At 46.0% G+C, this 288,358-nt stretch overlaps 4 protein-coding genes and 1 long non-coding RNA gene across 8 annotated transcripts in view; 4 read left to right on the forward strand and 1 right to left on the reverse strand.

Annotated features, from left to right (window-relative positions):
- Positions 1-839: 839 nt before the first annotated feature.
- Positions 840-129,608, reverse strand: CCDC9B (coiled-coil domain containing 9B). 2 transcript variants are annotated; one of them, XM_030559461.1, is made up of 13 exons: positions 129,402-129,608; positions 115,154-115,267; positions 111,983-112,087; positions 110,259-110,420; positions 95,227-95,379; positions 65,709-65,783; positions 48,674-48,858; positions 42,305-42,366; positions 41,641-41,694; positions 40,921-41,026; positions 18,504-18,561; positions 17,376-18,163; positions 840-4,152 (listed from the first exon to the last, which is right to left on the reverse strand). In XM_030559461.1, exons 1-12 carry the CDS (start codon positions 129,411-129,413, stop codon positions 17,378-17,380), a joined length of 1,872 nt encoding a protein of 623 aa, XP_030415321.1. In that variant the 5' UTR covers positions 129,414-129,608; the 3' UTR covers positions 840-4,152; positions 17,376-17,377. The 2 variants fall into 2 exon arrangements, with proteins under 2 accessions (XP_030415321.1, XP_030415322.1); XM_030559462.1 differs by lacking the exon at positions 129,402-129,608 and adding an exon at positions 115,447-115,574.
- A 44,142-nt stretch (positions 129,609-173,750) lies between these two features.
- DISP2 (dispatched RND transporter family member 2) lies at positions 173,751-207,949 on the forward strand. 2 transcript variants are annotated; one of them, XM_030559465.1, is made up of 9 exons: positions 173,751-173,819; positions 186,485-186,937; positions 187,922-188,020; positions 190,190-190,219; positions 194,798-194,921; positions 196,218-196,333; positions 197,201-197,319; positions 198,703-198,800; positions 201,880-207,949. In XM_030559465.1, the coding sequence occupies exons 2-9, from the start codon at positions 186,654-186,656 to the stop codon at positions 205,303-205,305; spliced, it is 4,296 nt and encodes a 1,431-aa protein (XP_030415325.1). In that variant the 5' UTR covers positions 173,751-173,819; positions 186,485-186,653; the 3' UTR covers positions 205,306-207,949. The 2 variants fall into 2 exon arrangements, with proteins under 2 accessions (XP_030415325.1, XP_030415324.1); XM_030559464.1 differs by lacking the exon at positions 173,751-173,819 and having other exon boundaries at positions 186,567-186,937; positions 197,225-197,319.
- Positions 207,950-210,467: 2,518 nt separating this feature from the next.
- Positions 210,468-218,329, forward strand: KNSTRN (kinetochore localized astrin (SPAG5) binding protein). The gene is made up of 8 exons (XM_030559466.1): positions 210,468-210,847; positions 212,831-212,963; positions 213,138-213,200; positions 213,523-213,622; positions 216,045-216,159; positions 216,559-216,617; positions 216,744-216,815; positions 217,994-218,329. The coding sequence occupies exons 1-8, from the start codon at positions 210,772-210,774 to the stop codon at positions 218,123-218,125; spliced, it is 750 nt and encodes a 249-aa protein (XP_030415326.1). The 5' UTR covers positions 210,468-210,771; the 3' UTR covers positions 218,126-218,329.
- A 13,564-nt stretch (positions 218,330-231,893) lies between these two features.
- IVD (isovaleryl-CoA dehydrogenase) lies at positions 231,894-261,593 on the forward strand. Of its 2 annotated transcripts, XM_030559467.1 has the most exons (12): positions 231,894-232,033; positions 235,220-235,309; positions 236,665-236,716; positions 245,021-245,190; positions 247,551-247,644; positions 248,349-248,485; positions 249,615-249,711; positions 253,946-254,039; positions 256,338-256,419; positions 257,262-257,366; positions 258,447-258,519; positions 258,767-261,593. In XM_030559467.1, the coding sequence occupies exons 1-12, from the start codon at positions 231,899-231,901 to the stop codon at positions 258,898-258,900; spliced, it is 1,263 nt and encodes a 420-aa protein (XP_030415327.1). In that variant the 5' UTR covers positions 231,894-231,898; the 3' UTR covers positions 258,901-261,593. The 2 variants fall into 2 exon arrangements, with proteins under 2 accessions (XP_030415327.1, XP_030415328.1); XM_030559468.1 differs by lacking the exon at positions 258,447-258,519.
- A 19,362-nt stretch (positions 261,594-280,955) lies between these two features.
- The window catches only part of LOC115650079, an 8,089-nt gene continuing 686 nt past the window's right edge, over positions 280,956-288,358 (forward strand). The window contains exons 1-2 of the long non-coding RNA XR_003999996.1: positions 280,956-281,105; positions 285,523-285,681. This is a non-coding gene — a long non-coding RNA (uncharacterized LOC115650079). The remainder of the gene's footprint in view (positions 281,106-285,522; positions 285,682-288,358) is intronic.

Genomic DNA, 288,358 nt, shown 5'->3' on the forward strand with positions numbered 1-288,358 from the left:
GCATTCTCATTTCTTTCCCCTGCACTAACAGATCTGACCATTCCACTTGAGTTGTGTGTGGGGGTGTCTTTCTCTGAGGGCTGATTCACCATTGCCACACCTAGTTTTCTTTGTCAGCAGATCTCAGAGGCAAGATTTCTGTCCACTGAACCCTGAGAGATCATTTTCAGTAGTGGTTTTAACTGCAGTGCTTAGCTCACCAGGCTGGTGCTAAATATTTCAAAGTGTGGCAGTAACTATCCACTGATAAGCTGGTTTCTTGGTAGCAAGACTGTACTCCATCTGAAAGAGTCCCCGCTGCTCAGGGCCAGTGCAACCATTTAGGCAGACTAGGCGATTGCCTAGAGTGCTGAGATTTGAAGGCACCAGAAAGCGCCCCCAAATGTTTTTTAAATGGTTGAGCAGCTGCTACTGCTGGGACAGAGGGAGTCTGAGCTGCCAGGGGGTTCCCTGGTTCAGGGCATCACTGCGGCAGCCCAGGAGCGGGGGTCCCCTGGCCCAGGGAAACCCTGGGCTGCTGGCTGCTGCGGCGGCGTCCGGCAGTCGAGGGTGTCCGGAGGGGGCAGCAGGCAGCTCCTGTGGAGCTGCTGCAGTCGTGCCTGCGGACGGTCGGCTGCTTGCGCGGCTCCGGTGGACCTCCCGCAGACACCACTGCGGCAGCTCCACCGGAGCCGTGGGACCAGCGTTCAGGGCGGCGAAATTGCCGTCGGCTTAGGGCGCTCAAAACCCTAGCGCCGGTCCTGCCACTGCTTTCCCTCGAACTGGATGTCCCAAGTCCAATGTGAAAGAATCACAGGGCTGTCAGCCAGTGTTGAGAGAGAACAAATACCTCTGTAAGCAGATGACTTATAGTGACTGCCCTTCATAGGCTTCTATTATATTTATGTCTGAATAAATTTTTTAGTCTAAGGTGCCCCAAGTACTCGTTCTTTTTGCTTATACAGACTAACATGGCTACCACTCTAAAACCTATTATATTTGTGTGACTATTCTTGCAAACAGAAATGAATGGTCTTTGTTATCAGCATGGAAAGGATCCAGCGTCAGTTTACTATGTAGGTATTAGGCTAGGTAATCCCTGCAAACTTCCCATAGGTCAGGTTCTCTAAGTCAGAGCACAGAGGAGTGTGGTGGCTTGTATATTTCCTTAAAATAATATGTAAGCTCGGTTTTTAAATAGAGCCTTGACTTGCAAGGCATAGGATAGAACTTGTGGACATGAGCCAAATTCTTCATAGACTCCTCAACCTCACTGTGAATCACTGTTAAATGGGATGGTTTTAACATTCCTACTAAGAGTAGGGTGGATTTGGGAAGACTAAGGTGGAGAACAAGAAATAAAATTCATCTCCAGCTCTGCTGCTCTTGATAGAGAAGCCAAAGGTTATGACTCTCTTTCAAAGACCTTTCTGGCCATCCTCGAGAGAAATGTTAACAAATTGGAACTTTTGTCTTTTCCTCCAACTTTTATTTAACAAATAATCCTTACACTTCAATTTTTCAATCACCTCAACCTTCCCCTATATGTAACCCTTGTACCGAAGAAATAAATACTAGTCATGATTCTCCAACAATTGGAACAAACTGTTTTCAAACAGAATAAACAGCCTGTCCTTAATTAAGGAAACTTAACATTAATAGCATGGACCATCTGTACAGTACCTTCCATGAAGTCCATAATCATGTTCCTCCTTATGCACTACTTTTTGCTTGAGCTTGTGGGAAAGAAAGGAAGAGGGGGAATTAAGCAGCAATTTTTCCTGATGCTGAATTTAGCCTAGCACAAGATGCTAAGTGTACCACAGTCGAAACTGAACTCATCTCTTTAGCTGTAGAAGTGGGGTCATGTGGCAGTGAAACCTTTTGTATAATACTCCATCCACGGTGCCTTACTTCTGACTTGGAGGAACACCCTCCAGGAAGAAGGGAATATTTTGGTTGTGAACCTTCTGGGAATTTGACGGAGATTGCCATCTCCTTTTTACATAGGCTACCAAACTATAAAGCTATGTAGTGCTAATTACTTTAAAATTCCAATCTGGTTCAGAGTGAGGTCAGCATGCTAGATATAAATGAGTTTGTAGCCAAATTGCTAGTCCTCTAATCCAGCTGCTCCTCCAACCCAGTATTTTACGGTATGAGGAAATTCACCCTTTAATGAGCTAGAAGAACTTCCAGGAATTGAAGCAGTTTTATAACCTACTTCATCTGTAACTTTAGCTCTAAATGGCAGGAAAATTGTTTCTAATAGCATACTATAATCATGTTTTATCTTCTGCTTCTTCTCTTGCTAACAGCCTCAGGGTGGGTCAGTGAACTATCACAAATTTGGCACACAGAAGAGATTGCCTAACTCTGTCCTCTTGAGTGAAAGCCAGCTAAATGCATTGGCTCTGAATTATGGGGAAAACCAGAACATTTCTCTGTGCAAAGATTAGTTTATTAAAACAGCATTCCAGTGCACTCATGCCAACCTCCTCAGTAAAGCAGTCTGCCATTTGGATTAGCAACACTTCTTGCGGGGAAACCAAATAAATCTCCATGCCCATGTGCACACATCCACACACACATTCACATCTCCCTTCAATGGAGAGGATGAAACTGCTTCACGTCTCAGGGCCAGGTTTGAAAATGAGGACAGTACCCCTTCTCTGTAAATCATCAGTCTGAAAATATGTAATGTTATCTCTCAAGCCCACTTCCCATCTTTTCTTTAATTGGATGACATTTTTGAGCCAAGTCCTTGATGTAAATTAGCATGTTTCCACTGAAATTAATGAAGCTATTCTGATTTACCCTAGTAAAGGATTAGTCAACTCCTTATGAAAGGTGCCTTGTCTTAAGGCTAAAACAAAACTTAATATGGCAGATTCCTGGGAAGTCACTACTGTGCCAGCTTATGCAAGCAGAAGGCTTTGGAAGGTTAAGAGAGCAGAGGGTGTGGTTAGGAAAGTGAAAGGATCTCAGAGGAAACCTGGATGTTCAACCTTAACTAGCCCAGAAGTCTTTCCACAAATGTCCTCACGTGTCCTAGCAAATTCTTGGTGGGTTAGGTAGAGAAGGAGGATTACCATGTTCGAATGCCCCTCCTAACCCGGCCTGATGCATGTGATTTTAGGTGCCATTAGCTCACTTGACCAAGTAAGTGCCAGCTGATACAGGGTTTTAAGAAGCAGACCTGGCACTTTTCCAGGATCGCTTCAAGTGGCACTCATATCCATTCAATCCAGTATCCTACTCAGGAAAGCCTAATCTCCACAGAGTTAATGTGCTGCCTGCCACTTGTGCCTGCTAAATCCAAAAGGAGGAAATGGTGACCTCCTGAATAACATAGTGGCACCAATGAGTCGTTCTGAGTCTTTCAAAATTATTCGTGAACCACAGTGTAACTCCTTAACACTCTACCTCCTCAATGTTGCCCTGTTGTCTAGAGGATGACAGTATGACAGTACATCCTGGCATCCCTGCCAACTCTTCAGCCATTTTGAGACACTAGTATAAACCGCCTTACCCAACACCCTTCAATTTCTCAACCACCTACAAAACTACACTTTAACACCTCCCCAAAACACCCATCTTGTCCGTCACCCTTTCTCATGAGGAGACAAGAACCCCCATCCTAATACCTTCTAATTTGACAGTTGCCCATTAACTTCAAAGCTACAAGATAAGTGCTCCCCATAAACCTTTAAACACTTCTATCACCGTTTCCTGGAGGGTGCAGTATTCTGTCGGCCCTTAAGCAGGAGGGAGGCACTGAAAACCAAACCTCAGTTTTAAATAGAACTGGTTATTAAATAAAATAAAGTGCATACAGTATATAAGTCATGGCTTGCCACACACTCACAATGTAAGAAAAACAAATACAAAATAAAAGTGACTGTTTCATCTTCTCTCCCCTCTAGCAACTTGATTTGTAGGTTTCTCTGTCATTTGGCACAGAGACAGGTACTGAGAGGTGATGCCAAAATGGAGAACAGTCAGTTTCAGGGAGGTGAATGGCTACTGACCAGTGGGATCTAGGTGAATGTTGATATTGGATGATGAAAGGTGAAGGCCTGGTGCCCAAAGTTGATTTCATACAAGCTCTGAGAGTGAGAAGAAGATTGTGCTCAGCTTCCTTTCTCATCAACCACCCCTTAGCACTTTGTCCTGGAAAATCAAAACAAAAAATGCCAGAATTATCAGCCTGTACAGAACTGCTGAGCAGCAAATTAAAGTGTCTACTGAGTGCTAATGTGATCTTCCTGCACAGATACGATGCCCACAGGATTCCAGCATAACTAGGCTGGGAAGGCTGAGTTTATTGGGAAATGTCAGTAAATGTCAATTTCACTATACGTACACAAACCAATGAAAAAATATTTCCATCAATCATAAAAATGTACAAATAGGCAAAGTATGCTGCTTGAGAACTTATTAGAGTCTGATTTAAGGGTGTTTACTTTGTATATTTTGACATTTGATGTTGACAATTTGTGTTTTAATGGTTATAAAGTTTTAACTTTTTGAATCTGTTTACTATAATTAAATAGTTATTGTCTGACCTCTGCATAATTTCCCCCCAACTCTGAAAATTGAAATAGATAAAAATAGAAAAGATGCTTATAAATATTTGTCAGTATTTGTGTTCAAATTATGTATATAAAAATATCTAACCCTGTCTAGATCTTATGGTAGCAGCAGACACCAGTGGGATAAGTTTGGTGTTAATGTCTACATAAAACATAGAGACTGAATCCTCCTTTCTTTCTGATAATACTCTACCTTTTTGTCTTGACCAGCAAGAGCTAAATATCTTCACTACAGGGACTATGTCTTTGTATGTACTTGTACAGCACCTCGGTCAATGGGGATTGGAGCCTCTGGGCACTACTGTAATATAAATAGTAAATAATAAATTTGATCCCATGAGGTTCATGTGGCTTGGTGTTGAAGCAACAAGTGTAGATGAGGAGGGGTATATCAGCTCTTTACTGGACATACCATGGTATTTCCCATGTGTTGGACCTTTTCCTGTAGCAGCTTCCAGACCTAGATACATTGATTTTAACAAGAAAAGACAGTTTTTCTTTTCCTTCACTGGCTGCTCCAGTGCCCAGCAGAGTTACTGAATTAGCATTTTCAGGCATCTGTGTTTAAATCCATGGACCTGCATTTTGCTGATGCAGATTTTAACACCCAGTGTGCACAAGAAAGAGTGAGGATGACAGAAGGGAGGGATATAAAAGGAGACAGGCATGTGAAGTACCATGAAAGAAGGAGAGAAATAGCCTTCGGACAAAAAAAGGAAACACACTGAGAAGCATTTAAGAACATAGTCATGCGCATTGGATAAGAGGCTGCACGTCAGTGATTTGTAATAATACCTTAGATACAAAAATAAACAGTTACTAAATCTAATCAGAATTTTCAAAACAGTTCTTGCAAACACTTGTCGCTGTTCGGGTATCTACATTCAATGAGTTGGGTTGGTCTCTCTCTCTCTCTCTCTCTTGCACAAGGAGGATGCCACTTTAAATGATGCAGCAATGTGCTTCCCAGAAGAGGCCAGGCATAAAGGTAGAGAACTTGGCTCCTATTGGAAAGGGTTGGAAATCAGAGATTTTCATAGTTGTGTTTGCGATACGTAAGTTCTAGCTCTCTCTTTCTTTTGACAATTTTTAGTAATTTAACAGATGATTATATCCAATTAGTCAGTTACAAACAAACAAAACCCAGCCATTTTGAAAGCCCCTTGATTTCCTGTGCTTTCAAGTAGGATCTGAATTCTCTCTTTTCTGTAGCATCAGCCTTTCAAAATAGCCACATTCCTACTCTTTGTTAACTATTCTTCTTTACTAAAACACTGACTTTTTAAAAGTTATTTATTCATCTTTGTAATTCAACATAGTAATTAGTAGAGCCCTGCAAACCTGCTGATTTCCATGGACCTTGTTTGTGGATCGGATGCAGATACAAATTTTGTATTTGCGCAGGGCTCAGTTATTAGGGTGAAATGATGCAGTGATTAGAATCGCTCAGTTTCCCCATCTGTAAAACAGGGATCATGTTACTGGCCTCCTTTGTAAAGTGCTTTGAGATCTAGGGATAAAAAGTGCTATATAAGAGTTGGGCATTATTATATTACAGTGCATCTTATCTCGCTTGCATAACCCAACACCTGGCTGGTAGATGCAGCAGGTCCTGTATTGGTACAAAATTCTCCTGACAGCTTGTTACAGTTAGGTCATTACCTCCTTTGGGTTGAGGTCAGGGCTTATCCTTTATTTGATCAGGTTGGAGGACTTAGTTTATTGATACATTCTTGGCGATAGTTGGACCCACAAGGTTCCTGAATCTCTGGGTGAACATTCTGTTTTGACAGTGAACCACTCAGCTGATTGGTCCTGTGAAACATCATATAGTAAAACTCAGAAGTAATGTCTAAGAAGTGTAAGTTAGATATTCAGACTTCCTCTCTTAGACGTACCCATTTTAACAATAGGTAAAAGTGTCTAAGGTAGTGTAACTTACGCACTAGGGAGTCAGAAGAAGGTGTAAGTTACTGTATAACAATGGCTTTTTGTACCTTCTGGCTCCTTGGCATCTAAATCACACTTAAGATACTGTTATACATCAGTAAGTATGTCTAAGAGGGTGTAAGGTGGGCCAATTAATATATCCATATTCATTGCCTCTGAATGTAACCCTTTGTCTATCATGAATAATTCAGTAGCTCCTAGATGTTTCTTCTCTATACTCTGCCTTCATAAGTCATCATGATGTATCAAAGAAGCAATAGGGCCAGATTTTCAAAAGTGCTGAATTTATGTAGGAGCAGAAGTTCCACTGAAAGACCTGTGCTCCTAAATCTTTTAAGCATCCGACGAAGTGGGTATTCACCCACAAAAGCTCATGCTCCAATACGTCTGTTAGTCTATAAGGTGCCACAGGACTCTTTGCTGCTTTTACAGATCCAGACTAACATGGCTATCCCTCTGATACTTAGGCACTTTTGAAAACCTTCTCTTAAATGGCTTGTCCAGCTCTGTATTTGATTGCTGCACTACCTAATTTTGCTGGAGTACTAAATTCTCCCACTCTTCTGTGCAGCACACTGTGTAGGATGTATTTCTGGGATCTGTAGTACTCCATAATATATTGCATGAGAGTGCAGGTGAATTCAAAACTTGGGTGGCATTTCAGGACTCAACCCTGAAGCCAGCATTACAGCAGACCAGGAGGAGAGCCTCACGCATGTTGTCTGGAACATGGGTAGACCCCCAAGGGCCACAAAGCCAAGGAGAGATCTGCAATGGGCACCACTCAAGCCAGTTACATAGGCTCCCCAATTTATCACACCTCTGAAGGCTGATGGCAGTTGGTCTTTATTTCCTATAGGTCCACAGAAAACTGAAGCCCTCTTTCTGCCAATGTTTCTCTGAATGTATTGAGAAGAAGTGCCAGTTTCTGCATACATTGCTTGAGGCTGTAACCCCTTTAGCACTGGTTTGCATCAGAAACGTGACTACCTATGTCCTTTTCAATCCTGCAGCATACAGGGCTTTGGCTCCTGTTTACGTCAGTGAAAGCAGCAAGGTCAGATCCCTGTTGCTGCTTTGGAAACTCCCCAGCTGCATTTACTCTAAAAGGCTAAGCTTAATTTTCTCAAGAGAATTGAAGGAAAATTTCTGTAATGGTTTTTTGCATCATTTATTTCTCTGGGACTTTTCAGGGGATTCCAGGCCTGCAGTTTGGGTAAATATTTATTTTTTGTTCCTTGAAGGAGAGGACGAAAGCCCCCACAGGCACTTTGAACAGCCTCTCCCATTGGGCCAAGGGTATGGTTTAAATGTTCTTTGCAGGGCAATTAAACAGACATTAACAGCGGACATTGTGAGATTCCAGTGGCCAGCCTTGTGCCTATGGTGAGTGCTGCATGGAGCTGGTGTTCTGTCAGGATGTACAGATTGCTTATGCTGTGGGAAACTGTATGTGGGTGTTAAAGTTAATGCCACTCCAACAAAGGACGTGTTAAGGGACAGATAGAAGCCCCTCCAGAGTATCTAGTGTTACTAATATTGCTAATGTCTAAAGGATGGTGGGTGGAATGGGGCATCCATTCAATGGCCCAGAGATTTTCAGAAAGAAATTTATCCTTCAGGGAATCCTCCTTGGAGTTTTAGATCCCTTATGATCTCATTTATGCCAACTCTGCATTCTTCATCTGGCCTAAGCTCCACATTACAGCCATCATCCTTCTGCTCAATGGGACTGGCTGGGGCTCCTTTCAGAGACAATCAGTGTCATTCCTTTAGCCATGGAAGGGCTCACTGAGAGCTAGCAGGACTAGTACTGGGCAGGAACCAGATTTTCTATTTTGAATTCCGTGAGTTCAATGTTTTTTCCGTTCTGAAATGGAACAGAAACAGAACATAAGAAATTCTGAAGAAGAGTTCACTTTGGGTCAATTGGAATGTTTCATTTCAATGCAGTCAACATACTATGTTCTGATTTTGACTTTTTAAAATGTTTATATTGGATTATTTTAAAAAACATTGAAATGAAAAGCGATTTCAAAGCAGAAAATCAAAATCTTCCATTCTGAAAGGGTTGAACCGTTCTATTTTGACCTGATTGGAATGCGCCATTCCACTTTTTTTCCTAAATGAAATTCTGTCAAAATAAATGTTTACTTTTGACGACTCAGCATTTTCTGACAGAAAAGTTATTCCATTGGAAAATTTCTGACCAAGTCTAAGCAGGACCTTGCCTCTTCAACTGCTTAGCACAATACCTTTGCAGTGTTCCCAGGGAGAGAGGGGTGAGAGACTGGTAACAAAAAGAATTTGAGTCTGCAGTATAGCAGTTTAGAGGAGTATCATTAGTCCATAGGATTATGTCCCATGCAGATTTCCCCCTTTAATTCAGATCATACCCCATACTGCCTTCCCTGTTACACTGGTTACCTTCCCACTTCACTACTGCACTCCCCCTCTTCTGCTACATTCTAGGATGCCCCACCTGCCCTCGCTCATACCCCTTTAGTATCCTGAGTATTGCGGATCTCAAAACTTCTGCCAGTTTTTTAATACACATTCCTTTTCCAGTGTTGCCTTATGCTTGAAATCTGGTCTTCCACAGCACAGTATTCAAACCCATGTGTGACTCTGGGTGCATTATCAAATCAACCTTCTGACTAAACTCCCTGGGGCCAGCACCTGTGATTCCTGGTGCTAAACACCGATGCAGAAGATAATAGAAGCTTCCTGCTGGGCTGGAGTCACCAAGACGGCATGACTGCCTTCCCAAGGAGACAGTTACTTGTATAATTGCAGCCCATTTAAGAAATAAAATCTTTTGTGTTAAAAAGTACAAACTCTGTTGCTGTTGATACACCAAATGGTGAAAAACACCCAGTCTCCCTGTGGTAAAAGGATAATCTTGTAATTGTGTTGGCCTGACATAGGATCATTGACGTCAGCAAGACAATATAAACATAAACTGTTCAAAGCTATTCACAAGGCCCCAGCCTTCAGCCCCTGGAATGCATTAGGGCCCATGCATTCAGGGCTGCCAATTCTTCAAATAGTTAGAGGAGGCAAATGATCAAGGCAGTTTTGGTATCAGGATTTATGGTCTACAAACTGGAGAAATAACTGGATGTCATGGGAAATATAGACCCCATCAGACCACAGCCACTGAGGGGTTGATAGCTCCCTTAGCTATCTCCTCAGCTGCTGCTAATTGCTGGCTCAGTAACAACTGGGGCATTAGAAGTCTGCAGATGAGAGGAGAGGGCTGGCTGCCACAGAGACTACCACGAGGAAAGTCTTTCAGTAGCAGACTAGTAGGAAGCCTCTCCGGACTTCCAGAGAAAGAGACTCAGCAAGGAAAAGGGCTACTAGAGAGGCAAGGGAGAAGGTGCAGGGAAGCAGCCAGGGAGTGGGACAAACCAGTTCCGGCGGTTTAATGCAGGATCCCTGGGCTGGAACCCAGAAGAGTGGGTGGGCCTGGGATTGTTGCCTTTTCGATACAGTCATAGGAATCCCGGTCTATTGGACTCTTTATTGCCCTGGAAAGAGAGAGGCTATTAACAACCTGGCTGGAGTCCTAAGAAGCAGCAGCCATCTCACACAGAGACAAAGGACTGTTGTGGTGAGGGAACTGAGGCAGAGTTGCCACAACTCCATGCATGGCCATAAGAAAGCAGTGGCTGGTAAAGGTGCCCCTGGACACTGGACCTTTATTTTTACATCATAATAAAAGAATGGGAAATGCCACTGTTTGTTTGATGTAACAGCTGAGGTGATTATCACTCTTTTGGTTGCTTGAACAATTCTCTGATCTTGGCTCCTGCAGAAACCCATGAAGTAATGCTGGCTCTTTTAGCAGACTCATAGTGAGAGAGGCAAATTCACCAGTAATCCACATCTGGCTAGTTTTGTTATAGGTTATATGGTGGTTTTTCTGTGGGAGGGGGTTGGGGGAGAAAAAGAGGCGGGAGTTGCCTTTCTCTGAACTAGCTACTGCTAGAGGCAGGATACCAGCCTTGCGAGGACAAGATCTGGCTGGCTCATTACATCTCTTTCCCTGCAAGCTCAATAGGGCAGATTCTTTGGCCTAAATTTTCAAAATCAGCTATTGCGTTTTGTTGCCCTACCAGAGACAACCTTAAAGAGGGCTGATTTTTTTCAGAGGGTGGCTCCTTAGCACGTTCAGAAAATCAGTCCCCTTTAAAGGCATCTCAGACTAAGGATCCAGAATCCCTAGTCAGTACTGAAAATCTTGCACCATGCTCCTGTGTAAAAGGAGCCACATTATCTTGGCATCTATGTTAATAGCATTTTAAACAGCATTGACCAAGGTACCAATGATATGAAGTTCCTAGAAGGGAAAGACGTCACAGAAACTAAAGGTTTTATAGCCGAGTACCCATGGTAATAACATTTTGTAATTGCCCAAGTATGTGACAGATAAAATGCAAAAATCCTTCGGGTTTTTGCATTTGGTTACAAATTGGAAATGGGCCCATGCCTGCAGGAAATTTGGATGAGGCATGTGATTGTTGGAGCAAAAGCAGGGCTATTTTCCGACAAATAATGGGTCTGTTTTCAAGCAAAACTGGGCCAGCTCCTGAGCAAAACCTGACCAGTTTGTTCACTGCACAAGGCTTTCCACTGAAAACATGCAAAATGTCCATTCTTTTTATTTTTAAAGGCAAAAATAATCCTGTTGTGCAACCTGCTAATCAGGGAAAGCCGGGGTATGCTGCTTGTGTGAAACAACAAAACTTTGCCCAAACTCCTGTGGAAATAAAATTGAATTTTGCAGAGCTTTGTGTAATGTGGTCTAGCAAATCATTTGTGTGCAGACCACCGAAAAACAGAGGTTGGGGGAGCAGGGAAGCTACTGCAACCAGCCCATGATTGTTCTAAGGATGCCAGGGCTGTCATTACTCCGCATGTCATTACCATGTTGATATAGGGACTTTGAAAGCAACAGCTGGAGTAGAACTGAAACCTTCTTGCTCCAAATGCATTGACTGCTGACCATTTGAGTTAAGACTTGTTTTTAAACTCTTAGCAGCATCTGTACCAGGATACGCAGAGAAGTAATTCTGATTCTGCTGAGTTAGATGTTAGAAATACATACTGGCTGGCTCATTTGTTACTGATGATTCAGAGCTGGGAAACAGAGTTAAAGGCAGAACTCTTTCTTTCTCGCTTCTGTGCTTTCCTCACCCTAAATAAACCATGGCAAAATTACACACCACCTGCAAATGGGAAATCTGTCCCTGACAGGGGAACTACATTCATGGATGCTGGGGCAAAGACATAGCAATATGTGCTGAGGCTCACTAGTGACATGTGACTAGTCTGAAGTGTCACTATCACAGGTCTATTAAGTCACTAAAGAAGTACAATCAAGCAATTGTCAATTCCAAGCAATCAAAAATAATTTAGTTAAACACTGTTTTAATTTAAAAGATAAAAACAAATAACCTGTGCTAAAGAACACTGGGATTGCCATATAGAATCAGACCTGCGCCCCCTCCAGTCAGGCATCCTGTCTCTGACAGCACCCACTGCCAGATGCTCCGGGCTAGGGGCAAGAAACTCCATACTGGACAACTATTGAATAATTTGCAAAGAGAGGAAGTTTCTTCAAGACTCTACAGTGAGTTAGTGATAGGCTCATGCCCTGAAACGTGAGGGTTTATGCTTCTGATTTTAAGACCTTGTATTTCCATCTTGTCTGAGATGACTGTGAGTGTTCCTGTTATGCATATAAATGTCTGATCCTTTTCTGAGCCTTACTTGGCTCTTGCCATCAAGAGTTCCAGAGCCAATTATGCACGGCATTAAAATGTCCCTTTACCCCTTCTAAATATGCGGGGAGAAATCCTGGCCCTTCTGAAGTCTGTGGTAGGTTTGTTATTGACTTCAGTGGAGGCAGGATTTTATCTGTTGTCTTTTGAAAGTCCCCTTGTTCTCTCTACTATCCAGGCCCTTCATTCCTAGTGCTGGGCATTCCCTCTACTCTGCAGTTGAGGAGGTGGGACTAAACCTGTCAGTCACCAAGCAATTCCCCATCAGGAAAACCAGCCCCAATCTTGCTGCCCACTGAAGTGGCACAGTTTCCACACCTGCTACTTCCTCCTCTACAGAGCACAGGAAAAGCCTATTTAAAACTCACGTGCTGGCTGTCCAAAGAGCTGTTGAGATCTATCTGGTGAGAATTCAAGCATGTAGAAAATCAAACACTTAGCTTGGCCTGCATCATTCAGCAAGAATTGGTTAAAAGATTGTGTTTTAAAGAAGCAAAAGAGACAAAAGATTAAACTCCTGCAGGACAAATAAACGCATCCAACTAAGGCTTGATTGATCTCAGACTGAGAAACTATATGGATCCTATAAGGAGGTGTACAATGTCACACTCACACGTTAGCCGGGCACTACAAGCTAGATGAACGGACCTTGGTGGAGTCAGCCTTTGGGAGGAAAGAACTGTGTGCTGTGAAACCCCAACAAGCCATTAAACAAAACGGCCTTCCTATAAACAGTTGTGTAAGGCCAACCCCTTGGGGTGTCACTGATGTTCACGTCCCGATAGTAGAAATGGCAAGCCTGGATGAGAGAAAGACACACTGCAACTTGATACCAGATCTCTCTTCTTTGTGTATCCAAGCTCAGCATTCCAATCTGGCAATTAATTAGATTTATGGAGTTCAATGACAAATTGTTTTATACGTGTCAGGTGACTCTGATTCAGAGGAAGCGAGTTTAGTATTCTCAGTTAAAATCACACCTCTGATTTGTATAATAGCAATACGTTATTTTCAGTGTTATTCTCTATCACACTGGTTATCATTCAAATGTTTTGCATGCTTTTCTGACTACACTGAGGAGAGATTTTTATAGAGCTACATGGGTCTTTTTCCTGAATGGTTACAGTTAATTTAGAACCTAGCAATGTGTAGTTGTACTTCAGATTGTTACTTCAAATGTGCATTGCCCTGAATTTGTCAATACTGAATGTCTCCTGCCATTGTGCTGCCAGGTCTCCTATCTTTGTTAGGCCCCTCTGAAATTATTTAGTCTTCTTAAATAATTGAATAACCTAAATAACTTTGTGTTGTGCAAATAGTGCCACATCACACGGGGCAGCTCCAGATCCCAGCATGCCAAGCGCGTGCTTAGGGCGGCATGCTGCAGGGGGCGCTCTGCCAGTCGCCGGGAGGGCGGCAGGCGGCTCCAGTGGACCTCCCGCAGGCACGCCTGCGGAGGGTCCGCTGGTCCCGCGGCTCCGGCGGTCAACCAAAGCCGTGGGACCAGCGGACCTTCCGCAGGCACGCCTGCGAGAGGTCCACCGGAGCCTCCTGTCGCCCTCCCAGCAACCGGCAGAGCGTTCCCTGCGGCATGCTGCCCTGCTTGGGGCGGCGAAATTTCTAGAGCCACCCCTGCACATCACTACATTTGCCTGTGTCCAAATCATAAACATATTATGTATATCAAACAATACTTTTCTTATGTCCCAGTTCAGCAAAGCATGTAAGTACGTGATTAAATATTTGCTTAAGTACCACTGATTTCCCATTGACTTCAGTTGGATTTAATGAGGTGCTTAACTTTAAACATGTGCTTAAGTACTTTGCCAAAGAGGGATAGCATCAAGGATGTGTTAAGTGAATCTAGCACTAACCAGTTGCCTTGAAAAAAATAGATATTTCCCACTATTTGTTTCCAATTTGCCAGTGTCTAATCCAAGAATGTACTTTTTCTCACCCCATGGCAACTTAGTTTCCTTAATAACCTCTTGCGTGGGACTTTGTGCAAGACTTCTGAAAGGCTGAATAAAGTATGTCAGCTACTTCCCCTTTATCTACTGAGCCATACTGGTTTATGTTTCTCATGTCATGTACACCTAGATGTTTTCTAAGTCTATTTTTAATGATTGTATCAACTAATCTGCATTTCATATGGATTCCAAGGCCAGAAGAGACCATTGTGATAATCTACTCTGACCTTATGTATAACACAGACTGCAGAACTAAATATTTCCTTTTGAACTAGAGCATATCTGTTTAAAAAAAATAATCTAATCTTGACATGAAATTTGCTAGCAATGGAGAATCCACCATAACCCTGGGTAAATTGTTCCAAAGGTTAATTTCCCTCACCGTTTAAAAAAAAAGTACAGATTATTTCCAAACTGAATTTGTCTAACTTCAGTATCCAGCCACTGGAGTTTGTTATACTTCTGTCTGCTAGTCCATTATCATATATTTGTTCCCCATGTAGGTACTCAGAGGCTGACCATTTCACGCCTTAACCTTCTCTTTGTCAAGCTAAATAGCTTGAGCTCCTTGTGTCTATGACAGGCTATGTTTTTGTCATGGATATTTTTAGTAACAGTCACGGACGGGTCACGGGCAATATGAAAAATTCATGGAAGCCTGTGACCTGTCCTTGACTTTTATAAAAACACCCATGACAAAATGGGGGTAGCCTGGGCAGCTGGGGGAGAGGGGGACTGGGAGCTCCAGGGTCCCCTCCCCCACTCCCAGTTGTAGCTGGGAGCTGCTGGGGGTCCCCCTGCCGCTGAGCTCCGTGGCGCCCTCTTGCTGTCCATGGCAGCAGGGATCCGAGTGTTGGGGGTCTCTCTTGCTACCCGCAGTAGTCAGGAGCTGTGTGGATTCCCCCTGCCACCCGTGGTGCATGGGAGCAGTGGGGATTCCCCCTGCCACAGGGTGCAGGAGGGGGCTCTGGGCTGGAGCAGGAGTTGGGGTGCAGGAAGGGGTGCAGGTTCCGGCTGGGGGGTGCAGACTCTGGGGTGGGGCGGGGGGTGAGAGGTTTGGGGTGCAGGAGGGTGCTCTGGGCTGGGATTGAGGGCTTCAGAAGGTGGGAGGGGGATCTGGGACAGGGAGTTGTGGTGTGGGGAGAGGCTCGGTGGTGCAGGCTCCGAGTGGCACTTACCTCAAGGGTCTCCAGAAGCAGCGGCATGTCCCTACTCCAGCTCCTACCATGGAGGCATGGCTAGGCACCTCTGCATGCTGCTCCGTCCCCAAGCACTGCCCCTGCAGCTCCCATTGGAGCACCGGAGGGGGCCACTGGAGTATGTAGGAGCCAGAGTGGGGCCATGCTGCGGCTTCCAGGAGCCTCGTGGAGCGGCCCCCAGCCCTGTGCCCTGGTTGGAGCGCCAAAGCAGGGCCATGCTGCCCCTGCCGGGAGCCACAAGGTGCAGCCCCTGACCCTGTACCCCAGCTGGAGTATCGGAGCGGGGCAAGCCCCAGATCCCGCACCCCAGGGTTGTAGTTTGCCCACCCCTGAGCTAAAAGTTATAAGGGAAGTCCTCTTCCTCCCACACCCAGCAGTTTTGTGTGGCACTAGACAGCCTCTAATCATGACTACCGATCAAGCCCTATATGTGACTTAGGTGGCCCCAGTTCATGAATCACAAGCAGAGATAGGCACCTACCTGAAGTCTGGAGAAAGCTGAGAGTAGGATGGGACTTGGCACGCACCCCCCTCATTTACATCTTCTGTTGGCTAGTTTAGGTGTCCCCCTGCCAGCATGCCGGCTTTGTGGGTCTCACTGTAAGGCATCTCTCTCTCCCTAGGCATTGTATAGGGAGCCTAGGTGCTTAACTCAGGCTCTGTGGATCACACTGTTATTCCAGTGACTTTCCAGACATATAAAAGTTGGGTGCTGTGGATGGGGCTTCAGGCTCAGGCCCTAATTTATCAGTTTGTTTTAGCACCGTCTCTGTGACACACCACTCTATGACAATGCCTCGTCCTTATTACCTGAAAAGAGCAGATCTCCCCTGACAGCCTTTGTGGTGAATACTGATGCAAATAAATCATTTTGCTTCTATGCAATGTCCTTATCTTCTCTATCTGCTCCCTTCACTCCCTGGTAGTCCTGGGGACCCACCGAATCTCTCACAGGCTTCCTGCTTCTGAGCTACTGAAGGAATTTCTTATTATTTTGTTTTATGTCTTTAGCTTTTCAACTTTCCTCTAAGCCATTCTCCTAATTTACATCTTGTTTTTGCCTGCCACAGTTTATGTTCTTTTCGACTGTCATCACTTGGGTGGGATTTCAATTTTTTTTGGAAGATGCATAGTTGGCTTAACTAATATCCTGAGCTTTTCAATTTAACCAGAGTGGATTTTTTCTGCCTTCTGTTTCAATTAAAAGGTCTCTGGAGAAGGAACGTTGTCATCCTTTATGTTTGTAAAGTGCCATATACATTAGTGTTGCCATATAAATAATTTTATTAGGCGTTTGTTTGCACTTCATGCGCTGGGGAGAGAATCACATAATCCTCCTGATCCTCTAGCCTGATGTTCAAACTATTGCAGACAAGAGGGGCCTATAATACGAAGAAAGATGTTGTTGGAATGGCACTCAATAGGCCACTAATTTTTCTACCTGTGATCACTGCATAGTCAGATGGAAAGGTCCACGCAAGGGGTTGCCACTTCTTCCTGGAATTTCAGAGACTATCTGAAACAAGTAGCCAATTTCAAAGTCTGAGCCCCCTGAATTGTTGAATACTACATGCCACCAGCAGGAAACAGCCATGGGGAAACCTTCTAAGGTTTCTCTCTTCACTGTATTCCAGGGGCAAGTAATTGTGGTGTGGAGATTTAGATTTTCACAGTTGATTCATGTAATTTGGAACCATGGGGATGGGACAAATTGGGTGCAGATACTGTCTACTCAGTGTTAAAATTCATGAGCATATTTGGGCAAATATTTAGTAAATTGCCCTGCTGTCCCAAAAAAAAGCTGAGCTGTGGACCTGTCTCAAGTCTGCACTCAACTAAGTGCACCTGGGATTATTAAAATACCTCAGAGTGAGCTATGGACTGTGCACTCACCTTCAATCTCTTGCAATCCAGTGTATTCTCCTTGAGTTCTGACCGTCCCCACTGTTTTTATAACTGCACTTCTCAGGCTGGTCACCTTTCCTGTTCTGTGAGACCCCAATCTTGTCTGAGACGTCTTTCCTTGGGGATGCAGGATCCCCTCTATGTTCAAGGCATGTGGCTACCTTGCCTCCTTTCACTGTGACTTTTTGCCCCTCAGAACCAGTGTATTGGGACACCTCAGCCAGTCTCCTCAGTGACAGTCCTTTGGCTCCATCACATCTACCACGTGCTGCCTCTTCCAGGTTTCCGCTAAGGCTTTCTGAAGAGTCCTCAATGGGCTCTTTTTCTGACAGAGCATTTTTCTCTAACCCATTTCCCAGGGGTGTTGATATGCTTCCCTTACTGCCAGGGCCAGCAGCTTGCATAGTGCTTGTAGTGATGATTTGGGAAGTGCTGCTGTTCATGCAGCTGCCCTGTTGGAAGAGATTGGTAGTGCTAGGCTTCTCAGTGTCAGCTTCCAGAATTCCTTCCTGACTCTGCTTGGATTCTGGTTCTGAGTCACCCACACTGGACACTGCCGCTTCCTTGCTGAGGCGCTTCCCTGCCTGCTGTTTCTCCCTCTGAATGTCCTGTGCAGACAGAACCTTCCCACCTCTCTCCCCTTGTGATGAGAAGAAACCAGGGTCTTGGGGCCTTTGCTGCTCCATGTTCACTTCCTGATCTGCTGTGCAATTCTGTTCCGTCACCTCCCTGCCAGCTGGAACTTTGCTTTTCAGTGTGTCAGCACTGGTGGATCCCTGGAATGAGAAAAGAGAGAATGAGAACTATTTAGTTCGGTTTATTTAAAATATCAATATGCAATTATATCGTACTTCTCCTCTGAAGACATATGTTTCCCAAAGCTAAATAAGTATTATCCTGATTTTTCAGAGGGGGAAACTGAACCATAGAGAAGAATAAGGACCTATCCTAGGTCAAAGGAGGGAGAGGCGGAGGTCTGTGACTGAGTTAGATGTACATCCCAAGTCTCCTATCTCTCAGTTCTGTACTCTAACCAATAGATCCCAATTTACCTGAGACTGCAAGTTTTTATTCAGGACTAACTGCAAGAATTGAGCAGATTTTCTTTAAACTCACCTGGTTATCAGAGTCATCCTTTAGAAAGGACATGTCTTCACCTTCCTTCGCATCCCATCTGTCAAAATAAAACACAGAATTTGGTTCCATCAGCTCTTCAGATGACAAAGCACCCCTCCCATCCTGGGGCATAGACAGGAATCCCTACGGAATCAATAAGTGGTCAAAAGGATGAACTGCTGGGCGATAGAAAGTGCTCCTGAGCCAGGGAACAAGACAGACAGACTGGAAGCTGAATGAACTTAGCTCTATGGCAGGGAAGAGCAAGAGCCACTCATCCAGTGGATTCATTTATTAAATAAAATGCTACAAAGTAGGACTTTACAGTGCTTCCTAGTTACCTTTGCTGAGTCAATACAGGAGGTGTTTCAGAACCTTTCTAGAGGATTGAGACGCTGACTTCCTTCTGTTGGCTCACCTCTAAATTCATAGTATAGGAGAAAACTGACTCATAAGACTTTGCTTCCAAGGAAATAGTAGGGGTGGGCCTCGACTAACTACAGAATGTGTCGATCTTTTGTCCTCATAATTCCTGATCATACATAGAGCATGTGATACATGACCACGCAGCTCTTCAACCTACTGCTTGCACACAGAAGTGGTTTTTTTTGTTATGGCAAGGGAAGGCGGACATTTCCCCTCCCTTCTATCCTGGAGGACCCCCCACACACTCACACTCTACATCCTTCTTCTCCCTCCCAAACGCTTCTTGCTGTACTAGTGCTTTGGCAGGCTTGGACACAGATCCAAGGCCTATTCGGTCTAGGAGTTTATTGTGCTGATTGGGGCACAAACTTTTTCCTGCCTTAACATTCCTACCTGCCCCACCCAACCAGTCCCTCCTTCTTGATAAGGCTATGTAGATACTCCATCAGTGTGATCCCAGTCCTCCCAGGAGGCATTGCACTATTCTAGTCTGTGATGGAAGAAAAGGGCTCCTTACCCGCAGTCAGGGCCGTAGCAACAAAGAACGTGGCCCCCTCCGAACATATGTCCGGGGCCCCTTACAATGCAGAAACTGGAATGCGGTATTTATTTTATACAATATACAGGGTTCATATTATGTATACATAGGCCTACAGTGTACATGTATTCCGTATTTACGCAAAGCGCTTCTTTCGAGCCTTGTTCTCCGCAAATTGGTTAATCAATGTGTCATATCCAGAGATCTGGCAATCTTGTTTTCGATTGAGATAACTGCAAGCGCAGAAAGCCTGTCATCTGTCATGGTTGAGTGCAGGATATTCTTGATCAGTTTCATTCTGCTGAAGCTCCTTTCAACACCAGCGACAGTAACTGGTGTGGTCAGAAGAATTCTGATGCAAATGCAAAGATTCGGATATATCTCCTGAAGGCTGTTCTTGTATATGTATGTTAAAAAATTGTTTGCCGTGACAAGTCCTCTCTCTTTCTCAATGACATAAATAAAACAATTCAATTCCATTATGAGTTCGTTGGCATCAATGTCTCCCATTTTTCTTTCAAAATTTTTGCTGTGATTCTCCAGTTCATTTTCTCTGTGACACTGCTTCAGGCTGTTAGCATTGTACAGAAATCCAAACAACTTATACCACTCCACTCCATTGGTCAAATCGCGACGAAACAGAAGATATGGCCTGATCAGTGAGAACAAGAAAGAACTGCGATTTGAATTTTTCTTCGGCAGAAAGACGACTCGAATCATCATCACATTCGTAATCAAACATTCTCTTCTTACGTCGCACCCTGGTTTCTGGAAACACCTGCTCAATACCCATATGTTCTGCTATTTCACGTGCATTTGTGACCACAGAATTATATCCTGTATTTCGATAGTCTTCCAAAAACTTCATTGTAGCACTGACTTCTGCCTGCAGTACGTCAATTGATACATCTGGTGACTGAATTAATTTGCTGGTTTTATTGACGTGAAATAGTATACCATACCACGTGTACACAATCAGAACAAAAGGCCACTTAGTAACATGGTCTAAAAGCGCACCGGCTTCTGTTGCTGTATTGCCATCTTTCTTTTTGAGCGCATATTCTCGCAAAGATGACAAAGCATTGCACAATTCTTCAAGGTGATAACGCAATGGCTTCACAGCATCAATTCTCGTCTCCCAACAAGCGTCCGATAACCCTTTAACAGATATTGGCATATGTTCTTGAAGTACATCCCAACGTGAAGGTGAAGAAGAAAAGATAACGTATATTCTGTTAATCAGACCGAAAAAGTCAACGGCATATTTCGATGACTTTGCAGCGTCTGAGATCACAAGATTCCAAGTGTGAGCTCCACATGGTACATACAAGGCACGGTCATTTATTTCTAGCATGCGGGCTTGAACTCTTTTATTCTTTCCTCTCATATTTGCACCGTTATCATAAGCTTGGCCTCTCATGTCAGCAATGTCTATTCCTAAGTTGTTTGCCTTTTCAAGAAACGCTTCCAATAAGCCCTCGCCAGTTGTATCATGAACATTAAGAAAACCAACAAACGCTTCACGAATATTGACACTATCTTCACCGTTGCATTCAACAAAGCATAACACCACAGACATCTGTTCTTCATGTGACACGTCGGGAGTACAGTCCAAAATAACTGAATAATATTTTGCTTTTTTAAGCTGCACTATGTTGGCCTCTTGAATGTTACTGGCAACAAGTTGAATAAGCTCGTTTTGGATCTGTGGACTGAGGTACTGAACATGTGTCTCTGCCTTCTTAATCCTCTGTAAAAGTTCGCTGAGGACAGTATCATACTTTGCAAGCAATTCAAACAGTCCCCAAAAGTTGCCATTCGAAGGATTGCCGAGCTTTTCATTACTTCCTCGAAATGCCAAGTTTCTTTTGGTCAAGAAAATAACGACATCAGCCATGCGTTTGACAACATTTCTCCAGAAATCTCTTTCTTTCAGAAAAGCCTGCAATTCGAGTTGGTCAATAGATGTACGGTTTACTATGCCTGACCAAAGGTCAAACCATTTCACCATACAGTCTTGATGACCTTTGCCTGTTTCATGCTGCTGAAGTCTTTTTGACAGTGCTTTCCAAGCAGATGTTCCACGACATAGTGGTATGTTGCCAGTGCCAAATAATTTACAACAAAAACAAAAAATGGCATCTTTCTGAACTGAGTACATTAACCATGAACGTCTTATTTTCTCGCCATTTGCCATGGTTCGATAGAAATGAGTACTTGTGAACCTCCGTCTTTCCTCGTTAAATGGAAATTTGTAACTTTCATTCTGCTGCGGTGGGCCACGTGCAACAATGTCACACACTTGTCTGTCCGATATTATAGACGGCCAATCTCCTGGATCATCAGTCAGTGGTTCAGATTCAGATACTTCTTTCCCGGCAGCAGCTGAAATATCTGTCACAGTTTGTTTGGCAGAACAACTGGCTTCACCTTCGACCTCACTTGAAGCACTTCTGGATACTTCTGGATACGATTCGTCGCTGCTAGCACTGTCCGTTTCATGTGCCTGTACCTGTACATTGGATTGCAGCACAAAATACGTTGACAACTTTAGAATTTTCTCAAGTTCCTTTTCAGCATCTTTTGCTGCCTTTCGTTTACTAGCTCCGCTCTTATACATTCTCTTAGACATCACAAAGCACGCTTCTGCATTGGAAACGATAAAAAACTAAACAACTAAATTAATAACATTTATCCGCCGACCGCCATTATGAACGCAAATACACATTCTTTGAATGGGTCCAACTAAAATTCGAAACTGACCGACAGACAACTGATGTAGCCAATAGCATTATGATGTATCACAATAACTTCACGGTTTTGTCAGTAAAACCGACATAGATTGTGAAATAGCATCAATAAATGTCACTTATCTAGTTATACCTTACATTTTTTTTGCCACTTTTAGGGGCCCCCTTCCTTGTGGGGCCCCCTCCGGTCGGAGGGTATGGAGGGCGCTCGCTACGCCTCTGCCCACAGTGTGCTTCTACTGCAATGGTTCAGATTGCTAATCTGGATTTGTGTGATGGGGCATATAGGCCCCACACTGGCAAGGAGAAGGTTAATGAAGGCCTTTGGAGGAAATTGACTCCCTTCTGCTACACACAGGACAGATGTCAGGAGCGGAGAGGGGAGCCTGAGGCTAGCCAGAAAGGAGAGTGGAGCTCTGCTTCTCCCTCAGTGGGGGAAGCCTGGTTTCAGCCAGGATTGGACAAGCCTCCCAGTGGCAGAATCACTGGGCCCCCGGAGACTGACAAAAAGCACTGGCTGCAAGAGGACAGGCCCTGAGTAGGCAGGTGGAGTCTTGTCTGAAGACACATTGGATTACCTTGTTTTGAGCTTGTAGCATTCCTTTAGTTTTGGACTTTAATACCCCTCAGGGCCTGGGACTCAAGTGGGTCTTAGCCAGAGGACTAAAGCACCATAGCACTGGACCTGTGAGAGGCGGCAACCAACTGAGATCCCATGACAGGGTGAGTAGGGCTCTGTTGGGCCACATGGAGGTGAACCTTGTCACAACTTGCAAATCTCATGTCTACAAAATACCTGAGTCCAGCTGGCCTGAGGAACAGAACACTGCATCTGGGACTCTGACTCTCATTCCATCCAAACACCGCACTCCCACCCCAGATACACTAGGTAACTCAGAGATCTGGTCCAGACCACTAGGCCATTCCTTGGAGAATAACTAATTAGTAGGAAAGAAAATGTGACTGGTCATCTGGCAAGGATGCAGACTGGCTATGGTACAAATCACTGTGGGAAAGCATCTTGATAAAGCAGATGATGATGAATGGTGCGACTGTGAAATACTGATGTGGGGGGTGGGGAACCAACCATCTTCTAAAGTCACTAGCTCTTCTAGCAATTTTTCTTCTAAATAGGCTCAGATTCACTTGACTTGCTCCCATACTTACTTGTATATTGATGACACCTGCAAAGCACTTCTCCTGACAAGGAGGAACTCTTCTGAGGCCACTAAATCTAAACATTCTAATCTAATGAAATCATACAATCCAGTTTCCAGAACAGACACCTGTCATTAGACTAGACTAATCACATATACCAGTTGTTTCTTCTGATGTCTGCCACTGTCTCAGCTTTACTGTACTAACACTGATGGGGCCCATATGTTTCAGAACTCTGCCACCTACTACATATATGGAGGGAGAAGCCCAGATTACTCAGGGCTAGACCAAAGAATAAGGAGATATGCTTATGAAATAAGTGACATTGGCCTCTAGCATTCAAAAATAGGTAACATTTGTATGTGGTGAAAAGTCTAATTCTGTATTTCTAGAGAGCAAGTATGTACCCCCTTAATGAATCATTTCAGACTAGACTGGGTGAAGCCCTACATATATATCAGAGGGAACTTTAGAGTAATTATCCTAAATCAGTTGGGGATGGACTAGAAAACCTACCATGTAGTCTTGGCTTTTATTTTTTAAGGTTTTCTGCTAGAGAGTAGCACAGCTTGGTATTTGGATAGTCTAGGCTTTCGATACCTGTAGAAATTAGTAGTTATTGCTGGAATTATTTGTTAATTTAGTATCAATTTTTAATAGAAATGCAGGGTCTGCTGCCCCCTCCCCTCATTTAGAAAAAAGAGGGGAAGTATGCGCACTGGCTTAATTCATCCCTGATGTAATTCTACTGGGGTAAATAATGCCTCTAGCTGCTTGGTCTCTCTTGATAAAATTGGGCCAAAATACGAAAACTTAAAAGGCATTTTTTTAGGACATGCAAAGTCCCAAATTTTCAAAAGTGCATGCGCACAATTATAGTGACTGTGTGTGCAGTAATGATAATTGTGTGAGCAAATTATACTCAGGGACCCTGACCCTCAGTTAAACTAAAGCCACTTTACAGTACTCTGGTAGCGTGAAGCATTGGCAAAGCCAGCATGGGGTATTTGGATGGCCCCTGACTTCTAGTGGGCAGGCAATTACCGGGGAGGAAAGAGGGGTGGCTGTGAGGGCAGGAGGGATGGGGGCCTGCCTCCTCCACCCCCTTCAGCTGGCCTTGCAGGGAGTGATAGATGGACCCTCTGGCCAAGGGATCCCCAAGGCCTCGGATGCAGACCCAGCTCTGGGAGGAGATGCTGCTCTCCTGCGCTTCTGGCTCCCTTCCAGGTCCCACCACCCCACACCGGGCCTGGCTCCCCCAGGCAGTGGGCCTATCTTTTTTGATGATCTCCTCTACTGCAGCCCATTTGCTCGCCCTCTTCCCAGTGGCAGATTAGGTGGGAGCACGAGGGCTTGCTCCACTTTGCCCACCCGCCTGGCGCTCCATCTTGGGAGTGGGATCTGGACACAGGGGCTTGTTCCGCTCTGCCTGCCCGCCTGGTTCTCCAGCCGGAGCATGGGGTCGGGGCAAGCCCCTGTGCCTTGACCCCTCTCCTTGGCTGGAGCACTGGGCAGGCAGAGCGGGACAAGCCCCTGCGCCCCAACCCCACTGCCTGGCAGGAGCGCTGGGCAGCAGTGGTGCTGGGACACTTTAAATAGTGGGGGGGTGCTGAAAGCCAGCCCTCTTACCCCTTCCCCCCCAGAGCTGGGGCTGGGAGAAGAGTCGTGTCTCCAGGAGGCGGGGGACCTAGAAGGGGTAAGGGAGCCAATGCTGGGACCACAGCTTGAGGAGGGTGTGGGGCCGGCAACAGGGATCCCGGGAGCAGAGCTCCACATAAAACCTGGGGGTGCTGCAGCACCCCCAGCACCCTTAGTTCCCGTGCCTATGCCAGGCAAGTTGGTGGAGTGGGGCAAGTGCTGGGGCCAGAGCAGAGCCAGGGCTGGGGGGTGGGCTTGGATGCTAAGTGGGTGGGCCATGACGTGAAGAGGCCTTAAAGTGGAAATCAATTATATTTATATCCATTTTAAAGCATTCTTGCATAACTAGAGTAGTAGAAAGTAGCCTTAATGTAAATGAGGACCAGAACTAAGTAGTCTCACAAGTTTGAGCCTAAAATGGTAGTTTAATTTCTCTCTTAGAGAGTCACAGCAGTAAAAACAATGACAAAGAAAATTTGTGTCAGTTATGTGAACCATGCACCTGGCTGGATGTAAGCTTTCACTGACTACTTTTCTCTCATGTGTTTGCTATGCATGTCACCTACTTGTCATAATATTAGTGAAATGGTCATAAAGTTACCATGGTGCAACCATAAAGGGTGGTTTCTCAGCAGCTATTGAGTTACTGTCCCAATGTGGATTTTGCTGAGATTAAGGCCTTGTCTACACTGCCACTTTACAGCGCTGCAACTCTCTCACTCAGGGGTGTGAAAAAAACCCAACCTCCGAGCGCTGCAAGTTTCAGCGTTGTAAAGTGGCAGCGTTAGACAGTGCACAAGCACTGGGAGCCGCACTCCCAGTGCTGGTAGCTGCACTCTTCATGGAGGTGGTTTTTTTACAGCACTAGGAAAGCTCTCTCCCAGCACGGGTGCCACGACTACACAGCCACATTAAAGCGCTGCCATGGCTGCCATGGCAGCGTTTTAACATTGCTCGTGAAGACATACCCTAAATGTCACAGCACTCAGGTAGTAATGTGGCAAAGCACTTAAAAGCACTGAATCTGATGCCTTAGATGGTTTTGAATCAGACTCTAATGGAATTAAGTGGGAAATGTAGATGCATCCAATTTTTCATCCGAGTTACATTCATCCTTTAAATACTTGATTGTAAATTGAATCATCCAATACAACACTGAGAGGCCATCTGATCTAGTACTTAGTGCACAGGCCAGGGAATGCTAAGTACTGGATTCTAATACTAGCTCTCCCACTGGCTTGCTGTGTGGCCTCAAATAAGGCCCTAAGGCACACATTTGAAAAAAACAACTTCTAATCTGGAAGCAGCTATATAGGTAGCTTTCATCGCTATTTTATATATAGGGAAACCAAGGCAGTGAGTTTAAAGACTAAATTTAAGTGTGACCTCTAGCTTTTGGTGGCCATCTTTGGACACCTGTGATCTGATTGTCAGAGGTGAATCCACAGTGTCCTCAGCATCTCTGAAAATCTGGTCTTAAGTTCTAAAGATGGCCACCAAAAACTGGAAAGCTCTTGGAAACTTTGGTCTGCAAGCTCTCTGCCTCAATTTCCTGATATATCAAACAGGGATAACAGCTCCTTACTTAGCTGCCTCTAAGGGGTATTTGTGCAGGTTCGGCCTTGTTTGTAAGCACTCTGCATTTAAAGCATGATATAGTCATTCTATTTTTTCATGCAAGCTGTAGTTCCCCAACACTTCACACAGTAAGATAAGTTACAAGGGCTAATGCTGCTCTTAGTTGCACGCATGCAACCCTTGTGGCTTTGTTGGGACATAATAGAGATTAGAGTTTGGCCCTGCTAGCTAGTGGTAAATACTGAAAAATAGCAGCCCAAACAAAAAACAAAAAACAAACAAAAAAAAATGGAGAAGATAAATCAAGGCATTTTTCAGCTGTGTTTTGAAATTAGATGAGATACTCAAGAACAGCTGACTGGTCCTGAAGAAAGACAATGCAGAGGAGAAGGCTCTTGCAGCACCAGAGCCATGAGTGTTTGGAGGGACAGAGAACAGGCCACCATGAGGTGAACAGAGAGCAGCAGGGGCAGTGAAGAGGGAACTGGAATTAGACAAGAGCCATGAGGTAGGATGAAGGGCTAAAAACAAGAAGCTCCTGAAATGAACAGAGACCGAGCGGAACTAGCTGGGGTTGTGGTGATGTTTCAACAGACAAATCCTTTGATTCCACATCATTAACATTCTCAGCTGGTAGGGCCAGATTAAGGTTATAAGGGGCCTAAGGCTAATGGGAGGGAAGGCGTAAGTATGAATTATATATTGCAAAAAAAAAAAAATGAAGTCATCAAACATTTCTTTACATATTATTTATTTATGTAAAATTAACAAGTTTATTCTACTCTCACTTCTTCAAACAGGTACTTCTGAGTAAGAGGTAGCACGAGGGATGCTCTGCTGTCCTTCTCTTAGGCCTCCTTCCTCCTAGGTAGTGGAGTGCTCATCTGTATGAGGATGAACACTGCAGCATTCCCCATCCTGCTTCTACCCTGGGCTCTCCACATGGCACAGTGCAAAGCCAAGCCCTGCAGGTGTTTCCCCCAAGCTCTGGACTCCACACTACATACCCTATCTCACTCTGACTGCAGTCTGGGAGGCAGCCAGCTTTTATTATGTACAAGAAAACCACTCAGGTGTAAAATCCACTGAAGCGGAGGCAGTAGTAGTGGGGAAATTGCATTGGGTGACATTGTATTTTAGGCTGTCTTGCTCTGACAGCTGCCTCCCAGTGTTGCCCTGGCTGAGGACAATGAATTACTGTTTTCACATTGAATCCAAAGATTATTTGCGGGATGATAGCCAGTTTGTGTAGTTAATCTCCGATGATTCACCACATCAGCCCATTCTGTCACCAACCCCAAGCAGAATCATAGAATAGAATCATAGGATTGGAAAGGACCTCAAGAGGTCATCTAGTCCGGTCGCCTGCAGTCATGGCAGGACTAAGTATTATCTGTTCTAGAATGTGTGATTAGCAGCTCTGACATGATGTTTTTAATCATGAGTTCTGTGTGTACCAGCCCCCTACGGTTTGCATTTGTTTGCTTTAAGCTTTCTGTAAGAACACGGTAACAGCTAGAAGTGACACAGATTTTTAGAGAGTTGCCCAGTCATAATATTTAGCACTTGTGTAGTATGTTAGCTGTGTGCAAACATTAAACAAACTTAATCTAAAGCCTTTCAGCTTTTGAATGACTAGGAGCCGACAAAACAGAGCTATTCCCTGTTGTGTTCTCTACCCCCCTGAACAAAAAGACTTCACTGAAAAGCAGCATCTTTAAAGAACCATTAAGGATCTTTCAAAGGAACAGTCCAACCAAGGCTGCTGTAGTGACACCCTTGTTACATCAGGTTTGGTGTTTAAGGCGGGTGTGGAATGAAGGGAAAGCTTCCTGTTTCATTTTCATGTGTAAATCAAGCAGACCTTGCTTATTTTTTTTCCTTAAAGTGCTCACAGTTTAGGGGAGGAAAGCGAATGAGATTCTGCTTATACCAGGTGTGAAAAAGCAGAAGGGACCAAAATCTATTCTTGTGCAAAAATCTGTTCTCCTTGAGATCAATACGGCTACACAGGTGTAACTGTCAGCAGGAACTAGCCTGTGTTCTCATTCCCTTCTCGAATCACACACATTCCTCCCTGATTGAACCTACCTCATTATCTCTAGCTTGCCTGCATATATATACCTGCCCCTGGAAATTTCCACTACATGCATCTGACAAAGCGGGTATTCACCCACAAAAGCTCATGCTCCTAAACGTCTGTTAGTCTATAAGGTGCCACAGGATTCTTTGCTGCTTTTACACATTCCAGGCTTACTCAACATTTTCCTCTTGGGAAAGAAGTTAGTTTGAGTTGGTGCAGACAAATGAGGACTAACGTCAGGTTTATTTAGCGTTAAGCTTTTGGAATGAAACTCAAAAGAAATCAAATGTGAGGTATTTTTATGATGGATTGAACTGCAAATGGACCAAACCTGCCTTTAGCCTATTCAGTCAGTCTTTCTATCATAGCCTGCTAAGAAGTGGATTGAAAATCCTTGAGGGTGAGGAGAGGGAGAAACCTACAACAGTTGCGTTGAAGAAATAGGAGATGCGGGGAGCTCCGGGGTTGGAGGAGGACGGGACACAATTCCTGCTCTGCTACACCCACAATTCCTGCTCTCGCTACACCCTCCTGTGGTAACTGGATTTGTAGTGTCCAGTCACCAGTGTTAACAGGATAACTGACAGTGTGTTCCTGCAATGCAGGGAGATGCAGACGGGAGGGAGCGGAAGCAGCAGGCTGCCAGCTGAGTTCCTTGCAAGCCACAGGGGCTGCTTTGTCTTTCCTGGCGGCAGGAGCACTCCCACAGGGCTGCATGAGCAAACTCACTCCCCCCTACTGCCCCATCCCAGCTGCACCTTCTGCCTGACCAGTGGGGCCTAAAAAATAGGAAGGTCTTAGGCTATAACCTTATTAGCCTAATGGTTAATCTGGCCCTGCCAGCCGGAGGGTAGGGAATTAGCATTTATGCCACATGCTCCTGCTAGATGTTACAGTGGTCCCATTTTTTAGCTTAAAACAAATCTCATTTTCTCGACCTTGTAGCTGATAAGCAAGACGAAAAGTCCAGATTTACTGGAGCCTTAAGTGAAAATGGAGAGATTGGGAGGAAGGGAAGAGAGCTGCAACGAGATAATAAGGATGAGAAAAAGGAAAAAAAAAACATAGTGATGTATTTGTGGGGATAATATCATGTAGGATCCAAATACCTTCAATCGCCCTGAATAAGATCCTGATATACCTACAGGAGCCCTAATTTCCTCTCTGAGATGCACTAGAATGCGATCAAGCCACTACATCTGAGTCAGAGAAATGTACTTCCTCTCAAACCTGTTGTGAGAGAAGGAACAAGCTGTTAGAGGCTCTCAGGCTTGTTGGGACAGGGACTGCCACTACGTTCTGTGTCTGGATGGTACCTACTGTAATAAGATGAGGCCTTGAAACATAAAGCCTTATCACAGGCCCGGTATGAGGCCTAAGGCCTGAACTAAAGTAATGGTCAAGACTTTGCTAACACAAAGCAAAGTTAAGCTGTGAGCCAGAGGCAGGCCCTGCTCACAGAAGCTGGCAAGGAAAGGGCTGCTGCTGCAAAAAGAGATGTACCTAAAAGGTACTGGACACCAGAGATCAGAACATTCGCATACTTGTACATTCCACACAGATAACAAGCAACAGGCTGAACCATCCCAATGACAGGGCCAAAAGGGTACTATGATGGATAGAGTCAGGGCCGGCTCCAGGTTTTTTGCGGCCCCAAGCAAAAAAAAAAAAAAAAGCCAGCCCTGGATAGAGTTGTTTTGTTCGAACCAACAAGTACAAGGTGAGAGGCAGCACCTTGCTAGGTAGAGGGGTTGCACCTCACTGCATCAGGAGTGGTATGTAACTTATTTGTACCTGTGTATAAGAATGCATCCCTGGGGCGATGTCTCTGTCCGGCCTAGAGGGCAGTGGAAAGTCCCGCAACTGACTGAGTCAGTCCGTTACCAGGAAGCACATATGTATTGGCTAGCAGCACCTTGGATATCTAATCTGGGGAGCTAGAGACTGTGTTTCTCTTCAGCAATAAACCTGGCCCAGGTACCTTTGTACTTTAACAGAGTCTGTGGTCATTAGGGGTTCTCTCGGGGTCTGCTGTGTCAGCTACCTGCACAAAGCCGGGGCAGCACACAGAGGGAACACACGCACGCAACCGACTGACATCAACACTGAATAGAGAAGAGCACCACACCGGTAGCGTCTGACAACACCTACCACAATGGTGTCCTTGCCCATGACTAGGGATCCTAGCTTCTACAATAATAGAAAAAAGGAATAATAATGACAGGCCAAATATACTCGTTGAAGCACATGCTTTGAACCCTTCATCAGAAGGTTCTAAAAACTGTGCTGCAGAAACTAGCTGAGGTTTGGAGGCTAAAAAGGAGGGTGGGGCAGAAGAACAGAGAAGGGTTTATGGGGAATGCTATCACCACAGGGAAGATCTTTTTGCTTGAAAACCTTCACAGAACAGGCTTGTTTTGATTCTGCCACTGATTGAGCTGAGTCCGTGTGAATGTGCAAACTGGTTGAAGCCCAATGCTCAGGAATGACAACCTGCTGCTTCAATGCTCAGAAGGCCTGGGCTGCCGCAAAAGGAATGCCAGCAGTGTGCAGGCATTACACACCCACCAGTGACCGCATCACGTATAACAGGAATAATTATTTCCTTAAGACCAAAGCAGTGGTAGTGGACTTCTAAAAAGCACAGCCAGACCATCATAGGAGATGTCCCAGACACAAAGGATCTTAGCTTGTTTGGATCGCTGTTCATAAGTGGGGCTCTGGTAGCGCAAGTTAACGCTATATTTTTACAAGCCTTTATAAGGTACCTGTCACCTGGTACAACTCTACATAGTTAAGAATGGTACCATGCATCATGTCCCCAAAGCAGGGAGCATGTCCTCTGCAAAAACTGACCCATCTTCCTTGGAAGCATCAGAAGAGGCAAAAAACCTGCTCTGGTGTGAGGAGATTCCCAGGCTTGCTGTTGGTGGGAAGCAAGAACCAAGATGTTCTGCAGCTCACTCTAAAACTGGCCAATTTCAGGCTCATCTGTATATGCACCGGGATAAGATTCCAGAGATAAGGACCTGACACTGGGAACACACCCTTGCTTCTGTGAACTTTAGCCTTGTGACAGATAGCCACAGCATTCCTGCTGAGCACAAGCCTGACTGTATGGAAACAAAAGACACTATCTCTAACTAAATGGTCCAGGAACCAGTTAAAGCTTTATGGTTACTAACCAGCACCTTGAATCAGGGCCAGCTTTATGAATGGCAGGGCCCGATTTGAATACCTGCCAGTCATCTGGGGCTTTGTTGCACTTTGGCAGCATGGAGTCTGCTTCGGACCCCCCCCGCGGCCTCCCCACTGCAGCCAGGTGAGTAAAAAAAAAAAAATAAAAATCACGTAATGTGTGGGGCCTGATTCCAGAGAATCGGGGGATTCGGCTTAAAGCCAGCCCTGCCCTGAATTTCAAACCTCATGCTTCAGGGCTAAAGCCAGTCTCCTCCAACTATCAGAGATCAAGAGGAGATCTACAGCGGGTTGGGGGGGGCAGATTATCCCACCTGTGCCTACTGCAGTATGGCCATTGCTATGTTCCAGCCAGCATGGAGCATTGTATAACATGCTGTTGTCAGTCAGCCCTATCTCAAATGGAAACAAATAACGCTCCTTGTTAATTCCAATAAGCAGCTCAAGAACTTGGACTGCTTTTTAGTGCACAGCATTTTAATGATAATTACATACAAAACTAATTATACAGAGCCTAATTTTATTGCTAAAATATCTATCAGACAAGAATACATCAACTACTTAGCTCACTGCCTAGGAACCAACTAAAATTAGGCTGTATTAAAGATTAAACATTTGGAGGGGATGAGGCCTAATGTTGTTAGGTTTTTCTAACATCGTCATTCTTCCTAAACCAGCTCCTTATATCTCACTGATTGGGAGCAGGGAGAGAGCACAGAGAAGGCATGGACCAGAATCAGAGCAGCCAACACTTGGCAGATAAACCACTTGCTGATGAATTTACTTCATGGTTCTCATCATCTTGGCTGCATTTGCCTTTCCCAGAATGGCCCAGAGGCATATCCTAGCCTTCTCTCCATGGGAAAAGTGGTGCATAGCCAAAGATGTGAAACTGAACTTTGACCAAAATAAACCACCCTTCCCTGTGTATGAAGCTGTTTAGGAAGCCGTTCTCCCCCTCTGTATCTCCAGACCCTTAGGAGCAGCAGCAATACAGCTGTCAGTCACCTCACAGCATTTTATTCATGAGGCATTAGACTGTTTCAAAAGGCAAAGTGCACCTGCAATTCATCCCTCCCAGCCAATCGTCCAGAATATGAGCTCCAGAGCAGTTGTCAGGGGTCTTTTATGTGACTCTTTGAGGCACTTATCCCAAGCAGATGTGATTCCTAAGCAAGTACCCCGAGCCCAGTCCCATTCCAGCACCTCTTAGCGGACATCATTCTAGAGAATAGGGTGGGAGGCCCAGGCTAAGGAGAATTCACAGCTACTGCATGCTCAGCAAACTTAAACTACCCATTCGCAATCCCATTCTCACAAAAAGTCCTGAAAACTAGCAGATTCTAAAGGGAAGGAGGAATAAAAAAAGACAGAAGAAAGGAAATCATCTTTATAATGGCTCAGCTCACATTCCCAGGGCAGCCCAGCCAGGGAAAACACAATTTGTTTGTTCTGTTCAGTTTCCTAGAGTAGCTGCTCTTGGGGGACTTATGTACATCTCCCTTAGCAAGACACAGCCTGTTCTTGGAACAAGAAGTTGTCCAGCAAACTCTCCAGAGGTGGGGGCTGTTAGTGTTTATTTAAAAGGAATGGATCATGGTCCATTATAAAACAAGTTTTGGACACTCGGCTTGGCGTGCTGTTCTGAGCAGTGATACTAACTTAACTGCTGAAGTGCTGGAGGAACCAGGGATGGTGTTTCTGGAGCTCGTAATCTTTCCTCTGATTCAGGGCTGAACCAACAACCCAGTTAGAGTGGCCACCTTGTCAAAAGGCAAAAGCAGGACACACACGGGAGCCCTGTCCCCTCCATGGCTCTGCCCCTGCGCCTCCTCTCCTCTTCCCCTGAGGCCCCCACCCCTTGTCCAGACTGGAAGAGCCAGGCCATGGTAAGAGCCATCCAGGGAGCCCAGGCTGCTGTGGGTAGCACCGCCCCTCCACTTGCCCTGAGCAGGGAGTCAGAGGGCCTGGGAGCCCCCCGGTGCACGCTGCCCAGGGCAGGTGGTGGGTCCAGGGCTCCCCACAGTAATCTGGACTTCCTGGGCAGCTCTTACCATGGCCCAGCTCCAGCTTCTGACCTGGCCCTCGGCATGGTTTTTGGGGGGGAGGGAGGGAAGAGCAGGGACAGGGCTTAGAGGTGAGGTGGCATTTCCCCACCACCACGGTCAAAAAGACATTAAAAATAGTCTCTGTATTAAGGTGACAATATAGAGGGTCAATTGCTTAAAGGAAAAAAATGAATAAACAGCCTTATCCAAAAAGACTACAATTTAAAACATTCCAGCAACTACACACGTAAATACAAAGAAAACAATATAAACCTATTGTCTTACTATCCTTGTACTTACAACTTGGAAACAGCAGATTAGAAAGCCAGGAGATAGAAAGATCACTCTCAGAGACGAGAAAAGGAACAGAACAAGAACAAAGGACCCAGAATATCCACAGCTACTCGCTGAAATGGGACCTCAATTATAGGGAGTGGCTGGAGAGGGGCCTTGACCTGGTCTTGGGGTTTTCCCACTCTTTGGCATACCTCACAAGACCGGACATACTTGGCAACGTCCTTGCCCATCCCCTCCCAGTGGAAGGACTTCCCCAATCTGTCTTTGGTTCTGTTCACCCCAGCATGGCCACTGGAATGATCATGGGCTAAGCTTAAGAGCTTCCCCCGGTACTTAGTTGGCACCACCAACTGTTTTTGTGGCTGCCATTCTTCCCGGTGTCCACCAGAAAGAATCTCCTTGTATAAAAGTCCTTGGTCTATAACAAACCGGGATCGGTGAGAAGAGCTGAGAGGCGGTGGGGTGCTCCATGCCGCCGCCCAAGCTTTCTGAAGGCTGTCATCTGCTTCCTGCTCAGTCTGGAACTGTTCCCTTGAGGCTGGGGTCACCAGTTCTTCCTCAGACTGTGGACTTGGGCTTGGTCCCTCTGGAAGCGATGTAGATGATGGGGTTGTTTCTGTTGCTGGTGAACTGCTCTCCGCTGGTGCACCTGAGGGTATTTCAGGCTCTGGCTGAGCCTTTTGGGTATGGCTGTCTGTTGCTTCTGCCAGTTCTGGCTCGCTGGCGCCCTCTGGCGTTGAGTTTGAAGATGTGGTTGCACTTGCTGGTGCTGGTTGCTGTTCCAGTTCCGGGCCTGGGACTGGAGGTGCTGTGGCTGTTTCAGTGGTTGGCATGGAATCCGGGTCCACTACCTCTGTCTGGGTCTCTGGTAACACAGACGGGGCGTCTGTGGACGGCTCAGGAACAGGAATGGGTCCGGAAGTTTGCCTGGTTTGGCTACGTGTAACCATTCCCACTCTCTTGGCCCGCTTCACCTGGTTGGCTAAGTCTTCCCCCAGTAGCATGGGGATGGAATAATTGTCATAGACTGCAAAAGTCCACATTCCTGACCAGCCTTTGTACTGGACAGGCAGTTTAGCTGTAGGCAAGTCTACAGCTTGTGACATGAAGGGGTAAATTGTCACTTGGTCCTTTGAGTTGATGAATTTGGGGTTGACGAAGGATTGGTGGATAGCTGACACTTGTGCCCCCGTGTCTCTCCAAGCAGTAACCTTCTTTCCACCCACTCTCAAATTTTCCCTTCGCTCCAAGGGTATTTGAGAGGCATCTGGGCCGGGGGATCTTTTGGGTGATGGTGGTGTAATGACTTGCACCTGGTTGGGGTTCTTTGGGCCGTTGGCCTTTATATGTCCCAGTTCATTACACTTAAAGCATCTTCCAGCTGACTGGTCACTGGGTCGAGGTGAATTACTGGAGACTGGTGAGGTGGAAGAATAGGGTGTCTGTGGCTTTCCTTGGGTTGTAGGGGGGGTCTTTGGCTGCCCTCGGTTGTAGGGTTTATTGTCGGTGTGCCCTCTGGGGTCTTCGTTCCCCTTGACAGTAGCTTTCTTGCTTTCTGCCACTTCCAGCCATCTGGCTCCAATCTCCCCTGCCTCGGTGAGATTTTTGGGTTCTCCATCTTGTATGTACCGTGCTATGTCCTCAGGAACACCATCCAAGAACTGCTCCATTTGTATAAGGAGGTGCAGTTCGTCTATGGATTTAACATTGTTTCCTGATATCCAGGCCTCATAATTCTTTCCAACGTAGTAGGCGTGTTTGGGAAATGACACATCTGGTTTCCACTTTTGGGTTCTGAAACGTCGACGGGCATGATCCGGGGTTATTCCCGTTCTGTATCTGGCCTTGGTTTGAAAAAGTTTATAGTCGTTCATTTTCTCCTTAGGCATTTCATCTGCCACCTCTGCTAAAGGTCCACTGAGCTGTGGCCTCAATTCTACCATGTACTGGTCTTCAGGGATGCTGTACCCAAGACAGGCGCTTTCAAAATTTTCTAAGAAGGCCTCGGTGTCATCACCTGCCTTGTAGGTGGGAAATTTCCTGTGCTGTGGAACAATCATTGGTGCAGGGTTGTTAGGATTGGCTGTGTTTTGTTGCTTAGCCTTTTCTAATTCCATGGCCTGTCGGTGGGTCTCCCTCTGGAGTTCTATCTGTCTTCTCTGGGCCGCCTCTTCTTCTTCTTGTTTCCTTCTGTGGGCCGCCTCTTCTTCTTCTTGTTTCCTTCTGTGGGCCGCCTCTTTGGCTGCTTGTTCTCTTTTGTAAGCTGCAAGTTTGATGTTTTCTTCCTTTTCTTTCAGCTCCACCTCTTTTTCTCTTTTTTCCAGTTGTCGCCTGTGGTCTGCTTCTTTGATTTGTTCCTCTGCCTCCCTTTTCTCCTTGGAAGTCATGGTTCCTGTTTTCTTGTGTTGGGGTGCCGTCTGGTGTTTATTGTCTGAACTTCAGGCTCTCTGTTGTCCCCTGGGGTTGGCCTAGCAACAGTGCCTTTTTTTTTTCCTTCCTCTAGCTAATCTTTTAAATGTAAAGTAAACCAGAAAAACCACTTTATTTGCATGTGCATTGTGCTGGGTACTTGACTCTCAATCAGAGTGCTATTGTCTAACAAAAGACCCTTTGTCACAGCTTGATAGTTCCTTGCTTAATATGCAAGCTACTGCCAGGAGAGAACAGAAAAAAAATTTCTCTCTGGTTCCTTTTAAAACCAAACCCTCTCTGCTTAAAAGCCCCTAGCAGAGAAAAGAAAAATATAATATTCCTACTGGCTTCTGGATTCTCTCTCTCCCACAATGCTGCACACCATGTCATAACAGTTCGTCCCAGATCTGGACCTTAGCGTCCAAAATATGGGTGTTAGCATGAAAACCTCCAAGCTTAGTTACCAGCTTGGACCTGGTATCGCTGCCACCAGCTAGGAACTATACAGAGCTAGGCACTGTGGTCTCCCCAAAACCTTCTCTGGGAGACCCCCAGACTCAGATGCCTTGAGTCTTACAACAAAGGGAAATAACCCCCTCCCCTTGTTTCCTTGTTACTTCCTCCCAGGCTCCCCTCCCTGGACGACCCTAGGAGATTCCCTGCTTCCAGTCCTGGAAACACAAGTACCGAGAGATCGAATCTCTCTTCCCCCTCACCCAGAGGGTATGCAAAGTCAGGCTTAGTAAATCTAACACAAAGAGATTTCCCCCCTGACTTCTTCCTCCCACCAACTCCCTGATGAGCTGCAGACTCAATTCCCAGGAGTCCCCACTAAAGAAAAACTCCAAGAGGTCTTAAAAAGAAAGCTTTATATAAAAAGAAAGAAAAAGACATTAAAAATAGTCTCTGTATTAAGGTGACAATATACAGGGTCAATTGCTTAAAGGAAAAAAATTAATAAACAGCCTTATCCAAAAAGAATACAATTTAAAACATTTCAGCAACTACACACATGTAAATACAAAGAAAACAATATAAACCTATTGTCTTACTATCCTTGTACTTACAACTTGGAAACAGCAGATTAGAAAGCCAGAGATAGAAAGATCACTCTCAGAGACGAGAAAAGGAACAGACCAAGAACAAAGGACCCACACCCAAAATTTCCCTCCACCCAGATCTAAAAAATCTTGTTTCCTGATTGGTCCTCTGGTCAGGTGTTTCAGGTTACTGTTGTTACCCCTTTACAGGTAAAAGAACATTAACCCTTAGCTATCTGTTTATGACAACCCCCAACACACACTGGGAAGAGGCTGGTGCTGCCCCTGAGCCTCAGGCAGGCATGGAGCAGCACCACAGGGAATCCAGGACAAATGCTGTCCTGGAGTCATTCAGCTCGAGACCGGCACCTGAACTCTGCATTTCTAGATTGTCCCACCCATCGGGATGGGTGGTCACCCTAACCCCAGTATGGTGTCGGGGACACTGTGTTGTGAAAGTGCTGTCTTTCATATGAGATGGAAAACTAAGGTCATGATCACCTGTGGTTATAAGTCCATAGTACCTTCATTCTCACAACAGCAGGGGTGCTAGCCCCAGTGCCCTTGTCAGTTGGGTAATTACATTTGACCTCTCTAAATTTCCCCAGTAGTTTCAGATGGATACAGTAGTCTCCTTTGCTTCCTATTATACACTGTTGGGTACTCCACCCTAGAGGTGGCTGAAGTTCATTGGGTGAAGTAATTCCTGTGCATATATTACAGATGGCCTTAAATCACACACTTCAAGTTTGGAGTTGTTCAGATCTGGGAATCTGGTTTGGGTCTGTGGGGGCTTGAGCATTAGGAACTGGGGTGACATTGGGTAGTTACTTTCCCTTTGGAGGTCAAGAACTGTCTGTGTGGCAGAGCTGCATGGCACCTTTTCTTTTGGAAACAGCTGCTACTGTGGCTGACTGGAGACGGAACCTCAGAATGAAGTGGGGCTTAATGTAGCTTATAAATAAAGACTGTGATAACTTGATAATTTTTTGCTGTTGATGTTATTCTTACCCAATTAATGTTTTGTAATTAACTTAAGATGTAATTAGCTGATTGGATTTGAGGAGACATAACAGGACCCATCTCTCTGTTATAAATGTATTCCAACACAAAATGCAATTAACATAGAGTTACGGTTGCTTGAATGTCTTTCCTCACAATGCAGAAACTAAAAAGCAGGGAAATTGTAAGTTAAAACAGTCATATACAAGACAATGCCAGTCCCACTAGCATCATGACATGTCACCATACTTCACATGATCAGCCTCTCTAACACATTCAGTGTCAATTCAAGAGTGCTATCACCTTCAGTGCACATATCAGGAAATGAATACTACACAGCAAGGTGCCAGCTTACCAACGTGTAACATATTGTAGGCGTACATAGGAAACATATCTGTTTATGCATCAGTGTAGCTGTGTGTTTGTTGCATGACTGACCTGATTATTTTAAAGACACACTGTAAACATATAGTAGAATTTTGTTTGTGTTAAGTGTTGGGTATATAATCAACTTAGACTTCTCTTGTTGGCTAGTACACAGTATGGTTGTAGTCTGAAGATTAGAATTGTTATTAAACCATTAGGTAGCGTAGCACTGGAAGCCTGGAGTTTGCCAAATTTGGAAGCTAAACTGAATCATTAAAGTATAAAACAGACGTGGCTAGCTGGATTCTCCTCTCCCTCACGCCAGTGTAATCAATAGATGTTTCACTGCAGTCAGTGGAAATAGATCAGAGCAAAACTGTTGAAATAGGCGAATAAGGCCCAGGGATTTTAGTCCTGCTTATCTCAGTGTGATCTTAACTCTGCAGTTACGAGCAATTTCTCCTTGATGGGTAACATTTTGTGTTGTACCTCTAAGAAGCTCAGGACAAAACTTGCAACCCAGGGGGAGTAGGGGCTAAGATAGCTGTAAGTAGCTTCATGCCCTTTTTGATTTTGAGGATTTCTGCAGCTTGGGGTAGTGCCCTGTGAGGTGTTTATGGGTAGCAGCATTATCTGAAATCTTTACGTAGTATGGCCCTGCGTCTCCCAACATGCCCTTCACACAGCTGGGCTCCCTATCCTTAGAACACCCTGGCTTGATTTACTAACTGAGGTTGTTTCAAAGAGCAGTATGCCAAAGCACACTATGGAACTTGTAGTGCACAGCAGCAGGACCCCAGGGCAACGTAGTCTGAGGCAGGCTAGTGCACTGTAGATTTACACCCTGGCTGGCTCTGCACTAAGTCTCCTTGTAGACAAGCCCAATGTGCCTGTGCTGGAGAATTCTGCCCTGGCTCAGTCAGGGCTTTTATGGTCCCTTTACACTACTCCAATCACATACAAGGGGTTGGGCTGAGCTGAGGGAAGAGTCCCTCTCAATATTTTTAAATACAACATGTATATATACATATTCTTAAAAGCTGCTGAGTGCTAGGGGACGGTCTCTAGAAGGAGTCAGTCATACTAATTACTAGCTACTCCCTTGAGAACAATCTCAGGAGGCCTGCTCCCTGGGCCAGCAAAGCCAGAAAACAGGAGAGGACATGTTCAGCAGGCTGGGGGCAGGGCCGGCTCCAGGCACCAGCATTCCAAGCTGGTGCTTGGGGTGGCATTTTGCAAGGGGCGGCAGTCCCTGTTGTTTTGCCCCCAAGCAGGGCACCGAAATGCCGCCGCGGACAGCGGGGGCAGTCCGTGTGCCCTTAAGGCAGCAGGGGCGTTTCCGCGGCGGCGGCAATTCGACAGCAGCTTCTATGTTTAGCTGTCCATGGTGGCTTCAGCTAAACATAGAAGCTGCTGCCGAATTGCCGCCGCCGCGGAAACAAACCTGCCGCCCTAAGGGCACATGGACTGCCCCCGCCGCCTGTGGCGGCAATTCAGCGCGCTGCTTGGGGCGGCGAAAACTATAGAGCCGGCCCTGGCTGGGGGTTGGGAGTGGGCAAGTATTGCCCAGTCTGTCAGGTCTCGTTTGTCTGATCTATCAGTTATTTGTGCCCCATCAATGAATATTGTGCAGCTGGCATGTGAGGGAGACACAACCCTTCTATAGGGAGCCCAAGTCTCTCACTGGATGTCCCACCAGATGTCCCACCAGACTCTGTCACAAAAATGGAGATGCAATTCTAATGATGTAATCCCTGGCCTGAAGCACTCCCCATGGATCGTAGCAGCTCAGTCATTCCAAATGAAGCAAGGAACTCCACAGCAAGACCTCTAGCAATGGTTACAAAATGGTTTCCATAATGTCCTGCTTACTGTCCTCCTACCTTCTGGCTCTGCCAGTCAGTCTATCCTTTCCTCTGGCTTTACTGCTCACAACTGGTACTGTTTTGGAAACAGGCTCACTTGTGTTCGTAGTGCTTTGTCCTCCACCTGAAAGACAGGATGTACAAAGAGCTTGGGGCTAATATATCCAGCAGTTGGTTTGCCCTGGAAACTGGCACTGTCCTAGCACCTCTCCTCCTACAACTCTGCTGCCTGGCATTGAGCTAAGGGATAGCAGAAAGTCATAGCAGTAAAGTCTGTCTGGTGGTTTTATGCTCTGTACTCACGTAGTGGGGGCCAGACTCATTTTATCACCAGAGTTTGTGCATGTATTTCCTAAAGAAGGGGGCTATGTGGGAGGGGAGGAAAATATAAAGCTGCAAAGCCAAAATTCCCCCTGACCACAATCCCCCATTATCTCTGTTTCAGTTTAGTGTCACTTAGCTACCACACTGCCCCGCAGGATCCTTCTGCAGGTATCAGTCCCATTACAGAGAAGGGTAAGCAACATGGCTAAAAGAGGCAGCCACTAGGAAAATGCAATCTGAAGCATGCATGGACCTTGTATTCCCAGGTCTCCTTATATCCAACATGTCCACTATTGAGACGGTACTCCAGCCCCAACTCCCACTTGCATAGAACTCCCTCACTGAGACCCTGGACCGCTAATGAGAGTGAGCACTCAGTAGTTCAACTTAAGGCCAATCACGGGCTCTACTCACCTCTCCCTTCAGAAGGAAAGGACCTGTGCTGGAATTTCCTGGCATTTCTTCCCCCTGAACGGACACAGCATGCACAAATAGGCAGTAGGGTTATATAATGAAAGCACAATGGAGAGCATGTTATTCATGTAATGTGTTCTAGCAGCAAAGCCTCACTCCCTCAGTATATCTCCTGAGAATGGGAACTGTGGTGGATTTATCCTAATTAAGAAGCTGGCATGTGCCCCTGGGAGCACAGAAGATGAGCGGCAGGAGAATTTGGCAATATGACTCCTTGTGAAACTAGCACTTGGGAAAGGAGCCAATTCTAAGCTTCTCTCTATGCTATAACATCATAAAGAGCAGAGAGTTCAAGGGCTAGATCCTCAAAGGCATTTCAGTGCTCAACACCCACTGAGAATCTGAGCCCAAGTTATTGAATTAGTCACAGCTGCACTCTGGGGAACGGAGAGTAGTGAGACTACACACACAATTCAGATCCACTGAGTACTCTGTAAAGCGGAGAGTGCTAAGACCTATGTACTGATTTTAGAGCCATTTCTGTGCAGGCCTGATGGATAGGAAAGCATCCCAGGACTGGATCTTTCACACCTGACATGGACCAGTGAGTCACATGTTCATGGCTAACAAATGTCAAAATAGGACCGGTGTCTCCCTTTCTCACCTTTCTTACTGCTGAGATTATCCAAGACTGGCTCCCCATCCTTAGTAAAGTCCTCCTCAAACCTGCAAGTAAAAACAGGCCATTGTCAGATACAAACCCACACAATTCAATAAGCAAGCAGCAGGCAGATCTACGCTCAAAAGTGAAGTCAACCCAGCTACATTGCTCAGAAGTATAAAAAATCCACACCTGAGTGGCATAATTAAGATGACCTATCCACCTAATTCTTCTGTTGACCTAGCTTCCCTCTCTTGGGAAGGTGCTAACAGACCTTAAAGTCTATGAGCACCCCGCCCGTCACTGTAGTGAGTGGCTACACTGAAGTACTGAAATACTTCAGCAGCTCAGCTGCAAGTGTTGACTAGCACCTAGAGAAGCCATATCCACCAATCACATACACTTCCACCGCAAAGGAGAACTTCAAAAGGCACATTTTACTGAGCACATTACTTACCCCAAAGGAGACCTTCTAAAGATCTTATACCCACAACAGACCATCTTGTATTCTGTATATGACACATGTATTACAGGGAAACTATTTTAGGAATCTATTGGAGATGTCAAGATTTTAATCAGGATTTATTTTTTGTATCATCCACCTGTAAAGCCAGGTGCCCTTGTTCCCATGAGCCCAATTATGCAAGGTGCAGGGGAGAGCCACACAAACTACTAAAAATGACCTAAAATTGTTCTCTAGGAACATAGGGTTTGTCATACTAGATCAGAGAAGTAACCCATCTAGTTCAATAGTCTCTGACAATAAACTTAAAAGGTTACAATATCGTGGGCTCCTCCTGGCGGTGCCTCCAGTTAGGAAGCTGGGAATTTCTCCTTTCCATTGGTATAAAGTACCCGATTCTATCCCCATACAGCTGGAAGATACTGGACATTAAAGCTGTGATATCTTTATGTATAGAAAGCCTATTATTGACCTGTGTGATGTTATGAGTGTAATATAATATCTCACTGAAAGGTGACAGGGCCAGAAAGAGTTAATTAACTCACAGACTGACCTGACCCATGGCTGAACTTCAGAGACTGGTTAGGAAGATATGTAAATGAATAGAGCTTTGAAATGCAAGCCTGCATTGTTAGAGATAGAAGGGTAGATGTTTGCTTACATCACAAGACCGGAGCAAACAAGTCTTGTCTATTACCATGGCTTTGATTCAACGATCAAAAAAGGAGTAGTGATATTTAGGAAGTGAAATAGTATTATTGTCTATATGTTTCTTTGACGGTTGTGGTAACCTGCATCTGAACTGTTTAATGGATAAACTATCCTGTGCTAATTGCCATGATGTTTGAGAGAAGGAGAGTTAAGCCTATTGTTTTCTCAGGCCAAAAGACTGCAGGAAAGATATAAAAACCCTGGGACATGATCCTTCTTCATCTCAGATCTGCTTTGGGTTTCAAGAAGGGGAAACCCTGAGCCATAAGGATTAAGATCACCAGTCACTGATGGACATTGGACTATAACCTATGGACTATTTCTAAAAGGACTTTTGGCAACTACAAGCTCATCTTTGCTATATATCTGAACCTCAAGAATTGAATACAAGTCTGTATGTATATTGATCTTTTAACCAACACACTTTCTCTTTTCTTTTTTAATAAATTTTAGTTTAGTTATTAAGGATTGGTTATAAGTATGTATTTGGGATAAGATCTAAGTTTTATATTGACCTAGGGCTGTGGCTGGTCCTTTGGGATCAGAAGAATCTTTTCTTTTATATGAAGAGATAAGATTTTCAGTAATCATAATATGTTTGACATGAGTGTCTGGATGGAGGCCTGAGGCTGGGCACTTTAAGGGAACTGCGTTGTTTGGAGTTCCAAGCAACCAGTGAGGTAACACAGAAGCTGTTTTGTGCTGGCTTGGCAAATCTAAGGGTATGTCTACATCTCCTATTTTGCAGCGCTGGTTATTACAGCTGTATTAGTACAGCTGTATAGGGCCAGCGCTGCAGAGTGGCCACACTTACAGCAACCAGCGCTGCAAGTGGTGTTAGATGTGGCCACGCTGCAGCGCTGTTGCACACCGCGGGGAAGGAGACCTGCTTGGAGGGGGGGTCGGGGAACGCCAGAGCACACCGCGGGGAAGGAGACCTACTTGGAGGAGGGGTCGGAGAACGCCAGAGCAAACCGCGGGGAAGGAGACCTGCTTGGAGGGGGGGTCGGAGAATGCCAGAGCAAACCGCGGGGAAGGAGACCTGCTTGGAGGCAGGGTCGGGGAACGCCAGAGCACACCGCGGGGAAGGAGACCTGCTTGGAGGGGGGGTCGGGGAACGCCAGAGCACACCGCGGGGAAGGAGACCTGCTTGGAGGGCAGTGGAGTTTGCTTAATTACCAGAGAGGCTTCCTCAGGTATGCTGGGATACCTGCTTATTCCACGGAGGTCAACAAAAACGCTGGTGAGAGTGTCTACACCTGATGACCAGCGCTGGTGATCCAGCGCTGGATCCTCTACACCTGAGGCACAACCGGGTGTACGGCCAGCGCTGCAAACAGGGAGTTGCAGCGCTGGTAATGCCCTGCAGGTGTGTACACATCCTAAGTTGCAGCGCTGTAACCCCCTCACCAGCGCTGCAACTTTGTAGTGTAGACAAGGTGTAAGTATTGGAATATCCACCAGCTTTTGGGGTTTGTCTGCCCTGTTCTGTTTGCAATTCACCCTAATTGAGTGACCTCAGCTGGCTCCCACTGGCAGCATCATTACAACCTGTCTGAATATTAATTAGGCCTCAAGCCAGGGTAATTTTGGGCGTGGACGTTCCACATTTGGGGGAGACAGAGGAAACAAATCTATGGCTGACTGAGGGTTTGTTTTTAATTGTTTCATTTTAAAGACCTCCATCTTACATGACAGTGTCACAAGACAGCTGAAATAATATAATCACTGAAATCTTAGAGGTAAAAAGAGCCCTCCAACTCCTCCAGGGGGTAAAATGTAACAAATTTGCTAGCCACCTCTTTTATCCTGGCAGGGAGACTTTATTTTAAAAAGGTGAGAGCCTGTTGGAAGCTGTTTGGTGACTTGGAACATTACAGCAAGTCCCAGGGAGATGGGTTAGTCAGCAGAGTACAGGTGAAATTGTCAAGGGTGCATGATAAATGAATTTATCATATGGCTTTCTACAGTGTATATAGGACACCTGCTGAAATAGTGAATGGTAAAAAACTTCTCTGTGGGATCTTTCTTGCCAAAAGCTTTCTGCCCTGTGCACAGTTCTACCCCCAGAAGCTCGCCACCTATTACATATAATAAATAAAGTAATAAGTATTAATTTTTCATAGAACTTTCTGTTTGAGGATCTCAAAGTACTTTACTAATGTTAATAAATGGAGCCTCACCAACTGGCTGTGAGTTAGGTGAGTATTATCCCTGTTTTACAAATGGGTCAACTGAGGTACAGAAAGGTTAAGAGTCATATTTTCAGAGGTGTTATAAACCCACAACTCCCAATGCATCTCTGCAAAATCTTTACTAATGTTAATAAATGGAGCCTCACCAACTGGCTGTGAGTTAGGTGAGTATTATCCCTGTTTTACAAATGGGTCAACTGAGGTACAGAAAGGTTAAGAGTCATATTTTCAGAGGTGTTATAAACCCACAACTCCCAATGCATCTCTGCAAAATCAAGCTTTAAGTGACTTTTTCAAGATCACATGGGAAGTTTGTGGTAGAGGTGGGAATAGAACTGAGATCTACTAGCTACCCATTCTAAGACTTAACCAAAGGACCATCCCCCATACCTGTCCTGTAAAAGCCCTCTGTATAGTGCATGATGTGAGTCTGGCACCAGGAAAACCACTCTGTCTAGAGCAGAGGTTGGTAACCTTTCAGAAGTGGTGTGTCGAGTCTTTATTTATTCACTCTAATTTAAGGTTTCACGTGTCGGTAATACATTTTAATGTTTTTTAGAAGGTCTCTCTCTACAAGTCTATATATTATATAACTTATCTAGTGTTGTACTGTAAAATAAACAAGTTTTTCAAAATGTTTAAGAAGCTTCATTTAAAATTAAATTAAAATGTTGATCTTACGCCGCCGGCCCGCTCAAGCCGCTGCTGGTCTGGGGTTCTGTTCATCTAGGCCGGCAATGGGCTGAGTGGGGCCTGCAGCAGGAACCCCAGCTGGGAAAGGTCTGGCAGCGGGCTGTGCGCGGCTAGCAGCCGGGACCCCAGACTGGTAGTGGGCTGAGTGGCTCAGCCCACTGCTGCTCAGGGGTTCCATCCGCCGGCTCCTGCCAGCCGGGATCCCAGCTGCTGGACCTGCTCAGCCCGCGGTCCTGACCCTGCCCACATACAATGGGTACCTTCTCCCTGGTTCTGGCCCATTCTCTTCCTCTCTCTGCAGTGAGCTGAGGGTGGGAGTGCACTGAACACAGGGCTGGGGGTGAAGGGTCTGGCCAGGGGCTAGAATGAGGGAGGGGGCTCAGGGTTGGGGTGTGAGGGCACTTACCTGGGCAGCTCCCATTTGGTGTGAGGGGTGCAGGTGGGAATGTGAGTGGGGGTGCAGGAGCTCCCATTTGGTGCTCAGGGTGGGGATGGGGATGTGGCGGGGGGGCTGGAGATGTGGGGGTGCAAGAGTCAGGGCAGAGGGCTAGGCACATGTGGGGGGGGGCTGGGTATGTGTGGGGGTGCCAGAGACAGGGCTGGGGTCATGCGGAGAGATGAAGGAGTCAGCAGAGGGCTAGGTAGTACAGGGCTCAGGGCAGGGGCCTGGGGGGGGGTGCAGGGCTCAGGGCAGAGGGCTGGGTGACTGCCCCCCCAGAACCCCCAACCCCCCTCATTCCTTGTCCCAACTACCTCCTCCTGGGACCCCACCCCCTATCTAAGCCTCCCTGCCCCTTGTCCCCTGACTGCCCCAACCCTTACCCATACCCCCGCATCCAGACAGACCCCCTGGACTCCCATGCCTATATAACCGCTCCCCACCTCCTGTCAGGACCCCCGGAACTCTAGACCCATACAACACCCCCCTACTCCCTGCTTGCCCAACCCCTCTCCACACCCCTACCTCCTGACAGCCCCCCTGAACTCCCAACCCCCCCAGCTCCTTGTCCCTTGACCATCCCCTCCAGAGACGCCCCCCCTCCCTAACTGCCTCCCCAGGACCTTCCTTGCTCCCTGTCCCCTGACTGCCCTGACCCCTATCCACTCTCCACCCCAAACAGACCCCAGGACTCCCATGCTCCATCCACCCCCCGGTCCCCTCCAGAGACCCCCGTCCCCCATCCAACCCACCCTCCTCCCTGTCCCCTGAGTGCCCTCACCCCTTATCCAACCCCGCCCCAGACCCAAACCCCTTACCATGAGGTTCCCCGCTGATCCGGAGCCCTGCCGCTTCGTGAGCCGCGCTCTGAGGGGTGGGGCTCCGGATGAAAGAGGAGCGTTTTTCCCTCCCCATGGAGCCAAATGCTGCCCTGCGGGACCACACAACCTCAGCCCCCAGAGCGCTGTACATGGCGGCATGGCTCATGGGGAAGGCGGGGGAGGGGCCGGCGGCTTGCTGCGCTGGGCCCAGCACTCCAGCCTTGGAGCGCGGACCCTGCAGCTTGCCGAGTCGGCAGGATTTTTAATGGCACACTGGGGTCCCGGCAGGCCCCAGCATGCCATTAAAAATTGGCTCACGTGCCATAGGTTGCCGACCCCTGGTCTAGAGCATATAATGGTACGAATTTCAATCCAGTGTCTGTAACGAGCTGTACTCCAAAGCCCTTGGGACCAGTGTGTTTCACTCCCAAAAGCCACCCGGCCAGTGCATTTCAGCTGGGTGTGGGTTGCTAAAGAGGCAGAATGTAAATGAAGAGAGGCTACCTCATTACTCAGCAATACCATGATGAGAGTTGTCCCACAGTACTATACACCGTGCCGGTCATTGATCTGACACAGGATGGCCCTGCCCATGACAGAGAGTACACTGGAATGTCTGCAGGAGGTTACTTTATAAGGTAATGATGATGTAGGTGGGCTGGCTTTTTATGGGAATGAAAAGGAGAAATCATGATGGCTGGATGACAAAGTTTGAAATATCAAAGCGGATTTGCCCAACTGTCCTTTTTGGAACAGCCCCAGCTTCTTCCTGCCTCCATCAGTCCCATATGCCTGAAATTGTGGAGGACTAGTGGAATTAACTGGGGGTTAACCCCTCTATAGAGGTAGAGAGAATGGGATGTGATTCAACCCCTTTTACAGCTCTCAGAGTCCCTGTAGAACCCATGCTGATCAGCCTCTGGGATTTAATGTTTCACAGTTTGCCAGTTCACAATGTCCCATCAGAATACAGACCTACTGCCAGAACCTATCATTTGCCATAATAGGGCTTGTAGCATGCTAGGCACCTCAGGGGTGTAGATGACCTACATATGTTCTGACTTTTCTATATCCCAAGCCCGTCGCCATTCGCCCTTTGCATTCTTGTGGCGCGCTAGCCTCTCAAGGTCAATCTGATCTCGTTCTTTCTTCCATCTCACGTATTCTGAGCATTCCCGTCCAGTCATGATGAAACCCATGTCTCCTGGACTCTTCTGGAGAGGTTTCCCTCCCTCCTAGTGGAAACAAATGGGCAACTCATTAATACAATATCATCAACCAGAAACTGTGTCCAACAAGATTTCCGCATTAGGCCAGTGCGAATTCTATTAGAAGCCTTTTAAACAACTTGCTTTTAGAAACTGGTAACAGCTGCTCTGAAAAGTGACTTTTCTGTCTAAATACTCTCTGACTAGATATATGACTTGAATTATAACCATTTTGAAAACATGTTACTGTGCTTGTGTGTGCAAATGGCCAATGTTACTTGATTCCCATGTTCAATTTACCTGATTTCTGTATTAAGTCCCAGTAATTAGATGCATAAATTAGGCAGCAGTCATTCATGCACTGTGTCTCCGCAACTTCATGATTAATAGGTTAAAAAAATCACACCCTTCTTGCTGTTCCCGGAAAAGGCACTCATCCAAAGCAGCCCAGTGTTGTCTAGTGTATCTAGCTAGTCCTAGAAGTGCTTGGAACAGAGTTCACCAATGTTTTTTCTGTAGAGAACAATTTCTGAGTAACTACATTGTGTGAATACAGAAGGCCAGGGAATAAAAATTCCAAAAGACCCTGGAATTCTTTATGGGTCCAAGGTAACAGGCACAATCTTTTGCCCCAATTCTTTCACCCTCCAACATTGGGAAGTAGGGAACCATTGGTGAGTGCTCTGTAGCTCAGGATGGACTGGCTGATGCTGACACCTAGTTCAGAGTGCACTGTATAATGAGCATCACATGCATAAGTCAGAACAATATCCTTTGAGCAAGGGATTGTTTCCTTTCACCGCTTGTGTCCCCCGCCATGTTGTAAGAGCTGAGTGCTATTGTTGTTCAAGTATTTAAACTCTCAACAAAGAGACAGTGCAAAACAAAGCTGAGTATATCAGAGGGAGACGTTTGTAACACAGTGACAGCTTAATAGACTCCACTGGAGGAGAAGGCTGAAGTTGGTTCCTTTTCCCAGTTCCTTATTTGTGGTACCAACTCCTTACTCAGAGTTCTCTGTTCCTTATTCAAAGGCCAAAATTATATATTTTTTAAATTGATGAGATTTCTAAAAATTGAATCTTACAATAAGTTAATGTGATAAAAATTAAATGGCTAATTCCTTAATTACTTATTAACTAAATAATCAAATAAGGAGCTGGGATTTGAGTGACTGTATGTGATGAAATAAGTCTCAGTCACCCCAAGTGACACATCCCTGCAAGCATCAGATAGCTCTGAAGGACTGGGTCATGCCACTTACTGACCAAAGCTGTTTATGAGCAATATGCTGTCACCTGTTATGCCACCACTCCCATTTCCATATTGTAAATGGTGACTGAACTGGGTTTTGCTGTAGCTGAGACATTGGAACTCCCTTATTTGGAACTTCTTTGCAAAAAATTGTGGCCCATGTCACCAGCCCTCCTCCTTCACCCTCAAACACATACACACCTGTTAGCTGGGCAACCGGAACAGTAAACAGGAGAGTCTGAGGATGAAGCTATGGATCCTAGACTTGCAGGTAGAGGGACTTGGTGCATGTTGTATTTGTTGCATCTGTTGGTTGGTTGTTCTTTGGGAGGGTGGGTGGTTTTGTTGGGCTGGGGGCCTCTGAATGGCCAGGTGAGATGGGTCTGTTTGTGTATAAGTGAGGGCCTTGTTGCTGTGATTTGTGGGGCTTTGAACAGAACCAGTTTTTGAAATTTGTGTGGTTATTCACTCCTTGTTTGTGAGGGTGGGAGCTGAGTAGTGAGGTTTGGTATAAGTCAGTTGGAAGGCGAATGGATATGGTATACTGGATGAGTTTTGGTGAGAGTTTAGAGAGGGAGTGTGATTCCTCTTTTAGGTTTGGCTCTACACCAGAGAGCAGATATGGCTTAGGAGAGAACAAGTGCTGTGATCCACTTTGGATGTGCTATGTTTTACTTTCTGCCAGAAGAGAGAATAGATTTCTAGTGTATGAAATGCAAGCTGGTGGCTGTACTGGAGGAGCAGACATGTTGTCTGGAAGCATAATTTGTAATATTGTACAGCATCTGAGACAGCAAAGACTTCTTGGACAACCAGATTTGGAAACCATTGTCAGATGCCACAAGGGGATGGATCAGCAATAAGGCAATTGGAGGGAGTAGAAACCAAAGTGGATAGGTGATTTTTAACAAGAGGGGGAAAGAAAGCCAAGAGTCATTCAACTTCACAACTTCACCAGAAGTATCAAAGCATTTTCAGAGGCTCAGCCAGTCAGCTACAGAAGAACCTGTCTCTAGGAGGAATGGAACATACCTGAGGACATACCTGATGGGTGTTCTTGTGGTAGGAAATGGGCAGCAACCAAGTGAGGTCCGTCAACCATCATAAGAATACAGACAATCATCACTGGTAACTCAATATTAAGAAGAAGGGACACAGGGACAATAAGACTGTGTTGTCTCCCGGGAGTGAAAATATGAGAGGTAACTGAATGACTAGACAAGATTATGAAGTTCTTTGTCCACTGATGATGATACACATTGGAGCCAACGACACAGCATCACATGGAACTGTTCAAATTAGAGAAGACCTCAGGCACCTTGGAAGGGATTGGAAGAAAAGGAAAGTCCAAGTGATCTCATCAGAGATCCTTCCAATCCAATGAGCAAGAGAAGGCAGAAAATACAGGAGGTGAACTGTTGGTTGCACACTGATATGAGGCTGAAGGTATAGGTTTTGTGGCCACATTCCAGTGGGAGTGGAGGCTGTACATATGGGATGGCTGGCATCTCACAGATCAGGGGCTAATCTTCTCTGTAGAAGACTAGTTGGAGCAGCTAGGAGGGCATTGAGCTACCTACACAAGAGGAGGTGCTATGGAGACAAATGCTGTACAAAACTAAAACTCAAGACACCACAAACAAATTGAACTGATGTGACAAAACATGTGAAGAGAAGACATTTTTCAGTCACTTCTATACCAATTCTAGGAGTCTGGTTAACAATTATGAGGATTAAGAAATTCTCATTGAGAAAAATATATCGAATTGGCAATACTGAAACCTGGTGGGACATTTCACATGATGGATTATCACCTCTTCAGGAGGAATAGAGTGGGTAAAAGGTGTGGGTGCATGTGTGTGTTGGGGGCGGGGGCACTCTACATTAGTCGCTGTTGCTTGACAATCAGGGATCCTAGAAATCCATTTTCCCTGGAAAAACACAAAATTTGCATTTTTAGAGAGAATCTTTAGTTTTTACTTTTTATGAAAAAATCAGAACATATACAATAGAACCCCATTTGTCCGAGCTTCCATTATCTGGTTCTCTGTATTAACCAAAACAGGGCTGACAGCCCATGCCCGGCCACTCGCAGGTGAAGCTCTCCAGATTATCTGAATTCTTGATTATCTAATCTGGCCCTGGTCCCAATTAGATCGGATAAACGAGGTTTCACTGTATTAGTAAAACACTGTGTTCAGTTGATACCTATATATCTTGTGACTAGGGAAGCCAAAGTTCAGTGTTTCATTTTAATTGCAGAAAAACACGGATTTTTGGGTTTTTTTAATTGTAGAATTTTGGGTTTTTATCATGGAAAACTTGGACCCTGTTGATAATTCAGAACCACAAGATCTTGAATACATATGGATCAATGTGGTGACTAACAAAGCCCAGGATATGGTCTGGTGGGGGGTCTGTTACAGGCCACTGAATCAAACCAGAAAACAAAATGAGTTATTCTTTACAGATACATGCTTAGTGTGTTGACAGAAATGGTGTTCTTATTGAGGAGTTCAGTTTGGGAGACATGCTGGAGGTCTCATGCAACAATTGATGTACAGATGTAAATAAAAACTTCTGAAGTGTAGAAAATGGATAAAGGAAGCTAAAGACATCAGGGGAAAACTCCATGGCTGGACAGTCTAAGGACAATAAGGAGCTTTTAAAGAATATTAAGAATCTAATAAATACCAGCAATGGTGTGGGTCAAATGGTGGAGTCTCTGTAACTCAAAGTCTTTAAATCATGATTTGAGGACTTCAATAATTCAGCCCGAGGTTATGGGTCTATTACAGGAGTGGGTGGATGTGGTTCTGTGGCCTGTGATGTGCAAGAGGTCAGACTAGATGACCATGATGGTCCCTTCTGTCCTTCAGGTCTATAAGTTTACAGATATAAGCACATTATTAGATGGAGATGGTAAAATTGTTAATAATGATGTAAAAAGCATTCAATAAATATTTCTGTTCTGTATTTGGAAAGAAGCAGGATAATGTATTCGTATGATACAAGGCTGATTAATTTCTTTCCATCCCATCAGCAGGCCCTAATAACTTGCACCCAAGAGTCCTAAAAGAGTTGGCTAAGGAGATCTTCATCCCAGAGAAATTCCAAAAGACCAGAAGAGTACTAATGTTGTGCCAATATTCAGAAACTCCAAGCGGTATGAACTAGATAACTATAGGACACTTAGCTTGACATTAATACCCGGGAAAAATATGGAAAATCTGATATCAGATTCAGTTGCTACAGTATTAACGACTAGGAATATAATTAATTCTAGACAACACGGTTTTATGGAAAACAAGTCTTGCCAAAGAAACCTGATTTCATTCTTTGACATTACAGACTTAATTGATAAAGGTAAAGCCTTTTCAGCTACAGTGCAGTCTCCTTTGGTTGAAGGAGACACACCCATAATTAGTCAGTTAGATCTTTAGCTTAGGAGTACTGTTGCTATAGTTTGTCCTACAAATTTACCCAATTTTAAATTCAATTGTAAGAAGTGAGTGAAAGTTCATTAAATGTTACAATAACTTATAACAATAAATATTGATGAGGAAAGATGGAAAACGGAGACATCCTGAGTTAGTCCAAACAAAAAAGCCTCCTGATACAACAAGAAAATCATGCCTGGTAAACTAAAAAAGTGAGGGACCAGAAATCAACGGACCAAACTTGGTTTGTTGGACATTAGACCTAATAGATGGACAAAATAATGAGAGGATAAATTATTCCATCCATCACTCCCTTTTGGGGTTTTCAAAGAGAATTTGGGGAGTGAAAATTAGCAATAGCAGAGCAAAGGTGTCAATTGTTGACTGAAAGAAGGGGAAGGATTGAGCTTTACCATCATGGCTGCCACCAGTACTGTCTCCAGGGACCCAGGGATCTACTGTAACTCTGCTGGGCATTCATCATCCTAATCCTGAGATGTCCTGATGACTGGGCTAAGAAAGGGACCCAGATGACATCCTCACCTCTGCTTATCAAACACGCACAGTCTACTAAGGACCATTGCCACCACAGTTGATGGTGTCACTCTAGGCATCATAGAATCATAGAATATTATGGTCGGAACAGACCTTAGGAGATCATCTAGTCAAATCCCCTGCTCAAAGCAGGACCAACACCATCTAAATCATCCAAGCCAAGGCTTTGTCAAGCCAGGCCTTAAAAAGCTCTAAGAATGAAGATTCCACCTCCTCCCTAGGTAACCCATTCCAGTGCTTCACCACCCTCCTAGTGAAATAGTCTTTCCTAATATCCAACCTAGACCTCCCCCACTGCAACTTGAGACCATTGCTTCTTGTTCTGTCATCTGTCACCACTCAGAACAGCTTAGCTCCATCCTTTTTGGAACCCCCCTTCAGGTTGTTGAAGGCTGCTATCAAATCCCCCCTAACTCTTCTCTTCATGTAGTGAAGTTCCCAGATCTGACTCGATCCTGCAAATACACAAATCTCTAGGACAGCCCTGAGGGCGGTGCCAGGTAAGATGAGGGCATGCACCCCTTTCACGCGTCTATGGACAGTTTGAAAGCATGGTGTGCTGGGGTGTGTGACATCCTGGCACCCCAGTATTCACCACTGTCATGTATTAGGATATGTTTTGTACAAAGTATGCCTTGTGAGGTATCATTCTAAAAGTCTTGATCTGCTAGACATTAATATATCATTGGATTGTATGTGCTACCGTCGTATGTGACGTTATGAAATTTGGCTATGTATGTTTTACTGAAACATGTTGTGAGGTTAAAAACACACACAAACAGCCTTTCAGGTACAACAGTAAAAAGGCCAAACAATGCTAATGGCTAATTGAGGACATGCACACAAGCACAAGGATTACTCCAGGAACTGTGTACAACAGAAACCTCTCAGAGATAGCACTACATAATGGGATCTGTTTGACCCAGGTCATAGCAAAAGAACTTTCCAGCAATTGAAAAGAAGATATAAAAGGGGAACAATGACATCATAAGAGTACCTCACTCTCCCTGGACAACACGCCTGGAAACACCTGAGGAATAAAGACTGAACTGTGGGAAATGATGGTCCCAGGCTAGAGGGTGTCTGATCTGTGAAAGGAATATCTGGAGTTTTAAGCTTCAAGCAAGTCTCTGTAATCTGCTCAAAACATCATTTGGGGTGAGAATTTGGTACTTGTAACCAATTTCTTTAGTATATTAATCTTAGATTGCATTTTGTTTTATTTGCTGGCTAATCTGCTCTGATCTGTTTACTATCCCTTATAATCACTTAAACTCTATCTTTTGTAGTTAATAAACTTGTTTTGTTTTATCTAAAAGCCAATGTATGGAATTTATAACTTGGGGCAGAAAGCTGTGTATATCTTTCTCCACACTGAGGGAGAGGGCAAATTTCATGAGCAGTGCAAGATGGTACAATTTTTGGTTTACACTTGGGGGTGGGGGGAGGGAAGGTGCACTTGAGTAACTGGCCAGTGTCTTAGTGGAGCCTTCCCATGCAGAGCTGATCTCAGCATCTGTGTGTATAGCTGCAACTGGATGTGTCCCTACCTGCATGTGTGCTGGTAAAATGCAGTCTGAAGCCTGAGGGAGGGCACGGCTGGCTTGCCTCAGCAATACAGTATGAAGGGAGCCCAGGCAGGTGTATCAGGTGGGCTCCATGGTACCCCAGTTCCAAGTGGGTCCCAGGGAGGTGTGGTGAACCAGTCACAGGGTGTTTTTGTTCATTCTGGAGACTTGGCCAAAGAGCATGCAATGCTGCTTTTGACTATATTGAGTGACAAGGAAAACAAGATCTTTGCAAGATTGTGACATTTTGCGCAAAATGAAACCACTGTATGCTCAGGATTTGGCACTGATGGGGCATATGGAATGCTTCTAGCCACTCCAAGTTTGCCAGTAAAAAGGTCCAATTTTCTGACCTGTATAGCAGAACAGGTAATATTTAGATAGATCCTGAATTTTGTCTCAGCACAAAGATGTTTTTGTGTCCATAAGTGAGACACAGACTTCATGTAGGAGGCAGAGAGACCAATTTGTTGAACATCCGGTTTGCTGAGACCTCCACTGGCTCTGGCTAACTCTCACTTTGTCACACACATCCCCCGCCCCCCCACCCCGGCCCATGTGTCCTTTTCCTTACCCACCTTTTCTTTTCTGTCCGTTTCCTTTTTCCTTCAGTCTAATAAGAGTCTGGCTTAGTTGGTCAAGGCTGATTATTTTTCAACACTGCTTTAAATTCATGACCAAGAATCAGATAAAAGCAATTCCCTAAACAATCTAGTTCTGGTACAAGTTTCCCAGGTTTTGGGGTGGCTAATAAGACTGTCTGTCAAGTCTGTATTTCTCTAGCAGTGAGGTTGCAAGTGAGAATTAACACCAGAGACAAACTGCATATTTTATCTTTGCTGTTCTTTTCTTTCCTCTTTTGTGTGTGTTTTGTCCAGGCTTTTAGAAAATGTGTTCAGGCTACAGAAACAACAACAGCTCTAGTCCATTTCAACTAACTTCTTCTCTGTTTCCCAAAAAGGACAATTGTTACCACCGTTAATCCCATCCAGGAGACTGTCAAATGCTTTAACTGTTTGTCCTGCTTTTTCTTTAATTAAAGGAAAAAAACATTTTAATGGTATGTTTCTCATGGCACTAAACTGGCTGAGGTCTCTGTGGACCAGCCCCCCAACCTTTTTATAACTGCTTAATGTTGGATAGAGAGAGGGTCATTTTAACACTTTGACTCTCTGGGCCCATATATTCCATCTAAATTAATACAACGGTACTCTTCGATTCCCTGTTGATGCTAAGCTCTCACATAGCAGAAGCCAAGAGTAATACTTTCTGCCATCTCCGGTTGGCTATGATACTCTCTCCTATCCTGGTGAACAATAACCTGGCCTAAGTTGTTCTCACCTTCGTTACCTCTTGGCTGGCTGAAAGCACTGTGCTGCACCTGAGCATGAAACCGTCAGCATTTAGGAAACTTCATTTACTACAGACTGCTTCAGTGCATCTCCTCAGCAACACAGGTTACCACAGACACGTCACACCTGTCCTCTGCTCTCTATCCTGGCTTACACAGAATTTCAGATCAAGTTCAAAGTATCATCCTTATCTTCAAGGCATGGAATGGCCTGAGCCAAGGTTCTTGCAAAGATTTCTTAAATTCCGGAACAAAGACCGTGATCGACAACTCCACTCCTCAGGCACAATGGAACTCTCTACAATAAAGGTAATGTCTGTCTGGGCAGTAGACAGAGCTTTCTGGGGAGCTGGTCCCATACTGTGCAATAAACTCCCCCAGGGACTGAGGACAGTCACGAACCTAACCACCTTCTGCTCCACATGCAAGGCTCATTTCTGTGACCATGCCTTCTCTAACACACACACAGCAATATGCATATTTAAATAAATAAATCCCAAACCCTGCCAAAACAAGACACTCCACTACACATGCTTCTATCCCTGGGTAGAGGATGAGAGAACAAGCACCACATGACAGATGTGTAGTCACACTACTGGAAGGTGCATTAATGCTCAGAAGGTGCCCCGAAACTGATAAGCTCGGCATAAGAACCTCTACAGAATAGATATAAAATACTTAGAGTTTTATAAGGCGTTTTACTTAATATCACATGACATTCTGATTTTAAAAGTTAGAACTATACAATGTCAACAAAGCACATGTTAAATGGATTAAGAAATGAGTAAGTGAGAGGTCTCAAAAAGCAGGTGCCAGTGGGGAGTTATCATTGAGCATGTGTGTTTCTAATGGGATCTGCCAGGATCAATACTAGGCCCGATGCTATTCAACATTTTCACCAACAGCCAGAAAATAAATATAAAATCACTGCTGATAAAATTTGTGGCTGAGACAAGGATTGGAGGGAGTGGTAAATAATGGTGAGGACAAAGCAGTCCTTCAGAGTAATCTGCATTCAAATAAAGTACGTTCTAACACATCTGTGAATAAAGAATGCAGGCCATACCAGCCCAAGGAGGGACTGTGTCCTGAGAAGCATGACTCTGAAAAGTATTTAGGGATCATAGATTCATAGCAATGTAGGCCTGGAAAGGACCTCCAAAGTCATCTTCTCCATCCCCCTGAGTTGAGCCAGCACCAAGTATACCTAGACAAATGTTTGTCTACCTGGTTTTAAAAACCTCCAATGATGGGGATTCCACACCCTCTCTTGTTAGTCTCTTCCACAGCTTAATTACCTTATATTCAGGACATTTTCCCCTAATATCTAACTAAACCTCCTTTGCTTCAGATTACGCCCGTTACTACTACTCCTACCTTCGGTGGACAAGGAGAACAACAGATCACCATCTTCGTTATAATCTTTGAGATGCTTGAAGTCTTTATCAAGTCCCCCCTCAGTCTTCTTTTCACAAGTCTAAACATGCCTGTTTTTTAAAACCTTTCCTGTTAGGGCAGGCTTTCTCAACCTTATATCATTTTTATTGCTTTCCTTTAAATTCTCTCCAGTTTGTCCACATCTTCTTAAAATGTGGCGCCCAGAACTGGACACAGTACTCCACTTGAGATCACACCAGTGCTAAGTAGAGCAGAACAATTATATTTTGCATACCACACTACCTCTCAGGGTATGGCTACATTTGGAATTTCAAAGCGCTGCCCCGGCAGCACTTTGAAGTGTGAGTGTAGTCAGAGCGGCAGCGCTGGGCGAGAGCTCTCCCAGCACTGCACGTAAACCACATCCCTTACGGGTGTAGCGTGCAGCGCTGGGAGCCCCGCTCCCAGCGCTGCCGCCCTGATTACACTGACGCTTTACAGCGCTGTATCTTGCAGCGCTCAGGGGGGTGTTTTTTCACACCCCTGAGCGCGAAAGTTGCAGCGCTGTAAAGTGTGAGTGTAGCCATGGCTTCAGAATGATACTAGTCTTTTTTGCAACTGCATCACATTAATTCATATTCAGTTTGTGATCCACTGTAACCCTGAGATCGTTTTCTGAAGTACTACTGCCTATCCAGTTATTCCCCATTTGTGTGTCTGATTTTGACTTCCTAAGTGTAGTATGTTGCACTTTTCTTTACTGAATTTCATCTTGCTGATTTCAGACCAGTTCTCCACTTTGTCAAGGTCATTTTGAATTCTAATCCTGGCTTCCAAAGTATTTGTAGACCCTTCCAGCTCAGTGTCATCTGCAAATTTTATAAGCATACTCTCCATTCCATTATCCAAATCATTAATGAAGGAGACAAGCAACTGAACATGAGCTCCCAGAGCAATGCTGTGGCAAAAAGGGCTAATGTGATCCTTGGATGTATAAATGGAAGTAAAGAGTAGGAGCAGGAGGTGATTTTTACCTCTGTTTATGGCCTTGGTGAGATCAATATTAGACTACTGCATCCAGTTCTGGCATCCATATCTTAAAAGGGTGTTGAAAAATTGTAAAGGGCAAAGAAAAGAGCCACAAAAATGATGTGAGGGCTGGAGAAAAGGCCAGACATGAGAGAGTGAAAGAGCTCAATCTGTTTAGCTAATCCAAAAAACAAAAAAAAGTTGAGACACGACTTGATTACAGCATTTAAGTACCTTTTAAGTGGACAAAATACTGGTTACTGAAGGGCTCATTAATCTAGCAGAGAAAGTCAGAAAAAGAACCAATGGCTGTGTCAAGACTGAATCCCAACTCTGTCACTCTGACTGCAGAAGTGGGGCCTGCAAGGATTTTAAAAGTTAATACTTGCCAGGCTTGTATTAAACTCCCAAGGTTACAGCTTTTCTCTGACCTTGACTTGGTAAACGCTGCCACCACCCAAATGCAACAAACCCCCCTTTGAACCTAGGAAGGAGCACTTGGGAATTTCTCCCTGTGTGGTACCCTCAAGCTCTTTTCTCACTCCCTCCCCCACTCTGGGGAAGAGCTAAGAAGGGAAACAAAAGAAATTAGCTGTGGCTACCAGCTAATCAAATAACATGCACAAACCTCTTAGGACACCAAAAACCCAGTCCTGTTCTTAAAAAATGGTAAATTTTATTAAAAACAAAAAGAAAGGAAATACATCTGGAACTTAGGCTTTTGCTAGATTTTAAAAGAGCAATTCCAAAAATCAAGCACCCAAAATAGCTTTCTTGGGGGTTCAGCTTAAAGGTTACAAGCAAACAAAAGCATCTGGGGTTAGCACAGATGGGTCCACAAACCAATATGAAATAAACGAAATAACCATAATCGCGTCTAGCTAAACATTCGGATCTACTTACACATGTGGAGTTCAGATAAGTATTTCTAGGCATGATCTGATGATTTATGATCATATCTGGTTCAAACGTTACACAGCATTCAGCCCAGAAAGCTACAGACAAAGGGAAAGTTTCTTTCCCAATTTTAAAAAGTTCTACCTTCCCATTGGCTCTTTTGGTCAGGTGCCCACTTTTTTTCTTTACCTGGGGGACTTTTTAACCTTTTACAGGTACAGCAAGTAAAGAACAGCTACCAAGAGGGATTTTACAGCTAACTGGCTGGCTAGGTGTCCATCAAATGAAGCTATCCCCCTCTTTATTTATCACAGCCTAGAAGCTGAAGCCAGACACATTGACATTAGAAATTAGGCACCAAATTTTAACAGTGAGGGTGATCAATCATTGGAACAAATGGTCAAGGGAAGTGATGGATTCTCCAGCTTTTGATGTTTCCAAACCAAGCATGGATGCCATTCCAGAAAACATCATTTTAGTCCAACACAAATTGTTACTTGGCTCAGTACCAGGGCAGCTGGAAGAAATTCTATGGTGATACACAGGAGGTCAGACTAGATGACCTAATGGTCCCCTCTGACCTGAAAAACTCTGAATCTATGAAACGCTGCTACTGGTCCTTTGGCACATGCACCTTTATCAAAGTTTCCCCCTCCAGGTGGATGTTTGATACACTAGTTGGTTGTGTCAGGATTATAGACCATAAAAACCTCCTTAAGGAGAGGCATAATTTGGAGATGGCTGCAGCAATTTTATGGAGAAATTAATGAAGAAATTTCCCATCTGTGCAAAACAGGGGTCTTAGCATACAAATCCTTAGGAATGCTTAAATACAGGGGTCACCAGTGATCAGCACTAGCAGCAGCACCAATTGCTCAAGTAAAGTATTTTTATAATAAGACATTGAAACTTCTTTACTCATTTTACAGTTTTAGAGTCAAAGTGAGCAAATACTATGTCAATTGAGTACACACCATTTCTTTAATGGTGAACCATGCATCTTATTCTTTTCATTTGCAATTAAGTCTAATCGTGGAAATAATCAAAAACTTGACACTCAGCTATTTCCATCAGAAATTTCTGGGTCTGATAGTAAATAAACAGGAAAAAACCAAGATGCATTTTTGTGGCTGCATCTCAAAATAGTGACTCATGTCTTCTCTAATATCATTTGCAGCAAAAAAGGAAATGTCCCTACCACAGAAAAATCCTTCACCTGCTTCTCTATAGTACTTTTCCATGTAACTTAATTATAACAATATTTAAAATAATGTTCAAATATTGATCAGTTCAACAGAAGTCAGCAACATTATTTGCATAAACAGTAGAGCAAGGATCAGCAACCTTTGGCACGTGGCTCTCCAGGGTAAGCACCCTGGCGGGCTGGGCCGGTTTGTTTAATTGCTGCGTCCGCGGGTTCGGCCAGTCATGGCTCCCACTGGCAGCGGTTCGCCGCTCCAGGCCAATGGGGGCTGTGAAAAGCCACAGCCAGCACATTCCACCTCCCGTAGCCCCCATTGGCCTGGAGTGGCAAACTGCAGCCAGTGGGAGCTGCGATCCACTGAACCTGCGGACGCAGCAGGTAAACAAACCGGCCTGGCCCGCCAGGGTGCTTACTCTGGCGAGCCGCACGCCAAAGGTTGCCGATCCCTGCAGTAGAGTTTATTTAAACAAAGGTGTTACCGTTATAGGTATGAAGTTGCTGTTATACAACATTTTATATGTTTCCACAAACTTGGACAAACAGAGGTCTGGCATTTCTAGTTTGGAGTTTTGCAATTAAAAAGGAAAGGAGATGCAGATATTCTAGCTGCAGATAGAGTTCTCCAAAATCTTCTAAAGTATACCAAGCCACATTGCTGTTGTACAAGTCCCATAGCAGCACTGAAGACTGGATCAGCTAATTGTAGTATATAGGAATAGGGCAGTATTCCTTTAATCGTTTGTGAGTGCTCTAATGGTGTTCACTGTTTTCTATATTTTAAAAGCTATCAGAAACCACTCAGAACCGCAGTATGCATTCAGCATACTTGCATGTTTACATGTAGTTAATAAACAAGATTATTTGGGAGCTCACTGATCTCAAGCCTTGTGTTCATTTTATATTTGTTGTGTAATGAGCAAAACAACAACAAATGCTTTTATATCTGTAACACAGTTAAAGAAATGTTGATAAATTTAGCCATTTTTTCTCCTCTTAATTCATCTAACAACAAACCAAGGTTCCTGTAGACGTCTTCATTTTTAACTATCGTATAATTTCTGTGAAAACATTATAGCTGGATTTGCAACAAACTGACTGCATATGGCTTTTTGTTGATTTGTACATGCATTTTCTCTGTTAACTAACAAAATAAAAACTGGGGTAATATATTTATCAGACCAGAAAGGAAGTAGCATAACATCTCTTCATAACGAAATAATGATCACAGGGGGATGGGATGGCACATGGGGTGACCTGAGATGCATTATGTCATGTATAGTCTGTCAAAACCCTCTTCCGTATTTAAGCTCTATGTACAATATGGAAGTGGGACAGGACCTAACAGATGGCAGCGTGCGCAGGAACAAAGCTTCAGATTGCAAGTAGTATGTCCCAGATCCTTCAGAACAGTCTGTTGGTTGCAGGGATTTGTCATTTGGGGTGACCCAAGACTTATTTTGTCATGTACAGACACTCAAATCTGAGCTCCTTATTTGATTATTTAATTAATAAATAAGTAATTAGTATTTTAATTCTTTATCACATTCAAACACATGAATTTGATGAGATTTCTAAAAATTGAGACTTACATTGATATATTTTGAATAGATTTGGCCTTTGAATAAGAAACTGGGGACCCATGAAAAAAGAACTGATACCACACCTAAGGAACTGGGAAAAAGGAACGAATTTCAGCGTTGCACTGGAGGTGAGAACCAACTGACCATGGCCTGCTATCAAGTAGAGTTGTATAATGAATAGCTTCACACAAAGTGAGTCCTGGGATGGTAATTTTTGGTGGATAATTCACTACTCCACATTTCCCACCTTCAGAGCCCACCCTCCCCCTCCCCCCTTCTCCAAAACAGGAATTAATCTCCCTGGCATTTCACTGCAGATCAAAATAGACTGGAGGAAAAAGAGTGACTGAAAAACCTGTTGCCAAGGAGACCCACCTGTGTGTGCAGGGAGACTGGGGGAGGGAGCAACAGCTCATTAGTTTTTTACCAAAGAGAGTCAGGGACCCGGCAAGCCCAGCCAGGAGCAAAAGGGTAGGAAAGATGCTCAGCCCTCCATCCGTGGGCGAAGAAATGCCAGGCTGTGGTCCTAGAAGGCCTGTTCTTAGACTGAGAAGAAAGTGGTTCTGAAACACTCCCTGCAGCTTCCAGCCCCTCCCCTAACTGCTTAATACATATCCCAAGGGGCATGCCATGGCTGGTGAGCGAGTTCAGTGCTCCCGAGAGCAGGGAGCAGCAGCAGCAGTGTGAGCCATACATGCTACAGGAGGGCTCTGCGCAAGCTTCCCCAACTGCCAATGCACCTCTCAGACCTGACTTATGACCCCAACACCTCTCCTGAGCAGAGACTGACCACCCTGATGCCTGGCACACACAAATGAAGATTAGGCAAGATCTGGAAAATTAATTTCTATGGGAGACCTAAAATAAGACTTGATCTCGGCTGTGCAGAGATGAAAGGCCAGAGCCCTCGTCCACCTTGTCACTGGATCCTCTAGCAAAATTGCTGGTGGCTCCAAACCAGTGAATGACAGAGCTGTTGCAGCTGTCAGATGGTATGTTTCTCACCGAGTATCTGTGCTGTTTATCTGGTAAATAAAGAGAAGATGTACATCTGCTGCCTGCAAAGTGCAAGGGTGAGGAGCTGTTTACCAACCTAGGGCTCTGCTCAGCTTGGACGCAGCTGTGTCTGCTGGACCAAGTGGGAGTCCAATCAGGCAGCCCTCTGCCACTCTGCTGGGCGCAACTGGGATTGATTCTTAGGAGCCCATCTGTGTTCTCCTAATGAATCGCATGGGGAAGCGGGCTATTCAATTTGTGCTCCATTAATTAAGAGTGTCTGTTATCAGGGGAGCCAGTGCCTCCTCCAGGGTTTGCATTAAACAGCCAGCAGGAAGGCACAAACTTTAATTTACCACAACCCTGTCCAGCTCCTGCTAAAGCAAGGGACTGTGGCTAATGCAGCCTGAATCTTTCAACCCACAAGCAAATGATAGCCATAGAGAAAACAGCTAATGCAATGGCACTCGTCCTGGGGCTGAGCAAGCATTCTGGCAGCAGCACTAGCATGCTAGGCTTAGACAGCCACCTCTGCCTTTTGTGCCCTGCCTCTGTGAAAAGATGATGGTCACCTGTTTATGGTCATGCTGTTCTTAGAGTACCCTCTGCTGGCCCTTCTACTGAACAGCACTGAGATAGGATTCAACTCTCACTGGATTTCCATTTCACACAGCCTGAGGTGAGCATGATCACAAAGAAAAGACCATGGGGCGAAGGGGGGAAGGGCCAAAGGCATCAAGACGTGGCAAAAGGATTTTCCAACTGAGCAGAAGGAAAATTAGGAAATGTTGCTTTATTTCCAGGTACAACTCTTCGGAGGAATCTCAGGTCACGGAGCTGAAGTCAAACTGGCTGGTGCAGTAAAAATGTGTAGTCTTGCTTATCACTAAGGAAAAGGACTTCAGCACGATTTGGAGATTCTTTATATGTCACTCTGCAGCCAATCTCTACTGTGGTGGCCATCTCAAAGCTGCGTGCTTCAGGACCTTTCTGTCAGTCTATGCATTTATACTTTGCCCATCGTCACAGAGAACTGGGCACAGCAGAGGGACAAAGGCAAGGAGAACCTTTGGTGACTGGAGAGAAGGTACTTTGGGCCCTGCATAGCAGGCTAACAACTGCTCCAGCACTAATGCTCCCAAACAACCCACACAGTTAAAAGGCATGTCAGTTCTTCAGTAGTTCGCATTTTTCCTCATGATCATATAATTTATAGCCAGCCGGGATAAAGCTCTGGATAATACCCTGGGACACAATCCTCCATCAATGGGGGGATGGGCCAGGTGACTCGGTTCATCTTTTCCATCTCTAAGGTCTACAGTTTTATGAACTAGCTTGTCCATTCCTTTGGGATGGGGATGGTGAGTGGTGAAAGAGGCAGTCAGGGAGAGGATTCGCTATACCACTCATACTCAAGGCAACCTGAGCAGTCACTATTTCAATGAAGACAGGCACTACCAAGAATGCCGTGAGAGCTGATTGCCAGCGAGGCTGAGCACCTAAAGCTCCCATTAACTTCAATGGCAGCTGTGGATGGTCAGTCCCTCTTGACAATCAGGGCCTACAGTTCACTACATCACCACCCCCTTTGCATAAACACCAATCAGCACCAATGACTCCTCTCACCTTTATGTTGTGCTCACTCTCTGAATACTTATCAGTGTCTGATCGCCTCCTCTCCACTGTTCTCCTTTCATCCACCTGTAGGGATACAGAAGAGACACGATTCACAATTGTGCATGGACTCTAGAGTGAGGAACTAGTGCCAGGCCTTTGAGCAACTGTGCAAAACCAAATGGAATTTCTCAGGAGACAAAAGGCGAACAGAAGATACACTGAGTCAAACCGGCACTAGCAAGGGAAAACAGGGGCACCAAGATGCAAGAAGGACAGCAGCAAAAGGGGACACATTCCTGTTGATCTCTCTACTCCACCATGCTGCCAAAGAGGAAAGCTGACCTGGAGAAAGCTTAAAGCACCAAAAACCAGATCCTCAAAGGCATTTCAGTTGAGGTTAGGTGCCTAAATAGCCTTGAGGCTCTGTAGTGGAGTCAGGGAACCAACTGCAACCTGGTTAAATGTTGCTATGGTAAAGTTGGGGTGTCTTTCCCCTGGTTCTTGTTATGCAGACAGAAAGCAGATGACCAGAAGTTCGAAGTGCAGGCAATGCTATGTTTATTAGGGTTAATTTTCAGCAAACCTGTGTCCCATAACAGAGCCTTGTTTTCCAGTGTTTCCAACTTCCCTCTTCTTAGGGGGCATAATTATACCTGTAATGCACACCCACAGTTCCATCCCTTACAACTTATGGTCATGTTCCATTTTGGGGGTGTCATAAACAGATAGCTAAGGGTTAATGTCTCTTTCATCTGAAGAACCTGACCAGAGGACCAATCAGGAAACCAAATTTTTTTCAACTCTGGGTGGAGGGAAGTTTGTGTCTGAGTCTTTGTTTTCTGTCTGCCTGCTTTCTCTGAGCTTTGGAGAAGTAGTTTCTGCTTTCTAGTCTTCTGTTTCTAAGTGTAAGGACAAAGAGATCAGATAGTAAGTTATATGGTTTCTTTTCTTTGGTATTTGCATGAATATAAGTGCTGGAGTGCTTTGATTTGTATTCTTTTTGAATAAGGCTGTTTATTCAATATTTCTTCTAAGCAATTGACCCTGTATTTTGTCACCTTAATACAGAGAGACCATTTGTATGTATTTTCTTTCTTTTTATATAAAGCTTTCTTTTTGAGACCTGTTGGAGTTTTCTTTTCTGGGAAATTTCAGGGAAATTGAGTCTGTACTCACCAGGGAATTGGTGGGAGAAAGAAATCAGGGGGAGATCTGTGTGTGTTGGATTTGCTAGCCTGATTTGCATTCCCTCTGGGTGAAGAGGAAAGTGCTTTTGTTTCCAGGACTAGAAACGGAGAGGGGGAGTCACTCTGTTTGGATTCACAGAGCTTGTGTCTGTGTATCTCTCCAGGAGCACCTGGAGGGGGGAAGGGAAAAAGGATTATTTCCCTTTGTTGTGAGACTCAAGGGATTTGGGTCTTGGGGTCCCCAGGGAAGGTTTTTCAGGGGGACCAGAGTGCCCCAAAACACTCTACTTTTTTGGGTGGTGGCAGCAAGTACCAGGTCCAAGCTGGTAACAAAGCTTGGAGGTTTTCATGCTAACCCCCATACTTTGGACGCTAAGGTTCAAATCTGGGACTAAAGTTATGACATGGTGTGCAGCGGTTACGGGATAGACAAAATCCAGAAGCCAGTAGGAATATTATATTTTTCTTTTCTCTGCTAAGGGCTTTTTAGCAGAGAGAAACAGTTTGGTTTTAAAAGGGAACCAGAGAGAATTTTTTTTCTGCTCTCTCTGGCAGTTTGTGGCTTGCATCTTAAGCAAGAAACCATTAAGGTGCTATTAAGAGTCTTTTGTCACACAATAGCACTCCCATTGAGAGTCATTACCAGCACTATATACATGCAAATAAAGTGGTTTTTCAGGTTTACTTTACATTGAAGATTAGCTAAAGGCTCTGTTGCTAGGCTGACTCCAGGAGGCAACAGAGCCTGCAGTTCAGAAGAGAAACACCGGAGGGCACCCCAACACAAGAAAACAGGAACCATGACTTCTAAGGCAAAAATTGAGGCCGAAGAGCAATTCAGAGAAGCTGAACACAGGCGACAACGGGAAATAAAACAAAAAGAGATGGAGATGAAAGAAAGAGAAGAACAGATCAGAGAGGCAGCCTACCAAAGAGAACAGGCAGCCTACCAAAGAGAACAGGCAGCCAAAGAGGCAGCACACAAAAGAAAACTAGAAGAAGAAGAGGTGGCCCACCGCCGAGACATGGAAAAACAACAAAAAGAATGGAAAAACAACAAAAAGAAAATGAAGAGAAGGAAAAACAGAGAAAACATGAACTAGACTTGGCAAAAGCTGGGCTGCATGTGCCAGCCAACCCTAACAACCCGGCGCCAATTATTGCTCCACAGCACAGGAAATTTCCCACCTACAAGGCAGGGGATGACACCGAGGCCTTCTTGGAAAATATTGAAAGAGCCTGTCTTGGGTACAGCATCCCCAAAGACCAGTACATGGTAGAATTAAGGTCACAGCTCAGTGGACCTTTAGCAGAGGTGGCAGCTGAAATGCCTAAGCAGCAAATGAATGACTATAAACTTTTTCAAACCAAGGCCAGATACAGAATGGGGATAACCCCAGATCATGCCCGTCGGCGCTTCAGAACCCAAAAGTGGAAACCAGATGTGTCATTTCCCAAACACGCCTACTACGTTGCAAAAAACTATGAGGCCTGGATAACAGGACACAACGTTCAAACCTTGGAAGAACTGCACCTCCTCATACAAATGGAGCAGTTCTTGGATGGTGTTCCTGAAGACATCACACGGTACATACAAGATGGAAAACCCAAAGATCTCGCTGAGGCGGGGGAGATTGGAGCCAAATGGATGGAAGTGGCAGAAAGCAAGAAAGCTACTGTCAAGGGGAACGAATACCCCAGGGGGCACACAGACCATAAACCCTACAACCGAGGACAGCCAAAGACCCCACATACAACCCAAGTAAAGCCACAGACGCCCTACTCTTCCACCACACCAGTCTCCAGTAACGCACCTCGGCCCAGTGACCCTTCAGATGGAAGATGCTTTAAGTATAATGAACTGGGACATATCAAGGCCAACTGTCCAAAGAACACCATGCGAGTGCAATTCATTACACCACCATCACACCAAAGATCCCCAGGCCCGGATGCCTCTCAAATACCCTTGGAGCGAAGGGAAAATTTGAGAGTGGGTGGAAAGAAGGTTACTGCGTGGAGAGACACGGGGGCACAAGTGTCAGCTATCCACCAATCCTTCGTTGACCCCAAATTCATCAACCCAAAGGCCAAAGTTACAATTTACCCCTTCATGTCACAAGCTGTAGACTTGCCTACAGCTCAACTGCCTGTCCAGTACAAAGGCTGGTCAGGAATGTGGACTTTTGCAGTCTATGACAATTATCCTATCCCCATGCTACTGGGGGAAGACTTGGCCAACCAGGTGAGGCGGGCCAAGAGAGTGGGAATGGTTACACGTAGCCAAACCAGGCAAGCTTCCAGACCTATTCCTGTTCCTGAGCCATCCACAGAGGCCCCGTCTGTGTTACCAGAGACCCAGACAGAGGTAGTGGACCCGGATTCCAGGCCAACCACTGAAACAGCCACAGCACCTCCAGTCCCAGGCCCGGAACTGGAACAGCAACCAGCACCAGCAATTGCAACCACATCTTCAAACTCAACGCCAGAGGGCGCCAGCGAGCCAGAACTGGCAGAAACAACAGACAGCCATACCCAAAAGGCTCAGCCAGAGCCTGAAATACCCTCAGGTGCACCAGCGGAGAGCGGTTCACCAGCAACGGAAACAACCCCATGACCTACATCGCTTCCAGAGGGACCAAGCCCAAGTCCACAGTCTGAGGAAGAACTGGTGACCCCAGCCTCAAGGGAACAGTTCCAGACTGAGGAGGAAGCAGATGACAGCCTTCAGAAAGCTTGGGCGGCAGCACGGAGCACCCCACCGCCTCTCAGCTCTTCTAATCGATCCCGGTTTGTTATAGACCAAGGACTTTTATACAAGGAAATTCTTTCTGGTGGACACCGGGAAGAATGGCAGCCGCAAAAACAGTTTGTGGTTCCAACTAAGTACCGGGGGAAGCTCTTAAGCTTAGCCCATGATCATCCCAGTGGCCATGCTGGGGTGAACAGAACCAAGGACCGGTTGGGGAAGTCCTTCCACTGGGAGGGGATGGGCAAGGACGTTGCCAAGTATGTCCGGTCTTGTGAGGTATGCCAAAGAGTGGGAAAGCCTCAAGACCAGGTCAAGACCCCTCTCCAGCCACTCCCCATAATTGAGGTCCCATTTCAGCGAGTAGCTGTGGATATTCTGGGTCCTTTCCCAAAAAAGACGCCCAGAGGAAAGCAGTACGTACTGACTTTAGTGGACTTTGCTACCCGATGGCCGGAAGCAGTAGCTCTAGGCAACACCAGGGCTAACACTGTGTGCCTGGCCCTCCGACATCCTTACAGATTCAGGGTCTAATTTCCTGGCAGGGACCATGGAAAAACTGTGGGAAACTCATGGGGTGAATCACTTGGTTGCCACCCCGTACCACCATCAAACCAATGGCCTGGTGGAAAGGTTCAATGGAACTTTGGGGGCCATGATACGAAAATTCATCAACGAATTCTCCAATAATTGGGACCTAGTGTTGCAGCAGTTGCCGTTTGCCTACAGGGCTGTACCACATCCCATTTTAGGGTTTTCACCATTTGAACTTGTGTATGGTCACGAGGTTAAGGGACCATTACAGTTGGTGAAGCAGCAATGGGAGGGGTTTACGCCTTCTCCAGGAACTAACATTCTGGACTTTGTAAGCAACCTACAAAGCACCCTCCGACACTCTTTAGCCCTTGCTAGAGAGAACCTAAAGGATGCTCAAGAAGAGCAAAAGGCCTGGTATGACAGACATGCCAGAGAACGTTCCTTCAAGGTAGGAGACCAGGTTATGGTCTTGAAGGCGCAACAGGCCCATAAGATGGAAGCATCATGGGAAGGGCCATTCACGGTCCAAGAGCGCCTGGGAACTGTAAACTACCTCATAGCATTTCCCAATTCCTCACTAAAGCCTAAAGTGTACTATATTAATTCTCTCAAGCCTTTCTATTCCAGAGACTTACAGGTTTGTCAGTTTACAGTCCAGGGAGATGAGGCTGAGTGGCCTGACGGTGTCTACTACGACAGGAAAAAAGACGGTGGCGTGGAAGAGGTGAACCTCTCAACCACCCTGGAACGTCTGCAGCGGCGACAAATCGAGGAGCTGTGCACTAGCTTCGCCCCATTGTTCTCAGCCACCCCAGGACGGACTGAACGGGCATACCACTCCATTGATACAGGTAATGCTCACCCAATCAGAACCCCACCTTACCGGGTGTCTCCTCATGCCCAAGCTGCTATAGAACGGGAGATCCAGAACATGCTACAGATGGGTATAATCTGCTCATCTACCAGTGCATGGGCATCTCCAGTGGTTCTGGTACCCAAACCAGATGGGGAAATACGCTTTTGCGTGGACTACCGTAAGCTAAATGCGGTAACTCGTCCAGACAACTATCCAATGCCACGCACCGATGAGCTATTGGAGAAGTTGGGACGTGCCCAGTTCATCTCTACAATAGATTTAACCAAGGGGTACTGGCAAGTACCGCTAGATGAACCTGCCAAGGAGAGGTCAGCATTCGTCACCCATGCGGGGGTGTATGAATTCAATGTCCTTACTTTCGGCCTTCGAAATGCACCCGCCACCTTCCAGAGGCTGGTAGATGGTCTACTAGCAAGACTGGGAGAATTTGCAGTTGCCTACCTCGATGATGTGGCCATTTTTTTCAGACTCCTGGCCCGAACACCTACTCCACCTGGAAAAGGTCTTTGAGTGCATCAGGCAGGCTGGACTAACTGTTAAGGCCAAAAAGTGTCAAATAGGCCAAAACAGAGTAACTTACCTGGGCACCAGGTGGGTCGAGAAACCATAAACCCCCTACAGGCCAAGGTGGATGCTATCCAAAAGTGGCCTGTCCCACGGTCCAAGAAGCAGGTCCAATCCTTCTTAGGCTTGGCCGGATACTACAGGCGATTTGTACCACACTACAGCCAAATCGCTGCCCCATTGACCGACCTGACCAAAAAAAACCCAGCCAAATGCAGTTAAGTGGACTGATAAGTGTCAAAAGGCCTTTACCCAACTTAAGGCAACGCTCATGTCTGACCCTGTACTCAGGGCCCCGGATTTTGACAAACCATTCCTAGTAACCACGGATGCATCTGAGCGTGGTATAGGAGCAGTGCTCATGCAGGAAGCAACAGATCACAACTTCCATCCTGTCGTGTTTCTCAGCAAGAAACTGTCTGAGAGGGAAAGTCACTGGTCAGTCAGTGAAAAGGAATGCTATGCCATTGTGTACGCCCTGGAAAAGCTACGCCCATATGTTTGGGGATGGCGGTTCCAACTACAAGCTGACCATGCTGCACTAAAGTGGCTTCATACTGCCAAGAGGAACAACAAGAAACTTCTTCGTTGGAGTTTAGCTCTCCAAGATTTTGATTTTAAAATTCAACACATCACAGGAGCTTCTAACAAAGTTGCTGATGCTCTCTCCCGTGAGAGTTTCCCAGAATTCAGTAGTTAAAAAGTGTTCTTAAAATGTAGAAGTCTGTTACTTATATACTTAGTAGTATATGTAAAGGTGCATGTGTTGTAGTAATCTGTTTATTTTAAAGTTCTAGAAGAAAATCGCCGCCAGTGAGCTTCCCCACTGTCTGCAATTTGGGGGGCGTGTCATAAACAGATAGCTAAGGGTTAATGTCTCTTTCACCTGAAGCACCTGACCAGAGGACCAATCAGGAAACCGAATTTTTTTCAACTCTGGGTGGAGGGAAGTTTGTGTCTGAGTCTTTGTTTTCTGTCTGCCTGCTTTCTCTGAGCTTTGGAGAAGTAGTTTCTGCTTTCTAGTCTTCTGTTTCTAAGTGTAAGGACAAAGAGATCAGATAGTAAGTTATATGGTTTCTTTTCTTTGGTATTTGCATGAATATAAGTGCTGGAGTGCTTTGATTTGTATTCTTTTTGAATAAGGCTGTTTATTCAATATTTCTTCTAAGCAATTGACCCTGTATTTTGTCACCTTAATACAGAGAGACCATTTGTATGTATTTTCTTTCTTTTTATATAAAGCTTTCTTTTTGAGACCTGTTGGAGTTTTCTTTTCTGGGAAATTTCAGGGAAATTGAGTCTGTACTCACCAGGGAATTGGTGGGAGAAAGAAATCAGGGGGAGATCTGTGTGTGTTGGATTTGCTAGCCTGATTTTGCATTCCCTCTGGGTGAAGAGGAAAGTGCTTTTGTTTCCAGGACTAGAAACGGAGAGGGGGAGTCACTCTGTTTGGATTCACAGAGCTTGTGTCTGTGTATCTCTCCAGGAGCACCTGGAGGGGGGAAGGGAAAAAGGATTATTTCCCTTTGTTGTGAGACTCAAGGGATTTGGGTCTTGGGGTCCCCAGGGAAAGTTTTTCAGGGGGACCAGAGTGCCCCAAAACACTCTACTTTTTTGGGTGGTGGCAGCAAGTACCAGGTCCAAGCTGGTAACAAAGCTTGGAGGTTTTCATGCTAACCCCCATACTTTGGACGCTAAGGTTCAAATCTGGGACTAAAGTTATGACATGGTGTGCAGCGGTTACGGGATAGACAAAATCCAGAAGCCAGTAGGAATATTATATTTTTCTTTTCTCTGCTAAGGGCTTTTTAGCAGAGAGAAACAGTTTGGTTTTAAAAGGGAACCAGAGAGAATTTTTTTTTTCTGCTCTCTCTGGCAGTTTGTGGCTTGCATCTTAAGCAAGAAACCATTAAGGTGCTATTAAGAGTCTTTTGTCACACAATAGCACTCCCATTGAGAGTCATTACCAGCACTATATACATGCAAATAAAGTGGTTTTTCAGGTTTACTTTACATTGAAGATTAGCTAAAGGCTCTGTTGCTAGGCTGACTCCAGGAGGCAACAGAGCCTGCAGTTCAGAAGAGAAACACCGGAGGGCACCCCAACACAAGAAAACAGGAACCATGACTTCTAAGGCAAAAATTGAGGCCGAAGAGCAATTCAGAGAAGCTGAACACAGGCGACAACGGGAAATAAAACAAAAAGAGATGGAGATGAAAGAAAGAGAAGAACAGATCAGAGAGGCAGCCTACCAAAGAGAACAGGCAGCCTACCAAAGAGAACAGGCAGCCAAAGAGGCAGCACACAAAAGAAAACTAGAAGAAGAAGAGGTGGCCCACCGCCGAGACATGGAAAAACAACAAAAAGAAATGGAAAAACAACAAAAAGAAAATGAAGAGAAGGAAAAACAGAGAAAACATGAACTAGACTTGGCAAAAGCTGGGCTGCATGTGCCAGCCAACCCTAACAACCCGGCGCCAATTATTGCTCCACAGCACAGGAAATTTCCCACCTACAAGGCAGGGGATGACACCGAGGCCTTCTTGGAAAATATTGAAAGAGCCTGTCTTGGGTACAGCATCCCCAAAGACCAGTACATGGTAGAATTAAGGTCACAGCTCAGTGGACCTTTAGCAGAGGTGGCAGCTGAAATGCCTAAGCAGCAAATGAATGACTATAAACTTTTTCAAACCAAGGCCAGATACAGAATGGGGATAACCCCAGATCATGCCCGTCGGCGCTTCAGAACCCAAAAGTGGAAACCAGATGTGTCATTTCCCAAACACGCCTACTACGTTGCAAAAAACTATGAGGCCTGGATAACAGGACACAACGTTCAAACCTTGGAAGAACTGCACCTCCTCATACAAATGGAGCAGTTCTTGGATGGTGTTCCTGAAGACATCACACGGTACATACAAGATGGAAAACCCAAAGATCTCGCTGAGGCGGGGGAGATTGGAGCCAAATGGATGGAAGTGGCAGAAAGCAAGAAAGCTACTGTCAAGGGGAACGAATACCCCAGGGGGCACACAGACCATAAACCCTACAACCGAGGACAGCCAAAGACCCCACATACAACCCAAGTAAAGCCACAGACGCCCTACTCTTCCACCACACCAGTCTCCAGTAACGCACCTCGGCCCAGTGACCCTTCAGATGGAAGATGCTTTAAGTATAATGAACTGGGACATATCAAGGCCAACTGTCCAAAGAACACCATGCGAGTGCAATTCATTACACCACCATCACACCAAAGATCCCCAGGCCCGGATGCCTCTCAAATACCCTTGGAGCGAAGGGAAAATTTGAGAGTGGGTGGAAAGAAGGTTACTGCGTGGAGAGACACGGGGGCACAAGTGTCAGCTATCCACCAATCCTTCGTTGACCCCAAATTCATCAACCCAAAGGCCAAAGTTACAATTTACCCCTTCATGTCACAAGCTGTAGACTTGCCTACAGCTCAACTGCCTGTCCAGTACAAAGGCTGGTCAGGAATGTGGACTTTTGCAGTCTATGACAATTATCCTATCCCCATGCTACTGGGGGAAGACTTGGCCAACCAGGTGAGGCGGGCCAAGAGAGTGGGAATGGTTACACGTAGCCAAACCAGGCAAGCTTCCAGACCTATTCCTGTTCCTGAGCCATCCACAGAGGCCCCGTCTGTGTTACCAGAGACCCAGACAGAGGTAGTGGACCCGGATTCCAGGCCAACCACTGAAACAGCCACAGCACCTCCAGTCCCAGGCCCGGAACTGGAACAGCAACCAGCACCAGCAATTGCAACCACATCTTCAAACTCAACGCCAGAGGGCGCCAGCGAGCCAGAACTGGCAGAAACAACAGACAGCCATACCCAAAAGGCTCAGCCAGAGCCTGAAATACCCTCAGGTGCACCAGCGGAGAGCGGTTCACCAGCAACGGAAACAACCCCATGACCTACATCGCTTCCAGAGGGACCAAGCCCAAGTCCACAGTCTGAGGAAGAACTGGTGACCCCAGCCTCAAGGGAACAGTTCCAGACTGAGGAGGAAGCAGATGACAGCCTTCAGAAAGCTTGGGCGGCAGCACGGAGCACCCCACCGCCTCTCAGCTCTTCTAATCGATCCCGGTTTGTTATAGACCAAGGACTTTTATACAAGGAAATTCTTTCTGGTGGACACCGGGAAGAATGGCAGCCGCAAAAACAGTTTGTGGTTCCAACTAAGTACCGGGGGAAGCTCTTAAGCTTAGCCCATGATCATCCCAGTGGCCATGCTGGGGTGAACAGAACCAAGGACCGGTTGGGGAAGTCCTTCCACTGGGAGGGGATGGGCAAGGACGTTGCCAAGTATGTCCGGTCTTGTGAGGTATGCCAAAGAGTGGGAAAGCCTCAAGACCAGGTCAAGACCCCTCTCCAGCCACTCCCCATAATTGAGGTCCCATTTCAGCGAGTAGCTGTGGATATTCTGGGTCCTTTCCCAAAAAAGACGCCCAGAGGAAAGCAGTACGTACTGACTTTAGTGGACTTTGCTACCCGATGGCCGGAAGCAGTAGCTCTAGGCAACACCAGGGCTAACACTGTGTGCCTGGCCCTAACAGACATCTTTGCCAGGGTAGGTTGGCCCTCCGACATCCTTACAGATTCAGGGTCTAATTTCCTGGCAGGGACCATGGAAAAACTGTGGGAAACTCATGGGGTGAATCACTTGGTTGCCACCCCGTACCACCATCAAACCAATGGCCTGGTGGAAAGGTTCAATGGAACTTTGGGGGCCATGATACGAAAATTCATCAACGAATTCTCCAATAATTGGGACCTAGTGTTGCAGCAGTTGCCGTTTGCCTACAGGGCTGTACCACATCCCATTTTAGGGTTTTCACCATTTGAACTTGTGTATGGTCACGAGGTTAAGGGACCATTACAGTTGGTGAAGCAGCAATGGGAGGGGTTTACGCCTTCTCCAGGAACTAACATTCTGGACTTTGTAAGCAACCTACAAAGCACCCTCCGACACTCTTTAGCCCTTGCTAGAGAGAACCTAAAGGATGCTCAAGAAGAGCAAAAGGCCTGGTATGACAGACATGCCAGAGAACGTTCCTTCAAGGTAGGAGACCAGGTTATGGTCTTGAAGGCGCAACAGGCCCATAAGATGGAAGCATCATGGGAAGGGCCATTCACGGTCCAAGAGCGCCTGGGAACTGTAAACTACCTCATAGCATTTCCCAATTCCTCACTAAAGCCTAAAGTGTACTATATTAATTCTCTCAAGCCTTTCTATTCCAGAGACTTACAGGTTTGTCAGTTTACAGTCCAGGGAGATGAGGCTGAGTGGCCTGACGGTGTCTACTACGACAGGAAAAAAGACGGTGGCGTGGAAGAGGTGAACCTCTCAACCACCCTGGAACGTCTGCAGCGGCGACAAATCGAGGAGCTGTGCACTAGCTTCGCCCCATTGTTCTCAGCCACCCCAGGACGGACTGAACGGGCATACCACTCCATTGATACAGGTAATGCTCACCCAATCAGAACCCCACCTTACCGGGTGTCTCCTCATGCCCAAGCTGCTATAGAACGGGAGATCCAGAACATGCTACAGATGGGTATAATCTGCTCATCTACCAGTGCATGGGCATCTCCAGTGGTTCTGGTACCCAAACCAGATGGGGAAATACGCTTTTGCGTGGACTACCGTAAGCTAAATGCGGTAACTCGTCCAGACAACTATCCAATGCCACGCACCGATGAGCTATTGGAGAAGTTGGGACGTGCCCAGTTCATCTCTACAATAGATTTAACCAAGGGGTACTGGCAAGTACCGCTAGATGAACCTGCCAAGGAGAGGTCAGCATTCGTCACCCATGCGGGGGTGTATGAATTCAATGTCCTTACTTTCGGCCTTCGAAATGCACCCGCCACCTTCCAGAGGCTGGTAGATGGTCTACTAGCAAGACTGGGAGAATTTGCAGTTGCCTACCTCGATGATGTGGCCATTTTTTCAGACTCCTGGCCCGAACACCTACTCCACCTGGAAAAGGTCTTTGAGTGCATCAGGCAGGCTGGACTAACTGTTAAGGCCAAAAAGTGTCAAATAGGCCAAAACAGAGTAACTTACCTGGGCACCAGGTGGGTCGAGAAACCATAAACCCCCTACAGGCCAAGGTGGATGCTATCCAAAAGTGGCCTGTCCCACGGTCCAAGAAGCAGGTCCAATCCTTCTTAGGCTTGGCCGGATACTACAGGCGATTTGTACCACACTACAGCCAAATCGCTGCCCCATTGACCGACCTGACCAAAAAAAACCCAGCCAAATGCAGTTAAGTGGACTGATAAGTGTCAAAAGGCCTTTACCCAACTTAAGGCAACGCTCATGTCTGACCCTGTACTCAGGGCCCCGGATTTTGACAAACCATTCCTAGTAACCACGGATGCATCTGAGCGTGGTATAGGAGCAGTGCTCATGCAGGAAGCAACAGATCACAACTTCCATCCTGTCGTGTTTCTCAGCAAGAAACTGTCTGAGAGGGAAAGTCACTGGTCAGTCAGTGAAAAGGAATGCTATGCCATTGTGTACGCCCTGGAAAAGCTACGCCCATATGTTTGGGGATGGCGGTTCCAACTACAAGCTGACCATGCTGCACTAAAGTGGCTTCATACTGCCAAGAGGAACAACAAGAAACTTCTTCGTTGGAGTTTAGCTCTCCAAGATTTTGATTTTAAAATTCAACACATCACAGGAGCTTCTAACAAAGTTGCTGATGCTCTCTCCCGTGAGAGTTTCCCAGAATTCAGTAGTTAAAAAGTGTTCTTAAAATGTAGAAGTCTGTTACTTATATACTTAGTAGTATATGTAAAGGTGCATGTGTTGTAGTAATCTGTTTATTTTAAAGTTCTAGAAGAAAATCGCCGCCAGTGAGCTTCCCCACTGTCTGCAATTTGGGGGGCGTGTCATAAACAGATAGCTAAGGGTTAATGTCTCTTTCACCTGAAGCACCTGACCAGAGGACCAATCAGGAAACCGAATTTTTTTCAACTCTGGGTGGAGGGAAGTTTGTGTCTGAGTCTTTGTTTTCTGTCTGCCTGCTTTCTCTGAGCTTTGGAGAAGTAGTTTCTGCTTTCTAGTCTTCTGTTTCTAAGTGTAAGGACAAAGAGATCAGATAGTAAGTTATATGGTTTCTTTTCTTTGGTATTTGCATGAATATAAGTGCTGGAGTGCTTTGATTTGTATTCTTTTGAATAAGGCTGTTTATTCAATATTTCTTCTAAGCAATTGACCCTGTATTTTGTCACCTTAATACAGAGAGACCATTTGTATGTATTTTCTTTCTTTTTATATAAAGCTTTCTTTTTGAGACCTGTTGGAGTTTTCTTTTCTGGGAAATTTCAGGGAAATTGAGTCTGTACTCACCAGGGAATTGGTGGGAGAAAGAAATCAGGGGGAGATCTGTGTGTGTTGGATTTGCTAGCCTGATTTTGCATTCCCTCTGAGTGAAGAGGAAAGTGCTTTTGTTTTTGCAGGACTGGAAACGGAGAGGGGGAGTCACTCTGTTTGGATTTACAGAGCTTGTGTCTGTGTATCTCTCCAGGAGCACCTGGAGGGGGGGAAGGGAAAAAGGATTATTTCCCTTTGTTGTGAGACTCAAGGGATTTGGGTCTTGGGGTCCCCAGGGAAGGTTTTTCAGGGGGACCAGAGTGCCCCAAAACACTCTACTTTTTTGGGTGGTGGCAGCAAGTACCAGGTCCAAGCTGGTAACTAAGCTTGGAGGTTTTCATGCTAACCCCCATATTTTGGACGCTAAGGTCCAAATCTGGGACTAAAGTTATGACAGGGGGGTCATAGGATATTAGGGTAGGAAGGGACCTTGGAAGGTCATCTAGTCCAACCCTATACTCAAAGCAGGACTACTCCCCAGACAGATTTTTATCCCAGTTCCCTAAATGGCCCCCTTGGGGATTGAACTCACAACCTGGGGTTTAGCAGCCCAATGCTCAAACCACTGAGCTATCCCTCCCCTGCAACAGGAATGTGTGTCCCGCACTCCTACTGAGCTATCCCTCCCCCCCAACGGGAATGTGTCCCCTTTCGCTGCTGTTCTCCTTGTGTCTGGGTGCCCCGTTTTTCCTTGCTAGCGCCGGTTTGACTCACTGCATCTTCTGTTTGCCTTTTGTCTCCTGAGAAATCCCATTTGGTTTTGCCTCCAGGCAGAAAGTATATATATTAAAAAGGTCTGGGGCCTTTATTCCACTCCTTGTGTACCCCAGGGGAGGGGTAAGGAGTGAGGTTGTGCTATGGTCAGGGGCAGGCATTTTTTTTTATCTTTTAGTGTTTTACCTTTCACCCCAACCCTCCTTACCCCTTCTGACTGGTTGCTTGACCTTGCCTTGAGATAAGGAGTTGAGACAGTTTTTAAGTGTGCATTTATATATTACACTTTCACCATGCCCAGTAATGCTTTCACTGCTTTTATTTCTTCCTATTATACTAACAAACCCATTTGGCTTAGGCAAAAGCAACATATATAGTGCCTGGCTTTGTCCTCATTAAGGATCCCTTTGTTCACGCATATTAGTAAGCAAGTATATATATTAAAAATCAAACAGGCAAGCAAATTAAAATACTATTTTAGACCAAACTACAGGCCTGGAACCTACATTGGCACTAGCACTCCTAACAGGATGTGCCCATGTCCCTGTATCCAGGCTAAAGTCTTGAGAGTCCAGCTCTCTAACACGCTTAGCAAGCCACAACTAGGTCCCATCTACACTATCTTGAACTGTATCATTATCTGTATGTTAACTGTATCACTGATCATTATCATCAGAAACCAGGGAGCTGAAGCAGGAATAGGTAAATGACTTGCCCAAGGGCGCAAAGGAAGTCTGTGGTAGAGATTGAATTGAATTCATGGCTCCTGACTCTCGGACTGTCTTTCTGGGGATGCAGTTCCTGCTGGTTCCTTTCAGTGTGACATTTTGTTTTTGTGGTGCCCTTCCACCCCCACCTGGTTCTCTTTGATCACTGGTTGTCACTTGCTCCGGTTGGCCCCAGTGCAGTCCTGAGGCTCCCCTACCCCTTTCCTTCCCCATACACTCTTCCCTCTCTCTTGTGGACTGCAGAACTTGTGCTTTATTTTTAACTAGGAAGGCAGAAACATGCCCTTCTCCAAAGCAAATTGCAGTGTCACTTGGTGCAGTGTTACTTGCAAGAGACACCGATGGAGCAGCTAGTAACCTCCGGTAGGAGCACAAGCTTTTCCACATTGCTTGTTCACAACTCTAGCTTGATAGTGAGATCCAGTGCTGTTTCCTGAAACCTACTCCAGGGACAATCAGAGCTTATGATGTATAAACTTCATGATGTATAAACATACTGCTAGTACCATTGAGAGAGTACATTTGGTGGGGAGGCAGTAAGGTAGGGAATTGCATGACTTTCTTAATGCCTCCAGGCAGCAGCAGGAACATACAGCATGCGGGGGGCAGGGGGGAGGGAGAGGGGAGAAAGGGGAAAACTTTCAGATAAACACTCAAGTGCAGTCACAGAATCATAGAGTGTACAGCTGTGTGTGTCACGCTCACAGAAGCTCATGACAGGAGCACAGCATACGGCAGAGGGAGGTTAGCACCCACTTTCCAGAGGAGCAGGGAGAGTGAAAACCATCGGCCCTCATGTGTCAATTTCTTTCAATGTTAATCTATTGTGCCTTTCAAATAAAATCGGAAGGGCAGGCAGGAAAGAGATTGTGCTTGTTGGATGCGCCTCTCCTATTCTTCCTACCCTTCAACTCCTCAGCAGGGCCGACTCCAGGCATCCGCCAAGCAAGTCGTGCTTGGGACGGCAGATTCTAAGAGGCGGCATTTCACCCAATCCTAGGGCAGCATGGCCGCCCTTTTTTTTTTTTGTTCACCGCTCTGGCTGCCCTGTAGGGGGCGATGGTGCAGAGGAGGGGAGCGCCTGCTGGGATCCTGCTGCGCATTCCATCTGCCTCAGCCGGTGCTAGGTCTGCAGCAAGCCCGGCAGCCTGCGTCCTTCCCTCCCCGCTGACCGGAGTGGTGTGGAGTCCTCCCGGCAGGCGGTGCGGCAGGAGGGGCCGAGAGGTAAGCGTCCTGGCTGGAGGAAGCCCTGGCCGCCCTCCCTCTCTTTCTCACCCCCGCTCCCTCCCGCTCACCCCTGCTAGCCGAGGCGCACACTCCCACTGCACAGGGCACCTCTGCTGAAAGTTTGCACCCTGGCTCCAGCCGCCCCGCAGGGTTCTTTTTTTTTTGCTTCACCATTTCAGCTGCCCCACATGTTTTTTTTTTGCTTCGCTGCTCCAGCTGCCCTGCAGGTTTTGTCTTTTTTTTTTTTTTGCTTGGGGTGGCAAAAAAGCCAGAGCCAGCCGTGCTCCTCAGACCCCACTATTATAAACAGCAATCACGTGAATGGCTGGGACAAGCTGAGGGCTTGTCTACACTTATTCCAGAACAAGGTAAAGTGTGAATTTAAAGTGCTGGAGCTATTCCAGAGCAAGAGTGTCCACATGGGGAGCTACTCTGGAACACTCTACTGCTTTAAATCCACCCCCTGCCTTATTCTGGAATAACTTCCCCAGGTAGACAAGCCCTGAACCCCTTGGGCTCAGGAAGGTAAAGGCTCCTCACCTGTATCTGCTCTTTGCTATGAGACCCTGCCTGCTGCCTAACTGGGAATGGTCCTGCATCCCCTCACTGGAGAATTACACAAACTGTGGGATCCCTGGATCACTGCTTCATTCTTACCAACTAGCATTTGGAATGGAGAACTGCCAATGAGACGAAAAAGCAGCTCCAGTAGGTGACCCATCAGCTGAAGAAACTGCAGCAAACTCCACTGTCCTGATGACGATGGCACAGCCACAACATCCTGCTCTGTATACTACGCACAGGGGCTGCTATATCCCTACTCAAGCTGCCTCTGCTGCCCACTGATTGCTGCTGCATCACATGATCTTCCGCACATTTTGCTGCCAAATGACACAGCATTTATCACTGCTGTCACCTCCAGTTTTGTAACCATACATGGCCGCGTGGGGGCTGACTGCACAAATTCCATGCGGATCCAGCAACTTGTTATTTTGCAGCAGGGAGACCAACAACCCCCTCGGGAGTGGCACAGCAAAAGGCAAAATCATAGCCAAGGGATTTCTAAAATTGCACCCAACCTCCCCCCCCATGGGAGTGTTACTGGAAAGATGCGTGTGGGCCCAAGGCCATTAGCTCACCTGAGCTTTGCACAGCAAAGGAAAACAAAAATACAAAGAGAAAATTCACAGCACAAACAGCTTGGAAATGAGAACTCTGTGAAGTCAGGTCAGATCTGAAAACAGGAATCTTAGGGTACGTCTTCACCACCCGCCGTATCGGCGGGTAGCAATCGATTGCTCGGGGATCGATATATCGCGTCTCATCTAGACGCGATATATCGATCCCCGAACGTGCTTATATCGATTCCGTAACTCCACTAACACGAATGGAGTTGCGGAATCGACAGGGGGAGCCGCAGACATCGATCCCACGCTGTGAGGACGGTGAGTAATTCGATCTTAGATACTTCGACTTCAGCTACATTATTCAAGTAGCTGAAGTTGCGTATCTAAGATCGATTTTCCCCCCTAGTGTAGACCAGCCTTTATTCTGGCTAGTTGCTTAGTGTGATTTTTAGCCAAATATCAAAACTCTTAGATGCCTTAAAGGGTATTACTGAAACAAGGCAAAGGGTGATGAGGAATTAATCAAAATGTTGAAACTATAGGGCCTGATTCTGCTTTCATTATGCTGGTGAAAATCACATGGCATTCCAGTGAATCTATCTCCACAAGTTTCTATAGCACACAGAATCAGGAGCACTGTAACTGAGATTACTTGGAGTTACACTGCACAATCAGGGCAAGTGGGATCACAATTGGCTAATAGAGTTTTAAAAAGACACTCAGAAATAACAATAGGAAGATGTAAAAGCAGCAAAGAATCCTGTGGCACCTTATAGATTAACAGACGTTTTGGAGCATGAGCTTTCATGGGTGAATACCCACTTCGTCGGATGCATGTAGTGGAAATTTCCAGGGGCAGGTATATATATGCAAGCAAGAAGCAAGCTAGAGATAACGAGGTTAGTTCAATCAGGGAGGATGAGGCCCCGTTGTAGCAGTTGAGGTGTGAAAACCAAGGGAGGAGAAACTGGTTTTGTAGTTGGCAAGCCATTCACAGTCTTTGTTTAATCCTGAGCTGATGGTGTCAAATTTGCAGATGAACTGAAGCTCAGCAGTTTCTCTTTAAAGTCTGGTCCTGATGTTTTTTTGCTTCAGTATGGCCCCCTTAAGATCTGCTATTGTGTGGCCAGGGAGGTTGAAGTGTTCTCCTACAGGTTTTTGTATATTACCATTCCTAATATCTGATTTGTGTCCATTTATCCTTTTCCGTAGAGACTGTCCAGTTTGGCCGATGTACATAGCAGAGGGGCATTGATGGCATATGGCATATGATGGCGTATATTACATTGGTGGACGTGCAGGTGAATGAGGAAGGTGTTGTGTGTGCTGTTGTGGAAAAGACTCTGCTCCCAGAGAAGCCATCCCCGGAGGCAGTATGGTAAGAGAGGAGGTTAGCTAGTTAGAGCACTATGTGAATACTTACTCAGTGCTGACAGAGTTATTTCATTATCAGGACTCTGATTCAAGAAGCCCTGAGCATCTAGGGACACAGCAATGATCTGCAGTTTACATTTCTGGTGTTGCACAGGATCTACCACCTATGGCCAGATTAAGGCGTAGGCATCCCATTGGCCTTACACTTAGCATACCAGCTCCCAAACTCACATGAAGAGATCAGAATCTCAGCTTTCAAGTTTCTAAAATGATGATGAGGGATAGCTCAGTGGTTTGAACATTGGCTTGCTAAATCCAGGGTTGTGAGTTCAATTCTTGAGGGGAGCATTTAGGGAACTGGGGTAAAAATCTGTCTGGGGATTGGTCCTGCTTTGAGCAGGGGTTTGGACTAGACGATCTTCTGATGTCCCTTCCAACCCTAATCTTCTATGATTCTATCTCTCAGGGATGCAAGGCGAAGCTTGAAAATGTGTCCCAAGTGTGACTGATGGCTGCCTGAGTCTGCAGACAGCTTGAACCTGTAGCTCCAAGAGATGTGAACTGCCCCACTCATGGATGCTGCTGACCCAAGGAGGAGCAGTGCTACAACATTGTGGGGGAGGGGCATGAGGGGCCCATATGGGTTGTGCCTAAAGCCCCAGACTGCCTTAATTCAACCTTGCCACCATCACTGCCTCTGTCTGACCACTCTAGCTTGAAAGCTTCCCATGCTGCCAGACCTTTCCCTCTGATTTAGCGCCAAACATGATCATGCAAGTCCAGCCACAGAGAGGGCATTTGCATGTCCTTGGATGCAATAAAAACCCTAGCCAGAATCTTCTGTGTGCTACTGACACTTGGCACTAATATAACATTTTATTTTAAAAGCACTCTACGAACCTTAACTTCCTGCTCCACACAATGCCCCTGTGAGGTGAATAATGATATTGACCTTCTAGAAAGATCTTAATTGGCCCCAGGTGCCTTGATTAACCTGGAGCAACTGCCATTTGGTTACCATGGTACTAGGGATTTGTTTAGCCTGGAGCTAACATACCTGTTCCTCAGTACTTTACTGTAGCCATCTGGCCTTGCCCCATCACAGGAGAATAAAAAAAAAGGAACTAAAAATAAATACATGTTTTTTATCTTGACAGTATCCCTTTAAAACATTCAGTAGCACACCCTCTCAGTCTCAGATCCTTGCACCTCTTGCTCCCAGCTTCTCACACGTGCTTCCTCTCCTCTGGTTCCTCTGCCTGACTAAATTACATCCCATTCAAACATCCTGTGTTATGACTGGCCAACTGTGTGTGTTCATGGAGGTTTATTGATATTACTCATGACATGATTCAACAAATAAGAAATGGGGTGTTAATCAAAGCCAGGATCTAATAACTCCTTAACTTTTTCTTTTGCTACACATGGGGAAACTGAGGCACAGAAAGGTTAACATCCAACAGTGAGACAATCACTGCACCAGGATCAGAAATCCCTGCGCTTAAGCCTGGATCTGTGCTCGGATCACCAGATCATTCTGCCTCTCAAGCCTATGCCCCAAGTAAGAATTGTCACATAGATGTTGATGGCAGCATTGGTGCTTCTGAGGGTTGGCTTTCAGAAGAAATGCTGTTCTCCGGAGGAAGGGAGAGGAGCGAAAGTCTTGCATCTGCTCCTTTCTAGGAGCCCAGTTCTGCCAAAGGATCTGCATGCTTGAACTTCGCTCCTTCACAGAGTCCATTTGACTTCAGTGGGACCTCCTTGCAGGAGGAAGAGGACAGGCAGCTGAAGGACCACGCCCTAGGTTTGTTTGGGATCTTTCAGGCTAGTATTACTCGAGAAGCCTCGTTTTCAAATGCTGCCACTGACACAGTACATGCAAATCCCACACTTGGTAAGATCCCCACAGGTAGGTAAGATTAAATGAGTTCATTCTGGGACCTAGACCATCTCATTGAATTTTTATTTTCAAAATGAAGATGATAAATCACATGACTCAGTCAAGCAGATGCCATCTGTAGATCCTGGTTGGAGGAGATACATTAATATGGTTTCTCTTCAGGGTCAGATTTGCTACTCTTACTTCACAGGTAGTCTCACTAAAATGAATGGGAGTAACTGCAGAGGAAGGTGCTAGTCCATGTGAGTAAAACCCTAGTTATGTGGGGCTAGATTTTCAAAGGAGCTCAGAGTCAGATTTCCAAGTGCTCAGCACCCACAACTGGAGCCAGATTTTCAAAAGAGCTCGGCATATTGAGTGAATTATTTTTTCTGACCACCTACTGTGATGCCCATATGGGAGCTGAGTTCTTTGGGCAACCACATCTGCAGTGTCAAATGAAACACTTTCTCTCTCCTTCTGTTCTTGGCAGTGGGTTTTTCTCTGTTGTGGGGAGGGGAGACATATATTCTGACACGTATAGCTGAGCCAGTGAGGGCAGTTCGTCCATCTCCAGACTGGAAATGGCTTCACTTGTGATATATTACCTAGGGAAACACTGTTAATAAATAGGCAGTGTAAAACACCCAGAAGCCATATACCTACCTGTCTGTTTGCAAGATGTAAGATGTTAATTAACAGGCATGCTCCAGTAGTTCCGGTGTGCCAGCTCACAGCTCTAATGCATAAAATGATTCTCCTGAAACATAGCCATGAAAAATGCCAGAGCATAGAGGGGCCTCTTAGGAAAACTGCTACCAAACACACAGCCAGTGAGACTTGCCCTCAGCCCTACTGATAATAATCAGAATTCTGCAACCAGGGGAAAGTCATGGATACAGACAGCAAGGGGAGGGGAAAACATGGCTGCTTTTTAGTTCCTACAAAAGCTGAGGGAATTGATTTTATTAGTTTCTGTGGGAGTGGAAGCCTTGTTTGATTTCATTTCTGTCTCTGCACACAGGGTAAAGCAGAGCTGAATTCTCAGTTTCCAGGGTCAAAGGGCTCCACTCCCCCAAGCAGACCAGATCATGTTCCATTGTGGAAACATCTGCACAGGGATCAGGAACTCTGATGTCCACTCTGAACTCAAGCATATGCTTGACGCACAGGGCCAGCTGGATGGAGTCCCAGTGCTTCTTCATGGGCTCTGGGTCCCTACTCCAGCTCCCCAGTGCTCCAGCTCAGCTCAGAGGGACAGAGAGTGTTCTGTAGGAACAGGACTATGGCTTTTGGCTCAATTTTTTCTCTGTTGTTTCTGCTGGATGCAGGAAATGAAGGTGTGAGAAATGTGGGTCCTCCACAGCCAGTTCCCAAGCCCTCATCACTTGGGTATCCTCAGACACCTTCGAGAGCTTTCAGTGAGGGCTGAGGGAACACAGGACTGCTGCCATGGAGGCAGCTAATTTCTCCTTCTGTATGGCGGGGAGAATTGCATGCAGCATCCATTCCATGCACAGATCCTGAGGGTGGGATCCAGTCCTATACCTTTTCTAAACTGTGGGCTCTTAGGCAGTTACCATGGTAAAGCTACTTAACCCACCAGAAATCTTGCACTTCAGCTCTAGACTGCAGTTGATGAAAAATCACGGGAGCCATGTCCACCTCCAGACCACAGGAGGACACTGGCATGCTCAGCCTTCCCATGCTGCTGCCCCATTCTCAGGCTGACAGGCACAGCACTACCTCACTCATCACCCAAGAGGGAAAAGCATATTAGTGTCCGATTGGCTTTTGGTGGGTTCCCCGGCTGCAACCTGTCAGTGAGAGCAGCAGCGTGGGGAGTCCAAGATGGAGATCCTGTGGTCTGTCATGGCAACAGTGAGTGGGAGTGAAAGGTTTATGAATGTGGCTTCTTAATTTTATGCCATCACTTTTAAGTTGGAGCCTGTGGTCTAGTTAGCTCTGTAAGTGTTCTGCGTTTGCTTTCTAAGTGCTGCACCTTTAAATCTCTAAGAACTCTACTGTCTGCAGAGCCAGGCAGACATTTTGAGAGGCAAAGCTGCTGCAGCCTACTAGGGAGGAAACACGATCACACCGTGCTCTCTCATGGAGACTTTACTTTCGTACTTGCGTGGTTTGTTATTCTAAAAGACAACATGATTCTGCATGAAAGGTGCTGTTTGGTCTTTGTTTACGGAAAAACTTACAAGAGATGAAGATTTCTGCTGTGCTACATGTGGCCCAGAGGGGTTGTTGTCTCACAACCCCATGGCTCTCTGGGAGGAGAGACAAGATAAGCACTTTACACCCATATTGATTCTTAAAATGTTGGATACAACCCTGTGATAGGTTGGGTAAGGTTCTAGTCACTTGCTCAATCCAGCAAAATGTCAACAGGATTCATGCAAACTCGCTTCTAAAAGAGAGCCTGGAGATCTGAAAGCAACTCCTACACCACAGCCACCAGAGAAAGGAAAAGGACCAAGTGTCTGGAGAGCTCAAGACAGGGTGTCAAAGTTGTTGAGCCATCCACAGGGCATTCTAGACAGTCCAAGCCACCCCACACAGCGCTGCATCTGTCTGAGGGAGGAAGACCCTGGGTGTTAAAGAGTGAGCAAGGTATGAATTGATCTGTGAATGTGCAAGAGAGTGAAGGAGGAGAGCATGAGTAGCCGGGGCTGAGTGAATGTGGAAATTGTTAGCCTGGACAGACTGGATGGCTCAGGACAAGGGGATACAGAAGAGAAGGGGAGGGCCTTTTGCTTATAGGTCATCATTGCCAATCTAGATGAGGCTGGTAATTGCTGGCAGTAATCACCATCTGTTCGGCTGCCTGTATATTGAGATGGCAGCTCAGTTCAGTTCCTTGTGGACAGGCATTCACACCACAAAAACCACTATCACAATTGGTGTGGATTAGCACCCTTGCTAGTAATCTCAGTAAAAAGCCCTGGACTGAATGGGAATAGAAGCAGAATTACCCTCTTGTCCCTTAGGATGGTCCATCCCCAGGTTGAGAAACAGTGGTATGAAGAGACTGAGTGTCTGCAGAAGCATCTGGAAATGAAATGGAAGAGCCAACCTAGTTGCCTCCACTACTGACTGCTTCTGCATAGGAGAAAAAGGGGGGAAAGAAACTGTCTACTCCTTGAGGACTAGAGCCAGCAGTACATGTGGCGGTACCAGCCATCCCCCAGAAGCTGCCAGTTGAACAGAAGAGAAGGGAACCAAGAACAAGAGTGTCCTGCAGAATGTGCCAGGGAGCAGGGAGACCACATGGCAGGCCAGCATGGGCAAGTGCATAAAAGCAGGGGACCAGGGCTGTGGCAGCTGGTGCAGGGGAATAGGAAGACCAGGCAGGAAGGAAGCATGTGCAAGGGAAGAAGAGGAGAGAAAGGAATATAATCGGTTGGGGGGGGGGATGGTGTTTATGATATTTTTCAAAAAGCATAAACCACATAATCATAGACTCAGTGCAAACCTTGCAATGACGTCAGGAGGAGCAGGATTAGGCCCTAAATAGAAAGGAGCCCCTTCTTCTTTACCACTCTCTAGCTCTGGGCACCCCCCTCTTTTAATGTGAACAATTCTCCCTTGTGTGAGGAGTAGAGAAAGTTGGGAGCTCTGTCACACTCAAATTAAAACAAAAGCTCTTTATAGCAAAAAGCACTGTTTAAAATGCTTCAGCAATCCCAATATCTATTTCATGCTGTGAGGTGGAGTGGCTCCCGGGCTCGAGGACAAACGGCATGGTGTTATGGAAATGCAAAGGCAGGCACTACCCGTGAGAGCTAAGCGACTCTGCCAGCCGTGCTTACCAACTCTCCCAGCATGATTTACAATCTCAATTTCATTGCCTCTTTGTGCTCCCTGCTGTCCTGTCAACCATTCTACACCCTGAGCTGTGCAGGCGAAAAGGAACAGACCTGCCCATCTTACTGTGCAAGACCCTCCCATGCCCCCACTCCTGGCATGCAGAACCGTGTCGACAGCACAGAGATAAGCTTTCTTCCTGCAGATACCACGCTGAGAAGAGGGCAGAGTGCAAGAGCTGCTGCTGAATCAGTGCCTCCTGAAAAGGCGGATTGAATTGTGCAGTGCTTGAGTTAATTGCCCCCCTGCATCAGCAGAATGTAGCCAAGGCTCTGTCAATCTCAGGCTGCTAGAGCGCAGTTCAAAGCTACATTTAATCTCCACTAGAGAACACAAATAATGCAGCTGCCCCTTCAAGCACAAAGCCAGCCCTGTGCCTCCCGCCTGGGCTGTGTGGTACAGGAGGAGGCAGTGTTTCTAAAGCCTAGAAACAGGGACTGCCAATCAGGATCTCTTCTCTCTCCCTGAGGTAGTTAAACCATCCCCATTAGTACAGGATCTCAGCACCTCACACTCTGTGATGTATTTATCATCACAGTGCTCCTGTGAGGTAGGGAAGTGCTATTATCCCCAACTTACTAACAGAGAGAGAAAATAACTTGCCTGGGATCACCCAAGAAGTCTGTGGGGAGCAGGGAATTGAAGGCAAATCTCCTGAGTTCCAGACTAGCACCCTAGTCATTGGAACCTGATTATGTCACAGACTTGCTCTGTGGCTTTGGACAAGTCACTGAAACTTTCTGTGCTTCAGTTTCCCCATTTGCAAAAAGGATTAATGTACTTATTCACCTCTGTGAACTACTCTGAGATAGTCAGACCGAAAAATATTAATGAATCCATTCCTATGTTCTTACTATTAATTAGCCTGATGCACACCAGTGCTCTCAGGAGGGAGGTTAATCAGCGGCAGAGTGGGAGAGACAGATGTATATGTCTTTGGCTTTTCAGAGTCCTGTCAGCACTAATAAATGGATGCATTGCTGACAATGCTCCCTCCCAAATCTGTAACAGAAATGACTGAAGTGACAGTGTAAGCTGGACAAAACCATTTCAGAAAATGTTTCTAGGTGTAACAGGTGCAAGCTGAATGCAAGTGGACAAGGGGCAGCTGTCATTTTAGGCACCATCTGCACTGCATGTCTAACTGATTCTAGTTACCACATGTTTAACATCTGTAGCATAGTGAGGAACCTACCCATATCCCTCAGACTGGGCTTGGTGAGGTCCCACCGACGCTACACACTTTAACTATGTGTCTGACAAAGTGGGTATTCACCCACGAAAGCTTACGCTCCAGTACTTCTGTTAGTCTATAAGGTGCCACAGGACTCTTTGTCACTTATTACAGATCCAGACTAACACGGCTATCCCTCTGATACTTTAACCATGCTGTATCCAAATCCGTGACTCACTGGTTCTAGGCTGCTTGTGGCTGAGTACTGCTTATCAAGCAGTTGTCTCAGTAGTACCTTGTGTTCCCTTTGGGTATGTCTACACTGCGATTAGACACCCACAGCTGACCCATGCCAGCTGACACAGCCTCACAGGGTGTGGGCTGTGGGGCTGTTTCATTGCAGTGTAGACTTCTGGGCTTGGGCTGGAGCCTGAGCTCGAGGACCCTGCAAGGTGGGAGGGTCCCAGAACTCAGGCTCCAGCCTGAGCCCAGAAGACTACACTGCAACTAAACAGCCCTGCAACCTGAGTCATAGATTCATAGATTCTAGGACTGGATGGGACCTCGAGAGGCCATCGAGTCCAGTCCCCTGCCCTCATGGCAGGACCAAATACTGTCTAGACCATCCCTGATAGACATTTATCTAACCTACTCTTAAATATCTCCAGAGATAGAGATTCCACAACCTCCCTAGGCAATTTATTCCAGTGTTTAACCACCCTGACAGGAACTTTTTCCTAATGTCCATCCTAAATCTCCCTTGCTGCAGTTTAAGCCCATTGCTTCTTGTTCTATCCTTCGAGGCTAAGGTGAACAAGTTATCTCCCTCCTCCTGATGACACCCTTTTAGATACCTGAAAACTGCTATCATGTCCCCTCTCAGTCTTCTCTTTTCCAAACTAAACAAATTCAATTCTTTCAGCCTTCCTTCATCGGTCATGTTCACTGGCACGGGCCAGCTGCGGGTTTTTAATTGCAGTGTAGACATACCCAGAGCAATCTGTTGTCTCTCATCTCATACTTAGGGCTTGTCTACATGCCCCTGCAATTTGGACTACTACAGGGGTGAGAACTGCTGCACCCAGAGTGCTGTGCTGTAACTGCCCTGTGGGGATGCTGCTGGTGTGAACTAATAGGTGCTTAGTTCACATTAACATAGTCCTGTTTGAAGAGGATGACATTAATGCAAACTAGGGAACTGTTTGCAAACTTGTAGTTCATGCTAGCAGCATCCATACAGGGCAGTTGCAGCACAGCACTTTGGTGCATGCTGCAAGTCACACACCCATATTCTACACCATGCTGCAGTACACACATAGCATTAGGTTCTAAGCTCTCTGCAACAGGAACCATCTTTTTGTGGTATGTCAGTATAGCATCCAGCACAATGGGCCTGGGCCTCCAGGTACTACCACGTTACAAATCAAATACTAATAATTAACAAGGTAGAGGAGACAGCGCTGTATTTCCCAATAGGTGGGCCAATCTCATGAGGCGGATTGGAATGTAGAATATTGAGGTTCAACTAATAACTATTGGAAATTAGGGTTTCAGAGGTCAGCTCAATCACCTTTTTTATATTATGGCTGATTTAACAACTAGTCAATCTACAAAAACATTTTTAAAAAACCTATTTAACTAAAATGAGGGCAGGGTTTGAGAATCTGGTGTCCAGTGGTTTCTGTTAGGACCTTCGTTTTCTCAGTTCCACTCTCCCTTCTCTGAGGGTCAGAATGTTAGCTCCTTGTTTGCTTGCTGGCTGAGTGACTGGGTGTTTTTTAGCGTATCCACAGACGTCTCCTAAAGAGCATGGCTCTTTGTACAGGGGCTGGATGCCTGTCTCAGGAAGTAACTCTGAGAAAACTCTGACTGGGGAGAGAATGAAGCTCTTTGTACCAACAGCAGGAGGGGCGCTGCCTCTGTACTCTCTGCCAGTAATAAATAGAGGTGGCTTTTTTATTAAAGTGAGCTCATGACAGTGTCATTAGTCCAGGACTCAGTCTGGCTGCACTAATCCACCAATAAGGAGATGGTGAAATCATACAACATTCTTAATTCTTCCTTTTCATTGCCTTCAGACTCTTAAACGCTGCTTAGTGATGTACTTCTTGCTTCTGTACACTAAGTGCAGTATTTAGACTCTCTTATATTAAGCTCCAGTTTTGTTTTATTCTGCATCCATCCTATGCATTTTACACTTTGCTGCTGCACAGTGAAGCGGTGAATGTGACCAAATGACTTTGTAGAAATCTTCTCAGGGTGGATAATGGCACCCACTTTGTCATTTCTCATGGCCACCTCTTCGTGCGCATGTGTCCACCAGAATGCAGGAGTGCAATTTCTCTCTCCTTCCCTACCCAGACCACTTGCTTCAATTTCAAAATTCAAACATGAACGCTGGTGTCAGAGGACAGCACAGGCTGAGTGTTTGCAGAGAAGCATTAATTGGGGATTACTGGATTAAATTTTGACAAAGTCCACTGAATACACTGTGGGCATTTGCAAATGGAGAATAGGAGGCAGTGACAGGGAAATGTTGGCTCCTCTCCCTGGGATACCCAGTTAGGTAAGTTAATTGGGAACATTGTCTTTAAAGTGTGGTAGAACTGTGTGATTAGAAAGTTATTTGAGGGGTGGGAAAACCAAGCCTTTTGGGCTGTTATGGACTTTCTCCTGAGTCTGCCTGAAAACTGAATTGCAGCACATATTTACATTTTGGAGGAATTTGAAGGCAGGCTCCCTTTAAAAAGCAGCAATGATCCCTACTGAGCATGCCCCCCCCAAATTCCTACTAATTTTCTAAGTGTCCTCTGTTTAGCTTTAACTATGGGAAAGTGTAGCTTGTAGGTAGCAGGTAGAGCACTGAATGGGGAGGAGATAGAGCGTTGTGAATGCAGCTCCCTTTTCTCAAACGTTAGGGCTCTGATTATTAGATATTCAGGAGATACACTTTGGGCAGGAATAGGGGGAGAGGAAACATGGCTTTTACCAATCCCTGTGGCATAAGATAGAGCAGCCTTGAGGTTGCTCTAACATATACATTGGTTTTCAATTACTCCAAGGGCTGTTTGAGCAGGCAAGAATAGCCGCAGCACACTGGTGCCCAGGCTACATCCCCTATCCTCCAAACATGCCCTGACAATTCCCCATTGGCAGGGGCTGTGTTGTAGAACTATTACACTAGCTCTGTGCTACCATGGAAACCCCCTGCACTGCTGAGTATTCAATGGTTGCTCAATCTGCTGACTTATCTGGTTCTTTATGACACTCAGGGTAAAGTGACCATAGGGAAACAGATAGTAGGGTCCTGTATCTCTGGTCAAACTCTCAGTGGGAGGAGAAAAAGCTGGAGAATACCCTAGGCAATTAGCAGTACACCTTGGCTGCAGTCCCACTGAGGGAAATTGCCTTTGACCTTTATGTACAACCTTGTTTTGTGTATTTTAACTTTGTTTTCTCTTGTTATCTTTCATGATCCTGAGCACTGGGTGTTGGAGGCACACTCTAGCTTGGCTGTGTATTCTCTTGTATTGAAATACATCATTTTTGCGAGGAAGGAGTTTGCAATAGAGTATTTGGTCCGTGTTTCCAAAATCTAAAAGGTTCAACAAAATCATCAAATGTGCTGCCCCACAGGTGACATCAGTTTGTTTTGGACATGGATATTGCCCACTCCAATTAACTTTTAAGTTGTACTGTCTGTTTGTCTAGGATAGGGCTCTTTGACCGTATCCTACACCATGGCCCTGGGTGGAAAGCTGGCTTTAGGTGTCCATGAGGCCCACGGCTTTAAATGATGATAACTTTTGCATTCTTTCCTTCTTAAATACAAGGCAAGTACATGGCAATGCCTGCCCCTCCCCTTATTCCCCCCCAAAGAAGCATCATATGAGATTCCTTTGGGGAGCATGTTGAAGAATCTGCTGAGGTCAAAGCTGAACAAATCTGGAGATAGCTAGAGCTAGGATAACGGAGAAGGGAACGTGGATCAGGGCCTATGGCCTTGTCTCCTGAGCTAGGATAGCTAGACAGATTTAGCCCTGATAACTCCCACACTACTAAAAAACACTATCTCCAACTGGCCTGCTGCCGGAATGTACTCACTTTTTCCTTGTTGTCCATAGTGATGGCAATCTGCATCCGTCTCCCTCTGCGGAAAGCTACCAGGTGGTCCACCTCTTCCTCACTCAGGTCTGGTTCCCCACCTTGACTAAGGAGGCCATCTGAACTCCGTTTCTCACTGACAATCCGCTTCCCCTGGAAACAACAGAGCAAGAGCAACATACATATAATGACACAAAATTTAGAAGCATCCTCCTTCCTGTATCAGCCTATCACTATAATCGTAGACACAGAGGGTCTGGTAGTGAATTTAGGAATTGGCATAATGGAACAGATCAATGGTCCATCCAGTCCAGTTCAGCCTCCAGGCTTTGAAAGTGGCAAACAATGGGAACTTCGGAGGAAAATGTAAAGTTCACATAAATTCACTTGGCTTATTGCAGTGTTTCTCAAACTGGGATCACCGCTTGTGCAGGGAAAGCCCCTGGTGGGCTGACCCAGTGTGTTTACCTGCCCCATCCGCAGGTCCAGCCGATCGTGGCTCCCACTCGCCACTGTTCACTGCTCCAGGCCAATGGGAGCTGCTGGAAGCAGCATGGGCCGAGGGACTCACTGGCCGCTGTTTCCAGCAGCTCCCATTGGCCTGCAGCAGTGAACCGTGGCCAGTGGTAACCACGATCAGCCGGACCTGTGGATCAGGCAGGTAAACAAAGCAGACCGGCCCGCCAGGGGCTTTCCCTGCACAAGCGATGGAACAAGTTTGAGAAACACTGGCTTATTGTGTACAACTATCCAATGAGGAAAATTTCTTCTTGTCTTCGTTGCTCCAAAACTTGAGTATTGATTGGCCGCCTTTATCGTTTTTATTTTATTGTGAATTATAGTCAGGTGTTGCTAGTTGTATTCTCTTTTGACTCTTACTAAGATATTTGCCTCCATAAAATCCAAGGGTTAAAATGGGGGAGAGGGAAGGGGAAGTCAGAGTAGTGATACTCCCCTAAACCCACGCACAAACCATGCCCTTGTCATCTGAGACTCTGTGATCTTCATAATGTCATTGGCCCTCTCCTTTCTTGAATGATTTGATCAACAGTAGAACAATTGAACTACTGATCAAATAATGAAATAGTTGACAATGTTGACATTTAAACTCTTGTCATGAGCTTCAGATGACATAGGCAGTTCACACCTTTCAGAGTTACTGCTTCAGGCTGTCTGCTGATTCAGAAACACTTGCTGCATCTGTTTACATCTGGCTTTTATTCTGATTATTATCTTCACAGTCAATTCAGCTCCTGGTAATTTCCTCAGCTGTGAGTTCCACAGAGTAAATATATCTTTTGTACAAAAACATTATCTTTCAGTTTCACTGTGTGCCATTTTGTTCTCATCTTACAGGAATGGGTAAACTGGAGAATTTGACAGGTCGTCTTTATACTAGTCAGTATTCTATAGATAGCTCTGTCATATCTCTTCTTAGTTTTCTTCTTTCCAAATCATTTCTAGAGTAAAATTTTCAAAAGCAAGTAAGTGACTTAGGAGCCTGAATAATGGTACGTATGCTCCTAAATCACATAGGCACTTTTGAAAATGTTACCTTATGTCTCCTTATTCTCTCTTCATGTGGATGCCGTCCTTAGCTCGCCTCTAACAGTGCTGTGCAGAACTCGGCTGTTTCATTTCACAAGGGGAGGTGCATGTTCTTCACTGTCAATCTGGGGGGTTTTACTCACATCTGAGTAAATGTGGTGAATTAACTCAAAATTTCAAAACAAAATGTAGTTGAAATTAGAGAGCTCCTTTATAACAGCAAATTTCATATGATTTGCATGTAAAACCTTAACTGGGCCCAGGTTTGTTCAAAAAGTTTGCAAACCTCAGCAGTGCTTCCATTGAATTTGTAATGACACCTGAAACCAAACATGTTTCACTGTAGCCTTATCAATACTAGGTTCTGCCAGAGGTTCAGCTGAACAGATGTAGCCCCATGCCCAAGTGCAGACAAGTTCCTTCAGCCAGACCAATTTTTCTCAACTGTTTCAATGAAGCCATTCAGCACGTTTAACTAAAACGTGATAAAAATTCTGGAAGCTCTTTTTCTACACCAGTGATTTATTCTCCTCTTGCTTACACTGGTTTAACTCTGCATACCTCCATTAACTTCATAGGAGTTACTCTTGATTTATTTTGGTGTAAGTGAGATGAGAATCAGGGCTGAGGGCTCCTGCTGGTTCTAATATCCAAAGCCTGTTCTAACAGTGGTGGGAATTTTTTGTAAAATTTCCTAGTGTAGACACAGCTTTACTTTCAAATTTCATAGCAAACATTCACGCAGTTGTAGCCTCTAATCATTTTTGTTGCTTTTCCTGGGACTTTTTCTATTTCTACTGTATCCTTTTTTAGATGAGTTGTTCATTGAAAACAAATATTGTATACAAGGTGAGGTTCCGCCATCAATCAGTTGAACATCATTCTAATAGTTTCTGCATTGTTCTCTATCCCCATGTCAACACAACCTAACATTTGATGTGCTAGTTTGACGGTTGCTGTGAATTGAGTGGATGTCTTCAGTGAGCCATCCCCAGGGATGTCCAGATCAATGATAAAGAGTGGTTCAGGAGGCAAATTAGCAATCAACATTACCCAAAGAGTCACAGTAGTGTGAATTCATTGTTTCATTTACTATAGTACTATACAGTATATTAATATTTAAACGGTATGATAGGGAAATATATATATATTCTCACCGCAAAATGACTGACCAAGTATTATTATTTTATCAACTACAATTGGTTAATAACATAGTAAAAGCATCCTGATTGGTTAATAACTTAGATTGGTTAATAATTAAAGCACACAGTGTTTCAATATCACGTGCTGCAAAGAGGCGCGTTAAAGAGCGGCTTGCAAGTGTCAATCTGAGTATCACAGGTCTAGATCTTTTTCATAAGAGATTAACATTAATTAAGAATCCAATTTGACAGTCAAAAGAATGAGCAGTCATTTTAATGCACAATGCAAACTGTCTTGGAGGTCATTGCAGTCAGATATCCAGGGTCAGGTTAAATATTGAGCCTAGGAGAACTGAATGCTGTAGAGATCTCCATTCTCACAAATTATATAAACCATGTTAAAGGCTTTTGGAAGTCCTGTGTATTGGCTGGTTGATGGCCATTCTGATATCTTGGCAGAGCTCCACAGACAGGAACTTACTTGGGTTTATTAGAGTTGGGCCTGAGCCACAAAGTTCCAATCTGGATCCAAACTCCTCCAAAATTCCCGTTGTCAGATCCAAGGTTAGCATTCTATCAGTTCTGTAGTGCAATGTACTGGGTTTTGGTGTATATATAATGTTGCCCTCTAGTGGCTAGCCCACAGGGACTATGTGATGGGACATGCCCCCCCATCTTACCGATAAGCTAACAAGCATTCCTGCCCTGAGGCAGTGCCAGTTAGGTGCACCTGCAGAACATGCTCCGCTTGGAGAAGTGGAGTTTAAAAGGGTGAGACCGGCCACACAAACTAGATGGTTGGGTTTGTTTTCTTCCTAGGAGCAGGGAAGCTGCCAGGGACTGCTAGCAAGGGGAACTCAGTCTGAGGCACTTGCTAGCCCATCCTTCTCTCCCTCCTTGTCTGGGGCAGACTGGCATTATGAGCCTAATATGGACAAAGGATGCTAAAGGGGTCCTTGCATCCAGTGAGCTGCGGTGGGACCTGGGGAGTGCTGCCAAGGGACAAGAGGCAAGTGAACATAACCAGACTCAAGAGTCAGAACGGACCTTGAGAGTAAGCTGAACTCCTGCTGGAAACAGTCAGATTGCTCGGCAGTGGGTGCATGTAGGGGACCCATGGGTAACAGATTCAAAGAGACTACAACTGATCCCAGGTTGAGAGTCGGCTGACTACAGCTATTACAATTGCAAAGTAAGGATATTCTTCTTTAGTTAAAGGACAAGAAGCCCACGGTTTTGGAGCAGAAGGAACAGGGGTCTAGACCTAGCACTGTGCATGCAATTAATAAATTTACCAGTTGTCTGCAGCACATGGGTTTTTTACAATAGTGACCAGCCAGGCAGTGCAGATCAGGATCCAGATTCATAGATTCCAAGGCCAGAAGGAACCACTGTGATCATCTAGTCTGACCTCCCATGTAGCACAGACCAGATAACTACCCTCAAATAATTCCTACAGTGGAGCTTTTAGAAAAAACATCCAATCTTGATTTTAAAATGGTCAGTGATGGAGAATCCACCACAACCCATGGTAATTTGTTCCAATTACTCTACCTTATTTCCAGTCTGAATTTGTCTAGTTTCAACTTCCAGCCATTGGATGATGATATACCTTTCTCTGCTAGACTGACGAGCCCATTATCAAATACGTGTTCCCATGTAGGTACTTATAGACTGTTATCAAGTCTCCCTTTAACTGTATCTTTGTTAAGATAAATAGATGGAGCTCCTTGAGTCTATGACTATAAAGCATGTTTTCTAATCCTTTCATCATTCTCATGGCTCTTCTCTGAACTCTCCAATTTGTCAACATCCTTCCTGGATTGTGAACATCATAACTGGACACAGTATTCTGGCAGTGGCTGCACCACAGTATAGAGGTAAAATAACCGCTCTACTCCAATTTGAGATTTCTCTGCTTATTCATCCGAGAATTGCATTAACCCTTTTCGCCACAGCATTGCACTGGGAACTCATGTTCTGCTGATTATTCACCATGACCCCAAATCTTTTTTAGCATCAACCATTCAAACATCTAGAAAGTTAAGGATGACCCAGCATCGTATTTTTGTGTGCTACTGCAGGATTGAGGAATTATCAGACAATCAAGCATTATCAGACACCAGGAGGAAGGTCCTGTGGTGAGGAAAAAGAAGGTGTTTGGAGGAGGCCATGGGGAAGTAGCCCAGGGAGTTGTAGCTGTCATGCAGCTGTTACAGGAGGCACTATAGACAGCTGCAATCCACAGGGCCCTGGGCTGGAACCCAGAGTAGAGGGTGGGCCTGGGTTCCCTGCAAACCTTGCAACTCCTGATCAGACTCAGGAGGAGTTGACCCAGACTGTGGGTCCCACCAGAGGGGAAGATCACTGAGGTGAGCAAATCCGCCAATAAGCGCAGGACCCACCAAGATAAAGGAGGACCTTTGTCACACTCCTCTGTTCATGTTCTTATAATGTGATATATACTTGTAATACCTTGGATTTTATAACTAAACAAATCTTTCAAATCTGTCTTACTTTTCACCATTTATGTGTTTGTGTTTACTTTCTCAATTTTACTCAAATTGTAGAGTGCAATTAGATTCTGCATTTGTAGAGTGAACATGAACAGGCAATTCTGAAAATCCCACCTGCTGTTATCTTTGGGTTCACACTACTATGGGGCAGTGTTTATAGCCAAAAATTCTCCTATATTTGTTTTTCTGGAAAAAGTGTCATGAAAACACTTATAGTGAGATTTCCTCAGTCACCAACAGAATTTGGATGCCCAATTCTCATAAAAATTACTGGAAAATAGGATTCTAAATCCTGTTGGTGGCTTTGAAAAATCTCAGCTTTATGTTCTTATTACATTTTTTTTAAGCCAAAACCCATGTAGTGAGTCTCAATATGCCTCATGAGGCTCCCTTTATAAAGTGCCTTAACATTCTAATTTGGTTTTTGATACTTAAAAAAGTATGCTCATCATAATCTTGAGGCACATATGCATTAATTAGGGGTCAGCTGCAGCCATAGTATAACACCACTAAAGTCAGTGGAGTTACATCAGGATAAATATGGCTTACATGCTTTGGAATCAGGAGCAACATTTCAGAAAAATTCAAGGGGAGGGAGCAAAGTCATGTCAGCATATAGAACATTGTGTGATTATATTATATCCTGCAAAGCTGGGGGAGAAAGGGTCCTGGTGGGAGGAGTGGAAGACATAATGGAGCATAAAAACCTATGAAAAGCTAGGAGGGGCTGCCCTGTGGCACCAAATGACACCTCTGTATAGAGTAAAAGAGGTGCAAGGTTTCGCCCTTTCCTTTCCCTCCTTTACCCTAATTTCCCCCTTTTAAAAACTATTATTTTTGGGTCCCCAGCTGCTTTCCTGAAGGCAGAAATTTATCAGTATCTCCTTCAGTTACCCATCTCCTGCATCCCACCACCAACACTCTGCTCGAGTGAGTTACATACCACTATTAAAGAACACTGCATCCAAAATACTAGATCCCTTCTTTATCACCATTTTAATAGAAATGGACAATAATTTTCTCCCATCACCATGAAGAACTGCTGGGAACCACAGCAGTGACTATTTCTTTTTCAAAATGGATTCTATTTGTCTTCTAGGGCCAGACCCTGCAAGGTCATGATATATCCCTGAGTACCCTTGGTGCCTACTGAAGTTAGTGGGTTGCTTAGCACCTTGCAGGATAGGACCTTTAAAGTGCTACCTGTGGCTGAGTGTCCTTGTCCCATGTCTAGGATGACTTAGAACTTCTAACTCAGCTTTACTAACCATGAGATATTGCTCGAGTCTGATGTCTCGCTGGTGTTGTCAGCATTCTCTCAAGTATCAATATTGCCACAGAACATCTATGCTCCACTGGTGATTAACCTAGCGTGAGGGACACTACTGGAAGTACATTTTGTCACCCTTAAGTCCAACAAACCCATCTGGTACAGTAAGCGGTGTGGTTAATTAATGAGCAGGAGAATTGGGGTTCCTTGCCCTGAGTGATGCACTGATGTGAGCTGCTCAGCACTGTGGGCATCATTTTTATAAAAAAGGCCAGTTTGGGGATGGACATGGGGGAGTCCCTAGTAGTTTTCGATGGCTCAGAGTACTAATAATGAGCTACTAACCTATAACCTCTACATCAACCACTCAAGTCCAGTCTACATCAGTATTTGATACCTGGTGCCAGTCAGTGGTCTATGCAAATAATCTCAGTCCAGTTCCTGTTACACAGATAACACCATCACAAATAGGCACTCAGAAGAGAGGCCTAGGGCTATGTCTACACTACTGCGATACATCCACCTACGCACTGCAACTCCAGCTATGTGAATAACATGGCTGGAGTTGACATACCTTAGGTCGAGTTAGCATGGGGTCTACATTGCGGGGGGTCGATGGGAGAAACTCAGCAATCTGCTGTTGATTTGGCCGGTCTTCACTAGACCCACTAAATCGACTGCTGGTGGATTGATCTCAGAGCATGGATCCCGGCCAGAGCAGGCTCCAGGCACCAGCTCAGCAAGCAGGTGCTTGGGGCGGCCAAGGGGAAGGGATGGCATGTCAGGCTGTTCGGCAGCAATTCAGCGGCGGGTCCCTCGGTCCCTCTCAGAGGGAAGGACTGGCTGCTGAATTGCCGCCAAAGAAGAAAATGGCGTGGTGGAGCTGCCGCCGATCATGACATCTCCCCCTCCACCGGCTTGGGGAGGGAAAAACCCTGGAGCTGGCCCTGATCCCAGCTGTAGTGTAGACCTGCCCTAGGACTGAATGGGCATGGAGAATAAATTAACCTCCCACTGGTAGTCCCTCCAGAACAGTGTTTCTCAAACTGGGGTTGCTGCTTGTATAGAGAGAGCTCCTGGCGGGCTGGGACAGTTTGTTTACCTGCCCCGTCCACAGGTCCAGCCGATCGCGGCTCCCAGGGGCCGCGGTTCGCTGCTCCAGGCCAATGGGAGCTGCTGGAAGCAGCGTGGGCCAAGGGACTTACTGGCCGCTGCTTCCAGCAGCTCCCATTGGCCTGCAGTGGTGAACTGTGGCCAGTGGGAGCTGCGATCAGCCAGATCTGCGGACAGGGCAGGTAAAGAAACCGGCCCGGCCCGCTAGGGGTTTTCCCTACACAAGTGGTGACCCCAGTTTGAGGAACACTGCTCCAGAATAAGGGTGAGACTCACTGGAGGGAACTGAGTATGAAAGCTAGCACTGCTGGTGCCTGGGTTATAGTTGTGCTGACCCTGCTCCCATTGAAGACCAGGTGAGCAGGAGCAGGCTTTCCATGGGTATGTAGCAGAGCTCTCAGGCCTGTCAATTGAGCAATTTCACTTTTTAAGTGACAGCTACCAGCTGTGCCCACAGAGAATCCCTCCCTGAGTGGAGAAGCGGCCCAGATTTCCAGCTGACTCCAGATGGATCACAGCAGATTTGGGAAACTCTGTGAATGTAACCTCTCTAATACCCAAAGAGTTAGAAAGGTCAGAAGTGGTGGTGAGAGGCTATGGGAGAGGAATTGTGCAAAGTGCCAGTGAAACCTGACAATCAAAGAGAAACCAATATTTAAATAAAGTTAACCAATTGGGGTGAGTGCTGAAAAGTGTTTAATGGATTTGCAGCAGATACAGCACATCTAGACAATTTATCATTAGAATTAAATGTATCATTAGGAGGATATAGAGCACAAGTGAGGCAATTAAGCACAGCACAGATTATCTGGGCTTGGGGGGAGTGATGCTTTTATTAAGGAAGAACACAGGAGACAGATCTACTTAGTAGCATTATGACTAGTTTTGAAAAAAAGTCAGACATGGAGATTACAGAAAATTGACTGGATTTTCTGGAAATTTTTCCCTCCCGGCATCCTTTCCAGCAAACTAATTCACAATATCCTCATTCCAACCATTTGATTCAATGTTCATGTGTTTTCTTTAACTCCTTTTCCTGGCAGAATAGTATCGGTTACTTCATTAGTCTCTTGCTTCTAATCTCGAGCATCCAGAGGGATCCTTTAATCACAGTAAGAGTGTGCTCCCTGGGGGATACTGACACTTCCCAGGAGTTTCTGCCTCTCAGTCTCTGGCTGAACAATACACCCAGGCCACGATATGCACTCAGCAACAGAGAGTCCCCAGTTGTCTTTTCCTGCTTAAATATAGTAGTGCACCTGCAGGACTTCAGCTCGCTCAGAAAATCTCTGCAGGCTGTGGAGAGCCAGTTGGGGTCTGCTGTGTTTCAACTGCTTTGAGCCTCCCAGGAGTTAGCCACCAACACTTTCACTTATTCACAGATGTTGATGATAACAGGGCCTGATCCAAAGCCCGTTGAAGTCAACGGAAAGGCTTCTGTTGACCTCAATGGGTGGTGAATCAAGTGGCGTTGTAAATTTAGTATTTGCAGGGACGAATCACTAAACAAATGAGCATGAATCAGGGTATTATCTCTTTGGCCATATCTGAGACTCTTGAATGTCTGTGGTCCAAGGCCTCATACCTGCAAGCCCTCCATGTGCAGACTTCTCATTGACTTCAATGGGAATCTCTCCCACAGAAAGCTTGTAGAAGCTGACTCTGCATGGACTCTCACAGTAAAGAGGTTTCAGAGTGGGAGCCATGTTAGTCTGTATCAGCAAAAACAAAAAGCAGGTGCCACAAGGCTCCTTCTTGTTTTTACATGAAGAGGCTGTCACAGCAAGAAGAAAGCCCACTGAAGCACCAACTGGAATAATGAACCAATAATAAATGCCAGTTATGCCTTTGCAGAATTCTTCTATTGGCCCTACCTGCCCTTTCCTGGCTTCACATCTTTCTCTGTGACTGAAGCTGACAACATGTGATTAGAGGCTCTGACATTAGATGTTTAGATGTAGTCAGAGAAGCTGCAGTCGCATCATTTATACTGATTAACTGCTATACTGTAACTTGTGATGTACACACTGCAACCTGTGTATTTTAATATATCAACAAAAATCCAAGGTTTAAAAACTGCCCATTTAGGAGGAAGTTTCATAGAGGAGCAGGCTTGGACAAACACAAACAAAACTGAGCATTGTATGGTTTACATACGTTGCTCAGCCAGTCCTTCCTTGCATTCTCTGTTTATAGTTACTTTAGATATTTATGTTTGAATGAAAATATTCCCCTTGCAAGGGCCCTGGCGTTTGCCGTGGGAAGGAAGATGATTTAACAAAGTGATTTAATTTAATAACTGTGGTTTATATCTCAGTGCCACCATCCAAGACACAACAGGGTTTTCCAGTCCACATTTGATTCCTAGGCAGTGGAGCCTAATTGCCATCTAGCAACTTCTCAGGCCTTCAGAGTTCCAATAAATGCCTTAAGAGGACAGCAGTAGTAGATAAGTCAGCAGCTGATCTGAAATAATATACAACTTAGCCCAAGATTCTACACAATTGCTTTTCCCTCCTCCACTACACATGGTCCCTCACTTATACACACACTCCTCCAATTCCCATTTTAATAATTACATTGAATGTAACTAAATGAGGGTTCTGCAGTGACGCCATTGAAACACATAAAACAAACTGATTTTCCTCCAGCACCAATCCAGGCTAATGGTCACAGCTTCACACTAACATGTGGGAGACCAGGATGAGAATTTGGATTTTATGCCGTAGGTCATGTTCTGGGCTCCAGCGGCTAGCGCCTAGGTGGAAGATCCATATACAAAGAAAATGTTATTAATCCACATCTAAGACCACAAACAGAAGTATGTAGCCAAAAGAGGCTCTGATGGAGGTTGAAATATTTCATTTGTAATGTTCAGTAAATACTGGATGTAATGATTTACATGTAGACACTCCATAGTTCAAGATCAGAAGCATCTCTTTTTTTCATCTCATGAGGGGCTTTGGTTGTAGTGGAATGTGATTTCATTTGAAGGGGAGAAGCATATTTAATGCAACTGTCAATCTATTTGTAAAGAATATAATGAGGGGCCTGAATCCTTTCTGATGCCCTTGAAAAATAATTTTGAAAGAAATCTTATTTCCTAAATGATCTGGTTTCTTTAAGGTAACATTTAATGGCTCTATAATAACAGTGACTGCAGCCACATCTCCTTTGTGGAGAAGGGCAAACACAATAGGGAGAGATGGAATTCAAAAGGCACCAGAGGCACAAAACCAGGAGAGCTTTTCCAAACCACCTCATAAAGGAGAAGTGATTCTAGGGTGACCAGATGTCCCGATTTTATAGGGACAGTCCTGAATTTTGGGTCTCTTTCTTATATAGGCTCCTGTTACCCCCTACCCCCATCCTGATTTTTCACACTTGCTATCTGGTCATTCTAAGTGACTCTATGTGCATTTAGGCTACCCGCAAGGTTTTCTTCATCTCTGTGTAGTGGGAGTTGTGGGGTATTAGCTTCATATACTTGGAAAATGTTTTTGGCTTTAAGCTAAGCCATGTAAATGGACCCAGATACTATGAGCCAAATTCATCCCTGTACCAGAGCTGAGCTTGGGGCCAGGCACCAGGAAGTCCCAATAAGGCAAAACTTTGTCACCTCTATGCCTCCACCATGCTGGGTTGTCTGGCACAGGCTGGAACAGCCAGTGGGGCTTCCCTAACTTGCGCTTGGCTGACCACAGTCCTGATGGGCCACTCCATCAGCCAGTAATAGCTGAGGTGTAGCCTGGCCATGGCTCCTTTGTTCTGGCATGCCCCCTACACCACAAGGGCTCAGCAGGAGCCTCACACAGGGTCAGCTTTGCCAAACCCATGCCATCCTGGGATGACTCCTATGCTCGGGGCATTTACTGGGGTCCATTAATGCAGCTTTGACTCTGCCAACATAAAAGAGTCCTAATGTAAAAGCTGCAAAGAGTCCTGTGGCACCTTATAGACTAACAGACGTATTGGTGCATGAGCTTTTCTGGGTGAATACCCACTTCATCGGATGCATGTGAAGGCTGTGTCAGTCACCGGTGAGTCAGGCCTTATGTGCTAGTTGTCTAATAATAAATGTTTCATTATGATTACTAATCAATATCATGACACACCATTCTGAGTGAATTAAGTGCCCATCTTCACTGGAAAAACTTAGTATCTCTCTGTTCTAAAGCTTTTAAAGGTGAAAAGGTAGCTTTTAAATAACTCAATTCAAGTTATTATTTAGTGAGTCCCTTCAGAGGGTTTACTCTTGCTCCCACTGAAGTCAATGGCAAAATAACTGACTTCAATGAGAACAGGATCAGACCCACAGGGTACATCAGACCCTCACGCAACTGAGCACCAACGCCTGTATCCTTACAATACTAACTGCCAGATCTTTATCAAGCCCTTCTTCGCAAGTAACTTCTGACAGAGCAGAAGACACAGCTGGGATTCTTTTCATCTTTGCACATGGGCACGTAGACTTCACAAGTGTTCAGAAGTGAAGAGGTAACCTTTTGGATGACTTCTGTCTTGTCTAACAACCTCTGATCAAGCTTGAAGACGTAATACTTTTCGCAGTGACAGCATTTGGGGAAGAAAAGGGAATTTCAGAGCCCTGCATCTGGGGTTAGCCAATTAGTTCGGTATACCCAGCTCTTCTGGGTCAGTTGGGAGCCACCAGGATGACCCAGCATCGTATTTTTGTTACCAGTTCTAGTTCTTTACACAAAGGAGGGTTTGATAGAAATGCTTAGGCTATTTGAAATGTCCAACTGTTATGAATTTACTGCTCTGAAAGTTGGCTACTGGCTACAAACAAGCAGACGAATGGAAATCTCCATTTTCTTACAATCATCTGGCAGGCTTATTGGCGAGGAGACCAATTCCCAAGAAGAATTCTAGTTCTGCTTAACTTATCATCTCTAACAATATGTATCCCTGGGACACAAAACACCATTATAGCATTCTTGCTGGCCACATGACTAGACTTAGCATCTCCTTCATTCCTGGAAAGTATCTTGATCCCTGATATATACAGTATGCTAGAGCAGCTATATTGTCCATCTATATCATCCTATGAACACCTAGTTTTGTATAAACGAGATAATTCCAGAATAAAGGGCCAAAACCTGAGGTCCTTGCTCTGTTTTTATTCAGTCTTTGCTCAGGCAGACTCAAACTGATTTCAGTGGCAACTGTAGTCACTTTAATGTTTTACTTCCACGCAAGCTTGCTTGCGTAAGAAACCTAGTAAAATCTGAGTCAGGACATAGGGATTTCTGCCCAGAAACAGGATCCCTTCTCTCACAATAACATCATTTGCTCCAAGGTAGGGTAAAAAAAGATTCCTGGCAAGTCCCATCACCCTGAAAGTTTGGCATCTGTCTTCAGGTTTACCTTTCCAGAGTCCCAAAATATTGTGCCTGCTTCATTGGTCTCCTCTTTCAGCCACCATGATAAAATGAACTCCACGTTCATTGGAAGAAGATATTTCTGGCCTAGGGTATGTTTTTATGAGTCCAGTGTCAGTCCATAAACAAGTCTTGAATGGAGATGGTCCCAAGGAATCAGTGGCATGTAGGATATGACCAGCCCATCAGTTGATACCTTTCCCTGTGATTGTATATCTATAGTGCTTTACTGAGGTTTAGTTCATTTTCATCTGAAGAAAAGATGTTTACTGCCTTTGTGGTCAGTAGTACATCCAAATGATTAATACTCTGAGTTTGCCATGATTATGCATGATTGATGATGAGGGGTTTGTAGAGAAACCCCATCTAAACCTTAACTGTAATGTCACAATAGCAATGCTGTAATATGGAGAAAGTTGTGGGAAAGATGAGGGTCCCACTTCGTCAGCTTTGACATTGGGTAGTCATTGCACTTTCAAGTGCTTGGTATGCAATGGACATCCAGGTATCTACTTTTCTCTTTATGTTTAGAACTTTGTGGAACTGAATTAGGGTCTGGTACCATATCAGAATGAGAAGTGTTACCACGTTCATCTATTGGGCATAACTACCTGTCTGGAGAGCACAGTATAGTTTCATCACAGCTGGTGGACTGGTGTCCTTATTTTACTTACAGTGTTTCTTTTTCATTTCCATAGCAAATGTATTGAATTTAGCAACTCTGTTTTTGACTCTTCTCAGCAGAAGGGGCACTGCTGTGACTGATCAGTTCAGAGGCAGAGGAAAGAGACTGACTCTATGCAGCTGGAGGCAGCTGTTGGACCTCCTGAGGGCACAGAAAGTTCAGGATTGGTGACTTCTGCCTGTTAATCAGACATGGAAAGGAAAACCCATAGTGCCTGGCTTGGCAGCAACCTGAAACACAGAATAAGCATTCACTGCAGGATCAAGTAATGAGAAGTGGATTGGGAAGGATTTGCTCTTTTAAAAACACAAATATCTTCAATAATTAGCAAAGGTAGGAAGATGTAAAAACACATTAATGGTAAATGTGATTCAAATGTAATGTAAATTGTTTCTCTTGCTTTTAAATATATTTTACTGGTGGGAGGTGTTGCATTGACAGCCATAAGCACAGAAAGGGCTGTGAGGGTGTAACCCTCCTCATGTGTCTCAACCACGATTTGGAGGGACCATACCTAAAATTGAAACAAATGGCCAGTTTCCGTGCCTAGTCATTCTGCAGAGATTGCTAGCAAGGGTGCCAATTAGTGCCAGTTGTGATGGTGACTAGTGATGTGGACATCTGTCCTTTGGGAACTGGACTGAGATTGCTAGCTGTTGTTATAGTCTGAATGTATGTCTAGAGGATGCTATGAGTGCATTTTATAAATGGAATATATAAAAATAATAGGCCACAAACCAGTCATCAGACTTCTGGTTCCACCCACCTGGGTTGGATTCTAACTAGAAATGGGCCCAAGCTGTGAATTTCAGATCCACATTCAAATTGGAACTTCCCTAAAGTGTGAGGTTCAGGTCTATTTCTAGTTCAACCCAGTGACCTAGAAGCAAAAGTCTAAGTCTGACACGCTTTAAAAGTTTCCCTTGTTAAGGCACCAACTTGTGCTTCAAGTTAGCACCTGAATGTTTTTCAAGTCCAGTTTAACTTGCAGCTGCAACTGACTACGGATGGTATCTCATCTCTGAGAGAAAGCCATGAGTATAAAATGGGGAAATGTATGGAAATTACTGTCAGCTTTACTAGGTTTGGAAATAGGATGCCTTTGGCAGGAGGAATCCAGAGTAGCACCATGTACACACAGATCACAGGAGTGTATTTAAATAGGGAGTCTTCCTGTATTAATCCTGGACTTGACAGCAATACAAACATCGAGCAAGTAATTGCAAGCATCAGTGCAGTAAGAAACAGGAAGACATTGAACAAGCTCCAAGTTGAGAGAATGAGAACAGGGACCCCTTACAGCACAGAGAAAGCAATATATTAAGTCTTGAGTGATGCATCATTTTAAAGACCCACCTTGGCTTTGTTGTCCATAGTAACAGCCAGCTGCATCCTCTTCCCCATCCTGAATGTAAACATATGATCTGCTTCCTCCTCATCTTCCTCCTCATTGCTGACTCCAAACCCTGGGCTGGTGGGGCAGCTGCTTCCCCATTTCTCACTCACCACCCTTTTCTCCTGAAAAGCCAATCGGTCTGGTTTGAGAACAGGTCCTTTTGGGGTTACCAGTGTGTTTCCATTTTAGGAAAAACCTCTGCTTCAACAGCTGGGGGAGGGCAGCTGTGGAAATGTTAGAACTTGCTCCATGGGATGCTTTTTGCTCCCATTACAATACCATGACATTCTTCCAAAGAGCAAAACAACAGGCACTTTGTCTGATTAGTAGTGAAACCCACAAATCTAAGTGGGTCCGGAAAACCCATTGCATTTACAAATCTGACATTTCAGACTAAAATGTCAAAGGTTTAGGAAACAGATGTCGTCATTTTCTTGTTAACGCTTACGGCTAGATTGTGCAACCCTAGCTCCTGGTGCTGATCATTTATTGTTGACACCAGCAGACTACTGGTGTGAGTAAGTGCTCACCATTATAAGAATTGGACAATCTAGTCCGCAGAATGTTCAGTTTCTGGTTAATAACATCTTTCATCTCCTGTATGAAAGGGAAAAATTGTGCAGCAGTGCAAGCCAACAGTAAAGCATGGGCCAGTGGGTTGCTGGAATGAGGGAAAGACAGTCTACAAATGAACCTAATAAAGTAATTGTGTGAACAGTCCCACATCAGGGAAAAGGAACAAGGGTACATTTGGGCTACTTGTTCCATGAGCTCTGCTGTCATTGCATTCCCTTTAACACAGGGCTGCATGCAGTGTGTCAAGGAGAACTGGCCTTGTGATGTGTTGGGCCTAAAATGCTGGGAGGGGTGGATCAGGCCATGAATTGCCTCCTGTCTAATCCTGCTGCTAGTGAATGGGGAGGACTGTCTGTTGGTGATTTGTTTAATCCCCCTATAGACCCAGACATATTAAAAAAAAGGACTGGGACAGCCCATGAGTTGGAGTTTGCATGGGAAACCCTATGGGAAACCATGTGTGGGAATCCCTAATGGCCACTTGTTTCGTTTGTTCTTAAGGTTGTTTAAGGGAAGGAGGGAGAATGTCCTGTTTGGACCTATGATATTTTCTTCTTATGTGTGTTCTGCAGTTAAATCCATGCCTTGACACACATCTGGAACTCCTATTTTTCACCCTATAGCAGATATAAAGCACATCTATTTTGGAAATATGTCTGCGACCATGTTTTTATTCATGTCTGGGAGTTCATATACATGTGAGTGTGCATATGTACATGCACACACATCTGCTTGCTTGTATTTGTGTACATGCTTGCATCTGTGGGAACAGGTTTGTGTGTGCAGGCTAGGGTGACCAGACAGCAAATGTGGAAAAATCGGGATGGGGGTGAGGAGTAATAGGAGCCTATATAAGAAAAAGCTCCAAAAATCGGGATTGTCCCTATAAAATAGGGACATCTGGTCACCCTAGTGCAGGCTAATGTATATCTGTGCATGAATCTATTCAGAACCTTTAAGTCTTTTGGGGTGTGGTTAGGTTCTGATTCCTGATACTCTGAATGTCTGTTGTACATGCTGCCTACTCCAGAGATAGCAGCTCTGTGTTCGTAAGGGCGGGATTCTTTAGTGAGAAGTTCACTTGTACTAAAAGGGAAACAAGACTTACGTTATGGGCCTTGGTGATAGTAATAGTCAGACCATCCTGCTTGGGTCTCCTGGAAGTGACAGCCATCCCCTCCTGCTCTGCTCGCTTTCTGTCCTCTTCTATTTCCTGAAACAGGCAAGTCCACATCCAACATCAGATCTTCCAAAGGCCTGTGAATCAAACCCACTCAGGCAGGGAGAGAAAAGGGCCGTGAGCTTTGCATGTACAACATCAGGGGGCCAGAGCCGCCATAATGAACCACAGAAGCAAAGGCCAGGTGATTTTTATGCTTACTGGGACCTCAGGCTAGGTACAGTCATGGCCCATTTTCCTATTTTGCATTCCTACTGGGAGTACATTGGGCCAACCAACATTTTGAAAGAAAGTTGACTTGCTGTGCGTCTTTTGTCAGTGCACTCTCAGCACAGCTTGTTCTCCAAGAAAGGTGTACCAGAGTTCTGTTCCTTGAGTGCATCTGCTCCCTGGTCATCTGTTAGCAGCCCCAGGCCTTTAGAACTGGGAACTGTAGTCCCAGGGTATATGACAAGGAACAAGCATGTGATCTATAGGACAAGGCTTCCTGTCTCTCTGCGTCATAGGTGATGGAACTAAAAGTTCGGGAGGTGCTGCCACATCCCCTGGCTTGAAGTGGTTTCCATCATATACAGGTTTTACAGTTTGGTTCAATGGCTCTCAGCACCCCCACTATACAAATTGTTCCAGCGCCTCTGCTCCAGATACGTCTACACTGCAGCTGGGAGCATGCTTCCCAGCTCAAGTAGACAGATGAGCTAGCTCACTAAAAATAGCAGTGTAGCAGGGCGGTTTGGGCTAGCTGGCAGGGTACATATGCAGCGGGTCCAGGCAGTTTTGTACTCAGGCAGCTAGTCCAATCTGCCATCCGTGCTACCCCTGACTACATGGTTATTTTTAGTGCACTAGCTTGAGCACAGCTAGTGTGTGTCTGTTCAACCAAGCAGGGACACATGCTCCCAGCTCCAGTGTAGAGGTACCCTCAGAAAGGAACAGCAGAGATGAAAGTTCCAGGGTTGGGCAATGACCTGGAAGGGGCTTACCACATGGACAAGGTGGGTAGCCGGGGAGAGAGACCTGGGCCTGTGGAAGTATAGGGCTCTCCATAGCAGCCAGGCAGAGAGGCTGATGGATTAGAAAACCGAGATGGGGCTGAGCTGGAGAGCATCCTGCACCAGGCAATGAGACTATGAGCCAAGCAGAGGGCTGATTGCTTATGGAACCTGGAGGAGGCTGTGAGACCTGGCTCCAGGGGAAGAGAGGGGAACTGTTTATGTTTAATGAGTTGTACAAGCTCCGAAGCCAAGGGGGCAGAAAGGACTATGCCCAGTTTGTGAACCCTGCTGCCCAGGGGAGGAGCTACTTTTACTAATGACCTTGTGTCTATGAACCAGGTCCCAAGGATGGGAATGTTACTTGAACCACATAATGAGTAGGAGGGGGCATTTTCGGTGAGCCTAGAGAGGGAAACTGAGGCCTGGATTCCTATTCCACAAGACAAGTGATGGAGGTTAGGGAATTGATTGACACATGGCTGTCAGTTCCTTTCCCTGACCATGCGTGACATTTAAGCCTTCCCATAGCCTTTCATTGTGCCCATTTTCCTTGCTGTCAGAAGGAAGGGGGAGTCCATGCAGGCTTTATGTGGCAAGGAGGTAAAGTATGGATGCCTGCTGAGGAAAGGCACGGTGTTTAATCACTCTTAATCATTCAAATCTGGATCCAAATTTCAAACACCCCAAAGTTTAATCTTGGGGTTTGGTTCAGCCGATTGCTGAACCAAAGGCTACTTGTCAAATTTGGATTTCGGTCCAGGTCAAATCTGAATTACTCCCAAGCTCTAAGGTGTTGGACCTTGGTTGCTGACCATCTCTCGTACTGGGGGAACATCTTCAGCCAAGAAGAGGAGGCTTCTGCCATGGTGAGCAATATTTCTTCTTTTTCAGACTTTCTCAGCACACAAGATATTTATCCAGCAAGAAAAATAAGACGTGGCCGGAAGTTCTTTTTCCTACCTAGGTGACCAGGGCTGAAATAACCAATGGGCTAATAAAGCCTATGTTTAGTATATGGCCTGGCATAGGGCCCCAGCCAGTTCGCTGTAACATTGGCAGATGCTGACTGCACCACAAACAGAGCTAATTTTTAAAGGTCTATCTCAGTACGGGAGCCAGCACACAGAGACTGCCCCATCCCAGCTGTGCTCTTTGACAAAGCCAACACCTCTTTCCTACCTTGCCTCCTGGCACTTCTGCTGAATGTGTCAGTGCTTGGCATGAATACTTGGATCATTTAATGCAGAGCATGGTAATGGAGAGCAAGAATGCAAGAAGAGAGACAACAAAATATGGAGTAGTCTGTTGGCCTATCCAGCAGAAATGGAAAGGATAAGGGATCCCCTGTGATCAAGGGAAGAGGAGATTGCAAAAGATTTTTTTGGAGGCTCAGAAGAGTCTAGATCCTCCTAGATACACAAGAAAACAAGATTGAGGCAATAGGAAAGATAAGAGGCAAAAAGGGAGAAGCCAAGATAGATGGGAGAAGGAGGGGGAATAGAAAGCCAGAGAGAACCCCATGTGGGGATGAATGGAGAAAGCAAGTTATATGTAGGTGGCCATAGTGTGAGAAGGGGTAACGCCAGAAAGAGCAGAGAAGGACAGGAAAGAAATAAAAAGAGATGCAAGAAAGATGTGAGGGTGAAGGGCGAGAGAGAGAGAGAGAGAGAGAGAGAGATGGGGGATTGAGGAAGTAAAGGTCTGCCTGGTAATGTAAACCCAACTCCAATAGTCAGACGGATCTTCAACTGCTGTACATTGGCAAAACTCCTGTGCAGTCAATGGAGCTAGACTCATTCATGGCAACTGAGGATGTGATCCAATGAGCTCATGCATATTTCTAAATGTTGTCTTCCTAAACACATGCCCTTGCATGGTCATGCACAACTCCTTCCGAAGTCAGTTGCCATTAAGCAGCCATACCCAAGGGCAGAACCTGAACACTTTCCAGTGTGATGGAACTTATCTAGCTAGGTTCCACATCCCTGCCAGGATTTATTAAAATGGGCAACATTCAGCAGACACATTGGTTAGTGTTAGGGGAGATGGCTCCGACATGGGGCTGAAGAAGATAAAATCTAAGCAGACAGTGGGGCAAACTTACCTGGTACCTTCGTATGAGAGCTTCATTCTTTTTCCGCAAAGCCAGGATTTTCTTATCCAGTTCAGCATCTTTCTGCTCTTTCTTCCGCAGCACGGCATCATCCACTGTGGCAGCCTGATGATACAAGGATAGTTTTTCTGACTTCACCTACAGCCCACAATGCCCCTTCATTCTGTTTTTATCAACGAGAGGTAGAGGGTCACACTGTGCAGAAAAAAGGAATGGTCCTTCACCAAGCTCTGCCCACAACCAAGCTCTGTCTACTTAAAAGACCAAAACAAGAGGCTACTCACAGTAGGTTGAATTCATCATAACAGAGTCGTCCCTCACTTTTCTTATATGTTTTGATCAGCAATGAAGTAGTTAAATCATCGTTGTTAGGTTTCCGCACTAACACCCTATTCAGTTGAATGGGGTAGTTCACAACTCTTTGAATTATTATGTCAGTCTCTCTCAAGCACACTCCCCATTCTGTTTGCATTTTGATAGGTATCTTGGCAACCACAGGGCTTACAGATGTACATTTGAAAAATTCTGGAGTATCAGATAGCAACCCCCGGAACAAAGTGCTGACTCAGTGAGCCAACAACAGCAAGTCCAATTTGACTGTTATGGGTACACATCAATATACTATACTGGCACATTTTTCTAGACTCTGCTCTAGTCTGTGTTTGAGTGAAGCAGCCAGATGAAATTGCTAAGATTTCTGAAGTGCTACATCAGTTTGCTTTTTTAAAAGGTGTTTTTATAATGCTTATCAGTCACCAGAGTATCTGAATGCTTCAGAGATCATGGCAAATTCACTGTTCTGCTCTTTTCACACACACAACCAAGTAACAAGGGCTGAGGGGCAAAGGGGAGGGATGGGAATATTGGGTTTGTGGGCATAGCAAGTTGACTGTGTTGGATTTGTGGGCACTGCAAGCTTGAGTGTACAGTGCCACCACTTTACTGCTTTGGCATCAATCTGCTTTTTAAGGCTGGACTCTATTCCCTTTGATCATATTCTGTAGATCTGCCTTGTGAGTCATCAGATATGTTATATGCATTCTGTTATGTGTAACAATAATAAATAACTGATAGAATAAGAAAAGTCTTAAGGGAGTTAGAAATGCATTTAACGAAACTATCACCAACCTCTCATTAAGCAGGTGTTAGCTTAGGGCAACATTTCACAACTGCTGTTCTATAATAAAAGAAAGCCAGGTTGTAGCAAGACCAACACTCACCATTCCTTATGCCTTGAGCTGGTGAAGGTTTCACATTTAACATATTCACTGAAGAGAAGGTGTAGAACTAAACTCCTATTTCCTCTGGTCACAACTTCTCCATTCCCTACCCTATGATATAGAAAGGGTCCTGGGAACTACAGACCACAATGTGGTTGGTTTTCCCAGCCTGTAAGATGCAAATCACTGCCTTGGCTCACTATTAGCCCTCAGTTTAGAGTGCCCTTTAGAACAATAACAGTCATTACCAGGCTGAGCTGCACTACTAACACTAGAGCATTTAGTGTTAGTTCTGGCAATGCTGCCCCTCAGAATCACACAGTGCCGGTGCTACCATTAAGGTGAACTAGGTGGTTGCCTAGGGCGCCAAGGTTTAGAGGCGCCAAAAAGCGGCACCCCCAATTTTTTTTTACAGCGTTCCTCCCCGAGCGTGTGGTCGCTGCTCCACTTCTCCCGCCTCCCAGGCTTGCGGTGCCAATCAGCTGTTTGGCGCTGCAAGCCTGGGAGGAGAATTAGAGCAGGGGCGGCTTGGGGAGGAAGTGGAGCAGAGGTGATCTGGGGTGGGGAGGTGCCACACAGCTCCCTGGGGGGGGAGCTGCTGCGGGGTGGGGGCACCTCAGGGTGGGGGTGGGCAGGGAGCTGCTGCAGGGTTGGGGGGGGGGAGGTGCAAGGTGGAAGTTTTGCCTAGGGCGTGAAACTTCCTTGCACCGGCCCTGGAATCACATTAGTTCAGATCAGTGTTGAAAGTGCTTTCTGCGAGTCACATCTATGCACATCCCTTTGAGGAGACCCTCTAAAAGCTCAAGGCATGGGGCACCAGCACAAAGTCTCTCGGAGGAAAAAGTAAAATTTAGGGATCCAGTCTAAAGCAGGTTCACTTTATAGCCACAGGAATATAATTATACAAGGGGCACCTATCTAACTAATGGCTACAGAAACAGTCTAAGGCTTGAGTTTGAAATACTCAGGCCCCTTGGAAACACAGATTCACCCCTCAGTTGGGTAGACTCATCCCTGTATCCTTTGGAGGTAAATAAGATGAGTTCTCTACACATTACTGTGTGGGAGTCTTTCAAAAAAGGCCTTCAAACCTCAGGTCCTGTCTGTTCTAAATAGACATTACCAGTCCCGTGACAGTTTTTGTAAGAGTCAGGGTTTATCTGTGTCCTTAGCCAAAAATGCCTCTTCTTTCAGCCATCACCATTGTGCAGTAGAGCATGCCCTAGTTAGCTGCTGCCCTCCGAAGCACACAGAATTTGAACACAAGGGCAGCTGGGCCAACTTCAGAAGTTGCTAGAGTCGCAGGGCCCTGCAGTAGCATCTTGTAGATGCTAGATTCTGCCCTGATGTACACTGTCCAACTCCACTGATTTCAAGGTTTGGACAGAATTTTACACAATCAACGGAAGTGCCATAGGGAGTCAGGACCTGCTGGAACAGGTTACAAAGAGGGATAGAACCAGATGATTGTTGGTACTTTGTGGGAAAGGTGCTACGGGCCGCTCAGGGAGTCAGGAAAGGAGAAACAGTGGGAAGAGACAGAGGGGATGAGAGAGTTGTAACATACTGAACTGATCTCAGACATAAAAAGGATTTGGACTCAGATCTGGGAATAGATAACGCTCAGGTTGGTAGTTAAATCTCTTGTGATATCCATGGTTATGTGTGAGCAACTATTGAGAGCATTTTGGCTGCTATGTGTCCTGCCTACACAGTCACCGACTGCCAGTTTCTAACAGACATTGATGTGTAAAGTGCCTTGAGAGACTGGTAGTATGCAAGGCCCTATATAAATATAAAATGACATACTCCTCTAGTGGTCTCTTAGATGTCTATAGCACCTTGCATCCCAAAGCATTTTTATAAACGGCTGCATGAACAGTAAACAGGAATCTCCTTGTCAGGTCTTTAGCTACTCAGACAAAAGCTGGAGGCTGTGGGCAGCTGTAACGAGACAATATAAATACAATGGGAGGGTCCAAGTCCTCGCTCCACAACTTGTGACGCAGCAGATGCAGTTTCCAACACCTTATACAAGTTTAGATAAAGATTTAGTCCCAAACAAGCAAACAAAAAAAGACAAGACCAGAGGCCCCTACAGCATTTACTGAAAATTCTGAAATAATTTGTCAGTAGCCAATTCTAGGCTAGTAAAATACGAACAAATGTGCAGCAAAACTCTGGCTTCTTTGTTCTCTCAGGCAATGAATCCCCAAATTTTTTCAGCGTTTTCCATACATTCCCAAAATTTATTTTTGCCTTCAAAGTCAGAAAGCTCAGCTTTCTGTGTTCACCATGGAGCCCATACCAATTTTGCAGTCTTCTGTGATTTACAAAGCAAATGATCTTCCTGCAATATCTGATGCAAATGAATTGCCCACTGTCCCTGTGTCTGGTTAAACCTGGCTTGATGTGGACTTGAGCCAAAGAGGTGTTTGGCTTCCTCCTTTGTCTGGAAAAAAATCTTTGTCACTCCAAAACATAATATCAGAGAGAATTCAGAATTTCACATACAGTGTTGTTACATACATTTCACAGTGATATTAATGACCACTATGTTGTTAGTTTTCAAATGATATATTACATGACACCTCTTATGTGGATATCATGACAACAATCTGTGAGGTGTATTGAGCTAGTCAGACCAGCTGAGATTTATTGTTACATACCAGGGAGCTTCTTGCCATCTGGCAGTGTGGTTCTCTTAGGGTCACAGTCACATTTTCCTACAGGCTTCATTATGATCTCATTGTACATTATTAGATTCTGCTTGGTCTTTGTAATGGGTGTGTTCAGGTCCAATTCACCCTGAGGAATCACATTGCAGGAGGCCCTGCTATCCAACTGAACTCACAAAGGGCATTTCCCTGTTAACATTGTTGCTTGCACTGAGGTTGGTGTTGTCCCTTGTTGCTTTCCTTTCTAAAAGCCTGAACCTGATATGCTCTCAGACTCAAGGACAGGGTCAAGATGTCAACACTGTCTGAGGCGCCACCCCCCTCATGGGTGGTGGGTGAACCGCAGGCTTGGGGAGGCTAGCCCCTGGCCACCCCACCCCTTCTTCCCAGGGCCCCACCCCTCCGTCCCCCTTTCTCCTACTGGAGCCCAGAGGGTGGGCGGGCAGCGCGGCCCCAACCCAAGCCCCAGAATGGTGGGCGGGCAGGCAGCTGAGTGTGGCCCACACCCCCAGCCAGGAGCGCTGGGTGGCCAGGCAGCATTAGCACTGGCTCCAGCTGCCCAGAGTCCCTAACTGCAGGCCAGTCCCCACTAGCCCCAGCTTGAGACAAGGGCACTAGAGCCTCCCCAAAAGTGTGGAGGGGGCACCGCCGGAGGGGGAGACGGAGGCAGCCCCTGCCTGTGTCCCAGGCACCCCGCCCAGGGCAGGTGGAGGGACCCAGTCTCCCCACAGCTGCCCATGCAGCTCTCCCCAACTCGGCTGCAGCCAGGGTTGGGCCTCAGAGCCACAGCCCAGATATGATGAGAGCCATGGACCCTCCACCTGTCCACGGTGCGGGGGCCCAAGCAGCCTCCAGCTCATGTCCCAGCCCCCCAGGCTCCCCGCCCGCCTGGGGCAGTGCCTGCACAGGTCTTACCATGGCTGGGCTGCAGCTCTGAGGCCCTCCCCCACAGGCAGCTGTGGGAAGCCAGCATGGAGTCATGGACCCTCCTCCTGCCCTGGGCAGCTGGAGAGCCCGGGGAGTAGGGACACGGGCCAGGGACTGCTCTCAGCCCACCCCTACCCCGGGTAGGTGGAGGGTCTGTCACAACTCCCCACAGCTGCCCGGGCTCCCAGTTCGGGCTCCAAGCTGGTCTGGCCGGGGATGGGGACTCAGGAGGGCCCCCTGTCTCCTCCAGTTCCAGCGCCGCTGGCCTGGGGCCCTGGCCAAGTGTAGCAGCAGAGCACAGCGGGAAGCAGGAGGGAACCTGGGGGTGGGGGGAGTATGGGTGTGGCCATGCAGGCAGTTTGGGTAGACTGAGCATTCACCTGCCTTTGATATCCCCTGCCCATGATCCCCCTCTTGGACAAGTCTGACTGAATATTTCTGGGACCTTCCTCTGCTTGTTCGCACACGGCTAAAATGGTTCAACTTGCCACATTCCTTGCAGTGCTGTCATTGTGCAGGTTGCACGTCCTTTACCTTCTCCTGCTGTCTCACATAGTAAATTCATCTCACTATGGGTACAGACCACTGGTCACCAGTTCGCCTCTGTTGTTGCCTCCCTCCATGTACTTCTGGAGGTGTTTGTGCCTCTAGGGCTTTCATCCTTTCTCTTGATGTTTCCACTGCAGCCCATGTCTAGTAGCATAGCTAGTGGGATGCATCAGAAGCAGCTGCTTCTCCTCCCCACATTTTTAAAAAAGTGGCCCCTCATGGGGTCCGCTCTGAACGGCCTGCCCGGCTTCCGCCCCGCCCCCGCCAATCGGCTGTGTCTCCCAGCAGGAGGGAGATAGCTGATTGCAGGGCGGAAGCGGTGCCTGCTGGCCAGCACTGCCAGCAACATGGCCGAAGGAGCCGTGGGGCGGGTGGCTGCGGCAGGTCAGTGCGGAAGCAGCTCGCTCAGACCGCGCCTGGCAGGGCTCGCTGCCTTCTTCCCCCACCCCCAAGAGGTAGGGCCAGCTCTGAGCTGGGCTGGTGCTGCGCGCGGCAAGCCCCTCCCAGGCTCTTCCAGTCCTGGGGACAGCTCCAACCCCCTCTGCACACAGAGCCCCAGGGACTCCAGCCCACTCCCATCCCCAGTAACCCCTCCCCAAGCTCCATACCCCATGTACCCCTCCCATGTACCCCGTGCCCGTCTTTCCCTCTCCTTCACCTCCTCTCGTACCTCCGTCCTCTGCCAGCCTCCCTGTACAGCCATGGGGGGGCAGCGTGGCCGGAGGGGGGTGCAGCCTGGCCGCAGTGTGGCCAGAGGAGCCAGCCAAGGGTGCGAGGGGACACGGTGTGGCCGGAGAAGTGGGGGGGCGTGGCCAGAGGAGGAGCCAAGGGGGACCTTTTTTATGTTTGCTTGCTCCCCCTGCTGTTAGAACCTGGCTACGCCGCATGTGTCTAATGTGAGACTGCCTTCCTGGAGCAGCCACTCCCACAGGTGGTGATCCCAAGTGCCATAGGCTACCCTGTCCTGAATTAGGAAGTCTGTCAAGTCCCCAGAATTTCATGTAGCAGCCAGTGTGTGTAAGTCAGTGACATAAGGGGTCTTTTCCCTCCCCTTTGGAATGGTCTCTAGTGAAAAGCCTGTGTCACTCCACAGTTTCATTCTGCTTTGGGGAGCAATACATCCCCACGGCTCCTAGAGCTGTACTACTGTGAGGCTTGAGGCAGGGGCAAGTTTCAGAGTGCTGCAGGCTTCTCTGCCTTGTTCCCCAGTGAGGTCAAATAACAATTTTACTTTCCTGCTGTGTCATCCTGTATGGCCAGGCCTATGAACAGCTCGAACTCCTCCTTCCACCAGGTCCATCATTGGGCTAGGTTTTTGTCACAGGCCCTGGTGCCGACAAGGAGAAGGTGGAGGATGGGGGACATGCAACAGGAGGGTCAAGCTGTGCTGCGAGCCAGAAGCTGTTTGAGACTCCACTGCAGTCAGTCCTGGCAGTCAAACATGGGCGAGCCTGATTCAGGGGAAGTAACCTTGGGTAAGTGTGTAAATTTATTTCCAGTTACAGTGATGTACTGATGGTACCCCTAACTTAACAGGACACATCTAGTGACTTTTCATTATTTTACTCATACTAGAAGAGGTATAAGTACAACACTGGTAGAGTTGTTATCTGCATGTCATTCCCCTGTGGGGGTGGGATGCGGAGCAGTTTGTTTACGTACACAGAGACATCCCTTGCATCCTCCTGTCTGAGCTTGATGAAACTTTCATGGAGGTACTCTGCAATCCTCTGCTGAAGGCTTCTAGGGAGGGCAACCTTATTTCTCCCTCTGTGGTAGGACGCTTTCCCATGCCAGTCAGCGATAACTTCAGCAGGCACCATTGCAGTAAACAGACTAGCAGTCTTTGGGCTCAGGCAGTTTCTGGACAGCAGCAGCAGCTGTGCTGTCTGTGCTTTTGTTAAACTCAGGAGTGAGATCTCAGCTAAAATCCCCACTGCCTGTGGAAAATGGTGCAGCATTGAGTGCCATTGCCCTATCATATTTCATGCAACTGAGCAATTCCATGCACAGTTCTCTCACCCCTGGTGAACCATACTTATGGCTATTGCTGTGAGTGGCACCATGCACGAGCATTCCAAAGCAGAAGTTGCAATAAGTATGTTGTGTTTAAAACTTTAGGGAAGCAAGGGAAGGACTTCTGAATCTTATCTTTCATTTTCCATTGTGACTATACTGACCATCACTCTCTGTGTTTTATCTGAAGCTGCTGCTGTTGTGGCCTTGAGGTTCCTCCTCTAGATCCATGGAAATCTTGAGACAGATAAGGAGGAGATGGAAGAGGACTCAGACTGACATGTTCAGTAAATTCCTGCAAGCCAGTGCTGCATCAGACTGAACAGAGGCCCTGAGGGATGAACATTGCAGACTGTGTGGAGAATGAAAGAGTGGACAGGAGAAAAGCCCAGAAGTCAGACTGGGAGATGGGTCTTCTCTGGTAGCAAACACAAGATGCTGCAGACTTATGGAAAACTCCACTGCAGCACCTCCCTACATCCTCTCAACATTCCACATGGCATTGGAGGACACATCCATAACCCACCACTTCACTTCGGGGGACACTGACAACCACAACTTCTCATACATTGGCCAATAAGAGCCATGGTTGATGTATATGTAGCTAAAATGGACATAAATGTTCCTTCCCCTTCTTTAAATTATGTTCCATACATTTGTTAAGGTTTTAATGTATTTGCTTTTAACTTGCACAAAATTATTTGAAATGTTTTTGTTACGCAGTAAAATTAAAATAATTCATCTTTATTGGTTCCTAACATATTCTGCAGTATGGCTGGTGGTATTGAAAGCACCCATTCACCTGTGATTGTAAACTTTGTGATTGTAAACAGGATCTGTGACAAATAGTGTAATAGTTATGTACAGCAAGCACCACACAATTCCTAACAGGCCCCCAAACTGCAGGGCCAGGTAGAGCACAGTACTCCATAACCCATTACTGTGGTTCTCTGTTAAAGTGTTCTTTCAAAGCCTCCCGGAGCTGTATAACTCCACACCAAGCTCTTCTGATAGTCCTTCCATCTAGTTATTCAAGCTCAGCAGACAGCTGCTCCACCTCCACCCTAGTGGCAACTTTTTCCCTTCACAGATATTATACAGGACACATGAGGCAGCTATAACCATTGGGATAGTTTTCTCACTGAGACCAAATCTTGTGAGTAAACAGCGCCAGCATCCCTTCAGTCTACCATAAGCGCATTCAACTGTCATTCTGCATTTGCTGAGCTGGTAGCTGAATCTTTCCTTGGTGCTGTCAAGGTGACTGGTGTACAGATTCATGAGCCAGGGGAGCAACGGGTAGGCTGGGTTTTCCAGGATCACTATTGGCATTTCAACATTGCCAATGATAATCTGCCGGTTGGGCAAGAAATTCCCTGCCTGTAGCTTTTTGAACGGTCCTGTGTTCTTAAGGATGGGAGAATCATGCACCTTCTCCGACCAGCCCTCATTGATGTCAGTGAAGTATCCCTGGTGATCCACCAATGCTTGCATAACCATAGAAAAGTAGCCTTTTCTGTTTGATGTACTCTGTAGCAAGGTGGTCTGGTGCCCTAATAGGGATGTGCTCGATATCTGTCACTCCACCGCAGTTCAGGAACCCCATAGCTGCAAATCCATTCACTATGTACTGCATATTGCCAAGAATCACAATCCTACATAGCAGGAGATGATTAATGGCCCTGCACACTTGCATGACAATGGCCCCCACAGTGCATTTTCCAACTCCAAAATAATTTTTCCCACTGATTTGTAGCAATCCACTGTTGCATGTTTCTACAGTGTGATCACCACTCATTTCTCTGCTGCCAGTGCAGCCTCCATTTCATTGTCCCTGAGCTGGAGTCCTGGGGCAAACTCAGCACACAGACTCAGGAATGTGGCCTTGAGCATCTTAAAGTTCTGCAGCCACTGCTTGTCATCCCATGCCTGCGTTACGATGCGATCCCATCAGCACTGTGGTGTTGGGGGCATTTGGGCAGCCTGGGGCTGGAGCAGAAAGGCCGGCAGCCACATTCGGGGGACTCTGGGATCTGGTGGGGGAGGGCAGTGGAGAGGCCGGGGGGTAGAAGGGGTGGAGCCGAGGGGTAGCCTCCCCCAATGAGTGATTCATGTGCTGCCCATGCTAGTTTGTTAAGTTAGACTGTAATGCTGAAAGCATATTTTAAGTCTTGTTTGTTTGTAACCATTTCTGTCCCAATTCCATGTCACTTAAGCCTATGTCGTTTTGTTAATAAACTTGTTTCATGTTTACTATAAACCAACTTGGCGCAGGGCATTGAAGTGGAGGGCATGTAAACCCCAGTGAAGCCAACAGCCTGCAGTGTATTTTCTCTTTCCAGGAGCAGCAAACTTCATCATTTCTATCAGGGTGCAGAGAGAGGGACTGGGTACTGCAGGGGAGACAGTTTTGGAGAGCCTGAGGACTGGAGGGGCAGAGTAACCAGGCTGGTGGGAGTCAGGGTCAGGCCATTGTGCTGGGAGGAGGTTGTTGGTGTCAGGACTCTGAGCCAAAGCAGCACAGCATAGAAGCACCCAGTGTTACTGGGCAGGCAGTGACACAACCCCTTCCTGGTCTGGGTGAGCCCCCTAAAACATCACAAAAGTGAAGAGGAACACCAGGCCCATTCGAAAGTGCAGGGAGAACCTTAGGTAAGCCACAAGAATTAACTCATTATATGTCCATATTATTTGGAGAGGTATTCAGATACCTATGAGAAGGTCACCATACAAGCACCGTGATAGATCAGATCAAACAGAATATTTGGATTGTAAGCTGTCTGGGGCAGCAACTGTCTTTTTGTTTTGCGTTTGTGCAGCACTTAGTACTACGGAGCCTAAATACTGTGATAATACAAAACAAGTAATAATAATTACCAGACTAGAATTTGGCCAGAATTTAATACTACTGCTCTTTTAAAAAGTGCTATGAGATCGTTAGTAATTAGAGGGGGCCAGGACCACAATTTTTTTTAACATCACAGTGGGGAAGGGTGCCAGCTAGGTCACCAGTCCCACTTCCTGCAGCACGTAAGTGTTCCTTGGGGGTCTCCCATCCTAGTACTGACTGAGTTGTGCTTTGGCCCTGATCCTACAATGAGCTCCATGCAGGTAGACTCCTTGGCCCCAAGAAGAGCCTCATTGACATTAATGGGCTCCCCTGTGGGCACAGAGATCTGACTGCATAGCCAGGGCCGTCCTTAGGCATAGGCAACATAGGCAGCTGCGTAGGGCACCTGAAAATTTGGGGCACCACTGGGTCTTAGTGTCCACCCTCTTGTTTTCCTATCCCTTTTCTGACCCTTCCTGCAGGCTCCCACAGATGGCTGCTCTAGCCTGGTGAGTCTTCCTTGGGAGGGAATCTAGTAGTTAAAAGTGAAAAAACCTCCAGCCTGCCAGACCTATTAGCACAACATTGAAACTGTTAAAGAGACATTCAAGGGGTAATAAAGCCATTTAACAGGCATTTGCCAACCCCAAGGTATATACTGACAGGTTTCAGAGTGGTAGTCCTGTTAGTCTGTATCAGCAAAAACAAGGACGAGTCCTTGTGTCACCTCAAAGACTAACAAATTATTTGGGCATAAGCTTTTGTGGACTAGAACCCATTTCATCAGATGTCCACGAAAGCTTATGCCCAAATAAATTTTTCTACTGTCAGTTTCTGACTTTACTGACAAAAACAGTTGTGCATTAATGTAATATTTACACAGAACATGTCGGTCTACAGGACCTTAGTTTAAAATTTGCTTTAAAAATATTTCATTAGTGAGCTGGTGAAGATTATAAAATCACATTTCTAAAAAATGCTTGCATAGAGTTTTAGATGCACAATCATCTTTAGCCTTAAATGCGTGGATCTTCAGACATAGTTTTTTAAAGAAATCCTTCAAAAGACCTCCCTTGTCTAAAATACACATTTTAATTACCATAGTTAAAAAAAATTGCTTCCAAGTCTTCCTGTCCTTTCTGTCCATCCCTTCACCACCTCTCCCCCCACTCCCCACTGAAGAGAGCCCTTAAAGGGACAACAGTCCTTCTCTTCCAGATAGCTGGACAAAGAGTTCCCTTTCTTTACTTCTGACTATCCAACAAACTAGTTTTAAAAGAACCCTCCAGCAAAATCAGTACCTTAGTAAGACAAAATCCTTGTTACACCTAAAATCTTTGGAAACATATTTTTTTTAAAGTTGGTGAAATTTCATAACCACGTCTCTTGTTATGGAGATCACACAAAGTAAATTACTGTTCCGTTTTTCTAAAAGCAATGAACATTGTTATGAACACACTAAACCTCTCTGATTAATTTAAAAGAATGTCTTTGTTTCAGTGAGTTAAATATGTAGTAATCTGGAATGCTGCCTTAAGATTTGAGTACATTTAAAATATAAATTCAACTTAGAAATACTGATGAAGAAAATGTAAAACAGAGAAGAGCTGCATCATGTATTCCATTATATGTAATGTTGTATTCAGCAGGACAGCTGACTCACCCTTACTATGAAGTTTTTGCAAATAAATCTCTGACAAACTTCAGGGCATATCAAAAAACCTGTGACTGACATTTTTTATTCCCAAATTTTAGTGCTTTTAATTAGGTACTTTCTTTATGTCCATTCTGCATGAGGGAGAGTGCATGGAAGTCTCTGCGGGGAACTGTGACTCTCCGCCACCATGAGGCAGGCTGAGCATCTCATTATCCTTTGCTGTCAAGTCCCTCCTCCCCCACCCCCACCAGGCTGTGAGCTTGGGCTGCCATCCGGCATAGGGGCACCAGTTTAATAATACTGCGTAGGGCCCCATAAATCCTAAGGACGGCCCTGTGCATAGCGCTCATTGCAGGATCAGGACCTAGACTGTAAGATGCGATGGGATGGAGGAATAGGAGTGAATGTGTCCCTAGTCAGAAGCCAGTGAGGGAAAGATAGCTAAACTGGTTTGCTAAAATGTACCTCCTATTCTGTTTCAACATATTTTCATTTGTGTCATGACTGAATATGAATTCTATCAGTAACAGAGTCATACTTTTTCAATGATGCTGTAACAGTATTTCATAAATACCCACAATTTGCAAGCCAGTCCTGCAAAATTTTCCTAATGGGCCATTTTTAATTGTTTTTATTTTTGCAGGTGACTGAAGTATTCTTTCTTCATTATCATCAATCATCTAGTGGCAGGTGAGCAGATTTTGCACCTGGGAAGGTACATTTTATGATAATTTTGCAAGACTGGTTTAATCTGAATTTAGGGTCACCCTAAACAGACTCTGTTCTGAGTGTGCTGAGTTGGCAGGTTATGTATTTGCAGAGTGGTGGGTGTGTTGCCTTTTTCAGGGTGGGATCAGTGTATTGTGTTCCTTGAAATATACACCTTCAACTTTTAATTTCACAAAAATGGAGAACGGCAGAGCTGCATTCCAGGAAAGCCATTGCAAACCCAGATTTTTTTAGAAGGTAAATCAGGACTGCAAAAGACCTGTTAGGTCATCTAGTTCCTCCCCTGGTTGTGCAAGATTGTTCCCTATTGTATATTTGTCAGTGTTTTATCCAGTTTGAAATGAATCTAGCAGCGGGGCTTCCACCATTTCCCTGGGGAGATTATTCCAGCCTGATAGATGTCCCTGCTAGAAAAGTTTTGCTGCTATTCAGCCTATTTTTGGGTGATGGGGAGGGGTGCTCAGTTTCATCAAAATACTTGGGGGAAGCAAAGGGAAATCCACACCCGCCCCACTCAGAAAAGCATAGCAACTGAACAAAAACAACTTGTCCACAGAAACGCAGAGCAGCATTTTGAGCCCTGACATTGATTCTCTGGGGAGCACTGATTGTACGCCCAAGCATGGTCAGCATTTTCTTACTAGCTGCTGCTCTGAGCGAGTCGATAACAAGGGTATGTGCCCATTCCTGAGCTGCTGGGAAGAATGCTGGCTGCGCTGCCACTTAGGATGAAAAGTGGCTACACTTCACCCTACCCGGCATAAAGCTCTTCCGGGGAACCAAGGCACCCGTATGTCACAGTGACTAGAGCAGGGAGTTATAAATGGGTTTGGCAGAACAAGTGTGCAGCGTGCTATGAATCAGAAAGCAGAGCCTGATGCCTCAGAGACAGAGAGCGAGCACTGTAAAGAAAGACCTCTTTCTATTAAAAATGAAAATGTAACAAAAGGAGGCGAGGGAAGCAAGAGGCGATGTGTTTCAGTTACATGCCAATGTCGCATTCTGTCCCCCCACTCCTAACACATGCACCCCATTATGCAACTCATCGGTGCTTGAGAGCACCTCCTGTCTCAGGAATCATCTTTCTATGTGCATCTTTCCCTGCAGACTTTCACAATCGGCTGTTTCTGAAGTGAGAGAGCTCAGAAGGGAATGAGGGTGAGAGAGAGAGAAAAGGTGGGGGAAGGGAAAGGGAGGGAGGGACAGGCCCCTAAACTAGCATTTCTCTATGAAATCCAGTGCACAAGCTCTCTAAGAAATATTCTCTGCCTCTGATCTGACAGCTGTAGCTGAAGGCCCCCTGACTCCCAGTACCAGGATGAGTAACGTCCAGCATGACCTGGCTTTATGGGTTTTTTCCTCCCAATGCCCCCACCCTTCTGGATAAGAACATCATCCTGAGCCAGCGACCGCAAACTGCCCCAGTGATCAGTACATGAAATTCGGCATATGAAATCCACTCCCCTCCCTCCCACGCGTCTCAGATCATTTTAGATACACAGCTGTTGGCAACAAACAACCCCCAAAACAACAACAACAAAAAGAGAGTGAGCGCAAGTCACTTCTTGGCTTTTTTAAAAGAGAAATGAATCCCCCCCATTCCCCTCCCAGTAACAACAAAGGCAGCACTCACAGATCGCTGCATTTTGGACCTCGGCGGTGAAGCCTGGTGGATTCCAAAGCAGAGCTAAAAGAGGAGAGCCATCAGACGGCCTTTCTCAGCACTGGTTGCACAGCATACGAGATCATGTTTTGATTACAAAAGCCTCGTCTGGGCTCCCAGCCAAGAGCACGGGCTGCCTAATATACCAAGCACAGACAAGGTATTTGAAAGCCTGTGTCCTCCTCTCAATCTCACTCTCTTTTTTAAAAGAAACACTCCCCTCTCCCCCACCCCCCCGATGACTTCCTTTAACTCGCTGATGCCAGAACCCCACATGGGAAAGTGTAAACCGTGGCGAACAGTGAAAAACGGATTTGCAAACAAACAGCCTGACTTCACTCCATGGCTGTTCACAGTGGTCATGTTATTTGGCTTGCATGGCTATTTGGATGACTGGCAGCCTGGCAGGTATTCATGAAAATGTTCTTGAATCCTGACTGTTTCATCGATTCTAGCATGAAGGACCCTTCATCTGAAAATTTGTATAAGAGGTGCCTTATTCTGTATTTTATTTTTGATATTTTGCTGTTTAAATGTTTCATTCATCTAATCTGGTACTACAGACAATACCATTTGACGTATGTGACCAAGCATACAGCATGAATAACAAATAGGAAACAGCTAAGATGAATGGTTCTCGAGCAACCCACAGGGTGAAAACTGTTCATCCAAACAATCCAGCGAATAGATCATAAATAACTAATACATTTGCTGAAATCAGGATTAGTTCCTAAATGATTTGCAAGCAGCAAAAGGCCTGTATTTGCTAGGCATATTCTTGGCAAGGAATAATTTGACTGCCTCTTAAGATCAGCTACTAAGAAGATAGAAGAGATAGGAGAGAGTGAAGGCACCAATCTTTCCTGATCACATTTTCCCTTGATGGGAATAGTAGTTTTAGTTTATTAGCATCCTCAAAGTGACCTTCCTGCAAGACATGGAGAAATGGTCAGAGGCCTTGTGATAATGATGGAAAAGGTTTGCCATTTCCCAGCTCACATATTGGCAGTAGCAGGTGGATGGATAGAATGCATTGGTGCTCTGACCCAACTCTTCCATTACAGACACCCTCATGTCGATACTTAGGACATCTCCTCCCATCCCCATTCTTGTTTGCCTATGCTGAAAATATTATTTCAGCTTATTGTCCTGGTCCTGCTGTGCTCTCCTTTAGCATAGCCAGCCTATCCTCTCTCTCACCCTCTGAATGATCTTGCCCTGGCAGAAGTCCTTGCAGGCTAACAAGAGAAAGAAACACCATCAGGGGATTATTTTGGCGTCCACAATATCTCCACATGACAGGTCACAGCCAAAAGGTACTTGTGTCCTTTGATGGAGAAGCCCCAGCACTAACATCCTAGTCTTCTCCGACAACTTCCTCACACACATGTTGTTGAGTGGTTCACTGCATCACAAAGACACAGGCACGGTTAGGTCAGAGTGTGTTATTGTCTTATGCTCATCTGAAGCGTGGTCCAAAACCTATTGAAGTCAATGGAAAGACTACCACTGATTTCAATGGGCTTTGGATCAGGCTCATAGTCTTTGCAGAGTCATCATAACTATCTTGGATCAGAGCCCAAGCCAGAGTGAAGCTGGCAGAGTGACTTAGTGACAGTGCTTTGGCGGAAGGATTGCCTCACATTGCCCAGCGGCAAACGTTATGGATGATAAAGGGAATCCCCTGCAGGCTGCAGCAGGGAGAATGGTGCCTGTGAAATGAGGCCTTATGAAGCAGGAGAGCAAATGGAGGGATCTGTGGCGGGTTGCATAAGACACTGTTGGGGGAAAGAAGGCTGGAAGCCCTGGGTGCCCTGTGAGCCATCTGGATGAAGACACTGAGATGACTGAATGAGAGAAACTGAAGATGACTCAATGATCCCTCACTCTCACAGAACTTGGGAGGCAGGCCAGTCCTCGCTTACAGACAGCCCCTCAACCTGAAGCAAATACTCACCAGCAACTACACACCACACCACAGAAACACTAACCCAGGAACCAATCACTGTAACAAACCCCGTTACCTACTCTGTTCCCATATCTACTCTAGCGACACCATCAGAGGACCCAACCACATCAGCCACACCATCTGGGGCTCATTCACCTGCACATCTGCTAATCTGATATGTGCCATCATGTGCCAGCAATGCCCCTCTGCCATGTACATTGGCCAAACCAGACAGTCACTATGTAAAAGAATAAATGGACACAAATCAGACATCAGGAATGGTAACATACAAAAGCCAGTATGAGAACACTTCAATCTCCTTGGACACTTAATAACAGATTTAAAAGTAGCCATCCTTCAACAATAACACTTCAAAAACAGACGTTAAAGCGAAACTGCAGAGCTACAATTCATTTGCAAACTTAACATCATTAACCTGGGCTTGAATAAGGACTGGGAGTGGCTGACTCACTACAAAAGCAATTTTCCCTCTCTTGGTATTGACACCTCCTCATCAATTATTGGGAGTGGACCACATCCACCCTGACTGAGTTGGCCTTGTCAACACTGGTTCTCCTCTTGTAAGGTAACTCCCTTCCCTTCATGTTGCAGTATATTTATGTGTGTATCTGTAATTTCCACTCCATGCATCTGAAGAAGTGTTTTTTTTTTTACCCATGAAAGCTAATGTCTAAATAAATCTGTTAGTCTTTAAGGTGCCACCAGACTCCTCATTGTTTTTGTGGATACAGACTAACATGGCTACCCCTCTGATACTGGTCAACTGCTTGTGTTTACACAGAGAACTACCTTAATAATTGCTGACATTTTGATAGATGCTTTCATCCCAAAGGATCCCCAGAACAGTTTGCAAACTGTTCACAAGGACCTTCACCTCACCAAGGGCTGAAATGCAGCCATTTGTAAAGCAAAATGTGGCAGCTATTTAACAGCACACAGCAACTCTACATAGCAGTTAAAGTATGGAAGTAAATCTTATGTCTTTGTGAAACAGCATCAGTATTTTCAGAAGGCAGAATCTAATTCTCCAAAGTGGAATTTGGCCAAGACACCTGAGTTAACACACCTGCTCTTATAAAGTGTCAGGAGATCTTTAATGAACATTAATGGCCAAGAGGTCCATTTTATGTCTTGGGTCTGATTCTGGGCTCTGTTGATGCCCCTTTCAGGTGGCTGAGGTGCTTAACCAGTTCTTGAGGAACACCCCAGTGAAGGGGTAATGCGTGGCTGGCATAGATGGCTGTAGGTTGGTCACACAGCAGCTGGTGAATAGGCATGTTGGGAGGTGTCTGAGGGTGGGAAAGGAAGGAAGGAAGTGACTGCCCATCAGTGCCTATGGACTGCCCATCAGTGGCTATGGGCTGCTACTGAAAGTTAGAGCCATTTGTGCTGCAGCTCCAGTGATACACAGCACAGAATCTGATCCAACATCCCTAAGTCTGCACCTTCAGCAGTCAGGTCCCCCTATAGTTTCATGCAGGAGTACTGGTCCACATCCACAGCAAAGCACTCTGCCTACTGAATCATCAATGCTGCTTCCCACAGCTCCTGTGTCAGTTGGAGCTCTCAGTTGCTGAGTGGCAGTGAGATACACATGGGGGAAGACGAGAGCTGCGTGACCATCTGGGACTGTACTGGCCAGGGAAGGAAGTTAGGGTTGTGTGGCACTACCATACTGTCCCTGCTATTGCCAAATAGCACCTTTCTCTAACCATCCACTGTATTTTCCTTGCTAATATTTTGACCCAGACAGCAATGGGTTCTAGCAGCTGCATAAGGCTGACTTACTCATTGAAAAAAAAATGTGTTCAGCACTTTTGGAGAAACATTAAGGGTTTGTCTACATGGGAGATTTAACCTGAAGCTTTTTGCTGCACATCGGGTAACATGCAGTGCGGAAACCACACCAAGAGTGTGCACATGGAGTGCCTGGTTCCATCTTTCAATTCAAATTGAGGATACACACAGTGTTGGCTTGCTGTGTGCTACAGGCATGGCATTCTTGGAGGGGATCCCAGGCTCCTTTGCTTTGCTGCTGAGCAGTGTGCATCCTGGGAGTTTTTGCATTATGAATTTCGGAAAGCCAGGCAGATTTCAATTTTTTTTTAATTCCATGTCACCACCCTGTACTTCCTTTTTGGGCAGACTAGCGCCATTTTTGCATTGCTATTGGCTAGCATGGATCCAGCAATGGTCTGTGTTGCTGTATTGGAAACTGCAAATACACAGAGACTACCTGAATTCAGCTGTGGACTTCATCCATCGCACCGCCAAACAGACATAGGCATAGTTTGACTTCTATATTTGGAGAGGAGCAGCTCCAGTCAGGCTAATGGGGCCGCACATGGAGGAGGTGGAAAAATTCCACACCTGCCCTAGGCTTGCAGTTTGGGAAGGCAATGCCCTCCTGCCCCTCCAAACTACACCCATGCAAGCAGGTGATGTGATGGCAGCAGTCACTCCTCTGGCAGCAGGAGGAGATTCAGCAGTGGAGAAAGCGGGATGAGGAAAATGAAAAAGAGGAGTTCACCAGGTGGTGTATGCTAGGGGACCAACTCCTGGATCAGCTACACACCATGCAGGACCATTTCTGGGCTCAGGAAACCTGCATGGATCAGTAGGAAAGGATTGTTCTACAGACCTCAGATGACCAGCAGTGGCAAGAGAATTTCAGGCTGAGGAAAGCAATCTTTTTTGAGATCTGCGCTGAACAGACGCTGGAGCTGCAGCAGCAGTGTACCAACATGCAATACCCCACGTCCATGGAGAAGTGGGTCACCATTGTTCTCTGGAAGTTGGCCAGCCCTGCATGCTACTGGTTGTAGCCAACCAATCTGGTGTAGCAACATCAACTGTTGGGCCTATCGTCATGCAGGCGTGTCATGCCACGGAAAAGGTACTGTGGCACTGAGTTAAAAAGCTTAACAGGAGACTATTGATGGTTTTGCAAGCATGGGGTTCCCATTCCCATTGGGCATGTGCCTATAATTTGCCCCTTCCCCCCACCAAGGCACAGAATTTATAAATAGAAAGGGGTATTTCTTCATGGTGCTTCAAGGCTGGTTGACAGCTGTGACAGGTTTAAGGACATTAATGCAGGGTAGCCTGGAAGGGCCCACAATGCTAGGATTTTTTGGGACTCCGTTCTGGTTACATTCATGGAGAAAGGACTGATTGCCCCCGTGATCACTCCAGACATTAAAGGTGTGGAGACTCAGTTTATCTTCTGCTTACCTGGTTAATGAAGCCATTCACAGGCTGGTTGAGCAGAAGGAAGGACATTTTTAGCTACCGACTCAGCAGTTGCACAATGATAGTGGAGTGTGCATGTGGCTGTTAGAAAGGAGGGTGGAGCTGTTTATGGAATAGATTGCAAACAGCAGAAAAAAACTCCATTCCAACTATTATAGCTGCATTCTGCACAATATTTGTGAGAGTAAGGGAGAAAAACCCAAGTGATGGGTGGGAGACTGAGGGGCAGATGCATGTTCAGAAGATCGAGCAGCCAGCAACTCATCCCACAGAAAAGGGAAATGGCCAGGACAATATCGCCAGGGAAGCCTATTGTTCTTATTGGGAGTTTCAGACCTGAAAATGTGCAGCTGTCCATCCAGTGTTAATCTATGTGGGGGGTGAGGCTGGGATGGAATGTGAACTGGACACTCTGGTTTCTGGGTGGTGGAAGTGGAGCACTGTGGTAATGCTTATTTTACCATGTATCAGAGGGGTAGCCTTGTTAGTCTGGATCTGTAAAAGCAGCAAAGAATCCTGTGGCACCTTATAGACTAACAGACGTTTTGGAGAATGAGCTTTCGTGGGTGAATACCCACTTCGTCAGATGCATGCACCCATGAAAGCTCATGCTCCAAAACGTCTATTTTACCATGTGTCTCTGCCTACATATTTTTGTGAAACTCTATGATTTATTTCACTTTTAAGGGCTTTCTGTGATTAATGCAGTGATCACCCACTAGGAATGAATTTTTATCATTTTGTTATTAAACAGTAATTATGTAACAAACAAAAAAGAGTTTCGACTGAACCAATAAAAAAATTTTTTTAGTATAAACCAATACATTTTTAAAAGAATATATTAACTAACAATGGTAAAGAAACCTTTAATTAAAACAACAGTGAAGCCACAACTGAAAGTACAACAGCGCAGAAGAAAAATATGGGGGGGATGGGTTTCAAGTCACAGGTGACTTTACACCTTGACTCTGCCCCTTCTTGTTTGTGGGTACTTCTGGGGTTGAGTGGTGTGGCTTGAAGTTACATGTGGTGTTGGAAGGCTCAAAAGAGCTGGGCTCCCAGGTGCAACTGTTCCCTGTGCCCAGAGGTTGGCTTTGTGAAGGGAGTGGCACTTGGGAATACTGCTGTGGGGGTACAGCAGGGAGGAGTTGCTCGTATTTTCAGTAGCCTTTATTGCCCAAGGTCTGAAGAACATGGCTGGGTCCTGGCTGACAGGACGGCAGAGCCTGCTGCCCTACCAACAGCATGCTTTGCAGCAGAGCATTTTGACTTAGTATTGAATCCATGAGTTGCTTCTACATCTTCCTGTCTCTTTCCATGCTCTCTTTGGTCACGGCGATGCTTTCCCTGGCAACCACCTTGCTCTCCTTGGCCATGCCACATTCTCTTGGGAGAGCTCCCTGTCTTTTTCCCTCTCAATCTGATAATACTGCCTTCACCTCTCCGCTATTTTGATTTTTTTTGCGGGGCTGGGGGGAACATTCTGTGATGAGGACTGCAAACATTGAATCCTGAGTTTTCCATTTTCGTCCCCTCAGGCCGGCCAGCCACTTGGCTGTTCATAGATGCCCTGTTCTTGAAGGTCTGGCTGTTGCGGCTGTGGGAGTATGAAAAAACACAGTCAGTTATTGTTCATATTTCAGATAAGCTATGATAGCATTTTTATATGCATTTGTGACTCTACCTCCCTGAAATTCTTTCCAGTCTTGGGGGAATCTCAGAGTTGGTAAGTGGTGTGCACATTGGGGGTTTTGTCTGTGCAGTACATGCTGTTTGGTTTTGCCATGGTGCCTTGGAGGCTGGGGAGGAGCGCGGGAAAGAGGACAAGGAGGGGGAATTAAGTTCCTGGTTTGGCTTTGCAGTTTGTCGTGTGTTGGAGGTGCTTATATGGTGTCGAAGGGACTAAGGGGCGCATACTGGGGAAAGCTGGGTAGTAACCCCTTCTAGGCTGTCCTAACTCTTGATGATATTACACTGAGGCAGGTGACTAGGAAGCAGAACATGGCTTTATTCATAAAGGCAAAGGGCAGACCAGCAAGATATACTGTGACATTGTTCACCAAGATGGTCCCCACAGGAGTGCTGCAGGAACGGAAGGGAGCTGCGAGCTATATTAGGGGGCATCACCATGTGACTATCTGCCATAACGTCCAGACAAAAATGGAGAAATGTCTGTGTCTTAGATTCTGCTTTATCTCCCCTGCAGACATGGAGAAAGCGCAGAGCAAAACAGGGTTCGGCAATGATTGTCACGTCTTTTCCTGTCCGAAAGCTTGTTACAGGGCAGTAATGGGGAGCAGTATTTTTTGTACCTTTACTGGCCTGCAACTAGGGTGACCAGATGTCCCAATTGTATAGGGACAGTCCCAATTTTTGAGTCTTTTTCTTATATAGGCTCTTATTACCCCCCACTCGCTGTCCCGATTTTTCACATTTGCTGTCTGGTCACCCTACCTGCAATGTCCATATGTACCTCATGTCCATTGAGAATACTAACCCAACGTCTTTTCCTGTAACTGCTGTCTCCATAAACTGTTGAATTTTGCACAAATGAATGTTTTCTTTATCTGAATCTGCCGCAGCAGGGGGGCAAGGTGGGATGGAGGCTGTGGCTCCACCGTGCTGCCAGCTGCCTTTTTGAGATGGCAGTAGGGTGACCAGATCAGGGCCACCTGCGGGGGGGGAGGAGGAGAGAAGTGGGGCAATTTGCCCCAGGATCCGGGCCTTGCAGGGGCCCCGCGAGCCCTGGCCCGGCGACGGTCTGGGTCTTCAGTGGCATGTCAGCGGCAGGGGGCCCTTCAGTGCTGCCAAAGACACAGAGCGACTGAAGGGCCCCCAATGCTGAAATGCCGCCGAAGACCCGGACCGCCGCCAGGTGAGTACAAGCGCCACAGCTCCCCTGCTTTGCTCCAGCCCCCCCAAATCCTCTGGCCGGCCCTGGACCAGATAGCAAATGTGAAAAATTGGGACAGGAAGTGGGGATTAATAGGGGCCTATATAAGAAAAAGCCCAAATATTGGGACTGTCCCTATAAAATCAGGACATCTGGTCACCCTAGATGTGCAAACAGGGGCTTCAGAGAGGGAAGGGGTTTGTTAGGCTGGAGAGATGAGGGGAGGAGAAAGGTAGATGGGCATTTGCCCTCTGTGGCATGGCCTGAAAACAGTCCATGGTCAAGGCTCTAGCATGTGTCAGAGGTCTATCACCCAGGCAGAGCAGTTGCCAACTTGGAAATGTGTATGGGGGTGGGGGACATGAGCAGATAGCATGGGCTGAGGGAGGTGGGGGCTGGAGACTCAGATAGGCTCCTAGCTCTCATCTGCCTAAAATGGCTGTGGCCATGGGACACCCGTAACAGAAGCCAGCACGGCAGTACAGCACAATAATAATTAATTTAAAGATAGGTACTTACCTGCCAAAATTCCCTCCAGAGAATCTGTCCCTTGTATCCTGGGCTGGGTTTCTGGCTGGGGCTTGGCTTCCATTGTTGCAGGGCAGGAATTAGGTTGGCTTTCTACCTGGCCAGCATCAGGGGCCTGAGTCCCAAAGAGATCTTAGCTCTTAGGGGACAGCTTCTTGCTGGTTTCCTCATGATCATCTTCCAGTGAGCCATGGGAGGAGGTGTGGAACAGGCAGTTGGTTCCACAGTCTCCCAGGGCGGGGTGGTTGTGTAGTGGTGCAAAATCCAGTCCGGTTCCTCAAAAGATGGACAGGTTATTTGTCCCCTCCTGAATTTTTCCTCTCATCTCTGGTTTTAATAGACGTCCTCCTGAGCTGCTTGCTTTTTATCCAGCATTATTTGGTGTCCTGGTCATGACTCCTCTTGGATGTCTGCTTTCCAATGTCCACAAAGAGATCTTTATTCCAATGGCTGGCCACAAGAGCTTCCTGCATTAATGCTTCACCCCAGATGGTGATGCACAGCTTCACGTAGCTGCACGAGTCATGTTGTGGGGCTTCTGGAGTACTATTGCAGCAGTATTGCAGCAGTGCGGATACACTGAAATCCCTGAACAAATGGGTAAAATCTGGTTCCGCACAGCTTTTAAATAGAGGAGGGGATGTCCTGGCAACTTGATACCACTGTGAGGGAGGGCACACAGGTAAACAGACAGGTCACTAATGACTGCCTGCAAAGCAGTGTGGGATAGCCATTGGAGGCATGCCAAAGTGGTGCACAGCAACACTGTGCACACAAACAATAAATCAAACTAATTTGATTTACAGTAAACTTAGTCCACTTTGCAAAAGGACTCCAGAGTTTGTGATAAATGCAGTTAGTGCGCTGTGATGGATTGCCTTGTGTGTATGCAAGCATTTTGAAACCAAGTTAACTTGATTTAATACAGATTAATACAGATTGTGTAGACAAGCCCTGACCTTGTTCCAAATTTGACAGCAAGTTACAGAGCCTCCCACAATTTCCTCTCTCTCTAGCTCATGCAAAGAAGACTAACTAAATGGAGCATAAATCTTTATTATGTGGACTTAAACTATATAACCCTTTCCATTTCCCACATATAGACACATTATTCGTTCTCCTTTATCAACGCTTCCTTATGCTAACACAGTGTGACAGTTCTCAGGCTGCTGAGGGGTACCTCCTACTGGATGGACACTGAAAAGTCCTCAGCGCATCCCCCATCTGCCTAAGTTAGAGTCTCTGTGACACAAATTACATTAGATAGTCTTTTGGGGGGTTGATGAGGTGGGGCTTTTGGCTCCCACTCCCCTAGTCCTTTGGGCCTGTCCTCAGATTGTCTAACCCTGAAAGGGTAGAGGGAAGCAGCATCAACCACTTAAACAGTTTGCTTCAAGGTTTGCCAAACTTGTCCTACCCAGCCACCATAGCAGGGTCATTGTCTAACTGTAAACACAGAGACAAATGGCAAATAGCCTTCCTGAGGGCAGCTCCCTTGAAGGCTTCCAGGAATCTCCTTTGGGAGGTGTAGTAGAGCCACCATCTACTCTCTCCCAGAGCTGACCACCAACTTCTGGAAACAGCCTGTTTTTAAGTCCTTATTCCACCCTTGACATGATTGACAAGTGTGGATGGAAGGGGCCAGCCTAGCCCACAGCAGCTCTTTAAGCCCTTCATCACCAGTGCAGGATCTATACACACAGCCTTGCTTGAAATTCTCCACTCTTTTTCTGTTCCATTCTGTGAAACTCCTTAAAAACTTTTTAATATCTCCTCCTTTCCTGATTCCAGTCCCCCAGCATGCCGGTCTTCCACTTCCTGTACGACCACTTTTTATCACCAGATGGTAACAAGCATTCCATAGTGAATCTAAACTAGGGGCTAGACTCTCTGTTCTGGCTCAGCTACACTTGGCCCAGAAATGGTAGTAGTGAATGAAGATGGCGTTAAGTTGTCTTTGCACTTCCCCTTTTCCCAGCCCAGCAAGGGCCTGCCTGACTCTGCGCTGTCTGGGGAAGCCTCTGATGCTGGGAGGAGTCACTGGTGATCAGTTCTGTCAGTCCCAACGGGGCACAAGAGCTGCAATGTGATGAAGAATTGGGCCCTGATAGTATTGATCCTACCACCTCAGAGCTTGGTGAGTTTGTGTAGACCCATCAGCCAGAAAATCTTCAAAGGATTTTTACAGAAAATTCAGAATGCCTTGCCCCAGTTATCCACTGACTTGTGGAATCGTAGGAATTAGAGTTGGAAAAGACCAGCTCCTTCAAGAGCAAGCCTAGTTTTGTTCAAAAATATTTTCATTAATCTAAGTTCTGCCCAGTTTAGAATATTTTCCAGAGGAAGCTCTCTGCTGTTTTATTGTGTCACGCATGCCGATTGGAACATCCACAACTGAGACTGCACGAAACTTCACTCAGTGTTCCACTCAAGTGCAACCTCCAGCACACCTCTTAAAATGACAGTGCCCCCTTTGGTGTACTTTTATCAATGGACAATGCTCAATTACACCATCTACTGGTAGAAATGCCAACTAGAGAGTTACAACAATGACCAATTATGACACACCATCTACATTCACTTCTGAGTCTAAAATAAAGGTTTCTTTACAGTCTGGAAATCATTTAAGCAATTTGCAACCAATTCCATGATGCTCACATTCTCCAGTACTGTCACCTCATTCAACAATTACCAGCTCAGCTATTACAATAATTATAGCTATCCAGCTCCACAGTGCACAGCAGTAACATGCATACATGTATGGGTTGGTGTTTTCTAGTTTTTAAAACACAGTCCTGAGACTTGGGGTTTATCCATTTCTGCCAGAGCTTTAGCTAAAACAGGCAGAGGGAATACATGTTCAAAAAGGAAAGACACGCAAAGGAAATAAAGAAAATAGATTTAAACTCAGAAGGGCTGAAAGATTGTCTGGTTTTGTTTATTTCAGTGAGTTTTATTTTTACTTGTGTTTCACATTAGAAATTTGATCTTGTCTACTCTTTTTTTTCTGGGAAACTCTATGATTTCTGGATAACCGTGCTAGCGAAGCCTAGTTAACTGAGAGAGGAAGTATTTATGTGGACGACTTAAACTCTGTGTTCCTTGTTTAGGTTCATATTTATTCAATTCAAAAACTTGAGAAAAAAATATCTTTGTTACAGATTCAACATTCCGGTCCCTTAAGATCAGGGCTGAGAAAGCTCACATCTCTCTGATCTCCAATGAGTCTTCTGGTACAACTAGGGAAGGCCAGACTTAACATGCCTGATATTTCTGCACAACACAAACATTCTTCCCCCACCACCTTATGAATAACAAAGACAAAGCAACCAGCCTTTCCTGCTTTCTTTTCACATCAAGGAGAAACAAAAGAAAAATGTGATGCGGTGTAGAAACCCCACATTGGGTGAATGACAGGCCATGGGTGCAATCAGCCCTGCCCTGGTATGCCTACAGCAGGTGTCAAGGCTGGAGGGAGGAGCTAAAAGGGCTGAATCTGGCTTAGCTGAGGACCTGCTAGGGAAGGAGAGGAGATTTCTAGCTCTTGCTCAGACAACGAAGGCTGGCTGGAGCCAGGGAGCTGAGTTGGGCTGCTGGTGGACAGAAGCTCCCTGAAGGAAGGTACTGTTTCATTAGCACAGAGCGCAGATGAATGCACATTAAGTTGAATGAGTGGAACTGTATTAAACCCTGAGCACTGCCTACTCCCCACATTCCCTGTTTCCACTGGTGTCCTATCAATAACAGTTCCTCCAGGGCATATGGGTCCTTGACTCCAATTCCAATTCTTATGTTATAGGTACATCTGTAACTGGAGCCTGAGGCAGTGGGGAAGGTAAGCAGGAGGAATTGAATTGGCCCAGGATTCTCCATGCTGGTGGAGAGACCCATGGGGATCAGGGAGACTCCTGCTGGGCCAGGGACTGCCCTGTGAAGGCAGCAGAGAAAACTCTCCTGCAGCAGAACCAGCTGGGCAGTGGAGAGTGCTAAGAAGCTCTGCAATGAGCCTGGGGGAGAGGCTTAGAGACAGTGATGCTGATACACAATGAGCTGGGCAAGAGACTGTGGGAAAGGCTAAAACCAGTGAAGGTAGGCAGTGGTCCATGAAGGCATCAAGGGGTCTGCATTTACTGGTCTTGGTTGCCTATTAAAGGAGTCCTGGACTGGAACTCAGAGGAGAGGGAGGGCCTGGGCACCACATTGGCCCAGCAAGGAAGGCGGTTTGGAAATCCCCCTGATCCAAGGGGTAAGGACTGTTGAGACCCCTTGACCCAAGGGGTAGAGACTAGCATGTCTGGAGTGAGGCTGAAGATCTAATGTGAAGTTGGCAGGCTATTGTTTGTTGGCCTAAGCCAGAAGGGTTGAATCACAAGAACAGGTGGACAATCAGCAGGCCTACATGGCTGTTTGGAGATGAGTGAGAGGAAGGCTTTGCAATGTCTTGCCAAGCCATAGAGGTGCATTCTGGTAGTGAGTCACACTCTTACAAAAACAAACCCAACCAAGGCACGAAACTCCTTTTCCCCCTCACAGAATGCCTTTTTGTGACACTGTCACTAAACCTGCTCTGCAATTTATAAACATAGTCAAGTGCTGGGCTGTTTAAGTTTCCTTTACAGTCCTGTGAGGAGGCACACCCCACTCTAGAAGAGAGGAGGCTAATGATCTTTTATGGGCTCAGCCAGCACTAACCAGACACACCTGTAAGGCTTGCTCTGCCTGAGAGGAGGAAGCTTGAAAGGAAAAGCCAGAAAGGTGTGATGGTTAGGGGGAAGGCTGCTGGGCCAGTGACAGAGACAAATCAACAAAGTGGAAGACAGTTGCAGATCCTGCTGCCCCTGAGACCGTATGAACCAAATGACCAAAAAGAAGGGGTGGAGGCAGACCCTAAACTGGATCAAAGACACTAGAACCTGCAGACAAGCTGAACCCCATAAAGGTGACCAAAAACCTGCCTAAGAGACTGGCCACCTTTGTCTCTTACTTTTGTTCTCCCTCTGCCTGGGAGGGAAAAGAACCTTTTTTTTTTTTTTTTTTTGAGAATCTCTGGGGTGCCACAAATGGGGGAAGGACTCTGTAAGTGTAACCCACATACCTAGCAGCCACTCATCACCTGGTGGGGAGTCAGGGACTCGTGACACTTACCACAAGTACACATAGCTCAGGATATGGGAACTCTCCTATCTTAACAGTTTTTAGTTTACTTTATAGGGATGCCAGTCTCTGACAATATCCTGCAAAATACTCTAGGGCAGTGGTTCTCAAACTTTTTTACGGGTGACCCCTTTCACATAGCAAGCCTCTGAGTGCGACCTCCCCCTCCCTTTATAAATTAAAAACACTTTTAAAATATATTTAACACCATTATAAATGCTGGAGGCAAAGTGGGGTTTGGGGTGGAGGCTGACAGCTCGTGACCCTCCCCATGTAATAACCTTGTGACCCTGTGAAGGGTCCCAACCCCCAGTTTGAGAACCCCTGCTCTAGGGATCATCCCATGCAATGTTACTAATGACAAGCTATTTCCCTATCATGTGAATTGCTGTTATGATCAGCTTACCATAACACCAGGCTGCCACATAGTCTTTGAGCCAGAGTGAACTTTATTTTATCTCAATAAACAATTTAATATTGACTTAATTGTACAACTACAGAGCTGGGCTCTCTGATGGATAATACTGAGATAAATTATAAAATAGTTAAGAAGTGCATCTAACCATTCTTTTCCAGCTATTTGTAGTGGCTCCTAGCTAGTGTGACCAGATGAAAGGGAGTCACTTCCCATAGAACAGAAGCTGTCCATGGCAGAGTCTCTGGGGATACTGGAGTGGGGCTAGAAGGAGCACTCTGGCAGCAATGAAGGCTGTCACAGGCATTGTGTTAAACTAGGTTAGGCCTTCTCCATGCTGGGGATTGCAGCCATCAGTGGCTAGCCACAGTGTAGCTGCGTTAGTGCACATAGGCTCCAACTCTGTGGGTGTTCCGGGGTAGAGCACCATCTAGGGGGAAATGGTGGGTGCTGCGTACCCACTGGCAGCCCCCTTATAAGCTCCTCCCAGCACCTCCCACCTGCCGATAGGCCCTGCTGATCAGCGCCTCCCCCTTCCTCCCTGGGGCCTCCCTCCAGCTGCAAACAGCTGTTTCACAGTGTGCAGGAGGCTGGGGTGGGGGAGGAGCAAGGATGCGGTGCACTCGGGAAGGGGCAGAACTGGGCAGCAGGAGGAGGGGCAGGGGTGGAGTGGGGGCAGGAAGAGGTGGGGCCTTGGAGGAATGGGTGGAGTGAGGGCCGGGCCTAGGTCAGAGCTGGGGGTTGAGCACCCCCGGCACTTTGAAAAGTCAGCGCCTTTATTGGTGCAAACTCCTAGTGCAAAGAGGCAAAGCAGGGTTTTGTACCAGATCAGCTCACCCCATCTGAAACCACTGAAGATCGCAGTTTATTATGGTTTTGTCTGTTTACAGTGGGCACTTGTATTGGTGCAGCTACACCAATCCATACTAGGAGTAAATCCCTAGTGTAGACAAGGCCTTGGTCTCTGCACAGAAGCTGTGTGCCCATTTGGGAGGCTTCTACCTCCTCCTCTTCACTTCCCTGTGAATCTCCCCAGTGTCCAGCTTTTTGGGGAGTGGATTTGCCCCCATGTTTGATTTAATGCACTAGGTCTTGCATCTGCTCTTTTGTGTCTCAGCTGATCCCTATGCTGACATTTCTCATGTCTACTGAAATGTGTGATTGTGGTAACATGTTTCAGTGGAGTGTTTATAAAGAATTGCTAATAGCACAGATCTCTTGACTCATCAGATTTCCAGACATCTGCAGCAGGGCCAAATGCAGATGGAGCAATCTCATGCAATAGTTAAGCCCTCATATACAGCACATAGCTCAATATCCAGCTGTCAGAAGGACTCCACACTGTGATAAGTATATCTGGACTCACCAGATGGGGCACCTGCCAAGGCAGGTTCTTTCTCTCTTTTGTGTAAATAGCACTCGGGTTGACAGCCTGGGTGACTGACCTCTGCGCATGGGCAACACACAGTGCAGGTAGCAGCAACAGAAGCTTCCCACCTGCCTAATGCCCTGAGCCCTGACATAAGAGGGAGAAAATAGCTCACATGCCATTGCCTACAACTCAGCCTTTCTGCTTAGATTGCCTGTTAGTGCCAGTCATGGTAGTGGTTTTGTGCTGTGGTTATTTGTCCACAGGAAACTGGAAAGAGACCAGCTCATTTCACACAAGCCATCACAGGGCTGTTCAGATGGGAACAACTATCAGTTGTTCTTACTGCCTGGTCTAGGTTCAAAAAAAGGATCTAGAGGTGACAAGCTCTGTATCTTGTTTCCTGCCCCCTGAGCCATCCATCTCCAGAAGCATCCTCATTTGAAGGCACGTTTCAGAGTAGCAGCTGTGTTAGTCTGTATCAGCAAAAAGAACGAGTCCTTGTGGCACCTGAGAGACTAACACACTTATTTGACCCTAAGCTTTTGTGGGCTAAAGCCCACTTCATTGGATGCATGGAGTGGAAAATACAGTAGGAAGGGGGGGGGGGTGTACACATGCAGAGAACATGAAAAAATGGGTGTTGCCATAGAATTAATTTGCAAACTGGACACCATCAAATTAGGCTTGAATACAGATTGGGAGTGGATGAGTCATTACACAAACTGAAAACTATTTCCCCATATTAATTTTCCCCCTACTGTTACTCACACCTTCTTGTCAACTGTTTGAAATGGGCTGTACTGATTATCACTACAAAAGTTTTTTTTCTCCTGCTGAGAATAGCCCACCTTAATCAATTAATCTCATTAGAGTTGGTATGGCAACACCCATTTTTTCATGGTGTGTGTGTGTGTGTCTCTTCCTACTGTATTTTTCACTGCATGTATCTGATGAAGTGGGCTGTAGCCCACGAAAGCTTATGCTCAAATAAATTTGTTAGTCTCTAAGATGCCACAGGTACTCCTGTTCCTTTCATTTGAAGGCCTAACAAACTCCATAATTTCCCTTCACCCTTGGAATCTGGAATTCTTCCCTCATGACATTGCAGCAAATCTAAGGGAGCAGATTCTGATCTAAGTTACACTGCCATAAATCTGGAATGAAGATACTCCATTAACTTCTGTGGTGTAATTCTGGATTTACATTGGATTGATTCAGTTTGCACGCAGATATCTCACACCTGGCTGTGCCCTTCAGGAGGGATTTGGGTGAGCTGAGGGAGCTGGCTTGGGGAATAGGTATAGAAAATGCCTTCCTATAGAAAATGCCTTCCCAGCACAGCGGCTGGGCTAGAAGAAAGCATGGAGATGCTTGTGAAAGAAGGAGATAAAAGGGATATTGAGGCTGTGGATTATTGCTGAATTGATTTGTTCTTTAATATTTAATTAATTCTTGGGGGAGGGCAGGAAGGTTGGATGTATGTTTAGCTTGAAATGCTGCAGAAATCTGTTGCCCAGCTGGCCTGAAGACTATGTTCAACTGGTAGAGACCTCATGAAAGTGCAGATTATTTGCAAAGCGGCAGAATAGAAATCATGAATCAAAGGATTTATTTAAAAATCCTGTCACTGGTGAAAACACCCCTCTCCCTCCATTTCCCAGTGATCATTATGATTTCAGACACACTGAGCTGGATTTTCTTCTCACTTACACTGGTCATTGCAGTTATCCTAGCATGAGGTAAGAATCAGGCTCATTCTTTTCAAGTGAGATATTATTTCTAGACTGTCTAAACAGAAATTGGTGCGATTATCACACATAAATGCAGATCTAAGGCTCTGTTCCCCCCAAAGGCCCAGTACAGCAAATTCTTAGGATTGTGAGTAACTTGACTCACTAGAGGGAGCACCCCAGCAAGAGTGCTGCAGGTTTGTGCCTAGAGAAGCACGATCCCTCCCTGCACAACCTCCCCGAGCAGTGCTCAGTGGGGTGTAAATAATATGACATCCCATGGAGGGTGGAACCTTTTGGCCTCACTGCCCTGGCCAGCTCTGTGGACCAGTCAATATGGAGGGGAAGTGAGGCCATGTCCCTGCTTCCACTTCAAGCCAACTAGGATGGTTTGCATCCCAGGGGCACAGAGTGGGAGCGCTCCTTGAGTTCCCTCCACCTGTGCTCCAGCAAGGGATAGTCTGGCCCACAAGAAGGTAACATCTAGTATGTGAAGGCTGTAGCTGTGAAGCACGGCTTGCCTACACCTGAGGGACCCCACCACCACTAGTATCTTTATGGGTAGCTATCTAGATTGACAGATAGGTGTCTCAGAAGAAACACAAAGCACTAGTACTGCAATGGTTGGAGGAACTGCAGGCATAGACATGCTGGACTGGTTTACACAATGCAAGCTGCTCAGTGTGGATACAGTGAACCAGGGACAAACACTTGTAATAGTAATAATATTTTGTTGGACCATTTAACCTTGAAACAAGACAGCTCTTCAGTCCACTGTGGGCGTACTGTGTCTTGAGAGGACCCATTACAAAAACCACTATTCACTGATGACACCAGATGGGGTGCCAGTTAACATGATATCACAGAGAAGGTCAACTCAACTCTGCCCATAAAGGCCAGCGCCCCCCCCCTGCCAACACACACACACACACACACACACACACACACACACACACACACACACACACACACACACACACACACACAAAACCTGGCATTACCTACTGCAACTAGATTGCAAATATATATACACACTCATTGGAACCCATTTGAACTCTGCTGTAGCAAAACTCTGTTCATAAAGCATTTGAATGAAGGTTCCAAATGGTTTCAATGCATTGCAATCTGCAAGCTTCAGTTCCAGGAATACTGAACCTCTACATGAGTGAAGTCGCTCTGGGACAGAGGTAACTTTGCTATGTGTGTGTTGATCCCACTGAAGTCATTAGATGGGATTGAAGTTCTGTTCTCATCCTCATATGATAAGGCTGCTGTATCCATGTTTTATCGAGGTTCAAATGCTATCGGTAACACTTCAGTCTGGATCCCCCTTTTGTAACAGGTCTTATGGGTCTACATTTTGTCACAACCTATATTTGAAGAGAATTAGATGACATGGTGGTAAAAATGCCTGTGCCTTATCTGTGCTAAAGCTTCCTCAATTTGTACCACTACTGGAATGTGAATTACTATGATTTTTTTTTCCTAGTGTAGACAAGGTCATGGAGATAGAGCTTCCAGTTATTTTCCTAAGTAGCTCACCAGCACTGACATACTCTAACCACCAGAGGGAGGTAAGGGAATAGGCAATCTCTGACTGTAATACAACTCCTAAAAGGGCATTGACTAATCTGCATCCCAATTTACTCTACAGTTTAGAGGGTGCAGGGCTGTCCTTAGGGAAAATGGTGCCCTGAGCAAACTTGTATTTTGGTGTCCCAGGCTCCCCATCAACTCTGGTCCCCACGTGCTCCCCTGGTTTCCCACCCACTCAGGGCTCCACCGCCTCCCCCCAGTGCTTAATTTGTACTGAAAGAGGTGTTGGGGCTCAGCCCTAGCACAATGTAAGAACTGGCTGGGTGGCCGGAGAGAGATGGGTGCTGGCTGCATGCCTACCTCTGAAGGCAGTGCCGCCGCCAGCAGCAGCGGAGAAGTAAGGGTGGCATGGTATATGGTGTATTAGCACCCTTACTTTGTGCTGCACTGTGTCCCCTTCACCCCAACCCTTGCACCTCCCTCCTATGCCCCTAACCCTGCACTCCCCATCAGCGCCTACATGGGAAAACTGACCTGGATGCATGGAGCAGGTGACACTGCTGCTCGCTCCCCCCAACCTAGTCTACATAAGGGGAGGGCAGGAGCGCAGCATCTCCTGATGCTCTCTTCACAGCACAGGCCAGGTTGGGAAAGTGACTTGGATGCACGGAGCACTTGGTGTTGCTCCTCGCTCCCCACTTCACAACCCCCTAGGCGGGAGCACAGAGGAACGTTGGAGGGCGAGAACTATCTGTGCGTCACAGCTTCCTCCCACTTCTCTGCTGGAAGGAAGGAAGCAGGGAGAAAGCTGGGTGCCCCTCCACACATTACCTCTGTGAGTTTGCTGCGCTCCCCTGTCAGCCAGCAGTGTGCATCTCTATGCTGCTGCACAGTGCCCTAAAGCCAACCCTGAGCCTCTCCAGAGTGTAATGATATCACCTTTATAGACAACATCAGATATCATTACACTCGGGAGAGGCTCAGGGTCCACTTTAGGGCAGACTACAAAACACTTGTTGCAGACCAGTTCACTGTAACAACACATAGGTCTGGGCTCTAGTCATATCTCTCAGAGACCATTCTTTACGCCCAGTGGCTACAGAGTTTAGTTTGGTTTTTCAAGGGACTATCTTCCTACAGAAGGGAAGAGATGATTAATATGCCTTCTGTCATGCAAGAAGCATACACCGCACAGCTGGGTGACCTCTTTGTAACACTCCCCCAACCAGTAGTTCCATTATGAAAGAGAGATGGGCTTGAGCACTTGGACTTTATCTTTTTGACAAAGTCTAAACCTGAAACTGTGATAATATGTGGGTTGTTTCTTTAACTCTGTACCGGGAAGCCAGGCTGGATGGGGGCTGGAGAAGATTCTAGGCAGAGGCTCAGCAGTGAGCCAAGAGTGACAGGATGATAGGGGTGTGCCAGCACTACTAGAGTTACCATTGCATCACAACATCCATTTCAAGGTGGACCTTGACGGACTTCTAAGTCCTCTGAAAACAACGTGCTTAGTCCTGTTTCTTTACAATTTAGTGTCTCAGACAGAAGTTAGTGACCCAAATTTGGGTTATTGGAGCCAGGGGTTCTGGAGCTATGATCTCTGGAAAAAATAACCCATTTTTTCAAAAGTTTCCAAATGCTTTTTGTGGCAGTGGTGTGTTTTGTTTTGTATTTTTGCCCAGAGCTAGAGATCAAACTGTTGATGGCATGTGAATCAAAATGGTCTCACTCACAGAAAAACAACTAGAGGGTTTCTCTTCCCACCATTTTATATGCTTTAAAGCTCAGCTTGTGTAAGTGTTCTAGAATCCAAACGGTTACCCTGATTGCCTGACATTTTGTGTTCCTCATGGGAGTGCAAAGAGGCATTAGTGATCCAAATTTGGGATTCTTTGACTGAGATGTTCCTGAATTACACTACCCCTCCCCCTCCAAAAAAACCACCCCCGTTTCCTTTAATTGTCTTGTACCTCTCAGTTTTACAGTACTAATGACTGGATGAATCACAGACCTCTTGATGGCCCTGTGCTCACCCTTCAATTCAATTAACAGAACTAAGGATAAATTAATCACAAGCCCTCACCGAAGACAAAAGGAGTTTAGGACTGAGCGGCTGGAATTTTGTGAATCATGGGTGGCAGTTTCATTTGGGGGGGACTTTAATCAAAATATTTTTGGAAAAAAACTAGAGATGTGAAGGCTTCCTGGGAGGGGAGGGATGTTAGGGGATGGTTTGCGGGGGGGTGGGGTGGCTACAGTGAGGGAGATAATTGGGGATGGATGGCAGGGGAGGCGGAGGAAGTTGGTGGCTCAGGTAAGGGACACATGGCACCCCCAGGTTTGCCACTGTACCTCAAACACCCTGTCCCTCAAACTTCCTGCATCCCCCAGCTCTGCAAGTGCACCCCAAGCACCCTGGACCCTAATCTTTCTGCACCCCTGTGACACAGAAACCTCTAGGTGCCAACTGGCAGAGGGCCCCGGAGGTGCATGGGGGTCTACAGGGATCCTTTGGGTCAGATGTATGAATACTAAGTTTATCGAAGGGTGGTGTTTGAGATCTCTACCAAGAACCAACAGCCTACTGGTTGTTATAATCACTTGTGAAGCACATGCACAGATATTTAAGAAATTATGCCTCAGTACTTAAAATTACGTTGTTAAGGTAGGTCACCAGAAGGTGATAAACATGCTTCTGTCAGATAGGAGGGAAGAGACACTTATTTCTCTCTGGCTGGCCATATGTGTATTGTCTGCTTCAAGACAGAGGCCTGTCTGCAGACTGCAAAATCCACAAGAAAGAGGCACGTAGGAAAAAAATTACCAGTCGGGGGGCATCCTGTTTCTGAGTAAATACAATGGGTCTGGGGGAGTATAACTGGGGCATAAGGAGACCTCGTGGATCTTTTCCACTGAGGGAGCAAGCTAACAGTGTGGCTTGTCTCGTGAATGGAAGGTCACAACTATGCCTGGCTGTAATACATTGGAAGGAATCAGGATTTTGAGTGAGCTTTACCTTATAAGACCTGGCAGTAACTAGTTAAGTCCGTCTAGGTTCTAAAATGCACAGTATGTTTTTATTTTATATGTAACCGTTTCCAATATTTCCACTTGCTTTCCTTCAAATCTCAGTTCTTTGTGCTCAATCAACTTTTGCTTGATTTTGCTATAAATGTATCCAAGTGCTGTGTGTACACCATCATGGTGCTCTGAGGTGGAACCAGTAAGTAACCAAGTGCTGGGTGTACTGTTCCTTCAGACACAGCGAATCTGTGAATTCTGAGTGCCCAGTGGACCAGGGGCTGGACACTCCAGGAAGATGCTCAGAGGTCTCAGGTCTTGGAGCTTGTCTATCGCTAACCTGAAGAGGGACAGCGGAACTTACGTAGGCTAAGGGGAGAGTGCTTGTGTTGCCTGTAGTCAGTGGAGTCAGGGAGCTGCCACCCAGCAGGAACAGACAAGTCTTCCTCACGGTTGGGCAGGTGATAGTGAGGTGCCTCACAACAGTTCCTCTGGGAAATGTCACAACTCCTTAGCATGCCCCAGCTCTACCCTTGCACCCCAACCCCCTGCACTCCACAGGTCTGCCAGTGGCCCAAACCTCCTGCACCCCCCAGCTCTGCCAGTGCACCTCAAATACCCTGCAACCCAAATGTCCTGCACCCCCAACTCTTCCAGTGCATCCCAACCTTCTTGCCCCCCAGCTCTGCCAGTTCACCCCAAGCTCTCTGCACCCCAGCACTATTCCACTGTAACATAGTTGTCCTTTGCTCCAGGCACTGCATGTGAGTTGGGTTATAGGAGGGGAGAAGTTACAACAATAGAAACATTTGTATACTAGGAAGAGAGAACTTCAGGGAGATCCATTCCCTGCTTCCAATGAGGAGGCCTGGGTACAGTCATGGGGAGGGACCAAGTTGGAGGGGGAAACATTTTGAATGGGTCAGGAGCATGGCTTGGGCAGTGCTGAAGCAGGACTGGTGAGGCCTAGCTGGTGTAGGCAGGCAAGGAAGGGGCATCTGGCTCAGTATGCTAATTCTAGGACATGATATGTACAACTGCCTAAATGACTAACTTCTACCAACAATGTTCTTTTTCCATTCAAAAAAATAGTAAAGTCAATGACAAAAAAAATATGTTAGGGCAGAGATAAGGTTGCTTTGTGGCATGTCACTGCCTTGTGGAATGCTGAGTTGAGCAAAACTCAAACGTCTGAAAACCAGGAAATGCCACAGTAAGGTTGCCCATGCAACCATAACTCTTCCATCTTTCAGCCATGCAACATGCCCTATTAACACACATCGTAAGTCTAGGTGTCTATGTGGGTACGTGACCCTCGTGGAGAGTCTGAGCAGAGAGGCAAAGGAACAAATAGGCACGGTCAGTGAATTCCCTTCTCACCCCTAGATGTGGTCCCTTCAAATTAAAGGAGGGACACACTGGTGGGACAAGGTGGGGAAACTTGCTGTGCTGTATGGGGGATAAATAGAAAATAAGAGGCTGGGATTCTGCAGGAGGCATGGTACAGAACTTGCAGCTCAAAAGGAAGGGACGCAAAGGTGGCATTAAGTGACCTTTGCACCCTTGGGATTCTGGGATGCTCCAGGATTTAACAGTCCCAGGCATAATTTAGGCAGCGTACTCTAAAGGTACATCAACACTGCACACCACTAGTGGCAGCATGTAGGGTATGCGAAGTTACCAAAATGAAAAGCAGGCTGTGTCCACACTGCAGTGTGTAGCTACACATGGCAATGAAAGGATCTGACAGGGCCGGGAAGCACTGGGGAAAGGTTCCAGCAGCAGGGAGATTAGAGTCTTTCCCCACTGCCTCCCTTAGCCAGAGACTTCTCGCACTGCTGGTGGTCTTGCACTGCCGTGGGGAAAGACTGAGGCAGCAGTAAGGCAGCGGAACACTATATACTGCAAAGAACAACCACGTGGACAGGGAAGGCTGCTTGGGTGTGTACAGAGCTGTGTAGGGTACATACCCTAAGGGTTCAGGAACTCGACTAAGCTGTGCCTCACCATCTACACTGATATTTATACCTGTGCTAGGGACCCGTGTGCACTAAGGGGGATGTCACAATAAGGAGTGTACAATGTAGATGTACCCTAAGTTACAGCAACCCTACATGGCCTGCCCTTAGGTTGCTCTGCAGTCTGGAGTTGCCCCAGAATTTCTGTAATGCTCTGCACTATGGCAAGCTCCCATCTGCCCCCTACTAGCAAGGCTGGGATGTGCAAGGGAACCTGCATAGGGTAGTGCATATCTGTTCTATGCAGTACCCGTGCTGGAGCTGGCTACAGGTACATCTCCATTTAGGGTTGTATAGCAAGGTGGTCACCCCGCTCCTGCCCTGAGGGGGTAAAAGCAGCCCTGGAGAGGGCTGTAGTGGGGGGGAAATGGTAGGCTGATTGGGGGAAGCAGCCACAGGTGGGGCCATGCCCCAATCAGGCCACAACTGGCACTATAAGGGGGCTGAGGGCCAGAGACTGACACATACACATTCTCTAGCTTTCAAGAGAGAGAAGGACCTGGCTGCCTGGGAAGCTGAGGAGAATATCTAGGATGGAGCAGTGCTAGGGAAGGGCAGAGGGAGCTGGGGAGCTCCAGCCTAGAGCAAAGCCCCAGGCTGTAGGCTGAGTAAAAGGCCCACAAAAGGGTACTAGGGGTGCAGAGGGGCAGCCCAGGAATAGGCAGGGGCAGCTGGTCGAACCCCCCATGCTGATGATGAGTGATTTACAGACTGCCATCTGCCCCAGTTAGCAGGGGCTAAATGGAGATGGCAGTAGCCACTGAGGCAAGGTGAGGATATGGGGTGGGGGCCCCTCTGGGAGGGGAGACCCAGACAGAGGGGGTACTGCAGTGGGCAGAATCCCTGGGCAAAGGGCACTGGGGTCCGGGAGGGACATGGGGCCAGTGGCAGGCAAGATATCAGCCAGCAGAGGGCGCTCTGGAGCTGGAAAAGAGCTAATTCCCTAGACAACCAGCAGGAGGCACTGCACCGGTGAGTCATTGCCCTGTCACAGGTTGCCAACTTTCCAGTTGCAGAAAGCTTAACAGCCTTGCCCCACCCCTACCCTGCTGGAGTAGGGAGGGTTCCAGCTGGGGATGTGGGCTTTGGGGTGGGGCTGAGGATGAGGCATTTGGGGTGCAGGAGGGGGCTCCAGGCTGGGGCAGGGGGTTTGGGTGCAGGGGTGAAAGCTCTGGTTGGAGCAGAGGGTTGAGGTGCAAGGGGTTGAGGGCTCTGGCTAGGGATGCGTGCTCTGGGGTGGGGCTGGGGAGAAGGGTTTGGGATGCAGGAGGGGGCTCAGAGCTGGGGCAGGGGTTGGGGTGCAGGAGGAAGTTCAGGGTGTGGGCTCCGGATGGTGCTGACCTCAGGCAGCCCCAGCATTTCCCAGGGACAGAGGAAGTCCATGTGGCTCCCAGGAAGCAGTTGTCGTGTCCCTCTAGCTCCTAGGCAGGGGGCAGCCAGGGGGCTCCATGTGCTGCCCCTGCCCAAAGGCATTGCCCTTGCCATGGTTCCTGGCCAATGGGAGCTGTGGAGCCAGGGCTTGGGGTGGTGCTTGCAGACTGGGGCAGCACGCAGAGCCCCCCGGCCGCCCTTCCTCCTAGGAGCTGGAGACACATGCCAGCCATTTCCTGGGCACCATGCAGAACCAGGCATGAAGCCTGCCACCCCACTAGCACTGCTGCCAGCCAGATTTTTAGCAGCCCGGTCAGCTGTGCCAAGTTTTTGACCAAGCATTCAGGTCAAAAACTGAATGGGCAAAATGAAAAGGTTTGTTTTTTCAGGTCTAACTCAGTTTTTGTTTCAGAACTTACGTTCGTTAATGGGGGAAAACATTAAAAGGCCAGAATCTAAACAAAATGTTTCAGCTGACCTGATCTGAAATTTGAGATTGTACTTCTTTTCATCTTGATTCAGGAAAGGAGTGGGTGGGGGGGAATCTGTCAAAGTCACATGCGACAGAAAAGTATTTCTTACCCAGTTCTAGATAATACTAATATTTAGCTCTTCAACATGCTTTACAAAAATGAAAGAATAAATCTCACAACACCCCTATAAAGCAGGCGAGACCATTGGTCCTAATGTGCGGCACTGAAAACAAGTATGTGGCACTGACCCTGGAATTATGCAGCATTGGTCCTGCAAACTCTTTCCCCCTCACTACTTCCACTCCAATCAGTACAGCATCCCTCATGTTACTTATTTTTATAATAAATTCCCATTATTTTACTCAATAGCCACACAGACACCAGGGATCCGTGAGCAATGTGACATTTATTAGATTATGGGACCTTTGCATCAATCAGTGTTAACAGACTAGAGAGTGACATCATCATGTGTTTAGTAGGACATGGGGGTCGGGAGGAGTGGCTGTTTTTTTGGATAGTTGCCTACGGTTGCCACTGTGTTAAGACATATTGACGGTGGCAGACGCAGAACAGTCAGGCTGTTCCTCCACCCCTACAGAAGGCAGGACATCCTGCTAGCCTACAGGTAACAGTAGAAAATGCTTTGGATTTAGGGGAGTGAGTTTTCTGAGCAGATTTAAGAGGAACAGGGGCAGGCAGGAGGGTGCTGATGGAAAGGCATCTCCATGTGGGAGTATCATGACTGAGTTTAGTTTAGGTTTTGCCCACCGACTATATAGCCACACATCTCTCTGCTGTTGCATGCTATCCCCAGCCTCTGTGGTTACTCCCTGTTCATGACACTGACTGCAGAACAGATGAGGTGGGTGAAGTAATATATATTATTGGGCCAACTTCTTCTGGTGAAAGAGACAAGCTTTCGAGCTTACCTAGAGCTCTTCATCACAGAAATGGGCCCCATAAAGTTACCTCACCCATCTCTCTAATATTCTGGGACCACCATGACTACAACAACACTGCAGATAACCTCAGAAGTGATAGGTGTTTAGACACACACAAACATGGTTATGGACTGTTTCTTTAGCTGCCTTTTTCAAAGAAAGCAGTTTTGAATGCATTATCCCAGGGGTTCTCAAACTGGGGATCAGGGCCCCTCAGGGGACTGCGAGGTTATTACATGGGGGGTCGTCAGCTGTCAGCCTCCTCCCCAAACCCTGCTTTGCCTCCAGCATTTATAATGGTGTTAAATTAAAAACGTGTTTTTATATATTTATAAGGAGGGTCACACTCAGAGGCTTGCTATGTAAAAGGGGTCACCAGTACAAAGGTTTGAGAACCCACTGCATTATCTCCATAGCACCATAATGGGGTGTACTTGCCCTTTAAGATTAAAGAGAGCCAGAAGACCCCATTCCAGGTGTTAAAATAAACAAAGTCCCAGAAAATGGCCTGGTAACTGAAGAAAGGAAGCAGTCCTGGGGACTTAGGAATTGGATTGAGGATTGGTGTGTGAGGGCTGGCAAGACACTATTCCTTTAAGGACCTGTGATCGAGAGCCCCACAGTGTAAGGTGAGGCAGGGCTCCCCTCTCTTCCAGGCAGTTCGGAGAATCTCTCTGGAGGAGGGCAATGTATAGAATGCATTCTGTCTCAGAAGAAGGGAAGGATATCAACTCTTTTGAGTTAAACCATATATCCCAGCCCCTGAGAGATGCTATAAATGTCAAAGGTTTGGGCATTTGGTGCCTGTCTGTAATGGGAAAATGAGGTGAGGTAAATGTAGAGGAGAACACTCCTAGGGAAAGAATGGAACTAAACTGCAGCGATTGTGTGGAAAAGCACATTGTGGCATACAAAGGCTGCATGGCAGTAGAATGAGCTAGAGAGATGCACAAAATTAAAACTCTCCATAAAATATCCTATGCAGAAGCTACCAAAAGACATTCACAGTAGAAAGTGGAGAAGGAGAAAAACGCCACTAAGGGAAAATAGCTACTGGTACAACAAAACACAGTTCAGGGCAGGAAAGATAATATAAGGGGAATAAAAGACAACATACTGTTTATAGGCAAAGAAATTGATAGCATTTACAATAAAAGGCTGAAAGAGTAAAAATTACATTGTGGCTGAAAAGTATCTGCATATAGGCAATCTCTCAATAGACCACATTCATGCACTTTTAAAGGAAGGTAATATGTAGTTTAAACAACATGGTTTGAACATTTTTTTTGCTGGAATGTGCACATAGTTTGGTAACACATGGCCAGGAATTAAAGAAAACTGTTTTTGAAATGGAAAACAAACCTGATGTGATATGGGCATAAGAAACATGGTTCGTGAGGACTTATTTCCAGAATACAATGTAATCAGATGTGACAGAGACATAATAAAAGGAGGAGGTGTCTGTATATTTATAAAGGAAGGTCTTTGTTACATTGAAATAGTCATACAGAACTTACATTTTGAGTACAACTAAGATTCCTTTCCAGAATGATAATACCTTGACTATGAATCTATAATATTTACAGCCTATGTAAAAACACTAGACAAACTACAACTGGAAATGTTAGTTAAGGGTTACAAAGACCCATGTATTTGTTGAGACCTTAACAGCTATAACTGTAACCCTTCCGCCAGGTGGAGCCGGCAGCAGCCAGGGCCGGGTTCAATATCTAGGGCTTCCTTTTCAACGATACAACACAGAACTGGCTTGAGCCCCCACCCCAGGTGCCTCTGAGAGTACAGTACAGAGTCTGAGTGTAGAAAAGAAACTTTTAATGAAAGGAGAAAAGTCAGCTGACATTAATTAGGAAAAATGCCACAAGCAGGATTCATAAATATAAAACTGTGAGTAGGACACCCACCCCAGAGTGCATGGGGCAGAGTTTTCTGCCTCATGATCTTGAGCTCTACAACCAAAAATTCTTTTTCTGTGCCTCCCTCTGCTCCTTCACCATACCCCACTCACAATGATTGTCCTTGGTCAGTGAAGGCCCAGGTTCAGAGGTGCATCTGTGTGAGTTCTCCCACCCGGGGAAGAAGGCTCCTGGCTTGCTCCAGCATCTGAGCACTTGCTCTCGCTGGCCACCCCGCTAGCCACTGTTACTCACTGCCCTGCCAGCTTGCTGCCTTCTGCTGGCTGCTTCCGCCAGTCACCTTCTGGAAAGTAATGGAGAATTGTCCAGTTTTCCTGGTGGCGTGCTCTAACTCTATGTTCCTTTTGTTTTACAGCACCCCTTTGGTTCTAGAAATCTGCTTTCTCTCTCCTAAATCATAGTAATGCACCTGTGTGTCCTTCCACCTTTCATCAATATCTTCCTCTGGTAAGCTCACCTTTTGCAGACATACCTTTAATGGGTGTGGTGGGCTATGCAGAACTGTGCATGTATATAACTGTGTAAGTACATACATAAATACCTGAACAAGCAGAGGGCAAGATGTAAGTAATCAGCTGTGTGTAAATCACTGTGTGTGTGCATGTGTGTATATTTATAACATAGAAATCTAAGAAAAAATACCAAGATATCTGAATGCTTCTATGTTTATATTGCTGAGTGAATTATCAATACAGCACAGACTGCTACAAACAAGAAAAACAAATCTGAAAAACAGCAATATAGCTTTGCTTTAAATCATGCTATAAGTAGACAAGGTGAGCCTCTGATAAGAATATGCATCTGTGCAGACCCAAGTAATTGAATACTCTGTGCACCCATAAATGAGAGCTGAAAATACTCTGCACCTTGAAAAAGAGAACACTTCTATTTAGGAGATTAAATAAGATCTAGGCACTTCAGACACCCAGCTGAAATGTTTGGCATGTGTCCACCTTTATGAAGGTGGCTCTTAGCGAGAATGAGTTGATTCAGCTCCTGGCATTTAAACTGTGACTGCAATGCATTGCCATGTGTATATTCGACACCTCTGAAGTTGCAAAGGGTGAATGGTACTGACTGTGTTGCTGCTGTAAAATAAGCCTGGCGCAGAGGAAGTGAAGCGTAGTTTATGTAATGAGCTCACACATCTGCAGCCATGCAGGGACTGTTCCTCAGGGTCAGGTAGCCAGATATGAATAGTGTCACTTCAGATCTACATTAGGAAAGGTTGCCAGTTTAGTTAAGCTGGTAGAGCTACACCATCAAACCCTCCACGTGTAGCTGCAGCTTATACTAGCAAAGAAGTGTTTTTATGAGTGTAGCTTATACCAATTCCTTAAGCAAAAATAAGCTATACCAGCAAAGGCACTTGTATGCCAGTATAACTGCATCTGCACTACGGCTTTTGCTGGTATAAATATGTCATTTTAAAAAATCACATTCCTAGCCAACATTACTGTATCAGTAACATTTTCTAGTACAGACCTGGTCTGAGTGGGCTGGAGCAATAAAGAGTTTATTAAGGCAAAGGATACATGACTGTTCCACTGGTAGAGCTTGGCAAATAATGGATTTTTTTTGGTTGTCTGGCAATTCTGAAAAATCCAAAATTAAATTCATTTTGGATCAACCCCTCAACAATTTTTACATAGTCGTTGGCAAATCAAAAAGTTAAAACCAAAATGATTTGTTCAACCTGAAGCAAAATATTTTTGATTTCAAGCATTTTTTAAATATTTTGATTGCTTTTTATTAAAGGAAATTTTTCAGTAAAAGTTGTTTGGAACTAAAAAATTGAAACATTTCATTTTGAATATGTCAAAATGAAACACTGACTTTTTTTCAGAATCTTTTTGTCTGAAACAATTTGACAAAACTGACATGAATTTGAAAGCTTATGCCAAATACATTTGTTAGTCTCTAAGATGCCACAAGTACTCCTTGTTGTTTTTACTGATACAGATTAACACAGCTACTCCTCTGAAACCTGAAACATTTCAGTGATGCCAAAAAAAATTTACTGCTAAAGATTTTTGCCCATCTCTAGTCACTGGCTCCATCCTGGCAGCTGGCACTGAGCTTTGTGTGTCTGCATAGATAGCTCTGTTTTTATTTTGTGTGCCAGCCTGGTTTTGTCTGTCTTTGCATCTCATGCATGCCTGTGCTTGGGGATTTGTACTCCAGTCTGCCTCTGTATTAGGATAGGAACTTCTCTGTGTACATTTGTCTATCAGTGCCAGTTATTGGACCTGATGAAATTACTGGTGAAATACAATGGTCAGTGTTATGCAGGGGGTCACATGAGATCATCATAATGGTTCCTTCTGGCTTTAAAATATGTGACTCTATACTCGTATACAGCTTAGTGGGTATTTATCCAAATTGGTGTGTCTCTGTGTGTATATGCCTGTCTGGCCATATATCATTTACTACAGCATGTGCACTGTGTGGGGGGGGAGGGATAGGGGGATGGTTTTGTTTTTTAATGTTGCTAGGTTTTGTCCAAGGCCCAGATTTCTTTTCTGGCTCTGTTTAGATTTTCTTTTCAGTGCCCAACGCTTAAGGATAAGTTTTCAGTGCAAAGTGCAGCAATTTAATTAGGTAACTCCCAGGAGTCACCCAGCCAAATCCCCATAAACCAAGCAGAAAATGTGTCTATCTTTTCTTAATCCAAAACCAGGCAAAAGAGAATTGAGCTGAGAAATCATGAGCCAGATTAAATATAGATTACAGAAGAACTGATAATATATGATCCAAAATGGTATGTGCAGAGCTACAGTGATGAATTAGGAAAGTGCTAAACTGAACCAGTCTGAGCTTTGAGCCAGGCTGGAGTATGTATCCTGCTCTGGTGTTGGATGTGTTTTGCTGAGCCAATTTTAACTGGAATATACTTTCCTGAGTTGTGCTAATCAGAGCCAGGACATTATGAACTGAGCTATCTTGGATTGGGATTACTGGATTTGAAGTGAACTAAAATAAACTGCTGAATGTAGCCAAACTAAGATGGGATGTTCTGAGATGACTCATACTGAAAAGTGCAGAGCTGCATTGAAGTGAACTAAATAAGTTAAGAAAACATGAGAAGAGCTTTCCATCACTCGACCTGATCCACCATACAGATGCCAAGGAAAACACTACAGAGGCAAGATGGATGAGATAATCTTTTATTGGACCAACTTCTGTTGGTGAAAGAGACAAGCTTTCAAGCTACATAAGCTCTTCTTCAGGCCACCAACAGAAGTTGGTCCAATAAAAGATATTACCTCATCTACTTTGTCTCACTAATATCCTAGGACCAACACGGCTACCACACTGCAGACAAAAAAAGGAAAAAAGTTTTCCTTGTCCCTCCCTAAAGAATCTCCTAACTATAGATCCTAGGGATCAGCAAACATTTGGAGGGTGATCCTGTACCATTGAGGACAATGGAAACTTTGAAACTCACTTCAGTAGGAGTAGAATAGAGTCCTTGATGCTTCAGAACTTTCTAACCAGGAATCTTACAGCTTTTTTTCTTCTTCTTCGTGAAGGCACCTGCATGTGCTGGTAGTGGTAGTGGAGGTGAGAAGGGAGATAGGTAAGTATGGAAAGAATATTATATGTCCACATCAAATACTGTTTCAAAGCTCAAATGCAAGGTTATTTTTCTCTTTTTCACAGCCAAAATGCCACAGGTAAGAGAACTCATTATTTGGCAGTAAATAAACACATTCCTAATCACTGGGCTTTGTAATGCAATTCACCCACCATTCCCTATGTCCTGCCTCAACTGCCAGCTAGGCCACGTGGATCCAAAGGAGAAGGGGGAAGTGTCGTGCAGTCTGACTCCTCCAGCCGCTGCCACCAGACCCTTGGCTGCAGGGTTTGGAGGCAAAGTTTTTGCTCATTATGCTCCAGGAGGCACATACTGCCTCCTCAGCTGCCCTGGAACCTGCATGGGGCATATCAAAAACATCTTCTATAGACACTTTCCCCTGGGCGGTGGCAGGTTGGGTCCGGGCAGAGGAGGCACGGTGTGGCTTCGGCCAGCTTGGCCAGGGCTCCTCCAGACGGGAGGGAGCTTGGCTTGGCTCGGGGCTTTGGCCAGCCCAGCCAGAGCTCCTTGGGGTGGGGGGAATGTGGAGGAGAGAGGCTCGGGGCTTTGGCAAGCCCAGCCGGGGATGCTCCGAGCTGCAGTTGCTCCTTTAGGCAGGTGGGGGGTGGGTGGCCTCAAGGCTTCAGCCAGCCAGGGCCTCTTCTGGGCGGGGGTGGGATAGGGGACTGGTGCAGCTTGTGGCTATGGCCAAGGGGAGAGGGGGGTCTCAGGGATCCAGCCATGGGGAGGGCATGGGCAGAAGGGGTGGAGCTGGGGGCTAGCCTCCCCAGAAGAGGGCTCCACCCACCACCTATGAGTATATTTAAAGCCTCTTTCATCTCCCTGATCCCCTCTTCATCTCATACACCCCTTTTATTTCTCTTCTCTCCTTTCTCATCTGTATTTTTCCCTTACTGTCTGTTCCTTACTCTCTTTTGCCCTTTTCACTTCTCCATTTGTCTCTCATCTCTTACCTCATTTCTCTATTTTAGCTAAGGAATCTTTCCCTTCACTTTTATTTTTTCTTCCTCTCTCTTTCCACCCCCAGTGCTTAATACCTTCGCTCAGGTCAGAAGGACAACAGAGAACAGCTGGAGCTGTCTAATTTAGTGACAAACCTTGGATGTGTGGTTTGGCTGTGATCCCATGGAGCACAGCCAACTACCTCAACGGCAAAGAGCAAAGGAAGGACGAGTGACTTCACACACAACTGTTCCAGCATTGGGTGTGTTATAACTGCTGTAAAAGGGACTTTGATATATATGGTAATGCCTATATGCCCCAACTGAGATCAGATCCCCACTGTGCTAGGCCATGTACAAACACATAATAGGAGAACACCCCTGGCCAAAGAGCTTACAGTCTAACATCATGGCTACATTTGGAATTTCAAAGCGCTGAAGTGTGAGTGTAGTCGGAGCGCCAGTGCTGGGAGAGAGCTCTCCCAGCGCTGCATGTAAACCACATCCCTTATGGGTGTAGCATGCAGCGCTGGGAGCCGCACTCCCAGCACTGCTGCCCTGATTACACTGACGCTTTACAGCGCTGTATCTTGCAGCGCTCAGGGGCGTGTTTTTTCACACCCCAGTTGCAGCGCTGTAAAGTGTGAGTGTAGCCAAGGCCTAAATAGACAAGACTGTCAAAGGGTGGGAGGAAGGGGGAGATGTGGGGGGGGGGGGCAAGGGTCACATGCCCCTCCCCAATCGCCTGGGTGGGGGCAAGGGCCCAGCTACTGCTAACGACTTCCACCCTTGGGGCAGGGAGTTTGTTTATAAACAGAGGCAGGGTGATTAAGATAACAAAAGGCTTGTCATTAAATTAAAGATCATTAGATGATCCTGAAAGCATTCCCATGCACTCCAGTTATAAGACAGGAAACAAAGGGTAGGTCCATTTTCAGAATGGAGAGAAGTAAATAGAGATGCCCCTAGGGGTCTGTACTGGTCTGGGATCAGTACTGTTCAACATATTCATAAATGATCTGCAAAAAGGGGTAAACAGTGAAACAGCAAAGTTTGCACATGACACAAAATTACTCAAGATAATTAAATCAAAAACAGGCTGCAAAATATAATCCCAACAATACATAAAAAATGATGGTGCCTGAATTAGCTGTTACCCACCCAGAAAGATCTTGGAGTTATTTGCAGTACTCTAGAAGCACTGTTTCCAGAGTACTGTAAATGTAAAAGGGCTTGTCTACACTTACATTTTATAGTGCTCTAACTTGCTGTCTCCAGGGGTCACCCCACTGAGTGCAGCAAGTCTGGGCGCTTTAAAGCACTAGTGTAGACAGGCTCTGAGTGCTCCAGCACTCGGAGCTAATCCCCTCATGGAGGTGAATTACCAGGAGCGCTGAGAGAGCTCTCTCCCAGCGCTCGTGCAAGACCACACCCACACTTCAAAGCGCTGCCACGGGAGCATTCCTGCAGCAGCGTTTTGAAATTTCCAGTGTAGACATACCCTATGAATCCTTCTCACTGTGCCTGTATCATCCTGAACTCATTCTCCAACTTCAGAAGACTTAAAAATTATCTCCAGTCATCAGTGGGACAGATGCAACTAAATAGTGTAGCTGTCCTTAATGTGCAGATCATGTTGGGGTGTGTCTCATTTTTTAGTTTTTAAACACCTTTAGTTGGTGCTCCCCTTTGTCTCCCTCCAATGTGTCACCTAATACAGAGGGGGAACAGAGGCACAAACTATGGGCTTGTCTACACCACGCAGCTTTTAGTGACAAGGCTGTGTTAACACAGCCTTGTCGCTAAGTCAGTGTGTGTAAACGCTCTTTGTCGGCACTTTTGCTGGCAAAATATTTCCAGCCCTGTAAGCGGCATCTGTCGGCAGGAGAGTGCTCCTGCCGACAAAGCCGCATTCACACTGCCACTTGCATCGGCAAAACTTTTTTCTTTCACAGGGGGGCTTTTTTAAGTACCTGTGAAAGATGTTGTACTTAAAGTACTGCACAGGATCTTTTCAGGGGGGATAAGGCAAAGTGCCACATTTATTGGTAATACACATATCAATCAACACTGTATCATATGTATGTGATATATATTACACTCATGCACTCACACAGACACACAAGCACACTCTGTCTTCTTGTTGTTACCAACTAGTTGCTCTCCCTAACTTCACTGGCCAGATGAGTTAGATGGGCCAGGGGTGGAGCCAGGCTTTTGTCGATCCAGATCAATGCTCCAGTGTTGACAAGACAAGACCCAGGATCCTCTGCAAGACATCTCACACTTATAGCAGCTGCCCTCTCATGCAAATCTCCACCAGATGCAAAATCTGTGTCTGTGTCAGTTGGTCATTGGTGGTGCTTCCTTCTGGGTGTTGCAGCATTAAGACCACATTTATTTTCAAAGAGGGTGTTTTCAAGAGAAGGTGCTCGCTCCCAAGGCCTTCAATATGTCTGATCTTCTTTAATAAGTCCACTTGACAAGTGGACTCTTTGTTGCTTTTGACAAGTTTTATTGTTCTTGGGTCTGGCTTACATCCCCTCTCCAACTGTTGCAGCTGTCTGGAGTTGTTTGCCTTCCATGCCTTACTCATTCACACCTCATTCATTCAACAGGGCAATTGATTAAAAGGGGGGAGATATTATTCTACTCCTAGTGAAAAGAATTTTTTCTTCTACCGTAACTATCCTTAGGGGCTATAACATTATACCAACGCTCAATACAAAGTTTCTATATAAGGAATTGATACAAAGTTCCTATATCAACAGACTTGATACAAAGTTGTATGAAAATAGAGGTTATATGAAGAGGCATAATACAAAGTCATATGAAAATGATACACAATTATGCAAAGATGCTTAATACAGAGATTTATCTACAAAGACAAAAGTTTTGTCGACAACTTTGCAGTATAGACATACCCTAAGTGATGGACGGCTTGTGGCATAGCTGAGAATTGAGCTCAGATCATCTGAAGTCCAATCCACTGCCTTAACCACAAGACCTAACTTCTTCTCAAATTGGTACTACATATGAGACTGTATTGCCCCAGCAACATTGCAGAAATCAAGAGCATAGAACAAGGAGTAGATTAAGCTTTTCTAGTTACAATAGCACTAACCCAACTCATAAAAATAAAGCCACAGTAATAGATTATAGCCTATATGAAATTGCTAGCTATAAAATTAGCAGTATATTTATAATAGGGTCTGAAAAGTCCATCTCTAAATCTTTCTTTAATATTCTATTGCTTGTTTTATTTTATAGTAGCAGGAGACAGGACAAAGGGAAAGGAAATGGTAAGTAGAGACTTTACCATCAAATAAATCCTGTCCAATCTATTCAGTAGACAAAGTTTTATTTTTTTCTAGGCAGGCAACATAAGCTATTCTAGATCTAATAACTGCAATTTATTCGACTCTATTGAGCAAGCCCTTTGCTTAATTGTAGCAGAGAAATATTTTCATAGCTTTCACAGTGGTAGCCATGTTAGTTTGTATCAGCAAAAAGAATGAGGAGTAATCGTGGCACCTTAGAGACTAACATATTTATTTAAGCATAAACTTTTGTGAGCTAAAACTCACTTCATAGGATTCATAGCTGATATTCAGTAAAGGGGACTCCTTCCTCACTATGCAGCCAGTACATCTCAACCTGGTCAGGCAATATTTTATTAGAGACATTGATAGTCTCCATACCCTATTCTTGGGACTCCTCTTCCGCTGGATTATAAAAGCACTTCATCGCCTATCAAGGAAAGACGTACGCTTTTTAGACCTTCTAAAAAATCTAGAGCAATAAAGCAGGAAAGGCTTATTCTAAGCAGCTAGTGGATTAGTGGGAGTTGCCAGGATACTCAGCACAGTAATACTCATCCTTTTTGCTTTGGCTTTTTCACAGCAAGTAAAGCCATGAGGATGCCATAGTCATGACTGTGTTCACTGTCATGAAAAAGGTCAAGGTCACTACCATGGTGAAAATCACAGGCAGGGTCATGGCCAATACCAAGAATAAAGTTCTGGAGTGAGCTTCTGCAAATTAATCTTCTACAGTTATCCAGTGAAGTTTTCCTGTTCTCAGCCCAAACTGTGGTCAGTGGCACCTGTCTGACACCATGCAACACAAATGTTATTGAATCTTTTCTACCCATAAATAAACATACTTAGTGATACATTTTTTGGGAAAGGGAAACAGTCCGGTTGTTCATATTCTTTGTATTACAAGTATCACAGGGGTAGCCGTGTTAGTCTGGATCTGTGAAAAGCAACAAAGAGTCCTGTGGCACCTTATAGACTAACAGATGTATTTCCTGGGTAAATACCCACTTTGCCAGATGCATGTAGTGGAAGTTTCCAGAGGCAGGTATAAATATGCAGGCAAGACTCAGTCTATAGATGAGGTTAGTTCAATCAGGGAGGATGACACCCTCCTCTAGCAGCTGAGATGTGAACACCAAGGGAGGAGAAACTGCTCAACTGCTAGAAGAGGGCCTCATCCCAGCTGCACTCAGACAGGAGGAAGTAGAGTTGCTCCACTTGTGCTAAAGTGTGTGCAGCCGGGGCAACACTGCTCTGGGGAAGGCCAAGCTATTGAGGTGGGGGAGGGCGGGGGCAGGGGGTGTCCATCCCTGGAGCAGGCCCGCTTACCAGCTGGGTCAAGGGAAGGTCTCCATGCTGGGGCTCGCTCCCCTGTGCTGCCAGGACACCTGGTCCCAGCCGCTGGTGGCTTCCCAGTATCCGAGCCCATAGGCGGCAAGTTATATGGGCTCGAGGTGCCCGGGCTCCAGGAATATTCAGGGCTGGGGGGCCTGCTCCAGCAATATTTGGAGCTGGGTCTCTTCCCCCAGCCCTGCCTGGATCGGGTCCCGGCCCCAGCCCCTGCAGGTCTCCCCCCACCGCCCCGCCCCGCCGTGTCCCTGCCTGGAGCGGGTCCCGGCCTCCACCTTCCACCCCTCCCCCTATATCCCCCCCTCCGCCGCGTCCCTGCTCTTGCTGCCAGAGAATGGCTCCCAGCAGAACTGCTGTCTGCTGCCCCAGGGTCCTAGTGCCTGCCATCCGTTAATGGCAAGGCAGGCTGCCTTACCCTGCCCTTCTGCCCTAGCCTTGAGCCTCTCCAATGCCCCAAACCCCTCATCCCCAGCCAGAGCCCTTATCCCTCTGCACTCTGATCCTCTGCCCCAGCCAGAGCCCTCATCCCCCTGCACCCTAATCCTCATCCCCAGCCAGAGCCCTCATCCTTCTGCATCCTAATCCTCTGCGTCAGCCAGAGCCCTCATCCCCAGTCAGAGCCCTCATCCCCCTGCACCCTAATCCTCTGCCCCAGCCAGAGCCCTCATCCCCCTGCACCCTAATCCTCTGCCCCAGCCAGAGCCCTCATCCCCCTGCACCCTAATCCTCATCCCCAGCCAGAGCCCTCATCCCCCTGCACCCTAATCCTCATCCCCAGCCAAAGCCCTCACGCCTCTGCACCCTAATCCTCTGCCCCAGCCAGAGCCCTCATCCCTCTGCACCCTGATCCTCTGCCCCAGCCAGAGCCCTCATCCCCCTGCACCCTAATCCTCATCCCCAGCCAGAGCCCTCATCCCTCTGCATCCTAATCCTCTGCGTCAGACAGAGCCCTCATCCCCAGTCAGAGCCCTCATCCCTCTGCACCCTGATCCTCTGCCCCAGCCAGAGCCCTCATCCCCCTGCACTCTAATCCTCATCCCCAGCCAGAGCCCTCATCCCTCTGCATCCTAATCCTCTGCATCAGCCAGAGCCCTCATCCCCAGTCAGAGCCCTCATCCCTCTGCACCCTAATCCTCATCCCCAGCCAGCGCCCTCATCCCTCTGCACCCTAATCCTCATCCCCAGCCAGAGCCCTCATCCCCCTGCACCCTAATCCTCTGCCCCAGCCAGAGCCCTCATCCCCCTGCACCCTAATCCTCATCCCCAGACAGAGCCCTCATCCCCCTGCACCCTAATCCTCTGCCCCAGACAGAGCCCTCATCCCCCTGCACCCTAATCCTCTGCCCCAGCCAGAGCCCTCGTCCCTCTGCACCCTAATCCTCTGCCCCAGCCAGAGCCCTCACGCCTCTGCACCCTAATACTCATCCCCAGCCAGAGCCCTCACGCCTCTGCAACCTAATCCTCTGCCCCAGCCAGAGCCCTCATCCCTCTGCACCCTGATCCTCTGCCCCAGCCAGAGCCCTCATCCCTCTGCACCCTGATCCTCTGCCCCAGCCAGAGCCCTCATCCCCCTGCACCCTGATCCTCATCCCCAGCCAGAGCCCTCATCCCCCTGCACCCTAATCCTCTGCCCCAGCCAGAGCCCTCATCCCTCTGCACCCTAATCCTCTGCCCCAGCCAGAGCCCTCATCCCCCGTATCCTAATCGTCATCGCCAGCCAGAGCCCTCGTCCCTCTGCACCCTAATCCTCTGCCCCAGGCAGAGCCCTCATCCCCCTGCACCCTAATCCTCATCCCCAGTCAGAGCCCTCATCCCTCTGCACCCTAATCATCATCCCCAGCCAGAGCCCTCATCCCCCTGCACCCTAATCCTCTGCCCCAGCCAGAGCCCTCATGCCTCTTGTCATAACTTTATTCCCAGATCTGGACCTTAGTGTCCAAAATATGGGGGTTAGCATGAAAACCTCCAAGCTTAGCTACCAGCTTGGACCTGGTACTTGCTGCCACCACCCAAAAAATTAGAGTGTTTTGGGGCACTCTGGTCCCCCTGAAAAACCTTCCCTGGGGACCCCAAGACCCAAATCCCTTGAGTCTCACAACAAAGGGAAATAATCCTTTTTCCCTTCCCCCCTCCAGGTGCTCCTGTAGAGATACACAGATACAAGCTCTGTGAATCCAAACAGAGTGACTCCCCCTCTCTGTTCCCAGTCCTGGAACAAAAAGTACTTTCCTCTTCACCCAGAGGGAATGCAAAATCAGGCTAGCCACTTCAACACACACAGATCTCCCCTGATTTCTTCCTCCCACCAATTCCCTGGTGAGTACAGACTCAATTTCCCTGAAGCAAAGAAAAACTCCAACAGGTCTTAAAAGAAAGCTTTATATAAAAAAAGAAAGAAAAATACAAATGGTCTCTCTGTATTAAGATGACGAATACAGGGTCAATTGCTTAAAAGAATATTGAATAAACAGCCTTATTCAAAAAGAATACAAATCAAAGCACTCCAGCACTTATATTCATGCAAATACCAAAGAAAAGAAACCATATAACTTACTATCTGATCTCTTTGTCCTTACACTTAGAAACAGAAGATTAGAGAACAGAACTACTTCTCTAAAGCTCAGAGAAAGCAGGCAGCCAGAAAACAAAGACCTCGGACACAAAATTCCCTCCACCCAAAGTTGAAAAAATCCGGTTTCCTGATTGGTCCTCTGGTCAGGTGCTTCAGGTGAAAGAGACATTAACCCTTAGCTATCTGTTTATGACACCTCTGCACCCTAATCCTCATCCCCAGCCAAAGCCCTCATGCCTCTGCACCCTAATCCTCATCCCCAGCCAGAGCCCTCATCCCTCTGCACCCGAATCCTCTGGCCCAGCCAGAGACCTCATCCCCAGTCAGAGCCCTCATCCCTCTGCACTCTAATCATCATTCCCAGCCAGAGCCCTCATCCCCCTTCACCCTAATCCTCTGCTCCAGCCCTGAACCCCCACCGCAGCATGAAACCCTCATCCTCAGCCCCAACCCTCATTCCCCTGCACCCTGAGCCTCTGCCCCAGCTCTGAGCCCCCACGCATCATGAGTCCCTCATCCTCAGCCCCAACCCTCATTCCCCTGAAGCCTGATCCTCTGCCCCAGCGTGCACCACCTCTCCAGGGCCGGTGCAAGGATATTTTGCACCCTAGGCAAAACTTCCATCTTGCACTCCCCCCCCCCCCCAAAATCACATACATTATACACAATACACGGTCACGAAATTGTGCCCCAGACCTTTTTTTTTATCTGCCATGAGGCTGCACCAACTGTAAATGAAAAAAATGAAATTTTATTCCTATCAGTCCTTTTTCTTGTTCACTATTAAAAGTAAAGGATAGAGAATACATGTCACTTACTATAATTAACTATTTGAATTTCATCAACTGTTTGACATAAATATTGATTAAGAGATCAAAATGACTTTCCCTTAAAATTACGCAATGTTGATTGTAATCAGAAATACACCTTTTTTAGTCACGTATAGGTCCTTCCTTCATATCAAAATCTGACTGGGAGTGCTGCGGAACCCATTCTGCCTAACTAGCCATGCACCTCCAAATGATTAAAAACATCAAATGGTACAAACTCAATTTGAATGAAAAATTCCATTTTCTAACTAAATAGGTCACACACACTCAAATGGTTGCCAAGTTCTCTCTGTGGTGGTATGTTCATCTGCTCTAAATGCCTATTAACTTCCCTGTGAAAATAATCTTTGACTTTGATCCAATGAAAGCAGGATGGAAAAGCTCCCCCCCCCCCCAGAAGACCTAAGACATGATGGTTGGATGACATAAACAGACACCTGTCCCTCACAGGCACTACCTCATAACATGCCAATTGTGCTCAGGACAGAACATCACAGAGGATTATTATGCATTCAGTGGTCTCTACACTGGCCAAGCAACAGCACGACAACTAACCTAACCAATCCATCCAACTTTTTTGACTGCTTCTTGGGCACTGGTGAGGGGTAACGGTGCCAGACTGAGCCCGGTGATGGGTGCAGTACAAGTTCACAAACGGAGGCAAGGTGCTGGGCCTAGAGTCCTGCTGAGACTGCTGTCCTGCACCAAATGGAGCACAGCCTCCATGAGGAGAGAACTCAAATAAATATCACACTCCTTCTGCATGATTCCCCCAAGCACTTCTTCAGGCAGCTGCTATGGGGGTCACTCACAGGCTTAGGCCTGCCTGTTGCAGGCAAAACACAACAGCAGGGCTTAAAACTCAGACAGGGCTGCCCAGAGGATTCAGGGGGCCTTGGGCAAAGCAAAATTGGGGGCCCCTTCCATAAAACATTTGCAATACTATAGTAACATGTATTAGGAAATGTAAAAAATAACTAGTGAAATACATTCAAAAATTAACTTGTAATAATTTGAAAATACACTAAGTACATTATTTAAAAACATTAAAAGCTGTAATGGTCTGTATACATTTGCAATTACATAATAGGCAGATGATGGGTGATTGTGATGGTTGGTACCAATGGGCTGTCGCTGCCTGGGGGTGGTGCTGTTGTTGCCCAGGGCTGGGTGGGGAGCTGGGCTCTGGGTTCAGGGGTGCCCAGCTCACAGGGGCTGGGCTCAGGGATGTGGGGAGATGGGGTCAGGGTGGTGTCCAGCTCAGAGGGGCTGGGCTCGGAGCTGGGGGTCAGGGCTGTCGGGGGGATGGGGTCAAGGGGGGTGCCTGGGGGCACTGGGGCAGCTCAGCTCTGCAGGCTGCTGTTCTCTCGAGCCACCCACATACAAGGGGAGCAGGAGCAGGGACCAGCCAAGGACCAAGGGGGCAGGAGCACAGGCGCCTAGGCCGAGCTGTGGGGAAGCACTTGCTTACCTTGCCCAGCACATGAGCGTCAGGGTCTTCTTTCTTCCTCCACTCCACCAGACCACCGCTAAGGCTCTTTTCTTCTCCTGCCCCTCACTGGGGCTGATGTGGAGGCTGAGCCAGGGGGCAGCCCCTGCATTCCTCCAGAAGCCCTTGTGTTGCGCCGTCGCAGGGCTCCTACCACATGCGATAAGCAGAGCTGTGCAGCTCTGCCCAGCCGCCGTCCCCCTCCCCACCCAATGAGAAAAATTGCATAGGCTGGAGCCCCTGCTCTGGGAGGGAGAGGGATTCTGATTTCTGAGCCTCTGCTAGCAGCCCAGGGATTCTCCTGGGTCAGCGCGCCGCCTGCAGCCTGAACCTCTGGGCAGTCGCAGCGGCGCCCTGACCCAGGGGACTCCCTGGGCTGCCGGCTGCCGCGGCGGCACCCTGACCAGGGTGACCCCCTGGACTGCCAGCTGCCGCGGCGGCACCCTGACCAGGGGGACCCCCTGGACTATGGACTGCTGCGGCGGCGCACTAACCCGGGGGACCCCCTGGGCTGTGGGCTGCCGCGGCAGCACCCTGACCCGGGGGACACCCTGGGCTGCCAGCTGCCGGGGTGGCGCCCTGACCTGGGGGACACCCTGGACTGCGGGCTGCTGCGGAGGCGCCCTGACCCGGGGGACACCCTGGACTGCGGGCTGCCGCGGTGGCGCCCTGACCCGGGGGACACCCTGGGCTGACAGCTACCGCCGGCAGCTCAGACTCCCTCTCTGTCCCAGCAGCAGCAGCTGGTCAACCATTTAAAAAAAATTGGGGGGCGCTTTTTGGCGGCCCCAAATCTCGGCGCCCTAGGCAAGCGCCTAGTTCGTCTAAATGGTTGCACCGGCCCTGCACCTTCCCCTTCCTACACCCACATCCCCAGCTGAGCCTGCACCCAAACTCCGTCCCAAAGCCTGCACCCCTCATCCCCTCCTGCACACCCACCCCCTGCCCCGGCCCAGAGCCTGTACCCAGCACCCAAACTCCCTCCCAAAGCCTGCACCCCTCCCTACACCCCCACCACCAGCCCAGAGCCTGCACCCAAACTCCGTCCCAAAGCCTGCAGCCCTCACCCCCTCTGCACACCCACCCCCTGCCCCACTCCGGAGCCTGCACCCACCACCCAAACGCCTTCCCAAAGCCTGCACCCCAATCCCCAGCCCAGGACCTGCACCTCAGACCTTCCCCATGAAACTCCGCCAAGAGCCTTAGGCAGGTGGGGGCAGAGTTTGAGGGGGCGGAGTTGGGGGGCGGGTTCTGGGCACCACCACAATTTCTACAAACTTGTCTCCCATGCCGAGCCCCCTTCTCCTGGGGCCAACGCCAGCTACTGCTGCGGGCTCCCAGCCCCGCCTCCGCCGCGCTCCGCCCCCGACTGGTCCTAGCCACGCCCCGCTCTCAGCCTAGCCCTGCTATTGGGCCACGCGCCCGGCTCGACCCCCCCTCCCACTCCCGGCCCGCACCCTCTGCGCTTGCGCAGGCTCTGTGCCCGTGGGGAGGGGGTCGGGCGCCCGGGCGCTCAGCACCCGCGAGCGGCGGACAGCTCCTTCCCCCGCGGCCGGAGCCTGCAGCTAGCCAGGGCGACCCGCCGCGGGGCCATGGAGGGAGCGCCGGCCCCGCAGGAGCAGCCGGCAGCCGCCAAGGTGGAAGGGGGGCGCCGGGAGCAGGGCACCTGCTCGCCCAGGTATGACCGGTAGCGCGTCCCTGCAAAGCCACCTGGGCCTCCCCACCTCCCGCGGGTCCCCTCCCTCTGCCCCGGCGCCCTCCCCCAGCCCCGCGCCGCTGCCTCCAGAGGCTCCTTCCCCAGCCTTTCCGGGGACCCGCTGCCTCCCGCCAGCTGCCCCGCTTCCCTTGAGGCCGGCCCCGCCTGCCCCCAGCGGCTGTGCTCCCCCTGCTATCCCCGCAGCGCGGGGCCGGGGCTGGCGCCTGCCCCTCTGAGCCCAGGCAATCGGGGGGGAGGGAGTGAGCTCCCCACAGGGCCGCCAGCCGTCACGCCCCCAGCTCGCCGCCTCCTGTCCCCTCCCCGCCTCCCTAAGGGGCAGCACGGGGCGAGTCGCAGCAGCAGCTGGTGGCTACAGTACCCGCCAGGCTCCAGCGGCGATTGGCTTTGATCATCCAATATCACCTGAAGAAGAGACTCGCGACTAGACACAGGGCTTTCCAGTTCAGTGAGGATGGGTCTAACGCCTGAGCAGGTTTCACTGGTGCTATCAGACTAGCCCCTCTGCACATCCGTCTCCAGATTGGTTTGGCGTTTATCCTCAAATTAAAACGGCACACGCTGCCCTAGATGCCTGAAGAGAGCTGCCTGTCGCGTCAGCCAGGATTTTCTCAAACAGAGTAGAATACCTAATTTACCTGCCTCATGATTGCACAAACAAGCGAAATATATGCAGATTTTGCACTTATTTCCACTTCCAATGTAACAATGAGCAGGGCTATTGAAGTGGGCTGTGGATGGTGTCCTACAGAAGGGCAGCCGCCCTCCGTATGATTCTGGGGATGACCTATCCTCAGTAACCGCCACGTTTATAACAAGCAAGAGAGAAGCTATTAATAACTGCTACAGATCTGTGAATGGTATTTTTTCCTGCAGGGCACAACGGAATAACAGATATTATCAAAGTAAGGAGGCTGAAAGATAGTCATGGGAAGACAGTGATATGGCATTAGGATGTGAGACCTGAAAGCACGGGGAATACCTATCTTTTTAATTAGACTGCTTCTGCCTTTAAATAAGGAGACATACACACACTACAAACCTCTGTGGGGGTAGATATGGAGATAAATCTATACCAGAGTGACAGAGAGCTAATCAGATAGTTAGCTGTCAAATGCTATTTGCATACACCATTCTGATTGCTCTGTTTCCAAATGATTTTGCTTGCAAAACTGTGAGTCCCATATATCATTCTGATCTGCATTTGTCTGAGTATGTGATTTAGCTTATGAATTATAAATTCTGTAACAAAATATGATATTGTTAAAGTTATTATTAGTATTTATTATATGCTTCTCTTAGCATCCATAATGTGCTAGGTGCTGCACAAACACAAAAGAGGGCACATTCCTTGCCCCCAAATACTTTAATCACAGTCTAAACAAAACTCTGCAGCCTTGGTCATGTCCTTTATGCTATATGTTCCAATGCATAGCTTACAAAATCAGTTACTATGCTTATATGCACCATTACAGTAATTTTCCTATGAAGCCCAATAGTCATTTTATTATAGAGCAAAGGCAACCCTAAATATTTAAACAGATTTTCATTTGTTATTGAGGAGGCATAGGTCTTCCAAATTACCTAGATTTTCTAGTTGATCAGAGCATAGCAGATCAAACTAAACTAAATATAGTCATAAAGGCAACGATTTTCACTTTTGCTTAATACAAATAATAAACTTTACATTAGTGCTGAGATTATTCCAACCTGCCCAAGGAAAGTGGGCAGTCAGATCTCCTTTTGAAATTCTCAGGCAAGAAGTCTGTGTGTTTTGGTTAATAAAATACTCACGTACTATTCTAAAAAAAACCCCTTCCTTTAACCATTTCACAACAAATTTTTGTTTTAAATCTTGGGAATCTGGTGACATAGAAATGACTGGTCAAATCCTACAACATTTGCTTACTTCAGGTGAGCAGCACCACTGAAATCAATAGGTCTACATATGTGAGTTACAATTACATGTGTGAGTAAAGATGGCTGGCAGGTCAGACTCCACTTTGAGCTTTATCTTATGGTTTATAGTCTCATGCTCAGTTACAATAGAATGTATTGTAATAATGTACAATTAGACAGGAGCTCCTCCCACACATTATATATATAGTTAGTTTAGTTTAGTTAGAGATTTGTATGTGGATTTCTGTACAGATCTGTGTGTGTGTGTGTGTGTGTGTGTGTGTGTGTGTGTGTGTGTGTGTGTGTGTGTGTGTGTGTGTGTGTGTGTGTGTGTGTGTGTGTGTGTGTGTGTGTGTAAAAAACATTTACCATCACATTCCCATTGAACTTAGTGAACATTCAATTGAATTTACCATCAGATAGCTATTGATGCCTCAAAAGAATAAGTTTCCTTAGGCCTTTTCTAGACTAGAATATAAAGGCGTTGTTTGGGGTGTTTGTTTTTTAAGTGTATTAGTTAACATTGTAACTAACCCATTTTAAACTCTAGTGTACACAGGGCAAATTATACTTTGAAATTGTAGAATTATAGGGTTAGAAGGGACCACAAGGGTCATCTAGTCTAACCCCCTGTCAAGATGCAGATGTGTTGTGTCTAAACCATACAAGACAGATGACTATCCAGCCTCCTTTTGAAAACCTCCAGTGAAGGAGCTTCCACAACTTCCCTAGGCAGTCTGTTCCATTGTCCTACTGTTCTTACAGTTAGGAATTTTTTTCCGAGATTCAATCTAAATCTGCTATGCTGTAGTTTGAACCCATTGCCTCTTGTCCTGCCCTCTGTGGCAAGAGAGAACATTTTTATGGCAGCCTTTCAAGTATTTGAAGATTGTCTCCCCTTAATCTCCTCTTTTCTAAACTAAACACACCCAGTTCCTTCAGCCTTTGCTCATATGGCTTGCATTCCATCCCTTTGATCATCTTGGTCACTCGCTTCTGGATCCTTTCCAGCTTCTCTACATTCTTTCTATATATTGGTGACGAAATTGGACATAGTACTCCAGCTGAGGCCTTACCAGCACCGAGTAGAGAGGTACTATCACCTCCCATGACTTGCATGCATTGCTGACTTATGTTGAGGCTGTGATCCACCACAACTCCCAGATCCTTCTCTGCAGTGCTGCTACCAAGCCAGTTATCCCTTATTTTGTAATTATGCATTTGTTTTTTCTTCTTTAAGTGTAGCATCTTACAGTTGTCTTTGTTGAATTTCATTTTATTGATAATAGCCCAGTTCTCCATTTATCAAGATCCCTCTGAATTGTAGCTCTATCCTCCAAAGTGTTGGCAACCCTCCCTTGCTTTGTGTCATCTGCAAATTTGATCAGTGTGCTCTCTATTCCTACGTCCCTGTCATTAATAATGATGTTAAACAACACCAGACCCAGAACAGGCCCCTGTGGAGCCCCACTTGAGACTTCCCTCTGATCTGGCATCATTCCATTAATAGTTACTCTTTGTTTGTTGTTGTTTGTTAAACCAATTATGTATCCACTTAATGGTAGTTTGACCAAGCCCACATTTCTCCAGCTTACTTATCAGAATGTCATGCGGGACTGTGTCAAAAGTCTTGCTGAAGTCCAGGAATATTATGTCCAATGTATTCCCTTTGTCCACCAAACCAATTACTCTGTGAAAGAAGGAAATGAAACTGGTATGTCTTGACGTGTCCTTGGTAAATCCATGCTGGCTCCTAGTGATTATCCCCTCATCCTCCAGGTATTTGCAAATTGAATGTTTTATACATTACTTTCTCAGGTATTAAAGTCAGGCTGACTGGTGTATAGTTCTCCAGTTCCTCCTTCCCCCACTATTTAAAGATGGACACTACGTTAGCACTTCTCTAGTCTTCCAGGACATCTCCTGTTATCCATGAGTTTATAAATATTATTGCCAGTGACTCTGAGATTTCTTCAGCTAATTCTTTAAGTATTCACCTTCTTGGGTGAATAGCATCCAGCTCTGGATATCAAGTCTTGTTTATTATGTGCGCATATATTTATATATGTTTGTTTAAATACAATTGCATCAATAGCTATTTGGTAGTAAATTCAGTATTATGTTTAGTAGCATCAAAGGATAGGAACGGTAAAGCTAAACTTTTCTTGTCAGTGGAAAGTACAAATATGAGAGGCAGCCTTTTGCCATCTCATTCATTCTTCATACTGATTTAACATACTCAAGAGTCCCATTAAAAAGATTGCAGGTCTCCTCAAGGATAAATTCTGTTGCTGTAGTGAAAAAACTTGCAGATTTTTTTTCAGTATATAAGATATTGAGTATACAAAACATTGGCCAGTGGAAAGAGTGAAAGTAATTGGGCTCCCCTCTAAAATTGTTCTGTTATACAAATTTTTAATCAGTTAAATAAATAACAAAATTCTTAGATCTTCTCTTTTAAGGCCCAGTCCAGAAAGGTGCTGCTCACCCTCTACTTCTGTTGACTTCAGTGTTATTCTTGGGGTGAATTTGGTCCATTTTCTGTGCATAAGAGGAAGGAAGAATTGGGCCTAATATTGCTGTGAATGAAGTCAGTGAGGATTAAGGATGCTCAATGTCTCACAAGAGATCCTCAGAGCCATGCAGGATTGGCACCATAAATGTGCATGATATGGAGGATTTATGTTTTTTGGGGATTGTTAATTTTGGGGGGGGGAGTATTTTCAGTAAGGGTTTGGGGGGCTTTCTCTTTGTATATACTGTATTGGGTAATCTTTCTTATGTATCCTAGCAATTACTATATTAAAGCTCATTAGGAGATTTTTAATGTGCACCAGCAGGGTCTACACAGACTAATCAATTAACAACACATTCATGTGCTTTCAAAATCACACCTCTCTAGCCCGCATAACTACTCTGTGTAGATAAGCCCTTAGATACCAGTAACTATTTCCAGTGTTTTTCTGGTGTTTATTGGATAATCCCTGATCCATCTTTCTTTCTTTCTTTCTTTCTTTCTTTCTTTCACTTGTTTGTTGGTTAAACCCTAAAATCAGAAGCCTTAATAATATTGTATGTACACATTATCAAAGATGCCATCCCAAGAGCCAGGACTGACACAATCCCAAAGTCTTATTGACTTAAATGGGAGCAGAAATGGGCTCCAGATTATTTCTTCTTGTATTATCCCAACCATGTGACATACATAAATTGGGTCAAATTCATCCTGGTGTGATGCTACAGAAGGCAATGACATCTCACTAGTGATGACTTTGGGCTATTATACTTATCTTTACCAGGATGTTATCAGATTCCACTAATAACTAAGGCCATGTCTACACTACAAAATTATGTTGACCTAATTTATGTTGGCATACAGCCACCACAGTTATTAAATCACTTGTGTGTGCACACACTTGACTCCTTGTGCTGGCGGTGCACATCCTCACCAGGAACGCTTGTATTGATTGTATTGTCAGTGTGGGGCATTGTGGGATGGCTCCTGAAAGCCAGTAACAGTCAATGTAAGCAACACTGTGTCTACACTGACACTGCACCCATGTAATTACATTGACAGTGGCTCTATGCCACTCGGGGAAATGGGTTCTAGATTGGTGTAGAGAGGCACTTACTTCGGCGGGAGCCAAATTTAAGTGAAGACATTTCCACAGCTAGGTCAACTCAAAACAGCCTACATTGACTTACCTATTTAGTGTAGACCAGGTCTAAGAGCCTGATCTAAAGGCCATTAAAGGCAGGGCCTCATTTAATAAGGTGCAATACTAAGATTAAAAAAAAAAACATTCTTAAACATGCTAGCAACATATGAACAAACCATAATTGTTGAACAATATTTGATCCTGTCATATTTATGATAGTCTTGTCTCATCTTCCTGTTTTGCTTTCTTTTATTTAATTTTGTATCCTGTAACTATTTTTACTTGCTTGTTATGCAGAACATTAGATGACAGTTTTAGCTTGAGTGCTTGATATATTCTGATAGCGTTGTGCTGCTTTTCTGTTATCTCTGCCTTGTCTCTGAATGCTTGCAGCTGTGAGCTCCCAGTGTCTAAAATATGGTCCTTTTATTACCTTAAAAAAGTTAAATCAGAGAACTCATTCCCTCTCAACTATCGTGTCACATTTCCATGTTGCTGGTGTCATATTCCTAGTGCTTGAGAAAAGAGTCTGTCAGTATGTCTATTATAAACCTCTCTTTAAATTCTATTATAATGCCCCTTCTAAAAACTCCTATTGTAAGTCTCAGTAAAAATTATAGCAAGTCTAGACAGAAACTTGGCACACAATATTAGGTCTTAGCCCAGGATGATTTTTTATTAATCATTATTATTATTATTTTGAAGAAAATTGGTAGAATCCATATTTTAGGTGAGGAAAAACCCACTGCAATAAAAAAATGATTTTTTTAAAATGAATTTTTGCAGGATTTAGTCCTCGATATGAGTGAGGGTCTTTTGAGGGGAAAAAAGATACAGATTGACTCTAGCTTTTTTTGTCTTGGGACTGTAATTCTTCCATTTTTAAGTGTAGGTGAATGGTGATTACTGCTACTGATTGGCTAGAATTGTCCACAGAGCTAGTCTGTTATATTTGTTACCTCCCCTCTCTCCTTGTTCCACACCTGCTTTTTTCTTTCATTCACCTAGTACGTCTTGTCTTTTAGGCTGTAAATTCTTTGAGGCAGGGATTGTCATTTAGGATCTGTTTGTTCAGGGTCTAGAACAGGGGTCAGCAACCTTTCAGAAGTGGTGTGCCGAATCTTCATTTATTCACTCTAATTTAAGGTTTCACCTGCCAGTCATACATTTTAACATTTTTAGAAGGTCTCTTTCTATAAGTCTATAATATATAATTAAACTAATGTTGTATGTAAAGTAAATAAGGCTTTTAAAATATTTAAAAAGCTTCATTTAAAATTAAATTAAAATGCAGAGCCGCCTGGACCAGTGGCCAGGACCTGGGCAGCATGAGTGCCACTGACAGTAAGCTCGCGTGCTGCCTTCGGCACCCGTGCAATAGGTTGCCTACCCCTGGTCTAGAACAATCAGGCTTCAACCTCAAGGTGTACCATGATATAAATTATTAGTGCATAATAAACAAAGACATTTAAATTATTTGGGAAAACAGTGAGTGATGGCTAAGTTACTGATTCATATAACATTTTCAGAGGAATATTACATCGAGATAGTAGCAAAATAAGAAATACACAATGGGGAAAATGCAGCAGCTCAAGGAGGTAGTGAAGCCCATATAGTTTTCAGAATGGTTCTCATAGACCCACATTATAGCTCTCCTTAAAAATGCTGGATTTGTTCCCCCCTCCTTTCTCAGTTTGAGCCACATGCTCTCTCCCACTGCATGGCTCAGAGAGAAGCAAAATTACAGAACTGCTGGAGAAATGGGGTTACTGCACAGAGGGGGATGGTAGCTATGTGATACCGTTTTTCTGCCATATGAAGCTGCTTCTGCCACAGTGCCTGAGCTCAGTTCCATGTGACTGGATGTAGTCAGCCAATGGGAAGGAATTGGGGACCAGCCAATTTACACAGCATGTTTGCAGCACTAACTCTTCCTCTGCAGCTTTTACACTGTGTGCGTGGGAGGTTGGGGGCCAGTCAATGCCCACACAGTGCCTGAGCCACAGCCACATGTATAGCCGGTGCTGAAGCTTGACAGCATGGCACAGATCCAGACTCTAGGTGCATACATGGGCCAAGATTTGTGGGCTTGGTCTCTGCTAATCCCATGTCTCATGGATCTATGGCCATTGCTCCTTGCATAAACCACACCCTCTGCTTGGTCTGCATCATTGTTGCTCTACCTTCCAGATGGGGTAAAGTAGTAGAAAGGAGTCTAGTGAGGAGTCATTAATTGTTTAAGCTTTCCTGCACATTTTCACAGAGGAAGAGGAGGATACAGTCTTTGTTCTTTTGCTGTTTCTGATTCCTCAGGTGGTGCAAAATTTTGTTGTCTGTGCTGTGGTATCATCTCAGAAAAGCAATGTAACAAGGTGACTAGTACAGTTTCATAAATTTGATTTTAAAATTGTCTGAACATCTTAGTGAAGGAGGAAACTTCCAGTGGAGACCACATTTTCATAAGGTTACTGCTTCCCGGAGGATGGTCATTTAATCCAATCCAGCAGTTGTGCCATAAATAAGGGTAAGATTATATCACAGAGATCATGGATTCCGTGACTTCCAGAGACCTCCATGACATTTTCCGCTTCAGCCCCAGGGCAGTGGAACTGGAGCTGTCAGCCGTCAGGGGCCCTGGAGCTCCGAGCTGCCATGGGTGGCAGGTGCCCCCACAGCTCTGAGCCACCGTGGCTGGTGGGTGGAACCCAGAGTTCTGAGTTGCCGTGGGCAGTGGGGGGACCCGGAGCTCTGAGCTGCCAGTAGGGTTGCCAACTTTCTGATTGCCAAAAACTGAACATCCTTGCCCCACACTCTGCCCTGCCACTTCCCAAGGCCCCACTCCTGCCCCACCTCTTCTCTGAGGCCCAGCCTCCCACACACTCCATCTCCTCTCCCTCTGTCACTCGCTATCTCCCACTCTCTCTCAGTTGCTCATTTTCACTGGGCTGGGGTAGGGGGTTAGGGCACAGGAGGGGGTGAGGGCTCTGGCTGGGACCAGAAATGAGGGGTTCGAATTGTGGGAGGGGGCTCCAGGCTGTGGCAGAGGGTTGGAGTGCAGGAGGAGGTGAGCGCTCTGGCTGAGGGTGAGGGCTCCAGGGTGGGCCAGAATTGAGGGGATTGGATTGCAGGAGGGGGCTCTGGGCTGGGGCCAAGGGGTTTGGAATGCAGAGGAAGGGGCTCGGGGCTGGGGCAAGGGTTGGAGTGCGGAAAGAGTTGAGGGGTTCAGGCTCTGTGTGGTGCATACCTCAGGTGGCTCCTGGAAGTGGTTGGCATGTCCCTGTGCTCCCTCAGCAGTTCCTGGTCAATGGGAGCTGCAAGTTCAGCACCTACGGTCAAGGGCACCACTCAGAGCTGCTTGGCCGCCTGTGCATGTAGGGGGCCAGAGGGACATGTCGTCGCTTTTGAGAGCCACACAGAGCCAGGCAGGCAAGGAGTCTGACTTAGCCCAACTGCGCCGCCGACCGGACTTTTAGCGGCCTGGTCAATGGTGCTGACCAGAGCCGCCAGGGTCCCTTTTTGACTGGGCATTCTGGTCGAAAACTGAATGCATGGTAAGCCTAGCTGCCAGCCCTGGAGCTCTGAGCCAGCTTCTCAGGGAGGCAAACATTGTAAAGAACACAACCAACAATGATAGATAACAGGAGCAGTTAATTTCAGTCTGGTCCTTGCTCTCTGCCTCCCTCGGCTCTCTTTATCTCTTGGGTTGCTTCCAGCTAGGTTTGGCAAAATGAGGCTATGAGGTCACCACTGTAGGCTGCTACTTTTCTGGGCCTGAGAGAACATTTATGCTCACACACCCCCAAAATTGTTGAATATATCACATCACCCTGATTGGAAATTATCTTCCAGAAGATGTTCTTCTTTCAGTGGTGTTAGCTTCTTGTTCAGTTCCAGTATCATTAAAGCATGTGTGCAGATGATTCATAAATGCACTGATCTAGCCAGTCCTCCCCTTCCCCGCCACAATAAACAACCACTACAAACTCCTTCATCCTCTCTTCTCTAACATGATTAGAGGGTCCTGTCTACGCCACAAAATAATAATGTTATGACCTGGTACAGGCAGACAGACATGAGCCAGTCTACAACTCAGACAAGGACTGCAGCATATAAAATGTTGAGGCTGCCAGATTGACAGCTAATTGGGATTGTAGGCTCTGCAGACTTTGAAATCTTCAAAGCTTACACAGGTGATTACCAACCCACAATTATCCAAAAGCTTCAGGTCTCCTGTAAGACCTTTGGATAACCAAGATCACACTATAATTAGTTGGAGAGAGTACAGCATAGGGCAGCTAAGATGATGAATGGAAATTAGGTGCTTACATACGATAAATGATTGACAGAACTGGAATTATTTAGTCATGAGTGATGATTAACAGGTGACTTAAGTGAAAGATTTAAACTAGCTCAATTTATTATAAACTATGAAGTTCTTGGACAGGCCAGGGTCATGTGTATCAGCTGGAGGGAACATCTGGAGGAAGAATTTAAAATGGCATTATTTTACAGGCAGAGTGGTGAACAGGGGGAATAGACTTCCACTAGGAGTGTTAGAGTCAAGAATATTCATGTATTTAAGCAACAGTTGGATGCAATAATAAATTAAAGGGTTATCTGTCCATTTTTATGATCAGTCATTTTTGTAGCTGACTGCTTTTTTGAGCATGTCAGGAGGAATTTTTCACAGCTTGTTTCCCTCATTTCCCCAGTTGGCTTCACAGTGTTGTGCATGACAATGTTTTTCTTCTCCAGTAATACAGACAGACATGGCAGAGTAGATATTAAGCCGCTCTAGATATGAAAAATCAATTAACAGTTTCTGGTCCCACTCCACTATCTAGCACCAGCTCTTTAAAGGAAGAAAAATTGTATTTTCACTGGATATATAATTTTTTGAAAAATCCAAATATCTTATAGGCGTTAGAGCACCAAAATGTATTGAGGACAACTTCTTGTTTCAGAAGGTGGCGGCAGCTATTTCAGACTTGATTCTGAATACTAGCAAGGAATTAGTTGCCAATCTTAAGGTAGAAAGCAGTTGATAGTGATTGTGAGGTGATAGATTTCATGACTGTATGGAAAGGAAGAAGTAAGAGCAGCAGAATAAGGACAATGGACTTCAAAAAAGCAGACTTTTACAAGCTCAGAGAACAGGTAGCTATGGTCCCATCGGAAGAAAGTCTAAGGAAAAAGGAGCTCCAGACAGCTGGCAGTTTCTGAAAGAGAGAATATTATAGACACAACAGCAAACTATCCCAATGTGAAGGAAAGATAGGATGACTAAAAAGAGGGCAATATGACTCCATCAGTAGCTCTTTAATGTCCCAAAATTCAAAAAGTGAATCATACAAAGTATGGAAACATGGACAAATTGCTAAGGATGAATACAAAATAATAGCACAAGCATGTAGGAACAAAATCAGAAAGGTTAAGGCACAAAATGAGTTGCTTTGTGAGACATAACAGGCAATAAGGAGGTGCTATAAATACATTAGGAGCGCCACTATTTAGCAGGGAATAAGAGCTAGTAACGGATGACATCAAGAAGACTGAGGTGTTTAATGCATATTTTGCTTCAGTCTCCACTAAAAAAGTTAATTGTGACCAGATTATTAACACAATTAATATTAAAAACAAGGGAGAAGAAATGCAAGCCAAAATAGGGAAAGAACAAGTTAAAGAATATTTAGATAAGTTAGCTGTATTCAAGTCAGCAGTGCCTGACAAAATTCATCGTAAGGTACTTAAGGAATTAGTGGAAGCATTATTTTTGAAAATTCATGGAGGAGAGGAGAGATTCTAGAGGACTGGAGAAGGGGAAAACATAGTACCTGTCTTTAAAAAGGGGGAACAAAGAGGACCCTGGAGAATTAAAGACCAGTCAGTCTAACTTCAATATCCAGAAAGATACTGGAACAAATTATTAAACAATCACAAGCATTCCTTTAGGCCAATAGAAAATCCATACTCTTATGTTGCAAAGTACCTTTATCTGGAGTCATAGCACAAATCACTTGCTTGAATGTCTGGATAAGTCTTCCCACTAATCCATTTGTGGCAAGATGGTAAGGAGCTGATGTGACATGTTTGATACCATTCTTTCTGACAAACAACTGAACCTCCACAATTGTGATTTGAATTATTTTGTTGCTGACAGTCTCTTTAGGTACTCCTGACTTTGGAAACAAGAGTCTTAACACTTCTACCATCTGTAGTGATTTAGTTGAATTCATATAGCATATTTCAGGCCATTTAGAGTGGTCATCTAGTGCAATCAAAAAGATATGTCCCATAAATGGGATAGCATAGTCTATGTAGATTTACTGCCACAGGGTTTGGCCACACCCAAGGGTGCAAAGGAGCATTTTTAGACATGTGTTGTGTTTTTCCCAAACTTGCAGACATTTTAACCCCTTTTCCCTTTCTAAATGAATAGTTCACTCATACTCGCAGTGGTGGTAGGTTAGCTTCCTTTAGTTTCAGTTTCATTAAGCCTCTTGGTTACTCTCTGTTTCAGTGTATTCCTAGATTATGATCGCATCCTTGTCATTAATTGTTGTCTCTTTTGCCCTTTATACAACAATAAGATCTTGAAGAAACCAAAAAGGAACTGTGGGGTCCAAATAACTATGACACAACATGGAAAACTTAGTTACATATTCACAATGCTACTCTGCCAGGTTTCTAAAACACAAAACACAATAAGCATCCCTACCAGGCTCACAAACTATTAAAAGGACTACTACCCAATTGCCATATACTACACAAATTACCTGGGGATGTGGTGGAGTCTCCATCACCTGAAGTCTTTAAATCCATCTCCTATGTCTTTCTGAAAAAAATGTAGACTCCCTAGCTCAACCACAAAATATAGGCTTGATGCAGGCCTTACTGGGTGCAGTTCTATGGCCTATGTTATCCAGGATTTGGCCTTGAATGATCATAATGGTCCCTTCTGACTTTAAAATCTATTAATCTATCAAATCCTTTAGATTGGGAGATGTAATCCCATACAGGGCCTTTCAACCACTCTAGTACATGATACAATTGTTCTATGTTTTATCACAGCGAGAAAGTAAACCCAGAATCTTGCCAAACCTGTCTTAATGTGCCAGAGATCAGGAAGACTGAACCAAGCCATGGTGGAGCTCCCTGGGAAAGAGTCTGTCCAGTCCATCGGTGCCCTATCACTGCATCTCCCAGCTTGGTGAGAGGTCATCTGCCTTCCTCCAACCGCATGCTTGGACCAATGTCTGTTCAGTCCAATGGTCAGGTGCCATCCAGCTCCCAGGACTTACATCAACATCACCTATATTACCATTGCAACCAGCAAGAACCTAGAGACAGCTATGCCTTGCCCCCACTACCAGGGCATGGAGAGAGGGACACTTTGTGCTCCCACCATTCCAGTGGGGATTCTTTACCAGCTGCCCACCACGAGACCTCTGAAAGTCAATGGAAACAGTGGTCACATGACCAGCAGCAGTCACGACCAGTGCAGCGCCACATTGTAACAGTCAGGTAAGTCAAAGTCTGTACAGGTCACAGGGTTACTCACAATTACAGCTGGGCAAAATTTTTCTACTAAAACTTTTTGGCAAAAAAATAAAATTTGGTGACACCAAAATATTTCACAAATTTATATCAATCTCACTGAATTGTTTCAATTGAGGGAAAACCCCCTAAAAAATCTGAAAAATCAAAAATGTTTTGTTTGACATTTTCTAAACAAGGCATTTCAATTTTTTTTATTCGAACTGACTTTTTATGTTTAAATTTCCTTTAATTCTATGTAACCAAACAGTTCATTTCAGGTCAAATGAAACATTCAGTTTCAACAACTTTTTTCCTACTTTTGATTTGCTGAAAATTTAAAAATCATATCATTTTTGCATCAACCTGAAACAACTGGTTCCCTAATTTTTCAAGATTGCCAGTGAAACAAAATATCCATTATTCACACAGTTCTGTTCTCAACCTGTCTTAGAGCTTTGGGATGTGCTGGGAAGGGAAAGTGGTGAATTAGAGAGGTGGTGAGGATGGAGATGGGGACCAAGGCTCTGCCAGTTCCTCTTCTGCTTTGGGGCAATAGACACATGGAGTGAGCAGTGCTTCTTGTGTAGGGCATACAAGCAGTTCCTAGTTCCTTCCCCCTGTGCAACCCACACTTCGATCCTAATAGGACTTATTTGATAAAGCCAGTGCTCTTCAAACTGGGGTCAAGATATCTAATATAGCCATTATCAGGCCCATATTTTGCAGCTCTCATATTTTCTTCGGGTATATTGCAAGAAGTACCCCAACTCCCTTTGGTTCTTCAGTATTTCAGTGAGACAAAGAGTGCATTTCATCCTGTGAGGCTATCATAATGTTGGAGAATCCCAAATAGCTGCCAGGGTTTCCTTTCTTGTAGAAGGAAAATTCCATGTGAACTGGGGTGTTCTCTCTTAAAGTATGGTTATAGTCAGAAAAATGATTGTAAAAATGATCTTCTACTCAACATAGCTGCCCTCTGAGAACTAAACTGGGACGTAAAGCCACTGCCTGGTTTGGTTGCAAGTGGAGGCTGAGGAAAAGCCTGGTGCCAGTGACACTGCTCCTGAGGTAGGCATGTCTCTGGAAGTGCTGTAAGAATACACAGAGGAGTGGCATCTGTTACACCCCTTAACAGGGTGAAGTGTACATTCTCCATCATCCTGCACCAAGCGCTGTCCCTCTCTCCTCCATATGGATTTTTAGGACCACTATTGGCACAAAAGTTCCCACGCCCTTTAATATCACAGTGACAGGCACCTTAGAAGATCCTCATGGAGGTAGATTAGTTAGTGTTGAATCTATCCCTGCACTCTGGTACAAGGTTAAGCACATTCTATCCCTTTATTTTCTTAAGCTATATCTAGCAACAGAAAAAAAAAACCTTTGTTTTCCTCTATTTGCACAGCTATCAGAGAGTGATCAGGATCTTATTTTAGCTCATATACCTTCAACAAAATTATCAGTTAAATTCTTTATAATAGGTGATTTAAGCTACAGACTCAGCTGGTTTTGCAAAGCGCTTGCAGAGTTTGCAGTGCTGGCAGTTAGAAAAGTCATAATCGTCATCATCACCATAAAACACAGTTGTGATTTGTAACCTGAGCAAATGTGCGATAGATTTATTGAAAGAGAATTACTGTAGAGATCCACAGTGTATCTTCTGACTGTAATCTCAGTTTAAAAAAGAATGTAAACAACACTCCAGAATCCAGAGAGAGCTAAGGCTGCGTGAAAAACTAAAAGTGATTTATACCAAATGAACGTGTGCCATTAACTACCTTGGAGAGTACAGTACAATGTTTGGGCCCTCGTCATTTGCTTAACAAATACCAGAACTGTTCTGTATTGCAATTCTCCCATCCATCTCACTCTGAAAAAGCTGCCACCATACAACAGCTGGTGGTAAACTCCATCTAAGGCTGAATACTGGCACGAGACCGATAGTCAACAAGTACCATAAGGGAACGTTGAAAAGAATATACAACTGGAAGTCTCTTAAGCAGCATGGACTTGTACATGAGATATGCAGGGGTTCTCAAACTTCATTGGATTACGATCCCCTTCTGACAGCAAAAATTACTAAATGACCCCAGGAGAGGGGACTGAAGCCTGAGTCCACCCAAGGCCCACTGCCCTGGGTGAGGGAAAAGCCAAAGCCCTCTGCCACCCCAGGGAGCCAAAAGTGAAGCCCAAGGGCCTCAGCCCTGGGTGAGGGGGGCCTGTAACCTGAGCCCTGCCACCCAGCTCTGGGCGATGGCACTCAGGCTTTGGCTTCAGTCCCAGGTCCCAGCAAGTCTAACGCCATCCCTAGTGACCCCATTAAAACAGGGTCACAACCCACTTTGGGGTCCTAACCCATAGTCTGAGAACCACTGTGACAGAGAATTGTTATGCTGGGCAATCCTGAGACTTCCCTAAATGAGGAGGAGGTAAGGCTACACACTTAAAGGGGATGAGAGAGGAGAAAAGGTTCTTCAGATTTGAAAGATATACAGAAATGGAGCTTTTGTTAATTGTGCAAGTGGAAAGCTCAGGCTCAAAGGTTTGTTAACAAAAGTGACCTTGGAATCCCTCAGAGAAGGCTTGTTTGCTGAACTCCTTAGAACAGTGCAGCTATGAATAACAAATGTTCATCTATGAAGGCATTTGTTTTGTGGCAAATTGTCATGAGCAGTTCCATATCCCTCAAATCATCATCAGCATTAACTGCAGAAAACAGAGCCCAATGCACAAATGTGTTCCTTGATGGAAAAGTCCTATTGCGTTTAATAGAAAATTATACTCTATTTTGGACCATCCTATAGAATTTAATGTAAAATTATATCCATGCTATGGAATGGTTAAAAATCTGTTGAAAATATATAATTTTCTATTAAAATCTATAGATTTTAGTGTATAGAGAATATAGAGTGATTTCCATAGAACTAAATTGTTTATGTTCCAATTAAATTCTATAGGATTTCCCCATAAGGCAAAAGATCAGGAGTGGGATTCAAACCTATGTCTCTTCTCGTTGTTTTTCTTTAAAATACCAGTGGGAGAAGAGGCTGTACTAGTCACTAGACTGCCTACCTCAAGATGTATCTAGAGCAGTGCCAGATAGCTTTCATCAGCTGGCACTGATGAAATACAGCTTTCTTGTTTTACAGTTCCTGAAAGAGTTAATTTGCTCATTAACACCACAGCATGCTACTTCAAGTTAAAATAATAAACCAACAACTCTCTTTCTGTCTGCAGACATGACAAAGCTTTCAGGATGCCAAAAAGGTATGTTTAATATCAAATGCTTCCTGTCCTACTATCCTATTATCATTGCTCTCCTACCCTGCTATTAGGAAACACAGTGTATTATTCCTGGTGACATTCCAGACAGGCGCAGCTTCAGAGGCAAGAGCAGAGCTCCTCATTAAAGGCTTCCCATCTGTCTGAAAAAATCTGTTTCTGTTTGTGTAATAAATTTAACCTGCATTCATGAAGAGCTTCTTTGTCTAGCTAGCTTTCCTCCGAGTGTGCGCTTTCTCTGGTCCAGCCAACAGCTTTATTTGTTTTTCTTGACTGGTCTAAACCAGCCAGATCCACTGGCCTGGGAGTCAGGAAATCTGGATCTATTCCCCACTCAGTCACTGACTTCCCAGGCCACCTTAAATCAAGTAATTACACTTCTTTGTGCCTCAGTTTCCATATTTGGAAAATAGGGATAATAATGTTTACCTACTTTGGTGAAATGCTTTGAGATCCATGGATGAAAAGCACAACACAAGTATCGTTATTAAATGACTGTAGTGGATTCTCCTGGATCCTGCATCTCAGAATTAAAGCAAACTGGAAGATCTTTAGACACGAGATTGCTCGATGTGAGGGTAACAGCAGTAATAGTCTCGGAGCTTTGCATTTTCCAATAGTATCTAGTGATGGAGATGTGTTTGTCAAGGTTATGTGTAGTGCTTCCTAGTTCTTCATGTATTAATGCACCAGATCCTCTACAATTAAATTTAGATGACTAAAATGTTTAAAAGAGGTCAGGGAGTATAAAGTGCAACTCTATGCTGCGGCAGCATGGAATCGTGTATGATGGAAAGGAGATTATAGACAATCTAGACACGCTTCAGGAAAGAAATGTTATATGAGAAAACATAAATAAAATGACTTGTTGCCCTTATCTCCTGCCCTATGTTTCTCATATTTAAATCCAAAGGAATGAGAATACTTAAAGGGACATTGTCAATACACCTAATTATTTTTTAAAATCCTTTTTTTGTGTAACCATAATAACAAAATATTACAATTCAAGGAATACTTAATTTTTAGAATTAATAACTTAATGATCAAAAGAATAATTAAAAGTATGGCTAATTTACAGTATTTTTCACCTTCTAGTCTTCTTAATGTCATGCTTGGAGAACACTTAGCTCAGAGAATGAAAATACATGCAGGAGGGACCCTTTCTGGCTGCTACAGGGCTGTTACATTTGGGTTTCCAGCACAGCAATGGAATGTAACAATTTTAAAAACTGGTTTTGTTGAAAAGCACAAATAAAAAAATGAAAACATTTTTGTAATTCCTTTCACAACACTCCATTTAAAAATAAAATTTTGAAGTCTAAAACTAATTAACAACATCCATTTAAACTGACATCAGCAAGATACAAACTGTTTTAACAGGTAGTTCTCTACCTCTTAGCACTTCCAGTTTTTGGTTTCCAAACTGGGTTTTATCAGCTAGGTTCTCTAGTGGAGTTGTGTAAGAATCTTTCACCTCTGGAGGTTGAGGGCCTGATGCTTAAAAAGTTAGGCATCAAATTACCCCAGCCCCACACATAAATAGATAACTTAATGTGCAAGAGGCCATTTCTGATCTGTTGCTTGCACAAATACCTGCTTTGTGCATGCAAGCTTAATAACTGTCTAAATTTAAAAAAATCAGGTCATAGGTTCAATTCCAGATTCAGTCACATGGGCTCATTCTTATCCCTGGTTATGAAAAAGCTACATTATTTGTCACAATTAACAGTCTTTGGCTCAAGAGACGCATGGGACTGGGCTAACATTACAATTCAGGATTGAAGTGCAGTGGCACAGCTCCTTAGGCTTGTAAACAGTAAATTCTTTCATAAATCTAAAATACATCAGGAGCTGTTTGCTAACAAATAGTCCTTAGACCTTACAAAGGCCGAAATATTTAGAAACAAACCAGATCAGATCAATAGCCCTTGTGGTCCAATATCCTGTCTCCAACAGTAGCTAGTGCCAAATGCTTCTGAGAAAGGTACAAGAAACCCCAGGCTAGGTCTACATTAGGAAAGACTTGCCAATAGACATGCCAAACCCATGAAAAAAATGCAGAAATTGGGCATGGTTGTTAGCTAATTTTTGGCTTGTACAATAACTCCTCACTTAACGTTGTAGTTATGTTCCTGAAAAATGCAACTTTAACTGAAATGATGTTAAACTAATCCAATTTTCCCATAAGATTTTATATAAAGGCAGGAGGTTAGATTCAAGTAAATTTTGTTGGAGGGCAGACTGTACTGTGGTGGGGAGATGGCCCTGGCTTACCCCTGGGGCTGAGGGCTGGGGGTGCAGGGTCTGGAAGGGAGTTTGGGTGCAGGAGTGTGGTCAGGCTGGGGGTGTGGGGTCTGGGAGGGAGTTGGGGTCTGGGAGGGCACTCAGGGTGGAGATGCAGGATCTGGGAGGGAGTTAGTGTGCAGGAGGGCGCTCAGGGTGGAGGTGCAGGATCTGGGAGGAAGTTAGGGTGCAGGAGGGCACTCAGGATGGGAGGTGGGGTCTGAGAGGGAGTTAGGGTGCAGGAGGGTGCTCGGGGTGGGTCTGTGAGGGAGTTAGGGTGTGGGAGGGCGCTCAGGGTGGGGGTGCAGGATCTGGGAGGGAGTTAGGGTGCGGGAGAGCGCTCAGGGTGGGGTGTGGGGTCTGAGAGGGAGTTAGGTTGCAGGAGGGTGCTCAGGGTGGGGGTGCGGGGTCTGTGAGGGAGTTAGGGTGCGGGAGAGTGCTTAGGGTGGGAGTGCGGGAGGAGGCTCAGGGCTGGGGCAGGCAGGAGGTACAGAGCACTTACCTGGGGCAGTTCCTGTTTGGTGCAGGGGGTGTGCAGTTGGCTCTGCACAGCGCAGCACTGCCCCCTTGGCCGCGATTCTGAGTGATGCCCCCACCCAGCAGGCAGGGTCACCTGGAACGCAGGAGCCTTAGGGGCTGCAGGGCCCTGGCCTGCAGCTCTAAAGCCCCTTTTGAAATGCAGCCCTGCAAGCACGGACCGGAGGACTCAGGAGGAGCAGGGGTAGCCACGCAGCCAGTGGCTGGAAAGAAGCGGCACTTTCCCCTTCAAAGCCGGCTGGAGAGAAGCGGCACTTTGAAGGGGAAAGCGCCGCTTCTCTTTCCGGCCGCTGGCTGCGCGGTTGCCCCTGCTCTTCCTGAGCCCTCCGGTCTGTGCTCGCAGGACCATCATTCCGAAAGGGGCTTTAGAGCTGCAGGCCAGAGCCCCGGGGCACCGTTGGCCCAGGGCCCTGCAGCCCCTAAAGCCCCTTCATTCCGGGTGGTCCTTTCTGCCGTGGGGGGGTTGAGGCAGCTTCCTCGCTTGCTTGCTCCCTCCCTCCCAGAAGGTCCTAACCGCCGCGGCAGGGGAAGCGCTGGGAGAGAGGGAGAAAGGGAGGGAGAGGAGGGTTTAAACGAGTATGTTCCCTAATGGAGCAGCGAGGTAACTTCGAAACAACGTTAAGCGGGAGGATAGTAAGTGAGGAGTTACTGTAGCTTGTTGGGCTTGTAGCTTTTGCTTCTTTTTTGTGATCGGCTCCCAGCAAGCAGGGGCTAAGGGGGGCAAGGGGTAGAGAGTCTGGTGTGCCTGCTGTATACCCCTCAGTACCAGACTGCATGCCGGGGGGATTTAGTCACATAGAGTATTGGGGTTCTTAGGGATTGTCTCGTTTTGAAATGGGATTAGCTTGCTTTTTGGCATATTGTGAAAGTCGGGGTTCTTATTTACTCGTAAAAGTTGGCAACTATGCTTGCGAATATAGCTATACCAGAAAAATCTCCTAGTGTAGATACAGTTTATACTGGCAAAAGAGTGCTTTTGCTGGCGTAACTTGTTCTTTGTCAGTTTATGCTAGTTCTCTCACACAAACCCAAACATACAGACCCTTAACTAACATTACTGTATCAGCAAAAGTTTCTCATGTAGACCTGACCTTAGAGGTTGCTGTATGTTTTGAAGCATGAGGGTTTATATCACTTATAAAAATAATTATCTAATGAATGATCTTATTATCCACATACATTTATAATTTTCTTTTGAATCCTAGTAAGCTCTTAGCTGTAATAATATCTTGTGGCAGCAGATTCACAAGCTAATTACCTAATTACCTGTGTTTTCTGTTGAGATCCCAAACTTCATGCTGCTCCTTGTCAGTTTCACAATGACTAGACTGTCTGTCAGTAGTTTGGATTGTGCAATGTGGGGGAGGAGGAGAACAAAAGAATAAGAGGGGAAAAACAACCTTCCCAAAGGGATTTTTGCAGTTAAATATTAAAAGCTACATTTTGCCCAGGGAGGCAAGTGCCTGGTTTTTACTAATTCCAATTGAAAAGACAGGGAAGTGTAGGGATACAGAATGTAATTACCCAATTTAATGAGAGCTGCACACAAGCATCCAATTGCAGACAGAATGTGTTCAGTGGAACTCCTACCTCCTGAGCTTTTCAACAAATAAATGCCCAAACCAGGAAGCCCTCATTCTATTAAATATTCTTCTTCTAACGTGTGCTGCTACTACAGCATGTTTTATGTTAATCTTAGAAATCACGTTAACAGCAGCATTTGTTTTCTCTTGTTCATTGCAGTTATTCCCAAGTGATTGCTGAGTGGCCAGTAGCTGTCCTTGTGCTCTGTTCGGTGACAGTTCTGGTTTGTACTTTAGCTGGCCTGCTAGTTGGAAATCTGCCAGATTTTTCAGAACCGTTGATGGTAAGTCCTTGCAGATAATATGGGGCAAGCATGTCATCCATGAATGCAAGGAAAATCAGTGGAACAATCAATTATGTTTTTTTCCTGCAGTGTAAAATTATCACATTCCCTACTCCTTTGGATGGAGAAGAGAGCAGGCCTATAAATACATGAAGACATTAAAGACACTCTCACATTCCCCCAGAATGCACAACAGTTTATAATATCTACCACTAGATGACAATCTGCTACCCCCTCATTCTCAGAAATATCAGAAAGCTTATTAGGTTACAAGGGGAATCTGCATTCCCTGCTCTTCTTTTGATACGAGAATCACAGAAATTGAAACTGAAAAGAAACCTGTTAGGTAAACTAGTCCATCTCTCTCACTCAGTACAGGAGTGTTCGCTGCACTGTATTTGCCTGTGCGTTGGCCTGTCATAGTTTTAAAGGATTTTAGTGAAGTACTTCCATTACTTCCTTTCGGAGACTATTTCACTGTTCATTAAAACATTTTTATTATTATTCAGTCTTAATGTTCCTTTGCTCATTTTTCAACATATTGCTCCTAGTAGTGCCCCTTCAGTATTTCCTAAATAGTTCCTCTCCTTCCTGGGTGATTACCCTTTTTCCTCTATGTAAGAAAAAACATGGAAAAATACCATCCTACTCAGACAGGCTCTAGGATAAGATGAAGGACACCTTTCCAGGAGAGAGAGAAGAAAATCATTCAGGTCAAGGTTCCAGTGTGGACGATAGACTGTGTCAAGTGGGAAGAAAATAAATCCTGCTTCTGCAGCTGTTGATTTTGGTTGATGCCCCTTACCTAGAGAGGAAGAGAGAAAGCCTGCTTGGCCTGTTCAGGATGAACTATCTCATTACTGTCCGAAAAAGAAAGGATAAATTATATTTCTGTAGGTTCACATATGGACTATGTCCCCCTTTCTACGAGAAATTCAATTTGTGTGTGCCTCAAAAAATGTGATTAGATTCTAATAATCACAGTATCAGAGGGGTAGCTGTGTTAGTCTGGATCTGTAAAAGCAGCAAAGAATCCTGTGGCACCTTATAGACTAACAGACGTTTTGGAGCATGAGCTTTTGTGGGTGCATGCATCCTTCGAAGTGAGTGTTCGCCCACGAAAGCTCATGCTCCAAAACGTCTGTTAGTTTATAAGGTGCCACAGGATTCTTTGCTGCTTTTAATAATCACAGACACATGCTGTGTCTGACACAAGCTGTGGAGGAGGTGAGCTAAGGAACGTTAAGCCAAAGCACAAGTCTGACAAGTTAATTAAACCCTTTTGCTTGGCTATAGGGATTTGAGCCTCGAGATACTGACATTGGCAGAAAACTCATTGTCTGGAAGAATGTACAAACCCATACAGGCTATCAGAAGACCCTTTCGCTTTCTCCCTACACTGAAAAGAACAGGTATCTGAATTTAGTTCTTTGGGTTTCAGTGCTTGCAATGCCATGATGAGACTGCTTTACTGATGATGTGACATCTTAGTTTGGTTGCAGTTGGGTTGTAAAATCAATAAGTAACATTTTCAAACATCTCAAAGTGAATTAGGAGCCTAAATCCCCATTTTCAAAATCGGTTATGTACTTAGGAGCCTAAATCCATTGGTTGTCAATGAGACTTAGGCTCCTAAAATCACTTTTCAAAATAGGATTAGGCTTCTAGGGCTATGTCTACACCACAATAAAAAAGTTGCGGCAATGAAACTCAAGTGCCCAGGTCAGCTGGCTCAGCCGTGTAGCGCATCGGCTGTGGGTCTAAAAATTTGCAATGTAGACATTCAGACTGAGGCTGGAGCCTGGACTCTGGGACCCTCCTCTCTCACAGAGTCTCAGAGCCTGGGTTCCAGCCTGAGCCTGAATGTCTACACTACAGTTGTATAGCCCTACAGCCCAAGACTGCAAGCCTGAGTCAGCTGACCCAGGCCACCCACTGCCATGCAATGGCTCTTTCATTGCAGTACAGTCACTTAAATCACTAAGGCATTTTTGAAAATTTTACTCAACAGCTTTAAGCAGCTGCAGAGATAATTCAGTGACTCCAAAAGGAGTGATGTGAGATCTAACTTAATCACTCATGACTGCAAATTGATTCAGTCAGACCTGCACAACAATCCAGTACTGAACCTCGGGACCCAAACCATGTCCTCATTTTAGGTCAGTGGCCGCTCCAATTGCATTATGTCTCAGACAACCCATGGCTAGTCAACCACAAGACTTGTAGAAAGATGTTGAATCCAGCTGTTCCATAGAAGGATAACTGTGATCTCTTGATAGCTACGGTGATGTTGGTATTAACAGAGGGCAGAGGTTTATCCATGGTGAACAAGAAGCAAGAACACGACGGATGGTAGAACAAAACTATGGAAAGGACAGTTTCTTTTGTGGCCCCCCAGGTGAGAGAAATTTTAACATACACCTTCAAAATGTAACCACCAAAAAAGAGGGGACAGTGGGAAACTGCAATAGCACAAAGAGATGTAACATCTGGTACGTGTGGAAGTGTTCAGAAAATGCCCAAGAAAGCAGTCAGGCATAATACAATTTTGTGCCCTCTGTATTTCATCTAGTGATCTCGCAGCATTTTACAAACATTAATTTATTAAGCCTCCCCAGTTATCGGTGAGCAAAGCTGACTGAAATTTGGTATGGGTTTTATTGGATTTCATGAAAAATGAATTCTTCCCTTTGTGCCCCCCCGAATCATTGTTGAAGGGTGTTTTTTTTTTAAATTTTCTTCCAAAATTGAAAATTTTAAAAAATGTTTATATTGAAATAATGAGACAGTACTCATTTTATTTCTCAGTTTCTTACTTTTCTCTCCTTCTTTTTTCCCAACTGGAACAGTATGTAAAAAGTAAGAAAATGAAAATAACTTTGCCACAATTATTTTTTTTACACTTTTCCAGTGGAAAAAAGTAAATAATAAGAGAAAGTGGTTTTTTTTCTCTCACTTCCACAACCCTCCATACACCCTTTTTAAATTAAAGAAATGGAGGAAAATAGTGAGGGCAAAGGGGGGGGTACTATCCCAAATATTCAAAAGAAAAATCTTAATTTTGTTTTGAAAATTTTGTTTCAAATGTTTTCAGCAGAAATGAAATTGAAAAACAAAAACATTCAAATGAAATGAAAGTGTTGATTTTTCTTTTGAAAATTTTTGATCAGAAGAAGAAATAAATCTGAGTCTGTTCTGTTGGTGGGGGCATTAGTATTCCATTTTACAGATGGGTGGGGAAATTGAGCAGAGAGGGTAAGTGACTTGCCAGAAATAACACAAGTGAGTGGACTTATGGGAATAGCACCTAGGTATTCTGATTCCCAATCCCCTGCTTTAAGTCATCCTCTTAAGTAAATGGTTCAACCACTGGAGAAACCACCAGTTTCTCAGGGCCTCAGCCCCTCCCTCCCTCCCTCCCCACGACCGATTGTACAGACTTTTGTCAAGAGGTAACAGAAATGGCCTGAATCAGATCCACAATAGTTTTGCTGTAGAGAAATGAAATTCACAAGTGAAAATAATGAGAGAACCCTATGTCCCCCCTTTCCGGACCCTGACACATGTGGAAAGTGTGATGGGACAGAGGTCACATGAGGCAATTGGCACACTTTATAGCCCTATCATTCATCAAGATCCATAAGCTCTGTTGCTCCATTTCAGCAGATAGAATCATCAGTGGTAGACGTACACACAGCATTATGTTTTCAAAATAGACTAATTATTTCAAACAGTGTGGCTGATTCCTCCTCGGTTACCTAACTACATTTCTGGTTTTTAGGAAAGATTTATTCTCAGCTGGTGTTTATGTCCACAACTGCTGGGAGCTTGTGGAACTTGCAAGCGATTCAGTCCATGTGTCAAATTGAACAGGATAAGGTTAGTAATATCATGGGGAATGTATACACATGCAATCTCATTTCAATTTACTGGTTTAATCATTAACTAAAAGCTAGCAGGAAAAAACTCATATGAGAGATATAGTATCTTTCATCCTGGAGAATCCCAGTGGGTTTTACAGGCTTATAAATAAAAGAATAACTTTACCTACCACTGAAATGCAGCTGCCTCTAGGCTGAAGAGCCATAGCTGTTTTATAGTACACAACAGCTTGGGCAAGAAACTGATGATAGTATATCGAACTGAAACTACAGAATTTAGGGTGGTTAATGTAATTACCAAAAGAGTAATTTGGCCCATATACTGAGCCTAACACCCCATGCACTACAGTGAGGAAGGCCATATAAATAGAAAGATTAGATTGGATTAGATTATGATAGTTTGTGAAAAGCACCATGGGATCTTTAATAAACATAAGTGATCATATTCACTGGAAGTTGGCACCTCTAACAGCACAACATCCTCTCTAAATTAGAGGTGCCAAGTAAGTAGATGGAGCTAGATCAGCAATATGGACTTCTATCCAGAGAGGACTGCTCTGGTTGTGACTAGACTTAATCTTCCAAATAGCCAATATTTTACATCCAAGGCTGGTAAGAATGGCTTCATGGTCTCTTGAATGCTCCTTGCTACAGTAGTAGAAAGACATAGCAGAGGACAGGACAGTGAGTGGAAGATTGGAGTATTAATTAGGGCTAGTTTATCAGTGATGGTAAGAAATACCAATAGCTAGTGTGCCTGAAGAGTTAAAATTGGAAGGGCTATGAAAGCCTTACAAAGAAAAAGATGTTTGAATGTATCCTCTGTGCAAGTGCCAGGCAAAAGGGCCCCTGAGAAGAAAGGGAACAGTATTTGCCCTATGCAATTAACAGGGAAACAGTGTTAAGCATTGATTGGATCAGAGGTGGGCAAACTACAGCATGCAGCCCACATCCGGCCTGCAGGACTGTCCTGCCTGGCCCCCGAGCTTCTGGCCCAGGAGGCTCACCCCCCCACCCCTCCCCTGCAGCCTCAGCTTGCTCGCTGTGCCACCAGCGTAATGATCTGGGTGGCAGGGCTGCGAGCTCCTGGAGCAGCACAGCTGCAGAGCCCAGCCTGACTCGGTCTCTGTGCTGCGTGGTGATGGTGGCGGCGTGGCCTGGCTCCAGCTGGGCGGTGCAGCTGTAGCACTGCCAGCCACCAGTGCTCCAGGCAGCGCGGTAAGGGAGCAGAGAGCAGGGGGGTTGGATAGAGGACAGGGGAGTTCAGGGTGGTGGTCAGGGGGCAGGGGTCTGAATAGGGGTTGGGACAGTTGGGGGGGGGAACATGGGGTTGAATGGGGGCAGGAGTCCTGGGGGGCAGTCAGGAAGGAGGGTGGTTGGATGGGGGCAGCAGGGGGTAGTCAGGGGCAGGGGTTCCGGGGGCAGTCAGGGGACAGGGAGAAGGGGTGGTTGGATGAGGCAGGGGTCCTGGGAAGGGGGTGTCAGGAATGAGAGGAGGGATTGGATAGGGCGGCGGGGGTCCGGGGGTGGTCAGGGGACAGGGAACAGGGGGGATTGGATGGGGCAGGAGTCCTAGGAGGGCAGATAGGCCCTCCATACAATTTACTAAACCTGATGCAGTCCTCAGGCCAAAAAGTTTGCCCACCTCGGATTAGATCATGGTGAAAGAGAGTCTGTAGCACCTGTTACCCGCACAAAATTCTCTGTTACACACTGTAGGGGCACCCATTCTTACCCTATTCCTAGGGCTCAGGTGTAACCCTGTTAATTTGGGCACCCATCCTTACCCTTCCTTTGGCTCAGGGCGTAACCTGATACTCAGCGGGTTTGCGGGGTCTTTTACCAGTGAAAGCGCTTTACACACTAATATCCTATTTAACTTCTATTTATTAACAATCCCCCACCCCCAATGCATATGCTAAACATACAATGCTCACCACTCCCAGTCCCAATAAAGCAGATGAACTTTTCTTGATGGCCAGTCAGGATCAGGTCCTCCGGAGGACTCCCGTTCCTGCACGGTGTCATTAGCAGGGTGTTGCGGTCTGGCAGCTCTGATCTTGGGCCTGTGTCCTGGAGTTGGTTTCCAAGAACTTCCTTTTGAACCCTAGTTTATATAGTGAAACTTCAGTCTCTCTTAGCTGTACCTTAACCAATCATTTTACTAACCAATCCTAACATATTGTAACAAAATTCTCTAACCAGTCATTCATACCCCACCACCTAACTGATTTACACCTTGCAAAATTAATTATAGAACAGACAATCAATCAAAGAACCAGAGATCATACAGATAAACACTAGAGAAGTGGGGACTATAAAGACAAAGCTATAAAGAAATCAGGATTTCACAACCACAACTATTGATAAGTGATTTCTTGTCAGACAGAATGCTGTCAAACTAAGTTTTCTTTAACCATCATAAGATCTGTTTCTGTATCTGGTGATGGTGGGTGCTATTAGGACAGGATTGCCTTCTTAACATTACATTGTTTTCATGTAATTTAGATGGAATGTGAGGATGTGATTTCCTGTTTCTTAGCTAATGGCTGCTGCTCTCCTAATATGGCTGCAGACAAAGGCCTTAGGTCTTACAATATGGCTACAGGAAAAGGCCTTCTCCTTACAGTATTATGCCTCCTACTTATGTCCTTCACAGAATATCACTGTGGTGCCCAAAAAAAAAAAAAAAAGCTTAAGAGAAAAAGGATAAAGGGTGTAAAAATTCTCATCTTAGTGCTCCTAATGCAGAGAATTAATGTAAATTGAGGAAAGCTGCTGTCACTAGTAGTAGGACAATGAATTGAGGAAGGGTCCCAATTCCTAAATCTGTGCAAAAAATACATAACGGAGGCTATTAATTTAGTTTTGGAAAAAGTGCTGCCCAAACATCTTGTTTCAATGGCTACAATATATTGTATTTTGTCAACAAAAGATTGGGGAGTCAGGGTTTATAAACATGAGGAGGACAGAATAATTCTTGTGAGAATTTAAACACTCTGCTGTATAAAGGCAGTGGGGTAAAAAGTTTTATTGAGAGAGTCTAATCTGATGTTCTCCTATTGGCTGTTTTTCAGATACGCTCACATGCTCATTTTGGGAATCTCTGTCAACGTACTGAAGGCAATGAATGCTGCCCAAGCTGGTCTCTGGGTAACTATATTGCTGTCCTTCACAACAGATCTTCTTGTTTGGAAATAACTCAAGCAGATGTCTCCCACACCCTGGCACTCCTCCGTTCCTGTGCCCCAGACTACCACAAAGGCATCCTTATTCCTTCTTGCATAGGTCCCAGGACTGGAAGAGAGAAACACTCTCAGTGTGCCAAAGTACCAGAAAAATGTACCCGGTTCAGTGGTATTTACCAGCTTCTTCACTTCTTGGTTGACAGAGACTTTCTCAGTCTTCAGACAATGGAATATCAAGTGCCATCGTTGAAATACAGCCTGCTGTTTTTGCCTACAAAAAAAGGAGCATCTATGATGGAAATCTACCTGGACAACCTTGAGTCATGGGACCTGTTTGATAACTACACGTTAATCACTGGAATGGACCTGGGTCTTAAACAGAAACTATTCCAGCACTATCTTTTACTGGATACAATGTATCCAGTCCTGGCAATATTAGCCATGTTTCTATGTATGACTTTTTATTTACGCTCAATCTTTATTACTTCTATGGTTCTTATGATTGTTGTCAGTTCTTTGATGATCTCCTTCTTCTTGTATAAGGTGGCCTTCAGATTCACCTATTTCCCTTTTGTAAACCTGACAGCAGTTGTCATTCTCAGTAGCATTTGCGCCAATCACACCTTTGTGTTTTTTGATCTCTGGAGCCTCAGCAAGAGCCAGAATCCTTCTGCAGGCCTCCTGCAGTGGATGAGCCAAACCATGCACCACTTTGGGTATCTCATGTTGGCATCTTCCTTTACAACAGGTGCAGCTTTCTATGCCAGCTATATGAGCAATATAATTGCCATCTGTTGTTTTGCCATCTACATGGGCACCTGTGTATTGGTGAATTTAGTATTCATGGTAACTTGGCTTCCATCTTCTGTTGTGTTGTATGAACGCTACATAGCAACAAACTGCATTTATAAACCGGAGGACTACTGGAACTATAGTGGGCATAAAAGAGTTATTTTCTCTCTCCATCATATACTCAGGGGTCTCCAGAATACTTTGTGTGAAACCTCCAAGCTGTTGTTTGAGAAGATTCTTCCATGTGGTGTTATAAAGTTTCGTTACATTTGGATCTGCTGGTTTACAGCCTTGGCAATAGGTGGTGCCTACATTTCCTGTTTTAATCCTAAACTAAAACTCCCCAGTTTAGAGATGCCATCTGTCCAGATGTTTAGGTTAAGCCATCCCTTTGAAAGATATGATGCAGAATACTGTCACCAGTTCATGTTTGAGAGGCTGGAGCATGGAGAAGGACAACGCATGCCCATCACTATAGTCTGGGGAATACTGCCTGTGGACAACGGGGATCATTTCAATCCTAAAAGCAATGGCACACTGGTGAAAGATACCACATTTACAATCCAGAATCCTGAAGCTCAAAACTGGCTCTTGGAATTCTGCCAAAAAGTGAAGAATCAAACTTTCTACTATTCTGATTTGGAGCAGAAATATACAGTTTGTTTCATGGAGGAGTTTCACATGTGGATGGACAGTCGCCAGTGCTCCCAGCAAGATCACAGCTTCAATCTCTGCTGTAACCACTTCCCCTTCCCCTATGGAAGTGAAGTCTTCCTGCACTGCATCAAAATGATGATCATGGAACAAGGCAGAGATGGAGCTGAAACCTATGACTTGGGTCTTAGATTTGATGGAGAGGGAAACCTAGTTGCCTTGGTGCTACAGTTTCAAACTATTTATCACTACAGCTTCAACTACAGCAAAACCAAACAATTCTACAATGAAATTGGCCACTGGATAACAGAGGAAATGAAGACTGCCCCCATGGGGCTTCAGAATGGATGGTACACCAGTAAACTAGAGCTATATAATCTACAGCACAGTCTTAGCACAGAGACAATGGTGGTCATAGGGCTATCCATAACCATCTCTTTTGTGGTGCTGCTGCTCACCACCTGGAATGTCATTCTTAGCATATTCTCTGTTACAACTATCACAGGCACTGTCCTGGTAACTGTTGGACTTTTGGTGCTGTTGGAATGGCAGCTCAATGCAGTGGAGTCTCTCTTCATTTCAGCAGCAGTAGGCCTCTCCACTGACTTTACAGTGAACTACTGTATTTCCTACCACTTGTGCCCACATTCTGATCGCCTGAGCCGAGTGGCCTTCTCTCTGAAGCAGATGAGCTGTGCCACTGCTATGGTGGCATCTGCTCTGTTTTCTGCAGGTATCATCATGCTGCCTGCCACAGTGCTGGCATACCGGAAGCTGGGGATATTTATAATGATGATCAAATGTATCAGCTGTGGATTTGCCAGCTTCTTTTTTCAGTCTCTATGCTGCTTCTTTGGCCCAGAGAAGAATTGTGGTCAGATCCTTTGGCCTTACACCTATGCCTTGAAGGACTATTCTGATGACTCCAGGCCAAATGGAAGCTTTAACTGTGGGGGAGAAGAGAAGCAGAACAGATTACGGAAGGTGCAAGAGTCTAACACTGCAAATGAACAGTATGAGCTCCAGCCCTTGGCCAGAAAACTTAGTGACAGTTTTGACAACAGCACTTCCACAAGCAAATTGTCTAATCGGCCTTCTGTCCTGTCTGAAGACATACAGCTCCAAGACAACAGGTGTCCCAGAATAGGAATCCATCCTTCTCTTGAAACAGACAGACAGAATCTGCAGGAGACTCTAATGGACCACCATGTAAATCTTTGTCAGTGTCCCGCCTTGCAAACATCTTCTCCTTACAAACATAGCAGCACAAGAGCAGAAGCAGAAATTCATAGAGAGAGACTCTGCAGAGATTGTAGATGTCAGAAGTATGGTTCAAAAGCTTGGGATGGGTACATGCTGGACTATCTTTATTCAGCCAGCATGAAAGATGAAGGACAATTAAATAACTCTCAGTGTTCTAGAGACACTGCTCAACAACAATCAGATTATACCTCAGAAAATAGTAATCTCCCTGAAGTTGAAATTTACAAATTTCACAGAGGCCTTTGTTCTCATAGCAGTTCTTTCAATGTGCTCAATGTCTCCAGTGAGATCTCGCTGAGTGATTTTGAGCAGAGCATAAAACTTGCTGAGTCAGCCAGTTCTTGTCCCAATGTCTTAGATGTGTCTGATTCCTGCTGTGCAGAAGAAAGAGGCCTGCTGAATGGGAAGAGAGACACCCTGAGGTTGGACCTGAGAGAGACTGTCTTTGACGTATCTCTACCAGCATCCCAGAAAAACAGCTCTTCTTGGAAAAACCGACTGGGATTAGGGAGTGAAGGTCCAGTTGTTTTACCAAACAGCCAACCAGACATGCCTGATGTTTGGATCAAACGATCCAGTGCACAAAATTCTGGTTACAGCAGCTGAAATCTCCAAGAAAGCAAAACTCAATTACAGAAGAAAACAGGAAATAAACCTCCTATTTACACTGTAAGTATCAAATCTTTCCTCCCTTCCCTTTTTTAGCTAGGAATATTTCCAGATATTTCAGCTGCAGAGATGCCTACATTTTCACTGAGTCAACAAATCTGATATTGAAAAAATGAGGATTAGAGATGAATTTTAATGCAGTAAAAAAATCTTTGACTGTCCACTAGCCTGTGCCATATTCACAATTGTACTGTTTGACATTCCCTACAGTGATTAGATTTTGTTCTCCTGCCAAGTACAAGAAAGAAGGGGGTAATGATTAAAGAGGTGACTCGCTCTGAATATTTAAAGAAATAAATCCCATGTACAAAAATATCTATAATTCTTAATCATTGGAATCTGACTAATGGCTGGAGAAAGAACTGTTTCCTGTTGAAGCAGATCTCTGTTTTTATTAGCAGTCCAAAGGAATTGTATCCAGATATTTGCTTAAATCTGTCCAGTGTTTTTCAACTGGTATGGTCTGTTCCTCTTCAACGAGAAGACTATATAGTCCATCCCCAAATATCTTTCAGGTCAGGATTTCAGCTGGTTTTGCTGGAGGAAACTCTTTCTGACACTGCTTCAATGTGGGGTTTTCCTTGGCAGAAAGCCATCTCCTTGTCCTCTGTGACTTGGGCAGCTTGTGTTTCATGTTCATAGCTAGTTTCTATCCCAGGCAAAAGTGTAAAAATATTTTTAAAGTTGGCATATCTGCTGAATCTTGAATTTTACTTTTTTCTTTATCAGAAAAAAACAAAAACCAAACATTGTCTTTATCTGTTACAATAAGAAAAAGCTTTCTCTCTAAAAGTCAGCATAAAAATAAATATTTATGACAAACTTTCCTGAACATCGTGATACCTTGTGCCTTTGCTATGAATATTGTGATTCATTTTCTTTATGTTGTACATGCCTAATGTGTTTTCCTATGGCATCGGCAAGAGTAAATTTGCACCTCTGACCTTCCATCCATCAACATGCACACTGTAGCTATCTATTCATTCATATTAGCTATCTGGGAAACTCACCAAGGTTGGCTGGTGCAGGTTAGCAAGAGCTAATTCAAAAAAGCAAGAAATTCAAGTTGGAACACTGGACCTTCTGGTTTGTACTTAATATGGTTCAGTTTTCCAATTTGATTTTATGTTTGCCTATATCACATATGGATGGCACCTACAACTTGCATTTCAGCTGTACAGTAATAAATACAAGAAGTGACTTGAGAATACATGGTGACTTTGTTCTTCTGTAAATTGGGACCTCATATTAATTGTTTGCAATGATTTATAGCCCACATCTGAAAATGATGTCAGCAAATATGATCTAAGCATTCCAGAAAGTCAGTGACAGATTTTATAAATATCCTTTTTTAGTTTGTTTTTTGCTCATATCATTGTGCAAGTGGGACAAGTGTGTGCGGGGAAAGGAGGGAAGGAGGAGGAGAAAGGAGAATCATCTGATTGAAATATAAAATGAAGGCCTAGTTCTGCAAGCTGATCTAAACTAGAGGTTACACACCTGCACAAATCAGCTCACATAATTGGGCCGTTGGGATTATGTAAAAACTTATTCTTTAGCAGTATCTACTAGTGCAAAATTACAGAACAATAAAGTTAATAACTAAATGTAATATTTCAAATGACCCAGCAACAGTTCTATGAGACCTCCCTGTGAGAGATATCTCTTATAATTGTAACAAAAGCCTGATAAAACTAGTGGCAGCAAGGCTGGTCTTGGATCAGTGGTGAGAAAATCAATATCTCTGTGTTTTATCTCAGGCACTGATCCTGCAAAGACTTACCAGTACATACTTAACTTTAAAAACGTAACTCATTCTAATGGTATCCCAGAGTATGTGATATCCTTGAATAGAAAAGCTTATCTATCAGATTTGGGTAAAAGAAGGAAGACAAACAAGATATTTAGACATATGGAAATGCCTTGGATTACATATTCAGAAAAATAAAAAATAGCAGCAAAAGCTAAAACTATCCACCCTTCTTCAAATATTGAGGACAAGCTCCAAGTTCCAAAGGGCTTGTAAGTCTCTTAAAAGGCAAATAAGCTAAAGGATGTTTGGGGAAAAAAAATTGGCTTACTTGTTAAAAAAGAGGGAGAGAGAAAATATGAAACATCTGAAAAATCTGATCAAGTTCTCATTTTTAAGTAGGGAGTTTTCAAAAATACAGTTATATGTCTGTGACCTCTAAGCACACTTTTTTTAGAGGCAACCAGCAACCACAATGCAATTTTGGGTGTGTTAAGTTTCCATTACAAACCATATTTTGTAGGATTTTAGAAGTATTAGAGTCCATAAAATGTGCTTCAGTCTTAATTGGTCAAATTCATGCCTGTATATTCATACCTGAGTAGTGTACCATTATTTCCCACTATTTGGGGACTGTGCATATTACTGTATCTGCTGAAATAATTTTAAAATAAATAGTTAAAAAACAGATGGCCATTGTTGTCACATATGGTAAATACTTGCGGCACTGGTACCCTTTAAGGGTCTTTCCCCCACATCAGCCCGTGACTAAAGCTGTCATAAACAGATAGTTAAGGGTTAATGTCTCTTTTACCTGTAAAGGGTTAAGAAGCTCAGTAAACCTGGCTGACACCTGACCAGAGGACCAATAGGGGGACAAGATACTTTCAGATCTTGGTGGAGGGAAGTCTTTTGTTTGTGCTCTTTGTGTTGTTGTTGTTCGCTCTTGGGACTGAGAGGGACGGGACATCAATCCAGGCTCTCCAAATCTTTCTGAATCAGTCTTTCATGTTTCAAACTTGTAAGTAATTAGCCAGGCAAGGCATGTTAGTCTTATGTTTGTTTTCTCAACTTGTAAATGTTTCTTTTTGCTGGAAGGATTTTACCTCTGCTGTAACTTTGAACCTAAGGCTGGGGGGCGGGGTGGCCTCTGGTCTATAGGAATCTGATTACCCTGTAAAGCATTTTCCATCCTGATTTTACAGAGATAATTTTTACCTTTTCTTTCTTTAATTAAAAGCTTTCTTTTTAAGAACCTGGTTGATTTTTTCTTGTTTGAAGATCCAAGGGGATTGAATCTGGACTCACCAGGGATTGGTGGGGGGAAAGGAGAGGGATGGTAAATTTCTCCTTGTTTTAAGATCCAAGGGGTTTGGATCTGTGTTCACCAGAGAATTGGTGAAGTCCCTGAAGGCAACCCAGGGAGGGGACCAAGTTTTGGGGGAAACAGAGAGTGCCCCAGACACTGGAATTCTGCATGGTAGCAGTGTATACCAGATCTAAGCTAGTAATTAGGCTTAGAAGTGTCCATGCAGGTCCCCATATTTGTACCCATAAGTTCAGAGTAGGGAAAGAAACCTTGACAAAAGCTGATCAGAAAATTTTCATCAGAAGCTTTTTTGCTGGGAAAAGCTGTTTTTGACAAAGCTTTTTCCCCCAAAATCGTATCATTTTTATGAGAAATTTCATCATAAATATTCAATATGAAAAATTTCATTTTGGAAACATTTCTAAAGTTTGTTTCAAATTTTATTTTTTCATTGTCTATTATTTGCATGTTATTTCCTAGCATGTCAGCAGTAGTAGTTCACAATATATTTGTGTATATACCATATATATAGTAGTGCATATACATATTATGCACTATAGCTGACATGGCATAAAACAATAATTGAAATAGTCTCTTATTTGTGAAATCATTAAGTTTAGTATGATCAAAGTGTTTCCTGCCTGTGTTAGAGTGATAAGGCAGGTCAGGTAATAGCTTTTATTGCAGTGGTTCTCAACCTTTCCAGACTATTGTACCCCTTTCAGGAGTGTGAGTTATCTTGTGTATCCAAAGTTTCACCAAACTTAAAAACTACTTGCTTACAAAATCAGACATCAAACGGCAAAAGTGTCACAACACACAGTTACTGAAAAATTGCTTACTTTTCATTATCATATAAATGGAATAAAAATATTGTACGTATATTTCAGTGTATACATTATAAAGCTGTATAAACAAGTCACTGCATAAAATTTTAGATTGCACTGACTTCACTAGCGATTTTTATGTAGCCTGTTGTAAAATTACGCAAAGCTCTAGATGAATTGATTTACGCCCTGGAAGACCTCTGCCTACTCCCATGGGTATGGGTACCCCTGATTGAGAACCACTGTCTTATTGGACCAACTTCTGTTGTGGAAAAAGTCAAGCTTTTGAGCTACACAGAGCTGGTCTTCAGGTCCTGCTTGTGGTGTAAAGAAAGATTGACATTCAAGTTATGCACTAGTTACTATGCACACCTCTTAACACATAATAATGTCTAAATAATACAAAATAGTATACAATTGAAAACATTACAGATAAAATTTGAAATTGAAACTAAAAACAAAAGGAACATTTTCAGAATATCCGCTGAGAAGGAAATTGCAAAAATAGTCAGTTTTCTTTCGATTTGGAATGAAAACAAATTTCAAAATGCTCATTTTCCTGTGAAATGGAACCCCTCAAGTTCTTCTCCTGCCTCCCTGCAGCTACCCTGCTTGGCGGCTGTGCACCGATACTACGCAGCTACAGTGCTAAGTCAGTGGGAGCAATACCAGGAATATCCCCTCCCCGTATAAGTTTCGAATTGCACTTTCCCACAAACCAAAAACGATGGGGGCGCTTGTCCTGCTCTGAACAATTGCTTATTCTACCTATGTCTAGCTCCACCGCTGGGGCCACAGCGCCACGCAGCCCCAAGCACCGCTGGCTACTGCAAGGCTGGTCGAGGAGCAGGGCAGGGCTGAGTGGGGGTGGCCGCGCTGCTGCGCCCTTTCCTCCCCCACAGCCGCGGGCAGCACAGAGCAGGAAAACCGCCGTCCCGCAAGCCATCAGGCAGCAGCGCGGCGCCCCGCCCGCAGCCCAGAGCCCTCCAGAGTAGAAGGTGCCGCCCGTGCCCTTGGAAACTTTCCCTACGTCTCTGACTTGCCCGCCCCAGCTCAGGGCAGTGAATACGTGGGGGCGTCGCTCTCCCCACTGCGCATGTGCAAACATTTGGCGGGACCTGCGCCCTATGGAGACGCCGCAAGCTGGCTTTGCGCCTGCGCGCCTCTTCGCCCCGCCTTTCCGTCGCTGTTCCCATTTTCAAACGGCAGCGGGAGCGGCCCCCAGCTAGAGCGGTGCGTGTCGCTGTTACCTCTCGCTGCCCGGTCCAGGGCTCCTTCGTTCCCGCTCTGTGCAGCGCGGGGGGCGGGTCAGGCTCGGGTGGGGGCGGGGAGGCGCTTTCCTTCAGTCCGACACGCGCGGGCTTCGGCTGCGAAGCGAAACGGTCGGAGCGGCCGAGCCCCCCGGAACGGCCCCTGGGTCTTCCAGACGCTCGCTGGGCTGCTCGAGGACGCAGCTCCCGGCCTCAGTACGTCCTTCCTGTGTCACCCCGGGCGCGCGCTGCGGAGACCCGCCGGCCATGGAGAGCGAACATTCCAGGATCCCGGTCTACAGCTTCCATCACCCCACAGCGCTCTCCCGTGGCGTCCCCACAGGTCAGTGACACGGCGCGGGATGTCCCGGCTTCATCCGGTCCCCGCGGTGCTGCTGATCGTCCTCGGCCTCCCTTCTTTCCTTAGAGTAAGGGTGCGCCAACAGAGCCTTCTGAGCCGCAGCGAAGTGTCCTTGCCTACTTCTGCTTACCTGCGGTCTCTTAGATCCTGAAACACGAGTATGTTACATTTGCAAATGCCTCTCCTGGAATTGACACCTTCTCATCTATTGTTGGGAGTGGACCACATCCACCCTGATCCAATTGGCCCTGCCAACACTGGTTCTCCACTTGCAGAGGTACTCCCTTCTCTTCATGTGTCATTACTATGGCACTTTTCCAAGACCCCTCTTTTTCATTGGCGGAGCAGCTGTTTGTGTCTCAAAACCATTTGGTTTGTTGTAAAACATAAGGTGGGAGAAGGGGTGCTAGAAGAGTCCATTTTTATTTTATTATTTATTGCAAAGTAGGTTGGTGGGAAAGAATACAACCCCTTCCATTTTTAGGAGTAAAATGGCTCAGAGGTACTTGATTTTTCAGAAGGCTGATGAGAGATGGCATTGAGGGGCTTTTGGATTCAGAGGGTGACATAGGTCTTAACTTTCTAGAGTATTAACTTTGTTCTCTAAAGAATCAGGGATAAATGCTCGTCAATATCTTTTAGTAAAACCATGAGTATCATGGTTGTTTTAATTTGCAGGATGGTTTTAATCTTACTAATAATGATTATAGTTCATCCAATATTAAACCCTGTAATTATTCTGCATCCTTAACTATAAAAGTGATAAATAGAAAACTCTTAGCATGCCATCCTCATGTGTTCATAATCTCTTGAAACTTGTATTTTGGGCAGAAACTCTCCATGCTTGGCCTCCTAGGTTTGTCTTCATTCCCTGTTTTTTTAATTTGTTTGTGCGATAACAAATGTGTGTTAACTATCTCTGTAAAAACATAGTGGAGCCAAGGCATGTTAGTTTTGCTACTGGATTAACTAGGTGAGATCAGTCCCAGGAGGGCATATATTGCTGACCTCACAGCTCCACTTTGGATTTTACAGCAAGATAGCTATCACACATTTGTTATTTTGCTATTCTTTTTTAAAATCAGTTTGCATCATTGCTGAGCTTTTTCAAAAATTCTCCTACTGTTGGTCTAGTACTGGTGCAACTCACAGTGCAAGCAATACTGGTAGAGCCAGCGTAAGCTAGGTACAGTCATCTTAACCACAGTTTTGCCTAACTTTGCTCAGAGGAGGTCAAAACAATACCCTGGCCAAAACCCATGTGTGGCTGCTCTACATTAATGCTCCTATTGTTAGCCTGTAGCTGAACTTCCAAAACTGCTTGGTGTGAACAAGGCTCTACGTAATTAGTGGAAATATCAGATGTTAAAGAGTGGCCAGATCACCATGACATACAGTCTGACTGTATATTCAGAGAACAAGCTTTCTTGTGACCTTGTGTGACATTTCATCTTAATGTTAGAAGTCTGTAGTTGGTTAAGCAACATCAAATTAGATCTTCTAACCCTGAAAGGATTAAATAGATCTGTTTTTCATTCAACACTGAACAACTTTTGCTATCAAAGCAGTGTTCGTGTACCTGTCTGATGCTGAAATGACTGTCTGAGTCATTAAACCTGGGTGTCAAGCCATCCCATCCAGTGCTGGAATGGTAAACTACATTCTAAAATTGCTTACCATACCCCATCCAGGGCTTAAGTAACATAAATTTTTCATTCTGAGCCTGTATTTTGTTCAGAATTTGGAGACTGTAGAGATGGGATGCAGCATGCTACTTAGTCATCATTACTGCAGCATGCTACTTAGTCATCATAACATCTCACTCTAGCATCTTGCTAGAGTGAGATGTTAACATACCAGTGATTCCTCCAGAGTTCAAGATTTCTTTGCTTATGTGGAAGTTGGAGGACTATTTTCTCTTGTTAATTCTTCAAATTGTTCTGTGATACTTGTATCTTGTTGCAGACACACAGACGCCATTTCCATCGAAGAAACAACGTATCAACAAAACAGTTGAGCCAGAATTCAGCAAAGATCCCAATTTCACTTTTAGCTCAAATGTTCCAGAGGATGGTGTCTTCAAAGCCAAAAACCAAGGGTAAATGGAAAATACATGCACTGACAAACTTCAGTTTTTTGGTAATCTAAAACTGTCCAAAAAGTACCCCAGTCAGTAGCAAAAAATATGCATAGAAAATCAGGCTTTTGTTAAAGTTTTTGTTGATTTGGCAAAATGTTACATGCTTTGATAGTAATACATCTACCTTTTTAGTCTCTGTAGGTCTACCAAGAAAGCAGAGCCTCTTTCTAAAAAGACAGCAACAACTGCACGAGGGTAGGTTGGTGCAAAAAAATCCCTATCTCAAATAGTACTAGTAGCTCTTCTGATGAGGCCCAGCCTTGTATGCAATGAACAGTATGGTCTAATTCATGTGCTGATGGCCAACAATAAACTCAGGATACATGAAGCCCAAAACACTCCAGTAGTTAGTTCACTGTGCACTCCATCTTTGAAGAGAGGAAGCTACACTATTGCAGGTGCACTGAACATTGTCTGATACTTCCCTGGCTGAAGCATGTCTTAACCATATGCTTAGCTGAATACTAACCATAAACTGGCATCTGTTAAATCCTCGGTGATGTATGACTCTTGACAGACCGCTGAGCCGATACAGACTGGAGACAGAGCTAAAGACGAAGAACCAGTTGTTGGAAATAGCCAAACAGCAACTGCACTCAAAGCTGGCAGGAGCACAGGTAAAAAGCAATACTTGGCTGATCATCTTGTTAGAAGATTATCTGGTGATACTTTTAAGAGCTGTGTGGGGAATAATGCTGTGGCTCATGGAGTCCAAATAAGATCTCTTCTGTTCCCATAAAACCAACGAGAAGTTCTGTTCAGATGTACCACACTCCCAATTTACTTGTTTAAAGCTGCGACTGAAGCCTGCTAGTATGTGGAATAGAAGGCAATGAATTTGTCAAGATTCAGAGCTAGCTGCACCTCTGTCCCCTCTTGATCTTTCTAGCTTTTAGGCCTTGACCCTTCACATCTCAGGCAAAATCATGTGATTCTTCCACTCTTAGACCAGGCTGTAGGCTACAATACCAAGTGGGACTACTCAGTAGGTCTAACTGGATTTGGGTACCTGCAGTTCTTCTCTTCAGGAGCTGTGACCAGTGGTGAACACAGTGACACAAAACAGCCTTCTTTTAAAGTGTTCTTAAATCTGAACAGCGGGAACACGGCATAAGAATACGCCCGGGGTATTCTGTGCCAAAAAACTAAAAATTCTGCATACAATATTTTAAAATTTTGCAGATTTTATTTGTCAAAATAACACTACATAATCACGCCAGTTTCAATTATTTTGGTAACTTATTTCAAAATACCTGTCAGCAAGTATGCCTGTAACAATACCGTTAAAGAAACCACTATGACAACCCAGTGTCCTGTTTCTCTGCCCCCTTCCTCCCCCAGAGCCTAGCTGGGAGGCCAGACACCCACAACCCCTCCCCATCACAGCCCAGCTGTGGTTGTGTCATCTTCCCCCCCCCGCCCACCAATACACCCCTCCCCTTCTCCCCCCTAGAGTCCAGTTGCAGGGTCCACCTGCCCCAGATACCTGCACCACCACACAAACACCCCGTGCAGACACTTGCCCCTCTCCCCTCCAGAGCTCAGGGATCCAGTGGGAGAAACAGCCTGATACTAGCTCCCAAGCTTGTGTAGAGTTTCCTGTGTGGCATGTCTCCTTCCCTCCGGGCATGCAGGGAACTGCAGCTGCTGGGAATCCTCTAGCTCAAGCATAGGCAACCTATGGCACATGCGCTGAAGGGGGGCACACAAGCTGATTTTCAGTGGCACTCACACTGCCTGGGTCCTGGCCACCAGTCCAGGGGGCTCTGCATATTAATTTAATTTTTAAATGAAACTTCTTAAACATTTTAAAAATCTTATTTCCTTTACATACAACAATAGTTTAGTGGCACACAAAACCTTAAATTAGAAGGTCTCTTTCTATAAGTTTATAATATATAACTAAACTATTGTTGTATGTAAAGGAAATAAGGATTTTTAAGTGTTTAAGAAGCCTTTCCCCCAGCCATTTCTTCTGTGTGAGAACTGGACTCTGCTGGGTCCAATGGCCCCTAGTGGCAGCCAGCAGCACTGTAGCCCAATTCTGTGGGAGGAAAGGAAATTCTGCACACACATTAATTTAGTTAATTTCTGTGAAATTCTGCATGATGCAGAATTCCCCCAGGAGTAAAACAAAACATTTTAATTATTAAATTATCAGATTTATTAAAACAAAAGTCGTTTTACCTAAAAGCTTAAATAGGCCTATATTACCCTAGATGCCCTGACCTCTTGGGGAGCAGTCTGTTGCCTATACTCACTAGTTTCTGCTTCAGTCTCTCCCTCTTACTCTGACCCTTAACATTTTGACTTCCTCCACAGCATGGCCAGGTCTACACTATAAAATCTTGTCAGCAAAGCTATGCCCGTCAGGGTTATGAAGAGCTTTGCCAGCAAAACCCCTTAGTGCAAATGCAGTTGTACCAACAAAACTGGGCTTCTGCTGGTATAGCTTATTTCTGTGCAGGGCAGGGGGGCAGTGCCTGAGTAAGCTATACCAGCAAAAGTTGTGGTTTTACTTGTATAAGCTGTGTCTATACTAGGAATGCTTTGCTGGTAAAATATGCTGGTATAGCTATACCAGCCAAGTGCTCCTACTGTAGACCTGGTCTTTCTGTTTCTAAATCCTTCTTAGGTTTTGCTTTCTCCTCGTAGGACTGAGACATTCCTGGATAAACCTGTTTTAGCAAGTCAATAAGGGGTCTAGCTGGCACTCCAGAACAAATAACTCCAGCACTGTTCATCAAGTGGTTGCTGAGGGACAAGATTTACTGCCTCTCCCCCCTTCCCTTGGGATGCATTTAATTAGCAACATTGTTAGGAATTAACACATGCCTACAGTAATCGAATCAAGAGAATTATTACAGGCAGCTCCAAATCTGTCAGTTTTAAAAAGTGGTGAGCACTAAATCAGTGTCCAAGAACTTATCGCCAATGTATTGGGAGCAGGTATGGCTGCTAATTGGGAAGAAGATGGGAGGGAACAGGAAGAATCTTTTTAGGGGCTCTATTGACTTCTAACTTGTGTGGTATTGACAGGGCACTATAAAAGACTTGAGAGAAAAGAATGAAGTCCTGGAAGAAGAAGTTCAAAAGCTGAAAAAATTTCAAGACAACTGTATGGTGATTTTAGAAAGCAGAAATATTGATCCAGGTAAGAACCAACTATTTCAGTTCTGAGCATAAGATGGGGAGCTAGCCCCCATCTCTACCCATTATGATAATTGGTACCCCGATTCTTCAGGTGTGACCTTTTTGTTGTAACCAAGGAGCTCATGTGACATTCATTCTTGATTTCAGTGTAGCAGAGATTTTGGCATAACACTAATCACTCTGGGTTGAAAGGGAGAAGTTGTTCCATCTAGCTCTCTGCTTACTACAGAAGAACCAGACTCACAACTCCCCAGAATACTTGATTTGCTCGTAATGTAAGTTTAGAGGCTGATTCTGCAATCAAGTGACTTAATACTGTGGGTGAAGGTGAAGTCTAACAGCTAGCGGGGAATCATATGGGTAACTACTAAAGAAACTTATGAAAGTATTTATAAACCAGTTACAGACAACGAAATCTTGGAGGAAGAAGATACGAAGGAGTGTCAGAAGCAGACAATGGTGAGAACTTGTCAGAGTGGAAATGGGTTAAACAGACTGTTTATTAGAAGTTTAAATTGATAATAGAGACAATTGCTGTGTGGTGCAGAATCTGGATAAACTAGATGCTTTGGACTTTTTCTTCAGTTGCTGACAGAGAAGCTTAAAGAAGAACTGAGACTATTCAGCCAAATGGCTGCAAAACAGGAAGAGCTTCTGGTAAGACAACCTTTTCCTTCATCCCAAACCAGGCAATTGAATATCTGGGGTTAGCTGAAATTCTGAACTTCAGTTTTCCTGGGTTCTCTTCAAGCAAACTAATGTACTGTAGCAGGCCTTTTACCTTGCCTCCTGTCTTCGGTTCTAAATATGCATGTCGTAAGGACATTCTGGGTGGTATTAAGTTTCCAAAGAGATGAGAAGGTATTACAGTTAAAATCAATCATGTCACTGATATTAACAGCCAATTTAACTTGGAAGATCCAGTATAATCAAGGATAATCAGGATTAAGTGTAGTCAGAACTGGAATGAGAGGTCTCCAAGTGAGAATGAAGGGTGCATCAGGACACTTGTGATTCTGAAAATAGCAGTGAACCAGTGTTGCAGAATGGTGGGAAAGCATGGCAGCAATGTTCTGGAAGTGCAAATTTACATATGTACTGAGAAGTTTCTGCTACTTAGGGTCACTAGAGATCTCATGATCCTATTCACAACGGATGATGCATTAGACTTCATGGGGGAAAAGGATGGTCTAGTAGTTAGGGCACTAGCCTGGAACTCTGACTTGGGTCCAACTCTCTGCTGTGCCACAGACTTCCTGTGTGACCTTGGACATGTCATTTGGTCTGTATACCTCACTTTCCAATCTGTACAACAAGGAGAACAGTACTTACCTACCTTGTGGGGGTCTTAAAAATAAATTAGGTTGCCAAGTGTCAGATGCTACAATAATGCCCATATAACTATCACAGGTAGCATCCTAGCCAAATTTCAGCTATGTATCAGTGTTTCAGAAGTGGCTCTTTGGGGTGAGAACTTCTACTATGCCAGCTAGCATGGTAAATTCAGAATACCGGAGATTCCTTAAACCGTGGTCTTTACTGAATTAACTTTGATTCAGTTGGATGAAGACAAAAAAACAATGCTTAGTTGTGCTCTCACTTGATCAGCGAGAGTTTTGAAGTTACCAAGGGCTGAGCTTGAACAGGATGTCTCAGTAAGAAATTGATGCGTGGGGAAGGGGCTGACAAGAAATAGGTCTGAAGCAAAGTGGTCTTGCTGGTGGGACTTGACTTGACTTAAAATAAGTTTTTGTGCTTTTAGCTCTGCCACCTCTGTGGAGTCAGACATATTTGTAACAGTCTCTACTGTGCACTAACTTGGTCTTTCCATATAGACAGCAACAGCTATGTGGAAACTGGCAGAGAATGACCGGAACAATTTCCTGGAGAAGCAGACATCCTTTCAGAGAGAAACAGAAGAGTATGCTGCCATTGTTGGTCAGGTGGAGCTCCTCTTGGACACATGAGGAGTAAGGACTAATCCATGTCATGTTTGTGCCCGTATCAGCTTCTCATGACATATGTGACTCTGATCCAGGACCATAGTTTACTGTAAACAAAGGAATTAAAGGTTACTGATGGGTCACAGAGACTTAAATGGACAGATAAACGTAATAGAGATGTATTAAAGTTATTCTACCATAGGAGGGTCCCCTTCATAACATTATATATATATATATATATATATATATATATATATATATATATATATATATATATATATATATATATAAAATCATTTTTACTCTTTATAAACGTGATCTATTAAAAAAAAAATCCTTTCAACCTTTGTGAATTTAGGTGTATTGCTTAGACATATTTTAAGCTGTAAAATTGATTTGTCTTGAGGGGGGAAATAACCTTCTGATTTAGGCTTATTTTAATGCCTGCCTTTTATTACTCAACTGTACTTTCATATTTCTAGTAAACATTGTATTACCCCTAACTCAGGTGTGGATTAGGTGGAGTGAAAGTATAATCACTTTTCCCAACCCACTGTTCGTGCTCTCCTAGCTCATTTCCAGCCCTCCCCATTCCCTTCTGAATACCTGGCTGTTGCAGGCACAGAGGGTGCCGGAGGCAAGCAACAGTGGTTTGTTGCGCAGAGTGCGTAGCGCCAATAAACACCAGGGTGGAGAAGCAAGCAAAGCTTATTTGAGATCTCAAAGCGGTGCTGGGAGACTTAGCATGCCTCAGATCCAGCACCCCTACACAAGCAGCTTCATCCTTTTATATCCCAGTTGCTTTCTGAGAACTATTTCTTGGTGTCTAGCTGATCTCTCACTCACCCATTCTTTCCCATCCAGCTGCAGTATCTTTTCTCACTCAATCTTTTGTCTTCCCCCTTCCTCCCCCCTCTCCGCTGCTGAGACATGTATACTGTATCTAAAAGCGACCTTGAAACTTGCTTCAATTTAGCTCCAGTGTGTTACAGCAGGGAACTGGCTGTTACAATTAGAAAACTAACTGCTGACATTACATTTTACAGCTCTTAACATATTAGGTTACACTAAGTTACGCAAAGTGTTTAACATGGAGGAACATTGGTTCATTGAGGCCTACAACAGGAGGGCTTCATTGACACTTGTGGTCTACCACTCTCTCGAGTTACCTAGGGTTATGCCTAGTGACACCAACAACTGCCTCCTTTGAGAATACTCAACAAACTTTTGGCTGAGTGTTCTCACATTTAAAGGATAACATATGATTAAGCTCTAGGGAGCTGGAGTGCTTTACAGCAAGCAAGCAAGAGAAGAGTAACAATACACAACACCAAACCAGTGAGCAGGAGGCGAGCAATGCCTCCCCTTTGTCCTCCCCCAGGCTGGGTAACCAGCCCCAGAGGGAATCAGAAATAGTGGGTTCCCTTTCCTGGGCTTTCCACTGTTCAAAAGCCTGTTTGGCTGACAGGATGTGCTTGTTAATATCCTGTGCGCTTTCTGGGACATAAGTACAGCATTCATCCCCTATAAGGGAGCACACCCCGCCCTGGGAAGCCACACCACCGAGGAAGTGTCCAAGTATGTCTCCATGATCACAGATCAGATGGTATTCCTGATGCATCTGTAAGGGCAGTGGGCCAAGTCTGGTACTCAAGATCACTCTGAATGGCCATCAGCTGGTCATTCAGGAAATCCCGAATTCCTAAACATACTAGATTCCACTGCAATGCCTTCCCAGCCTCAGTTATATTCAATACCATCTTTTCTTGGTGTAGTACTATAATACACCTGTTATTTAACTATTCTCAGGTACTGTCAAAAGGCATTTCCATTAATAGCATACATTATTAGTTACTGGAATGGTTTCAATACGGGTAAAATTTCTAGTAGCAGAACAAACTTTTTGGGTACTTGTTATTTAAAATTCAATTAGAGAGAGCTATACATGCTGAAGGATTTATCCAAAACACAGGGCGCAGCCTGTAGAATAAACCCCAAAATCCAATTAATACCACATTCCCAAACATGGGTCCCACAAATGTTCTCCCGCCAGTGTATAATTCTTTGTTTCTTTAGCAGGGTCAGTTCTTAATGTCCTTTCTAGTCAGGAATTCCTGGACTTTGGCAATTTCTGAGAGTTCCTTCTTCTTTCCCAAAACAATCGTGTTGCAGCATCCTACAGAGGAGAGGTTACTAGCACATCACCCTGTAATGGTTTTGATTCTTTTAGAAAAATTCAGAGGCACAGTAGATCTGTCAGTGGACAAGGGAGAGGTTACCAGCACTTCACCTTGTACTTTTTCCCTACTAGCTAGAAGGTGAAATAGGCTAATCAGCAGTAGGAGAATTTTCCCGATGTGGAGGGGTCTTTTTGCAGTGAGAATCTTGGGTCCAAGCAGTCAGTCTTTGGCACTTCACAGCGGTGTTGGTAGTCAGCAGGACTTAATAAGAGCCTTTCCAGGGTGGAGCTAGAGCAGTCTTTCCTTGGTGGACCTTTACATCAATCCCGTCTCCTGGTTCCAAGGAGTGGCAGGGCTGCTAGGATCTTTGGGTAGCGCTTCTTTACCTGTGAGAAAAGAAACTTAACACATTTCATTAGTGCCTGGCAGTGTTTTGCAAATCTCATAGCTGCGTGAGCAAATTCAAGCCCTCCTTTTCCTGGTTGTTAGCCAAGTCTTAACTGTGAGCAGTGTCCTTGAATGGAGTCAGTGTTTTATTTATAGCCTGAGCTTGCTATTTTATTTTATTTTATTTTCAGTTAATTCATTCTGTTTTTTGTCCTTCTTCCCCTCTTGGCTTCTTTTAACCTGCAAAGGAAACTTTCACTTTTTACTTATACACCTTTTTCCCAACAATGAAGACATAAACATTGTTGTTATACAGTACATTAGTCTCATTATTTAATATATGCCACACACACCCTTTTACTAAAATAACCTTATTACAGAGCTTTGGAGCAACAAGCCAGGACAAGCACACCCACTTTGAGGAGTTCACTCAATACAACCTCTAGTCCAATAGCCTTCCACCATCCCCAGCCCTCTGGCTAGAAATTTGAGGTAGCCAGAAAGATCCCATGTACAATATGGGGAGTGGGTTAACTTTTCATGTCTTTGCTTCCAAAGACTGTTGGTATGCAAATTTTAACAACAATTTCTGTAATTAACACTTTGGCCCATGAAGCTTCTTTTTTTTACTTAAGCAAATGTATTAGACTTTAGTATATCACATTTTCCTGATTTATCCAAACACCTTGTATTTCAAAGTTGAATAAAACAAGTATCTGCATTTAACCCTTCTATTTGATTTTAACTAGACTATCCTATGAAAATATTAAACACAACAACTTTGGCCACGAGACAAACACCACAAGACAGGACATAGAACACAAAACATAATTCCTGTTGTGCCAGTAAATGCATGATACGTTGAATGCTGTTCAGCTGGCATCAATTTTCTCTGATTAAAAACAGAGGTCTACCCCTTCTATGCAGACAATCATCGCTTAAAATATACAAATACCCTTGCTGACTTCAGGCAAAACAGGAATTACCCCATATTTTCTTGTATTTGTTTCATAGGCAGCCCAGGTTTTTAATTACATAACACTGTATACATTCTTCAGCTAATTCAACTAAATTGTTCATAGCCAAATCAAATGATTGCAATCCAATAATTTCTTTGCCTGAATTTATTTACAAACATTTCACAGACACCAAGAACTTTTTTCTTTAGCATTTTTACAAAGTTCAACTGCTGTTTCCTCCAGCAACTACAGAGTTAACTTCTCACTTTCCCTTAAATCACTTGCTTGTCTCCCAACAGCCACTTTTACCAACTTAAATCACCATTCCAAGTAAGTCCTAGGTATTTGAAATTTCCATGCTTACACTTACTGACTCCTTCCTTCCACTACACCCTTAAAGTTTTCCAACCTGCTTTCCAATTTCTCTGTCTGTTGCCTGCCCGCCTGGGCCCGATTCTGCTTTTCTTGCTGAACCGTTCCTTCCATGGGCACCAACTTGTTCCACTACCAGTTTAGCTAGGAGGGTGAGCTTCTTAACTAGCCCCCACCCCTCCTGGTCTTTTCCCTTAAACATTCTAACTCACAAGATTACTCAAGTCCTCCCTCGTGAGGCTTGTCACCTGGATGAAAACACATGGCCCATTGGGCAAAGGCCATTTACTTAACATATAATTTGAAGGACTATTCTTAGAGGGTTTATCCAGAGACTCATTCATCTGTTTGACACTTAAACAGAAAAGAGAATTACACAGAGAGCAGAGGGAATTACAGTCTAAGCCAGGCTTTCCCACTTCTATACACTGACCGCTACAGGGGACGGGACAAAAGGATCTCAATTCGACCTCAGAGCTTCCTCGCACGCATGGCTTCCACTCTGAGGAATTACGAACGAGAGGTTCAGTTCCGCCCACACTCCTAACGCCCAAATGAACAGAGCAGAAAAACAATAGTAACCGGTTAAACAGAACAGAACCAGAACCAAACAGCATTTCCTTATTCTATTAGGACTCACTTTTACTCATGCAGTTCTCAACATATAACACCAACAGTACCAAGCAAAGCAAACATAAAATAACAAGGGTAAAACAAATAGATGGTGTAAATTCTGCAGGGCTTCCCCCTTCTTAATTGCTCACCAGACTGTGACAAATTTCTGTTACCAATCTATTCCTCGTGACAGGTGATCAGGCTGACACTACAGGATCGTTGGGGGAAGATAAAGAAAACACACCATATAACTGAATTTTAAAGCTTCATTAATAAAATAATAAAACAACAACGGAGAGTGTTGGGAATGCTCCCACATTACTCAGGAAAATATTAATGCCCCAAGCCCGAAGCCCCTTTCATACTCATACACGTACGTCCAGACTGGCCACTTCTGTGTATAATGTTCAGAGAAGGGGGAGAGGTGGACAGGAGATTATCCTGTATACAGCTTGTCCAGAATTTCCAACATGCTTCTGCTCTTGGGAGAGCTGTTCTCTTACACCCTGGAATCTCCTGCGGTGTCTCTTTCAGAGATTCCAGTCCAGGTCGGCTGCCTGTGGCTTCTTTGGTGTCACCAAGCCACACCGACTCCAGGGTCACAAAGGCACATTGTTGGATCTTACTGGATAGTTAAGCTTTGCAAATGTAATCTCAGTTCTGTAACTTGTATTTCCTTTGGTTCGCTCTGTCTATATTTTTTCCTTCACAGCCAGCTGGGGCCGAAAGCAGCCCCTTCCTGCACCAAGCACAGTCCGCGCCGATTCCTGACCCTGAACGCAGAGCAACCCCCCCCCTTCCATCCCTGGGCCAAGATGATTTTTAAATTAACCCATTTCTTTCCTCAATAGACAAATTTGCTCACGCTGTGTCAGGGCTTTTTGGTGATTAAACGCTCCTCTTAGATGTATGATCTTATCTAGATTGAAGTACCTTCTAGTGGGCATTGTTTAGATGGATTTTCACGCATGTAAATATTTCAATTCTCTAAATACCTGCAGGTTGTTGAACCATAATGTACGTACATGTAATATGCTGGGGTACCCTGAGGGGGTGAGATGGAATGTTTAGACTGTTCCCCACCCGTTTTCCACTTACACACACAGGGAGGGTGCCCTGTCTGCGCTAGCGGCTCATAAACTAAGGATTTTTCCCTACAGGGTACTTACACAGGAGAGGCTAACGAGGATGGCCATGACCCTCCTACACCTCCCTTCAGCAAAGAGCGTCGGCTAGTCTCTGGGAGAAGGCGCCGCTTACTCTGATTGCATCCAGTGAGATGATCAGACTGTCAGTAGCCCACACGGAAAGGAAAGGGGGAGGGAAGATGGGTACACACACTCCTAGACCCAGGTAGCTTCCTCACCGGACGATGCCAGGCCGAGTCAGCCCACCATGGGTCGGACCTTCTAAAGATCCACTAGTTCTTCTTCGAGTGCTTGCTCATATCCATTCCAATTAGGTGTGCGCGCGCCGCGTGCACGATCGTCGGAGACTTTTTACCCTAGCAACACTCGGTGGGCCAGCAGGTCGCCCCCTGGAGTGGCGCCGGTATGGCGCCTGATATATACCCCTGCTGGCCCGCCCACTCCTCAGTTCCTTCTTACTGCCCGTGTCGGTCGTTGGAACTGTGGAGCACGGCTAGCCGTTCTCCACCTCCCTAGCGTTTCACTCTTCTGCAGTTTAGTGTATATAGTTCAGTTATTATAACAATAGTTGTAGTTATAAAGTTAATTTAGTGTAGTTGTAAATAGTTATACTGAGGATCGGGGGTTCGCCCCTTTTTCCTCCCCGTGGTGCCGGGGCCCATGCCCGGTTCACCCGGCTTCAAGCCTTGTGCGGCCTGTCATCGGCCGATGCCAACAGGAGATCCGCACGACTCCTGCCTGAGGTGCCTAGGCGAGTCCCACCTTGTGGACAAGTGTCGGATCTGCAAGGCGTTCAAGCCCCGAACGAAGAAGGAACGGGACAGTCGCCTGAAGCAGATCCTGATGGAGGCAGCGCTGACTCCCCCACCGTCGGCACCGACTCCGGCACCAGGACCAAGTGTCGCCTCCACTCTGGACCGCCCGGCGCCGGCGAAGGCTCCAACTTCCCGCTCGGCACCGGCCTGGCACCCTACCCGGCACCGCTTCCTCTCCCCGAGGAGCAAAAAGCACAGGACTCCTGTAGTGCCTGCAACTGCACCACAGTCAGAGCGTGCCTCAGAGCGTGCCTCAAAACCTGACCGCCCGGCACCGTCATCCGCCGCGGTACCAAGCGTCGTCGCACCGTCGACTCCGGCCCCTCAGAGACCGTTGAGTCCGGTGCCTTTCAGCTCCCCAGTGAGGACAGGGGTCGAGCTTGTCACGCCCTCCACGCCGGAGGCCTTCTCAGTGGCACGCGACCTCATCGCACTGACAGAGCCCAAGCTGCCCCAACCTCCAGCACCGCCGGTGCGGGTTATCCAATCGATGGGCAAGCCCGCCATGGTACGGCCACATTCACCGGGTACTACCGGGCATCGGTCCCGCTCCAAATCGAGGGACCACTCCCAGCGTCGCCGCTCGAGATCTAGACGCCGCTCGCAGTCCCGGGACCGCTACCTGCGGCACCGGTCGTACTCGCGGCACCGTTCAAGATCCCGGTCGCCGTCGTACTACTCTCGGCACCGGTCTAGATCACGGCACCGACATTCCTACCGCAGCCGGTCCCGGCACGGCAGTGGACGGCACTGGTCGACCTCCCGGCACCGAGCTGGTAGCAGGTCACGGTCTAGATCGCGGTACCGCCATGACTCCCGGTACCGTTCACCGGCACCGCGCAGCAACGTCAGGATGCGCAGGGGCCTGCCACAGTCATCGACGGCTCCTCCATGGCCTTCGAGGCACTCGTCCGCTTCTTCCCATATGGACAGCGCCTTTTACGGGGGTTCGGATGTTCACGCCCGCACGGACCAGGGTCCACCTCAATGGTCCTTTTGGACGCCCTGGGCGTACCACCAAGCCCAGGGCGAACCTTCGGGACAAGCTCGCTCCAATCCATCGGAGCGTCGTGCGCCAGAGGCCACAGTCAGTCGGCCCCCCCCCTCAGGTATGCAGGAAGACCCCACGGATCCCCTGGTGCAGCAGGATGCCCGGGAAATGGAGGCCCCTCTGGACGAGGCTTCCGTGCAAGATCCACTCCTCCCTGGGATGTCTTCGTCCTCGTCCCCGGATGAGGCGGTAGCGGGCACATCTTCATCAGGGCCCCCGCCGATTGATCTCTGGGTGCATCAGGACCTGCTGAGGCGAGTTGCCCAGAACATAAACCTTCCTGTAGAGGAAGTCCCGGAAGTAGAGGACCCGGTAGTAAGCATCCTCTCGGTGGAGGCACCGACCAGGGTAGCCCTCCCCTTCATTAAGTCGATCCAGGTGAAGGCGGACACCATTTGGCAGTCTCTGGCCTCCATTCCACCCACTGCCCGCGGCGTGGAAAGGAAGTATATGGTACCATCCAAGGGGTATGAGTACCTCTACGTACACCCCGCTCCCTGCTCCTTGGTGGTACAATCAGTCAATGAGCGGGAATGCCACGGCCAACAGGCTCCTGCACCAAAATCCAGGGAAGCCAGATGCATGGACTTGCTGGGCCGTAAAATTTATTCTGCTGGAGGCCTTCAGCTCCGTGTGGCGAACCAGCAGGCCCTCCTGAGCCGTTACAGCCACAACACCTGGGAGGCTGTCGGCAAATTTACAGAGCTGCTTCCCCAGGACTCACGCCAGGAATTTTCATCTCTCCTGGAAGAGGGCAGGAGGGTCGCCAGGACCTTGCTACAGGCGTCCTTAGATGCCGCAGATTCAGCGGCGAGGACTCTGGCGTTGGGTGTAGCCATGCACCGTATATCGTGGCTGCAGTCTTCCGGGTTACCGCCGGAGCTACAATACACGATCCAGGACCTGCCATTCGATGGGCAGGGCCTCTTCTCTGAAAAGACGGATCCCAGGCTACAGAGCCTGAAGGATAACCGGGTCATCATGCGTTCACTGGGAATGCACACGCCCCAGACTCAGAGAAGGCCATTCCGCCCCTACCATCAGCGCACTTACCCCCCGCCTCGACCCAGACAAGATTTCAACCGGAGGCAAGGCCGGCCAAACCGTAGACGGCAGTCAGGTCCTCAAAGGGGTAACACTTCCGGGTCCGAAAAGCCACCGCAGGGACCCAAGGCGAACTTTTGAAGGTGCGCCCAAGAGCAGCTTACCAATCCCCCCTCTGGATCCACTTCATTTCCTCAACCGCCTTCGCCACTTCCTACCGTCATGGTCCCAGCTGACTTCGGATCGTTGGGTCCTGAGCACGGTGCAGTTTGGTTACCATCTTCAGTTTGTTTCTCCACCCCCCTCCCATCCTCCCTCCTCGTCCCTCTTCAGGGACCCCTCTCACGAGCAACTTATCGTCCAGGAGGTTCGCAAGCTTCTGTCCGTTGGGGCGACAGAGGAGGTGCCAAGGGAGCTAAGGGGCAAGGGGTTTTATTCCCGGTACTTCTTAATCCCCAAGTCAAAAGGGAGCCTACGACCCATCCTGGACCTGCGAGGCCTGAACAAATTCATCAAAAAGTTCAAGTTCCGCATGGTAACCTTAGGAACCATCATCCCTTCCCTGGATCCCGGAGATTGGTACGCCGCTCTCGATATGAAGGATGCGTACTTCCACATTGTGATCTTCCCCCCGCACAGATGGTATCTCCGCTTTGTGGTGAATCAAGACCACTACCAGTTCATGGTCCTCTTCTTTGGGCTCTCCTCGGCCCCCCGGGTATTCACCAAGTGTATGGCGGTCGTCGCGGCTGCCCTGCGACGTCGTTGTGTCCATGTCTTCCCTTACCTCGACGACTGGCTCGTTCAAGGCACGTCGGAAGCGCAGGTGACCGGGCACATCACCATCATCACGGAGCTGTTTACGAGCCTAGGTCTGACCATCAATCCGGACAAGTCCACTCTGGTGCCTATGCGGAGCATAGAATTCATAGGGGCAGTGCTGGACTCCAATCTCGCGACGGCCAGCCTCCTCCGGCACCGATTCCAAGCCATAGTGTCCATGGTCACAAGCCTGCGGGCGTTCCCGACCACATCTGCTCGAACGTGCCTCGCTCTCCTGGGGCACATGGCCGCATGCACCTTCGTCACCAGACATGCAAGACTCCGCATGCGCCCGTTGCAGACCTGGCTCGCGTCGGTCTATCGACCAGGCAGGGATGCCATAGACACAATCGTAACGATTCCACTGAATGTTCTAGGCTCCCTAGGCTGGTGACAACGCCCTCCCAAGTGTGTGCAGGCCTACCGTTTCACGCTCCACAGCCCTCAGTGTCCCTGACAACGGACGCATCATCGCTGGGCTGGGGTGCGCACCTGGGGACCCTGCGTACACAGGGTCTGTGGTCGCAGAGAGAGTTGACTCTTCACATCAATGTGCGGGAGCTACGGGCCATTCGCCTAGCATGCCAGACATTCCAATGCCAATTTCACGGCCGTTGTGTTGCGGTATTCACGGACAACACAACGGCCATGTATTACATCAACAAGCAGGGCGGGACCCAGTCCTCCCCGCTGTCAGGAAGCAATACGTCTGTGGGACTTTTGCATAGCCCACTCTATTCATCTAGTGGCCTCCTTTCTCCCGGGAGTGCGGAACACCCTTGCGGATCACCTGAGCAGATCCTTTCTGTCCCACGAATGGTCCATCCGTCCAGACGTCCTCTATGTCATTTTCCAGAGGTGGGGGTCTCCCCAGATAGACCTGTTCGCCTCCAGATCGAACAGGAAATGCCAGGTGTTCTGCTCCCTACAAGGTCGCTCCCCGGGCTCCCTGTTGGACGCGTTCCTCATACCGTGGACGGGTCGTCTTTGCTACGCCTTTCCACCCTTCCCTCTCATCCATCGAGTCCTGATCAAGGTCCGGAGAGACAAGGCCCGCCTCATCCTGATCGCTCCGGCGTGACCGCGGCAGCCTTGGTACACCATGCTGCTCGACCTGTCCCTGGCGAATCCGGGTTGCCCTACCTCTTTGGCCAGACCTGATCACGCAGGACTTCGGCAGGATGCGCCATCCGGATCTACAGTCCCTCCATCTGTCTGCGTGGCACCTGGCTGGTTAAGCCAGTCCGAGTTGCACTGTTCCGATGCAGTACAACAAGTGTTGTTGGGCAGCAGGAAGCCTTCCACGCGTTCAACCTACCTAGTGAAGTGGAAACGCTTCTGCTGCTGGTGCAGTCAGCACGGCCATGACCCACTCGCCGTGCTAGTCCCCACCATCTTGGACTACATGTGGTCTCTCAAGCAGCAGGGCTTGGCGATCTCCTCTCTACGCGTCCACCTCGCGGCTATATCCACCTTCCACCCAGGCGAGGCTGGCAAGTCCGTATTTTCTCACCCAATGGTGTCAAGATTTATCAAGGGTCTGGAGCGGCTCTACCCTCAGGTCAAACGGCCTGCCCCTACTTGGGACCTGAACCTGGTTCTAACCAGGCTAATGGCGCCCCCCTTCGAACCCTTAGCCACATGCTCGCTGCTGTACCTATCCTGGAAGGTGGCCTTCCTAGTCGTTATTACGTCGGCCCGGCGAGTCTCGGAGCTTCAGGCTCTGACCGTGGACCCTCCGTATAAGGTGTTCCATAGGACAAGGTACGGCTGCGACCGCACCCGGCGTTCCTCCCTAAGGTCATCTCCGCCTTCCATATTAACCAAGACGTCTTCCTGCCAGTCTTTTACCCAAAGCCGCATTCATCCCGAAGAGAGCAACAGCTCCACTCCTTGGATGTCCGAAGGGCTCTCGCGTTCTACATTGAGAGAACTAAACCCTTCCGGCATTCACCACAATTGTTTGTGGCAGTAGCGGAACGCATGAGAGGCATGGCAATCTCCTCCCAGCGTATCGCATCCTGGGTCACGTCCTGCATCAGGACATGTTACGACTTGGCCAGTGTGCCAACGGGACCCCTTACCGCCCATTCTACCGGGCTCAGGCTTCCTCGGCCGCGTTTTTGGCTCATGTCCCCAGACAAGAAATCTGCCGTGCGGCCACATGGTCCTCTGTACACACCTTCGCATCACACTATGCGCTGGTACAGCAAGCTAGGGACGATGCCGCTTTTGGCGCAGCGGTTTTACAGTCCGCAACATCTCACTCCGACCCCACCGCCTAGGTAAGGCTTGGGAATCACCTAATTGGAATGGATATGAGCAAGCACTCGAAGAAGAAAAGATGGTTACTCACCTTTGTAACTGTTGTTCTTCGAGATGTGTTGCTCATATCCATTCCACACCCGCCCTCCTTCTCCACTGTCGGAGTAGCCGGCAAGAAGGAACTGAGGAGCGGGCGGGCCAGCAGGGGTATATATCAGGCGCCATACCGGCGCCACTCCAGGGGGCGACCTGCTGGCCCACCGAGTGTTGCTAGGGTAAAAAGTCTCCGACGATCATGCACACGGCGTGCGCACACCTAATTGGAATGGATATGAGCAACACATCTCGAAGAACAACAGTTACAAAGGTGAGTAACCGTCTTACCGGGCTTGCGTTAGAGTAGTCCTGGTCACGAGCTTGTGCTTCACAGGGTACTCTGGGCGTCTTCCAGTAACAGTCACTCACACTGGCCCCCAGTACCACTCTGCATCTGATCTTGCTTTTTAGCTACAACAGGGAGAGAGTGCACTAGGACATAGGGTCTCCCCTTTCTAAACAGGTCCCTCCTTTGTCCCTGCACTATCCCTAACCTGCTTTTGGATCCTTGCACTCCGCCAGACGGGGAAGAACAGGAGCTACGGTGGGGGATTTTTACAAGAGCTCTCCATACAAACAGCTTCAGAAGCTACCCATTTGCTGATAAAACAGGAGTAATTGGAGGATCGTGTTATAATTAAGTGATCCTTCCAGTGGCCACCTTTCCTGACCCTCTAGTTAATATTGAGGCCAGTCTACTATATAGAACTTTTTAGTTTGCTTTTAGTTAGTGGATCTGATCCAAGCACTTCCCAATTCGCTAGAATGCATTCTAAGAGTGTACACCGTGCCCTGCCTGTACTCTGTTCCTGCCCCATATCCTAGGGTGACACTGGGCGTCCCCAGTTCCTAGCAGGCAAAAATCCAGACCACTGGACTGTTCCTACCATATCCAAGGGACCGGTTCCTCACCGTCGCCCTCAACTGCTTCTCCACTACTCGAGCACGTTGCACCGTTGTGCCCTCTGGGGTCGCTCACACCGCGTCTCCGCCGAGGCCCCCGGTGAAGTCACCGGTGTACACTGGGCGTCGGTCGTCACCGCAATTCATTGACCTCCAGGAGGGATCCGGGCAAGGCTAATTTTCGCCTCCGCCCACCCAAGGACGCCAAAACTGTTGCAGGCACAGAGGGTGCCGGAGGCAAGCAACAGTGGTTCGTTGCCCAGAGTGCGTAGCGCCAATAAACACACCAGGGTGGAGAAGCAAGCAAAGTTTATCTGAGATCTCAAAGCGGTGCTGGGAGACTTGGCATGCCTCAGATCCAGCACCCCTACACAAGCGGCTTCATCCTTTTATATCCCAGTTGCTTTCTGAGAACTATTTCTTGGTGTCTAGCTGATCTCTCACTCACCCATTCTTTCCCATCCAGCTGCAGTATCTTTTCTCACTCAATCTTTTGTCTTCCCCCTTCCTCCCCCCTCTCCACTGCTGAGACATGTATACTGTGTCTAAAAGCGACCCTGACACTTGCTTCAGTTTAGCTCCAGTGTGTTACAGCAGGGAACTGGCTGTTACAATTAGAAAACTAACAGCTGACATTACATTTTACAGCTCTTAACATATTAAGTTACACTAAGTTACACAAAATGTTTAACATGGAGGAACATTGGTTCATTGAGGCCTACAACAGGAGGGCTTCATTGACACTTGTGGTCTACCACCCTCCCGAGTTACCTAGGGTTATGCCTAGTGACAGCAACATGGCTGTACTTGCCAGCAGCAGCTTTCCCCCCAAGCAGCTGCAGGAAGTTGGTGTGATGGGTTAGACTCCAGGGTGGGTCGGGGTCCCGCTGTGCACTGCCTGCCCCGTGTCATCCCAGAGCAAGCTGCGCTTCAACTGCAGGGGGCGGGCCAGGGCGTGGGAATACGGAGCGAGACATCCCCCAAGTGCTGCCTACTTTGGTCGTTGCGAGGCTGCGTTCTCCCCGGGCCCGCCCCCTCTCGTAGCTAGGCGGGGGCCGTCTGACTGCCCTGCCCTCTGATTGGCCAATGGGTGGGGGCGCGGGGGCCACGTGACCAGCCTTAGCGTAGGCCTGGGCAGAGATGGCGGCGGTGCTGGGGAAAGCGGCGGCAGTGGGCAGAGCCCGGCGCCGCCTGCTGCTGGGGCTTGTGCGGCGGGGCTGCGCCGGGGTCGCGGTGGATGACACGGTCAATGGGCTGAGCGAGGAGCAGCGGCAGGTACAGCTGTGCCGTCCCCGAGAGCCTTGGGCGCGTCCGGCCAGCGGGCTGCCTGCTGCTCCGGGGCCGAGCCGGCCAGCGGGCTGCAGCGGGGCTCGCACGGCGGTGTTCCCCCCGCCCCCTTCAGTCCCGCCTGCTGCGCTCTGGTGTCAGCCCAGCTGGGTCCACGGCGCGGGTCCCCTGCTGCCTGTGTGTCACGTGCAGCTTTCCTGGCGTGTCCAGCTACCCGGGGGCTTGTCCGCACCGCTTGCGTCCCCCCTTCTGCAGAGCGCCAGTGTCCAGCGGCGCTGCAGCACCCCACCGCTGTGCGTCCGGCTGGGCTTTGGTAAAGGGGGACTGGAGCCGCTGGCCCGGATCTCTTCCCCCCTTCCTCCTACACGCCTAAAAAGCTACTTAGCGGCGACAGGGTCCTGGCGGAGGGAAGGAGAGAGAGATGTAATAGAGACAGATCTTGCGGAGCATAGCGCCCTCCACAAGGAAACCAGGTTGCTTCGAGGGAGAGCTCCAGACCTTTACCCTTGAAGCTGACCTAAACTACTGGTCTAAGGCCTTCCTTGGCTTTCAGTGCTGGGGAGGAGGGAATGTTCAAACCTTGCACTTTGATTGGTGGCTGGTGTCAGTGTAAGTGTCGCCCTTCCCCCCCCGAATTAAATTACAAAACAACAGATTGGTGATGAAGGTGACCAGTAAAAGTCATTAGCCTTGCCAGTTGCCATCTGTACCAAAGTTACTAGAGATGACATGGATCCAACAAAGTGGATATTCACCCACAAAAGCTCATGCTCCAATACATTTGTTAGTCTATAAGGTGCCACAGAACTCTGCTGCTTTTAGAGATCACAAGTCATTATCATTCTAGTTGTTTCAGCAATGAGTTTGCTGTTCTCAACCTCTGTCTAAGTAGACAAGGAACTTTCTAGCCTAGCGCTTGGGTGACCCAAGTTCAATTCCTTGCTCTGCTACAAACCTCCTATGTGGCCCTGGGCAAGTCTCTTACCCTCTCTGTGTCTTGGTTCCCATCTGAAAAAATGGATATTACAGTACTTCCCTACTTCACAGGGGCACTGTGAGGTTAAATACAGTTAAGGTTGTGAATCACTCTCCTGTGGTGTTATTACTGGCTTTATAAGAATGTAAATATCTTGTCTATATGCATGCTTATTACAGGCTTCAGTGCATTATAAAAATATATCTAGGAGACTCTGCCTGGTGGGCACTGCTTTGCCATAGTCTCTGTGCATCAGCTGTCAAACTTTCTTGACAGAAAAGGTGGGGAAGGAACCGCTTTGCTGGAAATAATCCAGCTACAAAACCCCCCAAATAGTGTCCCCTTTTCCTTTTTAGTGTAAGACTGTCACTTGCAGGTTAATGATTCAAATCCAACCCTATTATTAACTTCTCTTAAAAGGCCTTTGGGGTTTTGTTTTTGTCCTATCACCTGAAACTCAGAGCTGCTTGATTTCACTGTGCTCTCTTGCAGGGCTGGCTTTAGGAAGTGCGGGGCCCAATTCAAACATTTTTGGTGGGGCCCCAGCAGGGATGACTGAAAAAAAAAAAGCCTTTCCTTTCTTAGCAACTGGGTCCCTATAAAAAGTTCTGCCACGGTATGTATTTTTTGTACCAATAGGGTTACCATATGTCTGTATTTTCCTCCCGGTTGACGATTTAAGAACCAAAAAGCCTGACATGTCCAGGAAAATACAGATGTATGTTAACCTTACCTAAAGTCCTCTTTTAAAAAGATGGGCCTGAACTAGAAATGAGCTCCGCCACTCTCTGAGGGTGTGCTAGGGTGCACATGTGTAGGTCCCAGCTGCTCCCTGCCCACTTCATTGAAGCAGGGTTACTTCCCTGGGAACTGCAGGGCACCAGTGGACATGGGGCTGGCTGGAGGTAGGGTCTGGCTGCAGGCTGGGCAAGGGGTGTGGGGCAGGCTGGAAACAGGGTGTAGGGTGGGCTAGCTGGCTTCAAGTAGGGCTACAGTGGGGGTGCGGCATGGGTTGGCAGAGCTGGAGACAAAGGAGTGCGGGACTGGCTGGCTTCAGGCAGGTGGGTGCGGCAGGGGTTGGCTGGAGACAGGGCAGGGGGTGCAGGGCTGGTGTGGGCAGGGCAGGCAGTTTGGCAGGGGCTGGCTGGAGACGGGCTGGTGCGGGCCGGGCAGGAGGTGCAGGGCTGGCTGGAGACCGGCTGGCTGCGGGCAGCGGGTGCAGCAGGGGTTGGCTGCGGGCAGCGGGTGCAGGTACAGGGGGTACAGCCCATCCTATATGGTAAGTGCCCCCTCCCCCTCCCTCCCCCACCAGGGTAGCAGCAGCAGCCCGAAGCTCAGGGGCTATTTAAAGGGCTCGGGGCTCCCCTGCTTCCACTGCCCCAACCCTGTAAATAGGCGCAGGAGCCTTGGGGAAGTGGTGGGGCTCCGGGGGCTATTTAAAGGACCAGGGCAGCAGAGGCAGCTGGAGTGCCCCCTGCTACCCCAGGGCTATGGGGGGCTATTTAAAGAGCCTGGGGCTCCCCTGCTTCTACCGCCCCAGCCCTTTAAAAAGCTGAGGGAGCCCTGGGGAAGTAGTGTGGCTTCGGCGGCTATTTAAAGGACCGAGGCAGCAGAAGCAGCTGGAGCCCCGGCCCTTTAAATAGCCCCCGGAGCCCCCCTCTATCCCAGGGCTCTGGGGGTATTTAAAGGGCCCGGGGCTCCCCTTCTTGTACCACCCCAGCCCTTTACGTAGCCACAGGAACCCTGGGGAAGCGGTGGGGCTCCGATGGCTATTTAAAGGGCCGGGGCAGTAGAAGCGATGGGAGCCCCAGACTTTTTAAATAGCCCCAAGAGCCCCACAGCCCTACCCCAGGGCTCCAGCAGTGGTGCTCTGGTTGCAATTTAAAGGACCTGCGGCTCCAGCCCCTGCTGGGAGCCCCAGGCCTTTTAAATCGCCCCCTGGGGAAGCTGGGCCACCCCGGTACAGCGCACTGGCTTTTGCTGGTACACTGTACTGGGGCTTCGGCGTGGGGCCCTCTTAGGGGTGGGGGCTGATTCAGGGGAATTGGTTGAATTGGCCTAAAGCCAGCCCTGCTCTCTTGAGGAGCATAGGAAACATCCCATTGGGGCATGTTGGGGATGTGGCAGGAAACACAATGAACATATACTGTTATGGTTTAATGTGTATTTTTTTTTCTCCCTCCTTACCTCATTTACAGCTTAGACAGACAATGGTCAAGTTCTGTCAGGAGCATTTGGCTCCAAAGGCCCAAGAAATCGACCAGGAGAATGAGTTTAAAGGCATGCGGGTAGGTCCTTGCTGTGTGATCTGGGAGTGAGATGGCAGTCAAGGTCCCTCTCTGTCATGTGCTGTCTCTAGAAGAGAAAGTATAATCCATGTCATATGAACATATTCACTTTACGTTTATTTTCAAACCCTGAAGAAAGAGTTACGGTAGGAAATGCATGGGGCTCGTAAAGTTAATAAGCTCTAAAAAGCCTGAGAAATAAACCTAACCAGAGACCATTAAAAAAAATTGGCAGAGAGTCTGGTGATAAGGCCTTTTCCTTGCTTGCTGGGACTGTCATCAGGCTGCTGCCTCTGGGCCCCGCCCAGAGACTCCATCTTTCGTACTGGCCTTGGCTAGTTGGTGTCTCAACTTTGGAGCACTGCACTCCTCTGCATCCTGGCTAAAAGAGGCATGGAACTTCTCTCTGATGCATAATGCTTTCTTTGCAGGCTCTCTGATGTTAGAGTTCTCTGTGAAATTTGTTAAAGAAAATACTCAGTGCAGACACTGTCCAAACAGATATTTGACTTCCAGTGTGAAATTCACATTCCAACAGAACTTGTAAGTTCTGTGAACAAGAGCTTTTTGATTTATTCAGATCCCATCATTGGAGAGCATAAGCTCCACAAGACTAAGAAACTTGTAATATCTCTGAGACATCACAAATCTCTGGTGTTTACATTTTCATAACGAAGAACTCCAAAGCTTTGCACATAGCCTTTATAAATATGGTCCAGCGCATCAGGTAGCATCCAGGACTGTTGAGTAAAATGGAACTGCTATGTCTAGTGCAGGCCATTTTGAGGGATCCAACTTCCATAACATGGCAACTTCTGAAAAATGAGAAATGGCCTGTATCTGAATAATAATAGGGTGGCCAGATAGCAAGTGTGAAAAATCAGGACGGGAGTGTGGGAGACCCAAAAATCGGGACTGTTCCTATAAAATCAGGATATCTGGTCACCCTAGTCAATAAACCGGAAACTTTTCACACAAAAAAAAAGATTTGGGGCAGCGGTGGAGATGGGAAATTATTTTTGGCAAGAGACAGTGTTTGAAAATCTAGTCAGAAAAGCAGTTTTCGGAGGAAGTGCAGGTTGAGTTACGTCAAAATTGGGTTTAAACTGGGGAATGAGTTACAGCCTTAGGCCATGATTCTGCAATGACTTAAGCATATATATAACACAATTAATATCACTGAAGTCAAATGGGACTACTTGCATTTATAATGTTATGCACAGGCAGGAGTTAATCTTCAGAATCTTTATGCAGTGAATGCAAATTAATATGTTCATGGGGATTGTTGTGAGGAGTCCTGCTCTTGCTTCATGGTTGGGCAAGGCTGTATTAACTGCTTTATTTTGTGTTCATAGGAGTTCTGGAAGAGGCTTGGGGAACTGGGAGTTCTGGGAATTACGACTCCTGGTGAGTCTGTTCTCATCTTTTACACCTACTGAATGATTCCCTCCATGAAGTGCCACTTAGGCTCATCTGTCTCAGCCTTTAACAAGCTAGTCCACATTAATTCATACCTCACAGTCTTGTAAGCAGACTCTGTCCCTCAGATTGGGATACAGTTTATTATACAGACCTTTTGGGGTAGGATCAGGTTTTTCTAAGTATAATAAAGAACATCACACTCACCCAAAACTCCTATTTCAGTGTGATTTAAACCTCTTTTCTGAAGAGATGCAGAGAATTCCATCTTTATGCTGAAATTTCTCAAGGTGCTTCTCTTTGTTGAAACTTTTAAGAACATCACTTTATCCCTTTTTGAGCACTTCAAAATCGTTTTTACAGTTTAAGGACGTTCAGCTATTACCACTTTGCAGTTTGATAACTCTCAAATTGTCTTGTTATCCTTCATCATAAGCAATGCAGTCATGAGGTTTGAAGAAAGAAGGTTAAAAATAAAAATTTATTAGAATAAGTATCTGGCTACGTTACAAAATATTAGCGTGTTCAAGCAGCATGGTGAAGAGTTGAGTTAGCTGATGTAGCGCTGATCACAACTGCAATCAGAGGGGTGACTGCAGATGTGTAGACATATTTAGTTAGCTAAATCAAAGCTAGCTCAGATAACAATAGTGAAGCTGCAGCAGTGCAGGCTGGACTGCCCTGTCCAGGACTCTGGTTATGTACTCGTGACTAACCCATGTAGAGCCCTTCTGTTTAGTTATACATTGAAATAATTCACCTGCATTTCTTTCAGTGCTCAGACCTGAGTTTGCTTGAGTGAGTCTCTCTGCCCTTGTTTCCTCTTGCTCTCGCTCTCCTTGTTCTTCCCAACTCCTTACAATTCCTTTCAACTTTTTCTCATGCTTGCCTTTTTGTCTTCTTTAATGCTGTACTCTAGGCTGCAATAGTTCCCCACTTTGCACAAGCTCCATCTCTGCCTCTCCTCCAAATTCCTCCTCAGAGCATGCTTCTTCCATGAATTGTTCCTATTCTGAGTTCCTCAAGGATTTTCCCACAAACACCTTTCTGTGCCTGAGCTTTTGCCCTGTGATTTTTGTTGGTGTCCCAGTGGAAGTTTTCTGGGAGAAGGGTTCTTGTCTGTAAATTTATTTGTGCAGGGTACAAACTTTGGGGGCATAATGTTGGTGATATGAGATCCTGTGGGAATGTGTGGTAATTTGAACCACATGTTCAGGTACCAGTGGATCATGGTTCTTCGATAGTGTGTTAAATGATGATCACTCTTTTCAATTTCTGGACTTAAAAATAAATTATGTTAATACAACATTATATCAGAGTTAGGAAATGCAAATATATGGTTCTACAGTAACCATAATGCAACCATGTGGCATATAAAAATTCTAAAGGGACACCATCTTGAATCACACTTTTTTGTCTAAAAGACTGACTTACTGGTGTTACAAATAACATATTTCTACAATAACTCTGATGGATATTGGGGGAAAATATTTTTTCTATTTTCTTTTCGTTTGTTTTCTCTGTGCATTTAATAGCACTTAAAGTGAAATCCTGGCTGCACTGAAGGCAATATTTTTAAATGTCTGTCTTATTTCACCTGGTAACTTTTGGAATTAAAAAATGTCTATGTAACAGTAATGTTTAACATGGTGGTTTCCTCTCCATAGCGTTGTATGTGTCCCACCCAGCATTCTTACTGTTCCCACAAATCTGTTTAATATTTTCCTCATCGGTTTGCATGCTGGGAGTAAAAATACAGGCTCTGACATGGGGTGAGGAGGATGAGAATCCAGAGCACAAATTGATCAGCTGCCACCAAAATGAGTGTTGGTGTGGAACGGGCTGCACTGGGAATCAGAGGCCACCCTTTTAGCTTTAGGAGTTACAGGCAGTAGCACACCCCCCCAGGCTCTGCACTCACTCTACTCTTCATTCACTTTCCTCAGCATGGCAAGCAGCCTCTACTCTCTTCTTGGCTGTTGCTCCCATAGGGCAACATTCAGTGGTGTTGACCATTCAAACCTCCTGGATTCCCTCCCTAGCTAGGCAGCTATCTCTGCCTCCCTCCTGTTGTAGTTCTGTTGCTACCTATAAAATCACTCTCTGCCTGCAAGCCAATATATATACACTCCTGGGTGTATATATATTCCTCAATCTTTGCTCTTTTTTCCTCCATCTTCTCTCTCTGTTTCTGTTGTTTCCTCTCCAGCTTTAATCTTCTACCACTTCAGGCCTGGTCTACACTACGCGTTTAAACCGATTTTAGCAGCGTTAAACTGATTTAACGCTGCACCCGTCCACACAATGAGGCCCTTTATATCGATATAAAGGGCTCTTTAAACCGGTTTCTGTACTCCTCCTCCACGAGAGGAATAGCGCTGAAATCGATATTACCATATCGGATTAGGGTTAGTGTGGCCGCAAATCGATGGTATTGGCCTCCGGGCGGTATCCCACAGTGCACCATTGTGACCGCTCTGGACAGCAATCTGAACTCGGATGCAGTGGCCAGGAAGATAGGAAAAGTCCCGCGAAGTTTTGAATTTCATTTCCTGTTTGGCCAACGTGGAGAGCTCACCAGCACAGGTGACCACGCAGAGCTCATCAGCACAGGTAACAATGCAATCTCCTGAGAATCGAAAAAGAGCTCCAGCATGGACCGCATGGGAGGTACTGGATCTGATCGCTATATAGGGAGAGGATTCTGTGCTAACAGAACTCCATTCCAAAAGACGAAATGAAAAAACATTTGAAAAAATTTCCAAGGCTATGATGGAGAAAGACAACACCAGAGATTCAGTGCAGTGCAGAGTGAAAGTTAAGGAGCTCAGACAAGTCTACCAGAAAACCAAAGAAGCAAACGGAAGGTCCGGAGCAGGGCCGAAAACATGCCGCTTCTACCCTGAGCTGCATGCAATTCTAGGGGGGTTTGCCACCACTACCCCACCCCTGTCTGTGGATTCCGAGGGGGGGATGGTAATCTCAGCCATGCCTGAGGATTCTGCAGACGGGGAAGATGACGAGGAGGACAGGCTTGCAGAGAGCACACAGCACTCCGTTAGCACCAACAGTCAGGAGCTTTTTCTCACCCAGACGGAATTACCCTCCCAGCCCTCCCAAGCCAGTAGCCCAGACAGTGAAGCCATGGAAGTGACCTCGGGTGAGTGTACCTTTGTAAATATAAAACATGGTTTAAAAGCAAGCGTTTTTTAATGATTGATTTGCCCTGAGGAGTTGGGATGCACTTGCGGCCAGTACAGTTATTGGAAAAGTTTGTTAACATGTCTGGGCATGGAGCGGAAATCCTCCAGGGACATCTCCATGAAGCTCTCCTGGAGGTACTCCAAAAGCCTTTGCAGAAGGTTCCTGGGCAAGGCACCCTTATTCCGTCCACCATGGTAGGACACTTGACCACGCCATGCATGTAGCAAGTAATCTGGTATCATTGCATGACAAAGCCTAGCTGCGTATGGTCCCGGTGATTGCTGCCATTCAAGCAACATCCGTTCTTTATCTCGCTGTGTTATCCTCAGGAGAGTGATATTGTTCATGGTAACCTGGTTGAAATTCAGGAATTTAATTAAGGGGACAGAGATGGCCATTCCTACCGGCCTGTCTGCCTTTTGCTTAAAAGAAATCCTTCCTTGCAGGTAGCCAAGCAGGGGGAGGGGAGGGAGGGTAATGGCGCTGAGCTTTTTTGCGTTTGGCTAGCAGGGATCTTCCCTGCTACCAGCCACGCGGTGCAGGGGGAAGTGGGGTGATTAGCAGTGATCTTCCATGATACCAGCCATGCAGTGTGGGGAAGGGTAAAGCGATCATCCCAGAGAATTGGATAAGGGGGTGGTTTCTGCTGCTGCATGTTAACAGAAGAGAAGCAGCACTTAACGGGCTTTGCTTGGTATTTGGGAAAGGAGGGCACGATGTATATGAAGGCTGTAGAAGCTGAAAAACAATGGCTTACCATGGCCGCATGCAAGCTGAATTCTGCTGCCTGGACCTGCGTCTGTGAGATCTCTAACGCCAGAGTCGCAGGCACTCAATATTAAGATGCAAAATGCGACCTTGTAGTGAAATCACATGTGCTATGTAAGGTGAATAGCGTTGTTCACTGTGGGCTGGTCCACACTGGGGGGGGAAATCGATCTTAGATACGCAACTTCAGCTACGACGTAGCTGAAGTCGAATATCTAAGATCGGATTACTCACCCGTCCACATCGCGCGGGATCGATGTTCGTGGCTCTCCCTGTCGATTCCAGAACTCCGTTGGGGTTGATGGATTTCCGGAATCAATATAAGCGTGCTCGGGGATCGATATATCGCATCTAGATTAGACGCAATATATCGATTCCCGAGCAATCGATTTTAACCCGCTGATACGGCGGGTAGTCTGGACGTGGCCTGTGAAAGAATATAACCATTGTTCTGTAAAATGTATATTTTTTAATGCTTCTCTCCCTTTTTTACCTCCCTCATGCAGCTGCAAATTTTTCTAGCCTCCCTACTTCATCCCGAAGGCTATCTCAGATAAGGCGGAGGAAAAAAAAGATGCGAGATGAAATGTTCTCGGAAATCATGGAAGTAAGCCGCAATGAAAGAGCTCATCTGAATGAGTAGAAGGACGTGGTATCAAATTACAGGAAAGATGCCAGTGAACGTGAGGACAGGAGGGACCAACATGATGACAGGAGGGACCAACATGAGGAGAGGAGAGACGCTCGAGATGAGAGGTGGCGGCAGGAAGATCAGAGGTGTAGGCAGGAAGATCAGCGGTGACGGGATGCAACTCTGGGGCTGCTGCGTGATCAAACTGACATCCTCCAATGTCTGGTGGAGCTTCAGGAACAGCAGCAGGGTCACAGAGTGCCGCTGCAGCCCCTGTGTAACCACCCTCGCCACTCACCATGTTCCATATCATCCTCACCCAGACGTGTAAGAATGCGTGGGGAAAGGCTTCGTGCACCCGCCCACTTCACCCCCATGGACAGCCCAACCAAAAGGCTGTCATTACTTTGAAATATTTTTAGTGGCCTTTTCCTTCCCTCCTGTCCTCCTCCCAAACTACACCTGGGATACCTTGTCAGTTCTCTCCCTCTTTTTATAATAACTTTTTAATAAAGAATACATGATTTTAAAACGATAGTGACTTTATTTCCTTAAGCAAGCTGTAATCGAAGGGGGAGGGTGGGTTGCTTACAGGGAGTGAGTCAATCAAGGGGGGGTCATCAAGGGGAAACAAACACAACAGTCACACCATACCCTGGCCCATGATGAAACTCATTTTCAAAGCTTCTCTGATGCGCACCACTTCCTGGTGTGCTCTTCTAATCGCCCTGGTGTCTGGCTGCACGTAATCAGCGGCCAGGTGATTTGCCTCCGCCTCCCACCCCGCCATAAAGGTCTCCCCCTTACTCTCACAGAGATTGTGGAGCACACAGCAAGCAGCAATAACAGTGGGGACATTGGTTTGGCTGAGGTCTGAGCAAGTCGGTAATGTGCGCCAGCACGCCTTTAAACGGCCAAATGCACATTCTATCACCATTCTGCAGTTGCTCAGCATGTAGTTGAACAGCTCCTGACTACTGTCCATGCTGCCTGTGTATGGCTTCATGAGCCTTGGCATCAAGGGGTAGGCTGGGTCACCCGGGATAACTACAGGCATTTCAACATCCCCAACTGTTATTTTCTGGTCTGGGAAGTAATTCCCTTGCTGCAGCCGTTTAAACAGAGTAGTGTTCCTGAAGACGCGAGCGTCATGAACCCTTCCTGGCCATCCCACATGGATGTTGGTGAAACGTCTCTTGTGATCCATCAGTGCTTGCAGCACCCTGGAAAAGTACCCCTTGCGGTTTATGTACTGGGTGCCCTGGTGCTCCGGTGCCAAGATAGGGATATGGGTTCCATTTATCGCTCCCCCTCCCCCCCAGTTAGGGAATCCCATTGCAGCAAAGCCATCCACTGTGACCTGCACGTTTCCCAGAGTCACAGCCTTTCGTAGCAGCAGCTTAATGATTGCTTTGGCTACTTGCATCACAGCAGCCCCCACAGTAGATTTTCCCACTCCAAATTGATTCACGACTGACCGGTAGCTGTCTGGCGTTGCAAGCTTGCAGAGGGCTATTGCCACTCGCTTCTCAACTGTGAAAGCTGCTCTCATCTTGGTATTATGGCGTTTCAGGGCAGGGGAAATCAAGTCACAAAGTTCCATGAAAGTGCCCTTACGCATGCGGAAGTTTCGCAGCCACTGCGAATCGTCCCAAACCTGCAAAACTATGCGGTCCCACCAGTCTGTGCTTGTTTCCCGGGCCCAAAATCGGCGTTCAATGGCTAGAACCTGTCCCATTACCAGCAGGATCTCCAAAGCGCAGGGGCCTGCGGTTTGAGAGAATTCTGTGTCCATGTCCTCATCACTCTTGTCGTCGTGCTGCCGTAGCCGCCGCCACCGCCTCCTTGCCTGGCTTTGCAGGTCCTGGTTCAGCATAGACTGCACGAGAATGCGCAAGGTGTCTACAACGTCCACGATTGCGGTCTTGATCTGAGCAGGGTCCATGCTTGCTGTGCTATGGCGTTTGCACAGTTCAGCCAGGAAAAAAGGCGCGAAATGGTTGTCTGCTGCTTTCACGGAGGGTGGGTTGAGGCTGTACGCAGAACCACCCGTGACAATGTTTTTTGCCCCATCAGGCACTGGGATCTCAACCCAGAATTCCAAGGGGCGGGGGAGACTGCGGGAACTATGGGATAGCTATGGGATAGCTACCCACAGTGCAACACTCTGGAAATCGACGCTAGTCTCGGTACATGGACGCACACCGCCGAATTAATGTGCTTAGTGTGGCCGTGTGCACTCGACTTTATACAATCTGTTTTACAAAACCGGTTTATGTAAAATCGGAATAATCCCGTAGTGTAGATATACCCTCAGTTTGAGACTATTCTGTTTATATCTTTAGTCACCCTTTTAGTTACCTTTAGTTAAATAAAAATATTTTTAATCATCAATTTTTCTCCATCCTGCTTCTGAAAAGTTTGATCATATCACCCCCCAACTCTTATGCAGTTCCACTGACTCCCCCATTCATTTCAGGATCCTGTTGAAAGCTGCCATTCTTGTTTTGAAAACTATCCATGGAATATGCCCCAGTTGACTTCACCCACTTTGTTTCTCTTTAGTCTGCTAAGCCCTCATCTATTCTACTATACTCTCATCTGTCATTGGCTTCTGCTTCTCGAGTTGGCCATACGTGAAAGTCTTTTTTGTAGCTCCTGCTATTAGTCAGGAGCAGCCTTTTTGTTCCCCTCTGCCCTACTGATTCTCCATCTTATATCAGTTATCCTCTGGAAAATCTTCTCTTGTTTTTCTGTACCTTTTTGCTTTTTCTCCATTTAATTTTTGTGGTAATATTAAATTAATGCTAAGTTTTGGGATACAGTTAGTATGAGAGATGCAGAATCATGCAGTTGTCTGCGATGCTTGGATGTTGGGTCAATGTTTTATTCATATATACGTGTATATGTGGTTACTATGCTTTTATATGCACAAAGTGTTACTAATTGTTCTGAATAAGTAACGTACTGTGCCTTTAAGATAGGAGAGTTGGGGTTCAGGAAGGATTGGGAACCCAGAAGTAACTAGCTCAGTGAGAGTCAGTCTAAAGCAGAAGTCCAAATGTAAGTTTCTGAGACATCCAGTGAAGTTTAAGTCCAGCATTGGACTCAATTTGCATAACAACATAAGAACGGCCTTACCGAGTCAGACCAAAGGTCCGTCCAGCCCAGTATGCTGTCTGCCGACAGTGGCCAATGCCAGGTGCTCCAGAGGGAGTGAACCTAACAGGCAATGATCAAGTGATCTCTCTCCTGCCATCCATCTCCATCCTCTGACAAACAGAGGCTAGGGACACCATTCCTTACCCATCCTGGCTAAATATCCATTTGTGGACTTAACCACCATGAATTTATCCAGTTCTCTTTTAAACGCTGTTATAGTCCTAGCCTTCACAACCTCCTCAGGTAAGGAGTTCCACAAGTTGACTGTGCGCTGCATGAAGAACTTCCTTTTATTTGTTTTAAACCTGCTGCCCATTAATTTCATTTGGTGACCCCTAGTTCTTGTATTATGGGAATAAGTAAATAACTTTTCCTTATCTACTTTCTCCACATCACTCATGATTTTATATACCTCTATCATATCCCCCCTTAGTCTCCTCTTTTCTTACGTTGCAGAAGACTGTATATGTTTTATTTACCATAGGGTTATTGATCTAAGGTGATCATGAATTTTTTTCTCCTGCTAGTGGAATATGGTGGATCTGGAATGGGGTATCTGGACCATGTGTTAGTGATGGAGGAAATCTCTCGAGTTTCAGCAGCTGTTGGACTCAGTTATGGTGCCCATTCAAACCTTTGTATTAACCAGTTAGTACGGAATGGCAATGAAGCACAGAAAGAGAAATACCTACCCAAGGTATGTAGTTGGTGGAGGCAGAGGACCTGAGAGAATGTCTGTTTACACGGTGCCTTTGGTATCTGGTGCGCAGTAAGAAGAAATATGAAGTAATAGGTCTAGTTATAGCATAAAACTACATATTTTTTGACATTTGAAGTAGCAACAGAGTTCACAACATTTCACAGATGTTCCATGGCTGAACTGAGCTCTAGCACTTTGTCTCCCCTTGTGTGCCTAACAGCTGCATACATTGAATGGACCTGTTTTTTTCTAACAAACGTGTGTTGCTTACACACATTTTGCCGGAGTAACTGCTGACCCTTTTAAAATGAGTGGTTGCAGTATGGGATACGCACTTCTCAGGTGTCAAAAGCATTTTGCCCTGCATGGCTCATGAGGCAGCAGAGGCACGTATTACAAGTGCATGTCCGGACATGTTTGTCTTTCACAGAGTTTAATCTTCCAGTACATCACGTGAGCTTGCTGCAGCAAGCTTTGAAAAGGATTGTACCTTTCAAACTTGCCCTTCTTCAGCTTCTTAATGATCCTGTTTTGTTCCGACTAATCCATCTTGATGAAGGTTCCTGCAGAACTTTAAACTGTTACAGATGTCTTGTTTGAGCTTTTTTCAGGGTCATTTCTGGAGGCAGCATGGGCCAGTGGATAGGACAGTAAACTAAGGGTACACTTGGAGCTAGAGGTATAAATTCCAGTTGGAGGAGATATACCCACACCAGCTCTGATCGAGCTAGCACACTCGAAATAGAGTGTAGCTATGGTGATGTGAACTGCAGGAGTATGTGCCTAGCATGTCAGATGGGTACGTATTTGGACTAGCTAGCACCTCCTGACATTTCCACAACCACAGTTATGCTCTGTTTGTAATATGCTAGCTCGATTAGAGCGAACGTGGGTATGTCTCCTCAAGCTGAGTATTACACCCTAGCTCAAAGTGTAGACATACCATGAGAGGGAGGAACCTTGCTCTTGTATATCTGCCTTTACCACTGACTTGCTGGGTGACCTTGGGCAAGTCACTTAATCTCTTTGTGCCTCAGTTCCTGTGTGTGGCTATGAAGTAATTTTGGTTTTCCCCCAAAAAGACTTTGACGAGAATCTTGTTCTACCTTCATAAAGCACGTTGATGTTTCTGGATGAAAAGCGCTGCATGTGTACTAAATATCACTCATTGCTTTCTTATTCCGTTGTCTGGTTGCTTCGTTTGTTTGTTAATCAACTGATTGAAAGTCTTCTCTGGCACTCAAGTGACCTCTGTGTTTTAGACTGCAGCCTCTGTTAAACAGATTTCAATATCTAAACATATTGGATGTATTTCTTCATAAGTTGAATCACAGCTGTCTAAAATGGTCAACATGAGGGACTTAAATTCAGCAGCAAGAAAAGCGTTCAATTACTTAACAAAAGAAATCTTGTTCAGTCTGTCAGTACATAAACTCCATGTATCCTTGTCATTTCTCAGTGTATTTTAACATTATTGTCATTCACTGATTTGCAGTATGACAAACCACCTTATTTTTCATTATTCCTGAATTTTAACTGAATCGTTAATGATGGGCTGAAAACTACATTGGTCATTTTATATAATTTATAAAACCAAACTAGTTTCCAGTACATCATAAAAAATGCGGTTGAAATATACAGATTTAATATGTCATATATATTTTTGTATATTAAACCTTTCTCCACAAAACAAGGGAACAAAAGAGGGGGGACAAACGTGCAAAAAATACCCAGAGAAGGTAAAGGGCAAGAAGGAGAAAAGGACAGGAGAACATGAACAGAGAAGAGACAGCAGCAGCTGTGTCAGAACGTGGCATGAGGGGACACAGAAGGAGGGTGTCCATCTGCCATGCCATCACAAGTGTGTGGTGAATCATGATATTAATCTAGTGGTGAACACTGCAGTCTCTCTGTCCCCCTCATTGACTTTTTTGTTTTCTCCAATTCTAGTTTTAAACAAGCTGAGCTTTCTTTTGCATATTCATAAAATATTTGCCTCTGCCAATCAACCATTTTAAAAGGCAATCGGGGAACATGGATTTTGGAAAAAGGCATATGGCTGTCAGCATGGTTCTGTTGGCACCTTCTTGAAGATAGATGGATAAAACTCTGTTTTTAAAACAGTAACTGACGTGTGCATTGACTCATCTTGTGGCTTGATTCTGTTCTATGCCCTCAGCACAATAGGACACATGAGGTTGTTGTTGGAATTCTTCCAGGGACAAAGTTTCCTACTTACAGTTTATATGGAACACAATGAACTTTGAGATTGAGTGCAACCCCTTCCCTCCCCACTCAAAAATGCAACAAAAACATTTCCTCCTCCTCTTTCATTTTTTTGTCTTGTTTTTTCCCAGCTAATCAATGGGGAGCACATTGGAGCCCTGGCAATGAGCGAACCCAACGCTGGTTCTGACGTTGTCTCTATGAAGCTCAAGGCAGACAGAAAAGGTAAAATATTTCATGTGCCAACTGGGGAAATTGCCCATGTGCTTCTCCTGGCCAGCCTAAGCATCTTTCCTTTAAAATCTGGATTTAACCTTCTCGACACATTCAGCTGTGCTCTGGGCAGAATCAGCTTTCTTGAATTATAGAATATTAGGGTTGGATGAGACCTCAGGAGATCATCTAGTCCAACCCCCTGCTCAAAGCAGGACCAACTCCAACATGCCACTCCGTAGTAGGCAAGCAGAAGGTTCACTCAAGGGTTTGACAAAAAAGTTATAGAGAGGGATGGGCCAGGTCCATTACTGATGATGATGAAAGAGACTGAGTGATTCCAGACCCAGAAAATGTAAATATGGAATTTTGGCTGGGAGAAGGGTTAAACATCACATTGACACACCTGTGACACCTCTAGTCTGTTGTTCCACACAGAGGGTTGGTTATGGTGGGAAGAACAGCTTGTGTGAGACGGCTGTATAAAGGCCTTATTAAGAGGCCTGGAGTGGGCTCTACAATGGCTTATTGATCTTATCCTTTAGACCCCAGAGTCTGGGAAGGTATTTTACCCAAGGCTGCTTTGTGGACTTCTGAGAGTGCCTTAGGGAGCCTGGGTTATAGTTTATTGGGTCAGGAGGCAGAGGAGAGGTATTGTTTCTGAATCCCTGACTGAGTCTGTTGTGAACTGACAGATTCCATCTCTCATGTTCTAGGGGATTACTTTGTTTTGAATGGGAACAAGTTTTGGATCACTAATGGACCAGACGCTGATGTTCTAATAGTTTATGCTAAAACAGATCTCAATGCTGTTCCAGCCTCCCGGGGTATAACAGCATTCATCATGGAGAAGGTAGGCCTTACGTCACTGGAGAGTAAGTCACCCTGCCTTATTTTATCCTATTTTGAGCCTACAGTCCATTCCCAAATAGAACTACTTGGCCTTCTAAAGTAGTCAGTCTTGGCAATTAGTAGCCCCGTGCTCAGAGGAACATTGTGATATGGTAGTGATAACCAGACAAGTAATGCTTTCATCCCACTTGTCCACATGCACAGAGGGCCTGTACACTATGCTGCCTTACTTCCTCTGCTGACCTGCACTGCTACCTTCATGCCTGTTTTTGTTCCCTCAAATTTTTCAGTATATCACCATGAAAACAATCTTCATTATTAACCCTCCCCTACCCACTACCCTCTCACCTCCCCCCACCCCCCCTCCCCACACACACTGCCTTCAGAGCCTACAAAACGTGTCCATAAAACATATCTTGTGATCTTCTGCTGTAATCCCCATGCTCCTCATCCTCTGTTTGTCATACCTTGCAGACCTTGGTCCAACAGCCCGATCCTGTTCCATTGACTTCAGTGGGAGCAGAATCAGGCTGCTAGCTTGCAAGCCACTTGGGGTCAGGAACCTGTCTCTCTCCTTTTAATTTGACTGTAGAGAGCCATATACACCTATCACACTGTAGAAAAAATAGCAAGACGTCTTCATGAGGGCAGGAAGCTATGATAAAGGGCTAAATATAGTGGTCATTTGATAAGAATGGTTCAGACCAGTTAACCTTTTGATGGAGTTTGCAGTGTCAGTGGCTGGAACCACACAACCACTGGGCCCACACAGCTATCTTTACCATGTATTGATTTAAATATTTAACATCTGGTTCTGTGTTCTGACTAAGTCGTTACTCATTCCAGATTCATGTGCGTTAGAAAACGAATTCCACTCCCACGGTTCATGTTGTCGTCTCAGACACTTCTTTCTGGTACACGTGTTTGCTTCCCCCACACTAATACTCACACTTGTGTTTGCTCCAACAGCAGACATTTGACACTGGTAGTCCTCCAGCACACCTCACTTGTTGCAATCCCCCCTGCTCGTTTATTATGTTGGGGAGGTTTTGCTTTAATTTCTCTGTCATGGTCTGTTTCAACTTCCAGAAGAGAGAAGCTAGTAACCTGCTTCTCTTTTTGATTTGCAGGGTATGCCTGGTTTCAGCACTGCTCAGAAGCTTGATAAGCTGGGAATGAGGGGGTCCAATACCTGTGAACTGATCTTTGAGGACTGTAAGATTCCTGGTGAGTGACTTCTGAGAGCTGAGCAGAACCCCTAACCATATCCACATAGTGGCTTCCACTCTCCTCACTCATATAGACTGAAACATCACTTATGTGTGCGTTCAAATTCTGAGTAGAAGGTTTTTCAGACACTTCTCTCCTCGGTGACTACCTTGCAGGTGAGATATTGAGGCTAGAAGAAATTGCTATCTTGTGCATTAGAGTGATTCAGTCTGCCAGTGATGGGTCACTTCTGTTCCACCTTCTGGGTTGAGCCGCATTGGACATGACACTTAGCCACTGGCTTTGCAAAGCTTGGATGAAGCTTTAGGAGAAACTGCTGATGATGCTGTTTATCTTGGAGCCTCCAGTCTGGATTCTGGGAATGGGGTTTTAGAGAAACTCTTAACGAGTCCCTGAGCGCCACTTTTCCAGAACCCCTGGTAGTAGGTTGTAGTCACTGTCCAACATGCTTTATTTGGTTCAATTCCTGTGACCATTTTTTCATGGAAGGAAATTAAAAACCGGTGTACAGTACATTGAGGAAATTCATTTTCTTGACTCTGAAAATCTCATCTGTGAGGACAAGTTTTGGTATCACTTCAGAGGAGTTTCAGGGGCTGATTCAGACCCCTAACTGCCAACATTTGTAATTTTACTAGATCCCCAACCTCTGGTCAGAAAGGTCAATGAACCTAGGTTGAGTCTTTCAGCCATTCCATATATGCTCTGATCCATACACAACAGTGTTCTCATGGCAACAGGATTCCTGTTTTCTGATCACTCACTGAAGCAGATCAGGATAGTGCTAAAACCATACACTCTTTGCATGGGAGCTACAACTGCTGCGTCTGATCTCCAGTCTTGGAGACTAAGGGTTTGGCTACACTTGCAGCTGTACTGCGCTGGGAGGTAAAGCTGTCTTCGTACAGCTGTGTAGGGAAGGCGCTGCAGTGTGGCCACACTGACAGCTACCAGAGTTGCAGTGTGGCCACATTTGCAGCATTTGCAGCGGCGTTGGGAGTGGTGCATTATGGGCAGCTATCCCAACGTTCAAGTGGCTGCAAGGTGCTTTTTAAAAGAGGGGGGTGGGGTGGAGTGTGATAGAGAGCGTGGTGGGGGGGAGAGAGAATAGATTTTTGGAGCCGACACTTTGTCAGCTCCCTGCCTTGCAAATTCCGACCACTTCCCCCACCCCTCCCTCATTCACTCTTAAATGCAAATAGCCTTCAGACTAGATAAGCAGCTGCTCCGAGGGACTCCCTACCCTCACCCTGCCATGCTGTTTCTCTCTCAAGCAAACACTAGCTGTGGACATTCCCTGCCTGCCTCTGCTCGAGCAAACAATTGCTGTGTTTGTTTTTCAGATAAGCAGCTCCAGGAGCCACAAGTTCACAACAAAACAAAGAGAGGCATCACAACAAAACAAAGAGAGTTCTTTAGTTAAAAGCATTATGGGAAAATTCCAGAGTTGCAGCATAGTAAGATTAATCACTGTTTACACTGGTGCTGCAGTACCAGTGCTGTTCTCTTTATTCCTCTCGTCAAGGTGGAGTACATGCAGCGCTGTAGCCAGGGAGATACAGCGCTGTATGTGCCTTGCCAGTGTGGATGGGGAGTAAGTTACAGCACTGTAAAGCCACCACCAGCGCTGTAACTCTCAACTGTAGCCAAGCCCTGAGCCAATTCAATATCTTCCCGTATGTCTTCAGGACATCTTTCTCTTAGGGTACGTCTACATGGGGATAAAAGCCCTCTCTCTTGGCTACAGGTGGCCTGGGTCAGCTGACTCAGGCTCGTGGGGCTTGTTCTGTAGGACTAAAGATTGCTGTGTAGATGTTTGGGCTCAGGCTCCAGTCCAATTCCTGAGACCTTCCACCCTTGCAGGGTCCCAGAGCTCGGACTCCAGCCTGAGCCCAAATGTCTACACTGCAGTTTTTCAGCCTTGGAGCCTGAGCCCAGTCAGCTGACCTGGGTGAGCCATGGTTTTTTTTAATTCCTGAGTAGACAAACCCTTATAGATCAAGGGGTCCTCGAGCACTACGATCCCATCCACTCTAAGGTACATGGTTTCACTGTCAGCAGTGTTTCACTGAGTGTTTTTTGCCATAGTGGATACCTTCTGTGGATCCACATTCTTGTGACACATGGTATGAGTGAGAAGCCAATTCAGAGCACTTTCAGGTTTTTCCCTGAGACACAGCCATTAGCCCTGCACCGCTTGTGCATTGAGCGCATATATATTTCAACTTGTTGTATAATTATCAGTTCCTTTTCTTCATTTGCGAAGGGGGCATTTGTGTTTGTTCAGTGTCCCCTTTAGCTGTGACACTCCATTATTTGTGCGTAGTTTTGTCTTGTTAGCTTCTTGTGACTAATGAGGACATTTCTCTTTTGACAAAATGTTTAAGATGTTTGCTATTAGTATTTTTCCTTTCTCTTCTCCTGCATTTTTTCAGCTCGAACTCAAAGTCCTATGACATGATGACTGACGTTCTGGTGGAGGAGGATTGGTTGCAGTTCCCCACAGAGCCCATCAACACAATTCCTGAATGAGCTAGACATCTGGCAGACCTTCAGTTTCTATCTACAATGAACAGAATTTGCATGGGGTATGTCTACCTGGCAATTAAACACCTACAGTTGACCTGTCATCTGATTCAGGCTCAGGCTGAAGGGCTGTAAAAATGTGGTATAGATGCTCAGGCTCGGGCCCAAACTCTGGGACCCTGCGAGTGGGGAGGAGCCCAGGCTGCAGCCCGAGACCAAATGTCTACACTGCAGTTTTACAGCCCCACAGCCTGAGCTCTGCAAGCCTGAGTCAGATGACATGGGCCAGCCACTGGTGTTTAATTGCTGTGCTGACATACCTTAAAGTCCAGAGTCTTAGCTTCAGGTGATCCCAACCTATCTGCCTATGTCCAAAAATTCCATTCATATCTGGTTTTCAGCTTGCATCTTGCGCAGTTATATTCTTTTGTTATTGAAGCCCGCACATTAGTGCTTACTTATTTTGGACTACAGCAGCATCAATGAACAATCTTCTTCAATCCTACCAGGCATGGTTTGCAAGGCATTCAATTCTCCCATTCTTATCACTGTACAGCATCACCGAGGGGTTAAGCTTTCTTTTCCTGCTTCTCCCTCTTTGCTGGCACACTTTGATACATGCTCTTCACATCCTCATAAGCTAACATACGGGGGGGGAGGGTAATCCTTTTTTGTCTTTAACCTGCTGTCTAGTGTGCCAGCTCTGTTTCATCTTCATAGAGCTAACATTAGCTCTCTCTCTTTTTTTTTTTTTTTTTTTTTTTTTTTTTAAAGAATGATTGCAGTACTTGTGCAAATTGCTGGATTGACAGCCCTGCACAGAGTACATGGATAATGGCAGTGCAAATTTTCCAATACCATCTTGCCACTGTGTCCCAGCCCTGACCTGCAGGGTCAGAGGAGAGTACTGGTTCACTGTACATTTAATCCTAGGCATCAATGTTAGAGATGCCCATTGTGATATGGAGACATACATATATTGGACAGCAGGAATCTCACTGCTTTCACAGAGGTCACCTAATAGCCATCTGACAATAACACACTTGATTCACTATCAACTTCAGCTAGATTTGAACTCGCAACTAAGGCCTTGTCTCCATTGCTAACAAAGGTGTGTGTTTTACCTCAGGATAACTAATGGGCATGAGCTGGCCTGAGGTAAAACACACTGAAGACCAGGTACTTCAGTTCTACTGCAAGGTAGACTTGCCAAGCCTGACCAGTGAGGTGGGAGAGGCTCAGAGCCTAGGTTCCTGGCTGAGCCCGAACGTCTACACCACTATTGCTAGCCCTGTGCAGCCCCTGCCTCACAAGCCCAGAGCAGTTGACCCAGGCTGTGAGATGCGCTGTTGTGGGGTTTTTTATTGCTATGTAGCCATACTCTCACTTCCCCATTGTTGTAATTATTTTAATCTTTAGCCTTGTGGCTCTATAGACAATACTTACTCTGTTCCGCATTTTCTAAAAGGTAACCCTGGCTGTAAAGGCACCTTAGATCACACTACCGCTTTGTTTATAGCTTTGGTTGGAAAGAAAAGTTGTGGGGGCAGGGAATGTGTGTTGCCTTAATGGTTGTGCCCCAAGGCAAAAGGAGAATACTGCTAGAGGTTTGAATACTCTCCCCATAAAATGTAGATCCATAGGCGACAGCTTGCCTTCTGAGAGCTCTGCTTACAAGTAATTAACTTCTCTTTGCTGATTGCAGCTGAGAATGTCTTGGGGCAGCTGAGTAAAGGAGTCTATGTTCTGATGAGTGGCTTGGATCTGGAGAGACTTGTGCTGTCTGGTGGACCACTAGGGTAAATGGTCTTTTAATTTTTCTACTAATCCCATATCGTTTTTGTTTATCACTTCACCTGGTTTAACCAGTGGTCCCAATTTGTGGCATTAGTTTATTTACAGCATAACAACTTAAATCCCCCTCACAAGAGAGGTGCTTCTGCTTGAGAAAGGGATAAATTCTTCTTATTCATTCTGTCCTTAGGTTCCATACTGATCCCTCATCTTAAATCTTTGTATCGCCATCTAGTGGGCTCAATGGTAACCTTTATTTAGAAAGACTACCCTCTTTCAGTAGGAAGGTGGAGTTCCTCCTCTCTTAGTTCTGGGCTGCTTTATGCTGCTCAATTAATGAATGAGATGCACAGCAGTGCAGAGTAATCCTAGCTGAGGTTGTAAAGGAGCTGCTGAATCCTCTAGTTCAGGGGTTTTCAAACTTCATTGCACCGCAACTCCCTTCTGACAACTTCGGATTCTCTTCGTGCTCACATTCTCTTTGCTACATGTTCTAAATGTAACAGTTTCTATTACTGTATTTTCTCCCCCAGTAACACCTGCTTTTTAAATCCCCCAATTTTATAATATGGTCATAATAAATAAGATAATCATGAACATCAGAAACTAACAGCATCATAAAAAATGCAAATATAAATAAAGAGACATCTCTCTGCACTTCCCCATCCATCCATCTGTGCCAGGGACCAGAATATGGACTTTTTCTAAATTTTAAACAAGTGACACAGTGTGGGGGACTTGTCTCCTAGTCTTCAGTTGTCCTATGCAGGCTCCCTAGTGGCAGTTCAGCATTGAAATGCAGGAGAAAACTGCCCAATAAGGATGCCTCCTTCAGGTTGGAGACTTGGCCCAACTTGAAGGGCCTTTCCCTACACTCTGTTCAGTGAAGGAGCAGTTCAGCCCCTTGCATCAAACAAGACACTAGGATATGTCCCTGACAGGCAGTGTTGTCTATTGTATAAAGCATATGAGAGGGAGCCAGGACTCTCCTGAGTTTTATTCCTGACTCCGCTTCTGTTTTGGGTGTAACCTTAGGAAGGATGCTTAAGTTCTCAATGTCCCTTTTTACCTATCTGTAAACTAGAATTCTCACTGCACCTTTGTGGAGCTACTGACTCTGCAGCGCCCCGGAAGGAGCTAGCGAAGAGTAGAGCACTTATTAATCCAGCCATAAACTTAATGTAACAATGTCTTGAATTCCCCTAATGATGGTGCCATAAGTATCTCACTAAACCAAGCCTTATCTTTAACAGGTGTTTCTGTCTGTCATTAAAGCATCCTCTTTTCTGAACACTGAATTGTTCTCAAAGGAACAGCCCAGCACACACTGATGTGAAATGTTATTTAAAACCAAGCCCTAGTTTTCTCTGTAACATATTAGCCTTAAAGTGTGTGGCAAGGACCTGAACTAGCGCTTTCTCCTCCACTCTTTTACATCCCACCAATACAGTACAAATAATTCTAGGTGATACATTAACTTTCATATCAAAATAAGTAATGAATCTTATCCTGTCCCAAGATTTTAAGTTTTCAACATGCTGCAGACTTCTGAGTTCAAAATCCAGAACTGCAGTATAGAAGTTGTTTGGGTGTGGGATGGGGATCTTAACATCTGGGCAGGGGACAATGGGAGCTTCAGGCACCAGGAGGTAGTGGAAGTTGGTTTAGGTTTTTGGAAATCCAGAAGGCAATTGAGGCTTTTGGACAAGGGAGGAAATGCAGCTTCCCTTTTGGGCAAGGTAAGAGGTGACTAGAAATTTGGAGGAGAGGGAGTTGAATGCTTCATTTCGTCCCCCAGCAAACGTTTACTGTCTCATTGTACACTGCACACTTCACCAGTTTTGGCTGCTACAGCCAGTCTCATAGGTGCTGGTTAAAGTACGGTAGCTTGACTTTGCTCAAATGATCAGCAGTTAACAGTGTGACCATTTAACATGTCCCCATTAGGCTTCAGAGTAAATGGCCCATTGGGATGGATGGGGAAGTGCATGCCTCTCAGAACTGTTATTTCAGGCTATCTGCAGAGGCAGCCAGACACAGTTGCATTGGTTAAACTCCATGTTTGGAAGGTTTTCTTTGCGACTATAAGGGTTGAAACTTTTTTTAACAAGAACTTAGATTCTGGAATACAATTATACAGTAAATTCATGAAGTGTAATTTCATGACAGCATAATTGCACTGTATGCCGGGCACTGCCTTAGACTGAGATACAGAATTTGAATTATTGTTTGTTTGTTAATTACTGTCTTCCTCCTTTTTCTGTTTCCTTTCACTCCCTCATCCGTGTCTGTGTTTCTCTCAGAATCATGCAGGCTGTTCTTGACCATGCTTTTCCATACTTACACGTGAGAGAAGCATTTGGACAGAAAATCGGCCACTTCCAGGTGAGAGTGAGGGGAAAGAGCTGTCAGTGATACCCTTAGAACAGGCTGCTTTCATCTTCGGTCAGATCCTGAACTCTTCATTAGAGGGTGGGGTTGTCCCATTATGATGATGATCACACTACATATTTCTGTACCAGTATGCAAAATTGTAGCCTGGAATTACCCCAAATCTGGTGAAAATATTTAACTCTGAAGTAATTTTTATCTTCTGGTTTGTTATAAGAAAATTGGAGAACATAGTCTCATGCTGATGGAACCTCAGATTTTTGTAGTTTAGGGTGATGAAATCTATCCTGGATTTTTCCTGAAGTTGCACTTCTTAGTCAGGGCTGGATTTACTCCTTACGCACCCCTTGGCACAGCATCGTCAGCTCCCCTCTCCCCTGCCTACAGCTGACTTTTGCGTTGCACGCTGTTTTAGAGAGGCAAGGCATGCCTAGAACGTCGATGCCCCTAGGCACGTGCCTACTGTGCCTAATTGGATATCTGGCCCAGTTCTTAGTGACACTGCTGCTCGCACTGAATGTGAAAGGCACTGGCTTAGTCAGCATGGTAACCCAAGGCTGGTGTTGGGATGAGCTAGGATTTGAAGTCCCAGGTCTCTCTAGTCTAACGTCTATGAACTTATGATCCAACAGTAATCCAGCGTCAGTCATATGACATGTGAATCCAGCATCACTGATTTGTCCAGTTTTCAATAGGTAGCATAAGACGACCAAGTAAAACAATGTCACTTCCATGGCTTTGGACCCAAGTGTTGTCATTTCTGCCCTCTTCCCCTTTATTTCATGTTAAGTGTTAAGATTTTGTTGAATTCAAGAATATTGTTTTGTCTTGTGTAGCTCATGCAGGGTAAAATGGCAGATATGTACACACGGCTGATGGCATCTCGCCAGTATGTGTACAATGTAGCAAAGGCCTGTGACCAAGGACACTTCAATGCAAAGGTGAGCTCAGTTCCTGATGGGCTGCTCAGGCCACTCCATGTATCTTTTACGCTTGTTCACATGAGAGGGCGGAGGTTCTAGATTGTCGGTGTCCATGAATCAGTTGCAGAAAATCTTATACCTTGTACCCCTCAAGTAAAAGAGAATTTAATTGTGCATGTCAGCAGATTTAACAGTATTCAGAGCTGCATCCTAGTAAGTCCATACCAAATGTTCAGGCTGCTGAAAGTCGCTATGGCAGTCACTATAGGGTGTTATCACTTCCACCACTGATACCATAAGCATGCTTGGTTCAAAGAAGGCAACTGAAAGAGCCTAACTGTTGGAGAAAAGTTTTACATCCTAAGTCAAATTGCATATAACCTCCATGAGCATGATGTAAATTCATGAAGGAGGGTGTAGTTTCTCTGCTGCATTCTATTTTTGGCCTTATGGAATGGATATGGTGAAATCTGATGGAAAGCTTGTGTCTCTGCATGACAGACAAACTTTTCTGTTTTTCTGCTATGACCCCGTTTGGCTCAGTGTGTCAGAGCCATAACTAGGCATTTTTAGCACCCTGTCTGAGCAAGCAGAGGTGATGTGGGGAGAGTGGCATGCGGGGTCACATTCCTCCCCTCCCCCTTCAGTGGGTGGCCCACTGAGATGAGTCAGGGGATGGAAGTGACACTCCCAACCCAGCTCCGCCGAGCCCCAGCCCTGCTGCATGGGGCTGGCCCCACTGAGCCGCCTGGCATTGCTACTCATCCCCAAACATTCCTCTGCACCCCCCTCAGTTTGAAGTCCTCTGAGGGGCAGTCATGTGCCCCGTCCCACTGCCACCAGTTACATGCCACCTTTGCCCCCTACTGTTTTTTTTTTCCATAGTTTGTCTGCCCCCTGGCTTTGTTCCCTGGGCAGCTACCCCACTTGTCCCACCCTGGGTATAGCCCTGCACAATCTTGTGTGCTTGAGAGGGACAAGCTTAGGCCTGTTTGTAGGTATACAAACTTGGTGAAAAGTAGGCATGATTGGAACGGTGCAGATGAAACTTTGCTGATTCTGTTGCTGTAAATATAAATGATCTTGTCCCTCCATTAGGATTGTGCAGGAGTGATCCTGTATTCAGCAGAATGTGCTACACAAGTAGCTCTGGATGGAATTCAGTGTCTAGGTAAGAATGTTGCTTCCTCCACCATTAGAAAGGATGACCTGTGATGGATTGAAGCATGCAGGAATACAGGCTCTCTGTTGTCCCTCTCCTAGTCATTGAGTTCAGTAGGCAAGAAATGCCTTCTGCAGTTTGACTTAACTATTTACTTCTGTTCTTCAACTGGGAAGCTTTCTGTGAATGTGTCTGTACAGAATCAGCCTATACCCTGTTCTTTCTTGGTTTTCATCTCTTCTCTTTGTGATTGTAGGTGGAAATGGTTACATCAATGATTATCCTATGGGTCGCTTCCTGCGTGATGCCAAGTTGTATGAGATAGGGGCAGGAACCAGCGAGGTGCGGAGACTTGTCATTGGCCGGGCATTTAATGCTGCTTTTAAATAACATCCACCATTCAGTGAGAAACAGTCTCAACACCAAGAAGCCTTTGATCATAATGGTGGTCTGCAACACTTTTTTTCTCATATCACGGTCACTGCTGGTTGATTATTATCCATTTGATGAACAAATGCTGCTAAGTTTAACTGGGCTCTGCTGACCGAATGAATTGAGCAGGAGAACAAAAGTAAACGTGTTCATGTGATCAGCCTGAATTTGTTCCTTCATCATACTCAGCAGCCATTTTGATTCTAAAATCTAAGGAGTTGAGGAGGAAGTTTATGCCAGGAGTATATGATAGTCAAAGCAGGATGTTTCTTGCATGGTGAACTATTGAATAGGAAAAATCAGTTACTGAGCATTCTCCTCAATCTAGATCAATCTAGAGGGAATGGACATTGGCTCAGTCCAGAAAGAATGGACAGTGGGAATGGAATTTTATCTTTAAAAATTTCAAGTGCCATGAACAAGTAGCATTTTTAACTTGCTGCTGCTGGAAGATGGTAATTTCCTAATGCGACATTCCACCAGTATGTTAACCTCCTGGTGGCCATCCAGTTAACAATTTCAGCTTTGGGAATCCAAATGCCAGCTAACTTTGTGGTAGCTACTGTCTGCTGTTAACATCAAAGGATTTAAGCTACACAAGCAATACTGTAAAAAATGTCACCTAAAACCCTGTTAAGATGTCATGTATTTTTCTTTGCCCATTGCCTTTCCTATCCCTGCTGCTTACCAAGATATTTGAATGTAATCTGAAGTCTTCACTCTTCTGATTGGCTGCCTCCCGCTGTCTGATTCATTTGTTGATGTCACTATCCGTCATTCTGGAAGCTTTTAAAATGTCAGACCCTGTATTGTAGCATCCGTCAATGAATCAGACAAAAGGAGGTTGACTTATATTAAAGGGTTCTCTGTTGGCGAGTGTGTGCACTTGCACTTCTAAATTTAATTGGCCATAAGGAGAAAGAAAGCCTAGTGAGAAAATTTGGGGCAGTTTTAAGAGGGAGTTAGGGAAACATTATGTGGAGTAGTTTAAATCTTGTGTGGTCTATTTTTAATAAGGAATACAGCAGTGTGTAATACAACTTCAAAGAGTGAATTACAGGAAGAAAGTAAATCTCTTGAATATAATACACCAATGAATTAAACAGCTGCCATCTTGACCTTCTTATGTAGGTTAAAAACAATATAGCTTGTAGTTTTTATTTTTCTCTATATATTTGGTGTTTGTCTAAATGGTGACTCTAAGCAAGCACACAATACAGTATTTTTAAAGCATCTATTTAATAATCTAAACCAACAATATAATAAAATATAAAAATATAATAAGAAACGCCCAGACCCAACTAAAATCCACCTTACTCGGTTTCCTCTGAAAAAAAAAATACTGATAGCTACACAGGTCATGCGGTATGCACGGAAGGTCTTCTGGCCCAAGGGGAGAGGCAGCTCCCAGAGCCATGGGTCTGCCCCTAGAATGTCCAACCCTCAGACTGGGGATTGTCATCTCAAGCATCCCAACTGAGCTTTACTACTCGGGAAAAACACAGAGAGGTGATCTCTGAGATACCCTGGGCCCAAAGCACAAAGGGCTTTGATCAAGGCTGACACCTTGGCTTGCATCTGGATATAATTTGGAATCCAGGGCAGACTTGGAAGCACAGGTGAAATATGCTTCAGTTGTGAAACACCAAGTACATTTATGTACTGAATATATGAGAATGGAAATATGTTCTCATTTAGATAAGAGAATGACTTAAGCTTTACCTCAGAATTATGAATGTCATCCCCTCTCCTACATTCAGACTGCATCATGACCAGTGCCTCAAGAAAGATCTAAGGTGGGATTTTTCTACACTGCCTAAAAGATTTGGATGTCTAGTTCCCATTACAGTTTGTAGGAATTGGGTATCCAACTCCTGTAGCCATCTTTGAAAATCTCAGGCCCAGTCCCATGATGTATCATTAAAATGGCAGCTCCTTAGAGAGGGAGCCAATAGCAGCACTGATGGCAATGAAGGTGCCGAGACCATGCATGATACTTTTAAAAAAATAATTGAAAATTCACTTTTTACTGATATGTTCTCTAGCTCTTTGATATGAGAATGAATTTCCTTGAGTTTTTCTTGAAGACTTGTTTAAAAGACAAAAACAAAACCCCACATTGGCACTGAATCATAGCTTTGTAATCTGGCTTGGTCCAAAGGAACCCCACTGAAATGAATGTCAAAACAACCTCAGGATCTTTCAAGTGACTAGAATTGTTAAGAATCCATGTTCTGAGTCAGAATGGAACCTATATACCATGGCTTTTAAACCTGCCTCTAGCCCTGGCATTGCTTGTTTTGATACAAACAATAAATAACATCCCACTTTCTGGGCTGATCAGCACCTCAAAATCAAGGTAAAATGAATCTGCATCTAATTCACCATCATATAGAGTGGAAGGAGAGATCCATAAATCTTAGGAAAGGTTACATTAATCAAATTGCATACACTTCCATACATCACTGTGGTGAATATCGAGTGATCTGTCTTGCAAAAAGCATTGATCAAGGGGCTCTTTCCACATACTGAGCTGTTCTCACTGTGGTGAATGACACGGAATCTCCTGGCTAAGTGGAGGAGAGTCTGTGATTAGGATTTTGTTTTTTAACATGTACTATGCCAATAAAGATATCTTCTCTTTAAACACATGCTGGCTGAGCTTCTTGGATTTTGCCAGCAGGGGGCAGATATAGATTTTGTTTAGTTCTTAACTACAACTCAAATAGAGAACTGGACTCCTCCCAAAGTGCACATCCTGTGTGATTCGAGCTTGTGGTGTGCATGGGAACGGATGTTGCCTTTTATTCCCCTCCCTCCCTCTTCTCCACCAACCACTTTTTTCCTCTAATTGTTTTTCTATAAGCTTGTGGTAGATCTGGCAGGTGCGGAAGCCTCTGGCTGCCTCCAGAGACCACAGCTAATAGGAGAAATTCTAGAAGGGCGCTGTGCCCCTGCGTATGCTGTTTCTGTTATCTGTTGCATTTAATTTGTAATAGAAATCATTCTAGCCCAATAAGGGACATTCACCTGATCACAGAAATGGATTAGTCAAATATCCTGTCATAGAAAAAGTAGCTCTGCAATAAAGATTAAGAATTGGTGAGACAATAGTGAAACAGCACCTGCAATCTAGATGGTTTTCAAGACATTTCAGTAATTATTAGTGTCTATGTCTATCTAAGACATCCCTGATTGTTCCTCCTTTGTTCTGAGAGCCCTTGCCTCTTCACTGGGTCCTCCATGGACTTACCCTATGGAACAGAAGCTGGTTATGTTAATAGCCATGGGTGCAGGGTTTAAATAGCTGTAGTTAGGAGACTGTGGCATGGCTCTGTATCCTCACCCTGCTGTGATTGCTTTTTTCTACAATACCACCAGAAGAGAACATGCAGAGATGTATTTGCTGCAGAAGACCTTGACAGAGGGAAAGTGGAAGGGTGTGAGAGAATAAGCCTCCAGTTAGTGGGAGGGAGAGTAAGAAGGTAAATGAGATGTAAGTGGATCAGACAGTGTGTCAGAGCTCCCTGCTGTAGTTACCATGATAAGCTGTCTCATGCCCTTCCTGATGGAGGGAGAATTTAATAGGACCTCAGCCCCTCCCATAGTCCTCAGACAAAACTGAAACTTTAAACAGAACCAAGCACTCTGTTTTAGGGAACAGCCGGTGGAAGGGAAGTTTTCTTTTGCAAACATCAAAAAGGATGTTTGGTTTAGATCTCACCTATGGGATAAAGCTAGTGTTGAGGGATGTGCCTACAACACAGATCAATTGTGCCCTGCCGCTCTGCAAGGAGGAGACAGGCTCCTGACCACCTCAGGCTATAGACAGCGCTCCATTCTCCACCCAGGTCCCCCTTCCATCAAGGTCAATAACTAGTATTCTCTGCTGGCAACAAGAGGTGAGGAGCAGCCCCCAGTGGTTGGTGAAGAGGAGCCCCCTGCCCCCAAGGCTGAGAGACTTTCAGTTACCACACCCAAGAGGAGGAAAGGTTGAGGACTCCCTTCTGAGGGGGTGGATGCATTTATCTGCCAACCTGACATGACGTCCCAGGAGGTGTGCTGCCTGCCTGAAGCCTGTATCTGAGACCTTACGGAAAGGAGACCACTCTATCTGCTACCCCATGCTGCTCATCCCCATGGGCACTAATGATACTGCCAGATATGACCCTGAGCAGATAGCAGTGACTACAGCCCTTTAGGGCCAAGGTGAAGGAGTCAGGAATTGGTAGTGAATATGAAAATGGAAGGCAATGTGGGTGAAAGTGATTATGAAAAGATAGATATCGTGAATCTAAGGGAAAGGAGCGAAAGCAGCAGAATAAGGACAATGGACTTCAAAAAGCAGCTTTTGACAAACTCGAAGAACAGGTACCTAAAGTCCCAGGGGAAGAAACCTAAGGGGAAAAGGAGTTCAGGAGAGCTGGCAGTTTCTCAGAGACCATATTAAAGGCACAGCAGCAAACAATCCTGATATGAAAGATAGAAAAATTAATAAAAGGGCAGTATGGCTCCATTGGGAGCTCTTTAATGACCTGAAAATCAAAAGGGAGTCCTACAAAAAGTGGAAACGGACCAATTGCTAAGGATGAATATAAAAGAATAGTACAAACGTGTAGGGACAAAATAAAAAAAAGCTAAGGCACAAGGAGAGTTATACCCAGTAAGGATATAAAAGGCAAAAAGAAGTAGTTCTATAAATACATCAGGATCAAGAGACAGACAAAGGGAAGTATAGGTCCACTACTTAGCAGGGAAAGAGAGCTAATAGCAGATGACATCAAAAAGGCTGAGGTGTTTAATGCCTATTTTGCTTCAATCTTCACTAAAAAGGTTAATGGTGACCAGATGCTTAACACAATATTAACAACAATGGTAAAGAAACAGGTAAGCCAAAATAGGGGAAAAACGGGTTAAAGACTATTTAGGTAAGTTAAGTGTATTCAGGTCAGAAGTGCTGATGAAATTCATCCTATGATATTTAAGGAACTAACTGAAGCAATCTCTGAACCATTAGCAATTATCTTTAAGAACTTCTGGAGAACAGGTCAGGTCCCAGAGGACTGGTGAAGGGCAAACATGGTACTTATCTTGAAAAAGGGGAACTAAAGGGACTCCAAGAATTATAGACTGTCAGCTGAACTTTGGTACCTGGAAAGAAACTGGAATAATTTATTAAGCAATCAGTTTGTAAGGACCTAGAGGATAATAGGATTATAAGGAATAGCCAGCATGGATTTATCAAGAAAAAATAATGCCAAATCAATCTGTTCTCCTTCTTTAACAGAGTTACTGGCCTACTGGATGTGGGGGGAAGTAGTAAACTTGATATAGCTTCATTTTGACACATGACATTCTCATAAGCAAACTAGAGAAATGGGGTCTAGATTAAATAATTATAAGGTTGGATCCATAACTGGTTGAAAGACCATACACAAAGAGTAAATATCAATACCTTGCTGTCAGACTGGGAGGCCATATCTAGTGGGAACATACAGGAGTCAGTACCTGGCTCTGGCACTCTTCAATACTTTCATTAATGTCTTGAAATTGAGAATATGCTTATACAATTTGCAGATGACACCAAGCTGGGAGGGGTCTCAAGCACTTTGGAGGACAGGGTTAGAATTCAAAAGGACTTTTCCAAATTGGAGAATTGGTCTGAAATCAACAAGATGAAATTCAGTAAAGACAAGTGTAAAGTACTAAACTTAGGACGGAAAAATCAAATGCACAACTACAAAATGGAGAATAACTGGTAGTGGCTAGACAATAATACTACCGAAAAGGATGTGGAAGTTATAGTGGATCACAAATGAATATGAGCCAACAATATAATGCAGTTGTGGAAAAGGCTAATATCATTCTGGGAGTGTATTTACAGGAGCACTGAATTTAAGAGACTAGAGATGGTTGTCCTCCTGTTCTCAACAATGAGGAGGCCTCAGCAGGAGTATTGTGTCCAGTTTTGGGCACCACACTTTAAGAAAGATGTGGACAAATTGTAGAGCGTCCAGGGGAGAGCAACAAAAATGGTGACAGGTTTAGAAAACCTGACCTCTGAGAAAAGGTTAAAGAAAATGGATATGGTTAGTCTTGAGAAAAGACGACTTGTGGGAAGGGGGCTGATAAAAGTCATCCATATGTGAAGGGCTGTTATAAAGAGCGCCATGATCAATTGTTTTCCATGTCTGCTGAAAGTAGAACAAGAAGTAATGGGCTTAATCTGCAGCAAGGGAGATTTAGATTAAATATTAGGAAAAACTGTCTAACTAACGATGGTTATGTACTGGAACAGGCTTCCAGGAGAGGTTGTGGAATTCCCGTCATTGGAGATTTTTAAGAACAGGTTGGACAAACACTTATCAGAGAACGTCTAGATTTACTTGGTCCTGCCTCAATGCAGGGGCCTGGACTAGATAACCTGTTGAGGTCCCTTCCAGCCCTACATTTCTATGGTTTCTGTGCTTTACAGACATGCTTGCATTTACAAACTGTGCACCAGCTATGGTGTGGTTTGGGGCTGTGGTTAAGAACAAATTCCGTCTATGCTGACATGATCACGCTAGAGCATTCGAACTTGATCCAAACCTGACAGGACCCTACTACATGTTTTGGGTCCGGGTTGGGCGGGAAAACAATTGGACCCTCTTGGGCTTAGGGCAGGTCAACGCTCCTCCTTCTGCCCTTAGAATCAGCACCACAGCAGCTGTGAGTCCTGCCCCTGCCAGGTGCTGCCTCCTGAGAGTGTGTCAAGCAAGGCTTTGTAGCACCTCTCACTCCGCAGCAGGAAGCAGCAGCAGGACACACAGCCACCGTGCCAATCCTACGGGCAGGAGGAGGCGAACCCTTCCTAAGGGCAGGAGGTGACCACAAAGCTGATTCTGGTTGTAACTCAAACCATACACCTGCAGGGGGCTATCATATTGTAAATGGGTCTCCCAAGAGGACAGTCAAGACCCCATCACTATGGGATTGTTTGGCCAGAGAGCTCCCTGCATAACTGTCCCCTTCGCAAAGCTGCCACAGAGACCCCTTTTTGTATCCTGTAAATGGCATCTGCTCTACACTGGGCTCCTAAGGTGGACAAGAGAGATGATTCTGGATGTGCACTGTAGGAGCTCTACCATGATGGAGCCTGGCCAGACATGCGGGCTGGCTCCTCTCCTGTGCACCCTCAGAGCTCCCCAGCTGGCGTTCTGCCTGCCCTGTGGAACTCCTGATCTGCAGAGTTCCCGCAAGCCTTGCCCCTGGTCACTGTTAAGAGCTATCCGGCTGCAGCTGTGCCGGGACTCTGGAAGATCCCTGCTCTCTTTTGTTCCCTGCTGCATGTTCCCCAGGGATGGAGGATTGGTTAGAGCTGACTTGTGGCAGTAGGCTGTGCGTGTGGCGAGAGATGTGGTTTCTAGGCTGAGGTATGAATGAAGGGGAGGGAGGCTTGTGGTAGTGGGTGAGGAGCTTCACTGCATAATTCAAAAGTAATGTGATGCATAATAAAAGGATAATCAATGCTGGTTTTCACAGGGTAGATGGGACCTTGGGGGGAAGGAGTCTTTTTTAGGGCTTGATCCTGCCATCATTAGCAAGCATAGTACATATTTGCATGAATAGCTCCACCATACTCAATGGGATTATGTCATGCTAGCAAGTAATGTACCTAGTACTGTTTATAGGCTTGGGCCCTTACTCTTGTGTATCCAGCCTGTTTCTGGTCTTCTGAGCTTTTGGCTTTAGCTTCCAATTCAGGCCACACTGGTGTTGATGGAAGGATCTGGCACAGAGTGAAGTATTGGCAGCAGAAAGCCATTGCTTATTTTTAAACTTCTTGCATGTCATGCAGCTCATGTATTGAGGGGGAGGGAGAGGAGTGGAGAACCACTGCAGCTGTTTTGCAAACACCATCCAGCTGCATGCTCTAGCTGCCCCTGGAGTGATGGGCGCAGGGAAAGAAAGGAGCAGTCTACATTTAAGGCAAAACTTTCCTGCTGTTTCTCTCTATTATGTCAATCCTCATAATCCAGGGAAGCCAGTTGGACTATGTGGCAGCTGACACGCAGGGCAACAGCTCCTATCCCTAGCCCAGGAGGCAGATTGTGCCTGGCACAGCTGTGCCGGCTGTGCTCCCATGGCCTGGTTACAATGACAGGGCCTGCTCTTCCTGAGGAATCGCTGGGCAGAAAGATTAGAAGGCGATTTCTTTTCAATATAAAAGAATTCACAACTGTGAAGAGGAGACAAAAACATTCTTGAGCAAAGCGGACAATATTGTGGGGGGTGAAAGGGAGAGCAGGGATTACTGTAGCAGTGCCAGGGGCTCGCCACTTGCACCTGCTGTTTGCTGAAAAGGCTGATGCTGAGCGATAAGCAGCTGATGCTGAGGCCCAGTTGTCAGCCAGAATGAAAAAAAAGCCTCTGATCAGTGCACTTGCCAAAGGCCCCGTCCGGCATCCCCTCAACACAAGCAGGAGGAGGAGAGGAACATGTGTGCGAGGCTTAGACATAACTCAGACACCCACATGCAACAGGCTAGGCGTGCGGGTGAGTGAATCCTCCAGAAACATGGCTGTGATAGCAAAGAGCTCCACAAGGCTAGATTCTCCCACCGCCAGCACAGAAGACCTTCATAAGTGGCTAAACCAGCAGGACAGGCACTATGAGTGGGATGGCCTGCCTTGGTGTGGAGCTGTGAATGTTGAGTTTCAAACAGATCTAGAGGAAGTGGGGAGAAACCTGAGCTCTCGCTCACCCTTTCAACTCCAATTTAAAACATCCCCCGTTTTCTCAGCTATTGGAATCCTCAAATAGACAAGTGAATTTCTCTGTGAAACCACCAGGACTCTGTATTCTTATTTTGTGCTGGTGAAGGTGCTAGCTTGACCCGCCCAGAGATGAAGGAGGAACAAGTATACAAGACAGCAACACCACAAATCTGCCCCCCCCCCCCGCACTCTGGCTTGTTCCTGAGCTGCAGGAACCTCCCGAAGATGCAATATTAGGGTGACCAGACAGCAAATGTGAAAAATCGGGACAGAGTATATGTGTGTGTGGTGGGGGGTGATAGGAACCTATATCCAAAAGACCTCAAAATCGGGACTGTCCCTATAAAATTTCTGGTCACCCTAGCAGTAGTTCACGTTGGATCCCTGGCCTCTGCTGAGATAGCTGAAGTGGGGCCCAGTTAGTGCAGTACAAGGATGATTGACCGCTACTGCATTGGGATCTAAGGGGGGAGACTTTCATAAGAGCTCAGCAGTACTCCCGTGAGAATCTGGCCATAAATGTTGCAAAGGGAGCTTCTGGGTGCTGAACACTTTTGAACAGCTGATTCTTATTTAGGGGCCTATGTGGGAGCTGAGCACCTAAAAAGGTGGCCTGCATGTCCCCATCAGCCGCTCAGTCAGGCTGCATGTTTAATGCCATCTGAGGAAATAAAGTAGAACTCACAAGGAAGTGGGGAGAATGTTGAGTTGCTTCAGCAGATTCAATGGAGACTCAGGCTGTTTCTACACTGTGGATTTCCCACACTTTGCCCACCATTTGCCTGCCTTGTGCTTCTGTACTGGTGGCAGCAATTGTGGCAGTGCTGATATAGACTGGGCAGGTGTTTACTACAGTGTCTCCTGTCCCTACCCAGAGCTTGCTGCAGGGCAGCTGTCTTGGTAGGCAGTGAAGAAAAGCTAGGCTTGTCTTGCTACAGCTGTTTCCCACTGGGGAAACGAAGAAAATGCCGTCCAGGGACCTATCAGAGGGTGTTAATGCCTCTTATGTCGACAGAGGTGCTGAAGGGAGGCCCTGACACCTCTTCTGTGCTGAAGACAAGGGGTATTTTACTGGGTAGGTCTTCTGCTACAGTGAACCAACCTTCATAGCAACTATATTGGTGCAGGACAGGAAACAACTCTTAGTAGATCCTACTGCATCTCATCTTTAAGTGAAACTCATCCTTGGATTTGGAATGAAACGAGCAGCATACCCAATTTTTTTGTGAGGTTGAACTTTCTTTTATGTTTTATGTGCATTTTTGTCCTATGTCTTCATTTTCTGATCATTGTTGTCCTATGTCTTCATTTTCTGATATAGGGCCAACTTGTATTGGAGTACACAGGGCCTTGCCTTTATTTGGATCAACTTCCTGGTATTTATTGAACGATGGCCCTTTTGCAGAACTGGGAATCTTAAAAATCCCTTAGGAGGATTCCAATTGCTGATACTGGAACTGTCTGAATGAAACTCTGTGAGCGTAATTCTTTCTTGCTTTACCAGCTTCCCCTCTGATCCAGGGCTGTTTGTTGCAGATGGCAACTGGAAACATTTCCTTTTGCAGAAGCATGTGAGCTTAGGGTCATTGCATCACACTGCCCTTCAGAGGAGCTAAAGGGATTAGGTAAGTGGATGGCTCATGTGTTTGATAAGAAGAGGCTTTTCACCAGATTTCAGTCTGGCCTGGTTCAGTGGTGATGAAAAGTCATTGCTATGGGAAATGAGCTGAGAGTCCTCGTTCCAGTCCTAAGGGCAGGTTTCTGTCATCCCAGTTGGCATGCTGCTCCACTATCAGGTGGGCCCTTTTTCCTGGCTGAGACATGGAAACTGAATCTCTTTTACTCATAGGACTGGTCCTTCCTGGTGTGTATTGAGACATCTAGATGCTCAGTTACTACAGACATGAGCATGTTGTAAAACACAACTACAATATGGCTGCGCCAATGAACTTGCTGTGTATTGTTTATGGATAAGGCTGCGCGTCTGTCACAGAAGTCACGGATTCCATGACCTCTGTGACTTCTGAACAGCCCCATGGTGAGCAACAGCAGTTTGGGTGTGTGGGAGGGAGCTCAGGGCTGAGGCAGGGGGTTGGGGTGCAGGGCAGCACTTATCTCAGAGGTAGGGACTCCCCGGCTCCCACTGGCATGGCCCCTGCACCTCCTAGGCAGAAGGACCAGGGGGCTCTGCACATTACCTGTGCCCACAGGCGCTGCCCCTGTAGCTCCCATTGGCTGTGGTTCCCAGCCAATGGGAGCTGCAGAGCTGGTGCTTGTGGTGGGAGCAGCATGCAGAGCCCCCCTGGCCACCCTCCCCTAGGAGCTGCAGGAACACTAGTTGGAGCCAGATAGGGAGCCTGCCAGCCCTGGCAACCCTCCCCCCACAGCAGCAGCAGAGGTCCCAGGCTGTGTGCCGCCACCGTCTGCCCTCCCCCAGCACCAGCAGGGGTCCCAGGCCAGCACTCCCAGCACCTGTGGAACCCCCAGACCATTCTCCCACAGTACCCGCGGGGCCCCCAGCCCAAGTTTTAGTTAGGGGTATATAGTAAAAGTCATGGACAGGTCACGGACCATGAATTTTTGTTTACTGTCCATGACTTTTACTAAAAATACCCATGACTAAAATATAGCCTTAATTATCAACAAACAGAATCTAAGAACGGCTATACTGGGTTAGATCAATGGTCCATCTAGCCCAGTATCAGAGGGGTAGCCATGTTAGTCTGGATCTGTAAAAGCAGCAAAGAATCCTGTGGCACCTTATAGACTAACAGACATTTTGGAGCATGAGCTTTCGTAGGTGAATACCCATGAAAGCTCATGCTCCAAAATGTCTGTTAGTCTATAAGGTGCCACAGGATTCTTTCCATTTAGCCCAGTATCCTTCCTTCCAACAGTGGCCAGTGCCAGACGCTTCAAAGGAAATGAACAGGGTAATTTAGAGTGGTCCTTCTCCCATCATCCAGACCCAGCTTCTAGCACTTGGAGCTTAAGAGATACCCGGAGCATTAGGTTGCATCCCTGACCATCTTGGCTAATAGGTCCATTAATGACTATCTTCCATGAACTTATCTAATTCTATTTTGAACTCAATTATGTGTTTGGCCTTCACAACATCCCTTGGCAACAAGTTCCACAGGCTGACTGTATGCATGTGAAGAAGTACTTCCTTCTGCTTGTTTTAAACCTGATGCCTGTTAATTTCGAGTGACCCCACGGTTCTTATGTTATGTGAAGGGGTAAATAACATTTCCTTGTTCACTTTCTCTACATCATTCAAGGTTTTGTAGACCTCTGTCATATCCCCCTTAGTCATCTCTTTTCTAAGCTGAACCTTAGTCTTTTTAATGTCTCCTAATATGAAAGCTGTTCCATGCCCCTAATCATTTTTGTTGCCCTTCTCTGTACCTTTCCTAATTCTAATACATCTTTTTTGAGATCTTTGGATGGTCAGTTACTACAAAGATGAGCATGTTATAAAACCCTACCTACAATATGGGTGTTTAGGCAGCCAATACAGCCAACAACTTCGCTGTGTATTTTTAGTGGACAAACAGAAGATGCCGACTTCTAATTTGACACCTTCTCCCATGCACAAAATCTGTGGAATTAACAAAAAAAAAGAACACTTGAGGCAAACTGACACCCAGATAAATAAACACAGTTCCACCCTCGCCTGCTACTCAGAGCTGACGAACCTGATCTGCTGACATGGCTAGGCAGATCCAGCCGAGGTTGTTTTTAGCGCCAGCTGTCTGGCCGGCCAAGTCAGTAATAGTTCTGTCCTTAACAGCTGCAAAGACGATGACACAACCCTTTTTAAAAATTGAACCAACAAACCTTTAAATGGAAAATTGCATTTTCCTTTCTGTTACTCCTGCACCAGGCTGCTGCTTGCATAGCTGAGGTACTTGTATAATATGCTGTGGGCCGAATTCGGCAGTCATAGAATCACAGGACTGAAAGGGACCTCTCGAGGTCATCTTGTCTAGTCCCCTGGACTCATGGCAGGACTAAATATTATCCAGACCATTCCTGGCAGGTGTTTGTCTAGCCTGCTCTTAAAAATCTCCAGTGACAGAGCTTCCACAACTTCCCTAGGCAATTTATTCCAGTGCTTAACTACCCTGACAGGAAGTTTTTCCTATTGTCCAACCTAAACTACTCTTTTTGCAATTTAAGCCCATTGCTTGTTGTCCTATCCCCAGAGATTAAGGAGAACAATTTTTCTCCTTCCTTGTAACAACCTTTTATGTAGTTGAAAACTGTTATGTCCCATCTCAGTCTTCTCTTTTCCAAACTAAACAAACCCAGTTTTTTCAATCTTCCCTCATAGGTCATGTTTTCTAGCCCCTTGATCATTTTTGTTGCTCTTCTCTGGTCTTTCTCCAATTTGTCCACGTCTTTCCTGAAATGTGGTGCCCAGCACTGGACACAATACTCCAGTTGAGGCTGTATCAGCGTGGGGCAGGTGCACCCACTTATCAGTGTCTAAGGGAGTCTAAGCTGCTGTAATGTATATGCTGTAAGGCCTGGTCCATGGATGAGCGTCTGAGATCCCCTGTTTATGATCTAAGTCCAGTACCTTTTTACTAGCACTAAATTCACTGTGTAAGAATCCTGTTAGGCAGATGAATGTCTTTCTTAACATAGCCAGCATATAGCATGGGCAGTTTTTCCTAACTTGGGCCTGGTTTTCAGACACAACTTTGCACCCACTATTACACGAGGTGCCAAACTGAAGGCACAGTTATTTATGAGTGCAAAACTGCATCTGTAAAACTGAAGGCTGGATTGAGGCTTTCTTAGAAATCAGGCCCCCCAGGTCAGATCCTGGTTTGCTCTGTAAACCCTTTCCACTGCTCTAACAGCACACATGGGTTGTAAAACAGTCCTGGAAGGGGAAGTTGGGGATTTCTCTGACTGATGTAGAGCAGATATAGCCAGTACTATCGTATCCCCACCCAACCCTCTCCCCACCTCCTGCAGGTTAGGTGTTGAGGCAGAACACCTGTACTCCAGCAATTCCCAGCTAGCAAAACATCCTCTTAAGAGACTGTTACAAACAGGTGTAAATTGCAGGCCTGAGGTTGCTCTAATTTATGCCAAGTGGCCAACCATCTGCTGCAGGGATCAGAGAGGTGCAAAGGTTGTGTGGAGCTACGTTTGCTTTGCTTCTCCTCAGCTGTGCTGGGCAGAGCCCTGGCACCGCTGGGGGGCCCTGGAAACGAGAGCTCCCTCCAGAAAAGCGAATGGAGAGTGAAATTAGGGATGCTGGGAAGGAATCTCATCCTGTACCTACCCCCAGATACTCCATTCTAATGGCACTTGACAGGGCTATGAGCCCAGCAGCTTAAGGACTTTCACTTCCAGGCACTGCATTGTCGGGGATCACCCTAACTGCTGTAGTGAAAGCAGGTGATCAACATGCATGCCCCTGCAAATTGCAGAGGCCCCTGGCCTCCTCCTCTGCCCACCAGACTCTGACTGGAGGGGTGCACAGAGGGAATAGGAGCAGGAAGTAATAGCCCTTTCCTGAATCCTGTTGCTACCAGCGACCAGCCACAGGGAGGGGCGGAGAGGAGATGAATGGAAATGATTCTTGCTGCAGGTAAGCTGATCCCAAACACACCCTCCTTGTCTACTGCTGCTGCTATGTGAGTGGGAGGGGGCTGTGTGGGTTAAACGTTCCTGCAATCATTGCAGCTTTCACTCGGCCCAGAGCTTTCAAAGGCGGTTGCCTTTGGTCTGCTGTGCTGAGTAAGGGGGAAGGAGCAGCACCAGCGAAGCAAAACCGGCAGCAGCAAGGATGACACACCCTGCCCTGAAGTCTCAGTAGGTGCAGCGGCCGGCAGAGGACTCCAAAGTGAGCTGCATGAGTAACTGTGGAGGTGGCATTGTCCTGTCAATTCCCCCTGCAGCTTGGTGGCACCATGTTTGCGAAAGCTAAGCCCTGGTGGCTGGAGTGGCAAGATGCTGAGCCAGGCTTGCTGCCACACCAGGCAGTGAGCTCAGGGCTGCAGCCCAGCAGGAGAGCTGCGTGGTGCGCGCAGCTGGCAAGCAGCCCATCTCCGTAGGAAGTCACTTTACTGCTGTCGAAATCTGTGCGTCCTGCTGGGCTGGAGCGACAGGAACCGCACAGGGCCTTTCAGGAGCAGTGGGAGGGAGAGGCCTTCACCTCCCTCACTCTAATCTACCTGACAGGGGAGAGATTACAGGCACAAATAATCAACAGGAGCCTCCAGCCGTGGGTAGAGAACACTTCCCCCTCGCACTAGCTGTGCCTTCAGGCTGGACAGCCCCTCAAGAGCAGGGACCAGCAGCAGCAGCTGAGCCTTTGCAATCAGACAGCCTTCTCTGATCACGGGTTAGCTGAGCTGAGCCTTTGCCATGGGGCAGCCTGGCATCCCCAGGGGCTGAGACTAGTATTTGTTGGAGCTTCAGCCTCCGGCAGTGCTCTCTGGGGCTCAGGTAGCCTTAGCAATGGCAAAGGGTCCCTCGAGGCAGGACCACAGAGTGCATTAGTGGCCCTTGCTCATTTCATGCACCTTCCCACTCACACTGGCTGTCTTGTCTTGCACAATTCTAGCTCCCTACAATTTTGCTTCATGCACTTTTAGGGTGCAGTGGCTCCTGTCGCACTGAAAACACAAATGGTTGCTGCTGATGACTATCGTTGGGAAATGGTTCCATTTCCCGGAGTGACCTTTCTACCCTGTATTATACAGCAGGTCAGACTGAATGCTCCACTCCTGCATCCACAGTCTGTCTTTTGTGGAAATGCTGCCAGGTCTTCGTTTGCAACGCAGCATGACCATGCTGCAGAGTGGCTCTCTGAGTGCTTCCCCCATCATCTAGTTTGGATTCTGAGCATTGAACCCAAGCTGGCACTAAATGGTGCCCTAATCCAGCTTCTTTGTCCAGAATGTGCATGGCCTAATACTGCTGTATCTTTATTTGCAAACCCCATTACCTAATGGAAATCAGACACCCAGTGCGCTTCTTGGGTGGTTAAGGCCATTTAGCCTGGAGTGGCCTACGGGATGCAATAAAACTGCCTGAGGCCTGCAACAATCCTCTGGAAACGCGTTGCCTGTCATATCTTATTGTTCATTCAGCTGAGTCTTTACCCTGAGGAGCACCTGCCAGGACTACGGCTCAGCCCAGGAAGGTCTTTGTGGCAGAGAGTACAACCTGATGGCAAAGGCTGAGGTAACGCAATGCTCTGCTCTGGAGGAATTGCCAAGGAAAGCCTATCAGACTGAATTCTCTAATATAAGCCCAGTTGGAGGGATCTTGGGGCAGATTCTCACCGGCTGCTTTTCTTTGCACTTGTCTCCTTGCAGGGTGTCTAATATAGTGAGATCCCATCCCTGTGTTAGTGGGTTAGATCTCTGGCTCATTTTGTCCTGCTGCAAATGCTCCTTGCAAACTGCCTCATCATTCATCCTGCCTAGGAGCTCCTCCTCCTGTCTGCTTCTCCCTGAAGCAGAGCTGTGCCAGTGTAGGGTCGCTCCTGTGGCAGCAAAGAAATGGCTTCTCCCGCTCTGATAGAAGCAGCACAGCCAGTGGTTTCCAGCTTAAAATAAGTTATGCTTCCAGTCAATGCCCTTCTGTCCCTCTTCTCCCAGAGAACAAATGTTGAGAACTGTGCCTGGCTGGATCCACCAACATCTGCTGGGGTCCCTACTTCAGAATGACACACTTTGAGGTCATGTCAGCCTCCTACTTTTGCCATCAGTAGTCCGCTCTGTGGGCGTGTTATTGCCTGCAGAGAGTTTCTTCACCTAGAAGTGACTGCAGAGGAACTCTGGAAATACGCAGAAATTTTTTTTTTAATTAAGTGGAGGCTCACCATCCCTTCTGTGTGACTATCCGAGAGACGTCACTCCTTTTACCTCCTGTTGATGTTTTCAACAGAGCAAGCCACATTCCGCCATCCTTACTCACACTGACTAGTGCCTTGCTCTGCAAACGGACCCAGACAGCCTCGTTCTGATCTCCCTGATGCTGGCGGAATGTCACTGAAGTCAAGATAGTTACACCCGTTTTACATAGGTGTAAGTGAAATCTGATCAAACCCCACAGACTCCAATGGCACTACTGGTGGAGTAAGGGACTGCTCGACCCCATGGTGAATGATTGAATCTGGCATTATGTATATAAAAGAAAAAAATGAGCAGATCAGGCGACACGAGAAGAGTTATTCACGTTTGGCAAGTGCCAGGCTCAATCTAAGCGCTCTACAAACCCACAGATGAAAATCCATCTCTAAACTGAAGCACTCCCCAAAATCAGGGGGTTGAGGTTTTTGGCTTGGTTTTGGCGGGAAGTGGGGTGTGTGGGAGCAACATTCTACAGAGAGGTTTAAGAGGTCAATTCTGATGTGAATGTGGATTTGGATTTCAGGCCAGCTTCTAATAATATAGTATTTATCTAAAGTTGGCAAAAGTGTCCCAGATCAGAAGCCACTGTCCACATATATCACGGATCTAGCATGTAGCACACAATAACATCCACTTAGTGGCAACGACTTCTTTGTATCTAGCAGGACTGTAATCGTTTTATTTATTAAGCACTTGCCACGGCATTTGGGCTGCAGTACAAGAATTTATAATTAAAAGATTACAATTTTGATTTGATTGTATTTTTAGAGGTCACCCACCACAGTCAAATAGCCTCGAGCTGACCAGTGGAAGAGGGAAAGGAACAGTCAGGCTGTGGGGAACAGTGTAAATGTCCAACACAAGCAGCCTACAACCTAATGAAAATCTGCTACCTAGACAAACTAAAGACAGGAGGAGGCTTCTGCACTGCCTCTTGTGACAGAGCAGCGTGGTCGTACCACTGAAAGACCAGTGCTTTCCCCACCTCCACCTCAGCCACAAAGGCCAGCCCAAGTCACAGCAGCTTTATGGGTGAGTCACAGCGAGAGGTTAGAGGCAGGACTCCTCAACTCTCTCACACTAATCCTTGTTGCAAAGCCTGCCAGTCAGAAAGCAGACTCAGCCCTCTCTCTTAGGAGGCTAGTCTACTCTTTCGAACCCAGGAGCCTGGGGATGCAAAGCACTAAGGAGCCAAGCTAGTGAGCTGCCAAAGACCTCTTTGGCTCCTGAAGAGGAGCCGCCATTCTTTGGAAAACCTTCATGTTAGAGAGAGGCCCAAACTGAGGCATGGAATCCAAAGGTCCCTGAGCTTTGGGGAAGTCTGCTCCGGAGCCATCTCAAAACCTCCGGATTCAGCCCCAGTTCTATTTAAGACATCTTTTTCCAAACATGGATCTTCTTTTCTTTTTTTAAGAACTTCTTTTTTCCTAAGTAAGAATATTTGTGGCTAAAAAGGTAGGTTTGTTGCCTCCCCAGCCAGTCTCTGTTTCTCATAGTTGAGCAGGCAGTGGGATCATTCTGGTGAATGTGACATTATGGCTGTTCCCTTGGCAACAAGTTATGGAGTCATAAACCCAGGGTTATACTTCCAGTGAAGGGACCAGCAACAGGAGAAGTGGAGCACTGAAGGGAAACATTTAACCACACAAAATTGCAGGAATGAGAGGTGAAAAGCAATGCAACTAGCAGCAGCAACGGTTCTCTTTTCAGCAGCATTAAAGCCTCTTTATAGCAGAGATGGAGCTGAACTGGACAACAGGCTCTGAACAACCCTGAACTTTGGAGAAGTTTGGATTAGGATCCAGTTCCAAAGCTAAGCTTCACATATATACAGGGCTAAGCCCTCCCACTGTGTGTTCAGGACGTTGGTGCAACCAAAGGAAACTGCCCCAAATTTTACTTTGAAACCAGTGTATCCAGGGAGAGGGAGTTTCATGGGCATTGTGTGGATACCCATGAACTGCTGGCTAGTTATGGTCAATACAAATCATAATTATATACCTCACTTTCAAGTCTCAATGCAGTGATTAAAAGGAGCTCCTAGTAAATCAGAGGTGCATTAGAGACCATCTCTGCTTTGAAGGCAGATGTCTTCTCACAAACTGTGTGTAGCTCAGGTGCCCAACTCTATTTTCCTGATGTGAGTAAACCATCGGTTCCCTAGTGCTGGCTGCCAACCAGAGATACCAAAAGTACAGCATGAACATGGGCAGACTTCCAAGAAACTGTACCTCTGCAGACACCACATGAAAGCAAAGAATTGTTCCCCAAAAAACAGAATTGAAAGAGCACCAAGTTATGATGGCACCCAAAGCATGCATCCCTCAGTTCCCAGTCACACTTGGCCTGTGAGCCAAGCAAGAGAAAAGACACCTAGCTAACATTATTGGAGCAGAATCCACTGCCACCGCCCAGCCCCCAAATCATCTGCCTTACCCAAGAACACATTCACTGATAAATGTGCCATTGGGAGTTTATTATGAAGGGGGGAAGTTTGTAGCCAGGAAATGTCTATTGTTCTCCTCAGAAAATATGGGTTATTACAAAACAAGTCTTTGTATCCGAACCTGTGCATTTAACACTAAATCTCCATCTGTTCTGCCAGCTGTTTGATAATCTGTCATAGTCATTATCTAATGACCTCTCTCCAGATCTATAGTGGCTACAGCAGGGGTTGGCAACCTATGGCATGCGTGCCAAAGACAGCACATGAGCGATTTTTAATGGCATGCTGCTGCCTGCCAGAGTCCTGGCAGGCAGCAGCGTGCCATTAAAAATCCTGCCCGGCCCTGTCTGGCCCTCTTCTCTGCCCTCCACTCCCCCACCGTCTCCCATGGGGGCAGGAGGCAAGGGGTAGGGGGCAGAAGCTTGGTTCTGCCAGCTCCCTTGCCTCTTCCTGCAGTGTGCTGGGTTCCTGCCCCTCCTCCTCCTCTCCATCCCTTCCTCCCTGCTGGCTGATCAGCTGGTCGCCCTTGCGAGGGAGGGGGTCAGGGAGGAGTGGAGTCAGTGTGCTCACTGCTCCCAGTGGAGGCAGAGAAGAAGTGAGGGCAGGGCCTTGGGGAAAGTGAAGGGGGAGGGGGTGGAATAGGGGCATATCCCCTCCAGCCCCCTGCCGTGAGCACCCCACAACCCCAGCCCACACCCCCAGCCCTCTGCCCTGACGCCCCTCACACATACCCAGCCCTCTGTCCTGCAGCCCCGCAGTCCCCCCACGGCCCCTGCCCTGAGCCCTGTATCCCCCTCACACACACCCAGCCCTCTGTCCTGCAGTCCCCCCATGGCCCCTGCCCTGAGCCCTGTATCCCCCTCACACACACCCAGCCCTCTGCTTGACTCTTTCACACACACCTCACACTCCATGCCCTGACACCTGCACCCCCCTCCCAGCCCTCTGCCCTGACTCTTGCACCCCCCACATCCCATGCACCCCTCACATCCCCACCCTGAGCATCCAACAGGAGCTCCTGCACCCCTCCTCCCCAACAGTCCCACCATCACCCCTTGCACCAAATGGGAACTACCCCAGGTAAGTGCTCCACACTCAAACCTCCTGCCCTAACCTTGAGCCCCCTCCCTCATTCTAGCTCCTGGCCAGACCCTTCACCCCAGTCCCCAGCCTGCTCCTTCACCCCCGGGCCTGTGCTCAGTGCACTCCCACCCTCATCTCAATGCAGAGACAGAGGAAAGGAATGGGCCAGAACCAGGGAGACGGTAGGTACCCACTGTTATGTGGGCATGGCCAGGATCCCAGACCGGCAGTGGGCTGAGCGGGCTGGCAGGAGCCAGCGGATGGAACCCCTGAGTGGCAGTGGGCTGAGCTGCTTAGCCCACTGCTGGTCTGGGGTCCTGGCCACTGGCCCTGCACAGCCCACTGCCGGTCTGGGGTTCTGGCTGTGGACCCTTGCCAGCCGGCATCCCGGCTGCAGGCCCCGCTCAGCCCGCTGCCGGCCTAGGTGAACAGAACCCCAGACCAGCAGCAGGCTGAGCGGGCCAGCGGTGTAAGATCGACATTTTAATTTAATTTTAAATGAAGCTTCTTAAGCATTTTTAAAACCTTGTTTCTTTTACAGTACAACACTATTTTAGTTATATAATATATAGACTTGTAGAGAGAGACCTTCTAAAAAACATTAAAATGTATTACCGGCACGTGAAACCTTAAATTAAAGTGAATAAATGAAGACTTGGCACACCACTTCTGAAAGGTTGCTGACCCCTGGGCTACAATGTCTATATAAAAACCAGCAGTCAGTTGTGAGCAACCCTAAACTGATAAACTCAACCCTGACGGTACTGAGTTTCAACACAATTACAAAAAAAAAAAAAAATACTGCAATCCACATGCTTGTATAATTATTTAAAAAAATTGGATTCCCTACCCCAATGCCATCTCCTGGAGAGAACATCCAAAGGATTTCCATTGACACACAGCCCAAAGACCAAGCTAATTGGGGTTCTGAGATCAGAATTCTTCCCAAGCCCACTGAAACAAGAACAGTCACAAAGAAAAGCTCCCTGGGGGTGAAATCAAGCCCTGGAGATGAGCAGCATATGCTGGTTATCAGAGAGATGGAAAGGAATGCCCAGCAAGTGATCCCAACACAAGTCATGTGGGCAGTTAGTTACCTGAGAGAAGAGATTAGGTGTATCCATAGCCTAGAACACTAAGCCAAGGAAATGGCTGAATTTATTAAAAAGGAAACAAACAAATGGAAACCTGCCTGTCTCAGGCCATTGTCTGAAAATGACATTCTGCAACGTGCAGCCAGTGCTCCTCATTCAGGTCAGTGCCAACCTTCTCTGCCTTCTTTCCTCTCTTCCAGTGCAGGCCAAGAGATGATCTCTATTAAATGGATTAATTAGCTAATATTTGTACAGCATTAGGGAAATATGAAGCATTTTGTAAGTATATCTATAAGCCCCCAACAGAGTCCTTTATCTTCTATCCACTGGAGTTCTACAAGCAGAGGGTTATTGTAACGCAGGCAGTTCGCAGGCATGTCCAGCTTTTCCCTGGGCATAGCTGCTTAATAGGCCAAAAATCTTGGCTCTTTCCCAGCACTGCTGCACAGGCATCTAGCTGGCTTGGTCTAGCTCAGGCCTTGATTTCTGGGTTGGCCAGAGTCACTGTGTAATGCCCGGCTCAGCACTCGGAAGTGCCACTTAAAGCAGGATAGGGTGCACTGAGGACTTGGCACTTTCAGGGCTTTCTAAGGACCTTTGGCCTCCTGCATTTCAGCAGGAGTAGATTTGTGTGTAGCCAAATTCTTATTTACCCTTAACTTCCCCTTCAGCTCAGAGGCTCAGCTGATTTCACTTCTTCACCTGTGACTGTTTCCTCTCTCCAGGTTTATATTTATCTCTGAGCTTTGCTGTAGTCTGAAATCCTCAGCAGCAGTTGAACCATGTGGTCTTCACAGGGAATTCAGTGCCAGACTTCTGCACACCACCAGTGGACCCCACCCCTGACCTGAGGGGACCAGTTATTTGAGAAGGGAATGGAACTCCTTCTGGAATGGTACTAACATACAGTTGGCTGTAGCAATTCTGTTCTGTTCTCCCTATGGTGATAGCAACTTATTGGTGGCGTGAAGAATCAAGTCCTGGCTTTCTTATACCTGAGATTTACTAAAGAAAAGTTATATAAAAGAGCTAGGTGTTATTATTTATTCATTGTGTGTATCCCACTTCCCAGTGGAAACAATGAGTCATAAGACCTTGCCTCAACACAGTGTATGTCCCATTTCCCAATAAGACCACTCTTGCTTTTTCACCGAGCTCCCATAGATGAGAACGTGTTTCTTGTATTTCTCTAAATATTGCTTTTGCCAAACCTGTCCCTGACTCTCTCATGGCCTCTGCCATTCCTGTTCCATACTGTTTTTTTCAGAGGAGTTGAGGGAGAGGGTTAGAATTACTCATGTCCATGGAGGACTTACCAAACTGGGGGTCCACATAAGTCCAGTACCCTGTCATCAACAGTGACCAGCAACACCAGATGCTAAGACGAAAGTGCAAGAACCCTGCAGCAGGCAGAGGTGTGTATCTTTGTTCACACTGATTCTATAATTCGGGAAATCAGGCATCTCTGCGCAGCAGCAAAGTTTTGCTGCAGCTTTCCATAAAGCTGCTTTCGTTATAACGGAGCGCCTTTCATCTCTAAGCACTTCACACCCCTTACATTCATTGCCATTATTATAATACCACCCAGAGGCCCCAGTCAGGATTGAGGCCCCTCTGGGCTGGGCACTGTACACACACACACATGCATTTAAAACAAAAGTCCCATCAACTGCTTAAACCTGGAGCTGCGAAGGATTTAACTCCAGTCTGCCTCCCGGCCCCTTATATCCCTATCCCAGGGAAGGGGGAGTTTCTCAATCTCAATACCTTCCCCAGCCTGCAGTGCTAGCGCCCCCTGCCCCTTCCCTTCTGATCACATTCTCCCTGCCTTCCCTTTGTGCAGCCCTCCAGCTCGCTATGTAAACATGCTGTGCTTGCAGACAGGCGGCAAATGTTTTCCTGGGCTCTGGATCTGTGCTCTGAGGCCTGAAAGGGCATTTTTATAGCTGGATAAGCCCATCCCCTTTGGCTGTTGTGGTGTGTTGGGTGTTCTCTTCTGGGCTGTATGAATCATTCTTCTGTGCTCTGCATTATTTGAGCTCCTTGCCTCTGAGACAGGAGGAGAGCAATCTGGAGGAGGTGTTCTTACTAGTATGACTGTCCTCATTACCAGCAGACTGTAAGCAGCTGGAGGGAGGACACTGATTCAAAGGCAATGCATGGTGCTGAGCTGTAATATCTAAGGCAGAGCTAGCACTAGAGTTTCAACTATTTATGAGATGCAAAAACTACACTCAAACCAAGTCCCTCTGCGCCCATCCATTGTTAGACCAGCAAGCTGGGAGTGAGAATAGCTGCTCCTGGTCCCAGCTCTAGATGAGTTTCCCTGTGTGAATAAGTCATTTAACTGCTCTGTGCCTCAGTTTCCCCTATGTAAAATGGAAATAACACTTGCCCATTTCACAGGGTCTGTGATGGGCCCAGTGTAAAGCTGGAAAAACCGTGCTGATATCAAGATTTACACCAGCACGACTGAGGCAGAAATCAAGCAATTAACAGCTGTGAAATACTTTGAGCTCCTCAGATGGCAAGCGTCTGGGAAGCGCAAAGAATATCATTAACACTGAGATTTTCATTGTGAGGAAATTGAGCACTGGGCAGGGACATGTGCCAATGCTAAGCCCCATGCGTGAGGTGTGAACATACTGGTGAGAAGCTGGACACTTGGAATCTGTTAGTTTGTGTTTAGCTGGGAAAACAATTTGCATAACCAAAGGGAGGAACTGCCACTTGGCAAACAAACTTGTATTAGACTAATTTCAAGCAAATGCATTTATTTTGTACCTGGAAAAAATATCCTTAATGTGTTGAGGTCCTCAGCTGGTGTACTTCTGGAAATGGGGCACTGATCTCAATAGTTTTAGCAGGTGGGAGAGCCTCTCTCGAGTCACTAATACCAAGTACAAAGTTTATATGATCAGCTGATGAAAGTCCTGTGAGAAGCAAGGAGGCAGAGCACAGGGCCTGCTTTTAATCTCATGTTCACCACCTTTACACTGGCTTCCATGCTTCCTGGTCTGTAGTGGAGTAAGTGAGATCACAATCAGGCCCAACGTTGCTGTGAAAACGTTAACTTCTGACGACCAGATACTCGGCTCCAATCTGGCCCCTTGACACTGCTCTGCTGGTATAAAAGGCTTGTACAGCTGCACTAAGACAGCTGGGACTTGCCTTGATATGGAGGAATCCCTGGCTGGCGTAGACTTATCATAACCCGTGCTGCAGCATTCCCTCTTAGCTGCCTCCTGTGTAGGGGTTATGCTGGCAGTGTGTCACTGGGAGGGGTCATGATTAGAATGCTGCTGCAGGTTCTTGGCTGGTGTACCAGGACTGTAGTGGTGCTGGAGCAGTCCAGAGCATTGCTCTGGCCCCTGAAATCCAGGACAGAGCAGTGCTCCAGCACTTCCCTGGCACATGATGTTGCAATGCCACTCAAATTTGGTCTGGCTGCCCCTCCATCATGATTTGGGGGGAGGGCAGCCCGGCCAAATTTAAGTGAGCAGCTTTGTGACTTGGTGCATGGGGTTGCAACAGTGCTCAGATTTGGCCCAGCTGCCCCCTATGATGATAGGGGGTGGCCAACCAGGCCAAACCTGAGTGGCAGTGCAAGCCTGGGTGCCAGGTTGCAACACCACTCATCACACAAATTTCTCCTGCGCTGTGTGAGTGCGGGGTGGGCAATGGAATGGGAGCGAACAGAACTGCAGGGTGGCCAGGATTGGGAGCAACTCCCCTAACCCAGGATGGGAGCAGAGAGCTGAGCTGGGGGCGCCACAGTGAGTAGCCAGGGAGGTCCCAGAGGTGGTGGGTGAGGGTATGGGGGAGAGTTGTAGGTGAGCTATTGGAGTATGGGGATGTTGGGGGCAGTGGCAAGTGGGGCTGAGGTGTTGGGGGCTGCAGTTAGCGGGATGTCTGTTAGGGCTGCTGGGGGCGGGGTAGCTATCAGGCTAAGTGGGGGCTGGTGGAAAACAATTGTCAACCTGGTCTGATCAGCAGTTTAATTGTGGTTATGGAGTGACCCAAAAGCAGTGAGTCTTTCCCTTATTTGAAGCTTGCAGAGAATATTAATATTGGACAAACAGTGTTTTACATGTGCTGCCAATGGGCTTTTTGACATGTGCTTTGGCTGTGCCTTGCTCCTCAGTTTACATTGGGGTGCATAACAGTTGATACGTTTCATGTTGATACAGTATGTGTAGTTAATACTGTGTGAAGCCTCATAATTTCTGTTGAGCAGATATTCAATTTGATACAATTAACTGGTAAAACGTACGTTTGGTGTTGAATGTGAGTGTTTTAGCTTATGGTGACATCACACATAAGATGGTCTCCAAAATCTAGCTCACATATGACAGAATTACAAACTTGAGATCACTTCTGCAGGGCTCCTGCACTATAAAATGTAGCCCTAGATCACCAGGTGAATTGTCCCCTTTGAGGCCATTATCAACCAAAGGAAGTTAGAGCAGCTAAAAGGCTGCTCTGCCTTACGCTGGGGGTAAACTGGACCTGGCAGGCTGTAACTTGGGAGAGTGCAAGGGGAGCACAGTGTCCCATTTCCCTCTCCCCCTTTGTCCTGGGACAAACAGTGTAGTCAGGCCCAAAGACTGGGCCCTGCCTTTCCTGACTTCTGTGCAATCCAACCCTAATGTTACACTAATGAGAAATTTCAGTCCCCAGGGTAATAACATTAATAGTTAGGCAGGCCAGAAGATGCTGAACTGATCTGAAATAGGTTAAGGCAACAGCACCAAAATCACCTGTGCAGTTGTTCAAGATTTCAGCTGATCTCACAAAAAGATTGCCACTACTTACTCTCTTCCGGGCAAGGACTGTGTTTCTGTGAAGTGTCTACATACAACTGGGCATGTGACTAGTGATAATCTTGGGCTGCATCTCAACCAGGACTAGAAAATAGACCCCTTCCAGCTTTGGATCCCACCCAGTACCAACAACATGGGGTGGATTTGGATCTAGGGATTTAAATCTGAGATTTCCGCCCACACCTGCCAAAGTGGGGGCCGAGGGTCAGACTTGAAGTTCTTGTGAGGCTCCAGCTTAATAATGTTTGCTCCTGTGGGACTCTTACCCAATCACCACTTGTTTCATAAAGTTCTGGGCTGCTGCAAATAGGGACTTAGAGTGAACGCGCCATCATACTGGAAAGGGCTGGTGAAGAAGACAGTTCTGGCTAGACTAAATATAACCTGCAAACCTGATGTGGACACTGCAGACTGCAGAATGGTATCGAAGAGAGTGAACAACAAATTGAGGATCACCCTTACTGACCCTTACTGTCTTTTGTGTTTCAGAAGGTCCTAGAACGCTGCCCGAGCTGCTGTGAACATATTATGGCTGAAGAATCTGTTTCAGCAAATAATAGCATCCAGGACTTCTGCATCTAAAGGCAGGAGGGCTACCTGTAAAGATCAGAGATTTTAAGGGCAAAGAGACTATTGGATCCATCCAAGGTAGTTGTATGGCCCTCATTATCATAGTGTCTGAGTACTTCACAGGCTGTAATGTATTTATCCTCACCACAGCCCTGGGAGGTAGGGAAGTGCAATGATCCCAGTTTTACTGAGGGGGAAGTTGCATCCCAATTCCAAATATGGAGGTCTTAGTTTCAATGGGAATCAGGGCCTTAAATGCCTTTGAAGACCCAGGCTTAAGTAATTTTTCCAAGTCACACAGGAAGCCTGTGGTAGAACAGGGACTTGAGCCTGGGTCTCCTGAATCCCAGGCTACTGCTGTAACCACAGGACTGTGCTTCCTTTCTAGAGCCACTTGTCTGACCTACTGTAAAATTCAGGCCATAGAATTTCACCCAGCTAGCCATGTGCTGAGCCCAATAACTTGTGTTTGGCTAAACCATATCTTTGAGAAAGGCATCCCGTCTTGGGCTGAGGACAGCAAGCGATGGAGATTCACCACTTTCCTTGGTTGTTTGTTCCACTGGCTGATCACTCTCACTACTAAACGTTTGTGTTTTATTTCTAATTTTGATTTCTCTGGTTTCAGCTTCCAACCATTGGTTCTTGTTCTGACTTTAGTACCCAATATTTTGTCCCCATGATGGTACTGTAATTAAGTCACCTCAGTCTTCTTTTGGAAAAATCTAAACAAGTTGAGATCTTTAGTCTCTCACTAGAAGATATTTTCTCCAGCCCTCAAATAATTTTTATGTCTTTTTTTCTGCACCCTCTTCCATTTCTAAAACATGAACACCAGAACTGTAAGCAGTGGTCCAGTATCTGTCTCTCTAATATCGTACACAGAGGTAAAATCAACCCCCTACTCACTACTCTCCTGATTATACATCCAAGGATCATTTTAGCTCTTATTGCCACAGCATCGAACTGGGAGCTCATGTTGAGTTGCCTGTCCACTAGGACCCTGGGATGCTTTTCAGCATCACTACTTTCCAGGATACAGCCCCCCTGGTCTGGCCTACCTTCTTTGTTCCTGGATGTATGACCTGGAAAGCTAGGGGAGAATTTACTTTATATCTGTGCATTACTTCCCATTTGGGGCCTGCAAGCAGCAACCTGAGTCACAAGAACCTGTATGGTTCTTGGCATGAGATTCTCCTCTCATTTCCACCAATATAAACCAGGAGAAACTCCACTGGAGGTTAATGGAGTTGAATGGGTACGCTGGGTGGGCTCACATAGGTCCCAATGACTACCGCTCTGCTCTTTTTAACAAATACAATAAAAATATTATTCAAAATAGCAAGTGAGAGCACAGGGAATTGGTATCCTTGATACAGTAGTCCAGATATGCAATTGCACAGGCACAAAATCCAAGGCCTAAATAGAAATAAAAATAAGTGATGGGTCTAAGCAACAAAATTCACATTTAAACCTGGATTTCATCCTCCAGCTGAAGTTCAGAGCTGTTCGTATCTGGGAGCTTTGGTTTGTCTTATAGAGATGGAGCTGCCAATTCAGTTTGGGGATCAAATTCCAGATCTGCCCCCTTCCACATTTTGCAGGCATCTAGGATCAGGTTTTAGTTTGGGGCTCATCACTATTAGAAATATAGTAGGGGAAAGCAGGAATAATTGCAGACAGCCTCTCTTGTACAAGTTGTTTGCACTCAAACCACTGCTGTTATTATCACAATATCATTGAATGCTCCAGGTCACATTTTGCCCAGACACCAAAGGACAATCCCAGATGATTGCTCTGGACACTATAATTTAAATCAATTACATCTGCTGTCAAAAACATCCACCTACTGCCTCCTCAATAGCAACTTCTGTGGATGCCCATAATTTATTCATCTGAGCACGCACTTAAACATCTGCTGGAGTGCTAGTTGAGTCTGTTAGAGCATTAGCTTTAAAATTTTATAAACCACTGTGCAGATGGCAAGTTTTAAAGTTAAGGAGGATAGTTACTGCAGGGAAAGGGTGTTAAACAGGACTCAACCTGACAGAGCCAAGCTCTGCAGAGCATGCATTTATTGACAAAGGAGACATGTGAGGAGACTCTTTAGGGTTGACTGCCAGGTGCAAACCAATCCTTACTCCCCAGTGCCTCAGTTTTAAATGGAATTGAATCACAGGTGAGGATGATCCCAAAGTTCCTCTCTGCACCTGGAAACATTGCACTTTGGTGCATACTTGAACAAGGGAGGAAAGTGTACTGGGCATGCTCAGTTTCAAATATTAACAGCTTTGTTACTGCTAATAAAATTTTTTTCCAACAAGGTGAATTCCTCATTCAGGACTGTGTATGTGCCAAGTCTGCAGTTTGGAAACAGCCATCAGCAGGAACAAAAAAGTTCATGTGTGCAGGGGGGGGACTCATCTTTCCACTGATGACAGCCACTTCTGTAATACTCAAAAAAAAAAAAAAAAGGGGTGGGGGAGAGGGATAACAACATTTTATTAAACTTTCCATCCAAAGTAGTTTTTGCTGTTGGGGATGAGACCAAAGTTGAGCAATTTTATTCCTAAAAATAAGGCTTGTGAATGTTCTAAGCATTGATAATGGAAGCTCATTACGGATGAGCACTACAGAAACCCCAAAAAGAGAGAGAAAATTTTATCTCAGCAGTAACGAGTAGCTATAACATTGCTCCCACCTTCTCTAATACCCTTCACTGACCCTTCCTTTCCACTCTGGAGTTTTTCTGCCT

This window comes from Gopherus evgoodei, chromosome 4, assembly GCF_007399415.2.
Source record: "Gopherus evgoodei ecotype Sinaloan lineage chromosome 4, rGopEvg1_v1.p, whole genome shotgun sequence".
NCBI classification, from domain to species: domain Eukaryota; kingdom Metazoa; phylum Chordata; order Testudines; family Testudinidae; genus Gopherus; species Gopherus evgoodei.

Bases quoted from the DNA above. Each gene is read 5' to 3' on its own strand.
- CCDC9B (XM_030559461.1), bottom strand. The intron at 48,859-65,708 runs GTGAGAGGAGTC...TGTTTCCACTAG, and splicing joins AGAGTGAGCACAACATAAAG to GAGGGAGGGAAACCTCTCCA. The intron at 18,562-40,920 runs GTAGGAGGACAG...TTATTTTGACAG, and splicing joins CTGACTGGCAGAGCCAGAAG to ATGGGATGCGAAGGAAGGTG.
- DISP2 (XM_030559465.1), top strand. From the start codon at position 186,654: ATGCTTGGACCAATGTCTGTTCAGTCCAATGGTCAGGTGCCATCCAGC. The intron at 196,334-197,200 runs GTATCTGAATTT...ATCTCTTGATAG, and splicing joins CCCTACACTGAAAAGAACAG to CTACGGTGATGTTGGTATTA. The intron at 198,801-201,879 runs GTTAGTAATATC...GCTGTTTTTCAG, and splicing joins GTCAAATTGAACAGGATAAG to ATACGCTCACATGCTCATTT.
- KNSTRN (XM_030559466.1), top strand. From the start codon at position 210,772: ATGGAGAGCGAACATTCCAGGATCCCGGTCTACAGCTTCCATCACCCC. The intron at 210,848-212,830 runs GTCAGTGACACG...ATCTTGTTGCAG, and splicing joins CTCCCGTGGCGTCCCCACAG to ACACACAGACGCCATTTCCA. The intron at 213,201-213,522 runs GTAGGTTGGTGC...GACTCTTGACAG, and splicing joins ACAGCAACAACTGCACGAGG to ACCGCTGAGCCGATACAGAC.
- IVD (XM_030559467.1), top strand. From the start codon at position 231,899: ATGGCGGCGGTGCTGGGGAAAGCGGCGGCAGTGGGCAGAGCCCGGCGC. The intron at 235,310-236,664 runs GTAGGTCCTTGC...TTGTGTTCATAG, and splicing joins ATGAGTTTAAAGGCATGCGG to GAGTTCTGGAAGAGGCTTGG. The intron at 245,191-247,550 runs GTATGTAGTTGG...GTTTTTTCCCAG, and splicing joins AAGAGAAATACCTACCCAAG to CTAATCAATGGGGAGCACAT.